General features: G+C 41.2%; 1 protein-coding gene, 2 long non-coding RNA genes, 1 other non-coding gene and 2 pseudogenes across 14 annotated transcripts; 3 read left to right on the top strand and 3 right to left on the bottom strand.

Annotated features, from left to right (window-relative positions):
• Nucleotides 1–25,995: 25,995 nt before the first annotated feature.
• Rpl27al2 (ribosomal protein L27A like 2) lies at nt 25,996–26,468 on the bottom strand (annotated as a pseudogene).
• A 9,806-nt stretch (nt 26,469–36,274) lies between these two features.
• Nucleotides 36,275–189,060, bottom strand: Stxbp5 (syntaxin binding protein 5). 10 transcript variants are annotated; one of them, NM_178345.2, is given in 28 exon segments: nt 36,275–39,486; nt 41,278–41,498; nt 46,006–46,117; nt 47,657–47,822; nt 48,150–48,519; nt 49,345–49,584; nt 56,530–56,580; nt 63,610–63,657; nt 63,761–63,820; nt 68,235–68,300; nt 77,792–77,943; nt 79,806–79,931; nt 85,973–86,151; nt 86,589–86,809; nt 92,201–92,241; nt 92,473–92,540; nt 92,760–92,907; nt 96,617–96,689; nt 97,733–97,887; nt 109,659–109,737; nt 118,877–119,000; nt 120,816–120,899; nt 124,781–124,844; nt 126,154–126,288; nt 141,413–141,513; nt 142,738–142,819; nt 187,052–187,149; nt 188,369–189,060. In NM_178345.2, coding segments are annotated over 28 exon segments (3,459 nt in total). In that variant the 5' UTR covers nt 188,522–189,060; the 3' UTR covers nt 36,275–39,444.
• On the top strand, nt 124,261–129,080 carry LOC120098776 (uncharacterized). 2 transcript variants are annotated; one of them, XR_015644578.1, is made up of 3 exons: nt 124,261–124,629; nt 125,033–125,489; nt 128,642–129,080. It is a non-coding gene; the product is annotated as an uncharacterized LOC120098776 (long non-coding RNA). The 2 variants fall into 2 exon arrangements; XR_015644577.1 differs by lacking the exon at nt 124,261–124,629 and having other exon boundaries at nt 124,671–125,489.
• Nucleotides 129,778–129,908, bottom strand: LOC120100355 (small nucleolar RNA SNORA36 family). Its single transcript, XR_015655762.1, has one exon. It is a non-coding gene; the product is annotated as a small nucleolar RNA SNORA36 family (small nucleolar RNA).
• Nucleotides 189,061–220,869: 31,809 nt separating the features above from the next.
• On the top strand, nt 220,870–221,696 carry LOC148006827 (large ribosomal subunit protein eL8 pseudogene; annotated as a pseudogene).
• Nucleotides 221,697–286,019: 64,323 nt separating this feature from the next.
• LOC147996655 (uncharacterized) lies at nt 286,020–287,444 on the top strand. Its single transcript, XR_015654040.1, has 3 exons — nt 286,020–286,119; nt 286,340–286,513; nt 287,357–287,444. It is a non-coding gene; the product is annotated as an uncharacterized LOC147996655 (long non-coding RNA).
• Nucleotides 287,445–288,358: the final 914 nt, after the last annotated feature.

Raw genomic sequence — 288,358 nt, forward strand, 5'->3', positions numbered from 1 at the left:
AGGCAGGCTGAGGATAGAAGATAGCAGGTGATGGAGGGTCCTTACTCTGCAAACTGTGTGTGTCTTTGGGATGGCCTGTGTGTACTCCGTGCTCATTCTGGTTCTCATTCTGGCTCTCATTTTCAGTATGGGATGGCATGTCCAATCTCAGGAAGTTACTCCATGTTCTGGAACCAACCCCTGCAGTAGAAATAGTCTACACTCCTTGGGAACCTGGCTTCTGGCAATCTGTATTTTATTTCTCTATAGCTAGACAATAGAAGGAAAATATCCTCCAAACTACCTTGACCCTACATACTTCTTCTGTTTCCTCTGTACTTTGTACCCGTACAGATATATTCCATTGTGTACAAGGAAGCAAGGGGCTCGACCAAGTCATATAAAACTCTAGAGTAATTAATTAAGGACAAGAGAGGGAACAAAGGAAAATCAATATGATCAGTACAGTCAAGGCATTTAGCCCTTGGAAGCTTTTTGGGACCCATAGAAGATTCAGGCTGTTTTTCGTTTCTGTTTTTCTGTTTTGAATTACAGAATCTATTTCCATATCCAAACGCAGCTTCCTTAGGACTCTTCGTAGCAAGCTTTTATAACATCAAATCATATTCCTTTCATTTTAGTCTGATTAAAGATTACTCTTCTGGTGTAGGAAGGCGGGCCCTCTTTCCACTGTCTCCCATTAGCACGAGTTTCTGAACAAGTTTCTGTTCTCACTAAGGCTTTAACACCACAAACAATGGCATATATCAGGGAATACATAAATGTAGACTATAAAAAGTCACTTTAGGCTAAAATTTGGATTCATTTCCTTGCCCAAAGTAAATTAAAGTACCTTTATAGTATCTGCTATCATCAGTGTTTCAAAACGACGTTGCTAAGCACCAACCCATTTAGATATTTCAAACGGAAAAGGTGGGATGTTCTTGTCTATGGAGAGATTTCTCCGAAGTTCCCCATTGTGTCCTCTTTACTCTTTCTGGAATGGTATATATTGGTAAATGCATCTACTGTACGAACTGTGGAGAAATGATTTAATTTCAACATTTAGGCATGATTTTAAAGATTTTTTTAAAAATTTTATTCGTGTGTGTGTGTGTGTGTGTGCATGTGTGCGCGTGCGTGGGCGTGTGCGCGTGTGCGTGCGCCATGATGACCAAGAGGTGGTCAGAGGACAACACTAGATGAAACCCAGAGAATGAACTCAAATCAGCAGGTTTGGCACCAAGTACCTTTACTCACTGAGATATCCCACGGGCCTCCTTGTTTTTAAGATTTTTAAGCAAGGAAGCCTCAATGAGTAAGGAGTTCTTTTTGATTTAGGAAATCTAATTTAACTTTTTACTAAGAATGTCACTGGGGTTGTCACGTCCATGCTCAGGGTCCTTCGGCAGAGCCTCTATCAAGAGCTCCCACGTCTAAAGTGATGGATGTGTCACAGGGCTGGAGAGAGGAGCATTCGCCCTTGCAGGGCTTACTGATTCTGTAGCTGCAATCTGGTGACGGCTTGCTGGGTTACCACAGAGTAACAGCCGAAGGACCGAGTGCTGTTGAGATCATGGAGTATGGTGGGGAGCCTCCAGGATCGCAGGACAGATGGACTTCAGTATCTGTGCTCTGTGTGATTTGCTTCAACAAAAACCAGTCTATCGATGCAAATAGCGATGGTTGACTTCTGCTTCCAACGCGCTTTGTGACGTGTGGCTTTAAGCTAAAGTTTCGATTCATTTCCTCGCCCCAAATATATGAAAGTAGCTTTGTAGTGTCTTCTACTGGCTTGCTTGGCAACCTTTTCTCAAACAGTCCTTTCCGGACGCTGAGTGAGCTGGATGCAGGAGAGGCGGCTTCCCACTGGTGTACAGGTTTGCGTTAGCTCAGCACAGACTGAGCCAAGTCTGACTTCCGGAACCGTCCAAGCCTGCCTAGCAAGAAATGAAATAAGACACACCCACTTTTCAGGCTAAACAAGCTCCCCGTGCCCTCCACCTCCACCCTCACATATCTACCGATCCTTGTGACCTCCGTTCTTCTGAGTAATAAATGATAGCTTTAAGGCATCTAAACTAGCTGAACAACATGACTGGACGCTGCCATTTATGAATTTTAAGTCATCTCAAGTCCTTTATCTTTTAAAAATACATTTCTATTACTTCTGTTTTTTCATTTTAGTATTTTATCGTTTTGGTTTTGGTTTGGTTTTGATTTTTAAAAGTCCACATGCGTTTCTTGGCAGACCCTTCATTCTTCCCCTTACCTCAAGCGAGACCCTTTCAGGATCCCCAACATAAGCCTCCCGGTTCCCTCCCATAGTATTCTATTAACCTTTGCCAAGTCTTTTTGGAAAGATTCTCAGCCTCAAACCCTAGTCATTGTTTCTTCAAAGCCCCATATAACCCTCCGAAGCTCAAAGCAAGGTCTGAAAAGTATTGGCGTGGAGGGGCTAAGTCTTGCCCAGAGAGAAGTGGAAAAAGACAAAAGGTAGACTCTTCACAGGCTAGAATTCCATTCCCAACTGTGGAAACAGCAGGATCCTAGTGAGGCTTGCTGGATAGTGCTGCGAATAGGTTTACTGAGAGACCCTGTCTCAAAGATAAGGTGTGGAGCAACCCGGAAAGGAAAGGCACCCGGAAGGGACTCTCGCCAGCCTGAAAAAGGACAAACGTGACTCTCTTCTCCCAATTCCCTCTACCTCTTACTGTGTTTTGGTGAGGTGACAGGGCTCAAAGGTAGCCATCAAGGTCTGTGTATTCCCTCATTTGTCTACTTCCTCTTCCCGAGGCTGACTACTAAGGTCCAACTATCAACGTATTGAAAGCCCCCATTTGGCTCACCTAATTAGCATGTCCAATCAAAATTAAACACCTAATCCTAACATAGGGTTTCTCTTACTTTTGTAAACTGCCATTTTCCTATGCTCCAAGTCTGTCTCCTCTCTATGCACAAGCAGATCTTTGTCTCCCTCTGGTACAAATACCCTCCCCCCCCTCCCTTGTTCACTTCCACTTCTCTATCTCCTGTCTTTGTCTCTTATTCACTGCCCTTTGCCTCTTTGTAGCAAATAAATCTTTGTGTGGAGAACTTGGTTTTGGCAGTCCCCAGCCACTGCCTAGCCTATCACATTCAACTTCAACTTCTGAGCATGTGCATACACAAAAGAAAGAGAGAGAAGAAAGGAGGAGGGAGGGAGGGAGAGAGAGAGAGAGGAAGAGGAAGAGAGGAAGAGAGAGAGGAAGACAGTGGCAGGGCAGACCACGTCTGATCCCTGGAGCCTGTCCATTAACATAATGACAACTTAGATCTTACTGTGTTTTGGTGAGGTGACAGGGCTCAAATAGGGACATCTGCAATAATTGAAATGTGGCCATCTTTCCAAAGTGGGCAGATGACCAAAGTTTGACTTGTTTCTTTTAGTGATAAATAGTAAGAAGTACTGGTTGAAGAAAGAGTTCTCCAGTCTGACCTACAAGTCCAGGATCCTTTAAACTTGGCAATGCACCCTGGGAGCAGCTGGAAATCAGAAGTGACAGGTTCCTGCTGACCCTCAGATACAATGTATCTTTATAAAGGCTCTGAAGGTGATTGCGTTCTTAAAGTTTAGAGGTCACTGCTCCAATAAACAGATCTGTTAATTATTTTATTCTGCTGAAAAGAAAAAAAAGCCCATGGCTAGTTTCTGGAATCTGTCATAAATCAAACATGACATTTACATAAATCCTACATGATCTGACAGGTGTGTCATGGGCCAGAGGAAAAAAAGCTTAAATAATTTCCCTTGGGTTATAAATATGCGAATGTCAAAGCCAGAATCCGTATGCTCTGAATTTTGATCCTATTCTATGTTGAGGGCTGCTGTCATGCTCCACCCCATCTCTGACACAGTCAAGTGGAGGGAGAGGACAAGAGAAACAAGCAGCCTCTTGGGTATCTGTGCCTTTAAGCTTTCATTAATGAGTTTCAGGATCCAGGCTCTGAATTCTGTGAATGATGATCGGGGAGATTCAGTGTGTGTGTGTATGTGTGCGTGTTTATGTGTGTGTATGTGTGTGTGTGTGTTTGTGTGTGTGTTATATGTGTGTGTTTGTGTGTGTTATATGTAGACATACATACACATACACACATATAATGTGTATGTATATGTATATTTATGATAGATATTCACACATTGTGTATCTTTCTATATTTTGTGTTTCGTTGTCAAACTTTGTCAGTTTAGATTTTAGGCCTTTATTTGACTCAATCTAGAAAAGAATGGCTCTATTCTGCCCCCTGCCCATGTGAAAAATCAACACACTAACCGGCCAGCCCTGGCACATACGTGTTCATGCATAAGTAAAGTCTGGACAGAAATGTGCCCCTAGGATTAGTCCCAAGATACAAGTGATTCTGATGTGAAACAAAATTAAAATTGCAGATAAAGGGTGTAGAGCTGTCAGAGTTGGCCCTTGACTTGGGGACTTGGGCTTCCTACACAAAGGGAAGTTAGGGTACTAGTTGTGGGAGCAAGCACAGCTCTAAAGGTTGGGTGGAAAGTGGAGCATCAGAGCCAATGCTAGCCATCTAGCAGGGGACCAACTCTAAGAGACTTCCTGAAGCAATGGGAAAATAAATCAAGCATCCCCTGCCCAGGGTCAGTCCTTTGCCCTGACCAGAGAGTTTCCGTGTTCTGGAGCCATTCCACGAATTATTTAGCTTGCTCTAGAAAGAAATTTCAGATAGGCAGGGATGTGCCCTTAGTGTTGACAGCTCTGAATTCCAGAGATTTACGGGGTTGGTCCCCTGAACTCCGAGGCTTAGACCTTGAGGTCTTGAGAGGGAGATGCTTTAGATTCAAGGTTCCAGCTTATCGTTATACTCACCCAGAACAGAGCCTGTTCCTCTGGACTTAGAGTGCCAGAATTCAGTGGCTACAGTTGAAACCTTTGAGCCTCAGCGGTTTAACTAGGGGCCGCTCTTCAGGATTCTTCTGGTGGTCCAGGTCTTGATTCTTCACAGTCACGACTCCTGCTTTCAACTCTTTATGGACTCTCGCCTCCCACAGTCCGTCTTCATTACTATCTCGCCCTCTAAATACTTCTGCCATGATTGATAAACTCAGTGTCCCTTAGTTTCAACCCTCTCATACTCCTTGAAGCTCTTCAGTACCAGCCTATAGCTCAGAGCTTTGGGTACCAGAATCCCTTAGCTCGAAGAAGTTTTCTAAAGCTTTTCAGTCTCCTTCCCAGCGCCACTGACAAAGCCAGGGTTGGAGGCCCTGGTCTTTTTGCCTGCTCTTTGTGCAAACCAGTTTGTCCCACTTATTTTACCTGTGAAAGATTGCAAGGAGAGAGAACATCATTCAGAGGAAGCCGATCTTGGAGCGTAGTGTCGCGAATGTCAGCAGAATAAGGGGTACCCAGGAGAGAAGTTTCCCAAATCTAGCCTGAGAAATAGTTTAAAAGAAGGCATAGTTCTCTATGTTTCTATCAACTAAAACATTACACAGTCTAGTTTTACCCATCGTGGTCCTTTGGTCGAGTCTCTGCAGTGCTGACGTCACTGAATGAGAAGAGCTACAGGATAAGGAGGGTCACGTGGAGTTTACAGAGGGTTGTTTTGTTCAGGGTGAGCCTTGACAGTCGGGAGTTGCTTACACCGGTTTTGGCGACAGCAAAGCTTTCCAGAGTGGGAGTTGCCGCAGTAGAAGTACGATCACAGTGGTCTTTGCGGTTAGAGGGTCGTCGCCGCTTCAGAGGAACTGTGACATGTTCAGAGCAGCAAGATGGCACTGTAGGAGTGGAGCTGTGTGACCAGGGAAGGGCCACCCAGCTGACAGCTCTGGCTCAAGGCTGTTGGGCAGAAAGGAAGGGTCTGACAACTGCCAAATCAGCGGGCCAAGTCACTCGTCTCTCATTCGACTTCGCTTTTTTGAAAGAGAAGTAGGGGTTGGGGATTTAACTCAGTGGTAGAGCGCTTGCCTAGCAAGCGCAAGGCCCTGGGTTCGGTCCTCAGCTTCGAAAAAAAAAAAAAAAAAAAGAAAAGAAAAAAAAAAAGAAAAGAGAAGTAAACACTGAAGGAAGCTTACAATAGGGAACTAACATAAAAGTTAACATGTTTGTCTCTGCTTGCCCCTGCACAAGCCGGGAAACCCCATCTGCCCTCCTTCTCCCAGCCCCGCCTGCTCTAAGAAAACTCTGAACTAGCAAATGGCGCCAAAAGCCCAGTTGATTTCATTTTGGCAGCTGGTGCAGACGGCCTTTCTGGCATGGTTAACCCACCCACCTGCCCACCCAGAGGCTTAGCTTTTGGCCGTACTTGAGCACAGTCTCAGCTCCTGGCTGACACATCATCATACCTCACCCAGAGACTTTCCTGCCTTAGTCCTGCGCTGGATTTCCTCGGCCCCTTTCTTTGGGGCCGTCTGGGAGTAGTGCCTAATAAACCTGCATTTATCTGGTTTTAACCCGGTTTGATCGGGCCTATCCTTGTGTCAAAGGGAGGGGGTGGGGAAGGAGAGGGGACGAAATAGGGGAAGGAGAGGGAGAGTGACTAATAATTTCTCTAAATGTTTAATAATTATTTTTATTCTTGGAAAGTTTTATACATTTATACAATGTGTATTGTTTATATATATGTATAACCACCCTTCATCAACTCTCCCCAGTGCCCCCATTTCATCTCCTCGCCTTTTTAAATGTATTTTTATTAAATAGCCCTTGAGTCCATTCAGTACTGGCCATACATGCATGAGTGTGTGGCCTCCACTGGAGTATGAGCAACCTATCAATGGCCGTATTCCCAAAGGTGAGTGGCTCTCCCTTATTTAGCAGTTTCCAATTGCCAATAATTCTTATGATAGAGACAGGGGTGTGGAGCCTCCACTCCATAACGCTGTTCCAACCCCAGCCAAGTACCCCTACAGGTGATGAGGCCTTCTTGGTTTGTCTCAGGAAGAGGTTGGAGAGCTTGTAGCAGAGAGTGCGAACACAGAAGGACATCCTGAGCAGCTTCTGAGCCATCGATGAGTTTGAGAGGGGTGGGGTTTGGGGGTTTTGGAAACCTGGAAGGAATAAAGCCAGACCAAACGCTGTGCTTTTACCCCAGTACTCTTCTAAGAAGTCAGGATCTAACCATATGAATCTGTACAGGAAACCAATGCTTTAGGAGAGATGGATGAAAGGATAATGAGACAGAGGGATGGATGGATGGATGGTGGATGGATGGACAGATGGACAGATGGAGGGGTGAGAGGATGGAGGGATGAATCAGGTAGGGATTATGAAGAGGCTGGCTCTAGAAAAGGATAGAAATTTGAAAGAAGATTCAAAGGGGTGTACTGAAATCAAAGAATGCAGCCGGAACTGGTGGTCCCAGGCCTCGATCTACAGAAGGAAGATACGTAAGAGCTAGGTAGAAGCAGGGATTATTGGATCCTACCTCAAACATATGAATTAGACACTTGGAGGAGGGAGTGCAATGCTTAGGTAATTCTGACTACAGCTTGCGAACCTTACCCTTATCTAAGTGAGGCCTTTTCCCCCAAGTGATGACATTTGGTTTGAACCCCCGGACTCAACCAGAAGTATTTAAAAGTGTGGTCCAAACCACCCACAGTGTAACTATAGGTCTGACTACTGGGGATGAACCCCTTTAAAAAAAAAAAGAAAAAGAAAATTCTCCCAAGAGGCTTCTGTTGTTCATGGAGGTATAAAAATGGTCACTTTCCAGACATTGCTATGATTTGAACATGACATGTCCCCACTGCCCGTCCTCATATGTTTGAACCTAGTCTCCATGGTAGCCCTGTTTAGGAATCTGCAGAAACTTAGGAATCTGTCGCCTAGGTGGTCGGGGCTGGTCACGAGAGCCACACGCTGGGAGGTTGTATCAGTTTCCTATTCCAACCTGAGATTTCTGCTTCCCTGTTCACGTGATAAATTAGAGAGTCCCTGCTCCGTGTCTCTGGAGACTGAGTAGTGCTAAGGTTGTGTGAGCATGATGGGGACTTAGCAGAGATGGACATGCATGTTTGTAGTCCTAACCCACTGGCCTATGAATGAGGAAGGCGAAGGTCTGCAGATGTGAGAAGACGCTACTGTAGTTTGCTCGGCTCCAACAGATGGCATCCACCCTCGTTTGGCCTTTTTGTGCTGCTCAGGTCTTTAGCTGGTTGTATAATGCCCGCCCACATCATGGAGGACACGGCTCCTCTACTCAGATCGGCAGCTCAAACGCTTGCCTCATCCAAAATACGTAGAACTGTGCTCGACCCAGTCTCTGGATGCGCTGTGGTCTACTCAAGTGTTAATTATCACAGAGCTGTCTTGTGGGGCCATTGCATCTTCTTGGAATAGATCAGTGACAGGATGGATTGAAATTGTTGCCACATAAGAAGTCGCACCGTGAGTGACTAACAGAAACGCAAGACTCAGAAGGTAGCATGAATGCATTTTGTTTGTATTTATTTTGGAACACACTCTCATAAGGTAAATCACACGTTTCAGTGGGCAGAGGCAGATGTGAATTATAGTATCGGATAGAATTCTATTGGACCATAGTCATAATAGGGGCAAAGTACAATCTGTGCTGTTTGCTCCTTTGGCAGCTCCATTAGAAAGAGACCCATCCATCAGCGGCAGGAACGCAGGAAGTCAGCAGAACAAAGTCTCAGCTGAGAGATTTGGGGGCTTGGCAGTTTATAATAGATGTAAGAATCATGGAGAGGCACAGTCAGACACCACAATGCATCTAATAAAGGAAATATTTTTAAAGGAATGGATGGCCAGCCCAGAAGATAAATGAAAATTGTGTATTTTTATGGAAAGGGACTCGCAGACACATTTGTCTTCATTTGTTATCCGGACCCTGAAATCCTTTTTCATTATCATTTAGTACAAAATATACTTTCTGCGTGTTTATAGGTATGAAGCACATTCAGCTAAAATAACATCCAGCTGATGCCGGTGATGGAGGATTTTTTTTTTCCTTTCCTAAAAGAAATGCAAATCCGTGAAAGTTATGTGATTTGCATAAGTTCACAGGCTGGAGGATTTGAGAATTTATTTCCTGTATCAAAAATAGATTACAAAAAAGAAAAAGAAAAAAGAAAAAAAGAAACCCACATGAGCCCTACTCTTGTTTTATGGCAAAATATCACACAGTATGACCTGGAGTCCCAGTAATCACCCAGAAGACAGTGGTCAGAAGAACTTGAGTCGCAGATTCTCACTCGTCCCGAGTCCTTGCTTCAACGTCTCTGATCTAGCTAGTATTTTCAAATATTGCCCATCAACTGATCGTCTTTACATCTTAAAGATAGGGCCGAAATCCACACTGCTGGTGTTTCCTCCATTCATTAACGAACCAACTGAGCCCCAGGGAGAGAGTGATGTCATAGCCCAGGCCGCTGAAGGCCACACAGAGCAGTCAGCTCATTCTACTGACTCTGGTGTGGTGGCTTTTTACTAACTTCCCATCATGGAGGGACAAAGGTCAGTTGGGCAGACTTAGCTGTGCTTGGGTCTCTTCTTACTGGTAATACTGTACTAATTTCTTCAGTGTTAAGATCTGAGTAAAGCCGTGAATGTTTGCACGGGCCAGTGGTCTTTAATGTTGGAACTGAATAACTAAGATGTTAAGAACGTTGAAGATAAACTAAGACGGATGAGTTGGACAGCCTGGGTAGACTTTGCCGTGGATTACCAACAGGTGACGTGTTCTTTATTGTGGAATTGAAATGCCGATGATATTATTGACAAAGGGGTTTCAGTGTTGAGGCGACATGATATATTTAATTCCTCTCGAGTTTTGTCAATTTTAATCTTATTCAGATTTTTAAATCATAAAGTAATAATTCTGGAAACAGTTAAGACAATATGAAGAATAACCATGCCTGGTCTCAAGTGTATTTTTCTTACTATCTTTTCCATGATCACTAAAGATGAGCACATATGTTTTGTGTATTTGGAGTTTTGCCCAAGTAGATTCATACTATAATGTGACTTTTATTTGACCATTTCTTTAAAAAAGTGTGTGTGTCTGTGTGTGTGTGTGTGTATGTAATGCATGCAGGTGCACTCGTGCACACACACACAGACACACACACACACACACACACACACACACACACACACACACACGCTCATTCCTGGAATTAAACCAGTGGAAAACCTCTTGCGGAACCTGGAGCTCATTGATTGGCTACACTGACTAGCCAACAAGTCCCTGGGATCTGTCTGCCACTACTCCTAGGATTACAGGCACATGAAGCCACAGCCAGTTTTTTATGTGGGTGTTGGACATCTGAACTCAGCTCTTCACACACTTGTTCAACAAGCACTCATATCCACTGAGCCATCTCCCTACCTCTAACAACAATACCCCAACATACACACACACGCGCGCGCGCACATGCATGCAGACACACGAGTGCATGCACACACAAACACACACACACAGAGACACACACACACACACAGACACACACACAGGCACACGCACATGCATGCAGGCACACGACTGCATGCACACACACACAGACACAGACACAGACACAGACACAGACACACACAGACACACACACACACACACACCCCACACCCCACACCACACCACATACACACACAGGCATTCCTTCAAGTCAATCAGAGACACCTACTTTTTAAATGTATGCATTTTGTAGGAACATAACATCATTGTGTTGTGACAGTTGGTCTTTCCCCCTTTACCTCCCATCCTATACTCTAAGCACAATGCTCTCCAAGTTGTATCAGTATGCTGGTGTGCTTTCTTCCTTTGTTCAGCCTGTAAGATATGCATACGTGGTGTATTACATCAAATCCGAGATGTAATTATTTTCCCATTCTAACATCTCTGACTCTGCCACGTGTCTCACGGCTGGGGATTTAATGAAATGTGGCATGCAGATGTGCGTGGTGACCTTTCCTTCATTCTTTGCTTTACAAAAAAAAAGATCATGTTTTACATATTTCGCTGTATCTTCTTTTTCTGAATCACTTAGGAAATCCCTCCCAGACAGCTGACATCACTTGAGACTTTCTTTGTCATGCGAGCTACCATACTATAGTCAGTGTTCTCTAGTGAGAAGTCTCTAGAAGCCCCTTGCTTCCTTTTCTACAAATACAGTGCTGTGTATTTTTGTATGTACTCTAATACCTTATGGATTGATGTGTGATGGGTTTATATTATTGTCTTGTTTGCTTTAGTAGTATTACCAAGTTACGTTACATACTAGTCCCAGTAATCTTCTCCTGGTTTTGTTTCTTAATGCACTACCTCAACATGCAATGGTTAAGGACAACATTCAACCACTTTTCTAGTGACTGTGCACTTTGGCCACCGCCCAGTGGGAAATAATCAGGCTTCTGCTGCTCAGGGCATCTGACAAGACATCAAGGCCCACAGCTTGATGCTGTGGGTGACTGTGAACTTACCACCCACATTCATATTCTCTTCTTGAACTCTCGGGGCTCTGTCTAATTTCCAAAGCAGAGATCTCTCCAATATAATGTCTTAGGAAGCTTTGAAGACTTTTGAATTTAACCTTCTGGAATCATGAGTAAGTCAATTCCTCTGTGTTCTGCCCAGCAAACCACATACGTCCATTCTAGAATACAGGGGAGGTGGAACAGCTCAGCCACCCAACTGCAGTGTTCATCGGCAGTGAACAGACTCCTTGTTTGTGTCCTGGGTCTTTCTCGGACTGGGTATCTTTTTTAAAATGCTGTGAAAGTGTTTTCTGGCCTCAGTCTCAAGAAGGCTAGGCTTACAGGTGTGTTACTATGCCTTCCTCAAGGAAGATAAGAACACGAAAGACTCCACTGGATTTGACAACATTGTGATGGCCTCTGACCATGGACTAGAGTAGACAGAAGAAGTGACAATTTGTTCAAGAACATGTATTGAGGCCATGACTTCAAATAACTCATTTGTTCTGTTGTGAAATGGGGGTGTTAATGGAAGGTATAGCCTGGGCTCAGGGGAATATCTTTTTCAAATAAAGGAAGTCCTAGAGTCCAGTTGTGCATAGGAGAGAGAGAGAGAGAGAGAGAGAGAGAGAGAGAGAGAGAGAGAGAGAGAGAGGACTCTGTCGTGACAGAGAGAAGAGTGCTCGGAAAGTCACTGTGAACATGTAAGAGAGAGAACTGGGAGCTGGTGGGAGGGTGCTTTTGTACACCCGTGGAGACAAGAAAGTCACGTGGACATCACTTAGGCAGGCCCTCAGCATGGTGATAGGATAGAATTCTCACCCCATTGTTGCTTGGATTTTACAAGGAAGGCAAGTGAAATGCCTACTCGTTGCTGGGCCCTTGGACACATAGAATGCAGGAAGAAGTGGCTGCCACGTAAAAGATTGAGGCGAGAAGTGTCAAAGTTAGAACGACAAAGTGAAGGATGTGAACCACTGAGGGGAAGGGCAACGTGCTAATGGCAGTGAATTTCAAGGGACACAGAGGAAGCTGTGAGGAATGTGTGCATACTGTGTATACTGGGGACAGAAGAAGGCATCTGTGGAAGGAAAGAGGAAAAGAGAATGAGAAGGGAATCCTGGTGATGACAAAGACCTAATATCATTATTATTATTATAAAATAATTTATTTTATGAGGGGAATAGACAGGGTCTCATCATGTAGTCTTGTCTGGCCTGGAATCCCTCTGCAGACCAGGCTAACTTCAAACTCATAGATCCACCTGCCTCTGCCTCTCAAACACCAGAAATAAAGACCTGGACCACCATGCTCACCATAGAGACCTGGTTTTGACACCACATGGGATGGAAGCAATAGGGCATGACTAAAGGTGTTGATTCATCCCAAGAGAGTTCCTGAAAGTCATTTGATCTCCTCTTGTGGCTTTAAGCTCAAGATCTGCAGCTGCTGGGTGGGGTCATGCCCTGCACTCCCAAAACTAGCCAGCATCTCTTATGTCAGCAGGTGGGTCTTCTGGAGATCATGGTGCGAGTTGCAATGCCTCCTGAACACTGGGCTCCCGGTTGTAATGAGAAGGATGACCTGTTATAATTCTCCCATTTCTAGTATTCAATACTGTAATGCATTCTTTACTAAGGGACCATCTCTGTGCAGTCTAGATGTTGTACACAGGCTTCTAGAAGCTACCGGCTGGTGCGAATGATCAGCTTTTGAACATTATTATTTTTTTGAAGTTTAATTGGGCCCATGTAACTGACGCCGAGGAGGAATGACTGTAGTGGAAAGGCTGTGAAGTGTGGGGAGAATCACATAGGCTTTTGTCCAAATCTGAATTCTGTCCCCTATTAACCATGCATCACTGGGAAAGCCATTAAATCTTTCCCCCTAAACATCACAATTCCACATCTATTCATTAATTTACTTCTCGTAAATTAAAGCAGGTGGACTTGCCTATCCAACGGAAGTCTAAAGAGACAGGATGAAATACCAGGGCATACAAAGGAACGTGTTTTAAAGCCTTCGGTCTATTCTGAAATGAGGTTGAATGGAGAGTGGCGCTCTTCTCTTCTGACTGCTGCCAGGACAGAGGTAGGAGGGTGAGTAATGGGCCCAGGGAAGCATGAAGGGAGAGGCATTGAAGAGGTAATTGTGCATCAGAAGCTAAACACACACATATATTTCAAGTCACAGCGATTCATCTGAGAAAGTGAAATTGAAGCGGGGTCCATCTGAGATATTAAGGCTGATTCACCTGCTTAAGAAAGGGAGGTCTGATACGGATATAATTCTAGACTGGGAGTTCAAAGTCAGTGTGACCCACGCAAGAGGAAACAATTAGGATTCTGAGAGTGAGGCACGTGGGAGGACCCAGAATTCTGTAGGCAACTGAGCAAAGGCCAAGGATGTATCTGGTGTGTTCAGTGGAGTTCCAAGAACATAGGGAATCAGCATAGGGAGTGGGCTTAGAGAAGCTTGCCAGCCACTGGTCTGACCATTACTGTTACCACAGGGCTTCCAGTTCATCTTTTAAAATGACAGGTTATCCTGATAGCTGTGGTTCTTGGATTTGATGCCATCAGGATCCTATAAGCCTCAGCAGATAGCCATGAGCCTCATCCTCGTCGAAGTGTTTGGGTCCAAGAATGGGTTTCCTAGTTTCCTAGTCAGCTACAAGGTCTACTTGGTTGTCAGAGGCAAAAAATAAGTGTGTGTGTGTGTGTGTGTGTATGTGTGTGTGTGTGTTTGTGTGTCCATCCTGTTTTGTTTTAAGCTATATTTTCTTAAATATTTGTTTGGAAAGAAACATACTAAACCAATCAAACAACCACAGTGACTGGAAAAAGCAAGTTATGTGGCCTTAATGACATTACAATGGTTGAAGTATTTCTTTTTTTCTTTTTAAAAAACCTTTTCAAATTTAACTTGATTTAATTTATCATCATCCCCATCCTCCTCCTCCTCCTCCTCCTCCTCCTCCTCATCATCATCATCATCATCATCATCATTTCCCCTGTATCCCAGGCTTGCCAGGAACTCCAAATGTATCTATCAGAAGATTACTTTTGGTCCACATTCCACCTCTGAAGGGCTGGCATTTCAGGAATGCACCACCATGCCTAGTTGATGGGGCTTTCTGTACATGCCAGGCAAAACTCAACCAAGGAGTTACATCCTCATGCCAGGAAATACCTCTTTTCTGGCCAGAATTCTTATGGAAAGGCTCCTTTAACCAACAAGTAGAAAAGCATCCAGGTCTGGCAGAAGGGCCACGAAACCAGAGTGTAATCTGGGCCCAGAGGAGGGCTACTTTCAGTCTTGGAAGGAAGGGAGTAGTGGGTTCATGTGTCAATCTGGCTAGGTCAGGACAGTTTCACGCCATAAAAATCGATAGTGACAGGACACAACGGGCATAGGACAGTGCCACGTGGGTGATGAGGCGTACTAATAGCCTCTTGGATCCAAGATTTTTCTGTCTCAATATTCTAAGCCTCCTTATTCTTTACGTGTAAAGTGGGGATAGTCATGCAAATGTATTCTGCGAATAATTGTGTGAATGCATTGTTTTTACTGTGCTTCAGGTTGTTCCTGTCCAATAGAATTCTGCTATTTACTCCTCCAATGAACTTTTGCTATTATGTATTTTAGTCGTTAAACTGTCGTTTCTACGCTTTATATGTTAGCATCTGTATGAAAGTTACCTTTCACATTCATCTTCCGCAGTAATGCAAATTGGTGTTGTCTTGATGTTGGCACCCACTGACTTCCTTTTCAAGATTTTCCTAGATCTATGACATGTAATTTTGGTTTGTATTTTACACATTTAAAACGTGTGTGTGTGTGTGTGTGTGTGTGTGAGTACGTGTGCGTGTGTGTGTGTGTGTACACGCGCGCGCGCGCACGCGCTGTTGCATGTGTACCTGTGCACATGTGTGTAGGTGCTCATGAAACCAGAAGGGGGCGTTGGATCCCTGAATTCCAATGTCAGCTAGATTTCTAGTGTTCTCTCCCTGTACTGGTGTTCTTTCTAGAACTTGGCTAGTCGTTCAACCTTTCATCACCTTCTTGGGGTTACCTGTTTGCTTATGAGCAGATTCACGCATGTGCCGCTCACAGACAAGCTGAGAGTTTGTAAACAAAATTCCAGGGCTGTTTTTCTGACATTCTCTCTTTCTGGCGTTTTCTGATTTTCTGGGGCAGCTCTATTTGGCTCCCATAGCCAGAAAGCTGGGCCTTTATTTAACCTACTTTTTCCACAAACTTCTATAATTGGATCCACATCTGGGGTCAAGTGGTAGGAGGGTGGGGGAGGGGAGGACACGGGGGTTCTGTGCTTGAAGGTTTCCTTTCTTAGAGATTGCCTTCAATCTCTAAGATTCTCCTGTTATTCCACCCCACTCCCAACCCCCAAATATTTCTTTCAGACTGTAGAACAAGGGAACTCTGGCTGAAAAGGCTAGCGGGTAGTTGTGCATTCTTTGAGCATTTCAAATCCCTTTTTCAGCCGGGTCTGCTGCAAGTCCTGTCTGCCTTGATCCAAGGGCTAGCTAGCATTTGGGTCTCAGGGGTGGAGGTGGGGTGCGGCAATGATCGCACTTTAAATTCCATTCTTCTCCCCTAATCTGGTTGCTCATATTAAATTTTCAGAGTGCTCGCCGCTGTACTATGCATTGCATACTCTTTGACATTTGTATTTAATTAGACTTAAAAAAAGTAGCACGCCCACTCCATTTTTCCAACGCCACAACATAAAATTATCTCTTAGGCTATGAGAAAACTGTGCTAGGGACTCTCGGCCAGGCTTGGTTTGGAAACGCATCTCTGGTGCTCGTTTCCTGAGCTTCTCCCTCTCTGCTGCTGTGAGCTTTTTCACAGGCCGCTCTGTTTGGACCCCGCAGCCAGAAAGCTGTTAGAGGAAAAATAACGAGTGCAAGATTTACTTTTGTTTTCATTTTTATAATTTCCAATGCTCCTTAATTTTCATGCAGACACAATTTTATGTTAGATAATAGTTTTCCCACAAATATGTGCAAATTTTTGTTCTGGGCAATTTTTGTAGGAAATGACTCTTCTTGGTGATTCTCGGTGCACAGAATTATTGTTCGTGCTCTTAGGAGCCATGTTTCAGTCCTTTTCTGTGGTTTTTAGTTTAGACGAGTTCTATTTACCTGTTCTCAAAGTCACTGTTTCCCAGAGCTGCATGGAGTTCCCCGATGAACCCCCAACCCCAAGAATTCCTGGAAGGCAGTTGCCTCTATTCCTGTATTCTGTGTTCTTTCTTTTTCTTTCCAACCTTAGGAGGATCTAACGGGAAAATAAAATGGCATATATTTAAGGTTCAGAAGGTAATGTCTCCCTATGTGGACTACTGTGAATTAGGTAGCCCAAATACAATCAATCTCTATCTTTGTGTGTGTGTGTGTGTGTGTGTGTGTGTGTGTGTATGTCTTTCATCCGAGGATCTGGGAGAACCTGGGTGGGGCTGTTAGCAAGGTCAACCCAGAGCTTAAAGCTGGGTAGGAAAAACTACACACAACATACATGTGTTTGTATGTGTCTACACATATATGTATATACACATATTTCTATAACCCGCTAAGTTTATTTAGTTATGTTCATATGCATTCGTTTAGGGCTGTGTTTAGGGATTAGATAAACTATGAAAGGGCTTATCTCCAGAGAAAACTTACTCTGTCTCTTGGCAGCCATTAACTGCCTAAAGCTCTTCATCTAGTGTTGGGGCCTCGTGAGATTTCCCCCATCCACGTTGTCATTTCAGATGGTGTTGTCATTGTGCAGACCTCATTTAGGCAACCACGCTGTTGACATTTTTTGAGTACAGCTTTCCTGTCATATATAGAAGACATTATCTCATGGCAAACCTTCTTGTCCTTGGCTCTGGCAATCTCTCTGCTTTCTGCTGCAGAGTGCTCCCCAAGACTGAGGTGCAAAATCTGCCTTAGAGATGTGTTGGTGTTTGACGGGAAGCCCACAGCCTATTGCTCTCTGCGTTTTGAATAGTTGTGGGTTTTTGTGGTGGTATTTTGTCTGCAAAAAGAAGCCTCTTTGACCGGGTTCTACATTTTTGCACGGGTATAAAGATAACTACGTAGGAAGCATTTGGAAAAATTACACTCGTTAGGAAAGTTGCAGTTGTAGGTCTTCTCTAGGGCCCGGGATATAATCGAGGCAAGCTTGCCTTGTTATTTTTAAAAGTGTAATTGTCACAGGCCATTTTAGCTGTCAACTGATATAACCCAGAGTCCGTTGCTAAGAAGAATTCTCATCCGAGGAACTGCCCGATCACACTGGCCTATGGCCACATCTGGGATACCTTCTCCTAATTGCTAGTTGATGTAGGAAGGTCCCCAACCCACTTTGGGCAGGTGCCATATCTAGCTAAGAGGGTTTGAGTCAAATAAGAAAAGCAGAACAGAGCAGAGGGACAAGCTAACAGGCAGCATTTCTCTATGACTTCTGCTTTAGCTCCTGCCTCTAACTTTCTGACTCAAGCTTCTGACCTGGCTTCCCCTGATAAAGGCAAATAAGGCCTCTCCTCCCCAAGATGATTTCAGCGAAGGTTTTATCATAGGAACAAAAAGAAAACTAGAACACTCTTGTACCTCTCCCTAATGTACAGCCTTTAAATCGGGTTTTAATGTACTTGTATTTTTTTTTTCCTATCATTACCACTGTCTAATGTGGAAACATTTAATCATTTCCCAAAGGAGTCCTGAACCCAGTACCAATCGCTTTGTATTTTTTCTTCCATTTGCATCTGGCGAAGACTGATAAACACCGCCTGTGAGTGTGCTACTTCAGATCATAATTTATAAGTGTGATACTACATGAAAATTTTGTCTAATATCTTTTTCTTAGCGCAATATTGTCAGGGTTTCATACATTGTACAAGTTTGTCATTAGTCATTATCCCGTTTCTATTGGCGAATGTTCTGCCGTGTGAATCTATAATATGACAACCATCTTTTTTGTTTTTTAACTAAGGAGACCTTAGGGTTTTAAATTCTTTAGACACTGTGCTCTCAACACGTACAATTTTTGTGTGTAAACATGTTTTTTTTAATTTACTTTTATTTATATGGGTGTGTGTGTGTGTGTGTGTGAGAATTGTGTGGTGGGTGTGCAGATGCCCATGAAGACCAAAAGAGGGTATCCTACCCCCTCCAGCTGATGTCATAAGCAGCTGTGGCTACCTGACACAGGTGCTGGGAACTGAACTCAGGCCCTCTGGAGGGGCAGTAAGTGCTCTTAACTGCTGAGCTGTCTCCCCAGTCTCGAACACGTTTGCAGTTCTCTTTGTGTGATGTGTGGAATCATAAGGTGATTGTGCCTAATGTTTTGAGGCAGTCTCCTTTTTTTTTTTTTTGTCTAAATGGCTGCACCAGTTCTAATATACCTGACGGCGAAATTTAAAGTTTGTAATTACTCTACATCCCTGCCATCTAGTTACTGTCGACTTTGAACACAAAACAAAATTAACAAACAAACCAAAACCAAACTATAATCCATTTGAATGACTTTTGTCTGTTTGAATTTTTCTAGTTTTGTGAAGTGGAATGGCATAGTGTTAGTCAAGTTTTCCAAGTTCGATATGTTATGTTTTAAGGATTTTTCTGCCTTCTGGATTTATTTGCCATTGACCTATTGATTAAAAAAAAAAAAAAAGGGAAGGAAACACGACTGCTCTCAGGTATGATGGAGAAGCGAGTTTATTGTAGATAGAAGGGAGAGCACATTCAGATGTGGGGACATCTGGGAGAATCCAGAGAGAATTTGACCAAACTCAGTTGGGCCATGTGAAGAGAGGGAGATGGGAGATGGGGGAGCTAGACCAAGAGGCCAGGAAGGTCAAGGGTAGACAAAAAGGCAACAAAAATAGTTGAGTATATACAGAAGAGCAGGTGGGGGAAGGGTAGCCCAGCCCTTGGGTTGCAGAAGTTTAAGGTAGAAGGTAAAGTGTTCCAGTCAGGAGGGCCCTATAGCAGGTATGCACTGAGGGATGCTGGGAGAACCTGGTAGTCAGGTCTGCTTTGATATGGCACCTTAACCTTCTGTTGCAGGTTTGAGTTCTAACACCTTTTAATTATCCAAGTGTGTCCTTTAATTTCCACTTATTTACAAATTCAGCAGATTCTATCCTTTAGGTCCAGTTTCATCCTATTGTAGTTGGAAAATATCCTTTATGACTTCAATCTTCTGAATTTATCGAGGCTTTTTAAAATTATTTAACATATGGCCTATCTTAGAAAATGTTCCCCGTGAGTCTGGGAGCATGTTAACTCTGGAAGTTATGCTAACTCCGTGTAGAATGTTCTTTTCGTATCTGCTTGTACATGGAACCTCCTTAATTCCTTTTTTACTATACCTAGCTGATCTATCCATTATTCAAAGTTGGTGTGGACATCTTCCGTGGTTACCATTGAATTGTCTTATTTCTCCATGAAGGCTTCCAATGGCTTTACGAGGTCGACCAAACGAAATCCAATTCCAAAAGTTTAGTTACACAAAAACTTGTTGACTGGTCTCTTAGGAGTTCAAACTGTAAGTTCCTTTCGACTGACGACTGGATAAGCGTCATGTGATATATTGAGACCATGAGACATTTGCTAATTTTAATAGGTTAATGATAAGCTATACAGCGTTTGAGAACCTTGACCACAGTATTATGCCAAATAGAAAATGCTAGGAAACAAACAAACAAAACAAAAACAAACAAACAAAAAACAGGAATCCAGGGCAATAAAGCAAGGGGATCAGGGAGAACCTGGAAGATTCCTGGACTCATCCCTGCACTGGAGAGGCTGAGGCTGGAGGATCAGCATTTTGAGTATACTCAGAGAAATCCTTTCTCAAGGAATGCTAGCTGTCAAGCACTTTATCAAGGCACCTCCTCCTGGTCTTCTGATCACCTCTCATCTCCTAATCTCTCCACTCCCCTAACACCCACCTATTACTCTGCCCACATGGTCTGTTCCTTAGCTCTTTTGTCCCCTTTCTTTTGATTTTTTTTTTCAGGAGTCATTTTCACCTTGTTTGACTGTGACAATTTTTCTCTGCAGCATATCTCATTTGAATTACCACACTTAAAAAGAAGCACTTATTATTGTGGATGTAATTTAGAAACACAGTTTCAGTGCAATTTAGCATCATGGAAAGAAAAAGACCAGACATATCATCTTCTTGTGATAATTTCTAGTGATCTTTTCTTTTTCCTGCTTAGGCTAAGATAGAGGTTCTCAACCTATGGGTCACGACCCCTTTGGGAGGCGTTGAATGACCCTTTTGCAGGGGTCTCCTAAGACCATCTGCATATCAGATATTTACATTAGAATTCCTAACAGTAGTAAAGTTACAGTTATGAAGCGGCAATGATAATTTTATGGCGGGAGGTACCTTCAGCACGAGGAACTGTATTAAAGGGTCACAGCATTAGGAAGGTTCAGAAGCACTCGGTTATACATCCCAAGCTCTATAATAATGAACTCTTAAGAGTGGCGGAGGGTGAGCTCCAGTTCAGGGGTCAGGAGATTACTAAGAGGGGGAGTGTGCTGTCCGGGGTTGTCTAATGGCAAGAGCAGGAATAACCTGTTAACAATAGGGTCCGCTCTTCCAGAAGGAAATGATGTTCCTGTGTCAATCCTTCTGGGAATAGATGTGCGGGCTGGCAAATGAGAGCATGGGACGAAAGGGGTCAGGGAGAAGACTGAGAGATTAGGGAGAAGGCAGAAGATGGCTTTGACCCCGGCTTTGAAAAGGAGCGATTTGCAGTGCAGGATGAAGACATACAGGTACATCATGAACCTTTACTCCTAGCCTTCACTCCAATAATGAAGGAAGACGTAATCTTTGGATACACAGTCTTGGGTCTCTCTATGGCTAAAGAACATGTTATGTTCCAAACCCAGGACTCACCCAGATGATTCACCCACTCCATTCCCTTTGAGAAGACAGAGAGTGGGTGTGGCCTACATGGTACTTGGAGCCAGAAGACTTATAGACGGCTTGGTAGGCCAGATGTGGAAAGCAGTGACCTCCGTCATTCCTGGACACAGAGGCCTGGGCTGCGTAACAGTTACCCGTCCAGGGCTTTGGGTAGCTGTGGAATGTTCTTTCCCTCGTGTGTAAAATGTCTTGGCTGTGGAGGTGGATTCTTGCTTGCACAGCCATCTACACAGCTAACCAGAATTGCAGGTGGCAAGCTTCGGCTCCAGGATTCTATTTGAAAGCCAAATCCTGGAAAGCCTTGGTTTGAGTAAGGGCAAATAGGGCAGAACTAATGAGCACCTTTAGGAGAGCCTTGGGAGTGTCTGTGAGGAAACCTTTAGAAAGATAAAAAGGGCTACTGGCCTTGTGACACTGAAGCAATCAGGCCAGCATTTGGCCCTGGTGCAGGGAGACAAGACATGCTCAAGTGTCTGCTGGTACAGATGGATGGTGTTCATGTGTAGGGAGCGGCCCGGTAAAACAAAGATGGCGCCGACATCCAGCCCTGTCTGGATGTAAACAACTTATCGCGCATGCGCAGGTTTGTCCCCTTGCCAGGGCGGCCGTAGGATAATGAGGTGATCCGGCGCCCTCCTGTGGTGAACAACAGTACTGCGAATGCACGAGTTTGCACCTGGTGTCAATCTGGCCAGGGCAGTACCATGCTAATTGGGTGGTTCATGCTCCGCCAATCTCTGGAGGACAAGTAGCTGGGGTGATAGTGGGGTGATTTGTGTTCCGCCAATCTCTGAAAGATAATTAGCATACAACCACAGCCTGCTGCGTATATAAGGCAAGCGCCTTTGTCGCTCGTGGTCCCCGTATCAGCAATGAGGTGGTCTTGCAATAAAGGCTGTTGAGAAGAATCCGACGGTGTTGTGTCTTCCTTGCTGGCCGAGGTGGGCGCGACATTCATGACTGAGTTCTTTATAAAGTGTGTGACCCTACTGGCCAGCTATATATTCTTAAATAGAATTTAAGAAGCATTCAGCTCTCCCTCCTACCTATCGAAGGCCCCGTCTCTCCATTCAAGCCTGTGCAACTTGGAATTCAACATACGAATTAACCAGAGGAACCAAATGGCTAAGAAAATATGAAAGGACTTGTCATTTGCAGTAGACGAGAACAAGGGGAAGCATTCTGAGTCCTCATAAACACCAGACAGTTAATAATGTTGATTCGCCTCTTTAATTTATGGAGAAGAACCCTGGTGATACAGAGACCAATTTGCCTAGGGTGCCCTCTTTGTAGAGGCACTGGTATGCTCCTGTTCAAAATAATTTATTTTTCCTCTTGGCAGCCTCATGGGAGGAATTACCTTTCCTTCTCCAAAAGGGAGGGCTTTAAGAATGGCATCATCCGTGACTTGCTAAAACTCAAAGCCCCTTTATGTTTTAATGCTATTTTTTTCTCAATCCCAGTTAATCTGGATCATGTCTCAAATCTAATAGGTATCTGGCCCAGTTCTGGGTTTAAGAGTACAGCAGACAAGGACGGGTTTTTATTTACCAATACTTACCTGTTGAGCTATCTCCAGAGTTCCAGAAAAGGCTACTTGGAGACAGGAACATTTAAACTGGGTTCTAAAGGGTTAGAGGGAGCCAAGCACATAAGGGCACGGGAAACATAGAAAGTGTATTGTGGGTAAGGAGAAAGAGGTCATAGGGCAGGAAGAGGCTTTTGACATTTTGTATTTCCCCTTAAGCACCTCTAATCTTAGCTATGTGTGTCTACGTCCATGAATCCAAGCGCAAGCCTTTGTTCTTCAATATCAGGGAACCTGTGATGTCATCTGGAGACTTGGAATCCCATCCTTACCTGGTAGCTCAAGGATTTCGTTCCTGCAGTATTGTCATGACATCCTTAAACACTTTGATGTAGGGGATGGAGAGACAGGAGGGTTCAGTGGTTAGGAATACATTCTGCTCTTGCCAAAGACTGGAATTTGGTTTACAGAACCTACTCTGGGCAGCTCACATTCTGATCTCACTCCAGGGAGCCAGCTGCCACCTTCTGGCTTCCATCAGCACCGCATCCCCATGTACAAATAAGCACACACACATAATTAAAAGTGAAAATAAAATTTTTCCTACAGATTTCACTTCAGATCAACTATGATCACAAATAAAACCCACAATAGTATATGTGGAGACAGATCGTGATTTATGATACTATAATGATGTTCTTAGGAAAGATTATGAGCAAAGGACCCTGGGCCAGCTGCACCTACCTCACAGGCTGCTAAAACACTGCTTACAAACCCCCTAGGGCACCATGTGAAAACCCAGCATCTGGGCTTCCCAAGATCAGTGAGGACAGGCATCTGAGGAAAGATGCCTCAGGCTATCAGTCTTCTGCACAGGAGAGGAGGAGCTGTGTTCAGTGTGTGGTAGGAAGGCAGCACAAAGACACTGACAGGCTCCAGAGCATTACCCTTTCCTGAGTAGTTTACTTTTTCTCTTTTCTTCTCTTTTCTTTTCTTTCCATTCCTTTCCTTCCTTCCTCTTCCTCTTCTTCTTTCCCCCTCCTCCCCCTCCCCCTTCCCCTCCCCCTCTCCCTCCCCCTCTTCCCCCTCCCCTCTTCCCCCTCCTCCTCCTCCTCCTCCTCCTCCTCCTCCTCCTCCTCCTCTTCTTCTTCTTCTTCTTCTTCTTCTTCTTCTTCTTCTTCTTCTTCTTCTTCTTCTTCTTCTATCTTCTACTACATGTTTTTCTTTTATTGGATTTTTCCCTTTACATTTTAAATGTTATCCCCTTTCCCAGTTGGTTTCCCCTCCAGAAACCTGCTATCCTACACCCCCTCCTGTCCCCTGCCTCTGTGAGGGTGTTCCCCAAACCACCCACCCACTCCCTTCTGCCTCCTTTCCCTGGCATTCCCCTGTTGTTGTAAAAATGTAAAAAAAAAAAAAAAAAAAAAAGCAAAAACAAAACAAAAAAAACAGTATTGTTGTCTTTTAACCCCCCTTAGGTCCAGCACCACGGTGCCCCAAGATATCTGCTAGATATCTTGCCAGAAGCACACACATTCCAATTCCATGGCAGCCCAGACCAGCCGTCCCACACTCCCTTACACTTAAATCTACACATGAAGGAACACACAACACAATAACCTTTGGCCCAATTGATAAGATATAATTGCCCACCTAAACATACAAAGCCCAATACACATCCATCTCTTAAGAACATTAGTAACAACCTGTAAAGGTACAGCACGGAATCTTAACGTCACCTGCCATATTGTCCTGTCACGGCTTCTCTCCCTCTCCCTCCTGTCTCTCCTCCTTTCCATTCCAGTCTCCTCCTCTTCCTTCAAACTTCTCTCCCGCCCATCCTTCCTTCTCATCCAGGTATGTGACAGATGAGAAATAATTTAATAATAAACTGACATACTGGTGTTCAGGAATAAAAAATAGAAAAGATTATAAAAATAAGTATACTACCCAACCCCAAATCACCTTATAGTTAGGACACTCTACAGTCACTCAGCCAACAATACAGCGTAGTCTCCTGTTCTGTGTGGCGGTTTAAATGAGAAGCGCTCCCCCATAGGCTCATGGGTCTGAACACTTGATCTCCAGTTGGTGGCACTGTTGGCAGGTTTAGGAAGAGAGGCCTTCGTAGACAAGTGTCGGTAGAGGTGGGCTTTGAGGACTCATAGCTTTGCTCTATTTCTGGTTTCGTGCCTTTACTTCATCTCTTTAGTTTAAAATGTGATCTCTCCACTTCCTGCCCTTGCCGCTTGCTGCCCTGAGTCCCCAGGATGCTCTGCGCTTCTCCCTCTGGAACCATTAAGTAGACGTGAATTCTTTCTCCTGTATGCTTCTTTGATCAAGGTGTTTTTTTTTTTTTTTTAATCACAGCACCAAGAAGCAAACTAATATACACTTGGAGAGTGATGGCTTCTTCAAGACTAGCAATGCCTTTATCCCAGTAGCCGAACCCCAGCTCACATTAGTTTCACTGTTTTCATTTCTACTGAAATCTGAGAGACAAGCTCAGGTGTATCCGTGTGACACTAGTCCAAAAACTGGAGGCAGGGAAATGCAGAAGGGGCGGTCACATTAATATGATTCTCATCTACAGAGCTGCATTTAATTGTCCCTCTCAAAAAGGCTGAACGGCGCTCGGGAAATGAGTCTGATAGTCCACGAGGAACATTCTCATCCAAACCACCACAGGATGTGAGTCTGGTAGTGTATTCCTCACCATCGTGCTCCCTGACTTGGCGTTGTCTAATTTCATGCCATTGACTCATGTTTGGCTTGCATCTCACTGAACACGAAGACAATTTTACCTAGGGTCACATTACCTGTGCGAACATAATGCAGAATATAAAATAGTGCAGCTTGTTTCAGAATACGGGGCGTGAGGAGGATTTGGGGATCTAGAAACAATCACGACTTGAAAAATTAGTTCATTTATCCGAAGCCTGAGGAGCAAAGAAGGTTCACGTAGATGAAATTTAAGTCACACAAGACAGCAGGGAGGTGATTTCAAAGGCAACATAGCCGCACAAGTCACCATACATGTATTTTTTTTTAAATGTTTGCATTTAATTAACCTCTGAAGTGGTTTTAAGCCACCAGAACACAGGCACTTCCAACACCCTTTACCTTTTCTTCAGCTCTTCTGCTGAAGAATTTGGCCTTCACCATGACAGGCTGCTTAGGGAGCTTCCCCTGCCCCAGAACTTTGTGGTAGCCTGATCGAACAACGTCAATGATGGGAGCAGCTCCAGTCTTGTTTCTTGCTGCATTGACCCGTGTCTGCTGGCTGACCGACGTCCATAATTTATCCAGGTTGACCGTTGGGGAGAAGCTCTGGTTCCTCTTCAAGTGGTAATGCCTCATGCCAACTTTGCCGAAGTAACCTGGATGATATTTGTCAAAATTGATCCTGTGGTGATGCACGCCTCCGGCATTCCCGAGACCTCCTGGGTGCTTGCGGTCCTTACCAATGAGACCGTGGCCGTGGCTCACGTAGCCCTGGAGTTTCCCGGTCTTCCTCAGTCTGGATGGCATGGCGGTGGCAGAAAAGAAAGAGCACCATACATGTATTTTAATCTTCCATGTAAACTATATCTTCTCTCAGAATGGAAAACAGGTCCTCATACGTGTTAAATGCATGCCCTGCCACTCACAAGGCTACACTCCAGGCCCAAAGCTGCTGCTTCTTCCTTTCAAATAACTTCCCGAAATAACCTTTTAGATTGTTTTTCTTCAGAGGCAAAGGAAAATCTGCACATGGACAAAGAAATCAAATAGCATGATAAAAATATGCCCAGACAATAAGGCCCTACACTATGTCAGGAAAGCCCCACAACTATTGCACGCATGTACACATGTGTGTGCATTCTACAGGTAACAGCTAGGTGTCCAGCTGGCTCCCACAGTGAGTCCTCAGGGGTGCTTTATAGTGTGTCTGTAGGGTTAGGATCAATTCTTATAGGAGATATTAATTTCTCACAAACTGCTTCCTTGATTGGTAAGTACGGTGGTATTTCATCAGCTTCCATGGAAAGAGCAGGTCGAGCATGCATTAAGTTAGCAATTTTGCTCCTTTTGTGATGTATCATCTTATAAACTGTCAGCTTCGAGGCAGAGCCTTGTGTCATTCATTCTGCTAAGCACCTCATCGATTCTCAAGATGGAGCACAAGGGCCGGGAAAAGGCTGCCAGACAGCTTAATTCAGGTTTCACACTCAGGCTCCAGGGAGACTGCGATCACACAGTTCACTGTGAGCAGGACCTCTTGCAGAAGTGTAGTCTCTTCCCTCACTTTCAATTTTGTCTGTATAACCGCAAGGCGCTTCTCCGAGCACTCTTCTTTACCATCTGTTGAATGGGTCAGCTACATGGGTTACTGGCCACCAAGAGTGTTTGCTCTCTGTCCTTCTTTCCTGCCTGTCTCCGACACGGGCTACTTCAAGCACCATTCGTAGCTGTTTGCATGTTTTACTGCATCTGTTGCCCAGAACTAAACCTAGGGACAGCACTGTGCTAGATTCTTCAAATGTCTCCAAATCAGAGGAAGGCTGTCAGAAGTCTTCATGGCTAAGGTAAAGTCCACAGGAGGCCACATGGTTCTATCCAGGAGCATCCAAGAAGGCCTCAAGAAAGGCACACTCATATATAGCAAGTGAGAGTCCTTATAAAAGTTAAATAGAAATTCCAGGTTTAAGAATCAGAATCATCGACAGCCTTCCAATCGAGTATTAGCGCATTTAAAAGTAAGACATAAATTTATAGTTTTGGAGACATGCCAAGCCAAATGTCCACAGCTCCTGAACAGCTGTGACTGACATACAGATAATAAAATATGAACTATAGAGAGCCTTTTGTGCACACAGGTGTTGTGACGACTTCTCAGTGTAAACAAACATGAATAAGAACTCTTGGATTTTGATGCCTTACGAAAAATACTAATGAGCGCTTTCTACCTGATTGGCATTATGGTAGATGCTGGTGTGACAAGGATAGACAAGGGTCTCTCATGTTGAGGAGGTCGGAATTTTGGGAGCAATTCATCATTCTGGCTATAGAAAGCATTCAAGAGAAAATGGCCCTGTGGCCTGATCATAACGGATCAGTGAAATGGAGGGTGGTCCAGGCATGCAGAAAAAGAGCAAAGGGCTGACAGAATGTGTAACAAGGAGTGCACGTTAACAAAGCAAAGCAGGGCAGTCCGTGGACAAGGGTGAGGGCAAACGGGCCACACTGTCAAAGAACCAAACTTCACTAGAGGTCACAGAAGGAATTTGAGGTGTTTAGGGGAGAAGCAGCAGAACTAGAACTGGGAAGGGAAGAATGTTCTGGAAAGGGAAAAGAGCAATGACATTCACCAGTGAGGAGGGGCGACTGTTTTAACTCAAATAGAAGACACGGAGGGAGAGTCAAGCTTGAAACAGGAAAGCAAAAGTGAGCGAGAGTAACTGAGGAGGAGCAGAGGGCACAGCGCTATGTGGGGGAGGGGAAACAGAAGTGTAGTGAGTGTATATTATGGCTAAGATTTCAGGTTACACTCCCCACTCTCCTCAGAAAAAAAAAATCCCTTGCTCCCTATGCTGGCAGCTAGGTCTCCCCCCTTTGCCCTGGATTTAGTGTTATCGCCAATGAAGTAGACAGAGATAAAAATAACCACCTTCATCGCCCGCAAGTTTCAGGAGGTGTCTCAAGCTAGTACACGTTTCTATCTCCAAGTTTTATAACAGAGTGTCACATCTTAATGCCCAATAAATATTTGTGGGTATGAAAATAGCCAGAGTCTGGTGTGGTGGCACATATCTGTAATGCCAGCGTCTGAGGCGCTGAAGTGAGAGTGCCCGTGAGCTCTAGGCCAAGTTGTTTTACAAGGCACAATGGTGTCTCAAGGCCAAAAGCAATAGCAAAAGCCAGAAAGCTACCAAAAAAAGCTGGGAAGTGAATTTCAAGATGGACTTTTAGAGTTTGTGATTCAGATGACAATTTTGAAGGGGAAATGCTTTTTGAGAAATGTCAGTTTACTAAACAGTAGGGATCTTAAACATTTCATGGAAGAAGAGGAGGAGAAGGAAAAGGAGAAGGATTGGGGGAGTCACTGGGGGAGGAGGGAAGTCAGTTTCTGGACACTCCACAGAAGCAGAGAAGAGCAAGCTCTAAGACCAGACAAACTGTATGTTTAAAGAGATCTTTTATAAATGGCATTTGAAGAAAAAACACATTCTGTCCTCTGTAAGAGCTATACAGATGGTTTTCTCTCTGGTTAGAGAAACAAAACAGGGCGTTGTCTCAGCCTGTTCCTGGGTTAGGTCTAAGGAGGGTCAGTGGTGGAACTAATTGGAAGAATAGAAGGATCAAGTTCCTGGTCCCCTTTGAAGGAAGAGAAGATTCCACATATGATGCATGGCTCAGTGGGATGACCAGGAAAGCCTCCTCAAGGATCCAGCTGCCCAGGGTTAGCCAGCAGAATCTCTTACCTGAGCTGCAGGAGAGAGCTCTGAGCATTCCTTTTATAGAAGCAGGAACTGCAGTCAAGGGAAGAAAGGAAGGGCTTTGCTGAAGGGGTTGGCACTTGGAAGTCCTCAGGGAATATTTGGTGACCAACATTCAAAAAGAAAGCAATGAAAACTGATTTGGAGATTGTGGACTTTTACCAACTTTTTAGAATGGAGTAAGAAACAATCCATGGGCTGGAGAGATGGCTCAGTGGTTAAGAGCATTGCCTGCTCTTCCAGAGGTCCTGAGTTCAATTCCCAGCCACCACATGGTGGCTCACAACTGTCTATAATGAGATCTGGTGCCCTCGTCTGGCCTGCAGGCATACATGCAGGCAGAAAGCTGTATGATATGTACATGATAAATAAATATTAGAAAGAAACAGAATCCATTAAGGTGTATGTGGAAAATGCCTTTCATCCAGCACTCCTGATATGGAACCAGAAGTCTGTTGGAGACTAGGCTGGGAGATACAGCAAAGCTCTGTCACAAATAATCAAACCAAAGAGAATGAAACTCTGAAGAAGCTAGTTTCCACCTCTTACATGCCGTTAGTGGAGATAGAGCCTGTAACTGCCAGGAGCATCCCATTAGAGAGACCAAGTCTACAAGTTCCCTTCTGTCTCCGTGAAAGAGCAGAATATTGGGTTGATGCTGTTTGAGTACACGGGCACAGACATCTCACAGTTCTGTAACAGTTAACGGAGCCTGCTACCTGGTTAAATGCTCCCTTCCATGACTTAACATTCTGAAAATCAGGATGACAGCCGTGAGCACGTTTATGTTGGTAACACTGGTGCGTGGGTAATATCTCTATCCTGAACCCTTGACCATAATCAACGGTTTTGATTCTGCACATGGCTGTATTAATGCCGGTTTGCTGGTCTTCATACACTAAAACTCATTCTTCCAAATTCAAAACATATTTCTTTCCTAGAGCTTCTAAGGAATTATTGTTTTTAAGGTGATAGAGCCTGGGTGCTGGAGAGAAGGCTCAGTGGTTGGCTGCTCTTCCAGACAAAGAGTTGGGGTCCCAGCAACCATGTCAGGTGGCTCACAACTGTAATTAAAGCTCCATTGAATCTAATGCCTTCTGCCTCAGTGTTCACCACACACACACACACACACACATGCACACACATACACATACACACATGCACACACATGCACACACACACATGCACACACACATACATACACATGCACACACACATACACACATGCACACACATACACATGCACACACATGCACACACACGTACACACACATGCACACACACGTACACACACATGCACACACACATACACACATGCACACACATACACATACACACATGCACACACATGCACACACACATGCACACACACATACACACACACGCACACACACATGCACACACATACACATGCACACACATGCACACACGAAGAAACACATGCACTACACACACATGCATGCACACAGAAACACATGCACCACAGTGGATCTAATGCCCTCTTCTGCCTCAGTGTTCACCACATGCACATGCACATACATGAACACAGAAACACATGCACCACATGCAGATTCACATGAACACACACACAGAGACACATGCACTATACACAGGCACATTCATTTTGAAAATATAAGGCCTAATATTTAAATTCAGTTCTTCTAATGATGCTTAGGAATTATGGGTCCCATGTGAAGTAAGTCAGGCCAGCATAGATATCAATTTTATAATTAATGAAACTCTGAACTCAGAGCAGTGGGAGTTAGGAGGTATAGGGCGATTAGTGTCGATGACAAACAGAATCGAGGTCTGTCTAAGCAGGTTGACGGACTTGGCATTTGCACACACAGGCCCTGAAAACTGAGGCAGATTCATTTGCCCATTATCCAAAAGGCATATTTTGATGTTTTATTAGCAGGAAAATAAAGCTCCCAACAGGTTTCTTGTAAGGTTATGAAATATATAATGAATTTAAATTCTATAAAAATTTAAGAATTTAATTTCTAGAGCATTTTAAAAGGCACCCAAACTCTTAACTATTCAAGTTTAAACAAAATGACCTGTAGACCTTCAAGTGTGACTCATGGCACGGCATTTAGCATAATGGTATTATCAGCTCCAGTCAATGGAGCTGGGACTTACTCACTGGCCAAGGGTTCAGATGTTAGAGCCTGGTCAGGGTACGAGATGTGTGCACAAGAAGAGTACGTTCCAAGTTTCGTTTGTTTGTTTTGTTCTGCTTTGTAACCTTGAGAATATTTTCCAAGTTCCTAGGGGTTTATGTATTCGTACGTATGCTGAGGTGTACCAATTACTCTCATCCGCGTTGTCTGTTATATTGGTTCAGATGTTGTACTGATTATCTGTGACACAAGACACTGCTTCTGTAGCATGGCCGTAGGTCAGGGCTGTCTGGACTAGCACACCAACCCACCTAGGAACTTCTGAAGAATACAGATTCTCATGGCAGCTCCCTTTCCCACATGCTTCCTGTACAGAAACTCTGATGAGGGGCAGGATCAGGGGCTTGTGGTTCGATAATCTGCATTTAGACAGTTGCTTTTCCGTGAAATCCTCTTATTCAGACCCCAGCGCAATGACTTAATCTAGTAGCATGTACAGTTACATAGCTATGGTTAACAAGTCATGGAGATTACACCTGTAGAAGTGTGCTCTTCGCAGTTTAGTATCCAGTGCCAGGATTTCTTGGAATCTACGATTTTGAACCCAGATACGATTTGGCTGAGTCCTAGTGAGGCAGCCAGGACAAGGACCGAGGGCAACAGCACAGGGGTCTCTCAACACCATTGCCTGTCTCCATTGCCATGCTGGCCCAGTGGAGCTTGCGTTTAATTGTTTATTGGTGTGGATTTTGAGGGTTTGAACGTTGCACGCAGTAGGGATCACATTGTGTTCATAAAGCGGTATTTATAAATTTACCCAGTATTTAGGAGAAGACCCCAAGAAGGGGAATTGATAGTATTTCCTACTAAACGAGCAAAGAAGTTTTCTTTTCTTTCTTTTTTTTTTTTTTTTTGGTTCTTTTTTTTCCGTAGCTGGGGACCAAACCCAGGGCCTTGCGCTTCCTAGGTAAGCGCTCTACCACTGAGCTAAATCCCCAGCCCCACAAAGAAGTTTTCTTAAAACGAATTCACTGAACTATAAAGTATGTGTGCGTTGGGGTGAGAGGCGTGGGAGTCAGAGATGGACAGAAGGAAGGAGCAGGGTGAGGCGGGAGTCAACACAGAGATCAGGGACTTGTATTTGGAGGAAGACACACACAGTATTAATCCAGAACTCCAGCTTCGTGTTAGGCGAGGTCTTCACACGTCTTGGGTAACAAATACTCTTTTCTTCTTTTCGTCTGGAATTCGTTTTTATCAATAAAATGCATTTCCTGCCTTGTTTGTCTTTTTTTTTTTTTGGTTCTTTTTTTTTTTTTTTTCGGAGCTGGGGACCGAACCCAGGGCCTTGCGCTTCCTAGGCAAGCGCTCTACCGCTGAGCTAAATCCCCAACCCCCGCCTTGTTTGTCTTTTAAGAGTGATTAGCACGTCAAATGTCAGCAAGACAAAATGGAGGAAATGAAGTTTGCACATTACTCAGAGAACTTTTTGTTTTAAAAGGTGCTTACCTCTGTGAAGCAACAGCACACACTTTAACCGCGGCTAATTGAGCGCCCGTGACAGCAACTTTTGAGGCAGAAACTGCAAACAGCATTAACTTTAAGTTAACGGCAGAAAATTAGAACCTTCCTATAGACTCCTATAGACTCCTAGGAACAGTGAGAGCAAGGAGGCTATTTCTACCCCAAAGCATTTATGACACAGTGCCACTTACACAGGACACTCAAATAGAAGGCGTGGCCAGAGACAAGGGAATCTTGTTTTCAAATTTGTACTTGAGTATGAAAGTATTAAAACTTCTGATAATCAGTCAGACCAACATGAAATGATCTGCATTACTGTGCAGTAACATAAAATGACGTGTCGTTGCGTAAGTTTTCGGATAAAAAGAGTTGATCGGGAAAGCCCTTCTCCCTTGTAAACTACCATAAGGACTTCTTGTACAGGACGTGACTGCCCCCACGTGGGCAAGTTTTGTATCACACTAAGAAGCAGACATCTAGAAACAAGCATGAGACTTTATTCTAGATCCATGGGTTGAATGTTCATTTTTGGTACAGGTAGTTACACACTGATAATGACAAATCGATTAGAAAATTCTAACTAGGGAAATATCCGTTATCCTCACTGCTCAAAGCACGTTCAAAATACAGTGGTTTTTAGTGGAGCTTTTCAAAGATGTCGACTCAGACCCTTGCTCATACGCATTTTAATAAGACTCCCAGGTTATTTGTGTGCATTTAGATCTAACCGTTGGCTCCATCCCAGCCCACCCACTTACTATGTGGCTAGCAAGGATATGAGTCTTTCAAGAATTAGTGTCTGTGGTCTTAATTACCTATTAATACATATTTGGAAATGTGACCATGGTTTTTGGCTATTTTCTTCAACTAATGTGATAATTCTATAATTCAAAAAAAAAAACATTAAAACAAATTTCCAGAAAAAAGGGCTCTTTTTTTTTGTTTCAGAAGAGATTAGAGTATTTTATTTTGCCCAAGAGCCCTCCAGCAAAGAAATTCATTTACATATGTATGAACATTTTCCAGAAACATTAATTGGTAATACATTCTTAAAATACCAGCTTAGTGGTATTTATTTACAAAAATATTTCATCACCTAATTTTGAACCTTTTTGCTGTGATGACAGTATGTTTTTTCCTGGTAAGTTACAGGAATGCAAAAGAACTACAAAGTTTAAGGATGTTTTTCAGTATTTGCTATAGTGCTTTTTAAAAAAAGAAACACTACATAGATAATTAAAAAAACTGTACTTCAAAAACATACTCCAGTAATTATCTTGGAAACAGTTACTGCACTGAGTGAACGTAAGGAGAAACTGAAGGGGATAAACAGTGCGTATGATGTAGACACACGGGCTAGCATTTTGGACCAAGCATGCTTGCCCTCAGCATGGACATTGCTAGGAAACTAAATCTGTCGATTTTATAATTGGGATTTTTTTTAAAAAACACATTTATAATGAAATGAAGTGTAACTAGACAGTACTCCCCAACCCTGACTCTCACTACCGTGTTGAGCAGAGGTCACACCTAAAGTATCACACAACTATTTACAGAAAAAAAAAAAGAAAGAAAAGAAAAGAAAGAAAGAAAAGAAGCCACTATTTCTTATTTTTGCATTACTTCTCAGTGTATCTTAAGTCTGCCTGAAACACATTTACACTCTTTTCATTTTTTTACACTCTTTTCAATTGAAACAAAGTTTAGATAACAAAATACAAATGCTATTAAAAAAAACTCACATAAGTAGAATTCCACAATTAACCTACCTCCATTTTAAACGCCTGAGTCAAATGACCTACAGTGAGTTGACAATATTTATTTACACCTTATAGATGATAAAGATTTAAACTATTTGCTTCACTGAAAAAAACAAAAAACAAAAAACAAAAACAAAAACAAAACAAAACAAAAAAAAACCAAAACAAGACAAAAAAACCCGGCAGAAGCATAATTCCATTTTCTTCGAGGCATAGAAAGAGGTCGCCCTTCAGCAACTCTAGAGACAGTGCTGAATTCATGAAGAACTGAACCAGTGACTTCAGACCAGAATTGGGACGTTGCTGAAATCATTCAATTTCTCAGAAAAGTTAAGCTACGACTTCACTTCGCTGCTTTCATTTACAACTGTTTTCTTCCCACAGAACCCTCACAGCATCTGAAGCAAGAGGCTGAGACGCCCACAGTACTCCACAGCGGGGCAGAGGAAGGAGAGATGGGCAAAGCCCGCGGCTGCGTGTTCATCTCCGAATCAGAAGCTCAACCCAGAACAAACGCTGAAAGGAGACAGAAGGGACACTGACTACCCAGGAGTGTTCTTTCCAAAGTAAACATAGATAAGAAAGCCTCGGCGTATTGATTAATTATCAAACTGATAAGGAACAAATTGTATAAACTATAGAATAAAAAAAACCCTTCATTAACAAAAATACATAAACTCTGTTTTCATTTTTGGAAATTTATTTTTTAAAAAGGTAGAAGAAAATATCTGGAAAACCGTGTGTGTGTGTGTGTGTGTGTGTGTGTGTGTGTGTGTGTGTGTGTGTGTGTGCATTTTAAATCAATAGCTAAAATAAGCATCCAACGGTAAGCTGAATCTACAGAAGAGTTCTAGAAATTATTGTAATTATTGCTGTGGACATTTCCCCTCAAAAAAGATCAATATTTGAAAATATTTGGCAGAGGTTTTTTTTTTTTTTTTTTTTTTTAAACTACGTAATTGCCTTTTGCCATGTGTGAAGGCTTTTCAATAATGTGTGGTCTTTTAAAACTTAAACGTATCTTCAACGAGATACCAGTGTTTCTTAGTGTTAAGGGTAAAACATAACTTTTCCTATGAATAATATACATCCTTTAGGTGCTTTGACTTAACAAGTTCACCGTTTTTAAAATTAAAGACATTTATAAAAAATTCATCTAAAACTAAAGGTATCCTTTCTAGCAGTGTATAAACACAACATGTTTTTGTGTGGTTCCAAACAGCTCTGAAAGTGTCAAAGCAAAGATCAAGACCACCAAAACACACGGCAGATAATTCCATTTGTTTTTAATCTTTAAAAGCTATATAAAGCCCTATTAAAAGTTCTAGAACTGATTGGTTTTGGGTGACGCTAGCAGCATATTCGTGATTTTGGTATGTTTCCCGCACACATGTATCATTTGATTTAAACCACAAAGTGCAGATTTAAATAAAGGACAATAAGAAGCCATGACCTAAAGAAGTGCGGAAAATTCAGGTTTAAAGTTCAGAGCTCTTTATTTCGCAGAAACATATAAACGAACAAAATCTCCCAAGTTAAGATAAATCCTTGCCACAAAAAAGAAAAACAGATACAAAAACAAACAAACAAAAAAAAACCTTTGGAGATAGCTTTACTAATGTCACATGCGAAATGCCTTGAGCAAAAGCACACGATTCAAATACAGGACTTAGGGTAAAACCTGGAGCAAACCCCTCTGTCCCTCACCTATCTCCCAGCACCACCCACGTTCTAAACACAAGCCCTCTTTCAGACCTGTCTCACAGCCACAAGTGTCTGCCTGAACTAACATCAGAAGTCAGAAGAACCCACCAGAAGTTCTAAGTGACCACTTCAGGAACCGTTCTGGGTGGAACTGCAGCGTACTTCCAACGATATGCAGGTGTACACGTAGCAGTGTTTTCCTATGAAGACCTCGAATCAGGAACGGGTTATGTAAAATCTGTAACCGACTTTTAGAAGTGGTACGGCCGAAATGTGAGCGGGTGTTGTCATAATCAAACACATAAAGATTTTGACAAGATGAGATACTTCAAATAACAACATTCTAGGCAAACAGGGACTGATTTTTAGTTTACAAAAGGAAATGAATTTGTTATGTGGTACATACAGAGAAATCTCTTCCCATAATAAAATTAATTGAAGAATACTTAAATTTTAGAATCAAAGACAAATGAGGGCAGAGAACACACACACACACACACACACACACACACACACACACTTTCATTTTTTGATATTTTTTATTTTGACTTTTTTTTTGTTTGTTTGTTTTGTTTTTGATAAAGTTCCTGAAACTTTGGCTTGCTGGTGGCTACTGCTTTTTGCATCAAAAAGAGAGGAGTGGGGTGGGAGGAGGCGGACCATTTCAGACTACAGTCCGTCCCCTGTTATCACTTGGAACTTTCTTATTTACACGATCAGGCGCAGCTCTGGGAAGCTCATACTCTCTACTTAAAAATACTTTGCACTTTCTAGTCCTGGTTTCTTAGACTGTTGTGTACAATATGTAGATTAATTAAAATAAAAACAGATAATTTAAAATAATGAATTAAAATGTTCTTATAAAATCCAACTCTGGTAAACTTATCTACTTCTCTATTAGTAAATAATTACAACTTTGATTCATCTTATTTACAGCAGTTAAAACGACCGTAGAAAGGAATCTGATACACAAATAATACAACGAATCAAACAGCTGAGGCTCCACAGAGTCGAGCAGTGCCTCAGTCACTCAGTACTTTTCAACTTTTTAAAACTCTCAACTATCGATATTCATAAAACTATACCTTTAAAAAAAGACCCAATTCTTCCAATGAGGTACCATGGAACATGGGTTTAATGGACGATATATAATGCAAATTAAGCAATTCGTAAATTGCTGAATGTTCAGAGAACAGACATGAAACGAATTTTTTTTCTCACTTTCTATAGATTCAGAAATTTTAAAAATGATTATAGTTTAAAAACATTTTTATCTTGATCAGTTCTCTTTATCACATATATTTAGTCCTTACCTGATGCTATTTAAAGTAAACTTGGATGTAAACTTTTCTATCTGGTAGTGCACGTTATCAAATGTAAACAAAAGGATTCTTGGTGAAAGAGACACGGGCAAGTAACAGGCTGAGAAGTGAGGGTGATTCGCAGGGACTTTACTCATCAGAAAACAGAAAACAACCGTGCTTCCCAGCAACCTGTGCCTCTTCGTTTTTAAGGGCAGTGACTCGGGACAGCCTGTCATTGGAGACAGTATGTAATGTTCGCGCCCCCACTTCCCTTCCCATCTTCCCTTGCAGCTTTAGCTTAGCGGGGCGGGGCTTCCTCTCCAGGCTGCCACCCTACTCACTGCCTGAACCAATCACTCGGTGTCTACTGCCCTCCAATGCCCAGCACGCTTGGTTACAGAAGAGAAATGAAGTTACCGAAGTGAACACACTTTCTTTTTTCTTTTAGTGTTTCCGAAGGATATGTACAGGTGCGATGTATTCTATGGGAGATACTTTGTAGCTCATCGGACTAGACTCTTGGGTAACTGGACAAGAGACACTTGCAGGTTTCCATGCGGCAGCGTGTGCACTAAGATTAAACTGGCTCGTCACCTGAGTGTACTGGAACTGTGAGCAGATGAAGGGCATTTTTAAAAGGGAGCTGAGCACGGTACTGAAATGATAAAACACTGTTGTTTTAGCAATTTTAATTAAATAATGCAAGGGTAACATTTGGTTAAACATTTTATAAAAATTCAAGCAAAATTAAAAACTTAGCCAATTTCAACTTTCCTACAAATTTAACTAGTAACTTTTGGTCAAGTCTACTTTTAGCTGAATTGATGTGAACAGGGACAAAAGACATTGAAGAATTCTCCTCGCCACAATGGAGGTTTTCTCACTTTTCCACTCTGCATGGCCACTGCATGGAAACTCCCCAGAGATGAGCCACTCACTCACGAGCCACACCTTTCCACGACAAGTGACCTATCACCTTGTTTTGCTTTTGAAAACATAGGAACTGAACACGGTGTGTAAGAACGAGAGTAGAAGAGGATCCCGCACAGGAGCTCTGTGTGTGCTTCTTCGACTCCTTAAAGACCAGCACTCAGCAGAGTCTAACGAGAAGGGAAGTTTGTTGCTTTTTCACTGACGATACTGATGAGCAGTCTGTTTGAGAGAGGGCGAGCGAGTGCAGACAGCTGTTCACAATGCAGTCCAGACACAAATGTGACCTTTGCAGACTTACAACTTCTGATTTATTGCCTCTCCCCACATCGGATCAAACACTGATGGCAGATACAACGGCACAAAATCTTTTGGCATATGAAAGTTTAATACGGGAATGATCCAAGGAATAGCCCTCCCGGACGTCTCAGCATCCTCTGTCCGTTCATCTGTCAGCGGGACCCCACTTAGTTCTCCGTTGTCAATGCGCAGGCGGCCGGCACACACCATATGCTCTGGTTTGCACACATGGGGACTGTTCTCGGTTAAAGCCGTGTGACTGAGGTAAAACAGTGCATGATTGTGCTGGGAAAGACGCTGTCAGCAGTGTGCATCCCTTTTATGTTATCTTTCCCAAATACATCAGTGACCTCAACAAGGAAACGTCTTTTTCCTTCTGGTTGAAGCTGGACTTACTGAGTGCTACTTGTCAGAACTGGTACCACTTCTTATCTTTGTATTTCAGCATCATCTAAGAAGGAAAAATCAAGAGAAATATGTTTTCAAAATTCAAAAACTACTTATAAATGGTATATAAAGCATACCATTCTGGAACATTCTGAACTGACATTATACCTTGCTTACTTGACTTTATTTAAAGTAGCATGACTTGTTCTATTTAGATAAAAATGGCGATATTCATTAAAAAATTATCCTAGAAGGTGCTCCAGTTTCTGACATGTACTGTACCTTCTGTTCACAGGTATGACAGTTTAGTGCCTTAGCGATAACTGAAGAGTGAAGCAACCACCATGTTCCTAATCAGAACTCAAAGTGATGTTTTAAAGACCTATAGGAAGGTAGAAGAACTATGGCATCTCAAGTTTACTGAGCCCTTGCTGTAAGTCAGGTGACAAAAGTTCCTATTCAATTTCAACTGTTCTGTACAGTTCTTGGGGTGAGCATTATTTCCTCTTCATTTTATAAGGAAACTCTGAGGCCTCTAGGTTTCACTCAAGGTTAGTAGGATGGTGGATCTGGTTTTGGCCTGGCAATCTGAATCCAAGAGTCCATGAGCACACATCAATGCGCCGTCCCCATTAGACTCCCGGGTATGCGGAAGCCGAGTCTGTAGAAGGGAACAGTAACCGTGCGTCGTGCCTTTGGAAGGTGCAGATTCTGTGAAAGTGGCTTGTGTTGCACATGGCTGTCACAACACAAACCCCGCCCTACACTGAGAGTTACTCGCTTACACTGGGGTTACCTGTGGGCACCCTGACTCCCACAGACGCTCTAAGTAAGTTTCTTCCAGGGCAAATTATCTTTGTCATATAGCACAATCAAAGAGGAGATGTCTATTGTGAAAAACTAAAGGAATGCTCATATTACAGAGAGTAGAGGGACAAAGATAAAAATAACGTTGATACTGTTCATCTGGGCAAGAACTTAAGATATCCTCAAAGGCCAGTCCAGGAAGCAAAATCGAGAAGCCAAAGTCCAAAGCAAGAAGGAGTCACTCACTTGCAAAATAATAATGAGGGGTTGCATAAGGGCTTTAAAGCTCAGAAGAAACTATTTTGAAGGTTTATTTTTATTTTATGTGCATGAGATTTTGTTTTATTTTGGTTTTGTTCTGTCTGAGTTTCTGTATGTGTACCAACCACCTTAAGTTCCAAGGCCAGAGAAAGGAACTGATTCCTGGACCGGGAGCTGCTGATGGCTGAGCTGCCATGCGGATGCTGCGTGATGCTGGTAACCAAATGCAGGTCCTCTAAGAGCAGTAAGTACTCTCACCTGCTGAGCCATCCCTACAGCCCAGAGACTATCAATACAGACCTGTAGCAGTCAGCAAAACACAGTTGTGTGCACCTCATTTAGGGATCCCTTTGCTTCATGGCGTCTGTTTTGAGGTCCGTGAACTCCCTACAAAAGCTTTCCCACTATTTCTCCTTATGCGTTAGTCTACGAGACACACAAGACCCAACATCACAACTGCTTTGAGTTACTCAGATCTACGTGGGAGAGTCCAGGAACACCTGACTTCCTGGACGGCTGGTGCTTTTACTGAGGTCCCTGCCGTTTCTACAGCTGCAGTTTCTACACTGCCCACAAAGGTCCCTGAAGGTGGCTGTGTTCCTTCAAAAGGTAGAGTAGGGAAGGTCAGGAGCTCCTGCCAAATTCCCGTATGGTTCCCTCTCGTGGTAAAAATCGGAATTTGAAATTATACAAAGTGCATGCTTGTAGAAATAACTAAATGTACAAAATGCAGTGATGTCCCCGTTTGCTTTGTCTAGCTCTTTGGGTGGCCGTGTGCCAGGCATACCTCATGAGCATGTTTGGAAAACGAGTCTGCACTGGACATCATGGCTGCAGTCCTCTCTTCCAAGTCGCTGAGCTTCTGTCCTCTTTCGTCGAGGGCCAGCCTGGCTCGGGCCAGTTCTCCCACCACTCCCGACGCGGCTCCCTTCACACCTTCGATCCCGCCAGGACCCGGGATGTGCTGTGCAAGGCTCCTTGACGCCTTTCCCGAGGATGACTCTCCAACTGGAAGGTTTTAGTGAATCAGAGAAAAAGAAATAAATGTAAGTCCCACCATATGGCAACATCTGAGTATAGTTCTTGGCGATAAAACCAGAATGTTAATATTCGACTTTGTAACATACCTTTATTGTGTGGTTTTAATGTCTAGATGCTTTTCCAAATATGTAAAGCTACAGTGCACCATTCTGAACATCCTACATTCTCCCAGATCACACGGCAGAAATTTGGAGAAAGAGGGCCAGCTAGCCATTTGCTGGGGATGCAGGCTCGCTGCTAGGTCTCATAACTAAAACTGCCTTTTGGGCGGCTAACACTGCAGTTAGGGTAAAGTTTCAGATTTGATTTAGTGTCTTGTTCCACACTTACTTTATAAAGATGCTGCTTCTATTCTGGTAGCTCAGACCTGGAGACACACTTTCTTCAGACTACTAATGCTCTCGCTTTTCAAATATATAAAACCAATATAAAATCAAATATATAAAACTTTTCCTGTTAAAGCAGTTTGTTTGCCCTACCCTTCAGTACCCAGACCCTGATTATCTAACACCCAGCCCACAGCAAGTCTCAGATTCTGTGGATAGAGTCCAGCTGTATGGCCTCGTAATTCCATTTCTTTCCCTGAACTCTCCCAGTCCCAGAATTTCTTCATGGCCCACAAGGAGCCTGTGGCCTGTTGGTCTCACTGTCTACTCTCCTTCTCCTGCTCTAGGCTAGCTCCACCATAAATATTCCATATAAGCACACCCGCACAGCCTGTGGCCTTCTGCGGCTGACTCCCCCACTGGAGATGTGGTCCTGGTTTCTCTGTGCAGCAGCAAACATCAGTGCTACTCCTCCGGGCTGGACCATGTATCATTTTAAGGGTGCATCACATTTTGTTTGTCTTCTCGTTCACCAACGGACTTGGGTTGTTTCTGCTTTTTGGCTTGTTATAAATAGTGAGCCCTTGAACGTCTGTGGAAGTGTTTGTGTAAACGTGTGTCTTCAGTTGCCCTGGGTGTATATGCCTGGGAATAAAATGGCTGTGAAATATTCTGGGACACTTGGGAACTCAGTGTTGATGGTTCTGAGGTCTGGGGGCAGCTCTCTGAAGAGGACACACCAGTCCATGTCCTCCAGCAACATGAGCTGAAGTTTCCTTACATTCTCCCAACGCTTGTGTGCCCTTCTGGTGACAGCTGTCCTAGTGAACATGGTGGCTTTTGGCACATATTATTTCCTGAATGACAAATGATGTTGGACATCTGGTGATTACTGATCAAAAACATTTAAGAAATCTAAACTGTCTATTCATTCAAAATTGGGCTTTTTATTCTTTTATTATGGAATTATGAGTTCTTAGTGTATTCTGGATATAGACTTTATCAGGCATCACATATGGTATGTAGGTAGTTTGCCCTGTTATTTGAATTATCATCTTCTCTTCTTGCTTTTTATTTTTTTGAAACATAACATTTTCACATAGATAAACTACAATTTACTTCATTTATTCTCTTGTTGTTTGTGGCTTAGATGAACTATCTGGTAACCTCTGACTAAGGGAACAGAGATTTATTTCATTTCCTTCGAAGAGCTTTGTGCTTGAACTCTCATGTGTCCTTGGTTGTTTTGACTGAATTTTCATGTTCTTGGTTTTACTCATATGAACACCTAGTAGCTGTGTCAACGTAATTTGTTGAAAGGTCACCAGTGGATTTTCTCAGCATCCTTGAGGAAAACCAATGACTAAAAATGCTGGTGGCTAACTTTGGACTCTCAGCTGAATTCTATTGCTACGTCACGCTGTATCCACTATCTCACAGATTATAACTTTGTAGTGACTTTTGTGATGGGAAGTGTATGTTCCATGGCCGTCACCACAGAGTGAATAGTGAGCTAGAGTCCATTGATGGCATCTAGTCACTGTGGGGAAGCTGTAAGAATTCTTTCATGGTGCTATGCAGTAGAGAAACTACAACATATGTACCACATATTTCAGAAGAATGCTTATTACAGGGAGCTTATACAGAAATTATTTTAAAAGTCATTCATTGACACATAATCATTTATTATGTCCTTCATTGTATTTACGAACTATTGTGATGGCCACGTGGAAGCTACAGTATTCATTAAAAATAAAATTAACTATGGAAAAATGAGATTCTTCTATATGTGAAAGCGTTTATCTTTGCTTCTTTATTTTCATGTAAATTTTAGTTAACTATTATATTATGCAAAAATCCAGAGTCAAATGGGGATTGTTCAGATTGGTTTGAGGAGCAGTGCTGACACCTCGGCAGGATAGAACAAGTTCTTAAACCTAAGAACACGGGAAGGAGCTCCGTATACCTGTTAGTTTCTTTAAATAACACTCTGGAGCTTTAATCAGAATCTTTTGCTTCTTCGTGACGTTATTTCTCAGTGGTTGATTCTATAATGCAGAATGCAGAGAAGCACTAACACCAGGCTCCCCGGACACCCAGATAACCAATCGTAAGGGAAGCACACCCTACTGCTTTCAGAAAGCCAGCGCAGACTCCGACCGAGAGCCAGGTAACTGAAACTGTTTCCTGAATTTCACTTCTGGATTACTCGTTAGTGTAGAGGAATCCAGGCAGCCTTCAGAGACAGAGCGTAGCCCCTTTCACCTTGCTAACCTGTTTATCAGCCTTATTTATTTTTGGCTGGTTTTCTATAATCAAGACTCTATTATGTGAAAATATAGACACTTTTACTTTTTCCATTCTGGTTTACACACAAACCACACACTTTTCTTGTGTGACTGTACTGTTTTGTGCCGGTAATTTGAAAAGAAGGGGCAAGACCCCCTCTGACTTCTGCATAAATTTACCATTTGCCACACTGTGGGGAAAGGACTTGGATCAGAATGCCATCACTTATGTGCATATGTGTAGATATGCACACATACATGCTGTTGTTCAGCGGTTCCCTTGAACTGAAGCATCCCATTAGAGGACAGGGAGGCACATGGGACCCAGGAGGTAAAGAACACCTCATGCCTAGGTAGGCAGGAACTCAGGCACAGTCTCTAAGTGCTCTCTCCAGCTTTATAGGAACTAACACATGCTGCGGAGAAGAGCGGAGAAGACAGGCCAGCTATGCTGTGGAGAGGAGACTTCTGGACCAACCGGCTGCCTTCATTCCCGTAAGAAACCCCTTACTGATAGGCCTAGGTACTAGTTACACCCGAGAAGAACTCATTGATTAACCACGTTGGGCGTGCTCATCTCCTCAGGAGGCACTTCTCACACAACACAGGCATACACCAGGGTTTGGGGGACTCGTGCAGTCCGTGAACTCAGCATTTGGACCCATTGGAATCTTCTTTTATTTCTCCCAACAGAGTGTTATACATTTTAATATCATCAATGGACGTTTTGAATTTCTGTTAACATTTACTTCATGGCCATGTGTGCGTCCACGCATCTGTCCACCACCATTCATCTATCTCTTCATCTAATCAGAACCTGTGTGTGGTAGGCAAGCCCCTTATACCAAAATTAATTCTCATTTTTTTTTCTAAAAACAAATAACTGTTGCTAGGCAGAAAAATGCTCCCTTCCTCAAGATGGCTACATCTCAATTTCTGGAAGGCAGTGATGTGTCACTGTAATAGGAAAGGAGCTTCACAAGTGGTTAGGCCAAGGACCTGGACCTGGACTGGTTACCTTGCATCATCCAGGGGAGCTCAACTGAATCACGGACTCCTAAAGAGCAAAGAGCTTCAGTAGGCAGGGAGAGATGTGGATCCAGAACCACAGAGAGGTGACACTGCCTTGCACAGTGACCAGGAGATCAGGAGCTAAGGAGTAGAGATGACCTCCAGAAACTGAGCAGAGCCCTCCACGAACATCGTGCTGATGGCACCAAGAGAAACTGAGTTTACTTTGTGTACAGAACAGAAGCTGAGAAGCCTGGTAAGCCAGCTTGATTTAGATCAGCAGATTCGTGGTACAACAGCAGTGATGGAGGTAAGAATACTTGATAAAGTTTTGATTTTAAGGTTTTGTATACTGGTTTATCCAGTACTTGTAAAAAACGTAGCTACAGACTGCTCTGCCCTGGAGGGGGTAGTAGCACCTTGGTCACTCCTCACTCAGGTGCTGAGGCAAGAAACCAAAAGCAGGCTGCTCTCTCCCCCAGTTTAGGAATACAGTCGGTAACCAAGGGTTGGAGCTGTAAGCCACCAAGGCTCTAGCTAGGCTACAGCACAGCCAGAGAGGGCCAGCCCAGCATGTGTAAAGCCCCAGGTTCAACTCCCAGTACTGGGAAAAAAATACCCCCCTGAGTAAAGCTGGCTTTATCCCTCTCTGTTGCTTTCTCCCTGGTGCCATCTGAAGTTATGTGGATTTTGATTGCCTGAGAAAATTATTTTCCTGATTGAAGGCAGAATGAGAAAATAATTTTACATCTTTTGTTGCAATGAATATGAAAAAGCATAACTTACACATGTAACAAAAATTTATGTGGGTTGAATATTTTTGTCTTAAAGGGACGTCAGCCAACTTACACAGTTCTTCTCTATCAAGAGATTGTGCACCACCTCCAAATAAGCCTTTGAAGAACCCTCTGTTTGGTGCTTCTGGTGTTTCTACAGGCGTGAAGAGCTCACCAAGCATCTCCTTCAAAATCAGAACAAAGATATGTTAATGCTTCAGGGAAACAGAATTAACAAGGTCAGCACTGCAAATGCTATAACTGTGGTGACGATCCCCTGAGATCCAGCAGCAGGTAAGAAGCATATTTGTCACCTCAGGAACACAGGGACCTACTCTAATAGTCGGTTTCCAAGACCAGATTTACTGAGACAAATTCACCATTTCTTCCTCCCACTATTTGTTTGCATCAGGCACAGGACAGCACGCCTGCTTAGAGGATGAGGTGATATAAATTTTGTATCAGAGACTGTCTTGCTATATCCCAGGCTAGCCTGGGACACAAGATCTTTTTCCAACTCCCAGGACTGCACTGGCATGACAAGTGAGTATTTGACTTTCAAAAAACATTTCAATTCAAGAGAACTGATAATTTTCCTGACAACCAGGTCACCTTCTTCTAGAAAGAATATTCTCTACCTGTAGGCCAAGGCATTCAGTGTAGCAGGGACCATATATAGTTTCAGAATTATGATCTTGACTGGAAATGTATCAATTTCCTTTCTCATAAGCATGCAATTTTCATAAACACCATCCTGACATGTGGGATTTCAGAAACATGTCAGGGAGAGGGAAGAGAGGCTTCTACACTGTCAAGTCTTCCCTGAACTTACTGCCAACAGTCTTCAACAGAGGAAAAAGGACAGCTTTGGAGAGAGGCGTGGCCACCAAGAGGGAGTGACCACGGCTGGAAGAAGCACACTGAACACAGAGCAAACCTGTGGCCAACAAGCTACTAAATAGAGAACACAGGCTGCCAGCACCATTCCCACTGAGACTGGGAACCGGCGCGGTCTGCCCTCTCCACTCCGTCACTCTAGCTGCGGCCTCAGTGAGGGCACTGAGGCAGAGATGCAGAGAGGAAGGAAGGAGTCCGTCACTTAACACACAGCTTGGTCAGAAAAAAGCTTCACCAACGTTTAGTACAGTTATGGTGTGCCCTAGCTTCTTACATGGTTGTGTTCAGAAGACTGGGAGTTTACTTTTAGTAAAAGTTCCCTCTTAGAAAACGTTTACTCTGAAGTCACCGACTCGTGTTTTTACAACAGGAAGAAAGAAGTGCTGGGCTGTAGCTCAGGACCATTGCCTAGTCCAGGGTGAGCTTTTCCCCATTCATTTCCTTTTAAGCATCTTACAGTTTGGGGCTAAAATGCAGATTGGTGATCTACTGTGCAAATAAAGTAAGTCTTAGAACAACAAAATTACATTTTCCCCTCGTTTGTGCGTTCTAGACTCTATCCTGACCTATAGTTATGTTTGTTCAGATGACGTGAGGCAGAAGGACCAACTAAGGAGCAGGCAGAGAAAAGGAATGGCTGCGCCCCAAGTATGTTATCCACGGACAGGAAAGCTACCTACATAACCCAGCTCGGGGTAAGAGTGGGATGAAACAGACAGGAGGCAACAGGAATCTGAGTTTGCACTGTGGCATGTACATTCCCATGAAGAGTGGACGGACGTGAGGGCCCTCAAGTTCTACAGACACTCTGATGCTTTGCTGCTCACCTGAAGGTTTTCACACGTCTCCTGACTGTAGGTGAGTCTCTGGATTTCGGTAGGTGAAACAAGGTATAAGGCTTGCCCACTGTTGGCGAAGCAGAATGTCCTGGCTATCCGCATGTTGGTAAGGGGCAGGTAGTAGACATCCAGCAGAGGCCTCAAGCTCGGCAAACTTGAGGGGAAATAAGTAATTTGTTGGTAATAAGCCACAAATCATTTATAGGTGCTACAGTGCAGGTACAATGTGCAATGACAGGATATATGAGGACAGGACGCTCAGAACCACTGCTCTGAATGCTGGCCCAGAACATAATGACAGGAAAAGGAGAAATCGCTGGCACTGTTAAATTGTTATATAGTTAGAGAGGGAAAATATAATCTGTACTTCTCATATCCTTGTTTGCTATTAAACGAATTCTCAGTGTGTAAGCAATGCAGTATCTTTTTTGAGCTGAGTTTTATAATGCGATCCAAGCAGGAATCCTGTGTGTGTTCTTACCTGAAAGTCATAATGTGGCCGTTGGCACAGAAGCAGGCGAGGCAGACACTGTTACTCAGGGCGACAATGTCTCCACGGAGCACGAAGGATGTCTCAGTGATGTTCTGCTTGTATGCACAGTTCTGGGTTGGCAGTGAGATGACCTTTGCTTGCTTTTCAGAACATATCACTGCGTACTGGTTTTCACTAATTTCCTGAGAAGAGGAGGGGGACACTGAGACAGGTCGCCGCTTTTTCAATTTCTCCTTTTCGTCTTTTTCTTCAGGAACGTTGTGCTCTGTCCAGGGTTCGTATGCAGGTGGCATTAAGCAGCCCGCGGCATCCAGAAATGCCATTCTCAAGATCGCACCTTTTAACCTCAATATAGTACCTAGAATGCAGAAGTTTAGTATATACTTCTATTTTAGAATTCAGAGTAAATACGCTTATCCCACGTGTGCCGCTAAACCCACACGTGTGCTGACTCAGCCATGCACTTATCCCACGTGTGCCGCTAAACCCACACGTGTGCTGACTCAGCCATGCACTGGCTATGTTGTAGCCGGCCACTGATAAAGTCCCAAACCCAAGCCACGCGGTCAGTGGTCTGAAAAGTGTCATTATTACATGCTCCAAACGCAAATGTCAAACATTAATAATTTACAATTAGAGAATGAACTCTGCACACACATATACATCTGACCTGCAGATTAAAAAGTGAATATGTTGTTTTCTTTAAATGTAGAACTAGAAAATTTATTGTAATTAAAAAAGACTAATTTGTGCACACAGGCCCCTGTGGAAATGAGGGGCAATGCTGGAAGTTGGGTCCCTTTTGCCCCTTGTTCTCCCCTGAGCTGTGCAGTTCAGGCTGGCTGACTGGAGAGGTCTGGGCCAGTTTCCCTGTCTTACCCCTTATCCTGGTGTGCGAGTGCTAATGTTACAGATGTGACATTATTGTGCTCACATAAAGTGCTCTACTGGTTTGAGTTCTGGGGACTGAACACAAGTTGGCAGGCTCGAGTGGCAAATGACTGTACAGTGTGAGCTTTCCCCATAGCCCTAGAATATCTACTTCTCCACCATAAAATCTATCACTAATATCACTTGTCTTTACAGTGCTTAAATCAGTAAATGAAAAGCTGGAGTTTCTAATGAAGCCAGAGGATGTGTCCTGTGGGACGCACATCTGCATGCTGCACCAGGCCATACATACCGCTTGGAGACACAATCACTGGCTGAAGCAGTCTCTGCTCAGGCCCCAGGGGGAGATTCAGCGTGATGACAAAGGCAGTTCCCACTGTGGTTCCCACCCACAGGCACGGGGAGGGGGAGGAGTCTGCCTTCCTTGTGAAAGTCTCACAGAAATGAAGAGCAGAAATGGCTTCCCGGGACTCTTTGTCAATGCTGGTCACACTTGAACTCCGAGATCTGCTGAAGGAATTGTCTTTCACATCTGAAATGAGTTAAAATGTGGGGTTGCCTTAGTTTATTTAATACCACTTTTCGTTGTTACAACAACAAGACAAATGAAGCGTTTAATGTCCTTTCAGGTGAAAAGAAAGAAAAAAATTACGTTAATAAAATTTCCCCTTTGCTTAAATGTAAAATGCAAATAAACAAATATTGTCAGAAGTGAGGAGGGCAGCTACCACAGAAGCCCTGACTGCGTGTTCTCTGGTGCTGGCACCGACTGTTCCCATGGGGCTCTTACGTCCAGGCATCACAATTCACGACTTGATAAAACTACGAGTGTTCAGGTCTTCCCAGCTGTTACGTGTACACATAGTGCATCTAGACGTGCTTGAGGTGGAACTCCTTCTGCTTCCCTGTCTGTTCACACGAATGCCACAAAAACTCATGCAAAAGGTAGCCCCCCTTTCTGGGCCACAAACAGCATTCATCTAAGAGACATACCACTTCCGAACGTGGAACTGGTATCTGGTTCACTATTGGCTCACATTTCTCTACCGAAGCGTGTCTGTGAGGACACGGCTACTTTATTTTAATTTCGTGTGCATTAGTGTTTTGCCTGCAGAGGTTGTGTGTGTGCGTGTGTGTGCGTGCGTGTGTGCGTGCGTGTGTGTGTGCGTGTGTGCGTGTGTGCTGTGGATAGCTGTGAGCTGCCATGTGGGTCCTCTCTAAGAAGAGCCAGTGCTCTTATTTGCCGAGCCATCTCCAGAGCCCAATGTAGCTATTTTAAGATTATGCTCATTAATTTTTCTCCACTAGATTCTTGTTCTTGATCCCATCTTAAGTCTTGGCTTTTTTCTCTGGGAACTGCATTACCAAATGCTTTCTGCTTTGTCTCCTGAGAAATTGTGTCATTGACAAAGCATTAAATCCTACTAATACTAGGACATTAAGGTTATCTAAAGGAGCAAACCAGAGTTCTGGTCCCATGCTTTCTGTTTACCTCCATAGGAGCTGGAGGCCACGTGCTGTCTCAGGGCTAGTTCCTGTTTTTCTGTCACCAGTCTAGTTCTGTTATTCTGAAGTCACATTCTCCTCTCCATGTAACTAGTCTGATGGTTCCACCTTAAGTTTCTCGGTGCTCATAGAACTCAACTTTATATGGCACAGTTTATATTGGTAACTCAACGGCAGTGGTTCTATCTGTCGGTTGAATCATGCTCTCATTCTTATTAAGACTCTCCAGAACCCTCACCTCAAACCTTAACTTTCTGGCTCTGTCCCCCAATGTTATACCTTTTCAGTTTCCTATAGAATCCAAATGGAGACTTTTGAATTTTTTTCCAAACATGTCAGGAGCCATCATAGGACAAGCTAATAACTACCAGGTGATCTTCCTGAAATAACTTTGCTCTAGATTAGTAACTATGATGAAGCTCCAATAGGCAAGGCCCAGGAATAAATCATTTTAGGAAATCCTGCTATTAATATGCTTTTCCTGTTATTATTAAACATTTGACGATCACTAGGTATTAGCCCACTCTTTTGAGAAGATCTCTGCAGATCTATGAAGATGTATTGTCTTGTAGTGATGCTATATAGACAAATGGATAACTTCTTAATTCTTAGTAATGATCCGATAAGAATTCCTAAAAGTATATCAGTGACTATTAAGCTCTTTTATAGTAGGACTGCTATTAGGTCTCTTCTGATAGTCAAAACTCTGCAATGAGAACTGTGTCAGTCTCCCATGCGCCACCAGTTAATTACAACTTTCTACTACTCAGAGCACATTCCAAGAGGTTGTAAAACCATTAACCAAAGGTCATAAAAGGGAACTAACAATTTATTATAGGTGCTGGGATAGAAGAAAGATATGGGTTTATCTATACAAAACTTCACTAATAATTTATAGTTTTAGACCTTCAGTGAACCGTGGAGCTGTGACAGGTGATGACTGTTTAGCCAGATAATTACTCCTGATGGATTTGCATGCAAACATTCTTCTCTGTTGTAAACTTCTATTTCAATTTATGATTTGATTTTATGTGTGAACTTGTGATGAACTTTTTAACAAGTAATCATGCTGAAAGATGTATAAGTGCTGAGGAAAATGAGAACAGTCAGAGGAACTGAGCTGAGGAGAAGTTTTTAGACAGAACTGAAATCAAGAAGAACTTAGAAGTACAGGCATAGCATTGGGAGAAAAGGCATTGAGCATAAGAGCATTATTGCGACATCAGAGCAGGAGAGGAGAGCAAGATTAGAAGGAAAATGCAGAGTGGAATAATTTAGGAGACTATAGGTAACATAAAAACTATAAGAGCAATGTGCAGAATGCAGAGGGAAAGAGGAAATAAGCTGCAGAGAGCAGAAGGAGCAGGCAGGCTTCTCCTTGCCATGGGACAGAACAGGTCCATTCTTAATAGCAAGACAGATTTAGTCTTATCAAAGGGAACAAGCTTTCTTCTTAAAATCTTGGGCTTATCTCACTTAGCATTAAAAGGGTAGAAGCTTTTTCTTTCTTATGCAATAAAGATTGGAGCTCATATTTCGTCCGGAATGAGTGAGTTATTTCTGCACTGGTGCTTGGTCTTTTGCTCCAAGTGCATGTGTGTGTGTGTGTGTGTGTGTGTGTGTGTGTGTGTGTGTCTAAGTAGATAATTGTGAAATGTATGCAAACTTGACCCAACTGATTGAATGGAAATGTATAAATGCACATGAGTGAATCTCTATATCAAGTTGTGTGCATGTGAGCATTATTTTCTTCTCCTGGTTCAATAGAAGTTTATTGCTCCAAAGATTAGAATGTGCCCCACTAGGATCTTTCCACTTTCCCCTGTTTCTTAGATAGCTTTCATAGGAAAAATTTTACAACTTAGAAATAATCACTATAATCACTTTATAATCAAAGTGTCCCTCTTCTTTCCTGTGATTTCTGACCTGCAGGTTGAAAGTTAGAGCCCTGCAGTTCCTGCTGAGATAGAACAAAGGACACATTACACAAATGTTAATCACCTAAACCTTCAGAAGGAGCAAGAAAGTTGCTAAGACTTTTTAGAAGTTATCAGCATTTCAGTATAGTTAGGGAGCTAGAATGTCTGGGGATCATCAGTCTTTAAAGCCACACCAGAGTCCCACTGTGCATCTCATCTCTAGGCCAGGATGCTCCCAGCAGAAACGTAGCCTATGTTTAAGACACCCAACCCTTTGGTACCAAGCACCATTTGCAGTCTCAGTCGGTTCCTCAGGACTCCTAAGCCACAGAGGTCCTCTGGCCTCTGGGTCCACAGCTATTGAGCTTTCTTCTTTCCCAGAGTTGTCATGAAATAGCTGTCCCCAGTTATTTCAGACTTGTCTTACTTTCTGTTCTAAGATGGTTTTTGATACTCTCCAGAATGTTCTACTGCTTCACTTGTAAAGTCGATTCAATAAACACGGAAGGTGGAACTATGGCAGACAGTTTAAGACATTCTGCTCAACACTGCTATTAGGATATATTAAAATTTCCAGAAACATAAAAATCATGCCTAGTACACTTCACTTTTGGAATCATGGCTTTCAATATTTTCTCAAGTGTCATTAATAAAACTGCAAAAAAGCTTTCTAAGGTTATTTTAGTAATATAAAAAAGTATTACTCAATCCTTATACTCTTGCAAACTTCCTGCAAACAAATTTACATTCATAAATTAAAAACATTTCCCTAGTAATTTTATTAAACATGATTTTGATGATAGCTGACACTAGTGAGGGTTGCATCTTACTGTAGTTTTTAAACTCATCCTTCTTCTGTTCAACAGTCTGCACTTCTGCTAGAGATAAGGTGGAGGAAAAGGTAACTGCTGTGATGTCTGTCATATCACAGACTGTGAGGGAGTCATCCAAAGGCTCACGTGCTGAAAGTTCACTCTTCAGAATGGCAATGCTGACAGTGACACACCATTAGGGACAGGATGCAGGGGGAGGTGCAGGCCACTGCAGCACCAGCCACAGAAGACATGTGTGTGGTTCTGAAGTCACCCTAGTCCAGTTGACATGAGAAGGGGCCAAATAAAAAGAGCAAGGCTGGCCTCTAACTCTGTCTCACTTCTGGGCTTGCTGCCATGTAACCTGTCCCTCTGACACACTTTCCCACCATGATGCTATTTATACATCATGATGTAATGCAGCCTAAAGCCCTGACTAGAGACAAGCAGATGAGGGTACCATGCAGGTCGATCTTTAAAATGTAAATTATTAATACATAAACTCTTTATTAACTACTTGGGTATTTTGTTAAAGCAACAGAAAATGACTAAAGTTCTTAGTATAAAAGAAACAACTTTCTATAATCAACAAATACCCCACTTGTGGGTGAGTTTATAAAATGACACTGACTATAAGAATTTATTAACTTTTGAAAACCTTAAAAGCTACTTTTTAAAATTAAAATTTAAATGTATTTTCCAATAACATATTTTGTTGCTTAAACAATACGTATATGATTCAGCAAATATTAATTGTGCCCTGGTGATAACAGTGGGAAGTAATGATACAAGAAAAATTGTTAATAGAAATTTCAGTAAACGGGTGGAAAATCTGTCAAGCTTGTTAAAATTATTAATTAACAATAATCTACATTTTAAATGTTCATTCAAAGCCACCAGTAGACAGTGCGTTAATTTAATGGACTAATCTAACATCAAAATGTAAAACTATATAGCAGTTTTATTATGTGATTTACCAATAAGAATGAGATCATCAAAGGAACTCTCAGGCTCCATGGTCTAGCAGCTAAGTTCCAACGTGGTAGATCTCGGTTGCCTATTTTATCATCTACTTAGAATTGATTAAGTCTGAAGTTTCAGTACTTCATGAAATATGACTTCAACTTTCCCGGGTCTTGTAGCACGGCGTTTTAGAAAGTGCATAAGCTAAACCAAGCAGAAGTGTTCATGAAACTGCTTGTCTGAGACATGGCCTCAGTGTGTACACCAGACTGGCTCCAAACCTCTCGATGTTTTTGCCTGAATGACTGAGAATGGAAGAACAGGTGTGCACTGCTAGACAATGGTGAACGGATTTACTATGAAGAACAAGAAAAATGCCAAATGCCAGCTATGATCATAATACTACATATTATCATTCTTATTCAATCTACATAGACATCTTGAAAAGTATCACGTAACAAGTAATTAAAGAGGCCTACAAAAGCAGGATGGACACACAGACTAAATGCCTGGTATAGTATTGACGTTGACTATAATGTGCGCGCGCGCGCACGCGCGCACACACACACACACACACACACACACACACACACACACACACACACACACCTTTAAAAGACAGCCCTGGCTGCCTTGAGACTTGCTCTGTAGATCTGGCTGAACTTGAACTCACAGTTTCTCCTGAGTGGTGGGATTAAAGATTAAAGATGTGTGCCGTGGTGCCAAGGTACTTCTAAATGGGTACTTGGGAATATGATACTTGTGAGACACTGAAAGACTCACAGTTAGCTTAACTGGTGATGTTTATTATTACTGAAACCACAGGCCTCTCCACATGTGGGATGAAAATCCTGGATCCTCTTCCAGACCAAATATGTACATGGAAGCCTAAAAACTACTTGGGTTCAAATTATGACTTTTATATTTTTAGTTAAAAATCATACTTCTATGGTTTTACATAAACGCTTTCAATTAAACTTATTCTTTGACAATGACGTACAAACACACGCACACACACACACACCCACATATGGCACTGGGATTTTCATTTTTATAATAAAGGATGTTGATCTTCTAGAAACAGGAGTTAGCTTGCATTCTATGATTAATTTTCACTTCCGTTTAAGAGTATATAATTCAACTAAATTACTTTTCCTATGCTCAGAACTTTCTGATCATAGTTATATACTAGTATGCCTATACTATTTACCACATGCTTCCTCTCAGTATAAAAGTGGTAAGAGAAATGTCAGTGAGACATGCTAAAATTAGTATGTTGAACAGGACCAACACCTAAGTCTGACAAGGAATTTAGTTAATAACTGGGGAGAGGAATGTGTGTGGCAATCAGTCATCTGTGAGATAATGTTCAGCAAAAGCACCCTTTAGTGCTCCTTCTTCAATTAAACTAGATATTGCAGGAAGGGGATTCTAGAGGGAAATGAGGCCTCTACTACAGTGGTTCTCAACCTGTGGGTCTCGGCACCTTCGGGAGCATACCCGCTATCCTGCGTAGCAGATACGTATGTTACGAATTATAACAGTAGCACAATTACGGTTACGAAGTAGCAACCAGCACCACCCAGGCAAGGAACTGTATTAAACGGTTGCAGTGTCAGAAGGCTGAGAACCCTGCTGTACCACGTAGATCTTGTTACCTTTACCGAGATTCCATCTGTCCGCACAAAACACCGGGCGTTGCTGTGAGACAGACTACAGTATAGTGTTTGAGTGCCTTCTCACGGCTTTCACAATGAGTGAGATACAGAAAAGGACTATCAGACAGTACCCCTCATTTACTATCAAGGTCAACAATGACAATCTTTAATGAGAGATTCGTTCTATAAGAAAAAGTAGTTGCCTATTTTAAAAATAGTAAGTTAGTACAGAATTAGGGGTGTAGAATTTACAACAGACTTTAGAATGGCTGGGATGTAAATAGTTTCAGTAAAAATTAAACCATAATCAAGAAAGCATGACCAAATTTTATTTGAGAAAGAGCATGAGAAGCAAGTAAATGTGTGTTTTGTGTTCCCTGAGTGTGCATCTTAAGTACTGTTTCAAAAGGTAAATCACTGAGCATCTCGTCACTGTAACCCTGATGTGCAGCAATCTCTTATCTTCAGGGCTCCCCTTTCCTACTGTCCTGTGCTGATGGACCACAAGTCTATCTTCACCTTGACCTGGGGACCTTCCACTGACCCAGGGGCAGAACCTTCTGAAGCTGCCACAGTTCCTCCCTAAGGTTCAAGGTCTTTGGATCTTGATTCTACTTACCTAAATCAGGCTTTAGATCAGTTGGCAAGCTTAATTTCCTTGACATCTTTGCTGAAAAATAAAATATATTTTTAAAATTTTGAGAAATATTTGACTGATATTTATCATAGCAACTGATTTTCAAGATAGAAGTGAATAATTTTATTCCTAAATCAAGATTCTGGGGTCATTAAACTATGTTTAGTAACATCAAGAGTGGAAGAAACAAATCTTACTTCCAAATTTTCAAAAGTATGTACTCACTTGATGTAATCTTTGTGTGCTTGAAGCTCTTCCTTCAAGGGTAGCATTATACACTCTTTACTTAAATTAATGGTTGCTTAGGGCTACAGGAGAAGCTTGGCTTTTCCACAAGAGAAAAGTTGTTCCTCAGAAGGACTGTTTGCAGATGAAGCCACAGTGTGAGAACAGGCTAGGATGTGGACAGAAGGTCTTCCTAGCTCCCAGTGCCATGGCTTCTGCACTCGCCATTGTTTTAAAGCTAGTGTTTAGAATATAAGACACACCTGATCTCTAAATAAATCAAAATATTTGTGTAATAAACATATCTGACAGAACTATTATCTGGTATAAATTAATACTTCCATTTCTAGTTCAGTAAAAAACATGTAATGATTAATTTAAAATCATGGTATTTATATAAAATGTAATATAGGTATTTCTGTATGATAGAAAAATTCTAGGTTCATCCACAAGCTTCATGGAATTCACTTTCCATCCTCAAAATCAGTTGTCGCTTTAGTTTAGGAAGTGGTTTAAGTTAGGAGTCAGTTTGCTACAACTATTCTGTTAGTGGTAGTGCATGCGCGAGAGAACAGTGCTCCCTATGTGAGATTGTGAAAAAAAAAGTGGTTAATACACAAATGCATACATTTGGTTAAAGTTTGGATGGTTAGGAGATATTTAAAGCACAGACCCTGCTAGTCCATAAGGGCGCCATGTAAACAAAGAGAAATCCAGTCATAGTACATAACCTCCACATCTAAAAAAACGACAAATCCAGTGTTAGGAATAGGCTTTAGGTAGACTGGGAGGGGCTTTGGGGTAGGGAGGAAGTCATGTAGTTACTGCTCAGCTCGTCTAAGCTACCTAGGATCCTCCAGTTGGTCACATTTATAGACCAGTCATTTCTTCTTTGCCAGCTTACTACGTCTGAGGGGAGAGGTACGAGGCAATACAAAATTAGGAGAGCTGAGTACAGTCACGGCTGTTCACATCCCATACTGGTGCTATTGTATCTGATGTAGAATAACCTTAGAGTTAGAAGACGTGTTCCTCAAACACTCTTCTGAAGACAATATTAAATCAACACTTTCAAAGAAGCTAATGAAGTTTTCACCAGATATCACGGGCTCAATATAAATAAACTGGTGACATGTGAAACTTGAAATAGAAAAATCAGTCTTGCAGAGCTCAAAAGAAACTTTTAAAAGACTCATGTCATGGATGTCAACTCTGCCGTCCCCACGACTCTGCTGGGCCAGTTATTATGAGCCACTAATTCACGCTTCTCAAACATCAGTCCCTCGTTACTGCATTTGTAGACGGACAGTGCTTTGCTATCCCAATTCTCTGATAATATTCCTGGGAAAGGGGTGATGTCATATGTCAACATAAGCTCAACTTCTTATTTCAAAACCAAAATTCAACATAGAGATACATACAGAACAATGAACTATTGCAAATAATTTGTAAATATCCCTCTTGAAGTAAATACTATGAAATGGCTATTTTATTAATTATAAATGTTTTATTGACACTTTGGTTGGGGGTTAGTTTTGTGCACTGTGTACTCAGATGCTGACTATTGTGCCCAGAGATCTGGTTGTAGTTTGGATACTGGCACTGTCTTACTGTCTTGATTATTGAAGCATCTCATCTCAATGTTGTGTAAAATTTGTTCACCATCATTTCTGACTTGTTAATAAAGAACTGATCAGCCTATAGAGGGGGCGGAGAACTAAGGCGGAACTTCTGATCCCAGTGTGGGGTCCCACATGGAGAGAGGAGTCAGCGGAGGTCTCCGTGGGAGGGTGGCTATCGGTACATGGATGGAGCAGAAGCAGCTGGGGTAGACGAAGATGGCAGGTAACAGGGCAGGAGGCTGGGTAGTAGCCAGTATAGTTGGGTTAGAATAGATGCGAACCTTGCCCAGCTGAGTACCTGAAGCTTTTAATAAACATACCAGGTCTCTGTGTCATTATTTCAGAGCAAGTGTGGGTATAGAAGAGTCCTGTACTTTTATATACTTTGATTCAGTTTCCAGACTTGTGACCTGCTAAAATTTTGCTCACAAAAAATTCCAAATTTCATTAAATTCTTTTGATTTTCTTTAGACTTTCCACTAGAAATAAATTTATATAGCCCCAAGTATCTTCAAAACTGTGAAACATCCTTCCAATAAAATAAAATTTTCTGCCTAGCACCATGATTTTTGTATTATATAAAAATCCGGAGTACAATTAAATATTTCTCTAGCAATTCTGATCCAATTCCAATAATTTTTCAATACTGGGAAAAGCACACATATAGTATTTTGTTATAACTGTCAAAATGTTTTAATTATGTACTCAAATTGTTTTAACTCCTGCTAATTGCTTAATCTTTTTAACTGCAGCCCCTGTTATCCCAGCATCCATCAGCTCGGCTGGTCCTGAGGTCAGCACCACAGAGCGAGACCGTGGACTCCACTTAATTTCCCTATGTATAAAGGATGAGAATATTGAAGCTGCGTACATTAATCAGTTGATAATGTAGAACAGAAGTGTAAGGAGTAAATCTGAGGCTGCATTAGAGTCATCTGGACTCGTGTGAAAATAACCAATGAAGAGTACACATGGTCAACAAAGCACTCGCTTCGCTTAAACTGACTTCAGAGTGACTCCAGGGTTCACTGAGACGTAAACCATCAGCTGGTCCTCCATGTCCTAGGACTGGAGAGAGTAGAAGTCTCTGATCCCCATTTTAACAAATGCTATAGGAAAAACTACAATCTAGCACAGAGTGCTGCCCACTGAACACAGAGCTGTATTCTAGCTGTCCCGGCACAATGCTTACACGAGTGGCTGTATTCTAGCTGTCCCAGCACAGCACTTACTCGAGTGGCTGTATTCTGAATCTTTGTTCTTTAGTCTCTAACACTATCTCACTCATCCTGGCTCCACACTCTCAGGCTGTCTGGTAATCAATCCTTCCTGGCACATAGGAGTTAAAATGGAGCTGAAGGCATGGAATCCAACTAAAGAGCTACTTTAGCATGCCACGAGGCAGAATAACTACCAAATTATAAATTTATCAAGTTATAAATTTTCAGCAAAGTTATTTTTGATTCTTACCAAATAGCACTAGCATGTGAATTGTATTTTATTGGTCGCATTTTCTAAGTGACTATGGAAATGGCTAAAAGTAAAGAGAAGTTACTGGGCTTTAAGATTTTACTAACCAAGTTGATCCTCCGGCATGAATAGGCAAGCATACTACGTGTGTTCTACACGCATGGAACTTTTCTTTGCACATGGCATTACTGCATCGTATGGCACGACTATTTCTTTAGGTGTTACTCTTCTTGCACAAGAGTAAGAAAGTCACTGTGAGTCGTTTCCTGGACTAGCTACCAATGGGGAGCCAAGAGAAGTAGCTGGGCTGTGGGGTCAGTGGCCAGTGTATTCCAGTTTGCTCCTGTTCACTCTCTTGAGTGTGATTTTTAAGGTAGTTAGATATCTAGGGACTATATAGTATGCTTAGGCAATGGGTACCAAAGCAGTGGACAGGATTTGGTATTCAGATAGAATTTGCTCTTTCCCGTCAATAAATCTATCTTAAAAATTTAAATGATATTATTATTTAAAAAATAAACCCTTGTCAATAAAAAATAATCATGCACAGAATTTGATTATGAGCCCTTCTTCCGCAAGTTACCATGCAGCAATGTAGATCCATAGCCAGATCATGTATAAATTGCATAATATGTTCCTATTGTATATTATATATGCATATAAATGTGTATAAAACCTTTATGGCGTTTACCAAATATCTCTAAGGCATAACACAGGACAGACAGTGGAACTAGACTACTGTATCCCACATTCTGCTTTATTATTCGGCTGTGCAGCCAACATAGAACTTATGCTCAGGTCTCTCATCTGTAAAATAGAGAAATAACAGTTCATGAGATTTCTAGGCTGATTAAATAAGAAAAATTATAGTGCTGGTACAACGCTATGGACAACATAACAGATAACTGTATCAGAAAGCTGCTCTTGGGTCACCAAGAGCATGACGTCGCTCTATTGTCGACATCATAGCAAGAAGAAAAGACACCTTCATTTTCCCTGCTTGGAGAAAGGGGGAACATGGTCAAAATACATGGTGTGAAAACATTACCTCAAATAAATAGATTTAAAAATAATGCTAAAGTGAATGGCACTCTGTACCACCTGTAGCAACGATTATTCTCCAATGACTGAGGCTGGGAACAGAACTATTCAGTGGCCGTGTGAGGCAGTTCCCTTGTCAGCAGCGAGCCCTGGGTCTAACTTTTACTCCACAAGGCCACTGCACAACACCCAAGGCCATGGCTGAGCGCTACAGACTGGGTGGTGAGGACCACTGAATGCTAGCAGTGCTGAAGGAGCCCGTGGCTTCTACAACTAAGCTTCAATGACATTTAAATTAGACGTGTGTGAGTGCTCTGTGGGCATGCATGCACGTGGTACACGGGCACTCCTAGTGGCTTTGGAGGTATGAAGGGGGTGTGGGTGTGGGTGCTGGGAACTGAACCTTGGCCCAGTTCTTAACGGCTGCTGATCCATTTTTCCAGACCCGAGGCCTAATATTTTTATGAAGAGTGTTCCATAGCAACAGTCATCTAGGTAGGCAGTTCATTGATGTTTCATGTTTTCCAATAGCATATCTGATGCTAATCACTTCTAAATAGACACTATAATATAGAGATGCATATAGAGATTGCATATCCAATGTGAAACACTTCAACTACAAAATCTCCTTCATGGAACATCGGACAGATTCCATTTGAAAAAGGAAAACCATGAGACGTTACCTTTATTTCCATATAACAATTGTCATATCAAGAAAGTGACATGGGACAAAAGTCTTGTAAAATACAATAAAGATATTGGAGGTGAGAAGAATGTTCCTGGTTAGAAACAGTCAGGAAGAATCATATACTAGCATAACTTTGGAAAGATGAATAAAGTCGACATAGTTTCTAAGAAACATTCCTACAGGCACTGGCTGGCACGACAAAGAGAAAAACAAAAAAAGCATAGACGAGATGAACATGAGCTAAGCCATACACTTCCAAATATGTCCTCCAGCCCAGCAAATCTGTTCAGGAAATCTGTTAAATATCTCAACATACAGTATCTGAAGTTACGTATCTACTTGAAAGAAAAAAACACATGGGAAGGTACACATTAATAAAGCAAGTAAAGCCAGGGGACCGGAAGTCACACTCAATCTACATTAACACAGGTACTTCTGAAAACTCTTTCACTTCAGGTAATACAACTGTAAAAGTTACTTAGTAAATTCACTGTAGAAAAGAACAGTAGTGACGGAACTGGAATGTAATAGGATACAATATGCTAGAAAGAAATTAGTTGCGAAGAGTTAGTACTTAATTAAAATGATTTAATTATTATTACCAACAGATTCACTATGAAACCACAATAAAGAATAAAGAATTGAAAAAAGCCCTTTACCAAAGCATATTTAAGAATGACCAAAGGGTGAATAGTCATTTACCAATAATATAACTAAACAGGGTTCAATTTACAATGCTCAAAAACAAGGGTTTTCATGTAGTAGTTTTTAAAATCCAACCATATAAACTGAGGAAGAGTAAAAGCTCTTCCAGCTGCAGAGAAACTCACCGACCTTAGAGAGATCAAAGGCGTATGTGGTAGGGGTGGTGATGTCGCTCACCCAGTAGAAATGCTTGCCTTGCACTATGAGGGCTTGGGTTCCATTGCCAGAACCCACATTAAACAAAGCTGGGCATGGTGGTATGCACTTAAGACCCCCGAGCCGAGAGTCGGCAGGGAGACACAGATCCTGGGACTTCCTGGCCGGTCATTCTAGTCCATCACTTGGTGAGCTCCAGGTCAGTTGAGACCCTGTCTCAAATGAAGCAAAGCAAAGCAAAAGAAACAAAAGAAGATGGCACCTAAGGAATGATGCCCGAGGTTGCCCTTTGTTTGCAAGTATGTGCACATGCATGCATCTGTACACACGAATGCTTTCCCCACAGTATAACTGTACAAACACATACACCCAATCACCCCACGAATAATAAAAAGAAAAAAACCCCAAGGAATATGTGATAAAAATGTAGGGTGTGTGTGTGTGTGTGTGTGTGTGTGTGTGTGCGCGTTCTGTGATATTATGTTGTCAAGACTTTGCAAGTTTTGGAGAATATTCCACTTTTTGTGACCTACAAAACTCTAGTTTCCAAGTGTGGTTATTTATTTTGACCTTTGGCGTTACACTTCGAGAATCTTAGGTGGACCATTCATTACAAATTATGTTCAGAACACCTAGAGTAGTATAAGTGTCCTTTACTTGTGCATGGGGTGGGGCTTGGCAGGAAAGGTCAATTACCTTATACCAATATTGGTTATGGGCAGACAATGCCATCTTTTAGAAGATCATTACCTTGAAATGGGACTGTAAAAATATGAGAGAGATGGGAGTAATGGCAGAAAAAAAAAAGATCTAAGTGCAACTATAAAGGAAAACTGATTCACAGTTTAAAAAGAGTGTAAGCTTGGAATTTAGAGCTTAAATTGAACCCTGCTTTATTTGAAAACAAAGTGAAACTAAAAGTTAACAGAATAATTCACTCTGTAAGTCAAGAGAAAGAGCCACAACCCAATTTAACTGATTTTAAGAATTATTTCCCAAATGCATTTAGAATAGACACAGCCCAAAGATTATTATTTAGCAAAAGAATGACAAATTAACATACACAAGATGCAATGCACTGGATCATATTCTGGTGTTGGGTTAGCATTGCATGGAGCAATGATTAGAAACAAAATAAAAACTTCTATTTCCTACCTAGATCACTGGCTACCATCTTGGAAAACTTTCTGCTTTGGGTCTTCACTGAAAATAATATTTTAATATAAAATGTCAAAAATCTATTCAGAGTAAACTAGATAAATTAAGAATAAATAAAACAAAATACTTTAAAATAAAGATACTATACCCTTTTCTATAAAATTATTCACTTTTTGTTCATCGTCTGAATTGTGTGGCGAGGAAGAACCTACACAAATAGAGACAACGTGAGGAACAGGCACACGGTCAGTCACAAACAGAACACAACAACAATCACAGACTAAAATCCTGGTGACCACCAAGAACGGGTGACCACAATTAGGAGATCATTGTAGTACTACAGTAAATAGTATACATTTTTTATAGCAGACACTACTATACAAATTTTATTTCTAAAAAAATTTATTTAATGTATAATAACTGGGCAAAATCTTACTGCACTTTATAAGTTAGAGAACACAGAAAGGAAATATGACATTTAGATATCTATTAAGTACAGTTCAACATATCTCATAGATTAAATAATTCACCATCTTCCCAATTTGGGATTATTTTCCCCTTTAAGCCCTCATGGTACTTTACTTCCTTCTGATACAATGGTCACCATTAAATTATGTAGTATCTTTAAATTTATGCACAAATGACCTTCCTCACTGCAACAGTTTTACAACCCATCTGTGACCCGTGGTGTGTACTTTATGGTGATACCACTAGTGCAAATTAGCTAAGTGAATGAAGCCTTTCTGCTAGATGCAACTATATAAAAAAGAACTGGAGGTAAATAAATATATTTCCTTTTCTATGCTTAAAAGAATCCCAAAGTGATCAACCTTGGTGAATCAGTAGAAACACAAAAATCTGAACCCCAGACCCCCTAAAATCATCTTCTTTACTATGGACAGGGGACATTCTCATCAAGAAAGACCTGCAACATGGGCAGAATATAATCACACAGACAGAAGTTTACAAACATTATTCTTTGAATAATCCATGTTGTTTCTGTCAATAGCATCCATAGATTCTCCCAAATGTCATACAGAACTAACATAAAACCAAGTAATAGCTGACCTCAGTAATAGTTACAGATCAGATATAGATATGGCTGTTTTCATACAAATACAACATACTTAAAAGGTATAATGGCCACAGACACTGTCCCATTTTAATACATTGTCATCTCTGTTACCAAATGGCTTCATCAATTTATGGTAAAATGGATATTAATAATAGCTTTATTTTATGTAGTTCATATCAAGATTAACATCAGGCTAACAGCTTCATATATAAATAGTAGAGAAGTGTTCAGTGTTCTTTAAACATAAACAGGTAATATAGTCGAAGATGCTTACTACTGGTTGTTCTAATTTATATTTGAAAAACAAGTTTCAAATTTTATTTAAATCTGCCAGATTACTGTAATTAAACAAACGCATGAGATGTCTACTATTCCTTATTTTCTTCAGGGCACATGTGTACACCAGAGGCAGCATTTATATCATGCTATGTATTTGTATCATCCTACTTTCTGTCTACATAACTATAAACACTCAACACAGGAAGAGTCCCCCACTTCTAAGGTGCTAGCTGAGCCAATCCCAGCCTCCTAGGCACCTCGGAGGATTTGGCAAATCCAGCTGCAGACAGCAATGAGGTCAGCGCCACGCAGACCCCTGGTTTATTGTAAAATAAATGCAAAGGGAAACTCTCTATATGTTTTCTGAAGAGAGCGTTAATAATAATGAGCTGAGCAGCTGACCGTGTTGATTATTTATAGTATGTAAAAGTCCTCGGTTTCCTCCATTTTCGTGCTAACTTCTGGTCTACAGATAAATTTTGAAGGCAGGCACACTTTTAAATACTGATCTCTTCTTAGAACTTATGAGGGACTCATTTTAAGTTCCAATTCCAGTTTATACAAATCATTTTCCTTCCCTACAAATACTAACTTTTAAAATATTAACTATTGTTTTTAATAATTTACAATGTACAGTTTGACAATTTTATTTATTTATATCCTATCTTATTGTATTCCAGACAAGTATTTTTGATATTTTCATGATATTAAAAGAAACTTAAAACAAAACAAAACTAGGTGTGGGCACATTTAATCACAGAACACAGGAGCAGAGCCCAACCTGGTTTGTACAGTGAGCTCCAGGCTGGTCAAGCCAATCTCAAAATACCAAAAGTAAATAAATTAAGGAAAAAAAAAGTGGCTTTTCTGAGTCAATTCAATCCATTTTTTTGGTCATTAGACTTTAGTTTGCTTGTAAGAGGACTAAATTATAATTAATCTTCCTTTATTTCTCAACTAGGAAGTAATAGTGGACATGGGCAACACAACTATAAATGGAGAGAGTGTGAGAGTCAGGCAAAGACCTCCACTCACTACCACAGCAGAGAGACGGTCCAGCCGTAAGACGTAGCCTGACCACTGTGGCGCCGACCTCCATGTGTCAGTTTGCACACTGACTCCCATGTGTTTTCGATGCCAGATGTCCCTGTGAAGTTTGGGATCTTTCCTTGGTGTGTGAGAACAGATTTGATTCCTCAGAGAGTTCTGCCATCGAGCAGAAGCAGAGGCCATCCTAATCATTGCAAGATTTATATTTGAGACTAAGAACTCAGGACTTAACATCCATTTCCTTGAGGTTACAACTTTAACTCCACATTTCAAACTGATAGAAGAGTTAGGACCGATGGAAAAGGGAGAGTTGTGTCAAGGTTAACATTAAACTGAGTTTTCATATGAACCAATGAGCAAAATCTATTTTAAAATGCCGAGCCACGCGTAAGCCTCCTGCACTTTGAGGGTCTCTGGAACAGGATTCTGAGTACAAACTTATGTACTTTCTATATTTCTATATTTATATTTAACTATCCCTTTGCATTTATTTAAAATTATGTGTTACTGTTAAATGTTTCATGTATCTGCCATTTTACATTTTGGCATAGCATGAAAAGATGAACTAATTCATTTGGGCTGAATGTAACGAAACTGTCGGTTTAAGTGTGGTATGTTCCATGTCCAACCTGCCTGCTGCGGCCAGGTTCTTAGCATGCTGACAAATAGCAGTGCTGATTGGAAGGGCAGACACACACTGAATGCACTTGGAAGGAACAATGAACACATCGCAATTCTGACTCTCGCTTTAGAAAGTTATCAGTCCTACACGGGGGAAAACTTACTTGGTGGTGGGCAGAGGTGAGGCTTCTGCGCCTCTGTGTTTTAGAAGTTTAATGAGCAAACAAAATTGGAGCTTTACAAAACATAACTCCTGTGCGGAGAGGCTGTGTGAGTGGATGTTCATGTGTGTGCCCGCACATGTGTGTATGTGTCTACACATACACTCACACATGCATACATGTGGAGGTCCTTCCACAGGTGCTGTCCATCTTGTGTTTGAGGCAGAGGCTCTTGTCCTGGAACCTGCCATGCAGGCAAGGTTATGTGGCCAGCAGGCCCCAGGGGTCCACTTGTCTAAAGTCCCCCAGTGCTGGGATTAAAAGAATAAATCAGTACTTTTGGCTTTTCTGTGGGGTCCAATGGAACAACCTCACATCTCCTGAAAACCAGGGCCTCTTCCCCAGAGCGCTCCTTCATTTTGAAAGATGACATTATCAATTTGTGTAACATTAGAAAAAACAATTATAAAAAGAAAACACAAAAGCTTTTACCAACTTAGGGCTAACAAAGTGCAAACTGAAATGTGAGAGAAATACGAAATACTCCTGGCAGCACATCCCACTTTACAATTCTTTCCAATACAGTAGAATGGCTAGTAAAAGACAGAAGCCTAAACATGGTGTTACTTATGCCAAAAAAAAAAAAAATCATTCTAGGAGGAAGCTAATGAAGATCCTAGGTAGAAAAATAATAAATTTAAATAAAACAATATAGTTAAATTAATTCAAGATTAGCAAATCTGTAATCTCTCATAATAATGAACTTGAGATTTTGTTTCCGAAGGATTCTCAGGTGTACTAAGATATATTAATATATACATGGGCCATATAAAGACTCATCTGCAAATAAAAGGAGCTGCTCTAATTAATAAGCCCATAAATATACTAGAAATGACCTCAATTAAAATGAAAAAAAAAACCCAAATGTAAATAAGCTTCAATATTCCTAAGAGTCCATTTCTTTATCTGTGGTTACAGGCATCAAAACCTTTAGTAACATTTGGGGTTAGGTTCTGGGTTTGATCATTGTGCAAAAAAGAAAAAAAATCTGTCACAGCATTGGAATGGATATGATTTAATAACTACCAAAAGACCGAATTGATTTAGTCCATGCTACTAACCATTGTCAGTAGAATCCAGAGGCGTAGATCTAGAAGTATCTAGAGGGCTGACTAGAATCTACTTAGTTACAAGTAGAAAATACATCCGACATTGTAACTGTAAGAGCTAAGCAATGATAGGACCCTGAGCAGACACAGCCATGGATTCGTAATTAGCACATGGTGCTTCTTCTTACTTATTAAAGCAGTTAAAACTTTAAGAAAGACAGCTGATGTTTCTCATATGTAGATTTAAGTGTTGATGAAAAGATATACCAATATGTCATCTTAGTTTTTAAAAGATTAATAATTATTAATGAAGTAAAACCAGGTTACCGGAAGTCGGAGATTTGCAGCGATCCTCTGGGACGACAGTTCCTTCGGTAATATCACACAGGCCCGCTGAAAGGCAAACCAAGAGCTAATGAACCCACTCCATTTTACACAACTCCTCTCCCTCTTACAGGGCCCACCTCACCAGGAACCACTTGAGGGCAGACTGACAGACTATGGCAGTGAGGGGCTTGCCATGGGAACATCCTGGCAATCAAACACATTGAACTAATACAGCTGTCGCCTGCTGGACAAGAGATGTAGAAACGGCTTTCTCAGGGAGTTCCTGTGTTGTCCTTTAAGGACAGCAGACATGACGCAGGATCCACCAAGCCCCAGGGTGCAGGCGTGGCAGGCTCTTTTGAATTTTGCAAGGAAGAAGAAACGCTTAAGTTTGGTGATTCTTTTATCCCAAGAATCCTCAATTTAAATTTCTAAGAGGTTTTCCTCAAGTAAATCTTGACCATATCACTTAAGTATTTTAAAATAGTTAAGAAAACATTTCGTATCTCTTAAATTTATACTTCACATTACCTATCCTATACAGTATCCCTCTTAAAAACTATAATATCACACATTTAAACCTCTTAAACAATTTTCTCAACTAGACATGAATTATTTAAATTATATATGATCCATATTATAAGTTGGCCTGAATTATTATAAAAAACGCTGCAAAGTACTTTATGAGGAGGTAAAGAGAAAGGATTAACTAAGACGTAGGCTTATGAACAAGCCCCATGGAAAGTTACCAGCTCATAAAGAGGAATAATAATAAGGAAAGTAAAGGCAGGCACCCTGCAGAGGTGAATGATGCTGCCCCCAGAAGTCAGACTGCTAAACAAAACCGCCAGCACTGTGTGTGAGATGCCTCCCTCTGAGCTGTTGGTTTGAAGGTGCCAGAACCCCACCCCACCCCAAACAGTACAGGCTATGCTACTCCGTGATGCCTGTCAGAACGAGAGGATAAGAGTTGAAGACACAGAAACTTCGGCTGCACAGAAACCAAGCAGGAACAGAGCTTCCTCCCTGCTGGCTAGCTTTTGTAGCACTGCAAAGCACTATGTGGGCTTCCAGGGAAAAGTTACCAAAAACCTTACACAGCTGACCTTCTGAGCTATGGTGCTGACTTGCCAGGCATGGTGTGAAACACTGGCAACACTCATGGGGTTACTGAACAAACCAACTTCTAATTGGATTTGAGGCCAGACCACAGGAGGAGATTCATGCTTCGGACTCTAAAAGAGATCAAAACTCTGTGCCAGGGAGGTGATGGTGTGTGCGTGTGTGCGTGTGTGTCTGTGAGTGTCTTGTTTGTGTGTCTTATGTATCTCTATGTGTGTATTTGTGTGTGTCTTTGTATCTTTGTGTGTATATGCATGTGTGTGTATGCATGTGCGTGTGTGTGTGTGTGCGTGTGTGTGCACGCACATGTGCTTATGTAGCATGTGTGCATCTAGGTATATATACATGTCTGTGTGCATAGTCATACATAGTGGTGTGTGTATGCGCAGCTGTGTGTATGAATGTGTGTCTGTGCATGTTATCTCTCTCTCTCTGTTTGTGTGTGTGTGTGTGTGTGTGTGTGTGTGTGTGTAAAATCTACTACTGCTGCTTTGCTAAGTTGATAGAGTGTCAAACTATCTTTTTCCCCCTAAATTTTATTTACTTAATGTATGAGTGGTCTGCTCTGTATCCGTCTGCAGGCCAGAACAGGGCATCAGCTCCCTTTATAGATAGACAGTTGTACCCACCATGTATTTGCTGGGAAGTGAACTCAGGACCTCTAGAAGAGTAGCCAGTGCTATTAACCACTGAGCCATCTCAGCAGCCCCCAAAGGCCTTCTGAACAGTTATGCTTACACTCACAGGCCAACGCCCTCTGCGTCCTAGAGTATCTTTTCCCAGTGGGTAAGACTTAAGGAAGGGACTCCTAACTTGTCCAACTTGCTTTGAGTGCTCAGCCCTACACAAATCATGTACTAACTCTTCCCAGGCTGAGGGAACAGTGCAAACGTGTGGGCAGGGAGGGTATAGAGCTGAAGGTCAGGAGTGGGTGCTGCCAACTGCTGTCCTCTGAACATGACATTGTTGCTGCACTCATGAACTCACAGTAGTAGTTACACGAGGCCCATGTGACTCGTCCAATCAACCTCCCAATCAACCTTGAAGGGGGTCATGACGCCCCCTGCTCTTTGCAGAACAATAGGCAGCTAATGGTTATTGAGGTAGAGGGAGCATATTTCTCATTACTTAGTAAATTGATCTTGTTCAAGTAAATAACCTTCCCTGCCCATGTTCAAGGAACACAGACTAAAGGACAGTCAATGGATGGAAACACACACACACACACACACATACACACACACACATGCATATACACACAAAGACACAAAGACACAGACACATACACGCATATACACACACAGAGATATATAAGAAACACAAACAAGACACTCACAGACACAGATGGACACAGACACACTAATAGATACACATACACATAGAGACATAGATACACAAGCACATGCAAGCATACATTCACATAGACAAACACATACATGAAAAATGTACATGCATGAGCACACATGCACTCACACATACACATACACACACATATCATTAAAATAGGAGGGAGACTGTTGGGAATTCTGGATTAGCTCAGAAACTGGACAGCACATTAAAGCTTAAGAGAGTAAGGTGTCACACCACATATGTTCATGGGAGCAATGTCTGCTTTCCTATTATTTAAAAAAAATCAATCTCACAATTGCTATGGTTGCTAAGAAAGCTTTTATGGTTATAATTTTCAGACAATCTTAGTATCAAATTTCATTTATCAAATGTTTTATAGGTTAAATTATGTATTATCAATCTTCATTGCTGACTGAGAATCAGTGTTTTTAAAAATTGTCATCATTCGAGAGTTCCAGATTTAAAAATATCTAGTATTTAATTCTAAGACCACAGGATTAATTTTAGTTTTGTATTCAACCTGGCACAATTCTTGGTCAAAATACTTGAGATAGGACTATGATTGAAGACTTCTAAATGACAATGATAATTTACAACCAAAATATGGTTAGTCACAAGTATTTACAACAATAGTAACTCTGGGGATTTTAATCTCTCAGTATTTTTGTCATCGCTACATTCTCAATGCACTATAAATTCTATAGAACTTCAGAAAACACTGTGTAAGAAAATATCATTTCAGGGGCTGGAGAGATGACTTGGTCAGTCAAGTGCCTGCCCCACAAGCATGAGGACCTGAGTTTAGATCCTAAGACCACACAAAGCCAGCTGTGAGGTATCTGGGATCCCAGCACTGATAAGGTGGGGATGTGTGGATCTCTGGAGCATACACAAATCAGTGAGCTCTGATTTTCTTGAGACCACGGCCCCCCGCCCCAAGCTAGAAATAATTGAAGAAACTCCATTGGTGAATACCAATGCACACCTCTCACTCACACACACAGATAAAACTATCATTTTAAAATAGTCTAGGAAAAGATTAAGAGGCTCAATTAAAGAAAGTGGGCTGATATAATTTAATATGAATGTTAACTATACTGTATCACATTAAATGAGTTAAAGACAGAAACACCGAAGCCCTCTCCATCTCTTTGCTTTTGCTTGGGATCGGGCTCCCCCAGCCCTGCATGGTGGAGGTGTAGATCTATCCTCTGACATCTTTCCTTTCCTTTACCTCCTCTTCTGCCTTCCCCCCCTTCAGTTGCTACTCCAGTCACACAGTAAGTTGTGGTTAAAGAAGTCACGTTTGCCAAGTGTTGCAGTCACCATACGGGCTGTACCCAATGTGCTCCCTCTCTTACTGCACGGCCGTCCTGGGGAGCAATCACAAAGTAGGACGCTGAGCTGCAGTGAAACCCTGATAGTAAAATACACCCAAACAATGAAAGTAGGAGTTATAATTTTCAACCTATCCTGCTGCCAAGCGCAGTAATTACCCTTTAAACAGTGCCGATTTTAGTAAGTTTGCCTTCTCTTTCAGATACCCCAATAGGAAACGTAATTTACTATTTAAAGTATGTAACAGTGGACTTATGAGAGAACTATTACCAGAGTGTGTACTCTATACTAGGCGTGCCAAGTCATGAGAACTAGCACAGCATTGCCATAGTAAAACTACCTGAAGACTCAGTGGTGGGCCAGACTTGTTCACAGACGGCAGTTTGCTACGTCAGGTTACGTCAACCTATCATGAAAAGTGTCCTGTTGAACTAGGGACTTTGAGTCAATGGTGCTGGTCTGCTTCGAAAAAATATCACAGAATTCACCATTAAACACCTGTTTAACTTCCTGAAATATGTGGTTCTCAGACTTAAGAGTCAATGTTGTGCATGAGCGATGGCTTATCAGGTAAAGCACTTACAACCCAAACCTGGTAATCTGAGTTCAAGCCCTGGAAGGCAGGTAAGAAGGTGGAAGGAGAAAAACGAGTCTACACACACGCGGTCCTAACAATGGAAACTCATTTCTATAGCTAATTGTGCATATTCATCTACTGCATGTGTGCACAGGCGCATGTGGTGCACACATACATGCATGTATGGAGGGCGAATGTTACATGGATTGCCTTCCCTCTCCCTGCTCTCCACCTTAGTGTTGGAGACGGAGCCTCACTGAACTCATTAATGGCTGCTGGGTTGGACAGTGAACTCAAGGGCTATGCCTGCCCTCACCCTCCAGGCACTGGGGACAATTCTGTGGAGGTGGTTCCCTCTAACTCCATGTGGGTCCAGAGATTAAATGGAGGTTTCCAGGTTCCCATAGGGAGCCCCTCTATCTGCTCAGCCTCCTTAGTAGCCCAGTCACCTCCAGGTCCTCTTTTTCAGTAAGTTATTTGTTCACATTTCATGTGTCTTGGTGTGTGGCTGCACCTATGTCTGTGTGTCATTTACATGCAGTGCCTGAGGCAGGGGGTTGTGAGCTACTGTGTGTGTGCTGGGAGCTTAGCCCAGGTCCTTTGCAAGAGCCAGAGGGTTCTTAACCACTGAGCCATGCCACTCCCCCATCTCCATCTTCTTTACACTGGCAGCATCAGCTACACAGCAACTCTTGAACGATGAATAAGTCATTTATCAGATTAACCAATATTTACAAGCTTTTACCTTTACCAATTTAGGCACCTTTAAAACTCCATTCTCTTAGCATCCTTGCGTGCCATATAATCATCCTGATTCCAATGAAGTAGCTCAGGCTGTAACTTCTGTCAGTCTTTAAACTTCTCAGAAGGAAAAGGCATTGTACTATTTGATGAAAACCCAAGAAATTTCAACCATCAGTTAAAGCCGTCCTTTCTTAACTGGGTTCCTAGTTCTTCACCGCATTTTCTTTAAGGGCAAAGAGTGCTTTACTTGGCAGTATTTAGAAGTGAGGCTTTGCTACAAGTTGACATAGGACTTACTGGTGTAGGTAATGTTTGTCCGCCATCTTCCAAACACTCTGCTATGCTTTCTTTCATGTGCATGCATGGGCATCTGTGTGTGAGGAAGAGTGTGTGCAATGCATGCCTGAAGGTTGTAAGAGAACTTGTAGGAGCTCATTCGCTTGCTCCTGAACCCAGGTCATAAGGCCTAGCGACAAGTGTCTTACCTGCTGACCTATCTGCCAGCACCCCTTCACAATCTTGACTCTGAACCCATCACACTGAACACACACACTTCTTATGATTTCACCTTCTATGGCTTCAATTACTCACAGCTAACCTGATCTGAAATATTAAAGGGTAAATTCTAGAAATAATTCTTAACTTTAAATTAGGCACTTCTTTCTTTCAGTTTTATGCTGAAATCTCACTGCACAAGATGTGAATCATGACATCCTAGTATACACCTTCTTGCCCAGTAGTCACTAGTAACACTAGCCTTGCTTACTGGCCTTACACTCACGGTGCTGCAGTGCTTATGGTCAAGCAGTTCGTACAGGTGCAGATGCTAATCTCCCTACAAGAGCTATAAACTGCTTTGACACACCATGCCATATCACAACATGGGGAGGGAATGCACAGCAGTCAGACATTTAGAAACAGACAAACCATATACACATAACTTTAATTATAGAAATATTGATTGTTCACTTTAGTGTTAGTGATGGTTGATAATCTAACTGTGCCTCATGCTAAAGACAAAAATCCACAATATCCAGAAGGTCTGAAATGGCATCCTGGTGACAATTTTACAGTTTTCATGATGAAGCCTCAATCCATATCTCAAGTAGTAATTCAACTGTAATGTAATAATTAACGTACTCACTTTAAATGATAATATTTTATCTCATAAATCAAATCCCTAAGTGACCCTAGAGTCCTAATCAAATGGACTATATCTGTTGGTAGGAAATCCAATTCTCCATTCAAACTGACGTATTAAAAAGTTGAAGAACAGTGTGATGGTACTTGTGCTACAGATCAAGAACTCACTACAAACAGAGAAGAAAGAAAACCTGAGGGAAAGAAGAGGAAGTACGAAAGGCAAGCAAGCAGCAAGTAAGCTAGGTAGGTGCCACAGCATCTGTCTGTAGGTCCACTGCTGGTGTGTGATGTGCGTGTGCGTGCGTGTGCGTGTGTGTGTGTGTGTGTGTGTGTGAGAGAGAGAGAGAGAGAAAGAGAGAGAGAGACAGAGAGAGAGAGAGACAGAGAGAGAGACAGAGAGAGAGAGACAGAGAGAGACAGAGAGAGACAGAGAGAGAGAGGTGGCGGCGTGGGCAGGTGTACTCCTTGACGCATAACCTTTTAGTTTTAAGACAGGGTACCAGCAGGCTAACCTTGAGCTTGAGGATATCCTCATGCCTCAGCCTCCGGCACCCTAAATTTGTGGGCATGCACCCCAACACTAATTAATTAGTACAATGAAAGAAGTTTAATACCAGTTATTGTACAGTTAATTTTATAAGAAAAGTAAGACTTTTTTGGGTTTAGAGGCACAACTATTCTCAAGACATTATTGGAACCATTTACAAGTGACTGACCCTCCCTCCCCTCGCTTCCATGAGGCAGAGCTTCTTCTCCACAGGCATGGATATCCCCGGGCCTACAATTTTAATTTTTATTATGAAAGCTTAAATAATTATGAAGTGAGGCATAATGACAATGGGAAATATTTTAAACTAATAAAACCTTCAAATAATTCTCATATGCCTAATGTCTAATCCTTCTTTGTACAATGAAGCAAATAAGAATATAAATGACATTATTGGATTTATGGAATAAAGTAGGGAAGGAGAAAAATTAAAAAAATTTAATGGTATAATAAAACTTGTCACTATCCTTAGATAAGTTGGGACATTTAATTACTAGCAATTTAATACAAGCTTCCTAAAGTATAAAGGGGGTAATTAAGTTTAAGACTAGTAAGAGTTTTACAAGCTTGTAATCTGAATTTTTCTTCTCTAGAAAAACCTCAATGAAAATATTTTAATATTCTTTTTAGAAGATTTTATTTATTTTATGTAGGTGAGTACACCATTGCTGTCCTCTGACACACCAGAGGAGGGCATCGGCTCCTACTGCAGATGGTTGTGAGCCATCGTGTGGGTGCTGGGAATTGAACCCAGGACCTATAGAGGAGCAGCCAGCGCTCTTAACCATCACCATCTCTCCAGCCCCCGATATTCTTGTATAAATATTTTTGCCTTTGCTTTATAAAGAGGTTGGGTTGGGGCATACTGTTTAAATAGCTGTTATGAGATAAATCGAAATAATGAGTTTAGTCTCTCAGATATAAAGTTAGTAAGAAAAATAAAAAAGGCAGCAGTGATTTTACAAAGAACAAAAATGTCAAGACATAAATGACTTACTTATGACAGAAGAGCGGAGTTTTTTCACAGATTCAGAATACAAGCTAGAAAGGCCGCACATGCAAGGAGTCCCAAGCAGCATACCTCAGTGAGCGATGGATGAGGGGGAGGGAAAGAAACGAGACAGACACTAGAATGGCATGGTTGGAACAGAGTTTCTGCTGAAGATAATACATGACAAAATGATCCGACTCACAGACAAAAAATGCAAAACAAACTCAGAAAAGAAAATTACGACCATTAAGCAAAATGATAGAAAAACCTAATATTGCCTCTTCTGTTTGTTTGCTTGTTTTTTAGTTTTCTCATGTATTTACAACTTGGTAGCTATGATTAGCCAAAAATGTTCTGAGAACAATTAAATAATCTCAGAGAGAACTTAAAAATGTTGTGTGTGTGTGTGTGTGTGTGTGTGTGTGTGTGTGTGTGTGTGTGGTGTGTGGTGTGTGGGTGTGTGCATGTGTGTGTGGTGTGTGGATGTGTGCCTATACATGAACATATATTTGTGGTGCTGTCTATGTGGTATGGGGTGTGTGTGTGTGTGTGTGTGTGTGTGTGTGTGTACACACATGAACATATATTTGTGGTGCTGTCTATGTGGTATGGAGTGTGTGTGTGTGTGTGTGTGTGTGTGTGTGTACACACATGAACATATATTTGTGGTGCTGTCCATGTGGTGTGGAGTGTGTGTGTGTACTCATGAACATATATTTGTGGTGCTGTCTATGTGGTGTGGGGTGTGTGTGTGTGTGTGGTGTGCATATGTGTGTGTGTGGTGTATATATGTGTGTGTGTGTGTGCGTACACATGAACATATATTTGTGGTGCTGTCTATGTGGTGTGGGGTGTGTGTGTGTGTGTGTGTGTGTGTGTGTGTGTGTACACGAACATATATTTGTGGTGCTGCCTGTCAAGCCCAGAGCTTTGCAGATGTTGGTCAAATACTCTACCCCTCTGATGGCTCTGAATGAATGTGAACTTTGATTCTGTTGGACTGAGGAGAACGTTTAGACCAGTTCCCCAAACAGTACTCCAGTGCTTACCCGGATTCTGCAGGTAAAGGTTAAATGAGCCTAAGTAGGGTTCTCTTTACCCTTGGTCTAGCTGGGAAGGCCCACAGGAAGACTGAGCTCACATTTCAATTATTGTGAGAAGTCTCATTAGTAACTAATGTAAAACTAATAATGTAAAATATTATTTGCTGTATATCATAAAGTGAAAATAGGCAAGGAGTACAGGATACCTAGCTAGAAATACTTGTATTCTATGTTCTAAGAGGTATCAGCATTAAAACCTTTAATATGAATACTAGATACTTAGCAAACACCGAAGAACGCTAGAGAGTTTTTTTTTTAACTGGTATATAATCACCTCTATGGTCAAACTTTCACACAAGGTTTCATTACTTTGACTTAAATAGTTAAAACTCAATTATTGGCTTACAAGAAACAAAAAAAAATTGCAACTTTGAAATCTATTTCTACTCTGTAATAAATGGAAATATAGTCCTAGCACTATGCTGATTCTCTCCAGGCATTAAAGGAAACCCTAGATTATTAAGAACAAGAAAACATAGTGGTGATAGGAACACAAGCCTAAGACTTGTGTCTCTAGCTAGGCGGTGGCTGTTCACACTCGGTTCACATCAGAAGAGCTGCTGAACTGAGGCAGTTGCGGACACAGGGTCACACGCATGTGAGTGTTTACAGCAGCTGAAGCTCAGGGCGTTTTTCCTTTACCTCCTGAAGGCTGTCGAGATTTGCGGGGCGACCTCGGTTCTCTCCGATAAGGATCATTTGAGCCGTATAGTTCAATGGTGCTGAGGTTGAGCAGCACTGCTTTCTGGAGGTAGTCAACCATTGCAATGCCATTGGAGTTGCCGAAAACCACCCTGGCAACAGGAAAAGCAGACGTACTTTAGTGCAAATGAGCTATTGAGAAGAAATAAAAACCCTAAAGCTGAAGAAAATAGGGTGATGAGTCAGAAAAATCTTTATTCTCTCTCTCTCTCTCTCTCTCTCTCTCTCTCTCTGTGTGTGTGAGTGTGTGTGTATGTGTGTGTGAGTGTGTGTATGTGTGTGTGTATATGTGTGTGTGTATGTGTGTGTGTGTATGGTGTGTGTATGTGTGTGTGTGAGTGTGTGTGTATGTGTGTGTGTGCGTGTGAGTGTGTGTGTGTGTGTGTGTGTGTGTGTGTAGGTTAGAGAATGACCCTTGGGCTCTGGGGATTCGCTGCAGTTGCTTGAAACTAAAGACAAGTGTAGGCGTGGGAATACAGAGGGCGTGCCCTTCTCGAGGAACTGCCCACATGTCTGTAGATACTAAATCTACACATGTCTACAATACTAAACCAGGTATCAGTACCATTGCTGGGAACATGTGACACAGAAGTAAAGTTTTATCAGAAATAAACCCTCCAACACTAAGCAATGTAACATCTATGAGAAGAACATAGATGCCACTTGGAAAATGAAATGATAGATTGGGGTAACCTCTGGCAATTCTTCTGTCAAAATAAAAAGGTAGTATAATTCTTGGGAGGCTCCCTTTGAGGTGTTCAAATACTTTCTTCATTACAGTTTAGGAGCTACAGTGGAATCTCTCAAGAATAAAGGCTGCTTATTCAGTCTAAGAGCTTGTGGGGTATGTGAAAGCTGGCATGTACAGAGGAGTTACCTTCACAGTCAGAGTAGGATAAGGCTTTGAAAAGCCGGTAATGAACTCAAAGGGAAGCCGTCCCCAGGTCCAGGTATGACCCCGTGCATGATGCACAAAGGGAGCAGAAAGTTAGACTTCATCGCTTGAAGCTTTAAATATGGATTTACACTTACACAGTCTATGCAACTAATTAAAACATACAGAGTGCGGAAACTCCCACCAAGTAACAACCGCACAAACACAGTAAGTCCTATAAGTGATTGGTTAATTCTTACTACTTTGCAAGCTTCCTATTGACTCTTGCTTTTAATCTGCTGTTTGCTGTTGTATTTGAATGGTTATGCTCAATAAAGTATTTAGAAGGTAGAGGCTTCTGCTCTTCTGGTGTAAAGCAACCAATGAGAGATATCAGAGAGGCCTCTCAGCTCATAACCAGTCAGGGCTGGATGTGTGACTCCAAGACACAGATGGCTGACAGCGTTGGGGATGGGGTTGGGGGAGAGGACAGCTGACTCCTGAGGACAAAGATGGGATATGCAAGATAAATACTTCAGTAACTAGACAGTACCGAAGCAGCTCCTTACTAATAAAAAGGCCCTAACACGTGCTTTATCTTCTTAGTAACAACGCTTGAGAACACTGAGGGCTGTGTATAGATGAGGATCCTGTTACAACCACTGCTATGTCCTTACAATGTGCACGAGTTAACTTTGGGGGCAGAGACAAGAAATGGCACTGTTAACTACAGAATCCATTTATACAGTCTTATGCTAGAGGCTAAGAGAAGCTGAGAAAACTGTTTCCGCAGGAACACGGTGCCAAGGGTATGTGACTTTGCACTTCACCTGCAATGAGTACTGGCTCGCACTGTGTATGTGTGGTCACAGTACATAGCCACAGGATCTATTCAAGACAAAACTATGTCCCGAAAAAGGCATCGAATAAAGTTTGAGGTTACAGTCACACAGCAACATTTTAGGTGATGACACAATGAAGCCTAAGTTCCTTATACTTTTATAACTTACATCCACATTTTACAGGGAATACTATAAAGAGACTGAGGAAACAAAACAAAACAAAACTCCTGCTACTCACAATCCGTAGGAAGAGTTGAGTGCTAGGCTGGTGATCTGCTGCGGGGGTTCTCCACCCACCCACACCAACTGGATGACTAGCTCTGTTTGATAGCCGGGAGACTGTTTAAGTGGTGAGTTTTTAACTCTGGAAAAAAAAAGAAAGAAAGACACATTAACGTTAACACTTCCAATTCCAATTACCTGATTTTCTTATGAACGTCAAATCATACGTGGTCATGCAAGAATATCTTGATACAGGAAACAGCACTAGATTTCCTAAAATGTAAAAATCAGAGTCTTGTGTTCTAGAAGTATTTGACCTAGCAGTGGACGGGAGCACACGCCTAAGTTGAAGGAAAGGACTAGCAGATCATGGCTACCATGTGGGGAGGCTGAGAGGATGGAACAGTAGAGAAGAGAACGGGGAGAACACAGAGCAGGGGAAGGGGGGGCCAGAGGACGAGCGAAAGCAGAAACAAGAAATCAGAGAGGAAAAATTTTAAAAGTGCATGACAACATAAAGCTTAAAATCACGAAAACACACCATGGAATTCAAAACCAAGTAGGAACAACTGACTGACTTTTGGTGGGTAACTATTTCATCATCTAAGACGAAGCAGAGCCCTTCTCTGACTGTTGAGGCTCTGTTGGTGGATATATGCCATGCAGAGCAGCAGAAAAGGCAGACCAACTAGAACATTCTTTGGATTGTTCTGACATGAAATAATATTTTACAGTAGATTTAGCAAACATTATGAGGTTAGACTTGATATAGCTTATCAGTCTTGGGAAGGTATCAACCAATTTTTTACTGTGTGTGAGTAATGCTCGCACATGCATGCAAGGAGGACCATTTGCAGGAGTTCTTCACCTCCGTCATACAGATCTAGAGATCAAACCTAGGCCATCAGGCAGAAGTAGGTACTGCCTGATTCAGATGCTGGCTGACTCAGCAGCTAAGGAAGGCAGAAATCCTGGGCTGATTTTAATCGTCTGTAACAAAGAAGGTATCTAACACTTGCTGAATAAATGAATAAGTGAGAGGTTGAATCAAAAAGATGGGAAATCACAGCAACTCTACATTCAAAGTGACTAAATGTCAGTGTGACAGGTTAGTTCCAGAGGAATATCTGTTAAGTCTGAGGAGATCATAGGAATCTATACATTTAGAACCACTCAGCAGATAGGAGTTAAACACTCAAACCTCAGAAAGAATGTGTAAGTTCCTGCTAAACTTGTATCGGTTAAGTCTCTGATATTAGAAAACAGGGGTGAGGGAGGGGTTTATGTGCGACTGAGGAAAACTTAGATGGTATACTTGCCATGCATGTATCAGCAAACTTCATGTGAAGTACAAATACATAAGCCATAAGACCAGCTTGTTTGCGTGTGTAACCACATTTTAAGCTGGGAGTCGCTTGGACTGCACAGCCTCTTGCAAGTCTAGTCTTTAACAATTTTTTGGCTCTTCCCTTGGCCTGACAGAGTATAAGGGACAGCAAGAAAACCACTCATTGTTGAGTGGCCTGCAACTACACTAAGTTGCGGGGGTTTTGAATCATTTTGCTGGTACTTCTCAAGTGGGAAGGACCAAGACATTAGTTAGTGATGTGTTGACCAAGAAAGAGGTCAGAGCTGGTTGTCCAGGGTTCTAGGAGAATGAGAGTCACTGTGCATACAGTACTGGGCACTAGACTGCAGTCACTTCTGGTTAATCTGTAGGTCCTCAGAGCTGTACTCTGCTGAGACATAATTTCTGACAGTTTTCAGGGAATCGGTCATCAAACACCTGCACTTGTCAACTGCAAGAAATTAATGTAACAACTGAGGCATCTGACCTCTGAGCAGAGGCAGCCTTAACACAGGTGTAGGCTGTCCAAATGAGGCTACTCTTGTCTAAACTTGGCACAGAAGGCAAGCCTCAAGGAAGCACTTCTGTGCTTGGTATACAGAATGTACAGGCTGGATCAGATGGGAATACACAACACTCATTGTACAGGACTAAAAAATGGATCAGCAGTTAGGAGCACTTGAAGCTCTCGTAGAGGACCACAATTCAGACCACAGGACCTATGTCAGGCGACTAACAACTGCAATCGCAGCTCCAATCTGATGGCATTTTATAGCCTCCACAGGCACCTATACCCGTGTGTACACAGAAAGCCAGAGACATCGACATACCCAATAACCGAATGCAAAATAAACCTTCTAGAAACTCCGCTGTGCTAAGACATGGAAAAAGGTAATTAAGAAAGTAAAAGCTGTCTAAATAACTTGATACAAAACCTCTAATTTGTATTAAAACAATACCAACAAATTAGAAACCTGGGTTAGCTGGGGTAATATTTAGGGAGTAGAGCTCTTCCCAGTGTGGAAAATTCAGGTCCATCCCCAGAAATGTAAAACAAACCAATAATCAGAAGCCTGTTCAAGAAACACTAGAAAGGGACTAACCGACCACAGGGCTCAGCAGGTTAAAGTGATTGTGGTCAAATACCAAATCCGACCTTGACGCCCATCGACCGAAGGAGGGGACTGACTCCTACAGTCATTTTGACCTTTATGCTTGCTCTTGTGCCCATGTATGAATGACTTTGCACGTGGCTTGTGGACATGCATATGTGCAAATACGCACACACACACACACACACATACATATACACACATACACACACACACACAAATAAATAAATAAATCTAACTAAAGGAGAAATGAGAGATGTTAGATTTTAAAAACAGAATGTGGGAAAGACATAAATTTTTGTCTATAACTGTTTAACTTAGGATTTTAATATTCTAAATGTTCAACTTGCTTACTTGTTAATGACAACCTGTAGAACTTTATAAAAGGTTCCATAATTCATACAAATACATTTTAAAATGTCAAAATCATGTTTAGAAGAGTCACAATTTAAAAAAAAACCCAACTGTCTGTTTAGATAAGTACTTTGAAAAGGGACGCTTACAGTACCTAAATAAAAAGCATGAAAGTAGATTGGTAAAGGGGACAAATAAAACAGCTCCAATAATGTTTCTTTAAACAAATACGCAGTAATGTAGAAAGGCATTGTGGGACACCGGTGGACTCCGGAGTGAATGTGTGCTGCAGAGGTGAGCACTGCATGTTAAGGACGAAACCTCAGAGCCACGAAAGGGAAGGGTCTTTCCATGGTCAGTTACGGACATTTATTACCGTGCTTGAAGAAAGTGTCCACCATAGCTCCTTCTCCCACCAGCTGTAGCCTGAGACGCTCCCCACAGAGCCCCACCACCTAGATTAAATGAACTGCATCCTCATTTACTGACTGATGCAAAGCAGACGTTTCCTGATGTGGGTGGAGTCCAGATGCTAACATTGCTGTATTTGTGTTGTATTTGTGCCTGATGTTTCTTTATTCCTCGTCCCTGCCAACTCATTCCCAACGCTGTGAGGTCACAGAAGCATTGTGCATGATAAACAATATCTCAAGATTAATTATATTTCAACCATTTTTGAGTTATTTCTTTCTTTTAGATATTAGCCTTTTGGACTGTAGATCAAAATGATATAAAGTTAGTAATTTTAGATTACTAAAATGGGAAAGTAATTCCAAGGTCAAACAGGAGAAGACTGGCTTCCAGGAAGCTAGGATGAGGGTCTTAAAGCCCATGCCTACAATGACACATTTTCTCCAACAAGGCCACACCTCCTAACAGTGCCGCTCCTTGAGCCACAAACATTCAAACCATCACAGGAGGGTTCAACTAAAATTCCTGTGACTCAAATAAATGTCAGACATAAATATGTCAAATTTAGACAAATGTCTCAAAGACACACGCTGCTTACTGCTGATACAATATTCTACTAAGAGGCTACTTTTCTTTCTTTAATATGTCTTTGAATATAGATTACGACAATCACTGAAAACTAGTTTGTCAGCACCATACTAAGGTACTTGAAAAGTATTCAAACGTTAATTTTAAAAAAAATAAACAAGTGTGTGAATGAGGCAGGAGGATCCTGAATTCAAGGTCAGTCTTGTGTAACAAACTGATACACAGTCTCTAAAGAGAGAAACTGAGCAAAGAAAGAAGGCAATGGTTGTCATGCACTATTTCAGTCTTTACAGCCATACTGTGGAGTTCTACTGAAGGCCAGAACCAGTGATCTGTCAGTTGGGTCATTATTTTATAATATATTTTATCATGATTATGCTATACTTAAAAATTATGTTTTAAAACTCTATTGTAATTTAAACCTGTATTCTGATATGCAAATATATCTGACACTAAGATTATTAACAAATTCTAATCATTTAGTGAAGAAAAGAAAAAAAAAACCACACCAGACATACAAAGCTCAGCTAGACCCTCACGACTAGCACATGTCCCCCTGTGGTCCCACACCTACACCTCAGCCCAGTGAAGCCAACAGGACTCTTTCTCCACAGAGCATGGTGCTGCTCAGGTAGAACTCCTGATCCCCTCAAGAGCTACTTTAGACTTCCACCCTGGCCCGAGTCACATGCGTGAGGGTAAGATGAGGGCGTGGACTAGGTCATAGTCTGCGGTAGCAGTTAGACTCCATGCTGTGTTCAGTTTACTGGTGGGGGTACTAACAAGATGTCCTGGTTATTAACTTATTCTCTGTGTTCTTTCAGTCAGTACAAAAACTAGGAAAACACTCACCTAAGCAAAGTCAGAGGACAGAGACTCGCTTCCGACACCTGCTTTTTATTTTTATCTGAGAAGTCAAGGTCAGAGGTCTTGCTACTCTGTGTCCCTTGTCATAACTATTCCCTAGCCTCTCTTGGCATGGAAAAGCAATTTATTGATGGTCCTTACCCTTGGGTAGGAAACTGATTTCTTGTTTTAGACTCCTGAATATATTTATAAACATGTAGAGGTACAAGTACTTTCAAAGCCTGAATTAAAGTATTCTAAGTTTGTTGATGTGACACAATTATCCCACATTTTATGTAATAACATTGTGCTAAATGTTTTAAAAGATTACTTCATATAACTAACATTACCAAATGCACATAAAAGATAAATTATACTTTAGCCACCTCTAAAATGATCAGAAACTAAAAACATAAAACCAAAAATCATAGTAACATTTACAAATTTAGTGTTAAAGTAGTACTGAGTAATAAAAGAATAAAAAGCATAAAATTCCGTAAGTTTCACTCTAGACAATATATGCTGTAACTGTAGCTAAAAGGAGATGTGTGTTTTTGAAACACATTCTGAAGTGCGTGGGAGAGGAGGCGGCATAGGACGGGAAGGGTGAGCATAGAGAGGTGGTGAAGGAGTCATGGGGACCCTTGGACTCCCCCATTCTGAAGGAAGCAATTCTTTGCTATGCCCACTGCAGACGTGACCCTCATCTCAGGCTTCCCTCTACCAACTCAACATCAACAGCAGATCCCACGCCCTGTTGTAAAACTAAAAATGTCTCCAGACATGGTACATATCCTGAGACAGGCAACATCATCCTTACTTGATAATCACTCATTTAAAATCTATGCTCTCAAGTTTTCAAGAACCTATGAACTTCTGTAAAGAGTGAACTTTAAACATACTTGTGATTTTTCTTTAAGTCTGTTTGCCTTTTGGGGGCGTGGCTTTTTTATTATATGGCCATTCTGATGCCAATCACCATGTACTCAGTAGTAGAAGAGATTCTGGAAGATCTACAGTAAAAGTGACAATGCCTAGTTCTTTAGTTAGAACGAATGGTGTCCTGTCGACCTGTCTACTCTGAATACCCCATGAAAAGGATCTTGTCCCACTGTGACTTCCGATACTTTCCATGTAACACTGCGAGTCATACAGTCTTTGTGCAACTCAATGACTCTAATTATTTACATTGCTTTATTCCTCTATATCCTAAGAATTTAACTACTCAAAAATATTAACTAAACAGAAAAATGAAGACAAAACATTTATTTAATTTATCCCTGCATTAACAAGTATGGTCTTAAAATGATGCAAAAATAAAGTCTTTTAAGTAACAATAAAGTGACACTATGATCCGAGAAGAGAAAAATCCAACGTGAGGATGAAAGGAAGCAGGACCCTCAGGTTTTAGAGAAGACGCCCACGAGCCACATTAAATGTAGATCCTGACTGAGACCGTGGGAAGGCCTAGTGCTACGCATTACGAGGTAACATATAGAACAGACCTACATTCTTGCAACTTACTTTAAACACGGTACATTATCTCGAAGCCCGTCCGATGAGCTGCTGCTGGTAGACGGATGAGACTGAGGGGGGATGGGCTGAGAGGTGGAGCTGCCCACGGGAGTGGACAAAGGGGGTGGCTGCTCACCCTCCGGCGTTTCCACATCATTTATTTCATATAACAGTCGGACTTCAAGCATCTGTCATAAAAAAAATGGCTGTTTACCTATTACTAATAGTTAATACTCATTGTATTATAACGTACCAGAAAAAATATTTTTAAAAGTTAAAAAAAAGAAAAAAAGCTATATTTAAAAGTAAAACAAGAGTTTTGACTAAATTTTTAAAAACTTGTGTACATAGATATGAGTTCACATATGTACCCACATAAGCATCATGGCTATAGAATATATTGGATACCAATAAGTTGATATTCCTTAAGTAAAAGATATAATACCCTTAAAGATTCAGATAATCCATTAAATTAGTGCTATTTTTCATAAAATATGTGGTGATTTAAATACTAATGTGCTTCCAAAATTTTTATACAAAAGCAACTGCAAACTGTTTACTAAACAGTTTTTAAAAGCTTAAAAATATCAGACAATTGATAAAAAGATAGTTCTGAGGTGATTACCGGGATGACTTCTGTAACCACTTCCTGCTTGCTGAATCTATAAATGATGACATGAGCCGACACTCCGGCTATGCACAGCATTCTGCTCTCTGGGCACCAGGAGATGATCTGAATGGCATATGGATCTTCATCTACAATGTCGGTGTTCTGTCTGTCATCTTTATTTCTTGACTTTTCAAATACTTTAGATGTTTTTAATTTATACAGTACTTGTAGAGTTACTAGAAAAAAGTATATTACAAATTTTAGTTGAAAAATCAAAAATTGCTAATTCTTCTCTGCCACCGCTTTCAGATACTTCTTGCCCATCGCCATTTCTCTGTGACTGGCTCCCTGCAAACCATTAATCTCTCTTTATCAGTGACCTAGAATCTTCATACTTTGCTGCGATTTAGGAAGCCATAGGTTCCACAAATGGCTAGAACCCAGAGTGGGCAACAGCAGGCAAAGAATGGAACAACCACCCAGGACAAGATCAAATATCTACACCAAATAGCCGCGCTTTAAGAGTCATGACTCTAGATACCTAGACTCTGGTGTAAAATCACCAACATGAGCAACCAAGACAATATGCCTCCGTTAGGAGCTAGCAACCCTAGTGTAGCAGACACCCAGGAAAAGAATTTAACTGCAGCATAATACAAGGATGTAAAAATAGCAATTCTGAAAATGTTCAAGGCCATTAAAGAGGAACTGAATAAGTGCTTTAATGAAGGCTGACGATACAAATGGTTCAATGAAACAATGAAAGCAATCCACGACATGAAAGTAGAATTTATCAAAACTAATGAAAACTAATGAAATGCAAGCAGAAATAAAACTCAGGAAGTCAAATTAAAATCTTACCTACAGATAAAAATGGAATAAATAATTTCAGGTCTTGAAGACAAATTAAAAAAACTGGATGGTTCAGTAAAAGAAAATATTAAATCTAAAAAAGAAAAATCCATAACCAGAACATCTAGGAGATCTGAAATACTGTGAGAAGAAAAAAAAATCTAAAAATAATAAGAGTAGTGATAGGAGAAGAAACCCAGGTCAAAGGCACAGAAAATATCTTTAACAAATCCATAGAAAAAAAATTTACTCAATCTAAAGAAAGAGATGCCTATCAAGGTATGGGAAGCATACAGAACACCAGATAGACAGGGCCAGAAAAGAAATTCCCCCAACACACAGTACTCAAAACAATAAATGTATAGAACAAAAAAGGGCATTAAAAACTCCAAAGGAAAATGAGCAAGTGACACAAAGGCAGGTATGTGGGAATAACACATGACTTCTCAGTGGAGACTCTGAGAACTAGAAAGCTCTGAGACTATAATCTCTGAGAGACTACAGATGCCAAACTAAACCACCACATGCACCAAAATATCACAACTGATAGAGAAAGAAAAGTCATTCTATGATAAAAACAAAATCAAGTAATTATTGTCCATTAATACAACCCTGCAAAAAAACACTACAAGAAAAGTTTCAGTCTGAAGAGAAGGTTAACAGTTTCTAAGAGGATACTGGAATAAACAACACTAGAACAGTTCATCAAAGGAAAAAACAAAGAAAGAAGCTTTGCTGCTACTACAGCAAAATAACAGGAACTTACAGACAAATCACTGATAGCTCTCAATAGTAATGGTCTCAATTCCCCAATAAAAAGACATAGGTTAAGAGAATGGATTAGAAAATATGATCCATATTTCTGATGCATCCAAGAAATACATCTCACCATCAAGGATAGACATTACCTTAGGGTAAAAGGATAGAAAATGTATTCCAAGAAAATGAACCTAAAAAAGCAAGCTGGTATAGTCACATCAATATCTTACAAAATAAGATTTTAAACCAAAATTAATCAGAAGAGATATGAAAGGACATTGCCTGTGAATTAAAAAAAAACCCTAATGTTCAGAAACAATTCCACAGACAAAAAAAAAATCACATATTGAACCTCATACAGAGATCGTTGGGGTAGGAGACTTCAATGCTATAATCTTGCCAGTAGACAGGGCATCCTGGAGCTCAAAGATGCCATAAATCAAATGGATCTAACAGACATCAAAGATAATCTGCTTGAGTACTAAAGAAGATAGTGTTTTCAGAAGCCTGTCAACAATTTTTTAAAGTTGGCCACACACTAAGACGCAAAGCAGGTCTTAGCAGACAGAAAAGTTGAAGCAGCGCTTGCACCCTATCTGATCACAGTCAATTGCAGTTTGGTGATAACAACAAAAGAAATGGCAGAACGTAGACAAACTCATGGAAATCGAACAGCTCACCACTGAATGAAAGTTGGGTCAAGAAAAAAAATCAAGGAAATTAGAATTTTAGAGTTGAATGAATGAGAGAACACAGGACACCCAAACCAGTAGGGACAATGACAGCAGTTTTCAGAAGCACATACACAGCACTAAGTGCTACACCAACAAACTACAGAAATCGCATATTGACAACTTATCTATGACATACTTGAAAGCTTTTCCCAAAAAAAAAAAAAAAAAAAAAAAACAAGAGATAGTACTGAGGAGGAGACAGTACTGAGGAGGAGATAGTACTGAGGAGGAGATAGTACTGAGGAGGAGGAGATAGTACTGAGGAGGAGATAGTACTGAGGAGGAGACAGTACTGAGGAGGAGAGAGTACTGAGGAGGAGATAGTACTGAGAAGGAGGAGATAGTACTGAGGAGGAGATAGTACTGAGGAGGAGAGAGTACTGAGGAGGAGAGAGTACTGAGGAGGAAATAGTACTGCGGAGGAGAGAGTACTGAGGAGGAGGAGGAGGAGAGAGTACTGAGGAGGAGGAGATAGTACTGAGGAGGAGGAGATAGTACTGAGAAGGAGATAGTACTAAGGAGGAGGAGATAGTACTGAGAAGAGAGTACTGAGGAGGAGATAGTACTGAGAAGAGAGTACTGAGGAGGAGATGGTACTGAGAAGGAGATAGTACTGAGGAGGAGAGAGTACTGAGGAGGAGGAGATAGTACTGAGGAGGAGAGAGTACTGAGGAGGAGGAGATAGTACTGAGGAGGAGGAAATAGCAAGAAATAAAGACTGAAGCTAAGTGAAATAGAAACCAACACACCCAATACAAAGAGTCAATAAAACAAAATGCGGTTCTCTAAGAAAAATCAACAAATTTTTAATTAATCAAGAGACATACTGAAAGAAGATCCAAACTAATAAAATTAGATAAGAAAATGGAGACATTACAGCATATGGCAAATTCAGAGAATTATAAGGACATACGCTAAAAATTTATACTCCACTAAACTAGAAAACCTAAATGAAATGGATGAATGTGTAGATATATATATATGATCTACTAAGGTTAAAATGAAATAAACGACCTAAACAGACCTATTATCCATAATGAAACTGAAACAGTAATTTAAAAATTCTCAACCATAAAAAAAAAAAAAGCTTGGGGAAGATGGATTCAGGGCAGCATTCTACTAATGTTCAAAGAGGAACAACAGTCAACATTCCTTAAGTTCCACAAAACATACACGCAAAAACAATCCCAATAAAATACTTGCCAGCTGAATACAAAAACACACCAGAAAGGATTCTCCACCTTGAACAAACTGCCCCTGCCATCAGAGTGCTAGGATTAGAGGCACGTGCCACATCTGCCTGACTGAAAGTAATTTGGAATAATAAAGAACTGCTAGAGGTATTATAATCACTGATTTCACACTGTATTACAGAACCCTGTAATAAAAACAACATGGAATACTGGCACGAAAACAGATACGCTGATCAGAAGAATATAATTATTAAAGACCCAGATGCAAGCTCGCACACCTACAGTGACACTTGAGTGTTTAGAAGGACGCCAGAGACGCACACTGGAGAGAGGACAGCATCTTCAACAAGTGGTGCTGGCAAAGCACACAGCTGGATGTAAAAGAATGGAAACAGATCCGTATCCATCACCCTGCACAACACTCAACTACACAGAGGTCAGGTCGTTAATGAACCAGGGCCCAGGATGAGAGGAGAAGCTACAAATCCCATGACCTACAACAGTCGCCTGCTTTTAAGGTGTACCGGTCTGGAAGTGACCAATTATTCTTTTTCTTACTTGGATTTAAGGCATTCCCATGACACAGAACCTATACCTGATACTACTAAAGTTGCCGAGAAGTTAAGTCTACCTAGGTCGTGCACCTAGGGGAAACTACTGCTATTATTATAATAAGGTAACAGGAATAAATTGACTCATAAGGACATGCTGCTATGCCCATAGATACATGTATTCCTCAACTCTGATCTGAGAGTTTCTTCTTGCAGTAGATGGCAACGAACAAAGAGACCCACAACTAGACAATGTGCAGAGACTGAAAGACTTTGGCACTCAGCCCTAAATAGAATGTCTTTATCAAATCCCTTCTCTGAAGATTCAAGGTACCAATACTCATTCAAACTCATGGCGACTGTAACAGCTGCACAAGATCTGCACGAGATCAAGCCAGACAACGTTCCAGCATGGAGAATGGGAAAGAGACACAAAATCCAACCCTCACCAAAAGCTCAAACTCATGCCTACTGAAAAGAGAAAACCAGTATTCCCCAGTATGGTGTCACTGGGCATATCAACCACATTCCAGGGCAGGCTCCAGGCCCGGAAGTATTTGGCCAGTACAAGACAGACTCCATTGTGTGTGTGTGTGTGTGTGTGTGTGTGTGTATGCTTTTTGTTTTGTTTTGGCATTTTCTTGTTCTATTGGTTTTTGGTTTGCTTTTATTCCTTATTTATTTCTTATTTTGGGAGTGGACAAGAAGTTAGAGGAGTTTAAAGGTAGGAAGGATCCAGGAGGAGTTGAGGGAGGAAAAAGAATATAATCAAATATTGTATGAAAAATTTGTAAATAAAAAACTCTATCAAATCACTAATAATTCAAATACAATGGCTATTCATATTATAGAGCAAAACCAAACTATACCTACCAAAACAATATTTTGATTTCTTTATTTTGAAATATACTATACACTTAGACATTTCCACCCTCACAAAGGATTTAGATAACCTGAAGAAAAACTACAAAAGGCATGTGGCACAAAATCTCGGTGTAAACTTATGGAGAACATATTTTATTTTCTGAAATGACATTCTATATACAAACGTTCTCCCTAAAGGTACCAGTTTTATCAAACATCCTTATAAAAGGCCAGTTATCCTTAGGTAAGTGATTCCCATAAATGCTTGCTATAAATGGTCTCTAACCATAAGGCTGTATCCTCCCATGTTTGCTCCTGTCTAATCATGAAGTCTTATTTACAAAGACAACATAAACTTTTGTAACTTAGAATTCGGCATAAACATTTTTCTGATTTGAAATATATTTTCACTTCTATTTTTGACTTCTAAAGAGAATTTCTGAAGATAATTTGAGAAGATTGGAACACTGCTGAGAATTATTATTTGGTATACTAATAACATTAAAATATCTTCTCTCTTAAAATTCTAAGCTCACATATTGGATAAGCCAATAAGTTAGGCTGATAACCTGGTCCTTTCAAATCTAAGGTGGTTTGTACAGTTATTAGGAGCACCATGTATACAGGGAACGGCAGTGAAATGTGAGAAGCAGTTAAGTCTTTGAGGCACTTACTTGCAGAAGCATCCCAGAATTTAATTGAGCCATCAGCATGCCTAGGACAAACATGGCAGAGAAGGATAAAACATTGTTACTTTTTAGCAAACTCATTCACTTAGATGAGTAAATGGCAAAAATCATTGTAAATCAGTGAAATCTTACAAGTAACTTTCCTATTATATTGTAACATAAAAGAAAGCTTTACTACTGAATGAATTAAAATTCAAACTGTCATTAAGTATATTAACTATTACTAATTTAATTGGTAAGAATATACTTTTACTTACCCTGTAATAATTATTTCTGGGTAACTTTGAGCACCCAAGCCCCAATTACCACCATTGATGGGCCATTCCTATAAAAAAAATCTCTGAATGTTGACTTGGAAATATATATTTTCTATAGCAGATAAGTAGTACAATATATAGGTATACTAGGAAGGTATGAACACAGTACACATAATTTACTTCCAAAAACCAATTTCCTAAAAATTTAACAGTGTTACCAACACCTCAAGGAAACAAATTTAAGATAATAACATGTTGCATTAAACAGTTAAACTCAGGTTTGGTACCTTTTTGCTGTAACCTTGACGTTTCTGTCTAGCTCCAACAGAATAAAGTGCAGGAATAAGGTCCACAGGACAATCAGCAAAATATTCACAACATGTAACAGGGGACTCGTGTATACTCAAAGGGTAGGGATTCTCAAATATAGGGTATCTTTAACAATAGGAAAAAGAAAAACACATTAAAATATTGTAAGCTATGATTTACACAACCATGAAGACATTATTATACACTCTACTAAGATTACATTGATTTAATTATGTAAATAGGTAAAGAATTTAAAGGGTTTTATTGCAGAAAACTCTTTATCCACCAATAACCAGAAAGGCAGTGGTTGCAGCTATATAGCACTGCTGCACACAAGACTGCGTGCTAATACACATTTGTCTCATGTGCGTCTCATATCTAATTTATGACACATTTTCTGAACAACAAAGGCTTTGAGTAATCTGTCAGAACCACGTAAGCTAGGAAATTGCTGATGCAAAAGTTGAAACTGCTGGGAATCAAGGAGCTGTGTGCATGTCGACCAAATACTTTACCCCTCTGCTGGCACAGCAGACATAGACTTCAGTTCTGCTTTTCCTCCATCGATGTAAAACCTCATCCAATATTAACCCAGAACACTTGTTTCATGTGACTGTCAACCACAGACATACCGTGACTGGGCTGAGAGAGTCATGAGCAGAGCACACTCGTGTCTTTCTCTGGGGCACGAGGGCTCACTCTGAGGGAGCCGCCTCACAAGGCTTCCCCACCCAGTGGGATGAAGGAGAAGAGGGCCTGCTGCTCCAGCACGCTCGCCTGCTCCCTGGCTGCTGGGGGGTGGTGAGCCCAACAGCTGAGGATGCTATCGTCCTGCTGCCTAGTGTGAGGCCACAGCAATGGACAGAACCCTGTCACACGTTCTTTCTCAAACGTTTTCTCTCGAGCATTTGTCACACTGGTGGGAAGTGTGACAACGCGTTTTACCTCAGCAACACTCCAAATCACTGTTACACTTTTCATGTTCTTTGGATATGAGATCAGACACACTTCTGGCGAGCCATGAGGTTACCTCATTTTATAGACATGCAATTAATTTATCAAAATAAACAATGCTTTAAAATCACTAAAATATTAATGTGCTTAACACTAAAAACACGGCAATGCTTCTTAGAATTTGTCTACTTAAAGTATCTTTTAAAAGAAGTAGAAACTAGCTGAGACACTTTAAAAGTATAAAATGGCTACTCTGTATATATCAATTAATTTGTCCACTGCTAATAATAAATACTAAAAATAAATGTCAATCACATCTAACTTTACCCCTAGGCAAAAGATGAAACACATACAAAAAAGAGCAGTAATAAAAATCAACTTTCTTCTCTTAATAAAATATCTTCTCTTCTGCTCCAAGGATATAGTATCTCGCATATCTAATTGACAGTTCTTCAAAACTAAAACACCTTCTCCTATTTGATTTGAATGGTATTTTTCTTGATTTAATCATATCTCAGTAGGGATCATGTGAAACAAATTCCATTATTAAAATGAATTATATAATAGATGAAAAAATGAAAAATACCTTAGTAATATATTTTTCTAGGGCTGTCATAGAGTTATTTTTCGAACAGTCTAGTGTAAAAACAAACAAACAAACAAACAAACAAAAATCCTATAAAAGTAAGAACTACAAGTGCCAGCCTGTAAGCTGAGATGTGCTCACAAACAAACCCGGCCGGCCAGCAGCACCTCTCACATGTGCTAGGCTTCTCACCCTTAGTCCTGTTCACACTGGGAAAAGTGCCCTGTGCGTGTGGATGACGTGTGCTTGTCTTTTATCCACTAGATGCCAGTAGCATCCCACCTAATAAAGCATCTTCACAGACACCGCTCAACAGTCCCTGGGGACAGTAAGTAATATGGTGGTTCCCTTCACCAGACAGAGTACTGCTGACAACAGGCAATAAGTAGAGAAAACACCAGGAGTTCTTACTAGGAGCTGTGACAGGGTAGGGGATTATAGGTCAGACATGCCTGTAGAGTAGGAGAACCATTAGCCACATGGAGAAAGCTGTGTGGATTCTGATGACAGTGAAACAAGTGGAGGGCTCCACCTGCCAAAACACTGTGTAAGATACGAAATGTGATCTATTACACAGAGTGCTGCTACCCCATACATTAAGGCCAGTGTGGACGAGAGCAAGAGAGCAGCTTAGAAAGAACACCCACTATCTTCGTAAGGTAGCAGGTCGAGTTGTTAAAACAACAGTAGCAGCCAGCAGTTTAAATTGGAGTAATACAGAACACGACGTAGGTTATAATTAATCTGTCTGGGCTCTGGCACAATACATCCCAACAGAGTGACTAGAGGGAGAAAGACTGAAAGGGTCATCAGAGGCAACCTGATATGGGTCCATTTGGACAAGCATTTTATGTATGGCTTCAGCATGCACAAGCATGAAGCAAAAATGTAAGAAACTGAAGAAATTTGAGCTAAGTAACAAAAAAGCCACAATTCATTACACACAGGGAAGCTGGACTGGTGCCTACAGGAGCCTTCATCTCTATTTACTAGTGTCTTTGGTACCAGGAGGTCCTGGTCATGCTCCCGAAGGAGAAGCATAAACACCAATCCAGCCACAAACCCTTTGATCTACAATGGGATCCTGCCTGAAATATATGTTCAGGCAATGGTGGCGGCAAACTGAGAACAACTGCAAAGCATCTGCTTTGACTGAAGGCCCACTACAGCGAATAGAACCCATGCCTGACACTGCTCGGGTGACCCGGCCCTGAGGTAAAGCCACATAGCAGTAATAAAATGACCCCTCATGACATGCCGCTGTTCTCATAGATCAGCCATCATCAGAGAAGCTTCCTGTTGCAGCAGATGGGAACAGATAGAGAGACCCACAGCCAGACATGATGGGGAGAACGAGAGACCATGAACACTCAGCCCTAAATGGGATGTCTCCATCGAGCCCCTCCGCTCAGGTCTCAGGGAACCCCATGGAAGAGGGGGCAGAAAGAGTAGGAGGCAGAGGGGTGTAGGGTACCAAGGAAACAAGGCCCTCTAAATTAGCATGAAGGGTGCGCCTGTGAACTCACAGAGACTGGGGCAGCACGCACAGGGCCTGCACAGGTCTGTGCCACATGAGATCCAGAGCTGGAAGAAGAGGATATGTGGCCCAGCCGCTAAGCCATATTAATCACTAAGCAGCTGCCATGAGTCCACGGCCAGCAGTGCCTGTCCTCAGTGCCTGCCCGTGCTGGGTCCTCGTCCCCGGTGTCATGGAAGAGCACAGCTTGCCCTTTGTATTTTAAAGTTATTATTAATAATTGTATCTCATTTTTATTTGTATTATATTGATATATAATTTTCCTTTTCTCTCTTTACCCTAAAGTGTTTTGAGTTCTTATTATGGCATTTAGTGTAGTGTTTCTATGGGATACCCGAGTATTCGAACAGTGGGTCTCTGTGTCTTGTACCTTCTCTTGGGTTCTTACTCTTTTCTTTGTTTGTTTTCTTACTATATTTTATTATCTTCCCTCAGAAGACTTTTTATGTTCCAAGGAGAGACAAAAATGGGTGGATCCAGAAGGGAGGAGAGCTGGGGAAGAAGTGGAATGGGGAAGCATAACCAGGATTCATTAAGTGAGGGAAGAAACTATTTTCAATAAAAGAAAAAAAGAAACTAAAATCTAGGATATCCATTATAATCAATACATTTCTGATTACTAGAAATGGGGATCTGGAACATTATAAAGAGATCATGTTTGTAAATGTAAATGTTTCAGCAGAATGCATTTAATGCCATGCTGAATGAGATCTTGTGGTTTCCCACACAGTAACAGAGCTGCCCACCAGCGTCCTTACCCATTCTGTGCCAGGTCTATCAGCACTAAATCCTTCTCCAGGAGAACAACCACAGCATACGGCTCCTGAAAATCTGGAACACGAGAACACTGCGTGAACAGACATCCAAACTCCAGGGGGCAGCCCCAGAAAACAGACATCTAGTTGAGCTCCTTGTTTCAATTTCTTGAGTGCTTAGCATTTTGATGGGCCCAGGACAGTTCTATAATTGATATATCTTGAGGAGATGAATGTACAAAATACTTCATTTGAAATTCTTTTGTATTTGTAAAGTAAGACAAGAACCCCAAAGAAACTTTTTTTTTGATATTACATTTTCAAGGATGTGGCAGAGACACACAATTTAATCCTGATCAGTATCATTTAGAACCTCAGAATAAGCTGATCAGAGTTTGTAATCTTTTTCACATTAGTTAATACATGATTGTTAATAACTACAAAGTGAATTATATCTTTGAATATTTGAGTTCCAAATGTAATGTTCGAGTGCATTCTGTGTTAACCTGTCCACACCATGGTGCCCAACTGCCTGATCAGTATCAGTCTAGATGCCGTCATGAAGGAATATTTTAGAAATGACTACCAGTTTGGTAACTGAACAAAGCAGTTACTCTCGGGACGGCAGCCTATCAGCTGAAGGTCTTAAGAGCAAAGACAGCTTTCCCAACAAAGACAGAATTCTGTGTGAGGCTTAAACCCTGAACTCCTATCCGAGAGTCCCACATGTTTCAGAACCATGACTTTAACTCATTCTGGACATTTTTTAGACTGTTAGTCCTACAATCCTCCATCCTCCTATACACATACCTAGTGCAATCCTTTATATGTACACACATATACCTATACTGGATTTCTCTGAAGAAATCTAGGAAAATACTGTCTTGCAGAATTTAAATTGCTCATATCCTCAGTGTGTCTTTGAATGGTAATTAGTATTAATGTACAATATGGAAGAGAAAAAGTGTACTAAAAAAACCCCATCAGTTCAAATAAAGTTGGCCATGTTATGAAGGCAGAACCTCTTCCCCTAAAGCTCTAGGTCAGTGTCATATGGAAACCCCTTACGACAGCATACGTCCCCTTTGAATGTTAGTATGGATGTACACTGAGTCTTACCATTTGGATATGGCGTTTCACAGAGTGTGAGAAAGTCGACAATTGAATAGTCCATTTCCAGCACTGCCGTGCTTTTCCCATGCATCACTGTTAAGCAAGGTCTTCTTCCCACGGTATCATATGATAAGCCTCCCGACAAAATAATAAAAGGTTCCCTGGAAATGAAAACATAGTATGTTTGCAAGTATCTGGACAGACACTGTTTTTTCTGCAGCATCACATAGTTATTCAGTGAGTATCCTCTAAAAAATTATATATCACATAGTGGAATAATTATATATAGAATTTTTAATGTGATTAAATTCAAACCTACTTTGCTGGAAAATTAAACTACAATAAACATGGGCACGGGCCACACTTGACTATAGAACTTCTTTTGGTCCTTGTTTTATTTCCTGTGCACAGTCACCATAAAGGCTTCTGGAAGTTTCTGAGTGGCTTCTACTTTGGTCCTAACAAAGCCACTCAACAAATGTTTCCAAGAAAGTCTCCCAGCATTAGGTTGCTATAGTATGTAACACTGACTTTTCAAGGATAAGGCAAGAACTGTACTAATTACAAACCACGTTTGACAACTGGAGAAGAGCCATCAGACATTTCCTACAGGCTTTAATGTTTTCCAAGAATCTCCTGTATTAACATTAAAGTCCTACACCACACATTCTGTGGGCTGTCTGCCTCTGTAATCTTTTTGTTTCCAGTACGTAGCACTACACCTGCCCTGGCTACCATAACAGTCACCATGGAAAGTATATGATTTACCTACACCTGTGTTATAAAAGCTGCCCCTAAGTGTCTTTTCATATACCACAATATGGGGACACTTCGTTTTTATCCACGACTTGATTTGATAGTCCTTTGTATGAAGTTATTTAACATGTAGCATACAAATCATTCTAAATTGCCTACATGATTTTTTAAGATAATCTTTTTATAAAGTGTACATATGAGTGCAGGTCCTGGAGTGATCCAGAGAGGACGTCACACTCCCTGGAGCTGGAGGATAGGCTATCATTAGCTTCCTGATATGGGTGACGGGAACCAAACTGTGTCTTCTGCAAGAAGAGTCTGCACTCTCAGCTGTTACCCTCCATCCCCAGTCCCTCACTTGTGAAGACACTGCAAGGCCCACAGATTCGTTTTTCATGACATCATCCATTTCCTTCCCATTTGTGGAACTTTCAAGCTTCAAATCTACCGTAAGGATCACATGAGGACATCTAAGGGCAACAGGGCCAGGTCTGGCACTCAAGCACCTGTATTTCCATCTTTGCTCTCATCTCCTGCAAGGTGGACTCCAACCAACACCCTCCGCAGAACACCCTTAGCAAGCATTACCCATTGTAACTGTTGACGTTATCAAACCATCACAGTCACACATGGCAAGACTTCCCTTATGGAGCAGGTACCAAAATACATACACAGTAAACAATACAAAATGAAAATTAAAGCCTTGAACTATTCTTATATAAAACAAGAAAACACTCACTAAAATTTAGTTAGATTGGCAGCTAGTTGGATACCTTGTAAGTAAATATAGTATTGTGACAAATAATGAAATGTTTTTCTTACTCAGGCAACTTATTTTGAGTATAGAAAACGTGAGGGAATGAAAAGTATCTCTGTTTCTCTAGATAATGGTTTTGTACAATTCCACCCTCATTTGCTTTATTTTCTACAGTACTTATGACTGGAAACTAATTTATTTTGCTCTATTCTCTACCTCATCAAAACACACTGTCCATGAAGCCTTTTTAAAGAATTATGTTATTCACTGCTTTATCTTATATTTTTGGTTGTGAGCCTAGCCTTTAACGGCTGAGCCCTTTACTGCTTTATCTAAAACAGTGCTTACCACACTAGGAAAGGTTACACTGTCCTTCAAATGCATTAACAGGTTATGTTTCATTAACCATTTTCTACCTATTATTTATATTCATTATTAATGTGGTTTAGAAATATTACTTTTCTGTCTAAATTCCAAAAATACAATTTCAAAAATTTATCCTGAATAAAACCACACTCGTATAGCCATTGTTTCAAATTCTCATCATTGGATGGTTATCATTTGATCATTGTACAGTTATCATCATAGTGAATGGATACTATTTAATTTTCTTGTACTTATCACAACACAAATCCATCTCCTTTCTTCTTGGCCAGTACTATAACATGCAACTAAATTAAAAAAAAAAAAAAGAGTTGACTGGTGAATAAATATTTGTCAAATGTTTACAGAGTAGGATCTGCGGGTAGTTTTTAGAAGTGGTATTAAGAATTGTATGTAAGTATTTTTTTTTACATACAATCAATAAACGAACAATGATGTCAGCACCAAAGGTATGAGTAGAGAACAGCTGGCTGCATTACAGTGCCCAAAGCCATCCCGGAACACTCGTTTAGTTAAGTAATCTGTTCACACAGGCTTCTTTAACACTATGGCAATGAGCTGAGATTATTCTTATAGTAGTTTCTTGTTGCTGTTCTGTGACTGCCCAAGATCTATTTTGTTCCTAAAAGTGAAGGGAAAATGATGTAGATTTAAAGGCAGTTGAAAGGAACGCCAACTGACTTGTCACCAAGTTGTATCCTATTTCCTGGTTGGTTGGTTAAACCTGACAATAATGATGTCTTTTCCTATGCTGTATGCTATTCTGCTGTTTGTGTGGCTACCAAGAAACAATCATCTAACTTATGAAACTCCAATTAAGTGCACTATACCAAAAGCTTAAGGAGAAAATATTAGCTCTCTACCACAATGATTAGTTGTACAAAATGATATACTTCAAAGATTTAACTCTACATACCATGATCTGTAAGTTTCAGAGCTGTACCTGGCATTTGGACTTCTAACAATTCTGATGACCTAGACTATTTATAGGCAATCTATGAATTATGAAGGTGAAGATATTAAACAGAAAGGTTAGCCTTTCAGATGGTATGAGGCATTCTAGAGGTGACATAATTTTACTCTGTAACTTTGAGAAGAATGCTAGGGTACTCTGTACCCAAAACCCATGGGGGAGAGAGCTGGACCCCAAGAAGTACTGACAGTCCTGAGAGTTCAGAGGAGACAACTACTTCTGCTCATATTCCTGGCCAAAGAAGAACCTGTCTAGTGTCCTCTGTGCTATCTGGGAACAGGAACCTAGTAAGTATGTATTATTTGTTTATCTCCCTGGTGCATTGGCCTTTAGACTGCCAATAGAAACACATAAGGTCACAGACTTTCTGGAAAACCACTCTCCATACTTATTCAATATAGTACTCATAGTATACCTAAGTGACTCCAAAAGTTCCACCAGAGAACTACTAAGCTTGATTAAAAAAAACTTCAGCAAAGAGACGGGATATAAAGTTAACTCAAACAAATCAGTAGCCTTCCTCCACTCAAAAGATAACCAGGCTGAGAAGGAAATTAGGGAAACGACACCCTTCACAATAGTTACAAATTACATAAAATACCACACACATAGTGTGACTCTAATCAAGCAAGTGAAACATCTATATGACAAAAACTTCAAGTCTCTGAAGAAAGAAATTGAAGAAGATTTCAGAAGATGGAAAGACTTCCCATGCTCATGGCCATTTTGTCAAAAGCAATCTACAGATTCAATGCAATCCCCATCAAACTTCCAGCTCATTTCTTCATAGAGTTAGAAAGAGCAATTTGCAAATTCATTTGGAATAACAAAAAAACCAGGATAGTGAAAACTATACTCAGTAATAAAAACTTCTCAGGGAATCACTATCCCTGCCCTCAAGCAGTATTACAGAGCAACAGTGATAAAAACTGCATGGTATTGGTACAGAGAAAGGCAGGTAGATCAGTGGAATAGAATTGAAGATCCAGAAATGAAAGCACACACCTTTGGTCCCTTGATCTTTGACAAAGAAGCTAAAACCATCCAGAGGAAAACAGATGGCATTTTCAACAAATGGTGCTGGTTCAACTGGAGGTCAGCATGTAGAAGAATGCAAATCAAACCATTCTTATCTCCTTGTACAAAGCTCAAGTCCAAGTGGATCAAGGACCTCCACATACACTCAAACTAATAGAAGAAAAACTGTGAAAGAGTCTCAAACACATGACTCATGCTCTAAGATCAAGAATCAACAAATGGGACCTCATAAAAATGCAAAGCTTCTGTAAGGCAAAGAAAACTGTCATTAGGACAAAATTGGGAAAAGATCTTTACCACTCCTACATCTGATAGGGGGCTAATATCCAAAATATACAAAGAACGCAAGAATTTAGACTCTAGAGAGCCAAATAACCCTATTAAAAAATGGGATATAGAACTAAACAAAGAATTCTCAGCTGAGGAATATCGAATGACTGACAAGACCCTAAAGAAATGTTCAACATCCTTACTCATCAGGGAAATGCAAATCAAAACAATCTGAGATTCCACCTCACACCAGTCAGAATGGCTAGTATCAAAAACTCAGGTGACAGCAGATGCTGGCGAGGATGTGTAGAAAGAGGAACACTCCTCCATTGTTGGTGGGACTGCAAACTGGTACAATGACTCTGAAAATCAGTCTGGAGGTTCCTCAAAAAAATTGGACATTGAACTGCCTGAGGACCCAGCTATACCTCTCTTGGGCATATACCCAAAAGATGCTCCAACATACAACAAAGACACATGCTCCACTATGTTCATAGCAGCCTTTTTTATAATAGCCAGAAGCTGGAAAGAATCCAGATGTCCTTCAACAGAGGAATGGATACAGAAAATGTGGTACATTTATATAATGGAGTACTACTCAGCTATCAAAAACAATGACTTCATGAAATTCATAGGCAAATGGATGGAACTAGAAAATATCATCCTGAGTGAGGTAACCCAATCACAGAAAAAAACACATGGTATGCACTCACTGATAAGTGGATATTAGACCAAACGTTCGAATTACCCAAGATACAATCCACAGACCACATGAAGCTCAAGAAGAACGACCAATGTGTAGATGCTTCAGTCCTTCTTAAAAGGGGGAACAAAAATATTCATAGGAGGAGATATAGAGACAAAGTTTGGAGCAGAGACTGAAGGAAAGGCCATTCAGAGTCTGCCCCACCTGGGGATCCAGCCCATATATATACAGCCACCAAACCTAGACAATATTGATAAAGCCAATAAGTGCATGCTGACAGGAGTCTGATAATAGCTGTCTCCTGAGAGGTACACCCAGAGTATGTCAAATACAGAGGTGAATTTAGCATCAAACTATTGACCTGAGAACAGGGTCCCCATTGGAGGAGTTAGAGAAAGGATTGAAGGAGTTGAAGGGACTTGCAATCCCATAAGAACAACAATACCAACCAACCAGAGCTCCCAGGGATTAAACCAGTATCCCAAAAGTACACATGAACAGACCCATGGCTCCAGCTGCATATGTAGCAGAGGATGGCCTTGTTGGGCACTGATGGGAGGAGAAGCCCTTGGTCCTGCCAAGGCTGAACCCCCCAGTGTAGGGGAATGTCAGGGCAGGGAAGCAGGAATGGGGAGTGGTTGTGAAGGGGGAACACCCTTATGTAAGAAGGGGGAGGGCAATGGAATAGGGGGCTTATGGACAGGAAACTGGGAAAGGGAATAACATTTAAATGTAAATAAAAATATCCAATTAAGAAGAAAAGAATAAAAAAGAAGAAGAAGAATGCTAGTACACTCTCTGTGAATGGCCTTGGATGTCAACTAGACCATCACTTAAGAGGATATCTGAGTTAGGGAGTTGTCCAGGCAAGTTTTCCAATTTGACTGGATTTAGTTAAGAAGCACATCACTGTGTGCACATGCTTCCTTCATTTTATGACCTCTCCATACAGCTTGAGGACAGCTTTAGCTGTGACCCCTTAAGAACCCTTTCCTACTGAAAGAACCACAAAGCTACACCTCACCTACGTGATTCACCCAGTGTAGGTCTATGGTAACCTCTATTTTCTGATTCCAATATGTTTGAGTGTTTGTGCGTTGGGGAATAAACAAGTGTTCTCACATCCATTCTACCCATGCAGGTGACGTACTGGGGAACCAGTCTTAAGAAGGCAGAGAGATGTGCTGGCTGCAAGAGCAAGGTCAAGCCACTAACATGATGACAGATGAAACAGACAGCCAGGATTAAGGGAAGATGGCTGTTCTGAACTCACTTCCATGCAGGAAAACATTCGTTAAAAAGTAAAAATATTGAGTATTGAAAAGATCCTAAGTAGGGAGACAGCTTTGTTTGAGGAAACAAGGTGCCACAACATCACTTGAGGTGTTCATGGTAATGGGATACATGGCTCTGGATCCAAAATCCAGGCTGTGCTCCCTGCTAGGGTCTATGGTGTTAGCCATAACCTTTCCAACCACAATTTCTTGAGTTGGGTTTATATAATATGTGGAAAGTTCTACAGTTTATTTGCCTAATCCTATTTTGGAACAGTTGAATCAGTACTTCTCCTGCCTCTAAAGCTTGCCTTGACCCATCCACTCTCACGAGGAGTCTTTCTTGCATGTCCTTAAGAAGTTCCCCCACATCCTGACTCTGAGTAACTGCCAGTGTTTCTTCATCTTCCCCCAGTATTCTCTGTTACTCTAGACCCTAGCTAGGCCACTAACATATACAGAAATGTGAAACAGTTATGTGAAAGACATCTTAAATACTACTAAAGGATAACACTAAGTAACTCCCACGCTCTCCTCCTTCCCTGCCTGGGGCATGATCCTTGGGCTCAATCACCAGAGCAAAGAAGGCACAAGGAACGGAAGACTCAAGAGAGACTCCTATGAAAGTCCGGACCAAAACTCACACTACAGCTAAAGAAAGTCAAATAAGTAAGAGTCAAGCAGTGAGTGGCTCTGCCTTAAAAAATAAGAAGACACACATAAATAGTAGTGAGCATACAGCAGAGCTACTTGCTGTGGAAGTAAGAGCTTTGTGGAAATGTAAGTTGCAGGTTGATAGTTAGCCCTCCTAGCGGAGTATGGGCCATAATTAGCACCTATGATGTTCATTAATCAGACATGAAACTCTACACTGTCAATTTCATGTCATTATCTACATTACTAACTAGTGTTACTCATCTTGTACATCATCAACACCTGCTTTCAAATGGAAAGCACAGTCCCATTCCATAGAGAACACAGCGGTCTCTACTGCAAATAGAGCCTAACCAGCCTAACCTGGGTGGTCTGGTGGAAATAGATGATCTTATATCGTCCATCAAAAAGTTATGCTTACTTTATTTTGTTGAATATATGATAATAGTAAATAGACTTGTGACTAAACATGTTTGGACAAGTGACCCTGGAAGGTGTCACACCCCATTCTTCATTTTTGAAATGATGTTTACTCTGTATTAATATACAGTTAATACTTAAGCTTTGTACTAAAGAGATTTTCTGAGTGCCAGTAAAGACTCCAGATATAGATTCTTGAACAACGTTGGAACCGTTAAGACTCTGTAGATTGAAAGAGCAATGTGTTTTACACAGAGATGAATGGAGGTAGAAGGTCGTGCTTTTCAGAGTTGCCACTGTGGTCCGCTCTTCTCAAGCCAACGGGGGAAAACCTATGTCTGCTGATCTAGGTTGTCCACTTGACAGCATGCAAACTGCAGCTGTGGCTGTAGGGTGTCTGCAGTGAGGCTCAACTGTTGAGTTACCTCCCCTGGCCTGTGGGGCACGGGGGCGGGGTGCTGTTCCTTAGGTGCTAGCCCTGGAGTGAATACAAGTGAGAGATGTGCAGAGTACGTTCACCTCTCGTTCAACATAACCACACAGTGTGCTCTGGCTCATGCAGCCAGAGTTCTCCCTTTCCTAGTCAGGTCCCTGAATGACGACATGCATACACTCTTAAATGGGAATCATAAGTCCCTCTTCTCTGAAGCTGTTTCTATCAGACATTCTGTCACAGTGAGACGGAGACAACAGAATGCATACCATTGTTTGTTTGGTTTGGTTTCATTTGCGATATCTATCACCCAAAACCTCCTCAGTGTTTCAGAAAGAGCGTTCTTTCAGTCCTTTGGATCCACTCTATGACTTTTCCAAATCTTCATTTTTAGACTCTGTAGTTTCAACATCCCTCTCTATGCTCCAGTATTTGTGTCAAGAGAGACCTTACATAATTTAAAATAAAAACAAGAAATCAGGTCTCTTAATCTTGGGAAACATGTCTGACTTATATCTACTTTGAATTCAGTGAATACATGTCCTAAGCCTGGATTTTATATTTTCCCATATTTTACTTAATCCCTTTCTTTTCAAATGTGTAATATTATGCTAGAAAGTAACATTGTGACACACTACAGACACACTTCATGCTTCCTGTTCCCTTTATCCTCCCTTTTGACTTCTTCCCTCTCCTTGCTCATTCTATGTTAACTTCCTATAGAAGTTTAAATTTAGATTCTACTTATAAGAGAAAATGTGAAATATATGTCTGAACTGGGTTATTTTGACTCCCATAAAAATCTCCAGATTCATCCATTCTCCTGACATTGTCCTAAGTTCATCCTTCACACTGAATATAATTCCATTGTGTATTTTCTCCTCTGTTGATAAACCTTTAGGCAAGTTCCATAATTTAGCTATTGTGAACAAAAGCAACCTATATGGGTGTGCAAGTCTGTTAAACATTTGTTTTTTGGATTGATTTTATTACTTGACAACTTCACACACACACACACACACACACAACCACACACACACATACACAACCACACACGCACATACACAGACACACACAGACTCACACACACACAACCATACATACAACCACACATACACATACACACAGAGATACACACAGACACACACTCACATATACAGACACACACACACAGACACACACACACAAACCCCCCCACAACCACACATACACAGACACACATACAGACACACACTCACATACATATACACACAGACACGCACATACACACACAACCACACAGACACACACAGACACACACTCACACACATACTCACAGACAGACACACACACAGACACACACAGTCACACACACATACACATACTCACAGACAGACACACACACAGTCACACACACATACACACATACACATACAGACACACATACTCACACACAGACACACACAGACACACACACACACACACTATTATGAATAACCCACTGTCCATTCTTTCTTAATTCCCTCTCACTGTACAAATCCATTTCCCAGATTCAGGACTTGTTTTCATTCTGTGGCTCAATTCATTAAACCATCTGTGCGAGCACTATGGCACCTGATGGGGTCACTAGTTTGTGCACAACTGAAGGCAATGACTTACCTCCCTGTATCTATCAGTCAGATGCAATTCAGTGATGATGTGGAACCCCGCCTTCTGCCTGCTTCCTTCCTCCATCCCTCTTGTCTATTGACCAATATACTCGTAGGCAGATCCAACCACCTCAGGCACCTACAGCTGCTGTGCACTCATGACTGCAGTGCCTATGTCTTACCAGAAGACAGGTTTTACTGTGTATCTGTGACTGGCCAGAAACTCAGCATGTTCAAGAGGCTGGCCTCAAATTTGCAGTGATCAGTGATTTTTCTATCTCTGTTGCCCAAACAGGATTACAAGTTGTGCCTGACTTATTCTTTGGATATATATCCCAAAGTGGTATATAACTGAATATTTGATATTGATTTCAAGTTTATATTTCAGTTATGCCCATTAGGCATAAAGGGTCCACTTTCCTATATCCCTTTGTCAGCATCTGCCGTTCTATGTATCTTGAAAATAGCCAGGGTGTAGGGTGGGTAGGGCTTTAAAGTGAGACAGCTGCTTTCATGCCTCATGCTTGCATCAAGTTTAATACTTAAACAGATACATGCAAACATTAAATATAACTGCATGTATAAGTCCTAGAACAGAAAACTGAATCTCCCGAGAACATATTTCTGAAGAATCTAAAGAAGAAAGGAGAAGGGTCCTCACTCCTAGGATGACTTTTAAGCAAAGAGAAGAAAACATTCAAGTCCCCTGAGTGGATGCTAACAATTCTTCTCTAAAATCTCACGATTTGCCTATAGGAAATGAAGCAGCAGCTGGGCAGGGGCTAGTTTAAGTATTTCGATCTACTCAAAGAAGAAAGCCTTGACTCAAAGGAAAATAAGCTCTTGTTTAATACATTGAATGTTTTATCCCAGGTAGGAGACAGTAAAGGATGAACCTACCGGTCACATCGAATAGTTCACACAGAAGTCTACCAAAGAGCAGTGCACGGCTTTAAAATTTCCACTTCAAGTCTGACAGGCCATCAGTGCTGGCTGTGTAGGGAGACTGCAGCAGTAGCTCTGTCCAGAGAGAGGCAGCAGGCGTCCACACTGAGGACAGAGGTCTGGGCTTGCCCCTTTGTTTGCAGTGTTTAAAGACCTCACTCCATTGTGCCATAAGCACAGATTTTTTTTTTCCTGGTTTGCTTCCTGTTTTATCTTCTGCTGCTGTTGTTTTTGCTCTTTTTCTTTTTCCCGTATTTTGATTCTTTTGTGATAGAGTAAATGTGACAAATTGGTGCCTGAGGCTTTTGTAATGCAAAAAGGTTTCTTACCCACTCGCATCGCAGTTTATTATGTGCCGGGTAATGTGTAACTTTCCTGCATACACGAGCAACTCAGTAAAGTCATCACATCCCCTCTACATGTGTATAAAGATGACAGCCTCTAAGCCCAAAGCAACCAATAATTCTGTGTCAAAGATCATATAGTGAGGGCTTCCAAGGCCAACAGAGCGGATGTTGTCAATGAAATGATTAACAGTTTCTGAATTGATCCTATGTCTTCATGTGAGATCTCACAGGAAGACTAGGAATGAAGAAGAAATAATAAGAATCATCTTTTTCTTTCTTTTAAAAAAAAGTCCATGGCCTTTTCTTAAAAGAGGTCCGAGCAAAGCTGAGTCAGATGACAGGTTAAAAAGGGATAGAGGTCTGCAGCCCCAGCACCCATGTTTACAAACTCCAATATGGAAATGTGCCAACAGCATCACCATTTCCTGCAGAGAAAGTCAAGCTGCTCTCAGGCTTTGGCTTTACAGCAGTCTCTGAGTCAATGGCTGGCTGGGCTGAGGGCAGGTCTCGGGTGGACTGAGGACAGGTCTCAGATAGCCTGCTGTTGGCTCAGCTCCCTCCATTTGAGGACCACTCAACTACCCTATATAGAGCCCCACTCTTTAGAAACTTTGGGTAAAGATAACTAGAATGGAAAGAAAAATGCCTTTGCAAATTAAAATGAAGCACAATTTTCAAAGAAATACTTTAAAAGTTTTTCTAAACATACATATTAGATTTTTATATTCAATACAGCATTTCATACATAAGACATTTTCTTTTTTTTTTTTTTTTTTAAGGTTCTTTTTTTCGGAGCTGGGGACCGAACCCAGGGCCTTGCGCTTCCTAGGTAAGCGCTCTACCACTGAGCTAAATCCCCAGCCCCAAGACATTTTCTTATACCTATTTCATATCAGTGTTATCAGACTATCAGTGTTGGGGTACCCTGACAACCTTGTTTACCTAGTAAGCTGTATTCATTTCTGTGACTGTCAAATACTCTTGTGAAATTTGATTTCTGAATAGATGACTCTTAGCTAGCAAACACAGGATGGAGAATATTTTAACTATTTCCCCTGACCACTTTTTCACACTTTTCTCACTAGCAAATATACATTACCATTTCCATGGACCAACAGAATATATCATGTCTGGTATGAAAAATAATTCACTTTCTAACATGTAGAAATAAACTGCTAAAGGCAGAAGACCCATGGGTAATCTACCCTATGTATTTTATTAAATGATGAAAGCATAACACTTCCGACCAGGCTACACTATTCCACGGTAGGGCTTCCAAGTTAACTCTGTGGCTTCCAGAGCTCCCGGCCCTGTCCTGCACACGGAGCACAGGACAAGCAGTCTTACCCCGATCTTGTTGTCTTGAACTCCACCTTGAGGATAGGCTTGCACGGCTCGGGTTTCTTCCCATCCTTTAACTGTTTTCCTAAAACATAGTTTCCTGCATTAAATTCTACATTACTCTAAGTTCTTCCAGTGATAATTCATAAACAGAAAATTAAATATAATGAAACCTACAACATAACTTGTTTTCATATATGCATGATCATTAAGATGAAAATAAAATATAATGAAACCCACCAAGTAATGTTTTAAAACAATTTTTAAAATTAAGTAAAAAATAAGATATTTTATAGTGGTGACATTAAATTACTGTGAGAAATACTATCAAAAAAGCAAATAAATTGAATAGCCTAATATTTATGTGATTAAATCCTTGTGAGGTAAAATGGTGGTCTTCCCGAATGTTAACTGTACCTACAGATAAGCAAAACAGGATTTCAGTCTGCCTAGTGAATAAACTTCTTAAAATAGCACACTTTGAGAAAAAGACACATTTTCTCCCAACTACCAAGGGCTACAAAGTTGTTAATAAATTCATTGACATTTCTTCTAGAAGAAATCCCCATGTATCTACTATGATCAAATGATTATAAGCAAAACAATTGCTATAAGTACTTTCATTATTTAAAAACATTCTTATTTGTTATCTAATTTTAGAGGCCCATGACAGAAACAAAAGTTCAAGAAAACGCAGACATCTATCGTTCATTTTTACAAACAGCCGATTGATTATTGCAGCATTGTTGCACTTCTTCTGGCGAATCACAGAAACTGGAAATGGTGTCAAGGACCCTCATACACACATACCGCACACACTATGTCCTTCACAGTATGAAGGCCAAAGACCTTAACCACGTTCTCTACTCCAGGCTTGCTCCTTCCTTTTGCTTATTGTTCAGCAATGTGTGTGCGTGTGTGCGTGCGTGTGTACGTGTGTGTGTGTTTAAATATTTCTCCTTTCACACTCTTGCTGGTATTGGTTGTCCAGTGATATTTAATGAACAAGTCCTGACTATTTTGGGGGGATAAGTTCTGAGGTAAAGGACATTTGGATACACGGCTTTCCAGAAAGTCTGTGACCTTATGCATTTCCATTGGCAGTCTAAAGGCTAATACACCAGAGAGACATACAACTAATACATACTTACTATCAGGGCATTAAAGAATATGAAACAAAATTGAATCACAGAAGGTAAAGCCAGACATGGCAATAATAACAGTTAAGGGCTTTAATACCTCAGTTTCTAGAGGACAGACATTCCTATGGCTAAGGGAACTGAAAACCAACAAGAAAACTGAAGCTTCTAACCTCAATTAGACCCACAGACGTCTACAAAGCACACCACTGAACAAAACAATGTACATTCCTAAGCACATCTGTCTTCAAAGCAGACCTCATTAGGCCATAAAAGAAATCTTAATAGTATTTAAAAGGATAAATTCAAGCAAGATAATGTCTCCAACTAAAAGAGTTAGAAACCAATAGCAAGAAAATATGGAGATACCAAAGATATGCAAACATTAAAACATTAATGTATTACTAAGTAACCAGAATTAAAGAAATTCAGATGATTCTTTGAGGTGAAACAAGAAAACTGACCTTCACCCAGACTGAGAGAAGAGAAAAGACCAAACCACAGAGTCAGAGGCAGAATTATAAAACGAGGGAGCTGGACTGACAGCCCGGTGGTTAGGAAGATGTGTTGTTACAGAGGGTCGCAACTAAGTTCCCAGCACTCGTACACTGTACAGTCACTCCAGCCCTAGGATACCCTCCCTGACCTCTGTCTGCACTTAAGCACACACACACACACACACACACACACACACACACACACACACACACGATTAAAAATAAAAAATATAAAAGTCCTAGGAAATTAAGTACTGAAACTGAATCAAGAAAAAACAGTCAATCTAAACAGACCCTCGAACAAATACAGGGATTAAAACTGAAACGGAGAACCTGGGCCTAGCATTTAGCTCAGTGGCAGAGCACTTATCTTGCACATTATGTTTTACATTCAAACCCCAGGACCTTTAGCAATAAATAAGGCTCAAATGGCTTCTCTGTTCACTTAGGAACCATAGTCTTTCTGGAAAAGTTACACAATATTTATTAAACTGTTCAGCTTTTAGGTATTGCAACTGCATTTCTGAACTTCCTCTAGGCTGACAAAGCTAACACTAATCTTGAGAATGTACAGGACAGAACCACAGCAGCATGGCAGGCACACAAAGAGGTCGGAAGGGGGTGTCAGTTCCTCTGGACTAAAGCCAGGTGGTCGTGAGCTTCCGGACTTGGGTGCTGGGAACTAAACTGGGTCCTGAGAGTGCTGCGCTCTGCACTACGTGGGCTTTCCAGCTTCGCATAACTCGAAACATCTTCTGAGCTTTTCTGAAACTAGGTTTGCATATTTTCTATTGAAACCAGCTAAGGACAAGATTCATGTCTTTTTCTCTCAATCGTCTTTTGAAACTGCTTCAATTGTGTTTTATCATTCAGTCTTACACCCTTTTATTCATTTGTAAGTGATGTTTTTCTCCATGCACAAATCGTTTTTCATATACTTTCTGATTTTTTCCCAACTTGAGTGCTCTAACTGATGTCACCAGCTCAAGCAAACGATCTACATCGAATTCTAAGGTAACCAACTCCTAAATCCAGCACAAAAGGCCCTCGCCCTGACTTCATGAAGTGTCTATAAATTAAAGAGCACGCCATAACTAACCAGGTTTAGCTTACTTAAATTAAAAACACAGGCAAGTTCTTTAAACTGTCTGGAAACTGATTGCCTTGACAAACCACTAAAAATATCTGATTACTTAATGAAACCCAATTTAATAATAAATCACAACAACCACGTTCCCCATCTTCTTTCTTTCTTGTCTTTTAGAATATTATGTTTTCTTAACTTCTTTGGTCACCCAGCTACAATGAGTTGGTCTAAGACCCACTGCCACTTATTCCAGAATTTCATCATGCATATCCATTTTCCCTACCAATACTGAAACCATATTTAATTACCCTTAATACAACTGCTCATTAACTAGCAGCCTGTCAGGTCATCCTGATGTATTACCAAAAAAGCCATGTTTTTAAGATGTCAATGTTATGTGTGCTACTGAAAAGTCATTTACTAAGTCTTGGAATGAGGTTCAAACTTTTTCGTATATGCTACTGTGTACTCTGCATCATCCGTGGCTCCACTTTCACTGCCTGCTGAGCGTGGGCCCTCTCTCTGTGCTGGATGCTGTGGTTGCTAATGATGCCCTGCTTTTGATGCCTTCGTACCTTTATGCATTCTCACGAAAATAATCTTACTCGGTTCTTTTCTGCTTCCTAACAACCCTCTCCTTCAAGATTATGCTCAGATGTCCTGAATTTATGAATGGTTTTTACCTGTCTTCGGTCCAGTCCAAAACATAGCACGTACATCTGCCTTTATCAACAAATATTAAAATGTTTTCACTTATCACTTTATAAGGCATTTTAGGCATTGAACTGTGAGCTCATCAAGGCTAATGAATTCCTAGTATTTCACCTCTGAAAGACTGAATGTCCTCAACCAATTTGTGTTGAATAGAAAAGAATCTGACAAAAATTAGTCTATAACTGTTAATTTTGCTAATTAGAATGAACTGAAACAGTTGCTATGTTGCACATACGTCGTCAGTCTAGAGCAATGGCCAATATGGTGACTACAGGTTGCACATTTATTGGCTATTGGGCACCTGAAATGTGGTCAGTTCAAGTTCAGATGTATTGCGAATGCAAAACACATATCAGGCTTTAAAATTTTGGAATATCCCAATTTTGTACGTTTGGTTACATGACATATTTTTGCACACAGAGAAGAATGAAAGGTATGTCAGTTTCATATGTGTGGTCATGTGGTAAAATTGCAGTTTTACATATTTAGGGTTAGATAAAATGTATTACTGTATTGATCTTGCTTAAATTATTTTACTGATTTTAATACTACTGTTAGTAAATTTTAAGTTACCTAGGCAGCTCAAATTATATTCTGATTAGAAAGTGATTTTCTAAAAGCTTACTTGGCAAGTGGAAAAACACACTGTCAATGTTGACATTAAATTAAAATGGCTGGGAGAATCTGCCATGTTACTTAGTATGGAAATCAAGCTCATATAAAGCAGGAGGCTAGGAATGTCAGTAACTGGACTTGGCCTCTTAGCTAAGACAAGAAATACAACATGATGTATTGTTCAAAGTCCAAACTCCCCTAAGCCCCAGGCACTGACAGGTACCACTGACTTGATAATTCCAGGAGAATCCTGAGTTTCAGTTTGAGCTCAGAAGCCAGATGTGACGGCTGCAGCTGGGAACGTAGCACACGACTATCCTTGGGAGCTGGCATACAGGATCATAAAGTCCATCCATGCACTCACGTGCCTGGGTTTTTGAGTCTTTGAACTTAAATAACACTCTTTATTGGGGCATGTTCTGGAGTCTGCTAAATCCTTTCAAATACAAAAATTGAGGAAACTCTATAAACAATGGGTATGGTTTCACTTTGAGGAAACTCTATAAACAGTGAGCATGACTTCACTTTTAGGCTTATTGTAAACTGTATGCAGATAAACAGAACCTTCTGTATGTTTCATTCTTAACACATAATACTGGTTTTCGTGTATGTGAACCTCGATTTTAGTTTTTTTTTTTTTTTTTTTTGGTTTTTTTTTTTTTTTTTTTTTTTTTTTTTTCCGGAGCTGGGGACCGAACCCAGGGCCTTGCGCTTCCTAGGTAAGCGCTCTACCACTGAGCTAAATCCCCAGCCCTCGATTTTAGTTCTAATTCACTGACCCTTCACAGGATAGAAACTCCCCTTTGTGTGCTATGGGTAAACTGCTGACTGCACAGATGAGAATGCTCTAGAAGCTTAAAGCACCTAGAAAATTACAACATCACTTCCTACTGAGGACATCTATTGACTGTGACTGTCTGGCATCTCCATTTCCTCGGGGAATCAACTGATTCTGGTGAAGCTGACAATTACAAAAGTCCTTTCCAACAGTACATCACCCCAGCCCAGGGCTACGATGCAGCCTGTGTGGGGCCCTGACCCAAGCAATCACTTAAGCACGATGATGGCTTCAGAATAAGAACAGCCATGGCAGGACTGTCAAAAATTCTTTTCTGTCACAGCAGAAAATCAAACCAAAAAGGAGCAGCAGAGCTTAGGTTAGTAATTATCTTCTTCAGAGGTGCGTGCGTGCGTGCGTGCGTGAGTGTGTGTGTGTATTTATGTTTTTATCTGTATGCATAAATGCATGCATATATGTGTGCATATAAAAGAAGACTCAAGTTGATGTCAGATGTCCTTCTTTAATGGCTCTGCACTTTTTATATTAAAGCAGGGCCTCCTACTTAACTTGGAGCCTAAAGATTTCTGCTAATTTAGGTAGCCATGTTGCTCAAGGCACCCCTGTCTCTGCCTTGGGATGCTCAGATTAGAGTTGGCTGTCATTAGGAACCTGGTCTTTTATAAGGATTTTAGAGACCAGAACTTTGGTTCTCACACTTGCAGAGCAAATAAATGCTTTACCCACTTAGCTACGTTTCCAAAGTCTGTCATGTATCTCAGAGCTGGAAAAAGAGTGAAGGTTTTCTGGTTCCCATAGAAACGGTTTGATATTCATAAGGACCATGATAAAGAGAGACACTACTTTAGTTTGCTTTAGGTGATCAAAAAGCATCTGCTGTATCACACCAGGAAGAAAATTTCCACTTTAACTCAGCAAGATGCAAACTTTTTAAACTCTGCTATACTTCATAATCCCAAACAAACCAACAGGCAAGCATGGAAAACAGAAATGTATTTTGTGAGAACGTTTATCTATCTCACTGAGTAAGTACTATTCTCGTCTCTATTTAGTAGATCACATACAGACACACAGCCCATCATAATGTCCAGATAATCATATAGCCACATACATATATGATTATGACCATATAATAGAGCCAATAAACATGTGTTGAATAAATAAACACAATTCTCAGTGCAGCATGAGGAAACTGGATTAAGTTTTGTCATTTGTAGTGATAGAGAATAACAAGATTCAGAAATGCTAGCTGGCTTTCCTACTTTAAAATCCCACATTAGGCTAATGTTTTACTGTGTCTTCTGAACACATCTTTCAAGAAAGGATGAAGCTCAGGATGGAAACACAGCTCAGTAGGCAGAGTGTCTACCTGTCTGATAAGCACAACAGCAGAGCGCCTGCCTAACATGCATGACTTGGGTTCCATTCTCAGCAACACAAGAAGGAAGCACAATTAGACATGGCCACACAAGTACCATGCTAATGTATGTTTATACTATGCAGGGGGACACCAGCACCTAATCAGAACTCACCAAAGCTAATAATGCACAAAATTTAAAAATAAAGTACGTTTGAAACAACTTAGCCATCATTAGGCTAAAAATTAAAAGCAAGAAGTTTTAAGTATGAAAAGGGGAAGAACTAAATTTTCTTCTATTAGAATGGCTGACACTCTGGAAATTATGTACCACAAATATACTACATATAGAATCACATTTGTGCACTGTGATGTACTGAGGTCAGCTGAGTTAGCAGGAGAACTCAGCTGGTGACAGAAATGCAGTGTGGGTAGGCTACCACCACCAGTGGCAGGCTAAGCACCTAGTGGAAGACATCATAAAACTCAGGGAGTGAATTCACTTCCTGTACAACTTAGTTATATGTAAAATATTTTATAGAAATAAAGTTAAACATGCAATAAAAGTAGTACCATCTACATTTGACAGCTGTTCTGTGTAAGGAAAGCTGTTCCACTTCCTTACGCGGGCCACAAGAAAATAATGCGTTTTTATTTATATTGTTTGAAAAAGTGTAAACCAAATGTTCTTTTCCTTACTGGGTTAACAGTAGGTTCAGCTAGGGACTCTTTTCTGCCAAGAGACTATAAATACTATATAAAGTTATCTATATTGTTTCCTCAGGTTTGCTCTGAAAAAACTGCATTTGTTGTACAAAACGTCAAGGTTAAATAGAAAACTCTTCATTTGGCAACATTATGGCTCCAACCCATCCAAGAAACATCAACAGAAGCAAAGCCTAGAGACTAAAAGCCTCGGAAAGAACAGCATGCGTTACCCAAGCCTGTCAAATGTTTGTAAGTACAGCATAAACTACAATGGACTGGGCTCTTAATTTTAAAGTGGGAAAGACTAGCGTCATAGTAGAGACACAGCTAGCACATAGGTTCTTAGCCAAATGGTCGTGCGTGAGTACTACCAGTATGGGGAAATGCAGAATAAAGCCCACCAGAGAAGGCAAAATAAAGCATATGGGATGCCTGGGGACTGGAATGGCGAACAGTGCAACCTGTATCTAATCGTGAAGAAACACTGTCTGCAAATAAGTAACCCGTACTTCTCATAAATTACCAGGTATTAAAGTTAAGAATAGGGCCAAGAACTGCCCAGCTTAAAGCACTGGAGGGCTGCTATTACATCCAAATCTAATTCATTTTGCTGTTGGGATTAGGATATGTACTTGTAACTAACACAGCAAACAACAGAACCCTAAAGATGCCTGGGTATCGTGCCTTGAACTTCTCTTCAAAGAGTAAAAATGTAACAGCACTCTTGTACTCTCCCTCCCTCTTTCCTTCTGCATTTTCAGGTGCCAGGCATCAAACTCAGAGCCTCATGCTAATTAGAGCTTCACAACACCTGGGAATCCAGCTGTTGACATGGGAGGAGGCAGGGAGGCCAAGGTTATCCCCAGATACACAAAGACTCTGAGGAGAAGCTGGGCTACATTATATCAGGAAAAATCCCAGCAGACAGACACCAATATGAGACAACTGCACCAGCTGAGCTGTCTGGTGAGTGACGTACAGGGGAGTTTCTGGTAGTGAAAGCTTTGGGAGAGCATTCTCTTCCCAGCAGTGTTACAGCTCTTGTGACAGATGCTCTCAGAAGAAGTACTTCTCACACACCTTTACTCTTTCTGCATAATATCTTACACAGTTCTGGGGTGGGTTGGGCCTGACAGCAGGTGCTTCGTATTGGCTTGGCCTGAGTGACTCATCTACATGAGGAGGGGTTTGGAGGCATTGCCCCTGCATCACTGACCACCACAATTCTCTCTATGGGGGGCTCTGGGGTATGTGACAGCGGCCTGGTGCCAGGAGCAGGTGAAGCTCCTACTGGCCCTTCAGGGTCCCCAGGGCTTCAACCCTTAGCTCAACCTTACCAGGCTTCCTCTCAGGGTCCAATCCCCCGGTATATAATTATGGAACAGATCCTCACTCTGATTTCTCTAAACTTGATATGAAGGTTCTCTTAGGTGTGAAGTAGAAAATGCACATGAATAAATAGAGATGTGGATTACAAAACAAATAGAAGCCATTTTCAGTCTGCTTATGATAATTTCTTATAGTGTTTGAAAATACCACTTGTGTAGAAAAGAGACATTGTAGTCTGAGTCTGCTATCTATAGAAAGATTAGCTTGCAAAGTAGCTTCTGGCTGGTGTGTGAGAATTTAACTTCCATGGTAGCTCTCACTGTGTCCTCACGGATACATGCCTCCCCTCCCCGGGTCTACATTGTTGAACAAGCAATATAATTCATGCTGAACCTGTTTTCCATCCCAGAGTCCTAGAGTCCTAACACAGACTGTCTACATGAATGGCCCCTACAGTCACTACAAAGATGGCGGACTTCGGACTCCTCAGCTCAGGGAGCTTCTTTGTTAGGCAGTGCTCATGCAAACAGTAACAGCTCATTGTTAGAGCAGTAAAGGTGCGTGGTTCATGAAAACTTTGAAAACTTTGCTCGGCTTCACCCATGTGCCTTCCCCTCTCGAGGTCTGCCTCACATTCTTTCCATGGACAAGCACTGCAGGAAGACGGCTCTGCACCTGTTGAGTCCCGTGGGTCTTCCTAGTGAGTCAACCCAGTCCAGATGACCCCGGGCACTCAGGCACCATGCTTCAGTGAATTACCGCTAGTGAGACCCCCATGTTATTTTAAGATGGTAAAAGTTTATGTTACAATTCACAGCACGATCTGCCTTTTGGACAAATAAGAAATGATACTCAGAAGATGCTATAATATTCATTCCATGAAACTATCACATTATCCTTCACCCATTAAAACAGAACCCAAAAAGCATCTGCAGTCCATTACAATTTGGGTGGTCTTTAAAAACAGAGAAACTCTTACCGTGAGGAGTGATGGTCTGTACAGGTTTAGTAGGGGACCTCACATTCCATATGGTCAATGTACCATCAGAATGACTGCAAATAAACTGTTTTCCTTCATGATGCCAAGCCACAGAGTGAATAGCCTACAGAAGGGTAAAAAACTATTATCAAACCACTAACGAGTAGATTGGTAATGATTCGGGCTTCCGAGCTAGACAATATATTACCTACATTCTCAAAATGACTTAGTTCTTTTATAATACAAATAAGACATTTCCCATTGAAATTGTTTAATCCCTCCTTCTCATTGTATTTCTTAATTTGCATTAGGAAGCTATGATAATAATATATGCACTATTTATTGACAAGTTCAGAAAACACATTTTCTCAGAGTTTACCAGAATATGCCCTACCAATACACAAACTACCAAATTACTACAAACAATGCCTGATTGAAGAAGTTAGTCACTTGAGAGACTAGAAATTGTTTTAATGATCTGAAAAACCTATCCTAAAATTCACAACACATATTTAGGATTAAGATCAATGACAGGATGAACATCAGAGCATCTTTCCAATACCTCAGAATAATTACGGAGGTGAGCTGGAATCTGGGAGATCACCCTCTTTTTCTTTGACTTATTTTGTCTTGTGTACACTAGTCTTTTGCCTGAGTGTGTGTGTGAACCATGTGTGTTCCTAGTATACACAGATAGAGGCCAGAAGACACTGGATCCTCTATAAATGGGAGTTACAGACAGTTGTCAGGTACAATGTGGATGCTGGTAATCAAACCTGCATCTTCTGGAAAGCATCCATTGTTCCAAGACATTTTAGTCCCTTATGGAGACCCTTACCTACTGTGCCATCTCTTTAGAACCACGAGCAGATTTTATAATTTTGATTAAAATATTTTACTTCTAATCCACTATCCAGAAAGTATTTTATGTGTTCACTGGTTGTTTGTTTGTTTGTTGGTTGATTTTTTTGCTCTAGATTATGAATTTTCTCTATAAAATCCTCTTTTTAGAAAATCAATTCCTGTGGTTTGCTTTGAATTTCTTATTATCAAGTCATGCTGATGCACTTTTCAGTCCTAATGGCTAAGGGGCTTTTAAAGGTGCCCTGCTGAACTGCTGGAATTGCACAGCACAGCAAGAAGGCATTCAGCTGAAACACACGAAGGTCTGCTACACATACACACTCAACAGTGTCAATTAATTCAATTGCTTATTGGGATTCTTTGTGTGCTTATAAAATTACAAAGTATTGTAATACAGGTTGAATAAAAACATTTACATGCTGGTGAGCAGAAACCACAAAGGGCAACATTTAATACAACATTTCTGATTCAAAGAGTGTCTATCAAAACTTTAAGTAGAATACTAATATAAACTAAAATATACTTAAATCACTCTAAAACTTAAAAAGCTGTATCTTTATATTTACTGTAAGTGAATTATGCCTAGGAAATGTGATCAGTGATGAGAAGCCAAAGCAAAGCTATGTAACGTATTTTTAACAAGTAAGAGGAAACACAGCCATCGTCTTGGGATGTGACTGGTGTGTAGCGTGACCTGAATCTAGTCAAGGGGCAATATTAGAGAGATCAGGCTTCCCTGAAGCTGCCAGACTGGGTTGTAGAAGGAGCGTGTGAGGATCTCTGCAGCTTTGCCACGTGTGAGGTGATGACGTCACTTCCCAGAGAGAACTCCATGACTCAGAGAGTTCACTGGTGAAAGAGAGCAGCAACACACTGTGTGTTCTGACTCTTCAGAGACACCCGAAGGTGATGTGAGTGTATTGTGGAGGGAAGAAAGTCTCGGTTTCAGTGGAATTAGAAAACCTTCTGTAACTAACCTAAAATCCAATCTAAGCTGAAACTGAAAATTCAATTCTTAGAGAAGAGCTACAACAATGGCGATATTTTAATGAGCATAATCGCAGCTGGTACCTACCTCGTCGTAAGTGTATCTGTAGTCAGCCTTCTTTGACTTAAGGTCCCATAAGACTACTGTTCCAGATTCAAAGCCAATCAGAAGCTAGAGAAAGGAAAGGCCAGTTACTGAGGAATTATTTACCGACTCAGCAAAATACTTATTTGCGGACAATAAAGCTTATCATTGTTCATATCCTTCAGCATGAAACTTTAGTATCATTAAACACCTGTACAGGGAGTTACTAATCACACACACGACAAATGAGAACGCAGCAGGACAGATTTACATGCGTTTGGTAGTTAGTGACGCAAAGTACAACAGATAATGAAGAGAGAAAGCACACTTTTGAAGTCATGAGTCTACATCCTAATGCATGTCTTAAAATTTTAAAAATTCACATGTGCATGTGATTGAGCTATTACATACATTCCATTACATATAGATCACCAGGAACTTCATTCCAAGTACATACTGATTAATTTCAAATAAACACCCCATATTACTTCATGAAATTCAATCTCACCATTCTAATAACCATACCTCTTCCCAACATTAAACCTGAAAGTATGTTCAAGACCATGTACTCCCTCTGGAGCCTGCTGGCTCTCTCTACTGTGTGTCCTCATCACCAGAGTTAACCAGTTCTCAGTCAGAGACGAGGCAGTCATCATGAATGCTAGTCAACAAGAAAAACCATCCAGTAACTTTAAGATGATGTTTTTCATCTTTCTAACTTATTATCCCTATTATCTAGTACCAACCTCCTGGAAAAGTGTACAAAGACTTCTGTTCTGACCCATTTCACATTATAGTTGTAAGACCAACTGAAATCCAAACCTGATAGAGAAATGTATGCCTTTACTTAAAATTTGTCAGCTGAGACACTCTTTTCATGATTAAATCCAAACTCAATTATACAACTATAAAATTTATTACTGTCTGACTGCTACTTTCTACTCCAAAATCTCCCCTCATACCTCTCCTGCCCAGCTCACTCCATTTGTTGATTTTGGAGTTTGTTTCTGCATTCATGTTCATGTCTGAGGGATGCCATTTAAATGGAATCCTCTGATTCATCCCACATATCCTTCAGGCGTGGTCTTAGCAACTGCTTCTTCTGAAGACTTGCTCAAAGTACCAAATGTTAAGTCAATGTCCGTCTGGTGTGCTCCAGTGACAATCCACCCTCTTCCAGGCTGAAGGATTACTTTATAACAGCATTTTCTTTATTCGTGTTCTCTTGCAGACTATAATACTGGTTCGCTGGGTAAGGACTAACACTACCTTGTTCACTATTAGACCATAACATATGTCATGGAACGTGACAAACTGCTCATCTGCTGCCCCACAACCCTGCTCCAGAGTGATGGTTAACATTATTACTGTGACAGGATTTAGAATCACCAAAGGGACATGCCTCTGGGCATGGCTGTGAGGGGTTATCCTGACTATGCTAGCTGAAGTAGGAAGACCAATCCTACATGTAAGCAGCGCCTTCCATGGGCTGCGGTCCTTCACTAAATAAAAAGGAGAGCATGAGCCAAGCTGTAGCTGTCAGGGGTGAAATGTGTGCTCCTGGAAGGACTGTGCACCAGTTCCTCTCCCTTTCCCAATCCTCCAGGCATTTTGGATATACGATATGGCAATATCCCATAGAGAAGAAATTCAGAAATAAGAAAACTTTACAAACACACATATGTTAGCAGCTCAGGATGTAGACAAAGAGCCCTAGGTACAAAAGGGCCACTTTCCAGACTTGGAACCTTAAGTAATTAGCTTTGTCTATTCCCATTCTAATAATCTAAGAAAGTCACAGTAAAGTTTTAGCCTTTTTTAACCCAGCACAGCATCCTAATGAAGTTAAGAATATGTGCCTAAAAGGTTAAGGTGTAATAAACTTTATACCTTCTTTACAAAATCAAGAGAAGGAACGTAAGAGCCTAAGTTAACCATAAAGTCCCTGAAAAATCTCTGCAGGATGTCCTCCTACCAGAACACTTCATTTTGCAATGGGTAGCAGTTACTGCAAGACTCCTAACTGGTCAAAGCACTTAGAGTGACTTAGTGTTTAGCCATGCCATGCGCACACAGACACACACACACAGCTTGGAAAAATCATGGAAAAGGGAAAGCCAAAGAATGTGAAAGCCAGACAAAGGGAAAAAGAGTATGAGACAGTTTTCTAGACATAAAATGGCTATTGTACTCATAAACTCACAGGCACTGGAGCGGGGAGGTCTTACTTTGGTATTTTTTTGGTCCAACTGATTTTTTTGTTTTGATTTTCATTCTGTGTGTGTGTGTGTGTGTGTGTGTGTGTGAGAGAGAGAGAGAGAGAGAGAGAGAGAGAGAGAGAGAGAGATCATGCATGATAGATCATGGGAGGGAACTGGGAAGAGCTAGAGAAGGGAAACATCATTATAAATATATTGTGTAAAATTTCTAATAAAAAAACTGTGCTGAACTGCTATCCAGTATAATGTTCTCAGGAGAAGAGACATTACAAACAAGTGTTGAAATGACTTAGTGCGTGACTCCAGGTCGGAGAGGCTTTGTAAATTCTCAGGCTTTCCACTCAGACATTTAACTTTTAAATAAGTGTCTTGGCAAAAGGAAAATAAAGTGATAATCAGGTTACTGTACATTTGCTTTATGTAAAGTTTCTTTCCAATCATAAAAGTTCATGACTGTTAGCCAACTCACTCCCAACAGTCCAGGTACGCTTTTACTTCCTAGGGGCAAGCTAAGAGAACCGTGGGAAATAACTTATCCATTTGCCCTTCTGTATTAGCTGAGAGAAGAAAATACTTGAGTCAAATCCTTCATAAAAGAAAGTTTTGGATTATAGATGTCTAACAAACTTTCTGGTGCTCAGGCTAACATCCTAAAATTACACGAATAGGGAAATATCATTAAATGGAATTACCTGAGAGATGATTAGTTTAAGAAAATTGAAATTCATAAAAAAGAAAATTTTATTATTTTTAAATGTATTAACTAACTCAAATTAACAATGGCTAAATACAGACTGCATGAGTACAAAAAAATTAAGCAAGGCTTTAAAATATAACAAAACGATTCCTATATTATTAATTGGATTATTTATAAAGAAAATGTTACGGAAGCTGAGATGCTAAGTGTGGGTCCCGGAGACCTGGAGTCTGCACGTAGCCCGTGACCTGCCCCCAAGTTATCTCGATTGGTAAATAAAGATGCAGATAGCCAATAGCTGGGCAGAAGAGGCAGAGGTGGCGGATAGGGATCTGGAGCTTAGGGTTCCTTGGAGGAGACCGACAAGGGGAAGAAGGCAGAAGGAAGGAGAAGCTACCATGGCTTGGGAGTAAAGAAAAGGCGGCTCTGTGGGCTGGCCAGGTGGAGTTGAGAGCCGCCAGATGAAACAGAGTACAGAGGAAGGAATGACTCCGGGTCACCGGAAGTAATACTCGGGGTCACCGGAAGTAATACTCAGGGACACCGACAGGACACTAGACAGAGTCTAGAACAGATTGGTGTAAATATAAAGGCTGTGTGTGTCTTCCATCCGGGAGTGAACGGTCAAAGGCAGGGCAGGAACCTCGGCCTGGATTTAATAATTCTACAACGGACAATGTCTATAAGACAATGTGACAGATGACAAGCGCTGCAAAAGCTGTGGACTAAGTTGCTAAGAATGACTACGCCACCAGAAAGGACCCGCCTGCACTATCAGGAAATCAGGGAAACATCCTAAATAAGAATGAGTACCCTGCACCGATTAGACCTTAGTAATATTTTAGTACTGTTAGTCCTGTTTAATTGGAAATCATTCTAGTTCTTCAACTGGCTCGCCATAGTGAGTAACAACATGACTGCCTTATTCAATTCACAAACTTCAGTTCAATCTCAACCTCTCGGCACAAGGGCTGTCTTAGGAGAGTTTGCACATTTAAAAGTCAAAACATCATGGATTTAATTAGCAAGTGTTTACTTAGAAAAAATTCTACCTTCCCCTCGTCCATGGGATTATCACTTATATGGACAACAGGTCCTGGGTGAGATTTAGATGACCTGAAAAAAAAATGAGATTTCTTTACTCAAGTAAAGTTTCAATATTCATTACAATAAAAAAAGAGATTCATTTATGAAGAAAATAGTCCAGTCAGTTGTCAGAGAAAACATAGTGAAAATCATATGGATATAAGACAGCAAGCTTTATAATTGCCTTATAATTTCTCTTTATTATATTTTCAATTTAGTTGAAACACTTATTTTAACATAGAAGATCCCCTTTAGATGTGACGTCAATATTTTAAAGCAATGTGGTGTTAATGCAAGGTATCAGCTGGGGTAGCCCGCCCACCTCTACAGCTCAAACTGGAAGAAGAAAAACCGTTCCTTTTATTTTATTTTGAAAACATGCAAATTAATGCTATCTATTCCTGTACTAGAGAATAAAAGAAAGTATATGTAAAAAATATTACTGGAATGGTGCCCAAACATTTGGGAAAAAAACCATAGCTGAATGCTGAAGGGCTGGGAAAGGGTGCCACTTCAGACCTGTGAAGACTATACCACCTCCATCCACCAGATGTCATGATCAACTCTAAGACCGGACTGAACCTCTGCCCCCCACACAGCCCCCAGCTTCCAAGAAAGGGTAGAGACATCCTTGCCCCAGAAAGGAAAACTAGCTTTCAGCCCACCACATCTGAGGTAGGTCACATTTCTTTGTCTGTGTGAAAAAATTAAAACTGTGGAATGCATTTTTCAAGGACTGTTGCCAACAGCCTCAAACATTTATTATTCACATTCTAAATAAAAGCTTACAAAAGAAATGATACAAAAACGTTCAGTAAGTAAAAATCACTACTGCAGATTCTGGCCACCACTGTGCAATCTGGTTTTTGTTAATCTTGGTGATAAAATAATTTTTACAAACATTTATATTTCTTCTATTATGAAAGAAGAGCTTACATTAGTATTTTATAAACACTGGGAACAATACATTTGTGGTCTGTGACAACTACTTTAAAAATAATTAGAAGATTAAAGAGAAATAATTGAATTAGGAGATAAGTAATAAATGTGAGTGTTTTCAACCCCACAGCAATAACTACTACATTGCAACTACCAACTGTGATAGTTTGCACACAGGTGAAATATACAGTATACATTTATAAATGTATGTGAATATGAAAAGGCTCAGCTTCGTCAACTGTCATGAAAATAGGATAATACTTATAAATGACCAAAAGATCTGTATATAACATCAGGAATGCCTGACCTCCCAATCCCACATAGATTCACTAACTGGCTTTTACATAAAGATAGATTTGACACATTCACATTCAGATTTGGAATATTTGCTCAAACTTACAGTTCGATGGCTTTATTCCACATAATGACGTAGCCTGAGAGTGTGAAGGACTCCACATTGACAATATGTATATTACCTCGTTCCGTGCCCACATAGAGCCACTTACTCTGGAAAGGCAGATGGCAAAATGTAACCCTGCGAGAGAAAACATGGACAGAATGGAAATAACGAGAATGGCTGATAGAGTCTTCCTGACTGTATTAGATGATTACTTATTATACATAATTAGAAAGGTGAAGATGGATAATAAAATTATAATCATTCATCTATTCACTGTAATTGATAGTTGTGCATGTTAATTCAAATATATTGTCAAGTATATTCACAATAACAGAAATGTATGGCCTTACAGTACAGCATGTTCAAATGGAAAGGGGTTTTGAATAAGAACGTGTTTCAAATCTGGCTACATTATCACCTGTGAACAGATCTAATGTTCAACCCTAGTGTAAGACAAATAATAATTAGTAACAGTAAGGAACATAAACAAATAGTATGCAACGAGAATAACTACTTCTGAGTTATATGCACGGATGTCATCCCAGGCCTCTGGCAAGAGTGAGCACACATCATATTTTCTATTTCCATAAACGCACAATTTTGTTACATAAATTTTACAAGATGAAAAATGCACATTTAAACAGTGAAATATAGCTTATGTTCTTATTCCTTTCTAGAGTTAATGTTCAAGTAGACCTTAAGGTTTAGACATTTGTATTACTTAATGTTTTATATGACAAAATGTACTCTTTCTAAAGAATGTACAAGAATAGACTGTAGGGAGCTACAGGTATTAAACCAGGAAACAACACAGCCCGATCATCCCTTTTGACATTGTTGGGACTAAATGCGTTCCAGATTCCAGACTTTCTCATATTTTAAATAGTAGCATATTAATAATGGGATATTTTGGGAACGGGACTTAAACCTGAATACAACATTGATTTAAATCACATATGTTCCTGGTTCATATAGCCTGAAGGTAATTTTGTAAAAGTTTTGTGTACCTACATTTTGACTGAAGCCTGTCTTTTGAACTCAAGTGTGGAACTTTCCGTTTCTTGTGTCATGTGGGTACGCAAAATTTCACATTTTAGACCTAAAATAGCCTACTTCAGACATTTAGATTAGAAATGATCAACCTATACATCACTATTTCCAAGGCAGTTGAAATCCACACCACCTTTTTGAAAACCTTAAGAAAATCTAAGGAAGAGGAAATTTGGATTGATGGGTAAATGTTGTATCTTAATCATGATAATGCTTTATTAGACTGTGTATATATGTATCAAAACTTAAACGGCATACACTGTCTACATTTTAGATGCATGTCACTTATAACTCAAAATTGCCTAGCATTTTTGTTTTATCAGGTCTGTGTATAAGGAATTATGAGAAAAGATCTAGTTCTAGTTAACATATAGACATGATCAGTAGAGTAAGACTGCCTATATTCAATTTCCTGATGTGTCATTTATTAGCTACAACATTAGGTAAACTATTCGGTTTTTCAGTCTCCATTTCTAGGTTGCAAAGCACGATCTCACACAACCATCTGAGGGTTAGTAAGGCCAAGCACATTAGGCACTAACAACAGGGCCTGACAGGAAACATTATCAGCTGTGTATTATTAAAAATGAATTACATTCTCCAGCTGGAGATGTGTCTCAGCACCCGAGTAAGAGCACTGGCTGCTCCTCCAGACAAATCTTTGACTCACAGCACCTACATGGTGGTTGTACAACATGGCAGTTGTAAGCTGAACCATGTGGGTACTAGGAACCGAACCCTGGTCTTTTAGAGATGTAGCGAGAGCTCTTAATAGCTCAGCCAACACTCAACCCCCTAAATTACAGCTTTCTAAAATTTCTCTGATTATTTAAGTGAGCAGAGGAAAAAGGAAACACATGATGTTAATCACAACCAATCCAACAATTTATCTGTCATTTCTTTTTTTCCTGGTTCTGAGCATGTGGTTGTATGAAGAGTCAGAAAACTAAAATTCCTCCAGCAAGCAAATAAGAGAAGATGGACTTGACAATGTCCTTCCAGTCAGTGATGTAAAGTAGCCCAATTTCCCAATTTATAAATTGAGAATGCTACCCTTCTTTATCGAGATCAAAGGTTAAGATGAAGATGAGGTAAAGCTTTTTTTATGCCAGTAACAGAGAAAAAGACATTGGTTACTTTCTGAGCGACATGAACCTTTGTGTATGTGTATGAATGAGTGTTGTTTTTTTTGTTGGTGTTGGTTTTTTTGTTTGGGGTTTATTTGAGCACTTAATGAAATGAAGTAAGTACCCATAATAGAAGTATAACACTGTGATAATGAAGGACCTGGGGACAAATGAATGTCAAATGATGGGTGGAAAACGCATGATCTCTAATGATCCATCCCCCAGCTACTATATTATTGTCAGCTGTGCCAAAGGCAGAGGTTTGAGAGGCGTTTACAAGTTCCAGCTAATTTGATTTTCAATGTTTTCAGAACCAGGTAGCACACACATGATGAAATCTACCGAAGACAAGCATGGCTCAGGCCCTCAAGTGATGCCAACAGGACATTTGAGAGTGGCTGGCTAGATCACCTGAAAGCTGGGGACAAGGGGAAGTCCTCCTGCCTCACCACACTGTGCTGCTGGCCCAGAGAAACATGAGCAAAGAGGACACTGGGCACTGTTGCTACTTACGCCTGAGGATGGCTTCTCATCCAGCAGTACACAACCGAGCTACTACCATCAACCCAAAATAACTTTAGCTGAAAATGAAGATGGCATAAAAGTCAAACAGGAAAATGAATTCCCTTTAAAAATGTTATTGAGTCTCGGCGAGTTTCATATCACATACCCTACTCATTGCCTTGTCACTCAGCCTTTGCGACCTCCCCCCAAATAATAATTAAAAAATAAAACAAAACATAAAATAACTGTCACTGTGGAAGCTACACTATGTCACCCTTCTGTCCACTCGTCTTTAACTGCAAATGTTCACTGCAGTGAAGGCCTCTGGTCTGACACAGTATCACCACTGATCTTCAGCAGGACAACTCCTGCTGTCGCCCTGTGTCATGGAGCTCTGGCAGCTTTGGATCTGAAGGACCAGCCCTCTCACATGCTCCAGTAGTTCACAGATGAGATAGAGGTTAGGGTGATACAAATCAAAGCACTGCACAGCCATGGACCCAGATGTGGGCCTCAGTGACAGCAGGGGCTGGGACCCTACCAGGGCCTCGGGTGGCAAGGCAGGCCAGGCACAGCAGGGCACATCTCTCCAGCCTTGAGCCTCCAGCTCCACATCTCAGACTGTTCAGCCTCTCTTGCTCTCCCATCTGCATACTATATACACGAACGTCATAGTGGCTCCTGCTGTGGGAGGTCACGTGGCTGGTGGGCCTCTGGTGTCTTCCTCCTGCTGGAGCTATAACATGGCAGAGAGGACAGGCCTTGGAGTGTCCCTCATACACTGTACCATGTGCTATGGCAGCAGTTGGGCCTCTGGGTGTCTACAGCAAGGCTGTGCCATGTGGTGGTCCATGCTGTAGCTGCAGGCAGGACTCTCTCTCGGTGTCCTGCCCATGTTGGGTGGCATGGTGGCAGGCAGGCCCCTTAGCATCTTATTATTTATTTGTGTAGGCTAGAAGTCTATGAATAGAGTAATACTCTCTATTCAGTCATTTCTCTCAGCCAATTTCCATGTCCCAAAGTTTAATTAACAGAACAAGGAAGTTGCCCTGAACTGAACTCAACACTTTGGACAGGAAAATATATTCTTACACTTATAAAATTAAGTTTAGAAAGCCAGAAAAATGTCCAAGGAATATATACCATGCCATGTACCACAAGGCTGAAATACTAACTTTGAATCAGAATCAAATTCATATTCTTTCTTTTATATTTACTTTCCTCCTCCTACACACAGACACACACATATACACACAGACACACACATACACACAGACACACACAGACACACAGACACACACACAGACACAAACACATGCACATATGAACACATACACACACACACAAAGACACAGACATACACACGTACAGACACAGACACATACACACATACACATATACATACAGACATACACATGTACAGACACACATACACATACAGACACACACACACACACGCATATACCTACGTGTGAACTTATACAAATGTGTTATATTAAAGTTCGTTTTTGTTTATTTCTCCTTCCCCCATGGTTTTTTCCCCCCCGTTTTCCAATTTATAAAATTTTGTATGTGTGCACACGCGTGCGTGCGTGTGTGTGTGTGTGTGTGTGTGATGATGTGGGTGGATGTGTATATGTATGAGTGCATATACATGTGGATATGTGTATACCAGTGTATACCGTATATACACGTACAGCTCTGGGCAACACTTTCTAGAACAACTTTTTCCTGAACCATGGGTTCCAGGAATGAAACCCACACTGCCAGTCTTCTGTCCCAAGTCCCTTTTACCTGCTGTGCCATCTCTCTTTATTTTTTGTTTCTGAGTCAGTGTCTCATACATGTAGCCCAGGCTACCCTGTTAGTTGACATGTCAGGTCTCTTCACAAATGGACTTCTGGACTGACATTCTGGGTTTTCATCCATTTGTCAAATCTTGTAAATCACTAAATTTAATTTCTAGAGCTCGGCCAGGGAGGCGCAGGGCTACCCAGTAAAACAAGCACCACAACTTTGTATTTCTCTTCAAATTATACTATTTTCGGTATTGTTCAACCTCCTTTTCACCATGTAAGTTTAAGAATCATGAATGACCTTTTGAAAAGTTTCCGAGTGCAATGCTATTGAGTTTATAGATGAATCTGGGTTATCTGTGTGAACACCAGCTCGAGTCTATCACACTAACCTTAACGACCGTTCGTCCTGATAGAAAGGAGTTCAGCCACGAGGGGTGGGGCCCCGTGAGTCACTCATCTACCCTTGCCTGGGTGTTATGTCTTATTTTTATATGTGACCAACTAACTGTTAGTAGTTCTTTCAATGGAAGCTTTTTCTTAAGCTATAAGTTTTCTTCACTTACACCCTGACCAGTCATGTTTCTCCTACCTTCTGTTTTTATTACCATTGCCCTGGCAATTCTATCAGAGGAAATCTGCATATCGTTCCCCTTGATCACAGACTCACTGCCTTGAACTGTTCATCTTCATTCATGTAAATTAATGTTAACTGTAAGTGGGAAGTTAGTAGGGAAAGCAGCTTATTTCTGACACTAAGAGGCCGAAGTCTAACTGAGCACAATAATTAGAATAAGGCAAAGTGAAGAGAATTGCAGAACCAGTGAGCACAAAAGGGAGCATAAGTAACAGCACCACAGTGTGCACCAGCGTGAGCACTCACTACAGCACCACAGTGTGCACCAGCGTGAGCACTCACTACAACACCACAGTGTGCACCAGCGTGAGCACTCACTACAGCACTACAGTGTGCACCAGCGTGAGCACTCACTACAACACCACAGTGTGCACCAGTGTGAGCACTCACTACAGCACTACAGTGTGCACCAGTGTGAGCACTCACTACAACACCACAGTGTGCACCAGTGTGAGCACTCAATACAGCACTACAGTGTGCACCAGTGTGAGCACTCAGTACAACACTACAGTGTGCACCAGCATGAGCACTCACTACAACACCACAGTGTGCACCAGTGTGAGCACTCAATACAGCACTACAGTGTGCACCAGTGTGAGCACTCAATACAGCACTACAGTGTGCACCAGTGTGAGCACTCAGTACAACACTACAGAGGGTACCAGCTCTGATCATCATGGCACACAGTGGATCATAAACGTAGTCAGACAGTTCTAGATCTAGAGCGAGTGAAGAGAAGGCAGCACTTGTCTGAGGCACGCAATCACAGGCTCCTGTCACCTCATCCTATCTCTTCCAGCCCACACTAGCAATGCTTATAGTGATGTGGACTTCTCAGTAATTAATTAGGTGAGCAGATGCCACTGTAGCTACACCGTTTCACACCAGCCACACCATCCTCTGAATATAACTGTTTTTCTAGACCTTTGCTCAGACAAGAGTGAAATGCTTACACTTTCCATAGGTCTTCGATCTGGTTTATAACAGTGGGCTTACCTTTTATTTCTTAAAGGAGCCTCCTGTGAGAATAAACACTGTGGGGAGACCCGAGTCATTTGGTAAGCTGTCACCTTGTATTTTTCTCTAGGCTACATTTTCAAAAGCATTCTCTCCTTTGTCACTTCCATCAGAGCGTGAAGTCTGCTGAGTCCTGGTTCCTATATACGTCTTCCTTCAGTCAGCACTCTCTTCTTGCATTGTATCATAAAGAAGCAAGTCATACCTTTAACCTTTTCCTGTGAATCTCAACCTAAAAGCATGCTAACCGTGCGGCCATCAGTAAGGAGACGATTGGCCCCTTGTGTAAAGAAGAACCACTTTCTCTAGCTTCCACTACCGCATTTCTCCCTGCACTCTGGGTCTGGTGACAACCACAGACAGGAGTATGAGAACTACAAACAGCCTATTTGAGGCAATTGGAGGCCTTCTCTCGTACACCTCAAAGTCCAAGGCCCATCTACAAGAGCCACTGCCACATGCGTTAGCCAGTCACCAAGCACACATGAAGCACAGGACTATTTACCAGTGACGTCACAGCTCATTTAGATGCCCTTTACAATGATGTTGAGAAGTACTGTTCTCTAGGCATAGTAAGGCTGCTACCCACTGGGAACCAGAGTGAAGTGATTAACCAAACCAAAGACTCACAGGATCGGCCCTAGATTCCCACCTGAGATTAATATCCACCCCTCTCTCCCTCCCTCTCCCACTCTATCCCTCCCTTCCACTCTGCACATGATCCTGTCTTGGCTGCAAGTGGTGTTGGCTGGTGCTAGAGGAGACAAGAGGGAGGGGGACAACTGAAAGGAGGATTTCATCTCTGCACTTTTCAAAAGTTAGTCACTCTTCCTAGGGCGGGGCCTTTCCCTGATAAACTGTTCTGGGATCATGCACATTCTAATAACCCTTAACCCAAGCTCCTGTAACCCAGCCCTCTTAACTCACTGGCTCAGCAGGCTTGACTTAGGGGGAATTTGGGGGTTTTTTTGTTTGTTTTTTTTTTTTAATCTCTGTGAATGGTACCCAGTTGAATAAGTGAATTTGCTTCTCTTCAGGAAAAGTACTAACATGTATTTGCAAAATGAAACCACAGAAGGACTCATTTCTCAGAACACAGCTCTTGCAAGTGACAACATTTCTGGATTCTAAAATTGTATTAGTTTTTATTGCTGCGTAACAAATCACTAGAAACTTAGTGAGTTAAAACAAGACTCACTATTTCGGCTTCTGTTGGGTCTAACATCTGTTTAGATCCTGCACCTGGAGGCTCTCTGCTTAGCAACAGAAGCACCTGAAATGCAGGTTTCCAGGCAGCCCAGCTGCCTTCCTAAATATCTTTTTGAAAACACTGAAACAATCTTCTCCAAGCTCATTTGCGTTGCTAGAAAAATCCAGGGTCTGCACTTGAAAGACAGTCTACAAGTTCTAGCTCTCCCTCGGACCCTGACAGTGAGATTCACTCGATCTCCGTGGCCAACACTGACGAAGGTCCCTTTTACTAAACCATCTTAAACCCCGAGGTTTATCTGTCAGGAAGACTCTAAGTGTATTCACAACATTCCCCTGATTACATCGAGCCCACTGGGTATAATCTTCCTAGTTTAAGGAGAACTAAAGTAGGACTGTAGTCACACCTCACCTAGATGAGTGTGTTTAAACAGAGGACAGCTCCGTGGGGTCAGGCAGATGCTTAGGTCCCTGCCTCCCTGGCTACATAACCAGGAGTAGGGCTGTCCCTGGGCATGTGGTAAGTACTACAGCCTTTTAGAGAGCTTGGAACACTGCTTTCTTACCAGCAGGTCAAGAAACACTCAGCCTCCTCCTACTTTCTGAAAGGCGGCTGTGGCTTTAGTTGGTACTTTCTGGGCGACAGGTTTTTAAATTTACATTAGTGTCTAATTTAACTGTGTAGATTATTACTTAGTTATTTCACTGCACTTTTTTAACCTTCTCAAACCTGAAGCAGTATTGCTGTGGTCCACTCCTCTGGCCGGAGGCCGGTATGCAGAAGTGAGATTCCTCAGCATTCTACCCTGTGTTCCACCCACTGCTCCAACATGATGAGCTCTGCTATTTCTGATTCTGCTGACCACTGGCTAAGTGTGGCTCATTTATTCACTTCTTTGGGTGTTTTTATACGACTGATTCTACTGAATAAAAGATGTGAATATACTCTCATATTCACATTTTGTAATATGGCCTCTTCTTTAATCTCATCTTTTTAATTTTAATTTATTGTAAGGCCCCTATGTAATCTGATCAATCTCTCTAAATATCTATTTCCTTTTGTCCAAAGTTTTGGCTTTTACAGGTACATAATCTCAGAAGTTACCCAAAACTTTCTTATCACCTTTTTTTTTAAAAAATAGTTTCAAGTTCATTACATGGTAACTTTTTAACACTGAAAAATTTGTCTAAACATACCTATTTCTAATATGACTTGTGTCTGCACTCATCCATCTTCTGAACAGTGCTGAATATCATTCTCAAATTCCTGTTTCGTAGCCCTGAATTCCATCCAATCAAATCATCTGTGTCTAAGGTATGTACCCTTTTCACTAAGCTTTTTGTCAAAGAAAGGTATTATGTGTGGGATGTGGCAGTACACCACCTGTAGTCCATTACTGGTGATGGGGAGGCAAGAGGATCAGGGAGTTCTAGACCTGCCTGTACTACATGAGACCCCACGTTTTTAAAAAAAAACAAAACAAAAAACTCAAGTGTTTTGACAAAGGCTGTACTTCTTGATCTTTTATTCTATACTGAATTACACTTAATCATATTTAATTGTACAATAAATTAATTCAAAGTCTTCCTAAGACTTGTATGGATAATTTTTAGTTTAGATTTTGGCCAACCACATGTTTCCAGCTCCTAGTTTTGTGATGCATACATGCCTGAAGAGAAAATCATAAGCTTCATAAATAATCAAAACACCACAGTTTGGTTAATGTCATATAAACTAATGGTATAATGTGGTAAAGGACCTTTTGTCACTTCATTAATTTATTTATTAAGAAGTGGGGCTAGGAGAGCAGCCAGGCCCTGCTGCACACTGGGAGTGCAGACATTCCACTGGTTGGTTGCTATAGGAACGATGTTTTCCAATCGCCAAATAGTTATTTTCTTATATGACTTTTATTAACTATCAATTATTCTCCAATGCTAGTTAAACTAAATTCTGAGTATATCACATAATGTACTTTAGAATACATAATGATTACTTTTAGATTAAAAGGATGCATCTACAATTAAATGAAACAGCCATAGATAAATTGTAAATCAGAGTATTAGAAAAATGCATCTTTAGAAATACATTTCAGTATCTATTGTCTTGCAGCTATTAGGGCATTTGAGGGGAGGAAGTCTTCCTTACAACATTTCAGTGAGGAATATTTTCTTTATTTCCTGAGAATAAGTAACATTTATGTGGAAGTTTCATAAACAATAAGTACTATATGTTCAATGTAAATATTAGACAACTTCAGCCCAGAATAGGGAGTCTAAATCTTTACCCCATTTCCTAGTTTTAACTGTTTATATTTCTATTTGAAAACTCATGAAAAAATTTAGCATTGTTGAAAATAATGCTCATTTGAATTCATAGTGATAAGTTACAAGTAGGAGGGGGTAGTTATATCTGCTTATTAATCCAAGAATTCTTCCTAATTAAATGTCCTTCAAAGGAAAAATGTCAAAGTGTACACCAAATGGAACACACTCTGCAAGTGTCACAAAGAATTTCACTTATCAAATTCTCAGTTTCGATCAAAGCCAAGACTTTCTCCTGCACATGAATAAACTCAGTGGTGCGTGCTAAGATTCCCAGTACTAAGCGAGAACAGCAGAAGCAATGCCAGCTTCCAGGACTGCACAGTAAATTATCACAGACAGAAATTTCTGTTCTTACAATTCTGGAAGCTAAAGGACAGACATCAAGTCCCCAATGAAGGAGTTAGAGAAAGGACTGAAGGAGCTGAAGGTGTTTGCAACCTCATAGGAAGAACAACAATATCAACCAACCAGACCCCCCCCAGAGCTCCCAGGAACTAAACCACCAACCAAAGAGTACACATGGACAGACCCATGGCTCTAGCTGCATATGTAACAGAGGATGGCCTTGTTGGGCATCAATTGGAGAAGAGGCCCTTGGTCTTGTGAAGGCTGGATGCCCCAGGGCAGGGAGGTGAGAGGGAATGGGTGGGTGGGAAGTCATCACCCTCAAAGAAGCAGGGGGAGGGGGGAAGGGATAGGGGGTTTATAAAGGGAAAACAGGGCAAGGGGATAACATTTGAAATGTAAATAAAGAAAATATCCAATAAAAGACACCAAAAGAGTTCTGAGGGCTCTGGAGCAGGCTGTTACTTGCTCTGTGGCTTAATTTCTCCTATTGCAAGCTACCCTTTACTTTATGAATTAAAAATGCATTATTTGACATGATATTCCTTCCTTCCCTGGTGTGTGTGTGTGTGTGTGTGTGTGTGTGTGTGTGTGTGTGTGTGCGCGCGCGCGTGTGTGTTGTCTTTTTCTCCTACAAAGATAACACTCACATTAACTCAGTTTTTTTGGAAAGATCCTACTTCTAAATAAGGTCACCTTTGGGGGTTGGGACTTCAACAGTTTTGGGAGACAGCATTCAGTTTGTAAGAGAGGTCAGAGCAGTGAAGACCACATCAAAGTGCTCCCTAAGACACATCACTGTTTCCAAACCCTTTCAATGGTAGAGCTCACACTGCTGGCACATGAGATCCTGTGGCCAAACTGACATGGCAGATTCATCTCTAAAAGGCTGGAACCTGGTGATGGCACACAGCCTACATACTAATGACAGAGAAAAACAAAGAGTGCCTCACTGCTGAAGTCTGAAAGTAAGGACCTTTTCTTTTTAGGCTCACTTCTACCCTGCACCCTGGTTGGTGTAAACCACTGCCTGTGAGGCTAAACTGACCTGCACCATTCTCTGAAGTCCCGGCCTCTCCTGGCCACTGCAGAGAAGAACGTGACTATATTTGGAAGACGAAATGACCAAGACGAAGTCACTTATCAGCCCTAATCCAGTATGGATTGTGGGGAGCCCACGGAAGACAGGGAGATGACATCCATCCTCAGGCTACAGCTTCAGAACCACCCTGAGACCCGGAGGGAGATGGGGCTCAGGGCTTCAGCTGACTGGACAATCAGTGGGCTGCTCAGCCAGGAGGACAACCCTATGCTTTTCCTTGCTCAAAATCAAACATCATCCCGTGGAAACTATAGTATGTATTTATTCATTCAGTATGGAAAATAACATTTAATTGGGAACCTGGGAAGTTTGACTGTCCTCTTGGCTTTCACCAGTTTCCGCAAAGTAGGACCCAAGTCCTTGTTTATGATGTCAAATTCTGCCCAGCACTCAGGACTAAGATACATGTTCTATAATTATCCTCAGATTAAACAGGAAAACTGGAAAAAAGGCTGTTTAACACTTAAAAAAAAAAAAAAAGTAAAGACCCAGGGACAAGGGAGGCACCCAAGAATTAATGGGGGTGACCTTAGCTACGACTCACTAGGGATATGGAACCTGAAGAGGCCACCTCCTGTAGCCAGGCAGGAACCCTGTAGGACAGTGACATTGATCTGCCCACATAACTTTCAACCCCAAATTCATGCTGTCTGGTAATGCAGGCAATCGGGAAGCAGATGGAGGGAACGGCCAACCAATAACTGGCCCAACTTGAGACCCAAGCACCAATCCCTGCCACTGTGAATGCTACTCTGTTGCTTGCAGACAGGAACATGCTGTCCTCTGGGAGGCTCCACTCAGCAGCTGACTTAGACAGATACAGACACACACAGCCAAACAATGGATCGAGCTTGGGGACTCTTATGGAAGAATAGGAGGAAGGATTGTGGGCCCTGAAGGGGTCAGAAACTCCACAGGAAGACCAACAGAGTCAACTAACCTGGACCCTTGGGACTCCCAGAGTCTGAGCCACCAACCAAAGGATACACATGGGCTGGACCTAGGCCTCCCAGCACATGTGCAGCTTGGTCTTCATGTGGCTCCTGAACAACTGGAGCAGGGCCTACCCCAAATGCTGTTGCCTGTCTGGGGGATGTGTTCTGGTAGCTGAACTGCCTTGTCTGGCCTCCGTGGGAGAGGAAGAGCCTAGCCTCACAAAGACTGGTGCAGGGGGGAAGATGATACCCGGGGGGGGGGCCCCATCGGCCCAGAGGAGAAGGGGAGGGGAGAAAGGAGAAGGGTTATGGGGAGGATGATGGGGAGGAAGAAGTGAGTGGAACATAAAGTGAATAAGTTAAAAACAAAACCAAACTAGACTGTGAGGCTTATGAGAAATTTTTCTGTAAACTAGGAAAACATCACACAAAGGAAAAAAGTAATTTTCTCAAGTTTACAGAATTAAGGAAAGACTTCTGCCTCAACTATCGGGGGGGGGGGGGGGGAGACCAGGGCCCACTGCTAAGCTCCGTCTATCACACTGACTGTTCACAACCAGCACAGGACATCTTCCGAGGGAGGCGTTCCAGATGCATTTAGTCCTGCCTGCCTGAACTTCTTGTCTACTACAGCCTCCATACACAGCTCAGGGCACCTGAACTTTGAACAGGCTTTAACAAGCTTCTGCGTGCTATGTGGATAAGCATCTTACAGGTCTAGAATTGGAAAATCGTCGATTCATTTATTTGTCAGTTTTATAGCAGGGCATACAACTGCACCAATGGTCAGGATGGTCTTACATAGTGGGGCCCAGTCAAGGGGGCGTGGGAGACAACAAACGCCAGGCTTCATTGACCCAGGAAAGCGACTTCTGTGCACTCCTCATGAAGGGACCTTTGTCTGCCAGTGCATCTTAGACTGACTGCCACTCCCCACCAGGACATACAATTTCTTTCATTGCTGTGACCAAAGTGCCTGATAAAAACTGGTTCAGGGAGAAAGGATTCATCTGGGTTCCATGTTTCATAGGCTCTATTCACAGTAGGTTGGCACCACATGCTTGGGCAGAAGCTAAAGGAGCATGTGACTGAGAAAAGTCTTCATTTCATGTGAAACAGGAAGCAGAGCAGGCAGCAGGAAGGAGAAAGGGGTACTACAGTAAAGACCCCACACTCAATGATCTACTTCTTCCCACTAGGTCTGACCACCTTTCCACAGCATCACGAACAGAGCCCAGAGCTGAGGGCTGGCTTCTGAGAATGGACAGGGCAAGAGCCACAAGGACTCCATGTAAAAACTAACCCATCCTTAGGAACACTGCCCGGCAAACAACCTGCATATTTGATTACCATCAGCTCCTAATACTGGGTCCCTCAATGCTCAGTTATTTCATCCTGAGTGTTTAGCAGGAATCGTATACTGAACACACTTGTGGGCCTGGGCAGCGCACTGCCAGAGTCCTCTGCTCAGCTGAAAATGGACGTGTCACTGACAATGGAGGCATCAGAGACACTCTTCTGCTAGAACGCCTGCTCCCAGCATGCTCTAACAAGTGTAGACGTACGTTGTAAGAATGTCCACATCACTCCATCATTTCGAGTCGCTACAATTCAGGGCATCTTGGTTTTGGACCACATGGTTCTCTGTTGTATGTTCCATCCCGTGCTCTATAGCAGGGGTAGCCGGATTTCTGGCATTTATCCACTAGAAGACAGCAGTGCTTCTACCTGTGACATTGAAAGTTCTCTCTACACACGGCCAAATGATGCTTCTTGGACAACCACCCTGCTAGAGCATGGCGCTGATGAGAGGGTGAGAGGGTAAGCTCCAGGACCAAATGCCCACCTGACATACAGTGTACGGCACTGACACAGCGCCCCTGAGAAACCACCAGCAAACAGATCAAAGGACTGCAGAAGTCAAGAGGTAGAAAACAAGTTTACTTTTCTCCTTCTTTGTTTGCCCAATGGACTTTGCTAGAAACTTCTCTTTCAGCTCTGCCTTTCTAGAAGCACGCATGGCTGAACTGACACAGTGTGTGTGGTTTATCTTCCCTATCGTGGTATAACCAGCAGCAACAGTTACTGACTCCTTGCTAGGTCTACTCTGCATTTCCACGCACTCGCACTGAGTGTAGACATGCCCTCGGATTGGTGCACTGTGAGAGGCGGTATCTTCAGACTCCTGCAGCTTGCTGTGGTCTAGTGGGAAGGCTATGGGGGTGGAGGAGAAGACCAGCGACAAAGACTGACAGCTGAACTTAACACTCATTAACACTGGAACATAGGCATAGACCTCGGGCAAAAGAAGTGATTTTATCTTCAATGCCAACTACTACTACTACTACTACTACTACTACTACTACTACTACTACTACACACACTCACACTCATCTAGAAACAGTCTTACAAACTGTAAAGGTTATATATTAATTCATATTCCATGTCAAATGTAAACACCATATGAATCAAGGGAGAATCATATAATGAAAACTTAGGAGTTCTGTAAAAACACATGGAGTAGAATGTTTAACAAAACTGTTAAGAAGAGCTCTTCAGGCAATACCTAAAGCTGACAAGTCTTATCATGAGAGATATTTTAGGCCAACTATTCTGCTTCCAGAAATTTATCTTTAGATAAACTTACGTATGTTCATATATATATATATATATGTATATATATATATATATATGTGTGTGTGTGTGTGTGTGTGTGTGTCTGTGTGCGTCTGTGTGTGTCTGTGTGTGTGTGTCTGTGCGTGTGTACATATAATTATACAGTACAACATAAAAAAAGCAAAAGGAGCAACTATAAATGTCTGTGATGAAGATTTACTGAGCACACTATGACACTCTGACACCATAGAAGTATATAATGAGGAGAATGGCCCAGAGAGCTCTAAAGGTGCTGATATAAGATAAGATGTTGGGTGAAACAAGTTATGGAAAGACTGTACAATGTCCTTTTGAAGAAAGAAATAAGAAGCTGGACAGAGACTTGTCCTCACTTTTCTACATATACTACAATTGCCCTAGGAATCAAAGGGAGAGACTTTACATAGTTCTCTGTGGGAAAGAAGAACTCTGCTGTGTATACTCTGACACTGAAATTACTTCTCAACACACTCCAACCCCAAAAGAATATTGTTCAAAAAGCACATCAAAACACAAGAGCAAGTGTTCTATCTGTTTGAAAACAGAGTTCTTACCTTTCTCTGCAAAATTTGAGTGAATGTAGCACAGCAGGCCTTTTCTGACGTAAATTCCACAAGTGTAAGGTGTCATCAGCCAAGGCACTCACAAGGGCTCCCTTGAAAATAAAGTATATTTCATATGTGATCATTTTTATGCTTCCAAATAGCTGCTGAAATAACCCCATAAATTTAAAACCTTTTTATCTACAGATTATAGTTTTAAGAAATATTTGAATATCATCCAAATTCCAAGTGACAAATGGAGAAGAGTTATGTACAAATATGTATCTAATTAATGTTTTCACTTCTTAAGTAATTTACCATCTCATAACACAAAAATATGCTAGGGTCTAGTGGCATGGCTAAAACCGCTAAGATGATTAGATAGCAGACCACAAGTTATTTTATCATTAATATGGATACTGTCTTGACTAAAAACAAAATACAAAGTGACCTCATTTTATTTATGTGAGGCAAATACTAATAGACGCCCTTTACTTAGATCATGACAACAGAATATGACAGTATTCAGCTCTGACCAGCAGAAAACACTGACTAATCAGTCCATCCTATCACTCCTGGGTGAGTGAGGCACAGAGGGGCTCAGTCTTGCCCAGACTCAACGTTGGAGTTTTCAGAGCCAGGACCTCTCCAAGTTCACTTCCATTAAAGCTCCAGAGAAGACTGAGATGCAGTAAAAGAGTAACAATCTGTAGACTACAAAGGGGATTAGTCACTCGTCCAAATGTATTATGATGCCTTTGTCCATTGAGCCATCTTACTGGCCTATCTTTCATTCATATTTTGGGACTTATTCTATAGAGCCTAAGAATTTAGGGCAATCAGAATGTTCACAGACTATCCTCAAATTTAAAGAAAGTGGAGCCCTTCTCAGCAGTCTCTATACTGTGAAATAGAATTTTCTCTAGCTCCTTTCACACTTCGCCTTCTCACAGTCAAAGCCAGGACACGTTCAAATGGAAGCTGCTTTCCCAGAAATATGTGGGAACACTTTGTTAATGTACTCTAGTAAATGCTGTGTTTAAACTAGTTCAATACAGGTTTTTTAATGCTATGTAACTTCCAAAATCTTTGAAACAATAGTTAAAATGTAGCATATGGTAACAAAAATATTTTTATTTTATTTGCAACGTTATTCTGAGAAAACATATTGCATGACTATTTGCGGTGGCACCTTAAAATGAATTATGACTGCATCTGACTCTCAAGAAATTACATTTTTATTCAAATATTTACTTATAAGTATATGCAAGCAATCTGAAGAACTAGACTGTTCTAATTTGGGGTCTCAGTAGGAGGAATAAACACCAGTCACTAACCTCATTAATCAGGAACTGGAGTTGAATCACTGCCGCTCCGCTGTCGTGCTGGCAATAACATTCCACCCCTGGACGACCAAAGCTGCCATCGGCCCCATTAAGGAGTTTTTACCGTGTGCATTTTAAAAGGAACTTTTTAGGTTATGTAACCAATAAATATTCTGATGACCTGATATTCAATCCCGGCCACTTAAAGAGGCTGATATACCCAGAGCTTTATTTATTAATAACCGCAAGTCTTATAAATTAGTTTTAAAATAAATAGGAAAACTTCTTTCTAGGAAAAAAAAATAAAACATTAAAACGTCATCTTGGAATGTTCTTCTCACTGCCAATTTTCAATCCCACAGTGTCACTTGTAATCTAAAATATAATCAAAAACTGACCATGTGACCGTGCTGCTCGAGGCAACATGAAGATCACAGTGTCCCAGTGTTTTCCGACGTGCGTGGATGTGGACTCCAAGACTCTGAACATGCAAAGGCTTACGTTAACTAACAGTCTCCACCAGGCCGGGTATGACTGGAAATGCCATATGAACTAACTCCTTGGACTGTCGCAATCCAGGAAGAATATACTATCATCCCCCATGCAAACTAAACAGATAGGAAGGGGAAGCACAGGAGGTAACTAGTGTGCTCTGTACAACAGAAAGCAGCAGAACGCAACGTGCGCATGCGCCATGGCTCCATGGTGGCCGCTGTCCTCTCCCCACCTCCTCCTTCCCCTTTTCTCACGTGCTTGGGATGAACCTGGGTTTTGTGCATGCTAAGTACATATTCATAGGTCCCATCCCTAGCTCTGTTCTCTGAGATACACTGAATGAAGATTAATGCATAGCAAAACACCCATGCACGTTTCCAGAACTTTCTGTGAGGTACTGTTACATGCGTTATACTTTCATGAGCCTGAAATAAGAACACAGTCCTTTTAACACATTGCTAATCTGCTTTGGGTAGCTAATAAATAATACAAAGTAAAAAGACAAGCTTCACCCTTCAACAGAGGAATGGATACAGAAAATGTGGTACATCTACACAATGGAATATTATTCAGCTATCAAAAACAATGACTTTATGAAATTCATAGGCAAATGGATGGAACTGGAAAATATCATCCTGAGTGAGGTAACCCAATCACAGAAAAACACACACGGTATGCACTCATTGATAAGGGGCTATTAGCCCAAAAGCTTGAATTGCCCTAGATGTACAGAACACATGAAACTCAAGAAGGATGACCAAAATGTGAATGCTTCACTCCTTCTTTAAAAGGGGAACAAGAATACCCTTGGCAGGGAATAGGGAGGCAAAGTTTAGAACAGAGGCAGAAGGAACACCCATTCAGAGCCTGCCCAACATGTGGCTCATACATATACAGCCACCAAACTAGATAAGATGGATGAAGCAAAGAAGTGCAGGCTGACAGGAACCGGATGTAGATCTCTCCTGAGAGATACAGCCAAAATACAGCAAATACAGAGGCGAATGCCAGCAGCAAACCACTGAACTGAGAATAGGACCCCCGTTGAAGGAATCAGAGAAAGAACTGGAAGAGCTTGAAGGGGCTCGAGACCCCATATGAACAACAATGCCAACCAACCAGAGCTTCCAGGGACTAAGCCACTACCCAAAGACTATACATGGACTGACCCTGGACTCTGACCTCATAGGTAGCAATGAATAGCCTAGTAAGAGCACCAGTGGAAGGGGAAGCCCTGGGTCCTGCCAAGACTGAACCCCCAGTGAACTAGACTGTTGGGGGGAGGGCGGCAATGGGGAGAATGGGGAGGGGAACACCCATAGAGAAGGGAAGGGGAAGGAGTTAGGGGAATGTTGGCCTGGAAACCGGGAAAGGGAATAACAATAATAAATGTTAATAAGAAATACTAAAGTTAATAAAGATGTGAAAAAAAAGACAAGCTTTAAACATTTAGTGAGTTTTAATAACCTCCAGCCCTCTGTATGCAAACTCACAGAGACCATTTTATGTTCTAATAAAATATGCCATGAAGTTCTGCTTAATACAAAACAAATGCATCATGAGTCACATTCTATTTTGTATACCTCTCTTTTCTTGCTATGCATTGACCTCACTTATGGAAAACAAATGCTCCACCACTGGTCCTTATATCTCTCTAGCACTGACCTTTTTACGTTAGTCAAAGACATGGGTCTTTGAGTTTAGGTCTGTTACCTGGAGCACAGGGTAGGTTTTCAGGAGTAAGTACAGCCATAACTATCTAACTATAAGATTTCTACATAAGCCTTGCCTCTGTGGAACGCGGAAAGATACTAATAATGCGACCTGAATGTAGCACTGTTTCTATAAACCCTGAGCTTCAGTCTCCAATCACACATATGCCAGAGATTCTCATTATTTGTTCTTTCAAGCACCAACAGTTCTCTTAATCATCCTGGATAAGACGGAAAATTGAGAAGATTAGCTTTCTGAAACCTTTTTTTTAAGTTTATTTATTTAATGAGTTCACTGTCGCTGTCTTCAGACACACCAGAAGAGGGCATCAGATCCCATTATAGATGGCTGTGAGCCACCATGTGGTTGCTGGGAATTGAACTCAGGACCTCTGGAAGAGCAGTCAGTGCTCTTAACCGCTGAGCCGTCTCTCCAGCCCCGAAATCTTCTTCAAGTAGACATCTTTGATTTTTTTAAAAACAGACCAGTTTTGCAATTCAGATTTTAATAAGTAATGCAATCGTATGGATATTTGCCTTATAAGAATGTAAAATATGACAGACAAAAATGTGTAAAAATAAACAAAACTGACTATTAGAAGCAAAGATCATAAAAGCAGCTTTCTTCACTGGGGATGTAGCTTCCTGGCCTTGAAAATTCTTTCCCTGGCACCATGGACAGAGGCTGGAGTAGGTCAGTGTCAAAGTAAGTCACTACTGGGCCTTACCAACAGGCTTAAATAAACATTAAAGAATGGATGTATGTTCATGTGTGTGTGCATGCGTGCGTGTGTGTGTGTGCATGCGTGTGCGTGCATGTGTGTGTGCATGTGTGTGTGTGTGTGCATGCATGTGCGTGCACGCGTGTGTGTGCATGTGTGTGTGTGTGTGTGTGTGTGTGTGTGTGTGTGTCACATCACATTGACAAAACATAAAATTCAGAGCAAGCAGCTCTGACTGGTAGTCTGTAAGAATTTCAACCCTACTGCAAATTTAGTAAGCCCAGCCTGCCAGAGGCAATGTGTGGGTGGGTAGAGTGGTTAACTAGCTGATTTACTTTAGGTGCCACAAGACCATTTGAGGCACAAAGAAAATTAAGATTTCATCTTTCACGTCAGTTCATGTACCAGCTCTATTGTCTACACTATGACCTTCAAAGAATTTTTCAGCCCTCAGCTTCCTAATCCCTAAACTCCAAAAGACCTATGCTGTCTAATATGCAGAAACACAGTGAGAATTAAAACATACATGGACTCATCAAATAGTCATATTTGTTACACTGGCTAAAACTTGTCAGTGGACAAAACACACTAAAAAAAAAAAAAAAAACAAACAACCATCAATTTGAATATATTAGGTCATAGATCAGAACACCCCAGATACAAATATCTCCACATCCTTCATACCAGTGGCGTTGTACTCGGCTCCTCTTGATGCTGGCATTTCTGAAAGAACATCCTTACCACAAATAATCCACCCTTCTAATAACCATCCACTTGGTTAAATATCTACATCTCTCGTGCCTACACTCACGATCGCAAACTATCTGAAATTCAAATTACAAAGCAATCAAAAAACTATACATTGAAAAAAATTCTGAAAATATATTTACTAACTGGAAAAATGTTCATTTATTGTTCTGTACTCTGATATATCAATCATGGAACAAAACTGGCTAGTGATAAATGTTTTCCTTGTGCTGTTGCTCCTTCGCACTCTGAATTTCAGTGCATTCTCTTAAAGGGGTATAGACTTCCTAATCCAGATGCCCTTCTGCACTTGTTCTGCTGCTTCTCTAGCAATAACTAAAATACCTACCTAACTAGTCATCTTTACCTAACTAACTAGTCATCTTTACCTAACTAGTTACCCTTACCTAACTAGTCAGTCATCTTTGCCTAACTAGTCATCTTTACCTAACTAGTCATCTTTACCTAACTAGTCAGTCATCTTTGCCTAATTAGTCATCTTTGCCTAACTAGTCATCTTTGCCTAACTAGTCATCTTTACCTAACTAGTCATCTTTACCTAACTAGTCATCTTTGCTTTTGGAGCAAATCAGTTCCCTGAGGAGCAACACCTGGCAGATACTCCATGCAGTTTGCCTGGTTTTCTTCACCCAGGTGGGTGTCATCATAAGGGGCACACAGTGCTCTGCTAACTTAGATTTTTTTTAATGCAAGCAAACAAAAACTACAGCTGCTGAGAGTTTGGATTATGGGGGAAAAAAATCTGCTAAACTAAACCAGTTTACTAAAGATGTTCTAACGTCAGACTGGAAAACAGGAAATGTGTTATGCTAGGAAAGGAGTTATGCCTCTATTTCCACAGAAAATAAAAAAAACAAAAACAAAAAACTATGGGCTCCTTCCAAATTGATAAAAAAAAAAATCAGACATGACAAGGGGAGACATCCTGAAGATCATGGCTACAGACAAGAAGAAAACCAAAAGATCTGTAATGTATATGCTGGTCCCTTTAAATGATCAAGTCTGAACTGTCTCCCGTCATAACTTCAGCCATACAAGGCCAATAAATCTCTGGCTGCAAAAGTCCTCAAGGTCCACTCTGCCATCCTTTCATATGGCACAGATGAAGATATACTGCAATTTTGATTATAATTCAAACTAGTTTAAGAAAGACAGATATCTTTTACTTGTTTAAACGGGGAGCAGAAAGGCATCTTTAACTGATCTATGAACGTTGCACATTCCATAGACTATGATAATACAGAAATATATATTGCCTCTGGAAATTTTATGTGCGCAGAAAAAAACAACCAAGAATACAGCTCTGACAAGATTCACCCTGTGGATCCTGAGATGCTGACACTTACTGTTCTAGCTTCCTGCCTGATCCTACCTTAGACTCCATCAATTCTGGGTCCTCTAAAGATTTGCTTCCAGGACAACTTCAAAACAGTTACCTCTGTAGGTCCAACCTCACAGACTTATCCAATCGGGACTTCACTTAAGCCTGAACTTTCTCAGCACAGAGAATGGACAACAAATGCCACAGTTGGCTTTCCTAAGACTTAACGAGTTTTCCATTGGGAGAAGAAGGGCACTCAAAAGAAAACTATACCCCCAAATTGGCAGAAGGCGGGGTGGAGAATTTTGGTCACTTGTTGGATATTGGAAGGTTGTCACCACTTAAGGGGACTGTTACCAAGAGTTATGATCTTGGACAGGGAGAAAATGAAATAGGAGGTTAGATTCATTAATTTCTTTTTTTTTCTCTTCCCTTTCCTTTTCTTTACTCTTCTTTCTTTTTCTTCTTCTTTTTTTTCTTTTTCTTTTTTTTTCTTCTTTTTCTTTTTTTCGGGGCTGGGGACTGAACCCAGGGCCTTCTGCTTGCTAGGCAAGTGCTCTACCACTGAGCTAAATCCCCAACCCCCTCTTCTTTCTTAAGAGGGAAAAGTTGAGAAGAAAAAGAGGAGATATAGAAATATTATAGGAATAATAAGAAAAAAGAGGGATATTACTGATTCTATTCTTAAACCAAAAACTATTTTATAGCCATAATCTTACATTGGTATAGACTTTTGTATTTTGATAAAAAAAAATGGGGCTATATTTTGTTATATCGGTACAGAATGTTGTATACTGATATAAATTTAAAGGTTACATTGGTTTAGATTATTAGATATCAATACAAATTTAAGATTTTTTTGGCACCATAATATACATATCTTTTAAATTCTTATATGAGGTATTGTTCCTATATAATCCTTAAAGATACAATGTAAAGTTCCACTCCTTTTAATGGCTGCTATTACAAACTATTGTATATGATTAAGAAATACAAGTCAATAGTCAAACTTGTGATCATGTCAGACACTAGTCTAGATCATCAGAGAAATATGCATTCTGGGTTGAACATACAATGTGTAACTGAAGACAGGCAATGTTAGCTAATTCAGATATGCTATGAATAGACAGATGTCTTCAAAAACCTCAGAGACTCACAGAATCAATTGGCATTTAAAAAATGTTTTATTTAATTTAAGGCTTTTTGACACTGAAACATGTCAGCTCCTGGCAACACAGGATTCAACTTGGAAGAAGATGATGGGCATTAAAGAACCTCCACTTGGAGATGGCTTCACTTGTGGCAAGCAGGCAAAGAAAACACCCTAACTTTATTTGCAGATAGAATGCTGTCCAGAAAGGACAAACAAAACAAGGGAAGTCAACTGCCAAGCTCTGCCAAGACAGGATAAGCAAGTCCTTCATGACTCCTGCTTCGAGAGTGGCCTGTCTGATATCCCGGGCCAGAAGGCTGACGATGATGCTCCAGTGTTGTAGAGAATATTGGCACTGTCCAGGCTGTCAGCTGTCTCTCTCATTTCTATAATTTTTTGAAGCTGCATCCCTGCACTTCCTGCATACTCAGGTAATATTTATTCCCTTAAGGTCTGTAATGGATTGAAGACTAGATAGTTATAGTCTTACTATGAGCTTAAGTTGTTTAGGATTTAAGAAGATGTTCTTGGTCTAAGAAGATATTTTTTAGGATGGTAACACAAGCTAAGATACAAATTGATTTGTACAGAACTCTAAACTCACCAAGATAGGATAGATGATAGAATACTTTATCTAAGGTGTCAAACATAAAATGACTAAACATTACAAATGTAACTCTTACCTAAGAGTTTTTATATTTGTTGCACAATGGTTCCTATTGTATGTTCTTTATTATTATAAGAGCCTTTTTATTTAGACAAAAAGGGGGAAATGTGGTGGGTTGGTCTGATGCTGTTTGTATTGTAATGCTTTAGTTTTGTTTTGTTTTTTTGTTTGTTTGTTTTTTTTTTCCGGAGCTGGGGACCGAACCCAGGGCCTTGTGGTTGCTAGGCAAACGCTCTACCACTGAGCTAAATCCCCAACCCTTTTTAAAGATTTATTTATTTATTTAATATCAGTACGCTGTAGCTGTCAGACACACCAGAAGAGGGTATCAGATCTCATTACAGATGGTTGTGAGCCACCATGTGGTTGCTGGGATTTGAACTAAGGACCTCTGGAAGAGCAGTCAGTGCTCTTAACTGCTGAGCCATCTCTCTAGCCCCATGCTTTATTTATACTGGTTCTGTAGATGTGGATGACCTTGATACCAAGTGATAGTATATGAACCTTCTCCCCAATTTAACTGGTCAACAAAAAAATAGAACCTGTGATTGGGCAATAGAGGGAGAAAGGTGGGACTTGAGGACCAAGTTAGGGGATTGTAGGTAGAGGAGGAAGAGGAAGAGGAGGAAGAAGGAGACAGAGTAGAGGAGGCTGCATGAGAGGAGACGGACCAGGAGCATGTGGGCAGGAGGAACAGCAGTAATAAAGGACTCTATAGCTGAGGAACAAGTTGGAACAGCTCCAAGCCTGCCCAAGCTAGGCTTACGGCTGTAAACCAGATAACTGATTGTGTGTCTTTATAAGCGCTGGCTAGAATAATAAGTTCATTATACAGACACATTCATAGGAGGGCAGAGAGCAAAGCTGAAACATGCAACTGAGTCTTTCAAAGATCCTCGGTTACACAATGGGGGGGAAGTAAAGAATTAAACATAGAAAATATAGTGAAAGTAGGATTTAATGAGGAATAAAAGGAAGTGGTATATGAGATAGATATACAGAAACAAAACTTGGAGCTAGTAAGAGCTTAACTTTTTGCTATTGTTGAGTATGGAATATAGGACCATATACATGGCACAAAGGTCACTCTATCTACTGCTGATCCACGTCCCTAACACAGAAGGTTATAAGGACTGATGAGCAGAACAGAATATCAGGAAGGCTGGGGGGATGGATCTAGGATAAAACACTCACAGAATAAACACGAAGACCAGAGTTTGGCTCTCAAAGTCCATGCAAAAGCTAGAGATTTGTGTGCTGTAATCCTGACACTCAGAATACACAGACAGGGTCGCTGGGATGAAGTAGCTAGCTAGGCTAACTCAATCAGGGAGCTCTAGGTTCTTCCAAAGCTCCTGCCTTACTTAATAAAGAAAGTGGAGAGTGGTGGGGAAAAACAGCCAACATCGACATTGTTTAATGATACACACTCAGCATGCACATATCCACATAATAGACACACACACACACACACACACACACGCACACACACGCACGCACACACGCACACACCGCAAAACTCATAACTAGTAAAGCATTTTACTTATTGTACTACATATCTATTTCAAACTTAGCCTGAAGTTCACCTCCTAAATGACTTTCATTGTTACTGTGACTGGGAGGTGAAGGGGTGGAGAGAGTAGAAAGGGAGGGACAAAAGAGGAATTTAGAGATAACTAGGTCCCTCATCCTCCCAACTGTGATACGGGGAACATTCCTACATGCAAACAACAGTACCTGAGGTCAACCATTTTCACAAATCAAGAATATTCAAGTATGAGTTTAAATAACTTTCCCAGACTCACAGCAAGTTGGCAAAGAAGCTGAGACTTGACTTAAGACATTTAATCTCAGAGCTTATAGGTTAAACCGTCAAGCTTTGTTACACTAGAGAGTATATTACTACGGGTAATTTGCACTCATAAATCTCGATTCCTACTTCATTGTTAAGTCATCTTACAATTGAAGAATAAACATAGAAGAACCATATAGTCTATATTTAATCTATGGATATTTGATAACTCCAGAATGGTCTAAATCAATATGGCGAGGTCACGTGTAACTTTTAGCAGCAAGTAAATATAATAGACCTATTAGGTGGTCCTAAAGCTTAGACCCATGTCGAAGTGCTCCTGGGAAGTGTAAAGATGACGGAGTGGTGAGCCCAGGGTAAGGTCGGGGTCACTAATGGACTTCGTAATGTAGGCTGTGGGATTCGGGCCTGTTATCCTCTTCTTCCTGGTTCATCAGGTAAGAATGTGGCTTAGCTACCCACCCTCTACAGCTGCAGCCCAGTGTCCTCACAGAAGCCCCCAAAACAAGGCCAACTAACCTTGAACTAGAAAACTTGGAGCTACAAGGACCTTTTCTAAGTAGTAATCTCGTCATAGAATGTAGAAAAGAATATGCCGATTGAAAGGATAAAATCCTAGATTCTTTTAACGTTAGCTCATGGGTTACATTAAATATTAGTTTACTAAAGAAGTAATGTGGCACAGGACCTTAGACAGGAACCTGGAATTCTATACCATAATTCTATAATAATTTTGAGATAAATTCTTCACAAACATCTAAAGTGATGAGAAAATACTTTCTTCTAGAAATGTGTAAGAAGAGCAGGACTGGCTAAACTAAACAGAAGGACGGGACCAGCACTGTGGACCTGTCCTGTGTGCCAAGTGCACATCTGAATATAGTACGCCAGGGGCTCTGGGGTCAACCTTCAGCACAGAGATTAGGGAGAAAGAAAGGATCTGTCTAATGAATTCACTGCCTCCGTGTATTAAAAGAAAGAAGCCACATGATCAGTTCAACAGGCATAGGAAGGGTGAGAGAAGCCACTGTGCTTTCATGGCCAGTCACTCCACAGTGGCAGTAGAGGGAACCATCATCATGACAGGGCATCATGAAAATCTCAAAGAGCATTATATGCAATAGTAAAGGACTCTACACCTTACCAAGAGCATCAGTAAGTAGGATGTCCATGTTACTTCAGTGTGGTCTAGAATGTTCTAACCAGGGGAAAGGGGCTACTACTACTACTACTACTAGTAGTAGTAATCATAGAAGTAGTAGTAATAACAATAAATGTAAAATATATAAGTAGAATAGAATGAAAATTATCCCTATTCAAGGATGATATATTATATATGTTAAAAATTGTTAACCATTCACCAAAATAGCATTTCTAAAACAAGTAAACAAGCAAGGTAGGACTGTACTGTCACACAGATACAGCTATTTATACACACAACACACTCACACAGGTACAACTATTTATACACACAACACACTGTCACACAGGTACAACTATTTATACACACAACACACTGTCACACAGGTACAACTATTTATACACACAACACACTGTCACACAGGTACAACTATTTATACACACAACACACTGTCACACAGGTACAACTCTTTATACACACAACACTCTGTCACACAGGTACAACTATTTATACACACAACACACTGTCACACAGGTACAACTATTTATACACACAACACACTATCACACAGGCACAACTCTTTATATACACAAAACACTGTCACACAGGTACAACAATTTATATACACAACACACTGTCACACAGGTACAACCACTTATACACACAACACTCTATCACACAGAGACAACTATTTATACACACAACACACTGTCACACAGGTACAACCACTTATATACACAACACACTGCCACACAGGTACAACTATTTATACACACAACACACTGTCACACAGGTACAACCACTTATACACACAACACACTGTCACACAGGTACAACTATTTATACACACAACACACTGCCACACAGGTACAACTATTTATACACACAACACACAATACATAAAAAAGTATCCTTCTCAATACTTGCAACAAACAATCTAAGAGTCCTGTTAAAATAATCACAGGGACTGGAGCACAGCGCATTAGCAGAGCTGGTCACTAGCACACACAAGGCCCCAAGTTCTCTGCCCAGTATTCTTTTTATGTTAACACAAGGGATAAAATGAGTACAAATAAACTGCCCAAACAAAAGCAAGTCTTATATACGGAAGTCTATAGAGTCTTGCAGAAGGAAAACCTAAATAAATGGAGACATCTCATATTCATGGAACAGATGAATCGTTCTAAACAGAGGGCACACCATTTCTACAGAATTTCAACTGTTGGCAAAAATAAACCGATAATCTAATCCTAAAATTCCTATGTAAAGTCCAGGGACCCAGGATAAACAAATAATCAAAAATAAAACTGGAATGTGCAGACGTCTAGTCTTCACAGTGCAGTCAGTTAACACAGTGGACACTTGGCCAGGATACTTTACAGAGGCCTACAGGTGCCTGGATGTAAGAGTGGCACTTCTGAAACCACTGTGTTGATGAGGGAACCAACACTGGTCAGGGTGTGGAGAAAAGAAAACCCTTATAACTGACGATCATTAGAGAAAAAGCATGGAGGCTCCTTCAAAGCTTAAAAATAGAACTGCCACTTGATCTAGTAATCCTACTACTAGGTGGGTGTAGGCTGTGTGAGCTCTCTCTCTCTCTCTCTCTCTCTCTCTGTATGTGCACACGCGAGTGTGGTGTATATGTGAGGGGGGTGCATGTGCATGTGTGAGAGAGAGAAGTATCAAAGAAACACCTACACTCCTGTGTCTGCTGTAGCACTACTGAAATAATCAAGAAATAGAAAATGCATACACAGAATGGAATACTATTAAGCCATAAATAGAGTAAACACATATAAACACATATGAAAGTGAAGATCATGGGAAGTAAGCAAGGCATACAACTTCTGGGATCTTGATCATGTAATCACATATAACTTTAGATTTGAAAAGTATTTATCTAAGGTTGGAGAGAGTAGCAGGGAAGGGAGCTGAGGGAACGCTGACACCTAGTGACCACCAAGGGACATCACTTTGCTAGTGTGTGTGTGTGTTTGCCTGGCTGCTCTATTCTGTTTCAGTCAGTCTGTTCTCCACTTCCTTCCCCACTCTCTCTCCCTCCCCACACTATGTGTGAGTATGTGCATGTACATGTGTTTGTGTATGTGACCGAGAGAGAATGTTTCTCTCCCTCTCCCTCTCTCCCTCTCTCCCTCTCTCCCTCTCTCCCTCTCTCCTCTCTCTCTCTCTCTCTCTCTCTCTCTCTCTCTCTCTCTCTCTCTCTCTCTCTCTCTGTGTGTGTGTGTGTGTGTGTCTATGCCAACCCTGTGACTGTTTTTCTGTCTATACCCATGCAGTATCCTAAATCCAACACTTCTTCTGTCTAAGTTAAGGTTAGATATAAGAAGCCTCAGTGTGCTCTAACATGGTAGGCTAACTAAAGATGATAATTATGTGAATCTCAAGAAGCTAGAAGAACTCAAAATGTTTTTGTCATTTAAAAAATGTACAAAAAATAGATAAGATCAATGAGTAAAGACTATATAACCTATCCATGTCAAGTGAGGAGGGGCATTCTCAGCCCTTTTTGGTCCAAACCACTGCTCAATTGTACAATCACAAATGAACACTATTAAGACTGCAAAACAGACTCACTATCATCTATCTATCTATCTATCTATCTATCTATCTATCTATCTATCTATCTATCTATCTATCTATCTATCTAATGATCAGCAAACAAGCACAAAAGCAACAGTTGAAGAACAGTGGCCCATAATCCTAGCACTTCAGAGGCTACATACTGGAAGCTTCCAAAGACAGAAACAGTGCCGAAAGGTGTCCACAGCCACAACATAAAGAAGGTCCACATGTCCCCTACCTTCCGTCAGCCCGAGAACCCACAGCCCTGAACCCTGCAGCCCAAATAGCCTCACCAGAGCACACCAGGAGAAACAAGCTTGACCACTCCACCCTCGGCAATCAAATCTGTCTGATCATGAGTCAGCCATGAAGAAGACAGAGGCAGTAGTTCACTTGTATTCGCTGTGGGTGTCAATGCCAGCAAGCACCAGATCAAACAGGCTCTAAAAAGAACTGTAACAAAATCAATACCTTGTTCAATTGGCTCCGGATTATGATGCTCTAGATGTTACCAACAAAACTGGGATCTTCCAAACTGAGTCCAGATGGCTAATTCTAAATACACATTTTTGCACTATTAAAAAAATAAAAAATAAAAGCCACTACCTTTACATATTCTTTATACAGAAATGCACTGTGACAATTTTAAAAGCACACTGGAAAGCTAGCTAACTACTCTGTAGCAGAGAAGTCATGATGAGTGCAGGGACATCCACAACCATTTCTTTCCAAACCCAGCAGAATGCTTAACCACGCTCTATACAACTGTGTCCTTACACCTACAGATAAATGTGGTCCTCACCACCATCCAGGAAACTCTTCCCAGCAGGTGGAGACCAGCTGCACCTAAGGCTCAGAAGAGGGACTGTAAGGGACAAAGGATGGGAGTTTGCTCTGAGAGTGTCTCCTAGTGATATCAGGGGCTATACCCATGGACTCTCCCCAATAGAGTCACATGATCTGAACAAGAGTGACACAGGGAAGATGCCAGACTGGATGAAGAGAAGCCCACAAGCCTTTGACCCTCTCCAACTGAAGGAGGCCAGAGACATGAGAGATGGTCTTCCCCCAGGGAAACGCACAGAACTGGGTGTCTAGTGCCAAATGCTCAGTCCTGACAACACACATACAACTAACATTATACAGACTGAACAGGCTATTTTTAGGAGTGTGTGTGTGTGTGTGTGTGTGTGTGTGTGTGTTGATGAAAACAGTCTTGAGTTTCAAGAAAAGCAGGGAGGGGTATATAGAAGTGTTTGGAGGGAAGCAAGGGGAAAATTAAATTATACTACAATTATACATTTAAAAAACAAAAGAAAACAACAAAAACATACTTAGCACCAAGGCTGGAGATGTAGTTTAGTGATAAAGAGCAACGGCTGCTCCAGAACGGGACCCAAGCTCACTCCCCAGTGCCCCGATCAGGTATGTGGCTCATAACAGTCCACAACTTCTGCTTGAGAGGACCCAGTGCTCTTTTCAGGTCTTTATGGGTACACACACATACACGTGCACACACACACACACATGCACACACACACAGACATGCACATACATACACACACATGCACATGCACAGACACACACACATGCACACACACAGACATGCACATACATACACACACATGCACGTGCACAGACACACACATGCACACACACACAGACATGCACATACATACACACACATGCACGTGCACAGACACACACACATGCACACACACACAGACATGCACATACATACACACACATGCACGTGCACAGACACACACACACATGCACACACACAGACACACACATACATACACACATGCACGCGCACACACACATGCACACGCATAGACGCGTGCACACACACACGCGCACACGCACACACCTTAAAATTATTTTAAGTATAAATGACAGAACTCAATTTTGAAGAGAGTTGAAGAAAAGATATTGAATTTGTGGTTTCTAATTTTAAAGATGTATGGCTCGAAGGTCCTGTGTTCAGGAAAATCTGTCCCCCAAGATATCCATTGTAGAAAAACAAGCCACAATACATACAGTTTGCTCCTTCTCAACTTTTACAATTGAAGGGGAGTGTATAGCAGAACCATATGTGTGACTGGAGTTAGAAACCTGGAGTCTCTGCAAGAAGAGTGGTGGTGAGTGCTCTCGTTTGGGAATACCGGGGTCTACGCACAAGGGAGCCATACACTCTGGATAGAGCAAAACCACAGCGAACTGCACTGTAGCTACTGACACTGACAAGAGTCAAGACCCACGGCATGGCTGCACAGGAAGGAGAGAAGCAGCAGCAAAGCCTCTAGCAATGCAGGAAGTGTGTAGGTCCTAATGGGAGTGATAAACCAAGATGAAGGGAAAGCTCATGAAGGCAGCAAGGTGACCAGGATGGCATGGCTTCATCTGAGAAGGCCAGGCCGCGGGCAGCCAAATGCACACGGTCCATCAGAGCCCACCCACACCACTCAACATCTTTAGGAATGAATGTATCTTCTGATTTAGTTTCTCTTAAGCCTGTTCTCAGAGGCCAAATGGCTGCAAGACAGGACCGGACGCAGTACCCTGGTTTGCCTCATTATACCCGACAGTCAGCCCCTGGCTCCTCTACCAGCAAAGCTGAACTCGTGCCTTTCCCTATACCCACAGGAGCCTCCCATGCACATGGCATGCACACCAAGAACAACAAACAACTCATGCGACTCTCTTCCTTATCCACAAATAACCCGGTTTCTTCCCAATTCTAGCTCTCCCACCCCATTTCCAACTCTGAGGTTATGGGCAAATTAAATGATAAAAGGTTAACTGAGGTAAAGAACAAACATTTGTCTCTGTATTTTCCTATACTATAGCACTGTATTTAGGGAATAAACATGTGGCAACCCACAGAACAATACTCCTTAACCCATTCAATGTTTCCTATTTGAGAACTTCAACAGGCAAATTACAGTCTTCATCCTCAGAGGTCTTAAGGTACAGCAATAGAAGCATAAAGACAATACAGCAATTAGGTCCACAGACACTGCCAAAGAGAGTTAAGTGAATAATACTGCTTGAGAAGAGCAAATCCCACTCATTCACGACTATAGCCTCCAACTCCACCTGGGCCTGCACTGCTCTTCTGCTCCTTCTTACTGATTCTATAGCAACACTGAATCCTGGTATCCTAGGTACTTCCTCATTTCCTTCTCTTGGGACTGTCATAAAGTTTCTATTGTTCTGATGAAACACCATAACCAAAATGCAAGTTGGGAAGGAAGGGTTTGGCTTAGACTTCTACATCAATGTTCATTACCAGGAAGTCAGGACAGGAACTCAAACAGGGCAGGAACCTGGGGCAAAGCATGTGGGAGTGCTGCACACTGGCTCCTCTTGGCTTGCTCAGCCTGCTTTCCTCTAGAACCCAGGACCACCAGGCCAGGGATGGCCCCATCTGCAATGAGCTGGGTCTTCCCTCATAAATCACTAATCGAGAACATGCCTTAGAGGCTGGACTAGATCTTACAGAGGTGTTTTCCCTCTCTCAAATGACTTCAGCTCTGTCAAGCGCCATAAAACAATGCAGCACAAAAACTATCTGTAACTTCTGTTTGAAGCCATTCTGGCCTAGGGAGCCAGTAGGCCACAACAAGGTCCTTTCTGTATTCCCAGAGCTGAAAAAGAACATGGACACAGTAGATACTCAATAAATATGTGACCAAATGAGCTTTTTCAAAATGAGAAGCATGTTTACATCTAGACATATCATTGTTGGTCCAATGTTACTTCTTACATAGAAGGTATAAACTAGTATAAAGATAGTCTACTATTGCCTTTATGATGAGACTGGGCTAAGGTGTAATACAGCTATTAAATTTTCATGAATCAACAGTTCTAGCCCATTCAGTTTACGTTCTTTGTTAGTTTCCTTTCCTGTCACTGTGATAAAATAGCCTGACAAACGATTTACGGGGGGAAGGATTTGGCTCACATTTTCAAGTTCTAGTCCATCACTGTTGTAAGGTCAAGGCAGCAGGAACGTGAAGCAGCTGGTCACAGGGTATTCACAGTAGGAACAGTGTGAATGAGTACATACATGCTAGCCCTCAGGCTGCTTCCCCCACTCTTGTGTAATCTAGGATGTCCTGCCCAGGGAATGGTGCCACCAACAGGAGGCAGGTCCTTTCATATCAGTTAACATAACCAAGATATTCCCCATAAGCTGAACTACACAAGCCCTTTTCAGACCATTTTAAATTGTGTCAAGCTTATAAATAAAGCTATCACACCTTCCAACTATTTGTTGGGCTGCTTTTGCAGCTTATTCTAGTTTCTAGAATTTAGACTGTACTATTAGCAAGATGGAATCAACAGTGGTAAAGAACAGGCAAGACAGACAGCCACGCGTGCACACGCGCGCGCGCGCGCACACACACACACACACACACACACACACACACACACACACAGCTCTTGGGCAGGTTTTCCATGTGACAGACCTCTGTGAGTTAGAAAATGCCTGACCTGTTACTAGTAAACAATGTTTCAGACAGAATGCTTTAAGAACAAGACTGGTATGCAAGTAGTAAGTTATTAATGACTTAAAGATCATAACTTCTCTGAGCACTTGTTCATCAATGACTGGTGGTTAAGAAAAAGGAGAGGGAATGGTATTATTCTGACCTCTACCACAGTGAAAATCAGTGTTGAACATTAGACCAGAAGGTCAGAGTGCACATGAATCAGAGCAAAATCTCCATGGCTCTCACATCCTCCGCATTTCTGAAAAAGCAAATGCTCACCTGACAAAGCTTGAAAATGAATATAACAATGATTATATCTTTTACAAGTTCTTACCTACCCCAACAAAATCCTCTGCATTCTATATTTTGTCACATAATATTCCCTAAAAGTAGTTTTTGAGCAGATATTGTTTCCAAAGCAAGGAAGGATTTTTAAGGGCAATTTGCTGCCTCCTGCCATCATAGTACAGCTAAATACCATCACATGTTTGTTTGTTTGATTTTTACTTATTCACTTTACATTCTGCTCACTGTCCCCCTCCCAACCACCCCTCCCCCAGTCCTTCCCCAACCTCCTCCCCTTCTCCTCTGAGCAGGTGGAGACCCCCTGAATATCACCCCAACCCTGACACTTCAAGTCTTGGTGGGACTAGGCACTTCCTTTCCCACTGACGTCAGACAAGGCAGCCCATCTGGAAGAACATATCCCACGTACAGGCAACAGCAGTTGGGACAGCTCAAGTTGTTCGGGACCCACGTGAAGACTGAGCTGCACATGTGCTACATCTGCACCACATGATTTTTATTTGTAAGAAACATACATCCCAGTAAGATGGATCATGTCTATAATTCTAGCCTTGAGGGGCTGAGGCAGGAGGACCAGGCGCTCAGTGTCAGGCAAGCTATTCAGTAAGCTCAGGGCAAGCTACATTATAGCTCTGTCTCAACACCTACCAGTGAGTACAAGTGTACTTGCCCATGGTACTGCACTTATGGTGGTTATGCAACTGTGATTGGCCATGTTGCCCTCACTTTTGGAGCACAGACTCCTTGTTCTGGAAGCTCTTCTGGTGCTGCGGCTCTGCTGCCTTAGGACTGGGCCAGTGTCGGTGAGAGCTAGTTTTAATGGCAGAAATCTTACAGATGATACATGGGACTACTTTTCCAATAGCTACACCAAAGTTCCTTTAGGTGTGGTCTTCACAGTGTGATTGAAGCCTCTGTGAAGAGGGTGAACTTTAGGGTAGGTCTGGTATTCTCATTTTTACTTTGTGTAAACATAAAGAAGCATAAAGAGCTTTGCTGTTGTTTTAAGTGCAATTCCATATTGCTGTGAAGGATAAAAAGAAAATTAACATGTAAAAAGGACATTATGTCACACATTTCTTTTTACTAAAGATAATAAAATCTGTTAAAATGTGACGTCTCAAGGCAGCTGTGGTGAAGAACTGAACAATGCTAGCAGCACATTGTTAGGCTAAGAGGACAGCTGCTCTCAGTGTGAGGCCAGCCTAGTCTGTACAGTAAATACCAGGCCAGCAAGTGCTACATAGTAAGTCTCTGGATGGATGGATACACAGACAGACAGACAGACAGACAGACAGACAGACAGACAGACAGACAGAATATTTAAACAATAAGGCTGACATTTCTTTAAGCAGAAGTTTAGGGTGCGGGACACAGGACATTTGACAACACAGATGGGGATGCAGACTGATCTCTGAAGCCAACAGCGTATCGATGCTGGAGTCTTGTCACTTGTGAAAGGACACTGGCATTCGGATGACCATGATGACCTGCAGATTTAGGGCTATGCTTTTCAACCGCATTATTAAGATGTGAGATCCTTTTCTACCTACCGCTGGCTTCATGTCTACAGATAAACTCCAGGAAGAGGAAAAGGCACAGCTCAAAGTCAGAATGCCCGTCTCTGCCAGCAGGGGTGCTCTGCAGACAGCAGCACCCCAGCACAGTGTCTCCTCACGCATTGCACTCGGTGTGAGTGCTTTCGAATGACACCCTCTCCGAGCAGACAGCAATGAATATGGCTCTTATCTGCCATCTGCTCACTCCAACTACTGCTGTCCATATGGCCAGGCACTTAATCCAGGATTTCTCTATTCTGATTCTGAATCAAAAGCAGCCACGGGATTAACAAAAATAACAGCAACAACAACAACAAAAACAAAGAAACCTGCAGAAGTTATGCTCCTTGCCACACTTGGGGAATCAGGATCTCAAGTGTTGTTCCCTCTCTGTAAATGATTTTAACATATAACACTGTCCTTAAATGGTTTGTAGGAGACATCGATTTCTAAATATTATCTTCCAACTACTATGAATTCCCTCAACAATGTCTCCATAGTTACCACTTCAAGACCTGTAGTTATTTGCTACTCCTGTGTGACTTCTCATTATCTAGAAGAAATATGCTCCCAACAATGGTGTGAGAAACAGGGCATGGTGGTGCGTGCCTTTAGTCCCAGCGCTCAGGAGGGAGCGGAGGCAGGCAGGTCTCTGTGAGTTCCTGGACAGCCAGGGCTGTTACACAGAGAAACTCTGTGTCAACAAAGCAAAATGAAAAGGAATGAAGGCAGTGGTGTAAGGACTCTTTACCAAAAAACAGTGCATGCCTCATTTCATTTTCTATACAAAAAATGTCCAAGGGAAAGTCTCTGCCAAGTAACAATTTATACTTTTGCAGTCTTATATTTTGGTTGTGAGCCTAGCCTTTAATGGCTGAGCCATCTCTCCAGCCCTGCAGTCTTAACCTATACTTTATACTTTTCCTTTACTTGGCAAGTGTCAGTTTAAAAACCACTTTTTTGAAATCCTGATAGCTCAGGAGACCACCCCTTCTGCCTACATTCCTGGCCAAAGAGGAACCTGCCTAGTGGCCTCTGGATACAGGAATATAAAAGCAGTCAGCAGCAGGAACCTGCTGGTTTCTGCCTGTGCTCGGAACTGAACTGAACTGGTCCTACAGCTCCCTGAACTCAAATCCTATGGAGAAGAGAGCTAGATTATCAGAAGTGCAGACAATCCTGAGAGCTCAGAGGAGACAACTACTTCTGCCCACATTCCTGACCCAAGAAGAACCCACCTAGTAGTGCCTCTGTGCCTTCTGGGGACAGGGACCCTAGGAGCATTGAGGGGCAGGACCCTTCGGTTTCTGCCTGTGCCTAGAGCAGAAAGCTAGTCTCCAGGAGTGACTGCACACCTGAGATCAGAGTTAAGACCAACTCTCCTGCACAAAGTAACACAAACCCAAGAGCACCTCTCTGTTCCCAGCTCCGGCTGAAAGAAACCAGGTCAACAGGAGTCCTGACACACAGGCCTACAGGAGGGTGGAGTCACTGTCAGAGACAGCAAAACAAGTTAACACCAGAGACAAATTGATGACGAGAAGCAATTGCAGGAACCTAAGCAACAGAAACCAAGATTACTTGGCATCATCAGAGCCCAGTTCTCCCACCAAAGCAAATACTGAATATCCAAACACACCAGAAAAGAAAGATATAGATTTAAAAATCACATCTCATGATAATGATGATGACGTTAAGAAGGACATAAATAACTCCCTTAAAGAAATATAAGACAACACAGGTAAACAAGTAGAAGCCCTTAAAGAGGAGACACAAAAAATCCCTTAAAGAATTACAGGAAAACACAACCAAACAGGTGAAAGAATTGAACAAAACCATCCAGGACTTAATATTGTTAATAGAAACAATAAGGAAAGCACAAAGGGAGACAACTCTGGAGACAGAAAACCTAGGAAAGAGATCAGGGGTCATAGATGAAGCATCACCAACAGAATACAAGAACTAGAAGAGAGAATCTCAGGGGCAGAAGATACCATAGAAGACATCAACACAACCATCAAAATAATGTAAAACTCAAAAAGCTCCTAGCCCAAAACATCCATGAAGTCCAGGACCCAGTGAGAAGATCAAACCTAAGGATAATAGGTATAAAAGAGAGTGAAGATTCCCAACTTAAAGGGCCAGTAAATACCTTCAACGAAATCATAGAAAGACAAAAAACTTCCCTAAAATAAAGAAAGAGATGCCTATAAACATACAAGAAGCCAACAGAACTCCAAATAGATTGGACCAAAAGAGAAACTCCTCCCATTACACAATAGTTAAAGTACCAAATGCACAAAAAAACAAAGAATATTAAAAGCAGTAAGGAAAAAAAGGTCAAGAAACATATAAAGGCAGAACTATCAGAATTATGGCAGAATTTTCACCAGAGACTATGAAGCCAGAAGATCCTGGGCAGATGTCATACAGACCCTAAGAGGACACAAATGGCAGCCCAGGTTACTGTATCCTGCAAAACTCTCAATTAACATAGATGGAGAAACCAAGATATTCTATGACAAAACCAAATCAAGACAATATCTTTCTACAAATCCAGCACTACAAAGGATAATAGATGGGGAAAAAAGGAGGGAAGCTACACCTTAGAAAAAGCAAGAAAGAAATCTCCTTGCAAGGAAAAAGAAAAGAAGAGAGACAAACAACCATGAGTCCACATCTAACAACAAAAATAACAGGAAGTAACAATCACTATTTTTTAATATCTCTTAACAACAATGAACTCAATTCCCCAATAAAAAGACATAGACTAACAGACTGAATAAATAAAGAGAACCCAGCATTTTGCTGCCTGCAGTAAACACACCTCAGAGACAAAGACAGACACTACCTCAGAGTGAAAGTCTAGAAAACAACTTTCCAAGCAAATGGTCAGAAGAAGCAAGCTGGAGTAGCCATTCTAATATCGAATAAAATCAACTTTCAACCAAAAGTCATCAAAAAAGATAAGGAAGGACACTTCATATTCATCAAAGGGAAAATCCACTAAGGTGAACTCTCAATCCTAAATATCTATGCTCCATATACAAGGGCACCTACATACATAAAAGAAACCTTACTAAAGCACACATTGCACCTCACACAATAATAGTGGGAGATTTCAACATCCCACTCTCATCAATGGACAGACCATGGAAACAGAAATTAAACAGTGATGTCGACAGACTAAGAGAAGTCATGAGCCAAATGGACTTAATGGATATTTATAGAACATTCCATCCTAAAACAAAAGGATATACCTTCTTCTCAGCTCCTCATGGTACCTGCTCCAAAATTGACCAAATAATCATTCACAAAACGGCTTCAACAGATAGAGGAAGATAGAAATAATCCCATGCGTCCTCTCAGACTAAGGCTGGTCTTCAATAAGAACAATAAGGGAAGAATGCCCACATATACATGGAAGTTGATCAATGCTCTACTCAATGATAACCTGGTCAAGGAAGAAATAAAGAAAGGAATTAAAGGCTTTTTAGAATTTAATGACAATGAAGACACAAAATACCCAAACTTATGGGATACAATGAAAGCAATGCTAAGACCAAAAACTCCTAACTCTGAGTGACTCCAAAAAGTAACAGGAGAGAGCATACATTAGCCACTTGACAGCACACCTAAAAACTCTAGAACAAAAAGAAGCAAATACACCCAAGAAGAGTAAATGGCAGAAAATAATCAAACTCAGGGCTGAAATCAACCAAGTAGAAACGAAAAGGACTATATGAAGAATCAACAAAACCAGGAGATGGTTCTTTGAGAAAATCAACAAGATAGATAAACCCTGAGCCAGACTAACCAGAGGTCACAGAGAGTGTATCCAAATTAATAAAATCAGAAATGAAAAGGGAGACATAACTACAGAATCTGAGAAAATTTAAAAAATCATTAGATCCTACTACCAAAGCCTAGATTCAACAAAACTTGAAAATCTGGATGAAATGGACGATATTCTAGACACATGCTAGGTACCAAAGTTAAATCAGGATCAGATAAACCACCTAAACAATCACATAACTCCCAAAGAAATAGAAGCAGTTATTAAAAGTCTCCCAACCAAAAAGAGCCCAGGTCCAGATGAGTTTAGGGCAGAATTCTATCAGACCTTCATAGAAGACCTCACACCAATACTGTCCAAACTATTCCACAAAATAGAAACAGATGGAGCACTACACAATTCCTTCCATGAAGCAACAATTACACTTATACCTAAACCACACTAAGATCTAACGAAGAAAGAGAACTTCAGACCAATTTCCCTTATGAATACCAACACAAAAATACTCAATAAAATTCTCACAAACCGAATCCAAAAACATATCAAAATGATCATCCATCATGATCAAGCAGGTTTTAACCTAGGGATGCAGGAATGGTTCAATATACAGAAATCCATCAACTTAATCCACTATGTAAACCAGCTCAAAGAAAAAAACAACATGATCATCTCATTAGATGCTGAGAAAGCATTTGACAAAATTCAACACCACTTCATGTTAAAAGTCGTGGAAAGAACAGGAATTCATGGACCATACCTAAACATAGTAAAAGCCATATACAGCAAACCAGTAGCCAACAGTAAACTAAAAGGAGAGAAACTTGAAGCAATCCAACTAAAATCAAGGACTAGAGAAGGCTGCCCACTCTCTCCCTACTTATTCACTATAGTACTCGAAAGTCTAGCCAGAGCAATCAGACAACAAAAGGAGGTCAAAGGGATACAAATTGGAAAGGAAGAAGTCAAAATATCACTACTTGCAGATTATAAGATAGTATACTTAAGTGACTGCAAAAGTTCCACCAGAGAACTATTCAGCCTGATAAACAACTTCAGCAAAGGGGCTGGGTTTAAAATTAACTAAAACAAATCAGTAGCCTTCTTCTACTCAAAGGATAAACAGCCTGAGAAAGAAATTAGAGAAATGACACCCTTCACAATAGTCACTAATAACATAAAATATCTTGGTGTGACTCTAACCAAGCAAGTGAAAGATCTGTATGACAAGAACTTCAAGTCTCTGAAGAAAGAAATTGAAGAAGATCTCAGAAGATGGAAACCCCCCCCCCATGCTCATGAATTGGCAGGATTAATACAGTAAAAATGGCCATTTTGCCAAAAGCAATCTACAGATTCAATGCAATCCCCATCAGAATTCTAACTCAATTCTTCATAAAGATAAAAAGAGCAATTTGCAAATTCATTTGGAATAACAAAAAACCCAGAATAGCGAAAGCTATCCTCAACAATAAAAGAACTTCTGGGGGAATCACCATCCCTGATCTCAAGCAGTATTACAGAGCAACAGTGATAAAAACTGTATGGTATTGGTACAGAGAAAGGCAGGTAGATCAGTGGAATAGAATTGAAGACCTGGAAATGAACCCACACACCTATGGTCACTGATCTTTGACAAAGGAGCTAAAACCATTCAGTGTAAAAAAGATAGCATTTTCAGCAAATGGTGCTGGTTCAACTGTAGGTCAGCATGTAGAAGAATGCAGATCAACCCATTCTTATAGCCAAAGCTTAAGTCCAAGTGGATCAAGAACTTCCACATAAAACTAGATATACTCAAACTGATAGAAGAAAAATTGGGGAAGAGCCTTAAACACATGACTCATGCACAAAGATCAAGAATCAACAAATGGGACCTCATAAAACTGCAAAGCTTCTGTAAGGCAAAGGGCACTGTCATTAGGACAAAATGGTAACCAACAGATTGGGAAAAGATCTTTACCAATCCTACATCTGATAGAGGGCTAATATCCAAAACACACAAAGAGCTCAAGAAGTTTGACCCTAGAGAGCCAAACAAACCTATTAAAAAATGGGGTACAGAGCTAAACAAAGAATTCTCAACTGAGGGATATCGAATGACTAACAAGTACCTAAAGAAATGTTCAACATCCTTAGTCATCAGGGAACTACAAATCAAAACGATCCTGAGATTTCACCTCACACCAGTGAGAATGGCTAAGATTAAAAACTCAGGTGACAACAAATGCTGGCGAGGATGTGGAGAAAGAGGAACACTCCTCCATTGTTGGTGGGACTGCAAACTGGTACAATGACTCTTGAAATCAGTCTGGAGGTTCCTCAAAAATTGGACATTGCACTATCTGAGAACCCAGCTATACTTTTCCTGGGAATATACTCAAAAGATATTCCAACATACAACAAAGACACATACTCCACTATGTTCATAGCAGCCTTATTCATAATAACCAGAAGTTGGAAAGAACCTAGATGCCCTTCAACAGAGGAATGGATACAGAAAATGTGGTACATCTACACAATGGAATATTACTCAGCTATCAAAAACAACGAGTTTATGAAATTCGTAGGCAAATGGTTAGAACTGGAAAATATCATCCTGAGTGAGGTAACTCAATCACAAAAATACAGACATGGTATGAACTCACTGATAAGTGGATATTAGACCAAAAGTTCAAATTACCCAAGATACGATCCACAGACCACATGAAGCTCAACCAAAGTGTGGATGCTCCAGTCCTTCTTAAAAGGGGGAACAAAAACATTCATAGGAGGGGATATGGAAACAAAGTTTGAAGCAGAGACTTAAAGAATTCAGAGCCTGCCCTACATGGGTATATAGCCCATATATATACAGCCACCAAAACTAGATAATATTGATGAAGCTAAGAAGTGCATGCTGACAGGAGACTGACACAGCTGTCTCCTGAGAGGCGAATGCTAGCAGTAAACTATTGAATTGAGAATGGGGTCCCCATTGGAGGAGTTAGAAAAAGGACTGAAGGAGCTGAAGGGACTTGCAACCCCATAAGAACAACAATATCAACCAACCAGAACTCCCAGGGACTAAACCACTATCCAAAGACTATACATGGATGGACCCTTGGCTCCAGCTGCATATGTAGCAGAGGATGGCCTTGTTGGGCACCAATGGAAGGAGAAGCCCTTGGTCCTGACAAGGCTGGATCCCCAGTATAGGGAATGTCAGTGGGGGAGGGGGGGAAAGAGGGCTGGTTGGGGAGGGGGAACACCCCTTATAGAAGAAGGGGAGTAGGATGAGATAGGGAGCTTATGACTGGGAAACCAGGAAAGGGAATAACATTTGAAATGTAAATTAAAAATCCAATAAAAGAAAAAAAGAAAAAAATTAAAACATCCCTCCGAATTAAAAAAAAAAAAAAAAACAAACCTTTTTTTTTAAAGTTACTTTCTCACCCGCCCACCTATTAACGATTATTATAGTCACCATTTCTGGTCCAGGACAGAAGGCTTTTTGGGAGCTAACACTGTTAACAAGAAGAAAACCAGCCAGCAAACCATCGTTTGATCTGCTAGAGAAGTGAGCTCCAACACCAAGACAAACTACTTTTCCAACTTGGACAGACCAGTCACTAGAGAGAATCAGGGTACTGGGCAAGCCATGGAGCACAGGAATGGGCACTGTCATGGTATGTGGCTGGAGGACTACAGTGGATGAGTCTGAAACCCAAGATAACAGACAGTCTAGTAAAGGAGGAGAAGAGGGGACGAGTCTAGTAAAGGAGGAGAAGAGGGGACGCCGCACTTCCACGAATCTACAGTTCAAAGCTGAAGAAGTTCTCAAAGTAAACCAGGCAGGAAGAATCCCCTTCTGTTCTCAACACACAAAAGAGGCAAGGAGGGGTTGGGGATTTAGCTCAGTGGTAGAGCGCTTACCTAGCAAGCACAAGGCCCTGGGTTCGGTCCTCAGCTCCAAAAAAAAAAAAGAAAAAAAAAAAAAAGGCTAGGAAACCACATTTATGACAGAGCAGTTGGTTCTCACGTTGCCTTTCTACAGAATGGCTCTACATCAGCCCTACGTGCTGGGTTCTACCTGAGTCAGCAAGAACACAGGAAGGAAGATGCCAATTTCAGAGAAGCCTTTGAAGCAAAGAAAGAGGAACAGTGAACTGTGGCATAAAAGCGCTAAGCCACAGGGCTGTGGGGAAGAGAGGAGGGACAGGGAAGGACAGGCTCATTCAAAATCAAGAGCCAATCAGAGAATTGCAGACACCTCCCTTTCCCAGCTCCTGGAACATCCCATTAATAAGATGTCTCCAGGGATTCCTTTTACTCAGTATAGCATACTCGCATAGCAAGAAGAATAAGCACAAGAGAGCCTGAAAGCCAAACACAGTCTGAAAGAGGCAGAGCAAGTATGAAAACTCAAAAGCATGAGGTGTGTCAGGCTTAAACCAGTCATTTAAAACACCATGACCAAAATGAGAGCAGTTCTAATGTAAGCTTTGTCAGCGGTCAGACAACCGATGTCCTATGATGGCATCAGACGTGGACCAGCACGCAGTCTACAAGAGTTAAGCCGTGTAGCTGTTAGTGAGGAGGAAGGGGACATAAAGGAAGCACATAGGAAAGATAGTGAGGAAAGACCAACGTCACTCATGGTCTGAGTGGTGGACCAGACACCAGCAAGGACACGAACCCTGAATATAAGTAGATCACACAGACCTTCCAAGACCAAACAAAGAGAAAACCAAAACCAAAAACAAAGATAAATCCCTACCTTCCCTACCCCCCAAAACCAACCAAAATGTCACAGAACAAAATCTCAGTGAAGTGTGGAAAATTCAGAATAAAATCTTTGTATAATAGAACAGTAAAATGAAAAGGAAAAACCGAGAATTTCCCCTAATTAATGTCAGATGATAAACTACAAATCCGAGAAGCTCAACAAATACAAATAATACCAAAAAAAATACAAAAAGCAGAAGAAAACACAAACTAAAAGAAAATCCTTTATCTCGATTAGGGCAAGGGAGCATCAAGCTATAATCCCACAACTCTGGACTACACAGTAAAACCTTGTACAGAAATAACACTAACAAAATCTTACCAAAGTACTCTTACATCGTATGTTCAAATTACAGAAAGTTGATGGTGAACACAAAGTAGTTTTATTTATAATGAGGATAAAACTGCAGTTCACTTCTCAGAGACCACTGCACACAAAGAGAAAGTACTGAAATAGTCACAGTGAATAGGAAGTGAGGTCCACAAACCACCTACATTGTACAAGGACGAGTTATAAAGTCTCGATCATTTAACACTACTTGTGTGTCTTGAAAGAAAAGTTTTAAAGGCTACTTTAAAGAGAAATAAAGAATTAAGTAGGTCAAAAGTTCAAATTTGTGTAAAGGAAAAACATCAGGGAAGACACAGTAAGATACAAAATTAAAATATCTTACTTTTAATAGACCCAGAAGACGATAACCTGTTCAAAATAACAGCAGCACTGTATGAGATTATTCACGCTTGTTTCTATGGCGAGTGAGTGTCAGCAACGGCAGAAGGGACATAAGAATAACATTCTTTTATCACAAGATACTCATAGTACCTATGAATCAGCAAAACTAGGAAGGAAGGAACAACAGACCTGCCAAACAGAGGAAAAAAGAAAAGGAACTATGCATTATAGGATATATATAACTAAACCCATAGGAGGATAAAAGAAGAAGGCGAATTATAAAAAACTGAGCAAGCCCTGAGCTGGTGACAACTGAACTCTCTGTAGACCCAATGTCACGTGACACTGCTGCCTGTTCCTCAGGACTGCATGTGAGCTGCCCACTCTGGGTACTCCATAGTTCTTACTTTAATTTTTCTTGTTTACTCTTAGTTGGTTTCGATCAATGCTGTCCCGCAGCAAAGCTGCCTTTTGAACATTGAACGGCAGGAATAAGGAAGCAGAAGGGGATACTATGTAACCCTTCTCACTGGGAGCTGACAGGCAACTCGGGAAATGCATTCCAAGCAAAAATAAACCAACAAGACATGTCGGGGAGACAACTCGTGTCCTAAGAGATCAAAGAAAGGGAAGCCAGTGTGCATAAATGGTCTTTAAGAAAAAGAGAAAACATGAACAGATATGGTAGATACTGATTCAGTTTTGAACATCCACGATCTAACTGCACCAATTCAAAGGAGCAGAGACTGCCACATGAAGGTAGACAGGGAAGAAGGGTAACAACATTCAGCTATGTGTTGCCTACAAAAAATAAAATCTGCTTTACATCCAGAGACATATAGATCAAAGGTAAATGAATGAGGAGAGCTGTAACATTCTATGCGAATTGAAACAAAGTGGGACTGGGTAGATTAGTTTCAGACGCAGAAAAACTCAGACGAATAAAAGTTATGAAGGATCGAATGGGACATTAAAGTAGGTAAAAAGGCCAATCTTTCATGAACCATAGTAATAAGAGTATGTATTTAACAATGCAGTAAAAAAATATAAGGTAAAAGCTGTAAGAACTGTAAAGACGGGAGATGAACCAACTACATATAGCAACTGAAGACTTGTAATGCATTTCTATCAGAAACAGACCACACAGGGCTGGGTGATCGCTCAGTCAATAAAGTACTCTCACTGCCCCAATTCTCAAGGAGGAGAAAGCCAGCATAATGGAAGTAAGGACAGGCAGCATCCAGTTACCCAGGAGAGTCTTGCCAAATGGAGGAACTTAAGATTCAATGTGAAACCCTGTCTTTAAAAACTCAGGTGAACGGAAACACAGGGCACCTAGCATTAACTTCTGGTCTACGCCCCTCAGCCCCGACAGAGTTAACCATGTGGGCAGCCTCAGCTCACTGTGGGTAGTCACACCCTGGGCAGGTTTTTTTTTTTTGGGGGGGGGGGGTGTTTGTTTGGTTGGTTTTTTAACCTGGGTACTGAGCAGGCTAAACAGGTGTAAATGCTGCTTTTATTTCCTCAGATGAAGAGGTGAAATGAGAGCTGTCATGCTGTGTGAATGAGCCCGGAACATTTCTTTCTGTTCTGTCTATCCCTAGGCCGAGGCCTGGAAACTTCTAGACTCCTGCAAACCAGAATCCTGAAGGCTCCAGCTTCCAGCATCTACCTACTAATCTCGGCCTAGCATGTTGGAGCCTCTAAGATGTACGCTGGATGAACAAGCCCTTTCTAACTCTGAACTCTCTCGCGCTGGTTCGACTCCGCTCTCTTGGCTCACGCGCCTCTGCTGTCTGACTGACTTAAACTGGTGCTTTCAGCTTCTGAATGAATTGCTCTGCTTGGCCCCATGCTAACCTTGGCAATATGTACATTTTATGTACATGTGTATTCAACATGTAGATTCAATAAAATCTCTGGCTCGTTCTGTCGTCACCTGTGTCGAGCTTGTTCTCTCTGCAGCCTGTCTCTGTAAAACTGTGCCAGTAAAACTGCTGCTTGCCACCCGTTCCTTTCTCTTCCCATGAGAGTTGGGTGTGTCCCATCCTGTCAACTCTCTGATTCATCACTTTTTCTGCCCCTTGATTAGCCAGCACTGTCAAACATGGCTGCTTCCGTCTACAGACTAACCTTACTTTCATTGTTTGGGATTAAAGGTGCGTGCTAAGGGTGTGTCTACATTCTAGCCAGATCATATAGACCTAGGTCTTTGGATGTAATCCCTTGCCAGAGCAGCCATGTTGCTGGATTAAAATGAGCAGCCTTCCTCCACCATCTCTGCCTCAGTGCCTTCTCTGAGATCTTCCATTACTCCCCTCCATGATGTACCGTATTTGAAGGAAAATAAACCCTTTTGACCCCAAGTTGCTTTCTGATATGATGGTGTGTCACAGCAATAGAAGCAAACTAAGATAACACCATAATAAAATTAAAAAAAAAATAAAGAATAGATGTTGGCTCAGTGGATAAAGTGTTTTTTTTTTTCAGGCAAACTAGAGGTATGGAGTCTGATGTCTACCGCCCACACAAATATTGAGGGCGTGACAGCCACTGTAACTCAAGCAATTGGAAGGGACAGACAAGGGATCCCAGCAGCAGCCTGGACAGCTAGACTCACCATACTGCAAAAGTCTGGCTTCTGCCACAATAAATAAGGGGAAAGGTGACTGGAAAACTTTTGATGTTAACCTCAAGCCTCCCCATGCATGTGAACACACACACACACACACACACACACAAAATACACACATGCACACACCCATACATACATATACACATACACACGCATATACACACGCACATATACATACAGACATACACAAATATACACATGCACGTACATACACACACACACACACACACAGAAACACATACATACATATATGCATACATACTTGTGCATGCACAGACAAAACCAAAGCAAAACAGGAGCAATCAAACAGAATCTGGACTTGAACCACCACGGAATGAAATTGTAAAATGACAGCTGGAATTTTCTGAAATACTGGGCAATTAAGCAACACGCAAAACTAATCACATGGGAGTCGAAGAAACCTCAAGAAAAAATGAAAATGCTTTAATTTTTATAAAACTGAAAAATGCATTTTATCCAAATTCATGGACTCTTGTAAACAAAGAGTGTTTAGCAAGAACTGTGTAGCACTGAATGTTAGAAACTAATGAAGACCTTACAGACACAGAGGTACACACCTACACTACAGTTACCTGGAAGGCAAGAGACTTTCTTAAGTTCAAAGTATGGAGCAGCAAGACCTGTATCTTTAAAAGCACACACGAAAAGGGAGAAAGAATGGAAGGAAGAAGATTTAGTCAAGCTAATCAAGCTAAAAGCAAAAACACACAATTCTCTAATGTCAGGAATACAGGCCATCACTGAAATTCCCATATATTCTGAAATAATAATTAAGAAAAACCATGAACAATCTGTTGCCCATAGTTTGGATATTATAGAAGAAATACAGCAACCAAATACACAATTTTCTAAAGTTGACAAAGAAATAATAAGCATTCTAAGTAGGCCAGCAACTGGTAAAGAAAAAATAAAATAAAATAAGTCTCTTCAAACACAAAGCACCAGTATCAAAAGGGTTCACTGGTGAATTATACTGTCTCTACAATATCACTTCTCAGAAACAGAGAGGCCCTTCCCTAATGTAATTTGCAAGTTGGCATTCACCCTAATCCCAAAACCACTGAACACAGTATGAGATAGTACAGACCGGCTGCTCCCCCAATCACAACCCCACAAGAATTACAAAACATGACCAAATGGGAAGCTCACCTGGTACTGGAGTCTGGTGGTCTGTACGAAAATATCCCCCATAGGCGCCCGTATTTGAACATTTGGTCCCCAGCCTGTAGCACTGTTTGGGGGAGATTCTGGAGGTATGGCCTTGTTGGAGGAAGTATGGTGGGCTCGGAGAGTTAAAGGACCCAACGCCATTTCCAACAGCACTGTCACCTTCATGCTAACAGTGAAAGACATTGCTGCCCAGCACTCAGTGTCATCACGCCCGATACTTCCTGCTATGGACTCCTACCCCTTGAGGACTACGAGTCCAAGTAAAGTTTCCTTCTCTAAGGTTTCTTGGCTATGGTGTTTTATCACAGCAACAGAAAAGTAACGACTACAACAGTTTGTCAACATATAAAAACCAAGGCCAGGGAAGTGTCTGAGCAGGGAAAGTGCTTGCTGAGCAAGCAGGACGGCCTACATGGAGATCCCCTCCACCCAGGCAAACTCTGTGTGGTGGCGCACATCTGCAGCCTGGGTGAACAAACAATTAGATTCCAGGAGTCTGCTGCATGATCAGGGTCTAGTCAAAACAGCTCCAGGTTAGTGAGAGATCCTGTCTCCAAACAGTAAGGTGGACAACAGTAGAGGAACACTCCCAACGGGAGGACAAAGTGATGGGTCTTTCAATTCTCAAAGCCTACTACCAGTGACACAGTTCCTTCTAAGGCCATACTTCTCATACCTCCCCAGTGTCCCCAAACAGTGCCATTGATAGGGACCAAGTATTCAACAGGCATATGCATGGACTGATGACACGCGTAAATACTATATACCATACTCAGAAGCAATGGCAACTATTATCTGAAATGTGCCACAGACGTCCACAACTAGACGACAGGCTATCAGGTGCTCCGAGAGGAAGACATGAGCAGAAACTTAAAGATGAAGTGAAAGAAACCAAGAGAAAACAAGAAATGACGGGTGGTCCACTCCAAGGCTTTCTAGAAAAGGGAAACCTTTCTTTAAAAGGCAGTGGAGAGGACTCACTGGGGGAGGACTCACTGGGCAGAGCTGAGCACCGAAGCTGCTCCTCAGGTGTGGCTGTGCCTGTGTGTGTCATCACTGACCGGCAAATATGCACAGCACCAGGAGGAAACCCCAATGGAACGCTGTAGCAGGCTGGGTGAGGAGAATCGGACTATCCTAATTCACCGGTGTGCCAAAGGCAGAGTTCTGGGAAACCCGAAATGTCTTCAGACATTAATATATTAAGTAGAAGACAGCCACAGTCTCACGGTGAAAATGGTGACATTTAAAAAAATTTTTTTGCTGATTTTTGAGGCTAATACTCTATTGGCCTGTCATTTAAATTAATTACTATATCTTGTTTCTGAAGTTAAAAAAATGCTAAAAATAACTACAAAAGAAAGAAAAGTCATTTAATCTGGCTAGATGTGGTGGCTCACACATGCAGTCCCAACACTTAGGAGGCTGAGGTAGGACTGTCAGCAGTTCCAGACAAGCCTGGGCTACAGTGTGAGTCCTGACTGACGACAGCAGCAGCAGCAGCAGTCAAAGCTCCTTTAAGTTAGTAAGCTTGAACACTATATTCCAATGCCCTGCAGTTCCTGGAGTCAGTCAACTGCCCGTCGTTTAAGGTAAATGAAGCCAGCACTGAGATAAAAGTGACTGAACCCCTTCTGGGCCTCTGCAGTGTGGTCAGGGGCAGTTACGTGACTGCAGCCTTACCTTAATGTGTGCCTGCACTAACCGTGGGAAGGGACATCTGGATACTTTAGTAAGACGCCTTTATTCATAAACAAAATGGAATGGTCACGTGTCCATTCATAGTGACTGCTTTAAGATATCTCTCAGGACGTGAAAATAAATTGTGTTTCTGCATAGGCACTGTTTTAGAATGGCTTTTGGTGCACTTTGGTATTTTTAAATGAATTAGTTACTCAGTCTACTATGAGATTCAGTCACATGTAACAGTTGTGTAGGTTAAAGGAACAAGGAATGTACATTCTCACATAGAAGCAAAAGCCATTTGTTTTCCTAGCATCCACGCAGCTCTCCAAAGGCTCGCTTTGCTCCTTTCTCTAAGAATACCAAAGTGGCCCTTGTGTGGTGGAGCACAGTTTTAATCCCAGGACTTGGGGGGGGTGGAGGCAAGTGGATTTTTTGTGAGTTCAAGGCCAGCCTGGTCTACATAGTGAATTTGAGGTTAGCTAGAATCAGGAAACAAAACCAAGTGAATTTTATAAGACAAACATAACACATTAGAAGAAATGTAGTCCACAGACTGAAGAGATGATGAAATACACTTCAATACTTTTCAAAGACAGAAGTAAAAAGTACTCATACAAAGTAAAGGCCATCAGCAGAGGGAGCTTCAGTAGCTGATGCCACCAAGTGCCAACTCTCTTTGGCAAGTATTCTTGTGATGAGAACAGGCACTGCTGTTGGGGTGGGGTGCTATTTAAGGAGTAGAATTAACCATTACTCAGTAGACAATATCACCAGCAAGAGCGACAAATGTTCCAGCTAACACTTATTCAAAAGGGGAACAATTAAATCTGTAAGAAAAGTAACTAAGGTTGAAGAATTATTTTATAATGGCCATATACATTCTAAGACTGGTTCTATATTACAATGACAATATACACTCCAAGACTGGTTCTATGTTGAAATGACCGCATCCGTTCTAAGACTGGTTCTATCCTGAACTTTATATCATGCTCTGAGCAAACCTCATTTTTCAAATGAAGATGAACATAACATCAAAACCACCAGCTACTTATTTTAAAGTTTGATTCTCTCATTATAAGAGAATCTCACTTACTGTGGATTACTGTGTATTAAAACTCAGCACAAGTTAATGTAAATAAACATGCCCGGAATGTTGTCACTTTTCAATGTATATGAAATACACAGTTTTCACACTGAATTAATGGTAGGAAAATTGGAAACAAGAAATGGTGATTTTTTGAAATTATACCTATAGTTACAATTGGAAAGCAACGTTATTCTTTTCTTTCCTTTCACGGAAGTGTGTCTGTAACAAACTTGATCTCAAGAGCTGATCAAGTGCCTGAATTTGCCTCTCGGAGCCTATGGGTGAGTTTGTGTCTTTCGATAGCTTATTCCTTTTCCAGGTTGCTTTCCTTCAGGAGTGAATGGTATTTCTAGTGAAAATTTGTACACATCTGAGAAGTCACAATATGTTAGTAAGATGTTTTCATTCTCTTTTACCTTTAAAGCTATACATCTGAAAGCTTTATGTTTATCTATGTTTACCTTAGGAATGAAAAATATTGACTCCCCGAGTGCTACAAACTCAAGCATCTCTTAACTAAATCTGAGAAGCAAAAGTAAGGTGGGCTGGGTGCCATGACTGCAGAGCTAGCCCCAGTCAGTGGCCCAAAACACCCCAGTCATCCCTGGTAATCAGGACCAACGGGGAGGTCACCAAGGCCTTTCTTGGGACTGAAAAGCATTCCTGCAAAGAATTTTAAGAAATACTAGGAATCCATGAGAATTTACTGATTACTTTTTAAATGGCTTATAAATTACTAAAAGTATTTTGTTTTAACTGGGATAATGATACAATTCATATAACTTAAATATAAAACCATCAGCTGTAACTCTTACCCACAATTCCCTCCATATACATGCCTTAAAAGCAAAGTGGGCTCATCGAAGCAGTGCCTAGAAAACGTCCACTGTAAGTCAAACCCACCTGATTTTGGAAATAAGGTTTTATTGACGCATGCTTATCCCTTTACATATTGCCTGTGACACATTTTGTGTTACAAGCAGGCAGAGTTGGGCAGTATCACAAAGACCACGTGGTCACCCCTCCCCCCAAAGACAACTTACTACTTAGCCCTCTATAGCCACTGCTGCAGACTCCTGGAGTAGAGCAGAGGTCACTTTTAATGTAAATGTACAAGGGCACAAACACACACATAATCCTGACTAGTGAACATATTAAATTGATCGAACAGAGTTCTGCATGCTCCCTCTGCCTTGATTTTGTCAACTTCACACGGATTATCGCCTCACTTCTTGTCTCCAGACAAACTTCAGGATAGTGGCTGATTTCGCTGGTATGCTGTATTTGAGACTATGCTACATGTATTAACACTGATAATGTTTTAGGCATGTAATATCTCTATTAGTTAAAGAGTGAAATACAGGAACTGGGGTTTTAATGCTGAATGAAAAGATGCCTACAGGTAGCATGGAATCAAGTGACCACCATATGTCTGTGAGTGTGTGTGTGTGTGTGTGTGTGTGTGTGTGTGTGAGTGTGTGTGTGTCTGTGAGTATGTGTGTGTGTATGTGTGTGTATGTGTGTGTGTGTCTGTGAGTGTGTGTGTGTCTGTGTCTGTGTGTGTATGTGTGTCTGTGTGTGTATGTGTGTGTGTATGTGTGTGTGTATGTGTGTGTGTCTGTGTGTGTATGTGTGTGTGTGTCTATGAGTGTGTGTGTGTGTATCTGTGTGTGTGTGAGTGTGTGTGTATGTGTGTGTATGTGTGTGTGTGTATGTGTGTGTCTGTGTGTGTCTGTGTGTGTCTGTGTGTCTGTGTGTGTGTCTGTGTGTGTCTGTGAGTGTGTGTGTGTGTATGTGTGTGTATGTGTGTGTATGTGTGTGTGTATGTGTGTGTATGTGTGTGTCTGTGTGTGTGTCTGTGTGTGTATGTGTGTGTATGTGTGTGTGTCTGTGTGTGTGTGTGTCTGTGTGTGTGTGTGTCTGTGTGTGTGTACACACATGTATGAGTGCCCAGGCGCGTACATAACAATACTTAAACAATGAAAGGAATCACTAAACATAAACACAATGCCCTCTGTGGAACACTGAGCAGTAGCTACATCAGCAACATCATCTCTCCAAGCTTCGTAAGCTTCCTTTCCACCCACAACCAGGAGAAGAAAAGATGTGTGATAAACAAAATTAGTATCACAGTTTTTTTTAAAAATAAAAACAAGGAAAATGAAAACTTAGAGCAATTAGAATTTCTAAGACTGAAACTGGATGACTGTCACGTAAGTGACAGCACCTAAGTCTTTAAAAGTCTTTCAAAGAGAAGCATATGCAGATCATGGCCCTTATTTCTAGTGAGAACACCTTACAGGAAATGTGACTCCAGCGGCGTCATGGCGTCCCTGTAAATAAGCTGTCACGTGTGTCTTTGGGAAGGGGTGTCTTAATCACTTTCTGGCAATCTTTTATGATTACAATTTTATAAATCCTTAGTCTATCTTATAAAAAGTCAACATTTCGAAAGGGAGGGTGCAGAGCCCATGTAGTGCCACTAGCACATTCCAGTGCACAGATATGTGGCAGAGGCGGGGAATTTGAACTTAAAACAAAACAAAACAAAAATTGCTTCAACGTTTGCTCTGGTTGCTCCACCAGGAGCTTTGTAGCAGACATCAGGCGTAAGCTCCACCTTAATAGAGGTATTCAAATCCAAAACGCAGCACACGGTGAAATAGGTTAAACCCAAACATTTCCCTTTTAATCTGCAGTCCCACAATACTAAGGACATGCATTCGGAGGATGTGAAATGGCAAATCTGTTCAGCTTATCGAAGCACCATGTTAAAAGAAAAATCAACACTCAGCCTGATAACAAGCTGTCTTTCTGTAAATAATGTGCCTCTTACGCTGCATTACGTTAAAGCCAAATTATCAGCACAACCACCAAAGATTACCTTCTGTGTAATGCTACTTTACCCTGCAGTCCAGTCATAGGTACGAATCTATGGGAACGCTAATTAGTATTCCAAGATACCCTGCTGCTTCCAAACCCAGACCCACCCTACATACCAGCAATTCACGGAAGACAGCTCCCTCCTAAACAGTAAACAACCAGCCCTGGTAGCCATGCCTTTAACAACACCAGCATTTGGGTGCAGCCCGTGCAGACGGGCGGGTCTGAGTTGTAGAACAGCTTACAGAGGAAGTTCCAAGCCAACCAGAGTCACATGGGGAGACCGCGTCAAAAGAAAGGAAAAAAAAAGGGCAAAATCATGTAACTGACTGTTCTAGAAGTAAATTTACACCTCAATCAACACTCAAGAAAGGAAGGCTAGCTTTCCTAATGGTGCTAAAAAGTGTTCAGCTTGTCTGCCAAGTCAGTACCCAGTGTGAGCCCAGAGTCTCTTCTGCTCTGTCCTGGTCTCATCTGTGAACACTTAGGCATCTACTGGAGGATTATGGATGTATTCAAAGGGGCACAGAACAAAGCAGGTCAGATGGAGTGACAGGCACTCGGGGCACTTAATCTGATCACTATAGGCAAGAGTAGCTTAAAGACTCCCCAAGCCCTCCATGGAGAGGCCCGAGCATCAGAGCGCCAGGAGGACTCAATGGAGCCACCGTCCTCCATCTCCTCCCTCAGAGCAAAGGGAACAGCCACCAAGATCTCAGCTCGCCCATCACATAAAATCGGTCTCAAGACTGCGCACCAACCTACTAATGTGGCAGTTCCTCGAGAATGCCTTTTACTCCTTTAGAACAGCAGCAGTAATTTTAAAAAGAATTTTAAAAATGGGAAGAAGAGACTACCAAAAAATGTCATTTTATTTAAAGCAAAATGAGCTTTAGAAGGCACAAAATCGATTTCCCATATTTAACATGGTTTTTCCAAGTCCACAGACTTTCTTTCATGTTTTATTTCTCATCACAAGAGAAAGGCTGCACTGCGAATCTGCTTCTGGAAGTCCTGCTTCTTGCTTCTTTCTGAAGTATGCTGAGAAGTGTGCCTTACAGATAACATGGGGCTTCCCCTTCCTTTTAAGCAAAGTCCTCTTCAGTAGGGAGCAGACTTCAAGTGTGAGAGTGTGAGAGTGTGAGAGTTACTTCCTTCCCCACAGCTCCATTCCCAATGACAAGGGCTCACCTACAAACACAACACTGACAGGGGAAGGCCAGATGGAAGTTTGACTAATTTTCAACTAGCTTATTTCGCTTTTATTTCAAACAGAAACCTTTTCCAAAGCTTGCCTTCGGTAGTATAATTATGCTACGAAGAATAACATTAAAAAGCAGGGAGCCAAAACAGTCTAGTGCTATTTTACAAGTACAGAATCATTATGTATTAATTTAATAAGCACTATGTGTAAGAACGTTTATGTGCACTATTTATATCTGAATAGCAATTTTTGCGAACTTACGGTTGAGAAGAGTATAGTCATTTACACGGCAAAGCTGGGCTAGAGATGTGGCTCACAGATTAAGAACACTAGCTGCTCAATCAGAAGACTTGAGTTCAATTCCCACTATCTGCACAGCAGCTCACGACTTGCCCTCTTCGAGCCTCCCAGGATGCAATCGGTACACAGATTTACATGCAGCCAAGACATCCATATACATGAAAAAATTATACTAAGAGGCCAAATTAAAGCAAAACCCAGTCATTCTCATGGCCTTTTCTTTAAAGGATGCATCAGCTATAGAGCTGATGAGATTACAAACGGAGGCCATCCTAAGGCCTAGAGCAGAGCTGTTTCTTGTGCAGCATTTGAGTGAACACATGAGTGAACAAACCGAAAATCAACACTAGGATGAACTCTCATAATAATGGCGGCCACAGACAAGCATTCACCAAACAGCTCTGCACACTGCAGTCTTAACAGCTACACGCGTTTGCTTGCACTGAACCCTGACAATCTCACGAGGTGGGTTATTGACTCTTCATAAGTAATAGAAAACTTAGGCCAAAGATTATTTGCAACCAGACACACCTGAAGTATATGCCGGGAGCCGTCATACTAACAGAAAAGCTGACAGACATTTAGTAGGTGACAGCCAGTAATAACCTGTTCTAGTGTGCAGGACAAACTCACGGAATTAAAAAGCCCAACCTGCTACAAACTACTGAGGAATGCAGAACAAATCCCAAAAGCTAAACAATTATTAATCACACCATATATTCAATTATAAAATTCACAATACCACCCATAAAAATGGATCTAATTCTCGTGCTGAAAGCAGCCCAGACTGCCTTCTCGGAATGGCACTGCCGAAAAGTAGAAGGTGACATAATTCACAACTCAACATTCATCCTCTTCTGCTCTGTGCTTTCTTAGGTGCCTTCATCCTGAGACTTCACGGGAAGCAGCCAAGTCCTTTCCCAGTGCCCATTCTGCTGCATGTGTCTGGGGTCCACGTTACTATCTACAAGATTATGGTAACCCATAGTATTTCACTTGCTGCTCTTTCAGCCATAATATGCTGTCTGACCAAATACATGCACACGAAATCACGCTTCCTTCCTGCCGAGTATCTCCTCACATTTTCTAGTGGAATAACACCTCCGGGCTAAAATTCAGTTGGCTACTTTGTTGGGTGTGTGTGTGTGTGTGTGTGTCTGTCTGTCTGTCTGTCTGTCTGTCTCTCTCTCTCTCTCTCTCTCTCTCTCTCTCTCTGTGTGTCTGTCTGTCTGTCTGTCTGTCTCTCTCTCTCTCTCTCTCTGTGTGTGTGTGTGTGTGTGTCTGTCTGTCTGTCTGTCTCTCTCTCTCTCTCTCTGTGTGTGTGTGTGTGTGTGTGTGTGTGTGTGTGTGTGTGTGTGTGTACATGTACATAGCCTTGAGGCCAGGCTTGTTCTTTGAGTCAGTGTCTCTCACAGGAACCTGAGCACAGCCATTTTGCTAGGCTGGCCAGCTCCCTCCCCAGCACAGGATGCCACGCACATGCTATCCCTGGCTTACATGGGTCTTTATACTTCCACGGAAGCACTTTACGGATCCAGCTAGCTGCCCAGACCTCTAATAGCTTCCTCCTACTTTCAACTCAATGAGGATTACTCTTCCAACAAGGATGCTTCCCCAGCATTCCCTCGATCTGCTTTTATTTTCTAAGCCACGTTTATGCCCCCACTTGCTCAGAGCTCTCTGATTCTTCGTGCTATCATTCTGTATCCTTGTCTACCAATGTGTGGAAATGTCCATCAAGGGTCAGGAATCCAATCTGGAATCTGACCCTATAAAGACAGTGAATCTTTATGAATGTTTTGCTAGCCCAGGCCCTTTGATTTAGAAGGGTCATACACTCATTTCCTTTGAATTACCCACCTCCATACAGAGAAATCTGAACTCACAGAACTGTCCTTGACTGAATTACCCAACACAGCACCTTAATTTTATTTCATTTTAAAGAGAAAGACCAATTCCTTGATCAAAAAAGGCAAGAACTAGCGTTCAGGCCACAATGTCTATAATCTAATGTCTGTGACCTCACCAAGTCCTACCGAGTGAGCTCCCAGATAGACACCATTCTGTAACCCTGTATGCATGCAACGTCACACTGCAACCGAACACTTCATCTCAACAAACTGGAGCCTGCCCTGTACACTGAACTTTCCAGAAGTCACGGCTACAAAAGAAAAAGTTATTCAATAATTTCCTCTCAAATTATTAGACATTCAGTTGGAATTCTGCTTTTCCTTAGTCCTTTAAACATTAACATTAAAATGCCCCAATCTACCCGCCCCCTTGTTGATAGATAACACATTATGTTAAAATATGATCAAGGCTAGCTACAGTAACTTAAGAAGATGAAGCAATTTCCAACTACCCTTGGGATCAAGAATCCTAAAAAATAAATAATGGCACTAAATGACTCCATTCTTCAGTATGGCCCCTCTTTCCGAAGTTGGCATCTAGGTTACCTGTAAAAATCAAATGCTATTTATTTCTCTATGGCAAAAAAAAAAAAAAAAAAAAAAAATTCTACCACTACCAAATGACCTGGTATATGAAATTGTGTTTTCCTGTTTCCTACCAATAAGTACATGACAAGCTCTTGTCCTCTTTAGAGGAGAAGACGGTTGATAGAACAAAATGGCATGTATCATCGGTCACGTGCTAGACATAAGGGCAGTAAAGTTAGGTGTTTTGATTCAATATTGATTATGTACTAAGGATTCAATTGTCACTACCCCTAAATACAACCCTTACCTATCAAATATTGTTTACTCCTTCAGTCTTTCGGGTATGTTTTACTTTCAACTCCACGTGAGCCAGTCAATTCAGTCTACGCTATCACCATTTATGAAGGTATTTCTTTACAAACAGGCTGTGTCTGTATCTGGAACCTCGTCGGCCCAATCCTAAGTGAGAAATTATCTATTTTTGCTATATAATTAATCAAAGGATATTTTATTTAGAAGTACCTTTCCTAATAACACCCTTTTTGGGGAAATATATTCTAGACAATAAAAGTTTAAAGTGGGACAGCACAGAAGGACTAGAAGAAACCAGTTTGGACGAGGAAGGCAGAACAAACGTGGTACTCGGCAGGCCTGTAAGAAACGCACAGGTTTGATGTTCTAAAGTTAGGATGCATAGAATTAGATGTTTTTTAATTAACAAAGAAAAATAACCCAATATACATGTTAAACTAAAAAGGTCTCTGTCACTTTCTATAAATCAGAGCCACAATAACCAAAGCTCTGTGCTCTCCTTGGCCCTGCCTCACACACAGAATGACTGGGGGATATTGCTGGTAGGCAAGCCAATTTGCCGATGTTGGTGCAAACCTCTAAGAAGGAAAAGCAGAAAAGACTCAGTAAACAGTTCTCGGGATTTCATTCTGAACACGGCAAGCATCTCTAGGAGAAAAATGTCACTGTAATCAGATGTTCACTTTTACTCACTAATATTTAACTATAAAAAGATATCTAAGCCCAGAGGCTCTCTTGATGGATCGTTTGGAACGTCTGATCCTTTGAGCTGGGAATGAATACAGGCCTGACATGCTAACTCTATCTGTTGGGTGCACTTGCTAATTATGTAAATTAGAGTTGAAAGTATTCGTAAGACAAATAATGGCTTTACAGAGTCAGCTTGCTCATGGCACATATAATTAAATATAAAAAGGGCCAAATGGCTGTTAAAAAGTTATATAATAAAATTGTTGAGGCCAGGGGAAACAAGAAAGAAGGAAAAAAAAATAAGCTTTGAAAGAAAGGTAAAATAATCTAAAAATAAGTGATTAATTTTTTTCCCCCTCAGTCACATAATAGAATGATTTTGTTGGGGGGAAAAAATCTTTTGGTTCCAACAGTCCTTCTAGAACGATGCCAAATGATCCTGACACCGAGTTTCTCTGTGAGGAAATTAACTATCCATCTCTACAAAACTCAAATGGAGAGTCTTTGTGAAGATAGAAACATCTAAGCAGTTGAAGTCACAGAATATTTTAGTCTTGATGATTTGGCTCTTTGGCTAGGAGCAGTTTATGCACACTGCTGCAGAAATCACTAAGTTAAGACTTGACCACCAAAGACAGGCCTGCACTGCCAGTGTTTGCAACACATTTCCCGGAAAGCCCCTAGTCATGCTTTCAAGTTAAACTTCAGGCATATTCTGGTGCCACATCGGGCACCTTTTGAAATATCGTAAAAGACTGCGAGATCCCTGGTTCATGCTTACATCACACATTGAACAAACCTAAAATGTAAATAGGATAGGCTGGCTCCTCCCATCACCCCCCTGCTTGTCAATAATAATGCCCAGTGAGCTCACTCAGTGGCTTGTCCGGTTTATGACCAGCGTAGCGTCTCAACGTGGGCTGGTCAAGTATGTTTAAATGTCAGAATAAAGGCGATCACACATCTTAACTGAAGTTAAATAGTACAAAAGAGACCATGAGAACATTTTCATTGTTCAGACCGAAAAGAATTTCTTGAAAAAATAATTCTTGTGAAAAATAATAATAAAAAAATCGCTATGCCAACGCTATACAATCCAAATAAAACCAGGAAAAAAAAAAGCCTTTCTCTACCTGTTAATGTACTAACTTAGTAGTGTCTGCTGCATATAGCAGGTTACAGAAGGCGAAGTCTTTCAACATGTTGTATTTATGGCTACACTTTTTACAAAACAATGAATGCTCTCATAGCTCTAAAAATGTTAGCCCTTCTCATTTACGGAAACCTAAACTTGATAAGAATGTTTTCTTTTACATGGATGGACATGTGGAAAACAAATCAAGTTCAAATCCAGCTCCTAATTCACAAAGTAATGGCGGTTCAACATCCACTATATACAATGCTTTAACAAGCAGTTCACAGTGTCCTGATCTCTGCACTTTGATCTTTGGACGTCATCTTTAACATTGGGCTTTAATAGTCCCCAAATACAAGCACGTGCATTCCCCCTTCAGGATCTTGTAGCTGTTACAAACAACTCAACCATATAGAGTTTGAGATACACACACACACACACACACACACATATGTATATATATACACACACACATATGTATATATACATACATATATATATACATATATATATATATATATATATATATATGTTATAGAGTCAATAACAAACTCTAGACTGCTGTTTTGACTCATGTTTAGGTACTACTGAGAGCCAGGAGCCATTCTTAAAGCAACATACCACCTGAACACAAGTATACTAAAGAAAAGCCTGAACCACATATTGGATTACTTCATTCTCTAGACTGGAGAGGAAAAATGGGGTTAACAAGCAATATGGACGGACTGGGGAAAATGAAGCAAGCGAACAGATTTTTTTTTTTTCTTTTTAAAAGAAGAAAGGATACAGCCTTAAAGCACCAGTCTGGGTTCCTACCGCCAGGATCTTCTGAACGGGATCAAAGGCCAGGGCTGAGGGCTGATAGGGAAATCCATGGCGAACAGTCTGGGGATGGGCAGTGACATCACAGGAACCCACCGAGACAGCAGGCAGGCAAGATCGGAAAACAGAACAGCCCACAGGCGCGTTAGAGTTGGAACCAACTACAGTACATCAAAGCATACACTTACACCTTTAAGGGAGAATTGGGGGGAGGGGGGATTCTATCCTAAGGAACAAGCAACAGAAGCACAAATCACTTAAACTCCTGCTTTGCTACAACACTAGTAACTTCACAGAGGGCAATTTCCTATGAATAGCGTATACTATTCCGTTTGACACCACGTTACTCAAGTTTGTAGTGGTCCAAAATTTTGTAAAATCATTGCGAAGGGTGATTAATCATTGCGATTTGGGTAATCGTGGCTTTATTTGAATGCTAAAGGGAGAGATTTCTAAAGAAAATTTGTCATGAAACTAATGGAAGGATTTAGTCAAGAAACCAACATTTGCAATTCTAACGATGGAAATGGGTGAGAAAAATAATCCTGTAATTATCTATTAAGTCCGTAATAATTTTAGGACATAAGAACAAAATTGAATGTAGGCTTTTAAGCCCCCGATGTAAGAAGGACCGCATGGTTATCTATGAGGCAGGCAGGTCTGGATAGGGAGGCTTGTGTGCTTTTCTCACCTAGCAGCTGGGAACTAATCCGCTGCATCATTCTTTCTGAATTACATACAGGACCTTGTGGCAATCATCGTGCCATTTCACAGACAAAACCTTCCGCGCTAAGTTTCTAACCAAACAAGCTAAAAGAATCCTGTGACTTCAGGTGGTGAGCCGCTCGCACACATTCTAAGGAAAAAGTGATGCGCAAAAAAAAAAAAAGAGAGATTTGGTTGAACAGGTTTGCCTTGCCCACAAACGACGTTCATCATCACACTGCTGGAAAATTTCGACGTCAGTGGAAGATAATAAAATATGCGCGAATATAAAAAGTATTTCCAGACCATTGCTACTAGCATCTGGATGGGAATTAAAGGCAAGGGAGTATGCTTGGGTTGCTTTTTATGAAAAGGGAAAAGACATCGACTTATAAATAAGGGATCTCTGTCCAAATACCCCAGCAAGGCACGTCTGTCAAGGGTGGGGGGCGCTTTCTTAGAGCGATGAGCTCTCTTGGCGCGCTCTGCCCTCGCGCTCCCAGGTACTGCCCAGCGGCCCCCTCAAACGACCCCAATCTTCCCACGACAGCTTGGCCGAGCTGCGCGCTCCCTTCACCTTGCAGAGTTGGAAGTGCTCGGACTGGAGCGTCTCCTGGATCTCGGGCTCCCGGTTCCCAGGCGGGTGCTGTTGCTGTTGCTGCTGTTGCGAGGCCGAGGACGAGCCTGCGGTCAGGCCGTCCAGCACCTTCCTGATGTTGAATTTCCTCATGGTCTCGCCCAAGGGTCTCCCAGCTACGAGGCCCAGGTAGCAGAGGCACCGGCTGCCAAGGAGTCCGAGCCGCTGAAGCCTAGAGGCGGCTTCGACCGCGGGGAGCGAAGAAGCAGCGGGGAGCAGAAGATAATCCCAACAGGAAGGGCAGCGACGGCGGGCGGGCGCGCGGCGGCGAGCCCTCTTCCTCCGAGGCCGCCGCGGCTGCAGTGGCGCCGGACGCCGCCTCCTCACCTGGTCGCGGCCGGGCTCCCGCCGTCCCGCGCCGCTGCCGCCGCATCCATGACCCGCAGCCCCGCAGTCCCTCGGCGCGTCCCGGGCTCGGCCTCTGCTCAGCGCAGCCGCCCGGCCAGCATGGCCCGGACACCCGGAATCGGTCCCCGCACCGCCTGTCGCTCTCTCCCCGGCCGCCCGGCCGCTCGCTGTCGCCTCCCGTGAACCTCGGCCCCCGGCCCTTAACGCCCGGCAGAGCAGGCGGCGAGCCGCGGTTCCAGCGCCCGCCGCGGCGGTGGCGGCAGCTGGGCCTCCGCGGAGCGAGCTGCCCGGTGCGCATGCGCGCCGCCGCCCCCGCCCCCGGCCGGCGGCTTAAATCATCCTTCGGCGAGGACCAGGGGCAGCAGCTGGCGGACCCGCGGGCCCCACGGCCTGCACCTCCAGCCCTGTCACTCACAGCTCCCGCAGTGTGCTTTCAGGTTTGCTTTGTATCTGGGCATGCCATGGAGCGTCCAGGCAACGATTAGGTCAGTGGCAAGATGACAACTAATAGACACCCAAAGGGAGAGAAGCCCAGCCTCCTTCATGAAGGTGTTGCTGGAGGTAAAATGAGGCTGGCGGGTGGAGGATAGACTGGGATAGGTCCCGTAAGGGGAAGAACTCCAGCGACCCGACCTTGGTCACCCATCATCCCGAATCCCTTTATCAGGCAGGGTGGGTGGCAGCCAGCACTCCCCGCCACTCCTTGTTACAAAGTCCCGTCCACCTGCCAGTTTAATTAACCAATCGACATCCCCTTGGAGCCTCTCTGAGCTCATCGGGCAGGAGAAGGAGGTGAAGTTTTTGCTCAGATCTGACTGCCAGTGTTCCTACTTGTCTCCCAGAGTGCTAAGAGACAGATGAGTGGTTCAAGTTTGCATCGGAGAGAAATTGATGCTGAGGGCGGAGAAATAAATTCTTCTGGCCAGTGCATTCTATAAGCAAAGGTGATAGGGCTGGATAATCAGAAGGGGGAAACGCTGGAAGACCTTCTGTAGCCAGGGGGTCACAGCAAGAAGTCAATCTTAGGTTTAGTAAGACCCCGCCCCTACCGGGGCGCGAGAGTGGGGTGGGGACAGAAATGCTACTAAGATTTGTTAGTTCCGCACCAAAATCAGAAGCACCTCCCTTTGCTTTCTTATTGGCTATTTTCTCCCGTTCAGGACAGTCTCCTCACAGCATTGGCCTATGGGCAAGCGGAGCCGGCCTTCAAGAACAATCAGCAAACCAATCAGGTTTTGGGCGCAGGGCATTTCGGGAAGTGTAGTTCTCTAAAAGTTCTGTCAACCAAGAGGATGCCTTTCAGTTGTAACTTTTAAAACTTTGTCTTATGGTTTAAAACTTGTTGAAGCAGGAAGTTAATTCACGGGATGGAGAGGGCGTAATAAGCCAAACTTAAAGTCTTTCCTAAATTATTTGTAAGTGACTCTAAGCGTTTGGTTTATTTAATTCTCTGGAATACGTTCTGTCTAGTTTGACACATTGTATTGAGCACAGAGGACTTAAAAACGCAAAACTTGTCTTCAACAAATGGGTTCCTGTCTCAAGAGAATGACCTCCCATAACCCAATGTAAAATCGTTTAAGTTCAATGGTGGAGAGTGGGCGTGGGGCTGAAGAGGGACATTGAATTAGCCAGGGAAGGCCTGGAAATGGGGATAACCATCTAATGCTGAATGGGCAGGCAGTGATCCAGAGATTCACGAGGAGAACATCTTCCCGAGGGTGTAGAAGGAGGCTTTTAGAGGGTGGGTGGGAGGGGGAGCATCCTCATAGAAGCAGGGGAAGGAGATATGGGAGAGGGGGAAACTGGGAAAGGGGATAACATTTGAAATTTAAATACATAAACTATCTAATAAAAAAACTAAGAAAAAATTGAACTACCTAGATAGCTTTCTTAAAAATCCAAATGGCCCCACAGAGAAAACTACAGAACAGGTAAATAACACCCCTGAATTCTATGACATGTTTTTTTCCACTGAGGTATCAATTAAATTTGTTGAGTAAATCATCACCACTTATTAAAAGAAACTCTAGGGAAACCACGGTTTTCAGTCCAAAGGCCTTGTGGTGAAGCAGAAGATCCCTGGCTTCAATATGCCTGACAGGATTTTCAGTCCCTGTCCTGACCATCTGTGTAAACATGGGCAAATGTATTTATTTTCCTCAGAAACAGATTCATTATGGGATATGCTTCATGTGTAGAAATGAGATTTATTACTTAACTGAGGGGAGGGGAGGATAGAACGAACAAAAATGTTAGTGTTCCATTGCTTTGCCTTCTGCTGCTCTTCAATTTCTTAGTCCATCAGGACCTTGAGATGAGAAAGAACTTTAAGGGTTCACCAAGTTAAGCCAGGCCCCTATTATTTTGCTGTACAGTTCTTGCTTTGATTTCCATACCTTATCAATCTCATCAGATTATGAATAGATCCTGTCACGGCCACAACATCAATCCAGAAGAGCCCTAGAATTGAAGATGAATGGATATCGGTTTAATGATATTATAGGGCAATGGAACATATCTGGAAATACAATTAGTTTAAAAAAAAAACAGTTAATACCCTTAACTAGTTACTAGCATAGTAGCAAACATAAAATGAGGTGTCCTCAAACTCCTTTTATTTCTTTTTTACACTGTGTTTATTTCCCTGTGTGTATATTTGGCGTGGGGTGGGTGCCACATACAGCGAGCACAGACCGAACAATCAGAGCACATCCTTCTGGAGATAATTCAGTCTTCCACTAAGTGGGTCTAAAGATGTCATTGACCTTGGTCGTCCAACTCGCTGTCACACACCTTTATCCTCTGAACCACCTTGCCAGCCTCTCCTGGTACTGCTTAGAAATCAGTTTCGACCGATTGCTTTAAAAAAAAATTAGGATGGAAAATTTAAGAAATATATGCAAAAAAATTTGCAGTATGAAAATTTGGCATCGAGTAAAACGTTAGCAGTTTATGGTTCCGTTTAATTTCTTAGCAGAAAACATCTAATTTCACCTGTGGCAACTTCTCAGCAACAGTTCTGTTTCATCTTGATGAATGAATCACTAAGTCGACTTCAAGCAGTTCAATAGCTTCATGTCCTTGGATAAATGATGGTCTCTTTCTCAAACTTTTTCTTACCTACTTATTGAAGAATGAACTGTGCTGTGTCTAGCAGACCACTGACAACTTATCGATAAGTAGGCAGCATTTAGCTGATTCAGGGAGATACTAAACAATGCTGCCTTACTTGATACGGAGTGAAAAGAAATCTAAGCGAGCGCACACACACACTCGAACACACACACTCGAACACACACACACACACACACACACACACACACACACACTCACAAATGGGGGGGGGGAGGAGAGAGGGAGGGAGAGACCATTCAAAAAAAAAAATCCAGAATGGTATAACATTTCTGAATCTACCAGTCTTCATTATCAGATGTAATGGTCACAAGATTGATGAAGGAAGTTGGATGAAGGCCATAAACAGAAACTGTTCAATGGTGATTGAGATAACGTGAGAGTAAGTAATATTTGATTGATTGATTATTATTTATTTATTTATTTATTTTTACTGGCAGACTTTCTTGGAAAGTGAATAAAAATCTACGCCACTGACCAGCATTCATTTTTATTGACTTAACTTTAGTATACGAAGTCCCAGAGGGTTATAAGAATGGCAGCTAAGTAACTGGTTCATCGCGACTTAGAACACAGTATTGAATTGAAGTTACTTGCAAATTGCAGTGTGGATGTTCATTAACTCAGGCTCCTTTTGGAAAGGGCTTTCTAGACTCTGTTAAAATCATGGGCCTGGGTTTTCAGTCTGGGGATACTGTTCCCAGCCCACTGACTCAGAGGTAGGAACCTGAAATCAAGCAAACCCTTGACTAGGAATTCTGGGAATTGTGGATAGAATAATGAAGCTCCCAGGTTGGCTGAAGGCCATATAGAGATAGTCATATAGAGATAAGGCTGGGTGGTTTATTTTGCTTCATGTATATTCAACATGACGCATGAGGCTAAAGAGCAGCAGCTATCACTCCATTAACTCCAGGCAGGCAGGGAGCAGGATGTCCATTACAAACCTGCCACTCGCTCACTCCCCAGCTGTCTTCCTTAAATAACCATCCGCTCTCCTTTCCTTCCCCTTTTGTGGCAATTGTCTAAACAGATTCCTCCTTTTACAATCAAGTCTTTTAACAAAGATGTAGAACCTCACGGATTTAAAAAAAAAAAAAATGCATGACTGTGTAGTCATTCTCCGCTGGGCACTTTTAGCTCCTCCCCTCTGTTCCCTCTTCAATTCGAAGGCTACTCCAACGATCCAGCCAGGGCTGGTAACTTGGGCCAGGAAGCTATAATGGTAGCAATGCAAATTGTCAGTCGGATTCTAAATTGTATTTTAATACTAGCACCAAGGGGATTTGCTCATGGCATGGGCAGAGAGAAAGAAAAGGAGCAAAACACACACCTCAAAATTCAGCTGGAGCCCGGCAAAGCTCAATACTGTAGCTTAATTTCTACAGTAGTGCCTTATGGGTAGGTAATTTCCAGTCGCTACTTACTTGTACCTTGATGGACTGGACGAACACAATCTGCTAAAATGAGCAAGCTTTGCCAGAGCTCGAAAAGCAGGATCTACCACACTGCTGTCTTGGTCCAGCTCTAACCTCTCCAGAGAAACAGACCACGTTGACTTTTAAGTCAGACTTCAGAAGCCTGCACAGTACCTCTGCCACTCGAACATTTTCCCAAGATATCACTAAGCTGTAAGCAAAAACATGTCATAAAGACCAATTAGGTCAGCTGAAGAGGTAATTCCAGAAGTGCAAAGCAAAACTAGCAGAATCATTTGTGTGCATTTTTACATGGTACCAAAGAACAATCATGTCAAGTTCTCTGCAGGACTCCGTTAGGCAACTGATTCTTCAAGTTCTCAAGTATTCTAAATGTCGTTTCTACAATAGGAATCATATTTGGTAACGAATGTGTATCTCACTATTTTTAATTTAGGTACCGTATTTTGAGATTAAAATATCGAGTTGTTGAGCGCCTTGCTCAACTTTATCCCAAGATTGGCTTCGCTTCTAAATCCCCCAAGAAAATTAGATTTAAGAGCTGAAGGGCTGGCAACAAAGTATCTTATATAATTAACTCACATGCAGTAGCAGAGTGAGCTCTGAGAACAAGTTTAATTTAATATAGGTCCCTTGGCCACACCCTTGCTGTCCCCTGGAAGTTTATCCCGCATGGAGCCGTTTGATAATGATGCTGTTGCCTCGGACAAAACCCCCAGTAAAAGGAAAACACTCCAAGTCAAGACATCATGTCACATCAGGGTGTTTTGTTGAGTATCCTGGAGCTCTGTGGCCCTCACGTATGCTCTGGAGTCCCTCACACATTCTCTTTTCATAGGCCTCTCACATGGCCGCTCATGCTCTTATACCTCTCACATGCTCACAGGCCTCTAACCTGACTCTGGTGCACCCACCTGTTTAGAGTGCCTCAGCTCGCTTGGCTGCTCATGCGTGACGCCTGTACCCCTCATGTGACTGGAACTGGCCTCGACCCTGCCTCTCAGGATCACTCTCGAGCCTCACACACCTCTCACATGCCTCTGCTGCTCAGCCTTGAGCTAGGAAGGATGAGAGGCCCAGGAGACTTTGATCTGCCCAGGAAGGACCCAGGTCCACCCACTGTTGTACTGTACACCTGACACTTCATGCCACCACGAAAAAGCATTCCCAAGTGTAAACAAAAACCATTACTAATTAAATCCAACTTCAGTACTAAAAAAGGGGAAAAAAATCCATTAGACTCAGTCAAGGTATTAATGGGAATCTGAGGTAATTACCAAGGTGTCTGTCTCCCTCACCCCTCTTTGAATTTTTTAATACATTATTTACTGTGTGGGTATCTGGGGGGAGGGGGATAGAGAGACACAGGGAGCATTTTCCATGGCTGGCTTTTGGAGATCAGAGGACGAACCCGGAGTCCAGGGGTTCAGACGCAGGTGGCCAGACTTGACACCCAGTGCTTTAACTTGCTGAGCTGCCTTGGTGGCCCTGACTTTTCTGTTCTAGGTCTCGTCTTATGGAGCAACCTTCACTCCATTAGCTACTATCCTTAGGTAATTGAGGGGATAAAGGACAAAGAGCCTGGGAACCCAAAGGATAGAAATTCTTTACAAAAGACAGAGAAGGGCCACAGTTGTTTTATCCATGAGTAAGTTTAGTTCCAGTTTATTCTTGTCCCATACATCATCCAGAAAGAAAACATGGATGCTCGAAGTCCCCAAATCAAGGGAATGTGAGTAGTTAAGAACCCATGCAGTTTCCAAAGAGAGGGCCTAGAATCTGAGTCCTAGTGGCGTCTATGTTTACAGACAACAGGCTGATGCTGTGTGCTTTATTCCACACCGGTCTGACAGGAGAAGACTAGGTGCCAGGTACTCCACTGAACATTGCGAGTTTTCCAGTCAGGATAATAGAATAAAACTGACTTGGAGCATCCTACAGGAGAGCACTAAACCAACCGGTAAGAAGGCAAAACCCTTAAAAGATACAGCGAAACCCAGCCACAAACAAAGCATTCTTATTCTTTTCTAGGATTGTTGTTATTTATTATTTTGCAGTTTCCATGGCAACCCTCTCCCCCTTGCCATGTAGGTATGCATCTCCATGGGACTTCCCCCCTTCCCAAGGGTAACACCCTAAGAAGGCAACCAGATAGTCTGGAAGATGGATGCTGGACTGATGTCCGTTCTCTACTATTCACCGCAAATCAACCACTTTCCCTTCCGTTCGGCCCGCCATAACCATACAATTCCCTCAAGACTTGACCTTTTCAAGAAGCCACAAACACGGTTTCTCTCCGTTTCTTCATAACTATAACGAGGGTGCTAATGTGGCTTCGTTATTTCAGAATGTGAAAGTGTCGAAACTTTCATATGGGTTAGTTCCTGCATGGGCTACTCCTGAGCCTCTTTTGAACTCTCATGATCCGCTTAGCTTAGCCCCAGCCTGTAGGAGGTGGGAGAATAAAAGGAAAAGGGGGGAAAAAAATCAATACATGAAAGTAAGAGAGAATCTTGATTTTTTGGTTGTTGTTCCATATTCTTTTGCAGTAGTTAAGTACAGCGGCACTTTTGAGAACTCAGTGGTAAAAAACAGTAATTTGAGACTGGATTTCAAGCCAAAAGCCTTTTGTTCCGGGCTAATGTGTTTCTGAAGGTAAATAGAACATTGTAAAGTATTTAGTGCCACTGTGGGTCACATCTATTGATGTGTAATGGCCTCTGACCTTCTGCGGTTCCAAATGATTCATATTTAGTTCTAAGTCATGAAGTTTGCTTCCTCTAATTTAAAGTAGTATTTTTTCCAGGGTCCCAGCACAGTGCTGAACATCGGAAGAAATGCGTAGTTTGGCTAAAAGGCAGTGCGTGCTGTCTACGTATGAGCTCCTTGGAAGCCGCTGCTTCTTTTTCTGTTCTTCAGCCAGAACCATTCTGCTTTCTCATGCTGAGAACACGTGTTCAATTCAGGAAACCGGGAGGAAGCTTGTGAGAACATTATCATAATCCCTAAGTCTAGTGGTTTCCTGAAAAAGGACTTTTTCACTGCCATTGAAACTAAGAGGGGGTACCTACGTGTGACAGTCTTAATGCCAGCGTGCCCCAGTCAGCTCTCCCCAGCTGTTTCTCACCTACCTGATTTCCATGAGCTTGTATTTAAGTCACGTGACAAAAGCTTAGGCCATGGAAGTGAGGATACTGGGACCTTAGAAGTCCTGTAACCATTAAATTTCTGTCTCTTCATTTGAAAACTGAGGGCACAAATACCTAGAAGCATTGTGAAAGTGGAGTCAGAGTAGACATTTCCTCACACGAGCCCAGTGACTTGTCGTAAGATTAAACGGTGAGTGTTCACATAATTGTCTAATGTCCGTAAGCTGGGCCATGGTGGTTTTATTCTGTTCTTACGACTTACGAACTGCCTAAATGTGGATGGCTCCCAAATTTGTATGCCTGCACAAACCTCTTCCCTGAACCCCAGATTTGATTTATAAAGTCTCTTTCACAACTCCATTTCGATCTGCAGAAGACATTTAAAATTTAATGTTCCAACGAAATCCGTCATTTCCAACTGCAAACAGTACTTTAGACTTCCCACAGACTTCCTCTGTGTGTGTGCCCTTTCGAATGTTTAGACTCATGCCCGTGTGCTTTGAGGACCTGCTCCCTTATCCCCATTCACAGCTTACGCGCACACACACACACATGCACACGCGCACGCGCGCACACACACACACACACACCCCTTTATAAAGTCCAGTGGCAAGTGTTACCAGCTCTATTACTTTATGTACAAAATTTAACAAATTCTCATCACCAGCCCCTTAGTCAAGCCAAACCGTTTTTTTCATCTGTATTTTCACAGCTTACATAAAAATAACCCCTGTGATCCAGTCTGGAAAAAAAAAGGAAACCCATGTGAAATGTAAGGCAAATTACGTTACACCTGAAGTTCTCTGAAGTCAAGAGCCCTTGCACCTTAAGGATTGTTCCCTCTGAATAAACCAAGGCAACTGTTTTATCAGTCGGATATTAAGTATTTTCATTGTTTTGGAACATGTATTTCCTGAACGGCAATGAGTCAACATTGCCAAAGCAGCTAAGGACAATGTGTAAGGACTGAGAATGGGAGACCTCTGGTAAAACTTGATGAGAGTGGGTGGCTAGGCTGGGCCCACCTGCCCCTTTCCAACAGATATTTTCATGACACATCCCTACAGTTCCTTCCTGTGCTTGCCTGATTGTCACAAACTGATAGTATTACGAGGACACAGTAGACTCACTTATTAATTAGCTCTCCTTGACCTTTTCCCATTAAAATAGGAATAATCGACCCTCCCATACACATTCATGTGCACTCGAACGCACAGGGGCTTTTCCCAGCTCCGCACAGTACCTTTGCCCCGTTTTGTTTTTCTCCTTAGCACTGTTAACTGAAGCACTGTGCGTTTTATGTGTAAGGGACCTGGCTTCTTTTCTATTGCATTCCTGGGACAGTTATTAAGATAGAATGAATTAGTAGACTTTGGACTGAAAGACAGAACATCGTACACCTTTCAATCTAAGCCAATCTAACCCACTACTCAGTTGACAAACACTTCTCTGAAATGGCAAGAAAATAAGATCTGCTGTGGAGAGCAAGTCATATACTAAGTGCTAATGAACAAAAGATCATTTCGAGCCACAGGAAGTCACTCCTCCTCGCTATCACCCCCATTGCACAATTCACACCAAAACACTCACTTGATACCAGTGTCTAAAAATATCAAAGCAATTGTTGGTTTACATAAATGCCATTTTTACTTCCTCAGATGAAGGAGTGAAATGAAAGCCATACCCAAGGTGTGCAAATACATCACGTGGGCTGAGAGTGTTTTTCTCTCTCTGTGTTCTAACTATCCCGAGGCACAGGGCTGGAGGCTTCTAGCCTCCATATAATCTAATCTTCCAAGCTGACTGATTCACTCTGGCTTCTCTCAGCTTCTGACTGAATTGCTCTACCAGGCTTCATACTAACTTTGGCAATATGTTCTAATCTTCTGGCTCCTTCTCATTCTCTGACTCGACTGCCTTCACCTGGGTCTACCTTGTTCTTTCTGCCATATGTCTCTGTAAAACTGTCCCCTTGCTGCTCTTAAGTAGCACTCACAAGTGCTATTCTTGTGAGATTCGGGTGTAGCCTATCTTTGACTCATTCTGTCAAATCTTTCTCTGATTGGTCACTTTGTCTGCCACTCAATTAGATGTCCCTTTCTTAAAAAAAAAAAAAAAAAAAAAAAAAAAAAAAAAAAAAAAAAAAAAAACATGGCTGGTTCCTTCTACAAACTAACCTTACCTCCATTGCTACGGATTAAAGGTGTGTACTAAGGGTGTGTCTGTACTGCAGCCAGATTGTACTGTAATCGAGGTCATGACTGCATTCCTGATGGATCAAATAGACCTAGAAGGTCTTTGGATGTGATCCCTTGCCATAGCAGCCACATTTCTGGGTTAAAATTCCTCTACAGGTTTACGATCCCATCTCTGGACATCTTTTCTGTCTAACTTTACATTCTCAGAAATAATTTGTATAGTCAATGGGATTGTTTCTCTTTCCCCCCCAACTATCACCCAATAATTCAAGCACCCTCTACAAAGACCACACATAGGCAATCGTTTGACCTCCTGTGTTATCATTTAAGTAATGCAGGTTATTAAATTTTAATGAGCTGATCCTACAGCAATATCACTGACCCACCTGTTTCTCTCAGTAACTCAAACTGAAAGCTATCAATTACATTTTAAGTGGAATGATCATACATCACAGTATTATTTACTGTCTCTGCCTAGTACACAGGGGAGCCCCTGTGCTAATTTTAATATCGTTTTCATTACTTCTAAAGTGATCAAGTTTCTGAGGTATATAAAGCCGGGTCCAATATCAAACCTTCATCTCCCAGCAGAAGACTCGACACATTCAGAAAAATTAGGGCGAATGTTTTCTGTACCTTTAAACGGTTGAGACGCTGTCAGCCAGAGAAGTACTTTAGAGTCCAGAGAACTTGGAAAGGAGATGGTGGGTGGGGCTAATCAATGGATAAACAAGCAAAAGAAAAGAAAAGGAAGCCAAAACAATTGTGGCAGAATAAAGCCCATTCGCTTGCTGCCCCTGAGCCTGGATTGTTACATCCAATTAGTAAACATAGGATCAGAGCTTATCTTGGCTCCTGTACAACTCTAGTCACTGTTTTAGTAGCAGCTAAGTGATTATCCTGGAACACTTTGGGGAGAGGGACGGAAATCCCCAGAAGGGCCCATCTGAGGCCTTACAATCACCACAGCAAACACAGGGAGCCCCGTGTATATGAGGAACTCTTCACTGTCAAATGCTAAAATTAATTTTTTGATGCGTAGACCAACCTCTTATTTTTTTTCCTTTGATGTAGAAAATTAATCTTGTTATATCAGATAAGCTTAAGAGGAGCCATTTGAAGTTTAACATTCACCCATTTCGAGATGTTTGCTCCTTGTGCGCATCGCCGCGACGCCCACGTAGGGAGAGGCAGCAGTACTGCTTCCCTGCTGTGTTAACTTTCCTTGTTGCTGAGACGGACATTCTCACAAAAGCAGCTAAGGAAGGAAAGGTTTACTTTGGTTCACAGTTTTAGTGACGCACGGCACCAAGAGCTTGAGGAAGCTGGGCACATTACACCGATAGTCAGCGAGTAGAGATAGATGGATTGTACTATGTATCCTACTGTCATCGTCGTCATCACCTCCACCGCCATCATCATCATTATTCAATCCTGGATACAGCCCGTGAAACGCCCCTATGGACATTTAAGATGAGCCTTCCTACCTAAATTAATTCAGTCAAGAAAATACCTGACAGGCACGGCCAGAGGTCAACCTAATCTAGAAAACCCCTCACAGGCATGCCCAGAAGCTGTTCTGCAAGGTGATCCTAGTTCCGATGCAGTTGACAGTCAACGTAAACCATCCCACCTACCTTGGTTCGCGCGCCTTCCAAGTCTTTAATACAGCAGCAAGCCTCGGTCTTTAAAAGAGAAAGATGTTGATGGTGGGAAGCTGACCGGATTCTGTGTAGCTGACGAACTTCGCGGATGAGAGCTTCAGACATGGTGGATTTCCCATGGCGTCTCAAGGGGCCACACAACTGAGGGTGGGGTCTTTCTTCCTCTTGCCTATGGTAACGTGGACGCTGTTTTCCTTTCATTGTCTGCCACAAATCACTGATGCAAGTGGTTTCTCTGGGGAGCTGCTGTTTCCTTGGACCTCACAGAGGATGAAGGTTCCCTTCGATCGAACTATAAAACAGACCTTAGCTCTCAAGTGGTTTCAGGTCCCGTAGGGTAGGATGCATAGTTCTCTATGGCTGAGTTTTAAGGCTGAGTGCTGCGAGTCCAGCTCGTTGGGCACAATTTCTGCCTCTATTTATTTTTTTCCTAATTTCACCCACCACCACAGTAACTGAGACATAAAGACATGGCCTCTGTGTTTCTCCCATTTGCTGCTACGCCATGTCCTGTGGGATACTGTTCTAGCTGAGTCCCCTGGCACGTGGTGGTGAGGAGGGGAGCAAGACCTCGATATACACATATACATGTACGTAGACATAGATTAACCTCCACCTGGCCAGACGGTTAATTTAAACTGTTTCAAGGTCTCCAGGCTGAGAGAATACATACCCAGTATGGATTAAGTCGTTGTTTACAGTGTATGTTTTGGATCGTTTCTGATTCCTGATCAAGGCATATACCTCTCCTGGACCGATGTGGCCCTGGAGTATGTGTGTTCAACTGTGGGCTCAGGGTTGTAATCATGCCTCAGGTTCAACTTAGGAGCTCTTCTCTCTCTATTACGTAGCTGCCCATTCTACCTAAGAAACTCAAAAGTTCAGCAAAACTGAACACTACACTGATACCAGGATAAAAAGGGAAAAACGGAAGAAAGGAAGAAAGGAAGAAAGAAAGGAAGGAAGGAAGGAAGAAAGAAAGAAAGAGAAAGGAAGGAAGGAAGGAAGAAAGAAAGAAAGAATACTCAATTAACATTTGAAAAAGCTAAGATGTTATCTATCATCTTTCCTGTACAGAGCCCACTGAGACGTGGAGTTTTGGCCCTGAGCTTACGTTTGTTTGGCCACCTTAATCTTGCCTACTGATGTTTTGATCTTTGTGATCATTACAATAAAGTGGATTTTTTATATTTAAAAATTTTCGAGTTAGTACTTTTTTTTTTTTTTTCGGAGCTGGGGACTGAACCCAGGGCCTTGAGCTTGCTAGGCAAGTGCTCTACCACTGAGCTAAATCCCCAACCCCGAGTTGGTACTTCTAACAGCATCTACCTATCACTGACGCTATTTTAGGACGGAGGCAACAAGGCTCAGACAAGCATGGCTAGGGTCAGTAAAAATGTCTGGGCAAAGGTGAGAGCTTGTGTCTTTGGACATCTGTTTCAGAGAATTCTTTATTTCGTACCACAGTGTGAGCTGTCCAAGTATAGACTATAGAGCTAAGGGTAGCAAACACGTTTCCCTCATGCTTTAAGTAACAGTAACACCAGAACTGTTTTCCACACCCTCCTCAGAAGCCTTTTCCCTGTGCACCCTTCTCCTTCTGGGTGAGATCTGATCTGGATCTAAAAGCTCCTTTCTCTCCACCTGCCAGTTGTTTTCTCCTGGTTGACTGTTTTTGAGGAATCCTAATCATTAAGACTGTCGGAGAGTATTTCCTTAAACTGCACTTGAGTACACAGGTTCAGGAATTAAATTGTACATACTAATTATGTCTATGTCTCTAACATTCAAAGCACTGGTTTCTGAAAAACCTTTACCAACACTTGATAATTTTGCATTTGCATGAGTCACAGTGTGATAAATCAATGTATACATACAAGGACTAAGCAAGAGTAATTGATGTTTCTTTTCTCCTATCATATCCTTGTATTTGAAGTCTTCAAGCCCTTCTAGTCTTTTGTGAAATATGTGTAACAGGTGGTTGTAACAAGAAAGGCTCCAGGCCCTAACATGAAATATATTAAGTACTGTCGTCTCCCAAGGCCCTTATTCCACAGAGTGAATCCTTCTCAGGGGATTTATATTTTCATCAAGTTTTATTGTTTGAGATTTTCATATATGCATGTAAAATAAACACAGTGTAGTGGTTTGACTACAAATGACCCCCCATAGACTGATAGATTTGAATGCTTGGTCACCAGGTAGTAGCACTATTAGGGGTGTGGCCTTGTTGGAGTAGGTGTGGCCTTCTTAGCAGAAGTGTGTCATAAGGGTGAGCTTTTGAGGTCTCGGGTGTGCAAGCCAGGCCCAGTGTCACTCTCCCTTCCTGACATCTGTGGATCCAGATGTAAAATTCTCATCTCCTCTCCAGCACCGTGTCTGCCTGCATGCCATTATGCTTCCCATTCTTACAATCTTTCTTTCCCGTCTTCCAAAATGGTTCCCTGACAGGGATTTCTGAGGCTTAGAAGAGCACATGAAGCTGGGCAGTGGTGGCACATGCCTTTAATCACAACGTTTGGGAGGCAGAGGCATTGTAGATCTCTCTATGTTCGAATCCAGCCTGCTTGTACAAGGGGAGTTCCAGGACAACAGAGAAACCTTATTGGGTGGGGGGAGCAGAGAAAGAAGGAGGGGGGAGAGAGAGAGGAGGAGAGAGGGAGGGAGAACAGTGTATAAAAAATACTTAGAAAAATGCCTTCCCCATAGCAGATACCTCACAAATTCTGGTTTTTGCCATTGTTATAACTGTTTTATAACCAATGGTGCATGAGAAATGACAAATGGATCTTTTTGTTTACACTGAAGATTTAAAAGTCGATATGGTTTTTGTTTTCAGTTTGTTTGTTTTTTTTTTCCTGGTGTATGAAACTTTAACATAGTACATACTAGTAAGATAACGCGGTGCTTCAATCCTTGGGTTCCCTGTTTTTTGTGAGCCAGAAGAATGACTCATTAATCGAAGCCCTTACTGTGCAAACCTGCTGAGTTAAGTTTGATCTCCAGAGTTCATTGTAGAGGAAGAGAACTGACTCCTGAAAACTGTCTTCTGACTCTCACAAGAGTTCTGTAGCACACGTGCCCCTGAGGGCTGGGCACGCGCGCGCGCGCGCGCGCGCACACACACACACACACACACACACACACACACACAGAGCTGAATCTATTATTGAAAACCAACTGTGTGTGGAGGTGGTCTCATCCCTGGGGTAGACTATTTCTGCCAATCTCAAATTTCCTTAGTTGCCTTTAGTTGTCTGCCTACCAGTGTGGCCTGGGAGATTTCCAGTTTGCATGCCTGCTTGTCTACTGGTGGTGTTCCTCTGTAGGTCTTGACTAGGTAGACACATTTTGAGATACCATGGGTAAAGCTTCCATGTAAAGTAGACATGGCCTTACAGCAGATTTCCTGCTCTGTTGCTTACCACCTTTCTAAACCATTTCAGAAATGGTCTCTGAGGCTTAGGGACATGGCTTGTGTTGTAGATTTATCCAGTGTGGCTGGGCACCCCATGGGCGTTTGTTCTCTTCGTTTTGACCAGTTGTGGTTTACTATGAAGATCTCCACCTGTTGTAGGGAGACACGTCTTTGATGAGGGGTGACAGCTATAGTAATCTGCAAATATAAAGATAAACAGTTAGAAAATGACAGAAAATATGCTGGTTTAATAAAGGAGAGGTAGTAGGTTTTCCTCTGGGCTAAGTTTCCAGTACCAGGAATGTGTTTTCCCTGTTGAGTGGTCGTTATGTCCAATTAGAGGGCCGCTGGTTACCTCCAAGGTGGGAACCTTTGGGTTGCATGGTACTGTAGGGTTAGATTTTTTCAAAACCTACTTTAATAAGGGTTCTTGAATGCTTCAACCTCTCTTACAGCCCACTGACCAAAGGTAGAGGAGGAAGATGGCCAATAGAGGATGTGCACCTGTTTAGAAGTAGGTCTTTGGGGAGAGTCCTATCTTTATTGTCAGGCTACAAGCAATACAGTCCAATAGCATCAGGATACCTGCAATACAGTTTAAAAGTGTCACTGAACATGAATCAGCAGGAGTGGCTCAATCCAGAGGAGGCCTTGCCAAACTGGCACAAGTACATGGAAGGCAAGACGCAGCTGGAATATCTCGAGAAGTTGTTTGATTCATTTTCTCTCTATGAAGTCAATCATATCAGCAATGTGGTGAAAGGCAATTCAATGCCAAAGTGTTGTCAGCGAAGACCAGCCAAGCAATGCCAGGCAAAGCAATGCAAGAGTGTCCTCAGTGAAGCCCAGTGATGGCCAGCAAAGAATCGCAAGGTGAACCAATAAAAAGTGTTATCCACTGTCCGTTGGGTTATACTTATACTCTTTCCAAACATCACATGTCCTCTCGAGCATCTGCTCCAGCAAAACATCACATTCCCTTTTGCCGGATAGTTTCCAGAAAAGACACCATGTGTCTGTTCTTTAGCAAAATATCCTCTCATAAGACAGTTTCCAGAAAAACTTCACATGCCACAACTGAGTCTTCCACAAAACCAGAAGTTTCCACTTCCTGGTGCCTTCCAGAATTATGAAAGACAGTCCTCAGGATGAAGGCTTTAAGTGTTAGAACCATCTTGGGCCCTCTATGATGTCTTTAGCAATAGGGACTTAAGTGGAGAGCTTTGGGGGCTGTTTCTAGAAACTTGGCAGGAATTTGACATTGGGTCGTGTATGACAAAGAAGTAGGCTTCAGGCAGGAATTTGACATTGGGCCAGGACAGAGAAGTAGGGTTAGAGAGGATTCTGATTTTAGGCTAGAACAAAGAAGTGGATTTCTGACAAGAATTTGACTTTGGACTAGGACAGGAAAGTAGGCTCAGGTATCTTGCTCATCCTGTTAAACCCATAGAAACAGTGATCATGGGACTTTGTTTATTACTTAGTTTATTGTTTATTGTTTGTTCCTTACCTACCCTGCCTATGCTTTGTTTGTTCCTTAACTACTTTGTTTGTGACTTAGGGCTGACCATACTCTTTGTATATACCTAGAATGATATAAAAGCAGACTGGAAAAAAAGGTCAACCTGCTTCAGCCTCAAAAGTGGCAGGGTCATGCTACGGTGTTGTCTAATTGTCTTTTTCTTTTTTTTTTAAATTTTTTATTAGATATATTTCTTTACTTACACTTCAAATGTTATTCCCCTTCCCAGTTTCCTGTCCATAAGCTCCCATCCCCTCCCCTCCTCCTCCCCCATACGGGTATTCCCACCATACATCCTCCTTACTGCCACCCCCCCATATTCCCCTGCACTGGGAGTCCAACCTTGGCAGGACCAAGGGCTTCCCCTTCCACTGGTGCCCCAATAAGGCTATTCTCTGCTACATATGCAGTTGGAGCCCTGGGTCAGTCCATGTATAGTCTTTCGGTAGTGGTTTAGTCCTCTCTCCCTCCCTGTAGAACCCGCTGGCTTGGTCAGACTTAGCTTCAACTTCTGGAAAGCAATGGAGGGCATAAATAAATAAACTGTTGTTATTTGTTCTGAGACATATTGTCACTCTGCAGCCCAAGATGACCTAAAACCCCTCTCTATAACCCAAACTGGCCATAAACTCTGGGTAATCTTCCCTAAATCTGCCTCTTAAATACTCAGATTGCAAGTGTAAGCCACCATGCCGAGCTTCTCTTAATCTTTTTAATCACTAAGGATAAAAGAAATGAAAATAATTTTCTTGTTACTCAAGGGTTCTTCTGCTCAAGCTGTTTGGTTCTCTGACCTGAAATAGAAATGCATTTTAACTTCTAAAATACGCCTGCTGAAGCTCATCCTCATTATACTGAAAACCCCAAACAACAATAGAAACAACAACTCCAAGTGCAGCCTTCAGAGGATGTATAATCAAATACTGTGCTATAATTCAAAAATCACCTCTATTTAATAAGGTGCAACATGGGATGGTTTTACCGGCACCCGTCATTGGCGTAGTCCCGTGGAACGATTGCCAGCATGGAGTAGAGATACTGTATCAGTACGGATACCACAAAGCCTTCCAGGTTGCAGGGTTTCCCATCTTTTACTGGTGAAGTCTTCTCCCAACTAATGATTTGCATCGAATTAACTCACTCCTTCTTTTAAGTCATAACCAGATTTTTTTTTGTTTGAGTCCTACTGTTTCCATAAAACCAAACCCAACGTTCTATAAACAGATGAAAATTGGAGACCTCAATGAAGCTTTAAAGAAATGCTTTGAAGTGAGCAGCATTGTTTCTCCATGCTTTACCTTGCCTCCCTGTAGCATGCCAAGCTTACTCTTGCCCAGACTACATACCTTGATACATATGCACTTGTTCACATTTATTAATTAACTTTAGCCTAGGTTGTGCCAGTTTGCCATGGTATATATAAAGTTTAGGTCTCCAATTACTCTTGAGTGATACACAATCATCCTGACTGCAAAGGAACAGATGCCCCTCACTCAGCATCAGACTTCCCCTAAAGGACAACCCCAAGGTGCCAAGCCACTGTCTTCTGTAGGTTGTCTTATCCACCATGTATACACCTAGGAAATCTTGGGAAGTTGCACACCCTGAAGACACCTATTCGTCTGTGTCACAGCTAGCTGTCATCTGATTATTCCTCCAGGGATTCTTCTTACAGAACAACAGACTCTGAGCCGCTCATTTCTTCTCTGCTTTCCCTTCACAGAAGACGATGGCTATTTATCCCTCCCATCATATCCAGACACAAAGCCACAGCAGTCTGCTTCCGGTCACCAAGTTCCAGAACTATGCTTCTGGTTACCAGGCCTCAGCACTCTGTCTCCTGCCACCCTTCAACTTTGGGCCCTTATTATATCACTTAGGTTATTCAACATGGGCTCAGCACATCTCCAACAGAACCACATCTTGGTGCCTAAGTTTTTTTTTTTTTTTTTTAAATCGGCACCTACTGATGTCTGGCTTTATTCAAAGTTCTGCGTGTTTCTTCACTCCCGGCCTCCATGATCCAATCTAATTTTCTGACTCTTCACCATCTGCTCCCAGCCTGTTCCTCCAGTTTATCTCCTGCCACTACCCACCTTGCGCCTCACATTTCAGAAATATGGAGAGCCGTCGTCCCCTGCCAAGTCTTGTTTTCCGCTTGTGCTTCTAGGACGTCTTGCTTCTTTCATTGGCTAGTATCAAGTCCTATGCCATCTGATCTATGAAGACTGTCATTTCTTCCAAGACATTGGGTTCTTAGTCACCCACTTCTCCATGCCCTATGATTTCTTCGGTTTTGCAATTTTTTTTTATGACTGATGAGCAACTCTGAGGTATACCATTCATTCCCTAGACTACAAAACGGGATATCACAAAACATCTGCCTTATTCATCACTATTAGACTTCATCTTCTTAAAGGACAAGATCGTTTACTTATTTAAATCTCCAGGAGCTCCCGATAGGCTCCTTTTCCCTCTTCCCTTGCCTCCCTCCATCTCCACTCACCTGCCTGTCAACACAATCACTCCTAAAATTTAATTCGCCTTCTTGGATAATTTAAGCATAAAATACAGTGGCAGATAAGCAAACTTCAGTTCCACACAATTAGGGTAAAGCTCACTCAAACTGAATTAACCCAATCAAACCTGTTTCAGTGATCCCAAGACACAGTGGGAGTGATTAATGAATGGCATTTCAGGGTTTTGTTTTTGTCGTCATTTGAGACAGACTGGGTCTTCCATATACCGTAGTCTGCTCTCCAGCTCTATGTGCAGACCAAGCTGGATTCAGTTTCTTGAGGCCTGGGAGCACAAATGTGTCCCAATACACTCTGTTTCATCTTAGAATTTATAAGAAAGTACCATTCTCACGAGTGTTGATGTTTTTAAATTAACTTTATTTTCTGGAGCACTGTTAAACGGTTCTAAAAATTACAAAACTAATCAAGACTAATATTGGAAACTTTGGAAAATGAAGACAACATACATAATAATAAACCAGTAAGTCTGCAGCAGCTACTGTTACTACGCTAGGATTTGTTCCTGTTTCTAATAGTTATTACTCTATTATGTTTATCTCTGTCTCTCTGTCTGTCTGTATATCTGTCTCTATGTATATATATTTGTGTGTGTCTGTGAGTGTCTGTGTGTGTCTGTGTGTGCATCTGTGTGCATACGTGTACACAAACACAAATGTGCCAAATATTTAAACACATGTTTAAACTATGCATTCTGAAAATTTTTTTATTTTCCTTTTTTTATGAAATATAATGTGGAATTCAGTGCTTTTTTATTTCTTTCTCAACTTGATACAGATTGAGTAATCTGGGAACAGGGAACTTCAATTGAAGAATTGCTTCCATTAGATTGAGCTGGAGGCAAGTCTGTGGGCATCTACTTGATTAATGGTTGAGGCAGAAAGGCATAGGCAGTGTCTGCCACCCCTGGGCAGGTGATCCTGACGTATGTAGGAATGTTGGCTGAGCAAGCCATGGGACACAAACTAGCAATCGGCATTTCTTCATGGGCTGTGCCTCATTTCCTGCCTTTATTTCTTGACCTAGCTTCCCTTCATGATGGACGGTAAGGAGTTAGCTGAAACAAAACCTTTGTATCCCAAGATGCTCCTGATTATGGTGGCCATTGTAGCAACCAAGGCAAACTCAAACACAGAGTATTTTATTGTGATCATTAAAATTCTCAGACTGTGTTAAACTTATTGCATGTTTAAGAGATCTCTGCTATCTGAGAGCTGAGTTGTTTTGTAATGGTTTACAGTGTGACTTCTGATATGCAGTGTAGGCTGTGTCCTAGGGAGGGACACTAGAAAGGCAATGTTGGGTGAGGGGGTTTAGCACATGGGCCCTCTTGTGCAATCCTATTCCCTCTCCCAACTAAAGAGTCTTTTTTGAACTCTTGGCAGTCTTTGGTCTCCGAGTCATTCACAGAGCAGAATAAAGATGACAAGGGAATTGTCCTTGTCTTTGCTGGTGCTACAGGAACAAAGTTCTAGTTCAAAGTGTGTGCAGGTTGTGTGAATTTGGAAACGTCTTTCAATATATCTTTATCACTTGAATTTTTTTTGGCAGTGTTGGGGATTGAATTCAGAGCCTCATGTGTGCTAGGTAGACACTCGGACACCAAATTTTGTCCTTAGCCCTTCGTTGGTTAATTTATAAAGTTTAGATAATGGTGTTTTATAGTGTTCCATTATGAGTGTAACCGCGAGAAGTGCATGAGATAGCTTTAAACACCCGTCTGTGGCGAGTACCGTAAAGATCTGCTGGAATAGAATTCACTGAAACTCCTGGTTCTCTGAAGAGACTTTTCCCCTCAGGATCTCGTATCAGCTGTGGGTGGATATGGCCTGAGATATCATAGCTGTCGCATGTTTTGATTTCTTATCTCAAATCCTACTTCTTTAGATTGAACTTCTTATTTCAAAATTGTGTTATTGAATCCTGACTACCACGTGATTGCTAAATGACAAAATGAGCAAAATGGGTTAACACACGAATTATATCAAATAAGAGTACAAGGCTGATGTAAACGAAAGATGCCACAGTCTTTACTATAATTTTTTTTTTTTGTAAACCACTCATGGATCCATTGCTAGACTAATGGATCCAAAGTGTATTATCCACTGGATCTATTTACCAGACTTAGAAAACAAAACTTGCTAACTCCTTAGGTTACATTGAAACCTTTTTCATTTTCTTACAGAATAAAACACAGAAATGATTTTATCATGCTGAATTCTTAACGTTTTGCTCCAGCCGCTCAACATTTGTTCTCCTTTCTTTCTATGCTAATGTATTATAAATATGTGGGGTGTGGTTCCTAGGGATTTTTCTTTTACATTGGTCTCCAAAGAACTTTTGTACCAGTCTGCAGCACAATACAACATTATTATCTACCTCACAATATTAGTTTAAATCTCACAAGCTTAGAATGATCTTCTCATAACTCTAAAATAAAATTCTGGTTCAGCATCCAATCAGAATTTGATCTGTCCACGCAAAAACTATAACTCCCACCTTAAAGGAAATAAAAAACCATTTGCTCTGGAGCAAGGTTACTCCAGGTTCAGTGTTCCCATGTAGAAGCAGTTTCATGGAGTTTGGTAGTAACAGATCTAAGAGAGAGGTAGCAATCAAGGCATGTAAGGAATAGACTGGTGGAAAATTCACTGGTGGGTTACAGCATGATGGGGGAATGTCTCCCATAGGCCTTAGACGCTATCTGGTGACATTCTTACCTTTTGGGTTGGTGAAAGCTAATTGTCTGTCTGTTGAAAGATTCTGAAAGACTTTAAATCTACTCATCCCAGAATGTTATTTCCGACAGAGAGGTGGGCAAGGAATGGTTATTCAGGTGGATAGGACTTGCTCAGGATAAAGTCGAATTGGGCTCTGGCTTGCAACACCGCTGCGGTCTTTTGTCTGTTTCTAGTTATTCATTTTGATTTATGTCTGCATGTGTGCATGGCACCATGTGCATAACTGACGCCTGTGTGTATGTATTGCATGCATGCACCATGTGCATACAATGATGCGTGCTTATCATATACTACACCACAGATACTCGATGCCTGCAGCAGTCAAACCGGGTATCCGATCCCCTGGAGTTGCAGACGTTTATAAGCCACCATGTGGGTACTTTTGAGTCAAACCCTGGTCTCCTGTAAGAACAGTAAGTGCTGTTAACTGCTGGGCTGTCTGTGTAGCAGCAGTGTGTGCACTCTCACCAGCCAGTCTTTGCAGACACAGCTTTTGTCCAGACAATTTTGCTCACAGACCTCAGGGCGTATTCATAGTCTCCTCTCTTTACTATGTGGAGTTCTTCGGACTGATTTTATGATCTCAAGGTTTTTTTGGTAGAGTAAAATTGGCAAGTTCGTAGAAGATTCTTTGATGTTCCCTCACCATTAGCTTCAGGTTTGTATGCTTCATTTTTGCTCAAGTGGTCTTACGTCTTCAGGGAGCCCTATGTGCAATTCCATCGTCTTAATTGCTGTGATGAAACGCCATAACCAAACACCATAACCAAAGGCAAGACAGGAAGGAAAAGGTTTACCAGGCGTAGACTTCCACATTGCAGTCCATCACTGAGAGAAGTCAGGACAGGAACTCAGTGGCGGGAGCTGAAGTCAATGTCACGGAGGAATGCTGCTTACTGGCATGCCCAGATTTCTTTTTTACAGAACTGAGGACCACCAACCAGCTCAGGAGAGGTGGCATCATTCCAATAGGCCCTCCCTGCTTCATCAATCACTAATTAAGAAAATGCTTTACAGCTAGGTCAAGCATTTTCTTAATTGAGGTTCCCTCCTTTCAGATAGGTTTAGCCTGTGTTAAGTTGACATAAAGTACTCAGGGTGGCGATTCGTTTTGCTTTTAGTGATGGTAATTCCTGTTACTTAAGTTTGTGACTGTTAGGCTAGTCTACCAAAACATTACTATTTTCTCTTTGCAATTAAGTACTTTGTAGGTGGTTACTCTGAAATGACTTTGTAAATATCTTCTTACTCATCAAACATGTTTTTATTTCTACTAGCCTTAGGCTTCTATTCAGTTTCTCTGCCTATACTTAATATTTTGGATTTTTCTTAGTTCCCGACACAGCAAAAACACTTTAGCTGCATTTAGAGTTTCTCTGACCCAGGCTCTAACATCTTCATTTCTTTTTAGGATCCCTGTTTTTTCATTTTTTTTAATGAAAAATAATATTTAGAAACCAAGATTTCCATATTTGATGTGCTAATTGGCCTTCTGTTTTTCCTAAAAAGCACAGAGGTCTTGTGTTTTATATATTTCTGTCTGTGAAGTTATGCATATATAATTAGTATAATGTGGGTATTATCTTATAATGTATAATTATATCTTTATATTGATAGTGATGTAAGGTGTTTGAGTGCAACAAAGGTCTCAGCTCTTGGTCAGCCAAACTTGGAGAGCTAATGTGTTTGACAATTGACAGTCATCAAAGTCACCCCAAGAAAGTGGCTCTGGGGTTTATTATCTCACATCCAAGAAGAATAAGGAAACAAGGATAGGGAGTGAGCAGAATAAACATAGGAAAAGTAAAATTAGGGCTGGAGAGATGGCTCAGCGGTTAAGAGCACTGACTGCAATTCCAGAGGTCCTGAGTTCAATTCCCAGCAACCACATGGTAACTCACAACCATCTGTAATGGGATCCAATGCCCTCTTCTGGTGTGTCTGGCAGCTACAATATATCACTTTATATAAAATAAATAAATCTTTTTAAAAAAAGTAGAAATATTTAAAGAGTGAGAAGGACTGTGAGAGGAGGTGCTGAAGAGCTGCTTTACCTGGTTACTTATAAGATTTATAGTGGAAATTAGAGACTGAGGTGACCTCTATTGAGATGGGTTATTTGTGAGCCCATTAGGAACAGAACCAAGAAGCAGCCTACATATCCTTTTAATTACTTCTCTACCCAACTGGGGAGGCCATGTAGTACTTGTCCAAACAGGAAAGTAGTCTTGTGTGTGTCCTAGGCACCTTGGTCCACTGCCTCGCCCAGGTTTTCTCACTAGTATTGCAGACTATTGACCAAGAGATGTAAGAGTCGCTAATAACTGATCATGGGCCCTCATTGTCAACGGAGAGCTAATGCCTGTCTCATTACTTCACAGTTGGATTCAGAGTCATAAAGGATCATAAACTATCTTAGTAGATAAGACTTAATGGTGATAAGGTGCTATGTGAAAGAAAGAAACAAGGAAGTTATCTTAGAGTGGAATACACTCTCTTGTGTACCAATATTTTTTGCACATGTAGAAATAAACCTAAGATTTCTTGACAGCTATATCAGAGACTTCCTATATATTGATCTTATAGTCAAGTAAAATCAAGCCCTTTCTTGTTAACTGATGTTGAAAAATGGTTTCTACATCTCTCCTTATGCATTCAATTTTTGAAAACTCAAATGCTTCTAAGCCTGTGAAATTTTATAATGTCACCATATACTATCCTCAAAGTCTTCTGACCATAGTTTAGCTAAATACCAATTTTTCCTCTAAACTTGTTATATGAACATTTAGAATATGTTTGTTCTGTGCTTAGGCTGATTTCCACAGCAGGTCAATCAGAAAATACAGATGTATCAAGGTGCAGCATGCTGGTGTGTGTGTGTGTATGTGTGTGTGTGTGTATGTGTGTGTGTGTATGTGTGTGTGTATGTGTTTGTGTATGTGTATATGTATTTCTGTGTGTGTACATGCATGTGAATGTGTGTATATAGTGTGCATATGAGTGTATATGTGTATATGTGTCTTAATGTGTGTATGTGTGTGAATGTGTGTATATGTGTGTGTGTGAATGTGGTATGTATGTGTATGAGTGTGTATGTGTGTGAATGTGTGTTTGTGTGTGTGTTAACTTTGGAAGAACAGTTGAACTATGGATTGTTTCATATCACAGCATGGTAATTTATAAAATACAAAAATTAACAGGCACTAAGTACTGTAGAAAAGAAAATGAAAGTAAAGTAAGAAATATGCTAGAAAATTTAAAAACCAAGAGAATCTAACTTTCATACCTTGATGATGCTGGAAAGTGCTGATGGTGTGTGTGTGTGTGTGTGTGTGTGTGTGTGTGTGTGTGTGTGTGTGTCCTCTGACTTGTCTCTCCTAAGTGATCTAGTCTACTATGTCTTTAAACCCTCCAAAGACTCTCCCTAGAGTAGGGAAATATAGTTAGTCCTTTTCCCATTACAATAAAATTTCACAGTTTGTGTCAAGCAACTGGGGGTGCATTTACAGATCCTACTGCAGTAGATGTGGACATGAGGTGCCTCCTAGAAGATTCTAGTCTAACCAGAAAGAAATGCACACAATTCACCCTTTACTTACACCTTATCTGACTTTAGATTCCACTCTTTTTCTGAGCAAGAATGCTAGAGAAATATGGGCTTTAGTCACTGACCCGAAATACCTATGGTAATATTTAGTCAGCGATTGTATCTGACTCACCTCCTGTTTCATTCGACCTATCATGTTTCTCAGGCTTCTCTTGAATGAATTCCTTCTCATTTGAATACTTTATGCACTATGATTGATTCAAAATATATTTCATTTTCTTCAGATTCCTTTTCCTTTCAGCTTCTATTACCTTCCCAGATCAGCAAGCGAGGCCGTCTTTGACTGTCTCTTTCCCCTCTTGTCTGTATCTACTCTGAACAAGATTTTCGCTTGTATCTGACTCATCTCTTCTCCCTCTGTCTATCTCTTCTCCGTTTTTCTGGTTTAATGTGCCGTGTTAAGATGCCCTCTCCCTCAGGCAGAGATAACACAACAGTGTTGATAACCGGCTCTGCTTGTGTTTCAGTTTCTAACCTCGTTTCCCTTCGTTGTATTCTCCACTGTGGCTCTGCATTTGCAAGCATAACCATGCTGGCAGTCAGGGTCACTAACAGCATCTCTGTGGTTGCCTTAAGAGCTAACTGAGAGGATGCCTGTCGAGCCCTTAGCACGGTGCCTGAGGTATATGCTAGCGATTATTAATACAGTCATTAGCATTTTGACTCTGTTAACCATGGGACCTTGTTATATTATTGTCGATGTTTTCGAGTCATAATTCTTCTTAGCATTGACCCCAGGATAAAATCAAATTCCCTGGTGATCATGACTAAATACTTCACAATTTGTTTCCCAGTTAGTCCTCCAGATTTATTTTCGTCTTGCTACTACCTTCCCAAGATGAGGTTTATTAGACAGTTTTACTTGCTGCTGCAAGATGTCCGACTTTTACCCACCCCTGTGCCTGCTGAGTCCCCGGATGGAGCATCCTGCCTCATTATCTTTCCCTAACCTGTATTATCCATTCACTTCTCAAATCTCAGTTTGAATGCATAGACTCGTGTATTCACCGCCTTCACGAACTTCCCAAGGTGTTTTCTGGTCTATTGCGGTCCACGTCTATGTAGATCCACAAGAACATACCTTCTCATTCATCGTATCAAGTAGGATAGTATTAACTGGGTTGTATCTACACAGGTACGTTCTTGGTGTTTTCTTTGCTCACCTTCCTTTCTTGAGCAATTATCCTGGCTTGGTGGGCTTTCCTGGCATTATTCACGTGGGGCTTCGTGCTATTTGTTATATCTGAATAACATATAGGTAGAAAGTAGGCCAAGGAAAGTTGTTATAGCAAGTTGACTTACTATGCAGTTTTGACTGAGGAACACAGTCAGAAATTCTGAGGCATGGATGCTATTCAGAGTCAGAGTCCACCCCTTAGAAAGGAAAGAAAATGTAAAGTTGACACCTATGAAATCATAGGCAGAATATAGGAGAAACAGGGGCAATAGACAGGTATAAAAAATTGAATCTTTAATGGGAAGAATAGAATTGAAAGTTAATGAGAAACTGGCCAGAAACTGAACTAAATGAGCAACTATTTGACCGATTTGAATTTGGGTTCATTGACTTAGAAACTCTGTGCAAGTAACTGAGAAGAGGAATGTCCCCAGTTTACTTTGATGTCCACTTAGCTCTATAGATCATAGTAAAATTAATTAATTAATTAATTAAAATTCTGATAATGCTGATTATTGACAAATTGCACAGGAACGAATCATTAAACGAATCAATGTGAATAGCTAAGGTCTGTGTTACTTTTACTGTTCAGGTTTCTTTACAGTTCTTATTCAGCGTGACAGTGACGGGCAGCCAGTGGCCATGCACAGACCATTCCTTTCTCCTGCCAGCACAGAGTGACAAGAGAACGAGCAAAAGCTGCTTTGTCTGTCAGACACTGTTACTAGAGAAACGGAAACTAAGGGCAGCCTTACATTCTTAACTTCTTTATTTTTCTTTTGCAGATATAAGTCCCAGTATTCCAGAGAAAATGTCCTTTTTCATGCTTAAGATGTGATATGGAGATTATTATACTTTTTTCTTTTCCACCTACGTCTTCTTTTAACTCAGTTCCAAAATCCAGTTGGGCTGTACATTTCCAGAATAGCTACCTACATTCATAAAAGTTTTAAGATATAAGGACTGAATGAGCAGAAATTTAAGTTGTATTTGTGGATAGATTACCAGGAAAATATTGAGTGAATCATCTGAAGGGCAAAGTTCCAGACCTAGCTTGGCTATTATTTCACCGTATGTTCCAGGGTATGGCAGTTGCCTAGAGGCCTCCCCAATTTCTTCATTGTATGTCTTTGGATACAGCAGCCACATGGAGTCACCACCCCAAAACTTCAGTTGTCTAAGAAGGATCATAGTTTGTAACCGCTTACTTCAGAGTTCTAACGATAAAATGGGTGCTTTGAAAGCATTAACGGTTTTCATGCAATATCCTGCCATAGAATGTTTGCTAAGGTGGAGGATCCTATCAACTCAAAGACACACTAGCAGTCATAGGAAAAGAAGCTCCTAGTTAAGCCCCACAGCCTTGCAAGCACAAGGCTCCTTTTTTCTCACAGCTCCTAAGTGGTGTCTAACAAGCACAAAAGGAGATTGGATTGTATGAGTTTAACACAGCTCCTTACAGAAGGGCTCTCAGAGAGTTAGGTGTAGAAGTAAAGCTCAGTTCTTTGACCTGGGGTGGAATTTACAGGAGGAGATTACTGATAAGAAGTGTGAACAGAAATGTGTTTTCAGGTGTGGAATTTCACAGTAAGCCCTGCTTTGGCCTGTCTGTAACCTTCCCTAAGGCAAGGAAGGATCCACAGCCTTGTGTTCGTCTTACAGGAGTTAACATGTGATTGATCTTTAATTCCTGTGTACTGTCTTATAATGAGTAGACCTTAGCCTGCACTGCAGCCCACCCCCAAAACACCAATAAGCATTTTCAGTTAGAGAAGTTTGTAAACATCTTTTTCCATAAAACATTGTAGAACTAACCCAGTGCAAATACTGAAACATTTAGCCAGCGCTGCCTAGTTTATTTAAGGTTTTTCAACCAATATTTATATGAATTTATCATTGAAACCCACCCGTATTATAATAGATTGGTAAACAAAATACTTAAAAACATTTGAGATGGGGGTTGGGGATTTAGCTCAGCGGTAGAGCACTTGCCTAAGAAGAGCAAGGCCCTGGGTTCGGTCCCCAGCTCCAAAAAAAAAGAACAACAACAAAAAAAAGGTATAAATGATCAAAAAATCTTTGAATTAATTCTTCAAAGAAGGAAAAACAATTAAGCCCAAGTTAGAGTTATAGATGATTGTGGGTTTCACATTCGACGTGTTATTTCCTGGTTTATTAAACTTTAATATCATGTTTCTAAGTTTGACCTATAACTTTGACTCTAACTCTTAGTAGTATTCAGCTATAATTGTGTTATTTTCTTTGTAGAGTAAGAAATACATTAAAAGGGAAAGTAATATGATTCCAAGTCATTATTTTTTGATGGCAGTTTTTAAGCCATTCGTTTGGTTTGAAATAACTGCCGCATTTAGACTGTCCTTGTTGAGGAACACTACAGGATTAATTGGTAGCTGTGCTTATAAGCAGCAAAATACAGTACCTCACCTCTACTATAAGCTACGTGCTTCCACTCATTAAGACTTAGGCTTGGATTTATAAAGTACTAGCAGCTTAACCATTAAGATTTGAGATTTTAGTGAGTATTCGTCTTCAAGAAAATGAAAGGTATTTCCCCAGTTTTAAACATCTCACTTGTGTTGGCATTTATAACAGAGTCTGGATATTAGCAGTACTTAAATGTTGTTCACAACACCCTGAGTTCCCTTTTAGAACTGTGTGCTTTCAGATTCCAGACACCATTCCATCTGGCAGATCTATGGTGAATGGTAGAATCTGAGATTCTAACAAGACCTCAAAGGATGTGATATGGATAGTCTACCCAACATATTTGGAACAGTTTTTTGTTTGTTTGTTTGTTTGTTTGTTTGTTTGTTTTTTCCCAAGACAGAAGATTAAATTCAAAGTCTTACACATGTTGAAAATGTTCTAATACTGACAAACACCCCTGAACATTGTTGTTGTTGAACAACAACAACTTCTTCTTCTTCTTCTTCTTCTTCTTCTTCTTCTTCTTCTTCTTCTTCTTCTTCTTCTTCTTCTTCTTCTTCTTCTTCTTCTTCTTCTTCCTCTTCCCCTTCCCCTTCCTCTCCTTCTCCTCCTCCTCCTTCTTCTATTTCTTCTTCTTTCTATTTTTATCTTCTGAAAAGTGTCTCACTAAGTAGCTCAGGCTGATCTCCAATGTTGCCCCACTTGCTTCGGCCTATGTGAATAGCTGGGATTACATGTGTGCCCTGCCAGGATAGATAGACTTTCAAATGGTTGTGAGAGAGAAAACAGCTAGTTTGCAAATTGTGCACTTTCAGTGTAGACTCATTTCAAAAGATATTGAAATAATATCAAGCATTCAGTTGATATTAGGTTTGATTTCAGTGCATTGAGCTGTGATTTCTATATTACTTCTCTTATATTGTTAAAGGTACACATGAATGTGTGCATCTTGGTCATGTCTCAAGTGCTTTCTCATCCAGTGTGATTGCACCCTCCTCAGCTCTTGGTTAGATTTCTTCACTTGAGCTGAAAAGGACCACTTCAAAGACCTACTTGAATCAATCAGAGTTACTTTCAAGAGTTTATGGTTGTCTTTTACTACCTTGGGAAAGGAAAACTTGCTGGAAAGAAAAGTAGGTCTGACTTTTATTTGTAGGCATCCAGGGAATAAGAAAGCAAGCTATAGATCTTTAAAGGACAGAATGCATTTGTACTTTTCCAGTGAACAAGCATGTATGCCTGGTTATCAGTTTTAGGCTATCCTTTACAGTTTATAAACTCATTTGATCTCTTGAGTCGAGACGATGTCATGTGACTCTGTTTTTCCTCTATTTGTGGGCATTCAAAAGACGTTTTGGTTTCCCTTTAGGAAATTAAACCCACCAGTCATTTAATGCAAAAATGAGCTTGACTGAACTAGCAAATTATATCTAGCTCAAGCATCTGTCAGTAAGCTCCCATGATTCGCTAACTCACGGAGGGGAAAAAAAAATCCGTTTGATGTTTAAGCTTTCTAATGCCAGAGATGGAATGTCCCTAACTTTAAAATGGATGATCTCCAAAACAGTAAAACAAATAGAGATCATGACATATTACTAATTGCTCATATTTTTAGTTTCTGTATATCTCCTCTATTGAAATGTGCAGTTATGGCATCCGATGTGAAGGACAAGGAGTGGGGATTTGCCACAGGAACCTGGTTCTCCCATGTGCTCTATCTGAAGAGGAGTGGAATCTGAGGCAACATATGGTATCAATTGCTGCTTAATTGATGTCAAAGTCTGGACCGCTAGTGAATAATAACTGCCAAATACTACAAACACTTGTAAGCATGTGCATGCACACACACACACACACACACACACACACACACACACACACACACACTTACTTAAACATAAAACTGTAAAGGCTGTTGTCATCACCTCTGTCTTGCAGGTATATAATTGAAGCAGAGTTGAAGGGGTTTGCAACCCCATAAGAAGAACAACAATATCAACCAACCAGAACCCCCAGTGCTCCAGGGGACTAATCCACCATCCCAAGAATACACTGGGATGGCCTATGGCTCCAGCTACATATGTGGCAGAGGATGGCTTTGTTGGATCCTTGGTCCTGTCAAGGTTTGATGCCCCAGTGTAGGGAAATGTCAGGGCAGGGAAGTGGGAGAGAGTGGGTTGGGGGGGTGGAAGTGCACCCTTATAGAGGTAGGGGGAGGGGAGACGGGATAGCAAGTTTCTGGAGGGGAAACTGGGGAAGGGGATAACATTTGAAATGTAAATAAAAAAATAAGTATTCAATAAAAATACCAAGTATGGTTTAAGAAAAAAGGTTCCCTTGCACAAGGTCACTTGGCTTGTCATTGGCACATATAGGTTTCAAATACAGTCAATGTGACTCCAGAATTTCAGTTCTTCACTGATCATTCCCTCACAACTAAAATCATTTGTCCTTTTAAGTGGACACGCTAGGAGGAAGATGTACTGTTATTCTATCAACATTAGCATTACTGAGAGCATTCATGTAGTTCCTTTAATGTGATGGATTGCTGATAAATTAGAAGGCAGTCGAGATAAAGAGTGAAATATCCCCTCAGCTCAATTTGGTAATTTAAAAGGGAAGTGAACCGTCCCCCCTTGCTAGACACAACCCCATAGACAGGCTTTGTCCGGCCTGCAGTTTTGACCTTTACAGTACCTTACATTTTAATTAGTTACCAAAATAGACACAATGAAATTTAAAAGCCGTGTGCATGGTTCTGAATTTCTGCTCTCTGAGAAAACAAGAGCCTTCCTACCAGAGTCATCACCATTTTCTCTCACAAACCTGGACCCGAGTGTCACATTGTAACCCCTGGAATCATTCCACAATGTCAACTATATATGCTTTACTCTTTACCCATTTGATTTTGTGACCATGTATAAAACATTATTTTTAAGGGACAAATGGAGACAAATTCTTGCAACTTGTATAAGGGTTGCTTTTAGGGTAGAAGGACATTTATTTCAATTGTGTATCATAGATGATTAAAATCAGTTTCTCAGCTCTTAAGAACAGAATGGTCTCTCTCCTCCAGCTGAGCAAGACGCCAGAAGGAAAGAAGGCCAAGGGGAAGAAGGTGGCCCGGGCTCCAACCGTCATCAAGAAACAGGAGGCCAAAAAGGTGGTTAACCCTTTGTTTGAGAGAAGGCCCAAGAACTTCGGCACTGGGCAGGACATCCAGCCCAAAAGAGATCTAACACACTTCGTCAAATGGCCCTGCTACATCAGGCCACAGTGGCAAAGAGCCATCCTCTATTAGCGGCTCAAAGTACCTCCTGCCATTAACCAGTTCACCTAGGCCCTGGGCAGGCAAACAGCAACTCAGGTGCTTAAGCTTGCCCACAAGTACAGGCCAGAGACAAAGCAGGAGAAGAAGCAAAGGCTGCTGGCCTGCGCTGAGAAGAAAGCTGTTGGCAAAGGGGACGTCCCAACTAAGAGACCGCCTGTGTTCCAAGAGCATGAATCAATACAGTCACCTTGGTGGAGAACAAGAAGGCTCAGCTGGTGGTGATTGCCCATGATGTAAACCCCACTGAGCTGGTGGTTTTCCTGCCTGCCCTGTGTTGAAAGATGGGGGCTGCCTACTGCGTCATTAAGGGCAAGGCCAGGCCGGGGCGCCTGGTCCACAGGAAGACGTGCACCACTGTTGCCTTCACAAAGGTTAACTTGGAAGACAAGGGTGCTCTGGCTAGGCTGGTGGAAGCGATTAGGACCAATTATAATGAGAGATATGAGGAGATCCGCCGCCACTGGGGAGGCAACGTCCTGGGTCCAAAGTCTGTGACTCACATTGCCAAGCTGGAAAAGGCAAAGGCTAAAGAACTCGCCACTAAACTGGGCTAAACGTACGCAAAGTTTTCTGTACATAAATATAATTACAAAATTAAAAAGAGAGAGAAACAAGATGTTTTTCCCCCTAGATTCTAGATATAGTCACACTGTGAAAGGGCAAAAAGAAGTGTCACTAATGCTATTGTCCATATATACTTCTCCGTAGAAGATGTATATGTTAGCCGGGTGGCAGAGGACACGTTGCTATAGCCAATCACAACTGCTTCCTTTTCCCTCTAAAGATAACAATGAATTCTTCAGTGAACTATTCCTCTTGGAGTGACCGCAAGAACAGACATTAGTTTAGAAATGTTTCCTAATATGGTGTTTTCATCACAGTTACAAACATCCTACCCTCTGCTCCTGTAACTACATGTGTATGGCACACACGGTGGATGTACACGCTAGAAATGCTTGCATGCATTCACCCTTCGAGCTTAGTAACTTGGAACTGAAATTCACAGGTCTAGCAATGGTCGGGATTTTTTTCCGGAGGGGGCGTGTGTGTGATATTTGCATATACAGAACCAGATGACTTGAGAGTGGGATTCAGTGCAAACACAAAATTTGTTTTATATACACCATATTATACCTACCTGAAGATAATTTTATGCAATATTTTTAGGACCTGAATACTTGTTGTGACCTGCCTCTTGAGACTAGGTATCAAATTGTCCACGTGTAATGTTACCACTCCAAAAGTTTCTGGTGTTGGACCGTTCTTTGGCTTCTTGTTCAGTTTGTTCCTGAGCATTATTAACCCATGCCCTGTTAGCCAGACTGAAAGTATCTGTGTGGAACTCTGTAGCCAAACCTCCGACTAGTTATTTTCCCATTCAGCTAATAATTAGCCTCTATTTTGATGATTCTTTGTGGTGGTTTGAATGAGAATGACCCCATAGGATCATATATTTGAATACTTAGTCATTAGGGTGTGACAGTATTTGATAGGTTTAGAAGGACTGGAAGGTGTGGTCTTGTTGGAGGAAGTGTGTCACAAGGCAGGCTCTGAGGTGGGCATATCAGGCCCAGCACCTCTCTCTCTCTCTCTCTCTCAGTCTGTGTGTGTATATGTGTGTGTGTGTGTGTGTGTGTGTGTGTGTCCAGTCATGATGATAATAGACTAAGCCTCTGAAATCATAGCAAGCTCCCAGTTTATTAAATGCTTTCTTTTATAAGAGTTGCCTTGGTCATTATGTCACTTCACAATGGTAGAACAGCGATTAAGACGATTACTGAATACCTGCCACATGCTAGTATGTCTCAGCTTTGTAGTCCCACCCGAGGACTGTTGAAATGGTGATGGGGATCCACTTATTGTGCAGGGGGCTCTATGTAGTGATTGATTTTTCTTGCCAGTTTGATTGATGATACTGATATTGATAAATTTTCATCCAATTTGAGTTTGAAAGGTTCTAGCAAAGTAGCCAATGTCATATACATACATTGTTTTCTATCCAAGCTATAAGTGTCTACATGGTGGTATAACATTATCTCTGTATCATCAATATCTTGGCATGGTAGGGGAACCAGATGATGAGATTTTTAATGAATTAATGATCGTACAGTTTCTCAGTACTTCTGAAGCTGTATCAAGCTTGCTTGGCCCATTGTTTCCTTCTCTATCAATCTTGTCTTTCCTACTTCCTACATGTTTCTCTCCATTTCACTTAATCGGTTATAGTGAAGAAGTACTTTTAGTCAGGTATAGTAAAGTTTCTTTCCTACCATTTATAGATTATACATGTGAGTAAGATTTTGATTTATGTGTGAATTCTCTGAGATTAAATGGGGTAACCTATAATTTTACCTAAATCTCTTAAACTCCCAAATTATATTTCAGACAATGCCTATAGCAGCCTTATTTATAATAGCCAGAAGCTGGAAAGAACCCAGATGTCCTTCAACAGAGGAATGGATACAGAAAATGACACTCAGCTATTAAAAACAATGACTTCATGAAATTCATAGACAAATGGATGGAACTAGAAAATATTATCCTGAGTGAGATAACCCAATCACAAAAGAGTACACATGGTATGCACTCACTGATTAATGGTTATTAGCCCAAAAGTTTGGAATACCCAAGATATAATCCACAGACCACATAAAGCTCAAGAAGAAAGACCATAGTGTGGATGTTTCAGTTCTTCTTAGAAGGGGGAACAAATACTCAAGGGAGGAAATATGGAGACAAAGTATAGAGCAGAGACTGAAGGAAAGGCCATCCAGAGACTGCCCCACATGGGGATCCATCCCCTGTACAGACATCAAACCCAGACACTACTGATGATGCCAAGAAGTGCATGTTGACAGGAGCCTGATATAGCTGTCTCCTGAGAGGTTCTGCCAGAGCCTGACAAAAACTGAGGCAGATGCCTGCAGTCAACCACTGTACTGAGCATGGGGTTCCCAATGGAGGAGTTAGAGAAAGGACTGAAGGAGCTGAAGGGGCGTGCAACCCCATAGAAAGAACAATAATATTAAATAACCAGTCACCCCAGATCCTGCAGGGACAAAACCACCAACCAAAGAGTACACATAGAGGGACCCATGTTTCCAGTCGCATATGTAGCAGAGGATGGCCTTGTTGGGCATAATGGGAGGAGAGGCCCTTGGCCCTGGGAAGCCTGGACACACTCCCTTGCTTCCCCCTCCCCAGTAGGGAAATGCCAGGGCAGGGAGGCAGGAGGAGGGAGTGGGTGGGTGGCTGGGTGGGGGAACACCTTCATAGAAGCAGGAGGAGAGAGGATAGGATAGGGGATTTCTGGAGGGGAAACTGGGAAAGGGGATAACACTCGAAATGTAAATAAATAAATATAAAATTAAAAAAGAAATTGCTTAAAAGCTTGCTTCCTGTCCTTGCTGGTGTTCAAGTGTACGTAAGAGTGTCTTGGCCAGTTGTGCACTAAACAATGGCAACAGATTCCAATTGAGCTCGTCAGCTAGAATCTCATTAAGGCTCTAATGGTAGCAATTTATATCCACTAAGTCACAGTAAGACAGGCACCTCTGCAAATGATATCTTGTTTCATTAAATGGAAGTGTAGTACAATAATCTTCTGCCAGAACATAAGAAAAATTTAAACATGTGTACTCTATTGCCTAGAAGTGTGTTGAATTGTGTTTGTTTAGCTCTCGTGGCTTAGCATGAATTCCCTTGCAATAGAGAAATGGATCTCTTCTCTGCTTTTGCCTCACTACTGAAAAGTTTCCTCTGTTTCTTAGTGGACCTGAGTGGAATGATTAAGATGGTTCATATGCGTGTTCATGGGTTCTTGTGTATGTGTGCGCCTGCGTGTGTGTGTGTGTGTGTGTGTGTGTGTGTGTGTGTGTGTGTGTGTGTGCTTTGCAGGGAAAGTTGGAAGGAAATGGCGTCCCAAAGAAAAGGTAATAGAGTGAGCTCTGTAATGGCTGTTCCTGGTTGTCACCTTGACTATATCTGGAATGAACTACAATTCATCTGGACCACACCTTCTGTTGTAGACCTGCATAAGGACATTGGAAGAAGGAAGACTCAGTCTTCAACTGCTTATTGCACTTCCTTGCCAGTACGTTTGTTGGATTCTACTTCTACAGAAGACCAGCTGAAACAACTAGCTTCGTGGGACTGAGCAACTACTAGTTTCTTGGACTTCCCATCCACAGCTGACCATTGTTGGGTTAGTCGGACTACAGACTGTAAGACACCACAATAAACTCCCTCAATATAGAGAGACATTCCATAAGTTCTGTGACTGTAGAGAACCCTGACTAAGATGAGCTCTAACATTCATCTTGGGGGACTGAAAACTTAATTCAGTCGATAAGGAATTTGCCATATAGCTAGGGGACCCAGCTTCAATGTCCAGTACCCATATAAAGTCAGAAAACGATAGCACGCACCTAGCTTGTAATGCCTAGCTTGTAAAGAATCCTTCCAAAAGTTGATACCCCAGGTACACACACAGGAACACCAACAGCAAGCCAACAAACTAAACAACAACCACCAACAAAGTGGGCAGCATTTTTCCCTTTTCAGCTAGCATAACCAAAGGAACACATGTTTTATTAAATACTTGTTGATTTCCAAGTCCATGGAATCCATCCAATGGGTTCAACTCTATCAAAATGTAAATAGTTGTAATCAACCAATATGAAAATATTTCATATTGGATCCTCTTCTTTTTCCCAAGAAATAAGGCAGCTGATGCATTTTCATCTTCAATGTGAGCATATTTACATAAGGGTAGCATTTATGGCTTAGAAATTACATAAATACAGGTGTCTTAGTTTGGATATCTATTGCTATGAATGAAACACCAGGACAAAAAAAACAAGTTGAGGAGGAAAAGGGTTTATTCAGCTTAGACTTCCACATAGAAGTCAGGATAGAAACTCAAACAGGACAGGATCCTGGAGGTAGGAGGACATAGAGTGGTACTGCTTACTGGCTTGCTTCCTGTGGCTTTCTTAGCCTGCTTTCTTAAAGAACTCAGGATGATAGCCCAGGGATGGCCCCATCCACCATGGGCTGGACTCTCCCCCTTTGATCACTAATAGAGAAAATGACTTACATTTTGATCCTGTGGAGACATTTTTCTCAACTGAGGCTCCTTCCTCTCCAAATGACTCTAGCTTGTGTCAAGTTGACCCAGAAACCATCTAGTACACACGAGAATATGGGTATTGTCTATTTTGGTTTTATTTAAACTATATGGGGACTTAAAATTTACGTGTGGAAACATCACATACATCTAGAAATGGTGTGTGTTAAGTATACAAATACGACTTAAGAAAAGGTGAGACATAGGGTAAGATGGAAAGTTTCATGAACACTTACTAGCAGTTTAAGTGTGCTAGAGATGAATGTTCTTGGGGCTTAAAATTAACCAGGAAATGATCCTTTGAAGAGAATTTAAGAGAGTCCAATGGAAAGGAAGCACACATACTTTTCCCACCTTTCAGTTCCCCAACTAGGACCCATTCGCTTTCTTTGGCCAGATAACCTTTCTCATTTCTCATTGCCTGATAAATTGCTTTAGAACAGGGGCCAGCTAGATACTCCTGTAAAGAGCTGCTAGCAACTGTTCCGTGAAAGGAGCTGTGAGATCTACAGTATGAGCGTTGGGGTGAGAATTGCACCCAGTGCTGCTCAGTGACAGAGCACACTCAACCAACTGAGTGTGAGGCCATGGTTTCAATCCTGACAAGTTGGGAGGGAAGCAGAAAAAGAGCCGGGAGAGCGCATGCCCGTGAAACTGAAAATGCTGTTCTTCATTGGACTGTAGTGAACTAGGTAAGCAAGTGACAGGATGTAGATTACTGTCTCCTGCACTAAAATGTTTCAGTGTTCACTCACCTTGACCCTCATGGATTCCAGCCTCATTAACTTTCCAAATCCATCTGCTAGGTACCACGTCCATGTACCACATACAATTTAGGTACCCTAGAATCTTCAAAGTAGAAAGTCAAACGTTTAGACATTTTAGTAGGAAAAATAACCCCAATTTGGCCTATCTTCAGGTCCGAAGAAGTCTCCTGGACATAATAAGCATCAACAACTCTATCCAAGGAAAAGTCAAGAGTTGGAACTAGAGGGTGGCTTAGGTAGAAAGTACATAATACATTTTCTAGGTCCCTAGGCTTCTGCTGTTTGGTAAGAGACTACAGAATTCTTTGCAGAGGAGGTCAATTAAAGAAAAGACTTGATGGTACCAGCATTTGTTGGTTTCACAATGAACTTCCCTTAGCCCTTCACACTATTTTGTAACAAGGAAGTAAATACTAAAGGAATCAACTTTGTATCTGACTAGAAATAAGACCCAAGGGAGAGAGGCAGGGCTGGGGCAGGAACCCAATCATTTAATTTCCAATGTTAGGTATTTGCATGAATTTAAAAATACTTTTTTTAAATTTCAGCCATATAAATATTGAAAAAAAAAATCCCATTCAGTGCCTCCCAGCACTTAAACAATAGATCATAGAGTCGTCACACAAGATCCTCTGTTACAAATGTCACTCCTGGTGTATCACACAAGACTCTCTGTTACAAAGGTGGTGCCAGTTCTTCAGGCTTTACCGCAGTGACTCTACATCTCACAGCGGCAGAGATTCCTGTCTAAAGCATCTCTTTAATTCCTCATTTTTACCTTTGTTGGTTTTGCTCTCGAGAACTCTTTCTTTTATATCTGCCCAATAAACTACTTAGTCTTTAGAAAAATAGGAGCTCATGTATTCTTTCCTCTTGACATCTTTCACGGAGCCTACAGGAAGCATTAATTAATTAGTTAATTAATAAATTAATTCATCATTTGGGGTTCTCAGGACTTTGACTTCCCCCCCCTCATAATGCTCAGCACGAAAGATTACATATTAATGGCGGACCATGTCTCCTATCAGGGATCCTATGGAAATACTGTTCACATCACCATGTCCTAGTACAGAGCAGGTTCTCAGTTAGCTTGTTGAGATCGATCTGGTTAAAGTTGGATACTTAGTAAAAGGATAAGTCACACAATTCCTGTGTGAAATAGGAAGGTAGAAGTCCAAACTGACTCTCCTTTTAAAATTTTAACTAGCTGGTAACTAAGACAAAACATTACTGACAGAGTTCTTCTCTTTTAGGAACTAGAACGATTTTTACCTGAGTTGTGATCGATCAGCAAGTTACTTATAAATAAGTTTAGAGATGGTTTTATTAAAATACAATGACATCATCTCTCCCCTTCTTCCCTTCATCTCAACCCATCCCAAATCTGACTTCCCTCCATCCCACACTCATTGTCTCTGCTTTTTAATGGTTGTTACTGCATAGACATTTAAATGAATCAAAAGCCAACATAGCCTTCTGAGTCCATTTGAAGTTGTGTACCGTACATGTTTCTGGGGCTGACCACAGCCACAATATCTTACCAAAACTTAAAGAAACCACTTGGATTTCAAATGAGAAGCAAAATGAAAGAAAATATAGATTATTTTCTCATTAACTTACTAATGTATCTGTGAATCCAAGAGACCCTGAGGTTTCTGAGGTAGATCATTCTGTCCAGTAGTAATCTTCTACACAGATATGCATAGAGACTACCTAAAATGTCCTGAACAGAGAAATTTTTTGGGCTGCACCCACTAGTATTCGTACTGACAGACCCAGTCATCTGCATTTTGAAAGTCTCTGCTCAGCTGCTGTGAAGACTCTGAGACAGCCCACACCTCCCACCTAAGAGGAGGCTAGACCAATGAGAGGAGCAAGGTCAAAGATAGGAACTGAGCAGAGCTGGGAAAGCTGAAAGTCTGCCTGCACCCAGGGAAGGAGAAAGGGCTAAACAGCTGCAGTTTGAAATGGTTTTGCTGCTATCTGCAAAACCCAGAAAACACTGAAATTAGAATTTACCAGTTGCTTTATCTGTCTTGCAAAATGAGTTCTTCTGATTCGTGGCTTGAATTTTAAAATGTCTCCATGTCACAGATTTTAGAGGCAGCTTACTGTGAGAGGAGCGCATCTATCTTGAGACTTCTGCTGCATTTCCAACCTGTATTGGCATTCTGCTGCTACAGGATCTTTTTTTCCCACCATTTACCAATTGCTTTTGCAGTAATAAGATAAATTATATTCTCAGATTTAACACCCTTTTGTTAAGTAAATTAAGTAAAAAGGCATATTACCTATCATGTTTATTTTTTTTAAGAAATTACATAAGAAACCCTTTAGTAATGGCTCATCTCTACATGCATGATTCAGAGAATCTATAGTTTATAGCATGAATTACTGTTGAAAAGCTCACCTTCATTTCTGACTAGCAATGTATGAAGCTTTTGTCAATATTTTCTATAAGCCTTCTAAATTCCATTTTCACTTTAGCCATATCTAGTTCTTATAAGGCAACTAGTGCAACTGAAATTTTCATGATAATACGATGTTATTAAATGACTTGATGTAATAAATACTAAACATATATTAACCCAAAATACAGTAGTGGTAAATTTACCGATAACTTTACTGCGACGGATGGTAATGAGCATGAAAATTTTCAATGTCTGCTTATGTGGAGATAAATGGAGAGCAGCCATGTGAGAATGAGCAAGGGCTATGTACTTGGACCTAGACTCGGCTTCCGGTAGGTGCGTGTTGGCAGAGACTTGGGGTAGGCAGAAGAGCAGGAAAGCTTTATAGAAGGGGAAAAAATGGAAGGTGTCAGTTATGCCCTGACTGAAGGCTGTTGGCATGGGGAAAGGTTGACTCCCGGGTGGCATGCATGTGCTCAGCTATGTGTGAAACTTGACCCCTAGTTTAATTAAAAGTTAAAATAACATAAAAGAAGAGAAGAAGGAAAGGAAAAAGAAAAAGAAAATCTGGGCGAGTGCGTTGGTACAAGACTGTAATGCGTATTCCAAGGAGCCTGATGTAGGAGCATGGGTGATACAGGGATGTTCTGCATATTAATGTCAAAATACCCGACAGTAACAGCTCGAGAAGGAGTGGTTACTTTGGCTCACGGTTTTAGGGGTCATCAGTCCTTCTTTAATGGTCAAATCACAGTTACGCAGTGGGTCTGTGGATAGCCACAGGAACTTACAGCAAGGCTGCTGCACCTTAGAGGAACAGAAGCCAGAGAGAAGTCTGGACAAAACTGGAAGTGGGGATCACTTTCAAAGTCTAACAATTCTCTGCTACCAAGGCTTTTCTCCTCAAAGGGTCCACAGTTTCCCAGAATAGCACTACCAACCAGGATCGAATCTTCAAATACATTACCCTGGTGGGGCCAAGGTAACAATAAAATGGAGAACAATAAAATGGAGAAAAAAAGAAGTCCAATCAAAGGCTAGTCTAGAAGTAACTTCTCCTAAAATGACATTCATAGTTAAGGATACATTATGAATCTCTAATAAGGAAGACATTCTATTTCTCAGGTAATTTTTCTTGAATACCTCAAAATGATTGAGTTCTGCAACCAGGCATGGTGATGCATATCCGTGATCCCAGCACTTCAGAAGTGGAGGTAGGGGGATCAGGGCTTCAAAGCCAGCCTCAGATCTATAGTGGATTCTACACCCAAATGAACCAAAACGTTGCAAAATAACAATTAATTTCCTCTTTGTTTTTTGCACTGGTTCTGAATGGAATAGATCATTAGAGGATTAAGAGCAAGACTTTCACTATTCAATACTGTTTTTTCTTCAACTGGAAACAATTCCCTGCAAACTTAAAAGTTGGGAGTGTCTTACAAAGAACATCCTTCTCCTGGACAAGTCATGTTCAAGTTAGTTGCCCGTATACTGCTACTTACATATTTTAGAAACAAGGACATTCTCTTACAATGTACAATAAGCCAAACTGAGAGATTACCGCCGCTGACCTTTGATCTTCGAATCCTGGCTTTGATGTTCCGGTCACTGAGTAAGGAGTCCATGATACTGGGCAGGCGATACCATCTGTCAGTCTCCTCAGCCTCTTCTTTCATGATCCTGGCCCACATGGGTCTGCGTCCTCTGCTTTTTAGCACCATGGGCAAATGGGGTCAATTTTCTTCTGACATTTTGCATATACTGGTTCCTATTTTATTGCTTTTTCTCCTTTACCACTGTAATCTCTTCTTCCCTTTACATTGCCTGCCGTTGTTATTTATCTCAAAGTAATTTTATGTAAGATTTATAAGATGATGGTAAGGTGGCAGTAGGTGAGTGTGTGCATGTGCATGTGCACATGTGTATGTGCACATGTGTATCTGCATATGTGTGTGTGTGTGTGTGTGTGTGTGGGCGTGCATGTGTGTGCACATGCACATGTCTGCCTGTTGTGTGTATGCACCAGTATTCAATTTCAAATGTCTTCTTCACTCACTGAACACTTTTTTGAGGCAGTCTCTCACTGAACCTAGAGCTAACAAATTTGCCTTGGCTGTGTAACCAGGAAGTTACAGACAGAGTCTTTAAAATCCTTTAAGGACTTTTGGATCTACCAATGTAACATAATAACTCAGACTCAGGTTAAACTGGAAGTGATTTTTGATACTTTATACTCTTAAAAAAACAGAAGCAATGGGCTTCATTCCTGTTGGTCCCATAGCATCACGTCTATAAAAGGTTGCCTTCTGGTCTAAACGTATGTATAACCACCCATACGAAGCATTTATAACTAAAATATGAGATAATCCCATTGAGAAGTATCAATTAAGAAGCCCAGTAAAGTGGATCTGTTAATGAAATTTATAAACGAGGCACTTGTTCTTAATAAGTTGAAGGAAGCTGTATTAGAAGACAAGAATTTCTCCCATTACCACTAAAGACGTAATCGATCACTTTCTACTGTACAGTATAACCAATGTAATGTATACACACCTGTGGATGAGTGGTGCACAGTGCATTTTCTACTGAACTATGTGTGCTTACCCACTGACCTTTATAAAAAAACCACTGAAGGTAAGGTCTATGCCACCATGCTTTATGTCGATATTTCAAGATAAGCAGTAGGCTGCTGTTTTGCCAATTAGAGTAACAAACCGTAAGGATTTAGTGCAATGCAAGTGTTCTTCTGCAAGAGGGTGGGACATGTACACAGTCTTGAAGTGTTTAGTAGTTGCACTGACAGAAGTATTACTTGTTTTATTCATCTATTGAGTAAATGCTGGAAAAATTGATGAGCCATGTATTTTCTTAGAAACACCAAATCCGTGAAACGAGCTGTGTCCTTTACATTGAGCACACATTTCTGCTCGCCACATTTCATTTGTTGCATAACCATATATTAGAGATAGCCACCACACAGTCAGTGCACAGAATACGTTTTCCTCAAAAAAACCCCACAAAACAAACAAACAAACACAAAAAAATAAAAACAAGTCAACCCAGCAGCAATACAACAAAATGTTGACAAGCAAGAAGGAAGGGAAGGTGGAAAAGAAATGAACAAACTGGGTGTAACTCCTTTGAAATGAGATCAATGGTCTTTCAAAGCCAAAAAGTCCACCATTACTTACATCATTAAAGGCTCAGGGCAAATACGGGACCATGTCACTTTGTTTTCTATTAGTTTCTTGGGTAAATGAGAACCGGAAGTTCCTAAGGGTAGGAGTTTTTCTTACTTTTTTTTTTTTTTTTTTTTTTTTTTTTTTTTTTTTTAGCTGTAATCTTTTAATTTTTTTTTTTATTAACTTGAGTATTTCTTATATACATTTCGAGTGTTATTCCCTTTCCCGGTTTCCGGGCAAACATCCCCCTCCCCCCTCCCCTTCCTTATGGGTGTTCCCCTCCCAACCCTCCCACCATTGCCGCCCTCCCCCCATAGACTAGTTCACTGGGGGTTCAGTCTTAGCAGGACCCAGGGCTTCCCCTTCCACTGGTGCTCTTACTAGGATATTCATTGCTACCTATGGGGTCAGAGTCCAGGGTCAGTCCATGTATAGTCTTTAGGTAGTGGCTTATTCCCTGGAAGCTCTGGTTGCTTGGCATTGTTGTACTTTTGGGGTCTCGAGCCCCTTCAAGCTCTTCCAGTTCTTTCTCTGATTCCTTCAATAGGGGACCTATTCTCAGTTCAGTGGTTTGCTGCTGGCATTCGCCTCTGTATTTGCTGTATTCTGGCTGTGTCTCTCAGGAGCGATCTACATCCGGCTCCTGTCGGTCTCCACTTCTTTGCTTCATCCATCTAGTCCAATTGGGTGGCTGTATATGTATGGGCCAAATGTGGGGCAGGCTCTGAATGGGTGTTCCTTCAGTCTCTGTTTTAATCTTTGCCTCTCCCTTCCCTGCCAAGGGTATTCTTTTTCCTCATTTAAAGAAGGAGTGAAGCATTCACATTTTGATCATCCGTCTTGAGTTTCGTTTGTTCTAGGGATCTAGGGTAATTCAAGCATTTGGGCTAATGGCCACTTATCAATGAGTGCATACCATGTATGTCTTTCTGTGATTGGGTTAGTTCACTCAGGATGATATTTTCCAGTTCCAACCATTTGCCTACGAATTTCATAAACTCGTTGTTTTTGATAGCTGAGTAGTATTCCATTGTGTAGATGTACCACATTTTCTGTATCCATTCCTCTGTTGAAGGGCATCTGGGTTCTTTCCAGCTTCTGGCTATTATAAATAAGGCTGCAATGAACATAGTGGAGCACGTGTCTTTTTTATATGTTGGGGCATCTTTTGGGTATATGCCCAAGAGAGGTATAGCTGGATCCTCAGGCAGTTCAATGTCCAATTTTCTGAGGATCCTCCAGACTGATTTCCAGAATGGTTGTACCAGTTTGCAATCCCACCAACAATGGAGGAGTGTTCCTCTTTCTCCACATCCTCGCCAGCATCTGCTGTCCCCTGAGTTTTTGATCTTAGCCATTCTCACTGGTGTGAGGTGAAATCTCAGGGTTGTTTTGATTTGCATTTCCCTTATGACTAAAGATATTGAACATTTCTTTAGGTGTTTCTCAGCCATTCGGCATTCCTCAGCTGTGAATTCTTTGTTTAGCTCTGAGCCCCATTTTTTAATAGGGTTATTTGTTTCCCTGCGGTCTAGCTTCTTGAGTTCTTTGTATATTTTGGATATAAGGCCTCTATCTGTTGTAGGATTGGTAAAGATCTTTTCCCAATCTGTTGGTTGCCGTTTTGTCCTAACCACAGTGTCCTTTGCCTTACAGAAGCTTTGCAGTTTTATGAGATCCCATTTGTCGATTCTTGATCTTAGAGCATAAGCCATTGGTGTTTTGTTCAGGAAATTTTTTCCAGTGCCCATGTGTTCCAGATGCTTCCCTAGTTTTTCTTCTATTAGTTTGAGTGTGTCTGGTTTGATGTGGAGGTCCTTGATCCACTTGGACTTAAGCTTTGTACAGGGTGATAAGCATGGATCAATCTGCATTCTTCTACATGTTGACCTCCAGTTGAACCAGCACCATTTGCTGAAAATGCTATCTTTTTTCCATTGGATGGTTTTGGCTCCTTTGTCAAAAATCAAGTGACCATAGGTGTGTGGGTTCATTTCTGGGTCTTCAATTCTATTCCATTGGTCTATCTGTCTGTCTCTGTACCAATACCATTCAGTTTTTATCACTATTGCTCTGTAATACTGCTTGAGTTCAGGGATAGTGATTCCCCCTGAAGTCCTTTTATTGTTGAGGATAGCTTTAGCTATCCTGGGTTTTTTGTTATTCCAGATGAATTTGCAAATTGTTCTGTCTAACTCTTTGAAGAATTGGATTGGTATTTTGATGGGGATTGCATTGAATCTGTAGATCGCTTTTGGTAAAATGGTCATTTTTACTATATTAATCCTGCCAATCCATGAGCATGGGAGATCTTTCCATCTTCTGAGGTCTTCTTCAATTTCCTTCTTCAGCGTCTTGAAGTTCTTATTGTACAGATCTTTTACTTGCTTGGTTAAAGTCACACCGAGGTACTTTATATTATTTGGGTCTATTATGAAGGGTGTCGTTTCCCTAATTTCTTTCTCGGCTTGTTTCTCTTTTGTATAGAGGAAGGCAACTGATTTATTTGAGTTAATTTTATACCCAGCCACTTTGCTGAAGTTGTTTATCAGCTTTAGTAGTTCTCTGGTGGAACTTTTGGGATCACTTAAATATACTATCATATCATCTGCAAATAGTGATATTTTAACCTCTTCTTTTCCGATCTGTATCCCTTTGATCTCCTTTTGTTGTCTGATTGCTCTGGCTAGAACTTCAAGAACTATATTGAATAAGTAGGGAGAGAGTGGGCAGCCTTGTCTAGTCCCTGATTTTAGTGGGATTGCTTCAAGTTTCTCTCCATTTAGTTTAATGTTAGCAACTGGTTTGCTGTATATGGCTTTTACTATGTTTAGGTATGGGCCTTGAATTCCTATTCTTTCCAGGACTTTTATCATGAAGGGGTGTTGAATTTTGTCAAATGCTTTCTCAGCATCTAATGAAATGATCATGTGGTTCTGTTCTTTCAGTTTGTTTATATAATGGATCACGTTGATGGTTTTCCGTATATTAAACCATCCCTGCATGCCTGGGATGAAGCCTACTTGATCATGGTGGATGATTGTTTTGATGTGCTCTTGAATTCGGTTTGCCAGAATTTTATTGAGTATTTTTGCGTCGATATTCATAAGGGAAATTGGTCTGAAGTTCTCTTTCTTTGTTGTGTCTTTGTGTGGTTTAGGTATAAGAGTAATTGTAGATTCGTAGAAGGAATTCGGTAGGGCTCCATCTGTTTCAATTTTGTGGAATAGTTTGGATAATATTGGTATGAGGTCTTCTATGAAGGTTTGATAGAATTCTGCACTAAACCCATCTGGACCTGGGCTCTTTTTGGTTGGGAGACCTTTAATGACTGCTTCTATTTCCTTAGGAGTTATGGGGTTGTTTAACTGGTTTATCTGTTCCTGATTTAACTTTGATACCTGGTATCTGTCTAGGAAATTGTCCATTTCCTGAAGATTTTCAAATTTTGTTGAATATAGGTTTTTATAGTAAGATCTGATGATTTTTTGAATTTCCTCTGAATCTGTAGTTATGTCTCCCTTTTCATTTCTGATTTTGTTAATTTGGACGCACTCTCTGTGTCCTCTCGTTAGTCTGGCTAAGGGTTTATCTATCTTGTTGATTTTCTCAAAGAACCAACTTTTGGTCCTGTTGATTCTTTCTATGGTCCTTTTTGTTTCTACTTGGTTGATTTCAGCTCTGAGTTTGATTATTTCCTGCCTTCTACTCCTCCTGGGTGTATTTGCTTCTTTTTGTTCTAGAGCTTTTAGGTGTGCTGTCAAGCTGCTGACATATGCTCTTTCCTGTTTCTTTCTGCAGGCACTCAGCGCTATGAGTTTTCCTCTTAGCACAGCTTTCATTGTGTCCCATAAGTTTGAGTATGTTGTATCTTCATTTTCATTTAATTCTAAAAAGTTTTTAATTTCTTTCTTTATTTCTTCCTTGACCAGGTTATCATTGAGTAGAGCATTGTTCAATTTCCACGTATATGTGGGCATTCTTCCCTTATTGTTATTGAAGACCAGTTTTAGGCCGTGGTGGTCCGATAGCACGCATGGGATTATTTCTATCTTTCTGTACCTGTTGAGGCCCGTTTTTTGACCGATTATATGGTCAATTTTGGAGAAAGTACCATGAGGAGCTGAGAAGAAGGTATATCCTTTTGCTTTAGGATAGAATGTTCTATAAATATCCGTTAAGTCCATTTGGCTCATGACTTCTCTTAGTCTGTCGACATCACTGTTTAATTTCTGTTTCCATGATCTGTCCATTGATGAGAGTGGTGTGTTGAAATCTCCCACTATTATTGTGTGAGGTGCAATGTGTGTTTTGAGCTTTAGTAAGGTTTCTTTTACGTATGTAGGTGCCCTTGTATTTGGGGCATAGATATTTAGGATTGAGAGTTCATCTTGGTGGATTTTTCCTTTGATGAATATGAAGTGTCCTTCCTTATCTTTTTTGATGACTTTTAGTTGGAAATTGATTTTATTTGATATTAGAATGGCTACTCCAGCTTGCTTCTTCTGACCATTTGCTTGGAAAGTTGTTTTCCAGCCTTTCACTCTGAGGTAGTGTCTGTCTTTGTCTCTGAGGTGTGTTTCCTGTAGGCAGCAGAATGCAGGGTCCTCGTTGCGTATCCAGTTTGTTAATCTATGTCTTTTTATTGGGGAGTTGAGGCCATTGATATTGATAGATATTAAGGAATAGTGATTATTGTTTCCCTTTATATTCATATTTGGATGTGAGGTTATGTTTGTGTGCTTTCATTCTCTTTGTTTTGTTGCCAAGACGATTAGTTTCTTGCTTCTTCTAGGGTATAGCTTGCCTCCTTATGTTGGGCTTTACCATTTATTATCCTTTGTAGTGCTGGATTTGTAGAAAGATATTGTGTAAATTTGGTTTTGTCATGGAATATCTTGGTTTCTCCATCAATGTTAATTGAGAGTTTTGCTGGATACAGTAACCTGGGCTGGCATTTGTGTTCTCTTAGGGTCTGTATGACATCAGTCCAGGATCTTCTGGCCTTCATAGTTTCTGGCGAGAAGTCTGGTGTGATTCTGATAGGTCTCCCTTTATATGTTACTTGACCTTTTTCCCTTACTGCTTTTAATATTCTTTCTTTATTTTGTGCGTTTGGTGTTTTGACAATTATGTGACGGGAGGTGTTTCTTTTCTGGTCCAATCTATTTGGAGTTCTGTAGGCTTCTTGTATGCCTATGGGTATCTCTTTTTTTAGGTTAGGGAAGTTTTCTTCTATGATTTTGTTGAAGATATTTACTGGTCCTTTGAGCTGGGAGTCTTCACTCTCTTCTATACCTATTATCCTTAGGTTTGATCTTCTCATTGAGTCCTGGATTTCCTGTATGTTTTGGACCAGTAGCTTTTTCCGCTTTACATTATCTTTGACAGTTGAGTCAATGATTTCTATGGAATCTTCTGCTCCTGAGATTCTCTCTTCCATCTCTTGTATTCTGTTGGTGAAGCTTGTATCTACAGCTCCTTGTCTCTTCTTTTGGTTTTCTATATCCAGGGTTGTTTCCATGTGTTCTTTCTTGATTGCTTCTATTTCCATTTTTAATTCCTTCATCTGTTTGATTGTGTTTTCCTGGAATTCTTTCAGGGATTTTTGCCATTCCTCTCTGTAGGCTTCTACTTGTTTATTAATGATTTCCTGTGTTTCCCTAAGTGTGTTCATGTCTTTCTTGAAGTCCTCCAGCATCATGATCAAATATGATTTTGAAACTAGATCTTGCTTTTCTGGTGTGTTTGGATATTCCATGTTTGTTTTGGTGGGAGAATTGGGCTCCGATGATGCCATGTAGTTTTGGTTTCTGTTGCTTGGGTTCCTGGGCTTGCCTCTCGCCATCAGATTATCTCTAGTGTTACTTTGTTCTGCTATTTCTGACAGTGGCTAGACTGTCCTATAAGCCTGTGTGTCAGGAGTGCTGTAGACCTGTTTTCCTCTCTTTCAGTCAGTTATGGGGACAGTGTGTTCTGCTTTCGGGCGTGTAGTTTTTCCTCTCTACAGGTCTTCAGCTGTTCCTGTGGGCCTGTGTCTTGAGTTCACCAGGCAGCTTTCTTGCAGCAGAAAATTTGGTCTTACCTGTGGTCCCGAGGCTCAGGTTCGCTCGTGGGGTGCTGCCCAGGGGCTCTCTGCAGCGGCAGCAACCAGGAAGACCTGTGCCGCCCCTTCCGGGAGCTTCAGTGCACCAGGGTTCCAGATGGTCTTTGGCTTTTTCCTCTGGCGTCCGAGATGTGTGTGCAGGGAGCAGTCTCTTCTGGTTTCCCAGGCTTGTCTGCCTCTCTGAAGGTTTAGCTCTCCCTCCCACGGGATTTGGGTGCAGAGAACTGTTTATCCGGTCTGTTTCTTTCAGGTTCCGGCGGTGTCTCTGGCAGGGGTCCTGCCGCTCCTGGGCCCTCCCCCACGGGAGCCCAGAGGCCTTATACAGTTTCCTCTTGGGCCAGGGATGTGGGCAGGGGTGAGCAGTGTTGGTGGTCTCTTCCGCTCTGCAGCCTCAGGAGTGCCCACCTGACCAGGCGGTTGGGTTTCTCTCTCACCGGGTCTGGGAGCAGAGAGCTGCTGTGGGCCGGGATCCGCGGGTGTGGGACTTCCGTTAAACACAGACCGTGCCTCCTAGAGAAATTCTGCTTCCGTGTCCCAAGCTCACCAGGCAGCTTTCTTGCAGCAGAAAATTTGGTCTTACCTGTGGTCCCGAGGCTCAGGTTCGCTCGTGGGGTGCTGCCCAGGGGCTCTCTGCAGCGGCGAGTTTTTCTTACTTATCTCATTACTTAGCAGGCATATTACCTGGGGTAGAAAAGACGCATGCATTTCTGTTGAGCATGTACATAATGAATTGATGACAGCGTTTTTATCCAGAATGTATGTATTAGCCACTTCCTTCTGCTGTGAGAAAACACCATAACCGAGGCAACATATAGAAGGAAGGGTTTATGTGGGCTTAGGGTCTCAGGGGGCATAGAAGAGGCCAGCTCTACCTCTGGAGATGAAAGTGAGAGCTCACTTACTTCATGAACCTCAAGCAGAAAGACAGTCCGGACTCAAAAATGGCACAAATCTCTCAGCCATCAAGGTTCACCTCCAGCAGCATAATTTTTCTAGCAAGACCACACCACCTAAAATTTGCAAACAGGACTATCCAGTAGTAGACCAAGTGTCTAAATGCCTGAGACTATGGGGAACATCTCATTTAAACCACCCCAATATATTTATTACAGGTATCAGGGATATTCTGCTAGTCCTCTACTCAAAGATTGGCCCATGAGATTTAAGCATCCATTTAGGGGAAGATTTAGGTTTAGAATGGGAGAAAAGTTGTTATTGATATCTTGTCTTACCAGTACTTGTGATATTCATCTAAACGCACCAGCAAGCATAACACACAAGTAGGATGTCATCCTTAAAGAGTAGGTTTCTAGAAAGCTGTTTTCACAAAGGTGTCTCAGGTAGAATATGGTTGTACTCAGTTTCAGAGGATTGCCTTCAAGTCCCATCATTGAAGTAACTTCATAATAAAAGTTTGTTTAAAAATGTCTTCGAAGGGCAGTCATTTCTTCATTTTGTATTTCATAATTCTCTCCTTTTTCTCTCCTTGTTCTACACTACTATGCTTCCTTTATGAGGTATATCTACTTAAATTCTGAGAGGGACCGACTGAGTTTCTCAAGAAGAAATAAAATTTGTACTTAGGTCTCAAAGAAGCAAATTGCTTCGGTTCAAGGAGCAAGGTGTCTATTCCCCATTTAAGGAGACTCCGAGTGTCCTCGCTTGCTTGCCTTCTGATGAACCAGATGTCATTTTGTAACAAAAACAATTTCACCGAGTGTGACCCTCAGACATCTTTTGATTGCACTCACTGATGTACAAGGCAATTCCTCTTCATGGTAAAAATATTACAGAAGACTAGGAAGAGGTAATGGAGAGCCAGAGTCTCTATAGTCAAGGTAAAGGTAACATTTTAGTGTATTTTCTCCTGAAATAATACAATTGAATGCGACTTTTATAATTTTTCAAGAACCTCATGTAATGTGTTTGGATCATATTCACTTTTCATACCTACCTGCCTCCATGTCTGCCCTCTCTACCGTCACTGCCCACCCAACATTGGGTTTTCTTCTCCCTACGCCATTCAGTCCAGTTTGTGTAACTCAACTACTTTTGAGTGTGGGGAATGCCCCGGAGTATGGTTGATCTACCAGGGGTCACATCATTGAAGAATACTTTTTAAGAATATGGATATGCATTCATTTTATAAACACCGTTATATATGTTTATCCCATTGCAAGAGTTTTCATATCCATGACCAGTTTGTAAAACTATGAATTTAACTTCTCCATTAGGTCCTTAAGGAATTTAATATGAATAATGATATTAAAATATACTATTTACCCCATTTTATTTCTATAGAAGAAAAATTGAAAATTACTGCTGGAATGTATGCTGTGGGGGCCGAAAAGAGGGCTTTCTGCTTCTGACACTTTTGCAGGATCTGAGTTTATTTCCTAGCACCCAGCTTAGGTGATACAAAATTACCTGAAACTCCATTCCAGAGGATGCAATGCCCTTATCTGGCCCCAGCTGCACACACATGGAAAGCAACACACACACACACACACACACACACACACACACACACACACACATCGAAAAGAGGAAAATGGCTTTTGCACTGCTTTCTTTCTGACCCCAGAGTCTTCAGAATTGCTGAAAAAAAATTGAGTGGCATTCATTAAGGATTTAGGAGTGAGACAGGAAAATGAGTTTTGTGGTTTTGCTCCTCAAAAGAAGAGAAGATTGGAAAGATAGGAGGAAGCCAACAGCAGAATGTAGTATGGGGTGAATTTTTAGCATTTATCCATTGTCTCAGCTAGCTCTGACTGGATCACCAGGTGATTTATATCAAACTAAAAATGTTTAAAGTCCAATGGTATTTTTGTTTTTTAATGTAATCTGGCGACAGTGCTTGACATCAGTGTGTAATTGGTTATGGCATTGTCTCTCACATTTTCTCCACATCTCCGTCTACTGACCCCTGGCAACTTTGAACTTTGTATGTCAACTTATTTGAGCTCTTACCCCACCCCTCACCCCCACCCCCACTGCCACCCCCCAGTACATTCCAAAGCTTAGGAAAGCCTTTCTGAGTGTCTGCCCATCCTGTCTCTTTGGATTCTGATGGTAACTGGGCTATTATTGTGGCTGGCTCTATTTCGTTCCCGGCCCCTTCCCCTATAACCCCTGTACTCACACGCAACAGTGCTTTTTAAACCCCAAGTCTCCACATTTTATTTATCATTCAAATTAGCCATTTGTCTCTCCCATGTCCCTTAAATGTCCCATAATGTTTAAGTCAGAACATTGGATTATAATGTTTTGGAGAGAGGTGGGGAGAAAACGGAGCTATCTTATAAAGCATCATGAGATAGATTAGCCCCATAGCATGGATTCTTGGTTAGCATTTTGCCTTTTGTCTACTAAAAGGGGCCTTCAGTGGACAGACTTCAGTGCTTCTGAGGAAGAATCCGAGGGTATTATAGAGGCTCTGTTATATAAATATTTAGAGTGCTGTGCAAGAAAAAAACTCACTTTGCAAAATGGCAACATGTTTAATTTATTCTTCCTTAGAGGATTGTTCTGCACTGGAAGCTGTCTTACAAGAAGAGGCTACATGCAATGTGGTTTGGAGGTTAAGAGCCGTTTGTACAGACCAAGGTTACTTCATAGCCCTTAAAGTAGCTGTGGTCTCTGTCAAAGCTAATGACTGAGCACCGGTGTTCCATGGACACCAATTTAAGGAGATTTCCAGTTTCTTTGGAGTTGACTGCATAGAAATCACTTCTGGCTTCTAGAAAAGGAAAAAAGATATATTTAAAAAAAAAAAAAACTTCCCAGGGCTGGAGAGATGGCTCAGTGGTTAAGAGCACTGACTGCTCTTCCAGAGGTCCCGAGTTCAATTCCCAGCAACCACATGGTGGCTCACAACCATCTGTAATGAGATCCGATGTCCTCCTCTGGTGTGTCTGAAGACAGCTACAGTGTACTTGTTATACAATAAATAAATAAAATTAAAAAAAAATGAATGTGCCCTATAACACATGTTAAAAAAAATCACTTTCCTTTAGCATACAACATGTTTAGTCAGATATTTTCTCTGAGTTTTCTGTTTGTTTTTACGAGAGTAAACAAATACTTATTTCTCTGTTACTATAATCGGGCACTCCATTAGCAGCCGGAAGCAACTATGTCAAACGGGTGGCTTACGGCTCGATTTTAAGGTTTGTATTTATGAATAATCTTTTTGATGTCCTGGTATTACTGGTTCGGCAATTTTCAAACTATCTTTTCATTGCTTTACATGCAACTCTACCAAGCAAATCAATATAATATGATTGAGTGGATCAATTATAAAAGTTGTTGTCCATCCCTTGGAAAATACTAAACAGAAAATGACTTTCCTTTGAAACCACTCAACTACTTTCCATGATTAGCTTGGATCTCCAGAAACCAGAAACAAACAAAAGAGGTGGTGTGAAGGGTTTTTGTGGTAGGCACTACAGAGAAAAGTATCATATCGGAAGTAACGATCGTGCTGATCAATAATGGAGACCTGAAACAAGAGGAAACGCTGTACAAAACGTGCGTGCGCAGCGCGTTCACGGAGCCCGCGAACTTCGGTAAGGATTTTGGCTGCTTATGATCGGTCCGAAGACTTAGACACTTGACCAAGCTCAGTGCACGACCCTAAAAGTGAGAAATTAAGACCATTTTGCTGTGTTCAGAAGCCTCAGTCCCGCTCCCCATAATTGTGAGGTTGCTCATAGTTATCACAGCTGCTGAATTTTTGATTCTAGTCCTTCTTATTTCTAAGTCCTTGAGAAATAACCAATCGGCTTATTTAGCCATTGGCTTAAAAATTTAAATGTATGCTTTGGACATTAACTATGCCAACTAATAGAATGCGCAACGTCTTGTTTGCTGAACTATATTGATGTAGTATATTATCCAGACATCCTACAGTAGTAGAAACTCCCTTAGCTTTCGAAAGTAACATGTAGGGGTTGGGGATTTGGCTCAGTGGTAGAGCGCTTGCCTAGGAAGCGCAAGGCCCTGGGTTCGGTCCCCAGCTCCGAAAAAAAGAACCAAAAAAAAAAAAAAAAAAAAAAAAAAAAGAGAAAGTAACATGTAAGACTCAGGGGCTTCCCACCGCAGAGATCTTCTCTAGGGTAAAGACACAAGTGCACAGAAGACTGTTTATTCTGTCTGTTTCTGTTTCAGCTTAGTAAACTTTTTTTTTTTTTTACAAAGATAGCCTTTAAAATGTAGAGATTGTATTCTTTCCCCATGGCGTCTCCACTAGGGAGATAGCCCAGTGCTCCCCAAAATGTGTATGTGGCAAACAGTTTATTAATAAAGTGAGGAGGTGAGCGTCTATACCTGGGGTTCAAGTTTGAGGCTCCATAGATAGCCTAATACAGGTTGATCCTTGGCAGGACTGGAGTATTTCCAAATTTCGTTATTTCTTCATCTTTCTCGCCTGCCTTCTCGTCCCTTTTCCCACCCTGCCCTCTCCCCCTCCCCCGAGAGGATTCATTTTGTTTTTGTGATGGGAAGGAGACTCAGATGGGGCAAAAGTTTTGAAAGCTGTAAGAGCCATGTTTGCATGTCCGCGTTCGGTGTAAGAGGATTAAAGGGGAAAGGGGCGCCCAAAAGTGAAAAAGTGCAGATGTTGTCGAACTCCACCTTATGGGTGTGGCATGCACGTTGCCCTGCTGAAGTCCTGGCAGTTGTGATTGCCCAGAGATACAAAACTGAGCCAACTACTACTCTCTAACAGAGGGGAGGAAGCGCTTACAAGGCAACACTTCGAAAATACGAAGCCCCACCCTCGCTGAAGATTTATAACATTTGCTGGGGTTGTGGGTGAGGAGGCTGCACCCGAAAAATTAGCACGGCAACAGATTAAGTTCAAACGTTCCATCATTGTCTCAGCATGCTCGCAACTACCCCCAATATCTAGTCATTCACCTCTCTTAAACTGAGCTACAGAAGGATAGGATAGACAGCTTCTGATCCGTGGGTGGTTTGACAGGAGGTGCAGAGCCGCCTGTCTGTCTTTTGAACAGGATCCTAGCTGACAGTCTAAAAGTAGCGAATGCTTGGTAAGGACCCGGATACTGAGGATTCTAATACATTCAATTTGGGGATCTGTACATATTTGGGAAGGAGGTTAGTGCCAATATGATTGAATGACCTTCCTTTCTAACATTCATAGACTGAACTGGTGATCTGATGCCTCCCAACTGAGGCAAGATGGACAGAAGAGAAGCAGCAGCATCTTGTCTTTGGTTGTTACTCCAAAATGAGACGAAAGATAGAAAGTCTGGCAGAATTTGGAGAGACAAAATCACCAAGATAGAGAGTGGGATAGCGATTGTGATAGGAATGGGGATGGGGATGGGGATTGGATGGAGGATAGGGGATGGGGAATGGGGATGGGGGACAGGGGAATGGAGGAAGAGGGAAAGGAGGACCGGGAGAGGCTGAATCTTAACTTCTCCCTCTCCTCTCTTTTCTTATGCTTCACTTCCCCCCGCCCCCTGTTTTTATTGTTTTCTAAGAGCTATGTCCATGTCTACCATGATATAAGGGTTGAGAACTGGGAGGGATGCTTAGAGTGCCCGTGTCTGCATCTGAATTATGTTGTTTCTCAACCTGGGGGAAGGTGCGAGCGTGCCTGTGTGTGTGTGTGTGTGTGTGTGTGTGTGTGTGTGTGTGTGTGTGTGTATTTCCAACTCCAAGTATGTTGATTTTCCCACATTTCGGAAATAAATTTCCTGCACTCCTAAAGTGGGTCCTGCAGCCTTAGAAGCTAGTGGAGAGAGAAGGCAAGGGATGGAAACTTAAACATTTTAGCATGGGGAAAGGGAAAAGGAGTTCCTCTTATTAGAAGGTATGCGTAAATTCCTCATGTATTTATGTTTTATATGTTTTCATTTAGGAATTTACTCATGTTTGCAATCTCCCATCACCTGATTTTAGCACCTCTAGGAAATTCATACCTCTCATTTTCTAGCATGGTCCACAATTATGGAATAGTGAACACTGAACTTGATAACTCTCCATGCATTTATTATAAGTGCTATGGGTATAGGAAAATGGCAAAGTGCCCCTCCAGGCCAAGTTTATACATACTGCTTCTTCAAATAGTGAGATGTTTTGTCCACTACTGCAGGCTGGGAGCATGTCTTCATGAGGACACAGTGGTGACAGTATGTGTCCTAGTCAAAAACTACCTTGGCTGAAAATGTGCTAGTTTGAATTATGTTGAATGATGCAGAGAGAGGCTTAGGGATTCGGTGGACATGATGCCCCATGGGAGTGAATCATTCACCTCTCAGGGCTGTTACCTGGGTAGTCTTATTCCTGCTCATTTCACTCACTGCTCAACAGAGAAGAAAGGATAGGATTAAATCTGCTTCCTGTAATGTGAGCCCTTGTGCATCTTTAGTAGCCTTAAAGGAAGTGTCATTGTTTCTACTCTTCTGTTTGGTTCTTCATCCATAGTGCATTGAGGTTTTCATTGGCTGTATCTGTGCCAGGGGTTTATACTGTGCTGTTAATAAAGAGTTACCTTGTTCCTCTGTTGCTTACAAAACTTTCAAATCTGCTAGATAGCCAATAGATACACAGTACAACTCTAAAATCTGGACTGTGAGAAATTACAGCAACCCTTAAACACCATTATGTTTTAAGTTTTGATAACTGTCCCAACATGATTCCTTAGGGAGAAAATGCACGTGTTGCCTGACCTCTATTAAACTATACTCCCCAACCCCACTCCCAATATGCATTCTATGTGACACTCAAACACTCAGCACAAAATGAACTGTGGTTTCTTGCCAGATATTTGTCTTAATATAGAAGGTATACACAACATGTTTAACCAGGAACACCCACCCTTAAGACGTAGCTCTGCTTGTGTTTGCTGTGAATAAACAAGGTTGAATCACCAGGAGTTAGAAAGGATTTCAGTAATACAGTTCAAATGATCAGGAACTTCTTTTTCTCAGGAAGCTTCAATTCTGAGGCTATATGTCTACTCCTGACAATGTATCACAGCGCTGACTGAAGAAAATTCATCAGTCTCAAGAACTGATTGTTCCAGCCTGCTGTCAGGTGTCTACATGGTGATTCTCCAGGGCGGCTGATTCCTGAAGAAGAAATAAGAATGAGTGACGGCCGATGGGCCCCGAGAGCTCCCTTTTATCTTGTCTCTGTCTTCTGTTACATTGGTTGAGGGAGTATGTGACCTCATCACCAGAAAGCACTGAAGAGAGTTAAGAGGCTTGCTGGTATATAAAGTGCAAGGCTGAACCCAGGCTGCCCCAGAGGGAAGAGTACTGATTGAAGCGTAGTGTACTGCGACTTTCAAGGTTCTAAGGGTCACACATGGCAGCAAGGAAAACTGGATGGACTATGAGGCAGAATGGCAGTTTATCCTCAGAAAGTTAGAGGCGATGGAGTAGAGCGAAGTTTATCCTTCCATTTCAGTTCTAAAAGAACTAGCAATAACGTCTGGTCAGACTGACTGACATCCATTTAAACCATTCTATGGGATTTCTCTTTGAACAATCTTGCTGCGGGAGAGACCTGCACGCTTTTCTCATCCTTGGCTTATTTGCGCAACGGCCTCATTCTTTTCTTAAACAGCTATTATTCCAAGGAACTGTACCTGATGTTAGGCATCTAAGGATGAAAATTGGATATTGACATGGTTGGGTCCAAAGAGCCTGTCTTTGCCAAGGAGATGGACTAGAAACACGGGTAGCAGAATGGGTAAGGTCAAGGGTGGACCAAATATGGTGTTTATTGTTATAAACAATGGCGTGACTTTGTACATTAAAGTGCTTTGGGCTAGAAGGGGTAGGCAATGCTAGGTTAACTAAGTCAACAGTTCTCAAAGTGCATTCCTTTCTGGGTAGCAAGGAGAGGAGAAGAGAATGTGTCTCTGAAATGGAAAGATTCTAGCTAGTTGAAAAGACAAATTGAGAAGACACAAAACTGGCTTGCGTCATTGACACCTGTCATCCAAGGACTTAGGACTGAGCTGGGATATTTATCATAGATTACACAAAGAATTCTGGGGAAGTCTGAGCTGTGAGTGAGACTCTCTCTTAAACAAGCAAACAAGCAGACAAACAAACAAAAAAACAAGATAGAAGACTAATAGAAGATAATAAAACACCTATTTTTGTTAAGTTGTTTATGATATAATTCAAAGTCAGAGTCTAAAGATTAATTCACTACGCTAATAATCTGATGCTCAAAGGAGACTTAGTTTTCTAAGCCATATAGTATAGCTTAGATGGCCATGGTAATCTCCAGGTATAATTTAGGGGGATGTATCAGGGAAATGGAAATTAAAACAGCATTCGTTTCACTGCACTCCAGTTGGGATGGCTATCAAATGGAAACATGCTTGCACAGATATGAGGAAAGGACAACCTATATACATCACAAGTAGAAAATCAATATGGAAGTCTTAAAAGCAGGGTTACGATGCTGTTGTCCAGGCAAGCCACTCTTGCATACATACCCAGGGAAATTGTCGCACCTCTGGCATCTGCATGTCTGTGCTGTGCCAATTACTGCCCAACCCTGCTTTACAATGGACTCCTCTCCTTTCTAACTATTTCACTGTTTTGCTCCTTCTCTACTTCTTGGGACCATTTTCTTAGCCTCTGCCTCAGACACAACTCATTCCTTTCCTCAAACGCTGACTCCCCCCTCCCCACAGATCTGCTTTCTTATAGCACTATTCACAAAATCTAAATGTCCATCATTCAGTCAAGAATAAAGAAAATATAACATATATTTTGCAATACAATGTATGACATATTTACATATACGGATATATGGATAGAAAATGACAGAAAGCAAAATTAGAATTAGTACAACAAATGTCATATTTCTTTTCATATGCACTATTTAGATTTAACACACACACACACACACACACACACACACAGAGAGAGAGAGAGAGAGAGAGAGAGAGCTTTGCATAGCAGAGATGGACTAACGGCAGGGAGGAATGATAAAAGGTAAAGTGGTAAGAAAAACAATATCATAATTACTTCCATGTGAATATATTTATATAGATTGATAGTTGAAGACAAAGATTCACTAGCACATGAAACGTGAAAGCAGAAATAGAACGGTTTTGAGGAGATTCTGGGACCAGTGGGAGGGGGAGGAGCTATAGGGGAGAGTGATAGAGTAGCAAATACTAGCAAGGTGCAATTTCTATCTATCTGTCTGTCTGTCTGTCCATCCATCTGTCCATCCACCCACCCATCCATCCATCCATCCATCCATCCATCCATCCATCCATCTATCTATCTATCCATCCATCTATCTATCTATGTGATGATAAAACCATTGCCTTGTAGATCAACCAAAATGTTCATTTAAAAAGTGTATGTATTTGCAATGGCTTTATAGCAATGTTTTTCAACCCGTGGATTATAACTCCTTTGGAGTTGTAGATCAGGTATCCTACATATCAGATATTTACAATTCATAACAGTAACAAAATAGCACTCCATGAACTATCAATGAAGTCATTTTATTGTTGGCGGTTACTGCAACACAAGGAACTGTATCGAAGTGTCCCAGCATTAGGAAGGTTGAAAACCGCTTTATAGTAAGGGCAGGACTCTGAACACACTTTCGAATTGCTTTCTATGATGATACACAATAAATAAAAGTCATTTTGCCTTCTACACCATCAAATTTCCTTACTAATGTAGTTCTAAAAGCACTGACTGAGTCAATTGGTAGAGATCTAGTCCACACAGTTAGAAACATGCTTCATAGACCAGATTAGGATTCAGTTTCTTACAGAATAATTTTAATTTATCTCCTTCATCGATTACTGCAAGGTCCAGCGTAAAAGATATGATTTAATAGTCTGACCTTGACTCAACCAGAGAGAAACGATTGAAAAATAAAACTTAATGAAGGACAAAAAATGCAATAATTAACAAATCAAATATGTTTTCAAATCTAGAATTTTCTGAATTTTTGCATTAGTATAAAATATTCACACATTTAGATGCATCCATTTTCCAATTATGAATTCATTCTCTGCTTAGCTGAGGTTTGCTTTGTGGGGTCAGGAAATAACAGGTACGGCAATGATATTATGGGTGAAATTTACTATTAACGTGTTGTTACACGTTACCATCTTAAAAAGTTCATCTTATTTATGCACGTGTGTGTGTGTGTGTGTGTGTGTGTGTGTGTGTATGTAACAGGATGCACACATGTGATGGTGCTCCTACGGTACTGATCAGTTTCCTCCTTCCAACATTTGGGTGGGTGGGAGTAGACTCAAATCTTCAGGTGTGGAGGCAGGGACTTGTACCTGCCAAGCTGTTACAGCCTACTTTATAAGTCTTTATCCTAAGTTAAAGAGATTGCTATTTTAGTTCTTGGAGCTACTGTTGACTAACATTTCTCTGACGTGTCTCTCAGATACGTGAATAATCATATATAAATGTTCTTCATTTTTATGTGTCTTCCTGTCACAGTTTTTGTGATAACTTTCATAGCTGAGATACTGAAATGCATGATTTGCTTTAATATACTTGCCTTGCATATTTGTTACTATGCAATGACTTGCTTATAAGGAATTAGTGATGAATTTATTATAATTCATTATTTCAGTTTAATAAGGTTATTACTATTAATAGTGGTGGATATTTGGAAGACAAAAAAAAACCCCCATAAACAGCAAAGATGATAACGATTACAATTGTGAAAAGAAGAAACTTTTTCAGGAGCATAGAAATTAGGCAGTATCGTAATACGCTAGGAAGCATTTTTTTTCCAGAAAACAAAACCTAATGAATTGTGGTTGAAATATTAAGCTTTTGGGTGTTTTAACCTAATCTTACCTCACTTCCCAGTTCAGCAGGCGAATGGGAGAGCAGAGAAAGAGCCTGCATCCAAGTAGACCATCTGTGGTCTTTATCAAAGCCCCAGTCCCAAAGAGTTAACTCGGATTCATTTGCCTAATAAATCCCTGGGAGCCCTGACCAGAAAGGATTGTCTTTATTTAAACGGATCTGGGCTTTTCTGGTGCTTAAGGCTCCACACCATCACAGACATTTGATGGAAATGTTTGCAGGCTGGTGTTTTAAATTTGTGATCACTAGAGGTCACGGCTAAAAGATCCAGAAAAATAATAGACGCCCAGGATTTATATGAAAAACTAAAAAAAAGTGGAGTCTCCAAAGAGCTTTGAAAAACTGACAAATTTCTAGGGATTCTAGAAGGCTATGAGCACATTCAAGGGTCTGGGACTATTGGACATGGAACGATGGAAACCTTTAGGTACTGTGTGGCTCTCTTCACAGCAGGGAATAGAAGTGAACAGGAGTTACAAACTAAATACCAAAAGCAAAGTCCAACATGAACATACAATCCCTCAATAATTGAAACTCGTGTTGATTTGGGGCACTTAGAAATGGAAGGCGGTAATGGGGGAAGGATGGGGAGGGGAACACCCATAGAGAAGGGGAGGGGGGGTTAGGGGGATATTGGCCTGGAAACCCGGAAAGGGAATAACAATCGAAATGTAAATAAAAAATAGCCAAGTTAATAAAGATGGAAAAAATGTTTGATCACTAAGCTAGCTTACTGAAGACCCTATGCTTACCCGTGACAAAGGACAATAAATACAGAATTAGTCACAGTGCATTAGAAAGCAATTATTGGCAATATCCCACCAGATATTTAGAGCCGTATATATCATAAATCCTTTATAAACTCCCCTACCCTCTAATGAAAAGGGAAACTATTTCCCAGTTCATCCTGAGACTACTCATACTCTGACACAAAAGCCAGAATCATCACAAGAAAAGTAAAGTATGGGTCAATAATAACTTTTATGAATGTAGTCACCAAGGCTTTCAACAAACACTGTCAAATAAAGTCTGAAATGTGTTAAAATGTTTACAGCCTTACCAAGTGAGATTTTTATATCAAAAATCCAGTGAGTGGGGATGGACAGATAGGCCAGTGGCTAAGAATGCTGGCTGCTCTTCCAGAGGACCCAGATTTGATTCCCAGAACCCACATAGTGGTTTGCAACGTCCTTGTGACTCTAGTTGAAGGGATCTGGCTGTCTTAAACATCAGGGATGTTCATGGTTCACAGATGTGCATGCAGGCAAAACATTCTTGACAAAATCCTGTGCCGTTTTTAGGATAAAATCCTCATCAAGTTAGAAATTATGGGAAACTTCCTCAGTCTATTTAAAGCTAGCTAAACTAAGCCAATAGTTAATGTCATAGTCAAGAGGAAAGACTAAATGCACTGTCTCTAAGATCAAGAGCAAGACAAGGTTTTTTTTCTCTCACTTCTTTAACGTTGTAAGACTATTAGACACAAGAATGAAAGGGATCCAAATGGGGAGAAGTACAAGTATCTTTGGAAAGCCATTGTCCTATGTGTAGAAAGTACTAAGACGATACACATGCGTGATATTATAGCTGAAGAAAAATTTAATCTTATTTATACAAGAGAAAGACACAAAACTTAAGACACAAAAGACACTTTACTGTGCATTTGTGTACTGGTAGTTAAATCCTGCAACAAAATTCTAACTACAGTTGAATCAAAAATAATAAAATACCTACGACTAAGTTGACTTAAAGAAGTTCAAGACTTGTGCACTAAAATACATGAAAAATAAAGAAAGTCTAAACAATGAAGATATCTTGTGTTCATAATTTAAGGACTCAATCTTGCTCAGATTGCTATATACCCTTGTGTGACCTATGGATGTAATACAGTCTATGGGCAGAGCATCCCTGGATGCTAAATAAGGTAAAACGAGAGACCCTTGTATCCTCTGTTTTCTTCTTTGTCTCACTGCCGATTCACCATGGCTTGCTGCTTCAAACTCCTGCTACATTGGCTTCCTTCGTGGAATGAACCATAGAGCTAAAACTTTGAGTAAAATAAAACCTAATGTCTCTTAAGTTGCTTTAGCTAATGTGTTTGATCACAGCAATAATAAAAAAGGAACCAAGGCATACATCACTACAGCAAAGTCCATCTGCTAAGAAGAGAACAGACTCCAGATACATAAGTAGCAGAGAATGGCCTTGTCTGTCATCAATGGGAGGGGAGGCCCTTGGTCTTATGGAGGTTTCATGCCCCAGTGTAGGGGTATGCTGGAGCGGTGGGGAGGGAGAGGGTGGGTGGATTAGAGAGGTGTGGAGGCATAACCGGGAAGTGGGATATCATTTGAGATGTAAACAAATGGAATGATTAATTAAAAAATAATTGCAAGATTCCAAGTTATGTTTATACTATACCCAGATACTAGACTTGTAAGACCAGAGAGCATTAGAGGGAGAAGCATGGCTTATGACAGGAAATACCGAGGGATGCCATACAGAGATGGGAAAGTCAAGGCAAACGGCAGGCCCTTCAAACACTGGACAGCAGAGTTAGCTCAGTCACTTTCCCATCTTCACTGTCGAATCCCTCAGCCTAGACTTCATGCAGGACTTGAGCCAGCCAGGCACACTTATTTTATTGTGTGAAGAGAAGGGGTAGCTTTCTGAGAATAGAGAATCTCCACACAGTGATTTGCCGATTGAACGTGCGTTTATTTTAATATGTATTTTAGTCATCCCTATTATAGCTCATATCTTTATCTTCTATTTTTTAGAGAAAGAAAGAGATGCGTAAATCCTATGATGTATGGTGAAGTTTGCTAAAGATATGCTTGAAAACAAGCCACATATATGAATTCTACCTTTAGTAGACAGAGAACTAAGCGAAGAAGGCAAAAATATAAGTGACATTATTTTTGTTCCCCAAAATGGTTTGTGTCACTAAAATCAACCCAATTTGTGACCTAGATTTTATTTTCAATAGATCTCAATTATTAAGAGCAAGCAATTTGTGCAGTAATCTACAGATGAGGAAATGCTGATAACAAAGGGTTAGGGGCCACTAACTGAACAAAAGGTCACTGGCACGCTCACACTTCTTTGAAGTGTGTGGCAAAGGCACCGAATATTCTAGATGGGTTCAACTGAAAATTTAAGTTTAAGACTCAAAAAGAATTTGATGAAGGATAAGGATTAGTATGGTGTAGTCCAAAGCGGTATGGAAAATAATTTAAGGAAGCAGTAACGGTTATTGAATGTTTCTTATTCTGTCATTTAACATTTAAAAGTTGCGTCATCGTGTTGACTAGCAGTTCTGTTTTTAGACTCAATATGTTAGTTGCCAACCTTTTATTTTTTAGAACAATTTATCTGATTGCAAAGTCTCATATTTTTTGTTCATTTTGACCTATTATTATGATCTTACAGGTGCACATCTGCACTGAATAGTTAGTATTCAAAAGTTTAGCTAAAGTGGTGGTTTAGTTCGCTCTGCTTAGCGTGTGGTTTCTTTGGCTGTGATATTTTGAGACGTTGTTGCACATTCCACCCCAGGCTGGGAAATCTGGGCCCTGTCTGTCTTCCGAGTGTTGCAGGTACGTGCCTCCCCAAAGTCTTAGTCTGCTCAAGGTTCCGAACCAGGGTGCAACATTACATTGTCACCATGTCTTCTGGGTTCTCCTTTGGGAACTGAGTGTGACAGTTATTCACACCTTCAGATTTTTTTTGTGACCTTGGTAGTTTTGAAGAACACTGGCCAGATATTTTACATGATACACCCCATTTGAGAGTTGTCTGGTACTTGTTTCATTCTATGACAGGAGAGGTAGAGTTGTGGGATGAAAGTCTAGCAGGTTAAGTGTCATACTTAGCACGTAACACCAAATCCCTGTCCTCTCACCATGAGCGATTACTGTTGATGTTCCATTGGGATCAGCTAGCTGTCAGAGCTGGCATCTGTTGGGCTTCTCTGTGAAGTTACATTTCCCCCTTCCCTTTCAACACTGTATTCTTTGGAAGAAAGCTACATGGAGTCCATACTTAATGAACAGAACTTTGTGTTTCAGATCCTGGAGAGCAGAGTTATTTTCACATTTCAAAATTTCTTCTGCAAGGGACATTTCTCTATTTCTCCAATTTGTTTATTAAATTATTTACCAGTGTCTTATGGAATCATATATTTATTTTTTAACTCTGGAATATATTTTATTTTTGCTCAAAAATTCAGCTTTGACTGTTAAAAGCTCTCTTTAGTCAAGTGCTGTGTCTCTCTCACACCTTATCATCATGGATTCTCCTGTCTGTTTTCTTGCTATTTTTTAAATTTTATACTAAATGATGATGTAAATACGCTTGTGTGTTTTTAAATAGATTTCCAGGAAGCAGCCTTTTGGCACGGATCCCCATTTGCTTTTATTAGAACGTGGCACTAGAAAATACAATGCAGATGTTATCTTATTGGTCTTTTGAGTGCCACTGCTTCTTGGCCCTGTACATTGCAAAGATAGGAAATAAGAATGTATATATGGACCGGAAGTCCCACACCTGCGGATCCCGGCCCGCAGCAGCTCTCTGCTCCCAGAGCCCTTGGGAAAGAGGCCTCACCGCCTGGTCAGGTGGGCACTCCTAAGGCTGCAGAGCGGAAGAGACCACCAACACTGCCCACCCCTGCCCACATCCCTGGCCCAAGAGGAAACAGTATAAGGCCTCTGGGCTCCCGTGGGGGAGGGCCCAGGAGTGGCAGGACCCCTGCCTGAGACACCGCTGGAACCTGAAGGAAACAGACCGGATAAACAGTTCTCTGCACCCAAATCCCGTGGGAGGGAGAGCTAAACCCTCAGAGAGGCAGACACGCCTGGGAAACCAGAAGAGACTGCACTCTGCATACACATCTCGGACGCCAGAGGAAAACACCAAAGGCCATCTGGAACCCTGGTGCACTGAAGCTCCCGGAAGGGGCGGCACAGGTCTTCCTGGTTGCTGCCGCTGCAGAGAGCCTGTGGGCAGCACCCCACGAGCGAACTTGAGCCTCGGGACCACAGGTAAGACCAACTTGTCTGCTGCAAGAAAGCTGCCTGGTGAAATCGGGACACAGAGGCAGAATTCCTCTAGGACCGGGCACGTCCTGTGTTTTCCGGAAGTCCCACACCTGCGGATCCCGGCCCGCAGCAGCTCTCTGCTCCCAGACCCTGTGGGAAAGGGGCCTCACCGCCTGGTCAGGTGGGCACTCCTAAGGCTGCAGAGCGGAAGAGACCACCAACACTGCCCACCCCTGCCCACATCCCTGGCCCAAGAGGAAACTGTATAAGGCCTCTGGGCTCCCGTGGGGGAGGGCCCAGGAGCGGCAGGACCCCTGCCTGAGACACCGCCGGAACCTGAAGGAAACAGACCAGATAAACAGTTCTCTGCACCCAACTCCCGTGGGAGGGAGAGCTAAACCCTCAGAGAGGCAGACACGCCTGGGAAACCAGAAGAGACTGCACTCTGCATACACATCTCGGACGCCAGAGGAAAACACCAAAGGCCATCTGGAACCCTGGTGCACTGAAGCTCCCGGAAGGGGCGGCACAGGTCTTCCTGGTTGCTGCCGCTGCAGAGAGCCCTTGGGCAGCACCCCGCGAACGAACTTGAGCCTCGGGACCACAGGTAAGACCAACCTTTCTGCTGCAAGAAAGCTGCCTGGTGAACTCAAGACACAGGCCCACAGGAACAGCTGAAGACCTGTAGAGAGGAAAAACTACACGCCCGAAAGCAGAACACTCTGTCCCCATAACTGACTGAAAGAGAGGAAAACAGGTCTACAGTACTCCTGACACACAGGCTTATAGGACAGTCTAGCCACTGTCAGAAATAGCAGAACAAAGTAACACTAGAGATAATCTGATGGCGAGAGGCAAGCGCAGGAACCCAAGCAACAGAAACCAAGACTACATGCCATCATTGGAGCCCAATTCTCCTACCAAAACAAACATGGAATATCCAAACACACCAGAAAAGCAAGATCTAGTTTCAAAATCATATTTGATCATGATGCTGGAGGACTTCAAGAAAGACATGAAGAACTCCCTTAGGGAAACACAGGAAAACATTAATAAACAAGTAGAAGCCTACAGAGAGGAATTGCAAAAATCCCTGAAAAAATTCCAGGAAAACACAATCAAACAGTTGAAGGAATTAAAAATGGAAATAGAAGCAATCAAGAAAGAACACATGGAAACAACCCTGGATATAGAAAACTAAAAGAAGAGACAAGGAGCTGTAGATACAAGCCTCACCAACAGAATACAAGAGATGGAAGAGAGAATCTCAGGAGCAGAAGATTCCATAGAAATCATTGACTCAACTGTCAAAGATAATGTAAAGCGGAAAAAGCTACTGGTCCAAAACATACAGGAAATCCAGGACTCAATGAGAAGATCAAACCTAAGGATAATAGGTATAGAAGAGAGTGAAGACTCACAGCTCAAAGGACCAGTAAATATCTTCAACAAAATCATAGAAGAAAACTTCCCTAACCTAAAAAAAGAGATACCCATAGGCATACAAGAAGCCTACAGAACTCCAAATAGATTGGACCAGAAAAGAAACACCTCCCGTCACATAATAGTCAAAACACCAAACGCACAAAATAAAGAAAGAATATTAAAAGCAGTAAGGGAAAAAGGTCAAGTAACATATAAAGGCAGACCTATCAGAATCACACCAGACTTCTCGCCAGAAACTATGAAGGCCAGAAGATCCTGGACTGATGTCATACAGACCCTAAGAGAACACAAATGCCAGCCCAGGTTACTGTATCCTGCAAAACTCTCAATTAACATAGATGGAGAAAACAAGATATTCCACGACAAAACCAAATTTACACAATATCTTTCTACAAATCCAGCACTACAAAGGATAATAAATGGTAAAGCCCAACACAAGGAGGCAAGCTATACCCTAGAAGAAGCAAGAAACTAATCGTCTTGGCAACAAAACAAAGAGAATGAAAGCACACAAACATAACCTCACATCCAAATACGAATATAACGGGAAGCAATAATCACTATTCCTTAATATCTCTCAATATGAATGGCCTCAACTCCCCAATAAAAAGACATAGATTAACAAACTGGATACACAACGAGGACCCTGCATTCTGCTGCCTACAGGAAACACACCTCAGAGACAAAGACAGACATTACCTCAGAGTGAAAGGCTGGAAAACAATTTTCCAAGCAAATGGTCAGAAGAAGCAAGCTGGAGTAGCCATTCTAATATCAAATACAATCAATTTTCAACTAAAAGTCATCAAAAAAGATAAGGAAGGATACTTCATATTCATCAAAGGAAAAATCCACCAAGATGAACTCTCAATCCTAAATATCTATGCCCCAAATACAAGGGCACCTACATATGTAAAAGAAACCTTACTAAAGCTCAAAACACACATTGCACCTCACACAATAATAGTGGGAGATTTCAACACCCCACTCTCATCAATGGACAGATCATGGAAACAGAAATTAAACAGAGATGTAGACAGACTAAGAGAAGTCATGAGCCAAATGGACTTAACGGATATTTATAGAACATTCTATCCTAAAGCAAAAGGATATACCTTCTTCTCAGCTCCTCATGGTACTTTCTCCAAAATTGACCATATAATTGGTCAAAAAACGGGCCTCAACAGGTACAGAAAGATAGAAATAATCCCATGCGTGCTACCGGACCACCACGGCCTAAAACTGGTCTTCAATAACAATAAGGGAAGAATGCCCACATATACGTGGAAATTGAACAATGCTCTACTCAATGATAACCTGGTCAAGGAAGAAATAAAGAAAGAAATTAAAAACTTTTTAGAATTTAATGAAAATGAAGATACAACATACCCAAACTTATGGGACACAATGAAAGCTGTACTAAGAGGAAAACTTATAGCGCTGAGTGCCTGCAGAAAGAAACAGGAAAGAGCATATGTCAGCAGCTTGACAGCACACCTAAAAGCTCTAGAACAAAAAGAAGCAAATACACCCAGGAGGAGTAGAAGGCAGGAAATAATCAAACTCAGAGCTGAAATCACCCAAGTAGAAACAAAAAGGACCATAGAAAGAAGCAACAGAACCAAAAGTTGGTTCTTTGAGAAAATCAACAAGATAGATAAACCTTTAGCCAGACTAACGAGAGGACACAGAGAGTGCGTCCAAATTAACAAAATCAGAAACGAAAAGGGAGACATAACTACAGATTCAGAGGAAATTCAAAAAATCATCAGATCTTACTATAAAAACCTATATTCAACAAAACTTGAAAATCTACAGGAAATGGACAATTTCCTAGACAGATACCAGGTACCGAAGTTAAATCAGGAACAGATAAACCAGTTAAACAACCCCATAACTCCTAAGGAAATAGAAGCAGTCATTAAAGGTCTCCCAACCAAAAAGAGCCCAGGTCCAGACGGGTTTAGTGCAGAATTCTATCAAACCTTCATAGAAGACCTCATACCAATATTATCCAAACTATTCCACAAAATTGAAACAGATGGATCACTACCGAATACCTTCTACGAAGCCACAATTACTCTTATACCTAAACCACACAAAGACAAAACAAAGAAAGAGAACTTCAGACCAATTTCCCTTATGAATATCGACGCAAAAATACTCAACAAAATTCTGGCAAACCAAATCCAAGAGCACATCAAAACAATCATCCACCATGACCAAGTAGGCTTCATCCCAGGCATGCAGGGATGGTTTAATATAGGGAAAACCATCAACGTGATCCATTATATAAACAAACTGAAAGAACAAAACCACATGATCATTTCATTAGACGCTGAGAAAGCATTTGACAAAATTCAACACCCCTTCATGATAAAAGTCCTGGAAAGAATAGGAATTCAAGGCCCATACCTGAACATAGTAAAAGCCATATACAGCAAACCAGTTGCTAACATTAAACTAAATGGAGAGAAACTTGAAGCAATCCCACTAAAATCAGGGACTAGACAAGGCTGCCCACTCTCTCCCTACTTATTCAATATAGTTCTTGAAGTTCTAGCCAGAGCAATCAGACAACAAAAGGAGGTCAAGGGGATACAGATCGGAAAAGAAGAAGTCAAAATATCACTATTTGCAGATGATATGATAGTATATTTAAGTGATCCCAAAAGTTCCACCAGAGAACTACTAAAGCTGATAAACAACTTCAGCAAAGTGGCTGGGTATAAAATTAACTCAAATAAATCAGTTGCCTTCCTCTATACAAAAGAGAAACAAGCCGAGAAAGAAATTAGGGAAACGACACCCTTCATAATAGACACAAATAATATAAAGTACCTCGGTGTGACTTTAACAAAGCAAGTAAAAGATCTGTACAATAAGAACTTCAAGACACTGAAGAAAGAAATTGAAGAAGACCTCAGAAGATGGAAAGATCTCCCATGCTCATGGATTGGCAGGATTAATATAGTAAAAATGACCATTTTACCAAAAGCGATCTACAGATTCAATGCAATCCCCATCAAAATACCAATCCAATTCTTCAAAGAGTTAGACAGAACAATTTGCAAATTCATCTGGAATAACAAAAAACCCAGGATAGCTAAAGCTATCCTCAACAATAAAAGGACTTCAGGGGGAATCACTATCCCTGAACTCAAGCAGTATTACAGAGCAATAGTGATAAAAACTGAATGGTATTGGTACAGAGACAGACAGATAGACCAATGGAATAGAATTGAAGACCCAGAAATGAACCCACACACCTATGGTCACTTGATTTTTGACAAAGGAGCCAAAACCATCCAATGGAAAAAAGATAGCATTTTCAGCAAATGGTGCTGGTTCAACTGGAGGTCAACATGTAGAAGAATGCAGATTGATCCATGCTTATCACCCTGTACAAAGCTTAAGTCCAAGTGGATCAAGGACCTCCACATCAAACCAGACACACTCAAACTAATAGAAGAAAAACTAGGGAAGCATCTGGAACACATGGGCACTGGAAAAAATTTCCTGAACAAAACACCAATGGCTTACGCTCTAAGATCAAGAATCGACAAATGGGATCTCATAAAACTGCAAAGCTTCTGTAAGGCAAAGGACACTGTGGTTAGGACAAAACGGCAACCAACAGATTGGGAAAAGATCTTTACCAATCCTACAACAGATAGAGGCCTTATATCCAAAATATACAAAGAACTCAAGAAGCTAGACCGCAGGGAAACAAATAACCCTATTAAAAAATGGGGCTCAGAGCTAAACAAAGAATTCACAGCTGAGGAATGCCGAATGGCTGAGAAACACCTAAAGAAATGTTCAATATCTTTAGTCATAAGGGAAATGCAAATCAAAACAACCCTGAGATTTCACCTCACACCAGTGAGAATGGCTAAGATCAAAAACTCAGGGGACAGCAGATGCTGGCGAGGATGTGGAGAAAGAGGAACACTCCTCCATTGTTGGTGGGATTGCAAACTGGTACAACCATTCTGGAAATCAGTCTGGAGGATCCTCAGAAAATTGGACATTGAACTGCCTGAGGATCCAGCTATACCTCTCTTGGGCATATACCCAAAAGATGCCCCAACATATAAAAAAGACACGTGCTCCACTATGTTCATTGCAGCCTTATTTATAATAGCCAGAAGCTGGAAAGAACCCAGATGCCCTTCAACAGAGGAATGGATACAGAAAATGTGGTACATCTACACAATGGAATATTACTCAGCTATCAAAAACAACAAGTTTATGAAATTCGTAGGCAAATGGTTGGAACTGGAAAACATCATCCTGAGTGAGCTAACCCAATCACAGAAAGACATACATGGTATGAACTCATTGATAAGTGGCTATTAGCCCAAATGCTTGAATTACCCTAGATGCCTAGAACAAATGAAACTCAAGACGGATGATCAAAACGTGAATGCTTCACTCCTTCTTTAAAAGGGGAACAAGAATACCCTTGGCAGGGAAGAGAGAGGCAAAGATTAAAACAGAGACTGAAGGAACACCCATTCAGAGCCTGCCCCACATGTGGCCCATACATATACAGCCACCCAATTAGACAAGATGGATGAAGCAAAGAAGTGCAGACCGACAGGAGCCGGATGTAGATCGCTCCTGAGAGACACAGCCAGAATACAGCAAATACAGAGGCGAATACCAGCAGCAAACCACTGAACTGAGAATAGAACCCCCGTTGAAGGAATCAGAGAAAGAACTGGGAGAGCTTGAAGGGGCTCAAGACCCCATATGTACAACAATGCCAAGCAACCAGAGCTTCCAGGGACTAAGCCACTAACTAAAGACTATACATGGACTGACCCTGGACTCTGACCTCATAGGTAGCAATGAATATCCTAGTAAGAGCACCAGTGGAAGGGGAAGCCCTGGGTCCTGCTAAGACTGAACCCCCAGTGAACTATACTGGTGGGGGGAGGGCAGCAGTGGGGGGAGGGTTGGGAGGGGAACACCCATAAGGAAGGGGAGGGGGGAGGGGGATGTTTGCTCGGATACCGGGAAAGGGAATAACACTCGAAATGTATATAAGAAATACTCAAGTTAATAAAAAAAAAGTAGAGAGTAAAAAAAATAAATAAATAAATAAAAAGAATGTATATATGACAGTACATATATCTACAACTGTTTCTAGTTGTGTCCTCTTATCAGTGAAATGTGGATTTATACTGATGACTTTAACTCCCATCTATCTCCTTGTGTTAGCTTGTCTTTTTTTTTCTTATGCTAGCAGCAAGAAAACTGACCTCTACCAGATTTCATCTAATTACTTCATTGTCCAGTTCTGGGGAATACAAGTTAATACTATGTGTTACACACACCGTTGTGAAGAACAAACTTATTATCTGGAGCACAGTTTACAAATATACTTATACACAAGTTGTTTTGCCTTTATCTAACAGATTCTATGCGTCTTCAACATTATTTGGGTCATCTTTCCTCTTCACTCCTTTGCAAGGATACGTCATACATTTTTTACCATCATTGAATTTTTCTACTTATTTTTTAATTAAATGTAATCATATTACTTGTCCCCTATTCCTTTCTCTTTCCAATCTCTTCCATATCATCTTCTTTCAACTCTTTACATGTCCTCCACCTCACTCTCTCTCTCTCCCTCTCAAATCTATGGCATATAAATATACATATACATATGCATATACATATATATATACACATACATACACACACACACACACACACACACACACATATATATATCCTGCTGAGTCTGTTTTTGTTGTTTATGTGTCTATAATTTCAGCGCTGACCATTTATACTGGATAACTAATTAGGCCATTTGATCTTAGGAGAAGTTAAGTCTCGGAAGTTCACAGCTGCCTGTAGTTCTTAGTTTAGGGGTTGAACCATGAGATTCTCCCTGTTTTGTGTTAGCATGCCTATTGATGTTGTCATTACTTGGGTCTAGTTTAGGCAACTATTTCTAGGAGACACCATCTCACAGCAGACTTTCTAGTCCTCTGCCTCATACATTCTTCCTGCCCTTTCTGAGTTGTTCCCTGAGCCTTAGGTGCCTGAATTGTGTTGCCTTTGTATCTGTTAGGCCCGATCTTTCCATAATCCTCTGATCTCTTCATTGTGTTGTGGCTTTATGTAATGTTTTCATTTGCTATAAATAGAAGTTTCTTTGATGAAGGATGGGAGCTTAACTTATCTGTGGCTGTATGGATAAATTTAGAATGCAGCTGGGAATTAAGCTGGTCTAGTAAAGCAGAATTAGTAGGTTTTCTTCTAAGATCTGTGACCTCACTAGCCATAGGCAGTTGGTTACCACCAAGTACCCACTAGCAACATTTCTCCACTAGCCCTGGGTACTTGACTAGGTTTCTCTCCACTAGCCCTGGGCACTTGGCTAGGTTTCTCTTTACTAGCCCTGGGTACTTGGCTAGGTTTCTCTCCACTAGCCCTGGGTACTTGGCTAGGTTTCTCTCTACTAGCCCTGAGTACTTGACTAGGTTTCTCTCCACTAGCTCTGGGTACTTGGCTAGGTTTCTCTCCAGTAGCCCTGGGTACTTGACTAGGTTTCTCTCCACTAGCCCTGGGCACTTGGCTAGGTTTCTCTCCACTAGCCCTGGGTACTTAGTGGCTAGGTTTCTCTCCACTAGCTCTGGGTACTTGGCTAGGTTTCTCTCCACTAGCCCTGGGTACTTGACTAGGTTTCTCTCCACTAGCCCTGGGCACTTGGCTAGGTTTCTCTCCACTAGCCCTGGGTACTTAGTGGCTAGGTTTCTCTCCACTAGCTCTGGGTACTTGGCTAGGTTTCTCTCCACTAGCCCTGGGTACTTGACTAGGTTTCTCTCCACTAGCCCTGGGCACTTGGCTAGGTTTCTCTCCACTAGCCCTGGGTACTTAGTGGCTAGGTTTCTCTCCACTAGCCCTGGGTACTTAGTGACTAGGTTTCTCTCCACTAGCCCTGGGTACTGAGTGGCTAGATTTTGAGAACCCGCATGATTTTCCAATGTATTTTTATGATAACATTGCTAGACAGAGTTGGACTAGAAGAAACAGAGTTCAACAGAAAGGCTTTATATCATAAACCCACAACCAACCTTATCCAAATGAATAAAAACCTCAAAACACTCCCATTAAAATTGGGAGTGAAATAGGGATGGCCATTTCCTTCACTCATGCTCAATATAGTGTTGGTAACACTAACTGGAGCAATAAGACACAACAAGGGAAATAAAGAGATACAAATAGGAAAAAGAAGCATAATTATCCCTGTTTGCAAATGATATAGTATACATAAGAGATTCCAAAATGTCCAGCAGAAAATGTCCAGAAAAAGTGATCTACAATTTCAGCAAAGCAATAAGGTACAAAATCATTGGATGAAAGCCGTAACCTTTTTGTACACCTCCAACAAGGATGTCAAGAAAGAGATCAAGAGAAATACTGCCATTTACAGAGCCTCAGAAACAATGAAAGAACTCTGGCTGTTCCTAACCAAGGAGGTGAAAGAGCTCTACGATAAAAATTCAAATCTCTGAAGGAAGAGATTAGCAAGGACACTAGAAAATGGAAAGACAGCCCATGTTCAAGGATCAGCAGAATTAATATTGTGAAGATCACTATCCTACCAAAAATATTACAGATTCAATGCAATCCAAATGTAATTCAAATCAAAATATTTACAACATCCTTTTCATGTAAATACGAAAAATGGTAGACTAAATTTCTTCTGGAACCAGAAAAAGATGCCAGATAGCCGAAGCAATCCTGAGAGGAAAAAAATGCTAGGGATTGCCATTACAGATTTCAAGATGTATAATAGAGCTATGGTAATGAAAACATGATACTTGTATAAAATTGATATATGGAGCAGTAGAACAAAATAGAAGAGCCTAAAACCATCTAATATTTGACAAAGAGGCTGGAGGAAGGAAGCGTCTCCAGCAAATGTTATTGGAAAAGCTGGATGTCCACATGCAGAAGAGTAAAAGAAGAAACCAGAATAGTCCTGGGTAGTTGGCTGGATTTCTAGAACCAGGCACGATTTTCCTCTAGTTGAGTGGGTCTTAAGTCTAATTAGAGAGCTGTCAGTTAGTGCCAAGATATGAGTGCAACTATCGCACATTTAGGGATGTTGTGTATGCTGGTTATTGCTGTGGTTTACACACATCACATCTAGATATGACTAAGATTGACTCCCTCCCTTGGTAGCTTTGTTAGTGCTTTCGATAGAATGGAAGCTTGACTCCAAGCAAGAGGCATGCAGGCTTAGATCCAGCTTGAATCATCCAGGTCCTATATTCTAATGTTCAGGGAAGACACCGTGAAGGGCTTTTCCTGCATCTGTTGAGATGACCATGTTACTTTTATCTTTAATTTGATATACTTCCAATTTAATTAATTTTTGTCACATTACGCATCCCATCTTGGCTTTAAAATAGTTTTAATTAAAAATTACATCTAACTAGATTGATGGTGCCCATATTAGGAGTTTGGGCAAGCATGTAGGGTGATATATCCATCATTATAGTATGGTACAGAATCATTTTATCACCCCAATAATAACACCCATCTTATTCACATTGACAGTTTACTCAAGAATGTAATAAATATTCAATGCTGCAATTTTGTCTATTCATTGGCATTTCAGTTATTAATACAGATGTCAACTACAAATGCCATGTGTTTGTCTTTCTCAGAAATACATCTCAAATAAGCCTGTGCTATCATGCTTCCCACCAAAGCCCTTCAACTGGCCCATCAGATGAACTATTGATGGTTGTTAAAATAAAACTAAATGTTTGAGGATAGTTTAGTGTGGCTTTAACTTATGAGCAGATATATAGATATTTTGCGTGCTTAGATATGTCTTGGATGCTAAGAATAAAAGCCGTTAGTGATCGTTTACGAATCTGTTATCAGATTTCTGATAGAAGAGCATTCCTTCCAGAAAAAAAATACCATCTTCTCTTAACAAAAGATGAAAACATGTAATACACTGTGAAATTATAAGATGCAAAATGTTTACAAATGCCTCCCGGGAGGCCATAAAACCATTCGGCCATTCACAGTGGCACACTGTGAAATCCCATGAAAGAAAGCAGTAGACCTTGCCTTCTTCTTCAAAAAAGTCCTAGGTTATAAGATTTAACAGTTCCAGGAGGTAGGGGTTTAAGATAACACATCAACAGGGCTGGTTCTTATGAGGGCTCTGAGGGCATCTCTTATGTGCCCTTTTCTGGATTCTAGTAGTTTTTTGGTGATCTTGGATTTGTAATTGTCTCACCCTGGTTTCTAACCTAATTTTTACCTGACCTCTTTTTTTATATCTCTTCACCTAATCTTTGCCTTGGGCATCTGCAACTAAAATGCTCCCCTTTTAAAGAATGCCTGTTAGAGTGGATTAGAACTGATCTTCATGACCACATTTTAACTTGATATCCTTTCAAAGACTCTATTTCAAAGTAGAGTTATATAGACTTTGGGTAGTTATATAACTTTGGGTTTTTTTTATTTGTTTGCTTACTGTGCTGCGAACCGAACCTGGAACTTCATACATGATTGGCAAGCACTATGCCACTAAGGTATATTCCTGTTACCTTAGGTTCCAAATACCATGAGGCATTAGAGCTCAGAAGCTCATCATTTCTATTTTGGAGTACACACTATTGATGCATAATAGGGCCACTGAGATTCTTCTGTTAGTACAAAACCTAAACTCTATTCTATGATATAACCATGTTCTTTTTTTTTCTACTTCTTCCTACTCACTGTCTGGACAAACAGTAGCTTTTTTGCTGGTTTTGGCCATCATAATAGATTGGAAAGGAATGAGTTGTATATACGTTAGGTGAGGGACTGAAATGGGATGTTGTTACACATTCAAAGAGCATGGTTTTCTGGGAAGTTCTTTGCCATGGAATTTGTACCCTGCCTCACATGGAGCGATGTAACGTCCGACAATGTTTTCTATAACATAATGATAAATACCTTATATTATAGGTTTGGAACAGCTTGCTAAGAAACCAATACAACATTTCTTTCAGATGATTACTTAATGTTTCTGCATCACAGTGTCTTTATGGGTTAGGTGGGAACATTAACCCATTTCACAGAGTATCTGTGGAAATTAAGTAGAACAATTCATGGAAAGAACTTAGGACAATGGATTTCCTTTTATTTTCATTCAAAATAATATTTATTGTTATTGTTCCCTCATTTTCTTTATTATTATTTTTGCTAAAACAAGACCTAGGTTTTGCTCTTACTATGATTATATTTTATCAACTACAACTTGAATATGGATGTAAGATTTTATTCTAAGATCTTTCTGTTCATGGTTTGCTTTTTATTTAGTCTCACTCCTTCCATAGCTACCATCTTCTTCTACTTCTTATATTGTCACTCTGTATGTTATTTCTGAATCCTCTACTACATACTTGTGTGATGAATTTCATGTAATACTTTGAGTTATCTGTAAATATGTCCTGGTTTTCTCTTATATTTCTGCAACATATTGTGTTTCTCACACATTCAGCCTCTAGCTGGTCTCTCATTCCTCAAGTCCATAGTGCCTCCTGCTATTATGGCCCAGCACATGGGTGATGGGTGCTCATGGTGCCCTTACTTATTGTACAGTGACTTTTAAGTTACATACATAACTACCCAAGATTCAATTCTCCCCTCTAACTTTTCCTGAACTATGGGTGGTGGATGAGAAATATATATATATATATATATATATATATATACATATATATATATATATATGCAGGATTCTTGTTTAATCAACACACTCAGTTTACTTAACATAACATTGACATCATAAGCAACTCTGTCTTTATCACATGCAGGTTGTCTGTCTACAGCTATAATAAACAAGATGAACCCTTGGAGGAAAGACAGTACAACTTGTTAATACCATTAAACAGCCCTCTGGATCCAGCTGTGACTCAAGCCAGAGCTCCACATGGCCTTCCAATTATGCAAACCAATGAGTCATCCTTCATTTTTGCTCAAGTTAATTGTAAGCTAGGCTTCATCCTTTGCAACTGGAAGAATTTTGATTAAAACAAACAAGTTGCTTCCGTCTCTACTCTCTTGGTTTGAAATATCCTATTAATAGTCACTTACAATTCAAAATGTGGTTTTTTTTTATCTCTGTATATTCAAGTGTGAAGTCTCTGTACTTCATTGTTGCATGAGATTTTACTGAAGCAAATACACATATCTGAACCCATCATGATCAGAAAAAGACACAGTCATACTGTAAAGGTTGCAAATATTTGGCTTATAAACTTACAGGATAAGCTTTGGTTGTCCTACGATGAAGCATACTAGTTAGAACCACATATATATGTACCAAAGTATACTTAGAGGATTTCTTTCTTCAGGAACTCACAGTCTAGCTTAGAAAATGAAACATATACACAAACCCAAGAACAAAAGACCAGTACAACTATTTGTCCAGTAATGTATCCATGATGCTCAGCATACTAAAGGGTGAGAAGCATTGAGCAGGAAGAATGGGAAATTCGTTGGTTGACGTGGCATTGTCAGAACTCAATGGCTGGAAAGCAAATGTGTATTTGAAGAGACAATTCATCCAATTTGACTTGGTAGATGATTCCTACAAGGAAGTGATAGATCATGAGATGGGATAGGATTTCCCCATACTTGGAATGCCAAGACAAAGAGTTATCTTTTAATATTCTGGCAAGAATGGTGGCTCAAGTATTTGGTTCAGATGGGAGCTTTAATGTCATGGAGGCCATGTAGATATTTCATGGTACACGTTTACAGTGACATATTTTAGGAAATGTTAGGGAAGACACTAGATGAGGGAGAGGTGCCAGGAACTTTTGTGACCTTTGAGGCCTGAAGTGATGAGTGTTCAGGTACCATTAGTGATAACATGTCGGATGGAAAGAAGTCACATGAGATGAAGGCAAGTTTGGAAGAATGGTTAGAGCCCTCTGTCAGACTGGATGCGGAGTTAGAAGCAATGGGTTTTAAGATTGAATGCAAAGTAGAATGGGGTGGGATTAGGAAAGTAAAGCACCTAACTGGATGAATCCTGCTGCAATTGTACATTTATTTATTTGGTCATATAACTAACATCTTTCCCTAATTTTGAAATGTGTGCTCCTTTACCTGAAAGACCGTTTCAGGTTTATCTGTAATATAATATTTAACCTTTAGCACAGTAACTGACCCATAATAGGGACTCAATAAATAAATATTTGTCAAATTAATGATTTTTTAACAACTACAATGTACATATAGTTTAAGCTGAAGAAACTATGTCAATTTGGGGAATACAGAATACTAAAATAACCGTTCATGCAAAGTTATGAATCCAACATTTTTCCAGCTTAATTGAGGTATGATTGACAAAATAAAATGACAATTTGGAGTACATTTTGCAATGTTTTCATATATACATATACATATTTGTGTGTATGTGTGTGTGTGTGTGTGTATACATTTGTTTCTAAATACATATACCATGAAATGACTATCTTAGCTAGGGTTACTACTGCCATGATGAAACATTGGAATCAAAGGGAACTTGGGGTTTATTTCACTCACAGGTCCATGCAAAGTGAAGGCAGGAACTCAAGCAGGGCAGAAACCTGTAGGTAGAATTTGATGCAGGGGCCATGGAAGAATGCTGCTTACTGGCTTGCTCCTCATAGCTTGTTCAGCCTGCTTTCTTATAGACCCCAGAACCACCTACCCTGGGGTGATACCACCCATAATGGACTTGGCCTTCCCACATCAATCACTAATTTCCTTCATCTAACTGGACTGCCTGGTTGGGCTTTAGAGAGAGAGGATGCGCTTAGTCTGCTGTGACTGGATCTCCAAGTGCAGAATGGTACACAAGAAGGGCTTTCCCTTCTCTGAGGAGAAGGGGCAGGGCAGTGGGGAAAGGGACTAGGAGAAGAAGAGAGAGGGGCTGAAATAGGGATGTAAAATGAATACAGAAATAATAAATAAATGAAACAGTAAAAAATTAAATATAAGGACTTAAAAATAAAGAACAAAAGAAAGAAATTAAGAAAATAAGGAAGGAAAGAAGAAGAAATAAAAGAAATTAAGAAAGAAAATAAGGAAGAAAGAGAGGAAAAAAGAAAAGAAATAAAGTAAAGAAAGGAAGAAAGAAGAAAGAAAAGAAATTAAGAAAGGGAAGAAGGAAGAAAGAAAGAAGAAAGAAAAGAAATTGAAGGAAGAAAGGAAGGGAGGGAGGGAGGGGGGAGGGAGGAAGAGAGGGAGGGGTATGGGCACTACAGGTTTGGTTTTCCTATAACTCAGCCTTGGGGAGGCATTTTTCCATCTGTCATCTTCTCCTCTCAGATGACTAGAGCTTGGGTCAAGTTGGCAGAAGATTAGCCAGCACATTGACATTAACCCACTTAATATACTCATTACTTACTTTTGTGATGAGGACACTTAAGATATGCCTTAACTTCCTAGTGCATGGAACATTATTATTAACTACAGTCAACATGGTGTGCTGTAGAACCTGAGAATTTACTCATCTCCATATGTGAATGGGATAGAGAACTCGGGACCAATTCAACTGGACTACTGATTCCCAAGCCCACCTATAAAGGTGTGTGTCACTGCACCTAGTTTTATGTAGGTGTTGGAGATCAAACTCAGGTCTTCATACAGTAAACACTTTAGCAAGTGAGCCATCTCTCTAGGCTCTGGATTGATGTATAATTGAAAACTGTCTCGCCCAACCTCGACCAGCAAGGAAGACAGGACCAGAGGAGATCTTCTTCAAGCAGTTGTACTCAGGAACCTTGATACAATCTTCTAACCCCGGGGAGCCCCGGCACCACACTTAAATAGCTAGTGCTGGCCAATCCTAGCAAGCCACGTGGGTCATGCAGATAGGCTGTCACTATGCGGAAGCTAGCAGGCCAGGCAGCTAGCCAAATAAGGACTTGTTTACTACAAGGAGCGCTCACCGTTGGGAGGGTAGAAGGCAGAAACCAGCGCCATCTTTGAGGCGCGGCATGTCACAGCTCCCTACAGTTCCCCCTTTCATTTAATTAATCAAGCAGGCAAAGGCACCGCTGAGCGCCCCCCCTGTCTTAGGATCATCCCTTCATTAAACCCATCTTAGGACACCTCGTCCCCCCACAAGGTTCCCTGCCTTAGGTAGAAGGGAAGTTGCCCGTCACTGGGCAGGGTCACTCACACATACTCAGGGGCGAGATGCAACTAGGTCTTCTGAAAGACCGTAAGTCAGGCTTGAGGGGACTGTCCTGCTTCAATGGCTGTAAATGTCTGTACCACCATAGCCGCGTGCCGCCTCTGAACAAACCTCTTTCTACAGAGACAGCACAGGCTCACTAGGGAGACCAGCAGCAAGAGTCCAGCTAGGGCTCCCATACCCGCCCACTCCCTCAGATGATTCATAGCAGCAGCAATCCAAGATGACAGTCCCGTAGCCAGTCTAGCATCCGCACATGTGGAGTTCACGGTACGATGGCTACACACAGCTGATCCATTAAAAAATCGAATTCTCCAGTCCAATTACCTAAAAGATAACTTGACAACTATTTAGACAAATTGGAGGAATGGGCTTAAAGGTCATGACATATCGGCATGAGTCTCGGGAACACCGATAGTATCCCCCACTGGGGCTCCGTTTGGACCAGCACTTGGGTCACACCGAGAAGTGTCAGCAACAGCAGGATCTTCATTCTTGCTGCACCTCCTGGTCAATCTCTTGGGGACCCACAACGGATCTTGCCGGTCCTGGGGAAGCACACAAACAGACCCTCTTGCCCGCCTCCCGCCGCCAAATTGGCAGCAGCCTGTTCATTGGCATATTCAATTAGAAAAGCTCTCCAGTCCAAATATTGTCCCAGACTAAGACAGGCCCGAGCAAGGTTAGTCCAATCACTAGGAGTCATGCAAAATCTGTGTAAGGCCTCAACCTGAGCTATGGTAAGTGAGGCCGTATTGCCATACGTCCTGACTGATTCCGCTAGGGACTTGATCACCTTAAAGTCTAAAGGCTCATGATACCTTTGTTGATTAGCATCCACATAAACAGGATAGGCCAGATGTAGTTCTGTGCGGACTGCCTTCCACACTTCTGGGCAGAATGTACTACCCGGAACTCTACTTCCTCCCTCTACAACATTGCAGGGAGGAGGAGCCGAGAGGAACTGCCCAGGAGGTTCCTCTGCCATTTTAGGCTTTTTCCTTTTCTTCTTCTGTCTATTCCTTAGAGACTGTTTCCGAATTTGATCTATCAACTCTTATAACTCTTCTTCTGAATCTGTTTTGTCTGTTTCCTCCTCTGTATCTGTCTTTTCTGAGTCTGTCTCCTTTGCACTTCCCTGCTTTTCTAACCTCTCCTCTTGAAGCATTTCTAGGGCAGCTTGCCCCTTCTCTATAGCTGCCTGACAACATTTTTGATCCTCAAGGCAACTACGCACTAAGCGCCACACTGGACGGACCCCAGGTCTTAGAATCCCCTGTTCCCAGGCAAAATCAAGGTCTTTCCCTAATTTTTCCCAACTTGCCACAGTAAGATTACCAGAGACTGCGAACCAGGGTGCAATGGCATCGCATTCGCTCAAAAATCTCTCTATGGTGCTCCTTTTTATTCTTAGTTTCTTTCGCTCAAACAGTTCTTGAAGAGCCAGAAAAATTGGATGAGACTGTGAGGTCCCCATGACAAAAACTTTCTATGCTGCTACGGCTAAATTCACCGCACGTCTTGCTACTTTCGGTTCACTGCTACCTCGAACTTTACTTTCAGTTCACGGTTCTTGCTCACTACCCTGAGACTCTATAGCCGCTTATTTCCCGCGGTCCTTATGGTCCCACCTTACCTTGGGAACTTTCCAGCACTGCCCTGACTGCAAGAAGTTCTGATCTCAGGAGGTTCCCCGTATGGGCCACCACTTGCCGTGCCCAACCTCGACCAGCAAGGAAGACACCACCAGAGGAGATCTTCTTCAAACAGTTGTACTCAGGAACCTTGATACAATCTTCTGACCCCAGGGAGCCCCCGCACCACACTTAAATAGCTAGTGCTGGCCAATCCTAACAAGCCACATGGGTCATGCAGATAGGCTGTCGCTATGTGGAAGCTAGCAGGCCAGGCAGGCATAGCCAAATGATGACTTGTTTACTACAAGGAGCGCTCACCGTTGGGAGGGTGGAAGGCAGAAACCAGCACCATCTTTGAGGCACGGCACGTCGCAGCTCCCTACAGAAAACTTTCACACTGTTACCAGTATGTTTTCATTTCTCTTATTGTTTGGTTCCTGGTAAACACTCTTCTATTGGGACTGGGGGGGGTATAATGTTCTTAGTTCTATATGAAAGGGAAACTACCGTTCTGTGTCTAGTTTTTCTTACTTTGCGCGATTTCCTCAGGTTCATCTGTATATTGTTACAATAATCAGAATTTATATTTTGCTCAACATGTATGTGTATTCACATATTTCTCACTCTCCCTTACCTCAAATTTTCTTTATCCATTTATCTCTTGATGGACAGTTGTTTCTCTGTCTTGCCTATTGTAGATAAGGTTGCAATGAAAACATAAGTGGAGATTTACCTATGAGAAAAAGATCTCATTTTCTTTGGAAATATGTCTGGCAGCATACTTGTTAGATGATATATTAGTTCTATGATTTTTAAGTTTTGAGGACCATCCCTACGTTTCTGTAATGTTAGTTTCCGCTTATATTCTCACAAACAGTATAAAACATCCCTCCTATTCAAATCCTTCTCAACACATGTTTCCTTTTGTCTTTTTTTCTCTCACAGCCAGTCTTTAAAAAGCAAAGACTCACTGTGGTTTTGGTTGCCTATCTCTGATGATTAGTGTTAGTGCTATTAATGTCTTCTTATACTGGCTGGCCATTTAGGTGTCTTTATATGTGTATTCAGGTATTTTGCCCATTTTCTAATTGGGATTATTATCTCCTTGCTATAGAGTTGTATGAAATATACCCTGGCTATTTATGCTTACTGGATATACATTTTGCAAATATCGTTGTCTCATTCTGTAAATAGCTCTTGATTTTGTTGTTCATGTCTTTTGTGTCAAATTGAAAAAGTCATGGAAAGGGACTTTATTTGATTGTTTGCTTGTTTTTAAAGCTTGGGGACCATTTGATAAGTGCTGGCAAGAAAATCAAGGCAGATAATCTTTAGATCCCGGCAACTGTCGGGAGAGAGACAGAAAAGAAAAAGCTAGAAACTTCTGCTTTGTAAAATTAGGTTCTTAGGGAGAAGGCATATTCAGCTTGGAGACGCAGGGTAGAAGGTGAGAATTCAGTGCCACAGGTTGTAGCCCCAGCATTGACCCAAGGGTGTTAGGAATTGAATTAAGGGTTTCTCGTTGAGGATGGTAAGTGATTAAATCTGTGGAGGAAAGAAGGCCAGTCTTTATAATTATTGCCTCCTGCGCTGAGAGCTGCTTAGTGGAAGTTGAGACTTTAATGCTGGACTGTGGGTGTACAAGGAGAGAAAAGGCTCATTAAGAAGGGAAAAATGATCCCCAGAATAGGGCCAGATCAGGAACTGAGGCCCCAAAGTCTTCTCTTAGTTTTTCTCACAGTACTTCAAGTCTATGTTTAAATCTTTAATTCATTGTGAGTTGTTGTTGTCTGTGTGTGTGTGTGTGTGTGTGTGTGTGTGTGTGTGTGTGTGTGGTATAAGACTGGATGTTTGTGCTGTTCCTTCTGTATATGTATTTTCAGCTTCTGATGAGAAGCCTCTGCTTTCCCCTGTTGTGTATTTTCATCCTCCATCCAAGGCGTAAAACAGGTCTTCAGGGAAACATACATTATACTGCCAAATGTTATAAATAGGAAAATAAGCCATCACAGGCTTCCAGGAATCAAAATACAATGAAAAGGGCTCTTGGTACTGACAAATTCTTCACTGAGGAGGGGGTTGCTCACTTTTATCATGGTACAGTTTTCAAATTTTATCCTAGTAATCAGAAGTTGTCCATAAATTCTGGTTAATTAAGTTTTTGGACACAGCCCCAAGTTCAAGTGCTGTCCGTATTTCTAGGGAGCTACGTGATTTTAGGCAAGCCACTTTCCCCCTTTGAGCTTCAGTTTTTATCTGTAGAGATAGTGGCACCCCCTTCACTGTATGGATGCGGCGGTTAAGTGAGACCGAGATAGAGTTAAGATAGAGTTAAGATAAGTTGCGTCTGCTTGGCAATTGGTGTGCTTCTTGTGATTATCCATGTTATTACTGTTGTAATTATCAACGTCACGCACGGACTTTTTACAGGAGGCTTTACGGTGTTGCGTCTTGTACCTCACGTGCCACAGGTTGCAGCCCAGCAGAGATGTTTGCAGAATTAAATTAAGGTCTGTGTGTTGATGGTGGTAAGTGATTAACAAACAGAGGATCCGAGGAAGAGCCCAGTCTTGTGTGATTTAAGTTCAGGTTAAAAAAAAAATGAAGCCAAAAGAAATCATTTTACCATGAGTAAATATATCTCACCACTTACAATGAGGCACTAGAGAGATATTTTAGGAAAATAAGGACGGCGATCTTTACAGCTATGTTGCTAATTCTAACACTGCTCTCATATGTGCAACTCTGAGGACCCTTTATAATTCTAGTGATTGGAGAACTGTTGTCATTGTGCCATTATGATTCATGCATAACTGGCAAAACACACACACACACACACACACACACACACACACCCCACTTGACTTCTTCGAGGACAAAGGACAAAGGGATAATTTGCTATGTTGCAGTGAAATTTTTGGGGGGAGGGGCAGGGATCACATGACTGTGTTATTTGGGAAGGTCAGCAGCATTGCTCTCTCTGCTGTGAAAGTTTCTTTTAAAATAAGGTATTAGAGTAGTGATTCCAATAATAATATACCAATATGAAATTGATGGCTTATTTGGAAAATACTTTCCCACCAATTATTGTTGCAGTGTAAGCTGAGAATGCTCCTTATTTTGCTCCTCCACTGAAATCCCCCTCTTCTGAGCCTACACTGAACCTGTAACACTCATGGCAGGAGTAACCATAGCAACCTGTATTGATGTCACCAGCCCAGGCTTCTGACTTCATTGCATAATGCGGTAGAAAGTGGATTTGAAGCAGAGACACCCTGCTAAGGGACAAGTATCTTGACTTACAGCAAAGAGGACAAAGAGAAGCAGCAAGCTCTAAGGTTTGAATGCTGGATTGTGAGTCAGATCGCCTGAGTTCTTATTTTAACCGTGTCTCTCACTTGTTGCCTTGCTTTGAGTAATCATAATGTTTACATGTGTGCACTGGGAATTGAAGGGAAAGAAAAATCTCCTGGCTGGGTCGGACAGGGCAGGAGAAAACTCAGTATACCAAAATGTTTTGTACTTATTAGAAATCTAAATAAAGCTAAAACACCCTAATAATTGAGAAAGAAAATAAATGTACTAATGTTCTGTAGTAAGTAAATACGTAGCTCAGAAAGAGACTAGTGGGGTAGGAGCCACCTTGCCAGGCTTTCTTCGTTTACTTTGTAAGGTAGCATTGCTAAAACAGCAGCAGCAGTGACAACAACAACATTGACTCTTCAATGTCAACTTCAGTGAAAACACAGAAAGCTCACATGTGAGTTTCACTCTATGTAGCTGTGCTCGTCTAAAGGTTGTTCTGTTGCATTCGAAGTGAAGTCAAACACTGCGTCTCTTAATTTGTGAGATGCTTCCTATGTTTATATAGTATCCATTGTAAGAAACAGTTCTGAAGTTTACCATGGCAGTGCAGATCCTCAGTAGAAAACAAGGGGATGGTCCTGATAATTTAAGATTTAAAAAAAAAAGAACTTAAAACTAATTATGTCCCATTTCAAAGAAAAAGTGAACTTTTCCATTTGTTTCTCTCACCTGTTCATGTTCATTCATTTGGTACTTTTGATTATGCACCGGATTTCAGAATTGAGATAAGAATCTTTTTTTATTTAAAAAGGCATTAAACAATCAATTTGCTCTATAGAGACTATAATGGAATAAGACATTATTTTTAATTTTTGATGTAAGGTAATATGGTTAAACATCTTAATAAAGGGAGCTAGTCACTCCTTTAAAATCACCTCCAAAATTTTACCATGGCATAAAACTTCATTATTTCCATTCTGTATTGACTAGTCCCCAAGAATACATTATTTTTCAATTCTTGGGAAATTTTCAGTTAATATTGAAAAGTATAGAGTTACAACGTTGGGGGTGTGTTTCTGAATAAGCTGAACTGTGTGTGATGACAGCTGACTGTTCACATGCTTCTTAAAATCTTGCAAAATCATCTTAAAAACAGAATTCAAAGAATAGTGTTTTATAGAACATCTAAGAATGCATATCAGTTCTTTTAATGATGGCACCATGCCTATCTAATTAGGAAATGCAGTCTTTTATCCAAACAAAAGAAAATATGTGAACTTAATAGAACAGATTTTAACTGAGAAGGTCTTAATCATACTTGGTAACATTTTGTGAAAGAACCCAAGTCGATATATTTTTAAAATCCTAGGCTCAGACGAGGAATACTGATTTGGTCGTTGCTCTCTCCACTCTACTTGGTCTTTGTGTCAATTCCACTATTCCTTCAATATAGTTGTCTGAAGGACCCAAGAATAAGCCAATACCACAAAATCCCAGACACCAAAGAATGATGATGATAGAGAAAGAGGGACACAGAGAGAAACACACAGAGATAGAGAGTGTCTTCGATGCATTCATCACATGACCTGATACATTCCGATGACTTTCCCTAAGTTAGCCAGCAGAAGAATTTAGACCTCCACCAAGTGCTTGTGCTTTGTGGTTTTTTTTTTTTTTTTTAATCTTTGTTTTTCTGTAGCTGAGGACCGAACCCATGGCCTTGCGCTTGGTAGGCAAGCGCTCTACCACTGAGCTAAATCCCCAACACACTTCGTGTTTCATTACATCAGTTTGCTTTGATCTAGCTCGGCAATTTCCACCCAGAGTCACTGCTCGGTCAACCCTTGGTAATTCTGCACAATCCATCTATCGAGTTCTGTTCTGGCAAAATTTGTAACTGTAAACTAAATTTAGCCGCCGATGGTGATTCAGTTAAACTCACTGAACATTTTGAAATGTTATGGTGTTTGAAAGTAGTCTAAGGATATTTATAAAACGTTGCTGAGTGACATTGCTTTGAGAGGTAAAACAATTAGGAAGCAAAATCAAGTGCACAGTGTATAATGCTGTCAAAACTCTATGCGGGAGATCTGAGGGAATTCCAGAGGGCGGGTAATCAGGTGCACGGCTGCTGTGCGTGTAGACAGAGAGCATTCCTTAGTAGAAGATAGACTGAAGCTAGCGTTCCCCTCCATCTTCTTCGTTGTTACCGCTCGCCATCTTGTTCTCAGCCTCTTTCAACACACGAATCACTCATGCTTATTGTCGACACATTATGGAAAATAGTTAGGATCACAAAGGATGTCACCACCATTGAACCAATGTCTATTCCTTGTTCTGTATATTATTTCCCACAAGGTCTTAGGGTAAGGGTGCTGGAGAATTGGCTATGCAGTTAATAGCACTTACTGTTCTTACAGAGTGCTTGAGTTCAGTTCCCAGCACCCGTATCCAATACCCTTTTCTGACCTCTGTGGTTACCTGCATTTACTTATGCATACACACTGACAAGCATAAACATGCATTAAAAAACAGGTTTAAATGTAAGGTTCAAACTTCATCTTTCAATGAATTGATTATATACTCTTCACATTGGTTCATAAGTTTCTCTTTTAGATAGCAGTATTATGTGACTAGGCTTTTGTATTTATGGACATTTGACTTAAATAACATAAGGTTATATAGAGATAAATATACCTAAATGACTTGATCACTTTGATAGCATTTTCTTAGTTTATTGCTGACATCATGAATATATTAAAGTTTACACATATATAGAAGAATCTATGTACACATGGAATTTTAACTTTCTTTTATATACAATCTTAAACTATTGTATGATTTTTACATCGAAAGAGTGTTCAAATTATTTAATGTATAATTGATAGATGTTAAATTATTTTGACTGTAAAGCTCTAGAAAGTAGAATTGCTAGAAAAGAAAAGTTATACATTACAAGAATTTTCATACTTGTTTTTAAAGTCGTTTGCAGAATACATGAATTGATAGTCCTACTATCAAGTGAGACTTGTTTGAGCATAATTTTTAGCTGGCTAACTTAGGGAAAGTCATCGGAATGTATCAGATCATGTGATGAATGCATCATAGACCCTCTCTGTCTCTCTGTGTGTCCCTCTTTCTCTATCATCATCATTCTTTGGTGTCTGGGATTTTGCAGTATTTGCTTATTCTTGGGTCCTTCAGAAAACTATATTGAAGGAATAGTGGAATTGACACAAAGACCAAGTAGAGTGGAGAGAGCAACGACCAAATCAGTATTCCTCTTCTGAGCCTAAGATTTTAAAAATATATCGACTTGGGTTCTTTCACAAAATGTTACCAAGTATGATTAAGACCTTCTCAGTTAAAATCTGTTGTATTAAGTTCACATATTTTCCTTTGTCTGTACAAAAGACTGTATTTCCTAATTAGATAGGCATGGTGCCATCATTAAGAGAACTGATATGCATCTTAGATGTTCTATAAAACACTATTCTTTGAATTCTGTTTTTAAAATGACTTTGCAAGATTTTAAGAAGCATGTTAGAGGAAAACACTATTTCCAAGAAACTCATGTTCTTCACTTGGGATTCCTGTGGCACTGGACAGGTTTTTATCTGTGATTCACTTCAATTCAAATGAAACCCAAAGCATTTGTTCCTTTTGCAGTATATCATAGTTCCTTCCTTCTTGTTACCTCATGTTTTTATGTGCACAATATGCCAATATTCTCGTGCTTTCTGTTCTTGGTTTCACATCACCCCATGGAAAGGTGGCATAGTCAGTAAAGTCAGTAAAGTATTTTCTGTGCAAACATGAGTACATGAGTTCAATCCCTGGCACTGGTGTCAAAGAGAATGCATGTCTTTAATTCTACCACTTGGGAGATGGAAACAGAATTCCTAGCTTAATTGCCAAGTCCCATGTTGAGTCAGAGACCCTTTCTCGAAAACTAAGGTGGGAAGTGATTAAGACATGTAATATTGACCTCAGGGGTTCACATTGCATATATGTACACATGAACACACCAGAACACACATGAACACACACACACACAGACACACACACACACACACACACACACACACACAGAGACACACACACACGTCTAAGATACACATTTGTCTACTTTTCCTGGTATTATCATTCATTTCATCCAGAGTATATATTCATATAACATGTTGGAATAGAGTTAAACTTCATTTGAAAAATTTCCAGTTGCTTTACATCCCTTCTTTTTAATAACCTGTCTTTGACAGCTTTTTGCTTTTCTGCCTAAGAATAAGTTATATGCCCCCAGTCTGTCTGTGGCTTTTATAATTCTGTTCCATAATCTAATGTTGGTATCATAGTGCTTTACTTATTAATTATTGCTTACAGCCTTTGGTATTACTATGATAACCTAGTAAAATGAATTAGAAAATGTCTGCTGTTTTTCAGTGAGTACGGATAAAGAAAATATGCCCTCTTGTTTTGTTTGACCTGCTGTTTATATCCTAGATGCTAAATTTTATTTTATTTTATTTTATTACTTTTAATTTTCTGAGATTAACTTATTCTGAGCAGCATAACAATTGTCCAGTAAATACTTTTTCAATTGTTTTTTTTTACATACCTACCAAAGTGATTTTGTTTTTAAATGTATTGGCATATATGAATTATGAATATTATTATATATAAAGGTACATTATATTGTGATCTTTTCATACAAGTGCATAATATATTTCAATCATTTGATCCCTATTAGCATCTCTTGACCCCATTTCTCAAATCCTTTCTCTGGAAAATTTATTTACTTTTAAAACGTTTTTAATTGAAATAATTATATCACCTACCCTTACTTCCTTAGTTTCTCACAGTTATTTTCCTTCAAACCTATCTCATGGCTCCTTCACTCTCAAGTTGATAGCTTCTTTTGCTTTGATTTTTATCATTACATACGTATACGTGTGTATGCCTGTGCACAGACATTTATAGATACAACTTGCTGAGTCTACTTTTGCTTGTGTGAATTTAGTTTTGGGGTCGATTCTCTTTGTGTTGTGCAACCAGTAATAGGGCTCATCTCTGGGAGAGGTTAATCCCCCCCCCCCCACACACACTCTCTCAGCAGTCATCAGTCGCCTATAGTTTTGTCTAAGGGTTGAACTCCATGAGATTGTCCCTGTTTCATGTTAGCATGTGTATTGATAAGCCATTGTTCCAGTCTTGATACACAGCCATTTCTATGAGAGACTTCTTGGTTCTCTGGCTCTTACAATCCTTTGTTCCCTACTCCAGTTATGTCATAAGCCATAGATGCGGGATTTATAGTGTAGATGTATCTTGTGGTGGTGGGTTCCCGGGGAACTGTTGGTCTCTGCATCCTGCCTAGTTTTGGTGGTGGTGGTGGCAGTGATGGCAGTAGTGGTAATGCTATTCATTTATTATGCGGCTGGCTTTTTCTTGGGGAAGTCCAACACACACACAGACTCACACACACACACCGACACACAGACACACACAGATAGACACACACACAGACACACACAAAGGCACACACACAAACACACACACAGACATATACACACACACATAGACACACACACAGACACACACAAACACACATACACATACACACATACACATACACACACACACAAACACACACACAGACACATACACACACATAGACACACACACAGACACATACACACACAGACACACACAAACACACACATACACATACATACACACACACACACACACACACACACACACACACACACACACACTGTGTTTATCCACCCTAGAAAGAGCATATGGCAGACTAAAGTTCAGATGCAAGATGCCACCAAGTCCAACTTTGTGAACCAGTAAGCTTTATTGCTTATAGTAATATGGATGAGGGGTCACTTAGAGAAGCAGAAATGACTCCAGGACAATTGTATCACCAAAGCCCACCACACCAGAGGCAACAGCTCATGAAAGATGCTAGGTAACCTGGAGCACACTGTGCAGGCTACAGGAGTCTCAACAGATTGGATAATGTCCTTACAGGTGACTCAGTTGGTCTTAAACCCCTTCTGGGCATCTGGGCTGATTATTTCTCTCGTCCGAGAGCGACTCTCAGTAGTCTTGGCTATTTACTCTTGGGAAGGGAGCGACCCATTGGATCTGCTGTACCTTGAGTTATTTACCATTAGTCCTAATGAGCTTTCCTAGGATGTTTCTATCTCAGAGGAGATACCATTTGCTGTAAAGAGCGGGTTCTTCTAATTAAGCTTCTTTCCGACTCCATGTCTCTTGTGTTTTTCCTCGTGAACCGTTGGATTTTATTAAGACTATCTGCAGAAACAGAGGTGAGAGCACGGGCTCCATACAAGAGATCCCAGCACCGAATAAAACTGTCTCCATCTTCCCCTCTCCTCTGCCCCCCCCCCCCCCCCCCCCCCCCCCCGGCATCCACCATCGGCTGTTTGTAGTTTCTCAAAGAGAGGTGGAACCCTCTGTGCCCCTGCTCTCCTGCAGGGCATTGACAGGCTCAGTTTAGTGTAGATCTTGTGCAGGTGTTCACAGCTGTGATTTTATTGTTTTCTTTATTCAGCTCTTAAAAGTTAATGGAATAGATTCAGGCTGATAGACATTCTAAGGCCAAGCCACTGGCTGGCATCCATTTAGCACAGTCACGATAGTGTCATTTACTACACTTCTGTGTTTATCTTAATGACATTGGATTAACATTTACTACACTTCTTTGTTCATCTTAATGACACTGGATTTACAATTTTCTGACTCTTTTCCAGAGAGATTTTCCTTTTCATCCTTATCCTTAGTTTTCGATGCGAGAATCATATGATCCTTAAAAAAATGTACTTGGACTTTTCCCTCTCCCCCCCCCCACCCCAGGAAAATTAATTTTATCTATTGCTTGTAGCTCAGTGTCCAGTAAGTTTTCTATAAAACAGCAAGGGCCTTTGTTATTACTTGTTTTGGAAGAGAAATAAGTCTGTTCATGATGGCAAAAATGCCTGTAACACTGTAGGAACTGGTGTCCTTGTGTGTTTGAGGAGAAATGGAAGAATATTGAAATTAATCATTTGTACTCAGTGCTTATAAGTTTATTCAAGTTTTCTGTTTTTCCTTTTCCTTAACTATATTTCTTTGGGAATTATACTTTTTTCTAGAAATGTATCTGTTTTTTAATAATTTACTTACCTTTTAAGTGCCTAAACTATGCTTCTCTTTTTAATTTTGGCTGTAAATTAAACTGGGCATTGACATACACTGGGCAAAGATTGCTACTGGGCTGCCTCTCTAGCCCTAGTCACTAGAGATGGTGCAAGATGTCAGTTTTTTTTAAAAAAAATCGACTGATGGCTACCTTTGGCTTTGTTTATTGCTCCTTTTGTCTTTTGCTGTCTAATGCAGTACTGGGAAAACACAGGGGCTTAAAATAACCATTGTTTTATTGTCTCTTGTGATTTTGTAGATTGAGCCCTTAAGTAAAGTGCCCAGGTCATTCCTTTGCCCATGCAGTATTGACTACTCTATCTGGTGATATGCAGATGGTGCAATAAGGTTCCTAAAATCCAGAACAATTTCGTTTCTGTGCCTTGGGGTTTGGGGAGGACATATGGAGAGCTGAACCTAGATCCTTATTCCTTGTAGCACAGAGCTTCTCTGCATGTCCCCCACTGAAGAGTAGTAGTCACATGCTGACTTTTGCTGTAACCAATCCTACAAGATTGGAGGGACAGAAAATAGAAACTCCAAGTCCTCTCAAAGCCCAGACGGCCTCTATGAAAGCTTCCTGTCTGCCATTCATGTCTGCTGCATTCTCAGTGCAGTCATAGAACGGAGAGGATAAATAGATCCCTCTTCTGACAGAGATAGGGAACAAAAGCTTAAAGTCATTTTTTAAAAAATCCGATTGCATCCATTTATCGTATAATATATTTTTTGTTCTTTATTTTGGCAATCTCCTCTTAATTTTAACTTTTGATTCTTTATTTGTGTTCTTGGAGTCTCACACCTCAGCTTCTAAAACTGAAAGCTGAAATCCAGTTCACTTTTCCCTTTCCCCCAGTCACCTTCCTCCTCCTATCTTCCCTTTTCTTCTACTACTTCCTTTTCCTCCTCTTCCTCCTCCTCCTCCTTTTCCTCTTCCTCCTCCTCCTCTTCCTCCTCCTTTTCCTCTTCCTCCTCCTCCTTCTCCTTTTCCTTCCCTCCTCCTTTTTCTTTTGTGAAAAATGTTTCTTATTTAATGTAGAAGGACATAAAATCACTGTGTAGTTGAAGTCAGCCTTGAATTCATGACCTCCCCAAACCCTTAGCATGTACTCGACTTAGGCTTGGATGACAGGCATGTGTCATTGTGCTTCCACCATTTCTTCTCCTCATACAAGTACCAAAGGGCGTATGTTTTGTCACATGCCTTTCAACATTTCATCATTCTTGACCATTTGCTCCTCATTCATTGACATGTAGTATCATGGTGCCTTCATTTTTCTCCCTGTAATTCTTCTGTTTCCTATGTTACTTCTTTTTCTCTGACTCATGAAGTAATTTCTTTGGAGAAGCCTTTGCACTTCCTGATTTCTGGTGCAAGCTAACCCAGCTAGAAAACTTTGTTATGGTTATTTTTATTATAATTTTTATTCTAAAATGTTTTTAAAATATTACTTGACAATATTTGAAGAAAGTTTTATCTTGCCACTGACTTCTGCATTTTTGTCATTTCTTTAGATATTTTACTTATGTTTTATTTGACGATTTTTTATTTTACAACTCTTGGGTTTCTAAACATGCTTTTTACTTTTCTGATTTGTACTCATGGTGGTGAGACTTGAGTGCCTATTCGGTTTTTACAATGATTTCATAGTCTATGGGATGCAATGGAGTGAAAGTAAGAATTCTGTTCTAGAGGCAACAGAGGTTGGCCTACTTGGACTCCATGGTTTCTATTTAACTGGGTCTGTTTTGTTCACATTTAGACCAGAGTGAAATGTCAAGTGTCAGAATCTGACCATCTAATCTTAAGGCCAAGATGTGTAGTGTATTTTATAGAAAATTGGGTCTGGGCAAACGATTTAATCCATCAAGAACTTTCTGTAGGAGCATGGGGATTTGGATTTGTTCCCTCAGAGCCTGAGCCCTCAATGCAGTACAGAGGAGAGACTGAAGAGGACACTGATGCAAAACCTTTGCCTCCTCACACACATATACTTGAATACACGTTTATTCTGTCTATCATAGCTATATATACTATATATCAGAGCTATATATTCTGTATATCTGAACCTTCTTGTTTGTCTTAGTTCTTTTTGTGTTTATACTTGACTTCCTTAGTGAAAATGGTTGCTTTTAAGTTATTTGTGCGCACTCGCACACACACATGCACGGATACAGACACGAGCAGAGAAAATGTCAAACTTTCTAATATTTTAAAGGAAGTATTTCATATTCTCCAACACATATATGCATGGCACCATTAAATGTTTCTCTTTGATGAGATCAGATAATACTCAAATAGGAATCTAATTGGGTTTGAGAAAAGAGTTGTATTTGAGAAAAGAAGGCCTGGAGATGCAGCTTTTAATGTTGCTTTAATTTGGGGGAGGTGGGAAAACAATGTCACATTTATTCTCAGAGGAATTGTTACCCATGTTCTCACAAAGAATGGGAACAGCTGAACATGAGTGGCAGCCGAGGGTAGCATGCACTGTGACCCAGTTATGCAGGGCAGCTGAGGAGGTCTGTTTTATCTAGTGCTGGCTGGCCCTTCCACATCAAGGCAAGAGCTTGACCACGGAGCCACACCCCAGTGCCTGCAGCCCAGTTATTAATGAATCAGATTTTCTTGCAACGTGCTGAATTAAGATGGTGAGTAGAGCCTGGAAACCCATTCCCCAAGGGACATTAGGTATGTGTAGCATTTAAGGAGTAAAAGATGAAAGAACTCAGCCAGTTAATAAATTAACACGGGTGCTGTAATTACTACTAATGGGATCCCAAGAACATAGTCCTGTAGACTTAATGTTATAACACATAGGAACGTTTCTTGTTACATTATCTTCCTACTAAGACTCCATTTGCATTACAGAGTTTCATAGCCTGCGTAGTCTATGGCCGTCATTGCTTTCTGCATCAGACAACTCTTGGGAACGTGTTTGCAGTCTTTCACCTTCTCGTGACCAGTTTCAACAAGTATGGTAGGGAATACCGTGGGACGTTCTATTTGACTTCACTTGGGATAATTTGACGTCTAACTTGAATGGTAAGCTGTGTGCCCTATGACGTCTCAAATTAGGGACTTCCATGTGGACCTTAAGGTGCCAATCCTTGTGCTTAATGCACACCACGATTTTAGTGGTTTAAGTTTTAGGAGAAAAAATTCTGACATAATTGCTACTTTTCTTTTTACTCAAAGAAAAACGCACAAATACGTTTTTTTCCCTCTCAACCTCTGTGATCCTGAGCTGTGGATGACCTTGCTTTTCATAGCTTAGACCAATGGCATAGCCTGTCTTCGTTAGCAAGGAACCAATTTTTTGTATTCTATATATCATAGGAATCTATCTATCTATCTATCTATCTATCTATCTATCTATCTATCTATTACATATCAGAGTTATATATTCTGATTATCCAGACCTTCTTGCTTGTCTTATTTCTTTTTGTGTTTATACTTGACTTCCTTACTGAAAATGGTTGCTTTTAAGTTATTTGCATCTAGCTCTGTTCTCTGGGGTACTGGGATAACACACCTTCTCCCATCATGCTCTGTTCTGTGGAAATGTGGCCATGTTTATATCACATCCTCCTTCTCCCACGGCTAGATGTACAAAGAGGGGCAATTCACTCAATCAGTTATTCTATTCATTGTTGGCACGGAGATGGAGACCTAGTCCTTCCTTAGGCTACCTACATCCTATGGATTATGATCAGGTAACTAGATGAAATATGCTGCATACATGTATATGTATCCCTATATATGAATATGCATTTTATATGGGGGTAGACAGACATATTTATAGATGTGTATATGTGGAGTGGGGAGAGGACAGATTTGTTTTGAACCTGTATGGGTCACACATAAACTTGTCTGTTTCGTTTACAGATCAACTAAAGAATGAGCAAATTGTTCCAATAATGGATGACAAATGGCCTATGCTATTCTCACTGAGAGGTTGTTCCGGGGTGCATTTATAAAGGTGCGAGGATATCTGTAGGAGTAAATTCTTTCCTCCTAACACATGGTCCCGAATATCAAACTCAAGTGATCAGGGCTGGAGGCATTCACCCACTAACTACCTCACTAACCACACTCTACAGGGTTTGTTTTTTTTTTATATATATATAAGCAGAGTTATCATATTAGAATTTCACTTTTAATTTCTAACTTTGGATCCAAAATATATACTATATATTTTACATATATTTTATATGGAGTTTTGGGTTGTGAGAAAAATCTACTCCAATAAGAGAAAAGGCTAAAAAGGGGCTTAGGAAGAATCTAGTGATACTGCAGATAGCATTAGCATGAGACGCTGTCTCACCATCTAGCCACAGGGAGATAAGCATGTCATCACATGTCCGTCTGGTGGAATTATAACAGACATTACAGCTGCTGGCACAGTGCTTTTCAACCTTCCTAACACCCTGGCCCTTTAATATAGTTCTTCATGTTGTGGTGGCCTCAACTATGAAATTATTTCACTGCTTCTGCATGACTGTAATTTTCCAATGGCGATAAATCATATGGATTTAAATATCCATGTTTTCTAATGGTCTTAGGTGACCCCCGTGAAAATGTCAGGGCCCACAGGTTGAGAACCATTGTGCTAGCGGCTCCAAACTATTTAAGCGGAGGAATTTCTTCTTTTCTCTTCTAGTTAGCTCTTTATTTCTATAGCTTGAATCTCTCACTTCCACTTGCGCCCCAATGTGAAGGCATTTTCATGCCAACTATGTGCTAAGTGTTGGTTTAAGTCCTTTGTATAGTTTGCCTCATGAGAAATTGATTAAACTGTTAAGAATTATCATTATGCCCAGTTCACACATTAAGGAAAGAAAGCCTGATGTTTGGATGGTTTTGTCAGCTAATAAGCAAAGAAACTAG

This window comes from Rattus norvegicus, chromosome 1 (genome assembly GCF_021556685.1).
Source record: "Rattus norvegicus strain SHRSP/BbbUtx chromosome 1, alternate assembly SHRSP_T2T, whole genome shotgun sequence".
Classification (NCBI taxonomy): domain Eukaryota; kingdom Metazoa; phylum Chordata; class Mammalia; order Rodentia; family Muridae; genus Rattus; species Rattus norvegicus.

Bases quoted from the DNA above. Each gene is read 5' to 3' on its own strand.
- Stxbp5 (XM_087593640.1), bottom strand. From the start codon at position 188,521: ATGAGGAAATTCAACATCAGGAAGGTGCTGGACGGCCTGACCGCAGGC. The intron at 109,738-118,876 runs GTAAGAGTTTCT...ACTATGTTTTAG, and splicing joins ACAGACCATCACTCCTCACG to GAAAACAGTTAAAGGATGGG. The intron at 56,581-68,234 runs GTAACCTGGTTT...TTTATTTTTCAG, and splicing joins CTGCAAATCTCCGACTTCCG to CAAAGATGTCAAGGAAATTA.